Source organism: Drosophila rhopaloa, unplaced genomic scaffold (genome assembly GCF_018152115.1).
Source record: "Drosophila rhopaloa isolate 14029-0021.01 unplaced genomic scaffold, ASM1815211v1 contig_178, whole genome shotgun sequence".
Taxonomy (NCBI): domain Eukaryota; kingdom Metazoa; phylum Arthropoda; class Insecta; order Diptera; family Drosophilidae; genus Drosophila; species Drosophila rhopaloa.
In genome coordinates, this window is record NW_025335059.1 from 8450001 (window position 1) to 8725637 (window position 275637).

Genomic DNA, 275637 nt, shown 5'->3' on the forward strand with positions numbered 1-275637 from the left:
CAACCCAAAAAAAAACTAAAATATAAAAAAAAGGGAATCCCCAAACAAGCATGACAAACACCAGTGAAATTGATGGAAAACAAGGAAATGAAACATATTAGTAATTAATCTTAGTTTAGGCAAAATATCGAAGGAAGAAATCTTTAAACTTTATGAGTGTGTTATTATATAACTAACGATGGGGTCGACAAAGATTTAACAGAATATAAAGAATATGTCATTTTTTGAGCATATTATGAATTTAATCCTGCCGAATTGGTCTTATATATGTATTTACTACATAAATATGTTTGTATATGTATGATATATGTGTAAATGAAATTAATTTCGAGAACAAAACTAAACTAAACCACCAAACCAAATGTTTGATTCAGGAATGGGATTGGTATACCGACAACAAGAGAAACAGAGCTCTTAACACGATTTACTTTACTATAAATATGCATAACAAATAATAGAATACTATAACATAAATTTACACTTAGCTAACGGATATAAAACCAATTAAATGGGGTACTCGGTTACATTTTATACAAATTTTTCAAATTTTGTTAATTTGCCCGAGCTAAATTTAATATTTCAACAGTTTAAGCATTTTTCTTCACTGTCAATTAAAGCATTAAATACACAACAAACGATAAATTAAATTAATTCAGACTGTGGAAAATTCTATTAAAACTCATTTTCAATTTGCACAAATTTGCATGTGTGGGTTTTAAAATTTGCATCAACTAATTGAATTTACAATTTGTCTCAATAAAGCTGTCTCCTAGCAATATTGGTTTGAAAAGGCAAAAAATAGATACTATATAAACACATGAATAAAATATGCCTGGGTTTTGTGTGCCCAACCAACCACCGATATATAAAAATAGCACTTGACAATTACGATTAATTTTATATTTATACAAGGCCGTGTTGATTATTTAATGTTAACTGCAATTCATAACATGACTCTTCAATTAAATTACGTTTTTATTTAATTACACATGCATGGTCATATTTACAAATAAATGCCCGAGGGTTTGTCTGACTTTTTTTTAACGCCCCACATTTTACATACCCATACTTCATCATCCCCCAAAAAAGGCGGGGTGACTTGATAAATAGACAAAAGTTGTGCAGCGAAATGAAAATGTAACATAATAAAGGAACGAGAACCATTTAACAATACTCATACACAAACATTGAACGCTTAATTGTGCATGGACAAGACAAGACAATCAATGTGGTTTGATATTTCCTATTTCCTCTTTTAGTTGTACACATTGTTCTTCCATTGTTGCTTCAAACAATAACATATTTCTGAAAAAAAGCCCCAAGCGGAGAACATAATTAAAAAGCGCGAATCAGTGGTTTTATGACGCCACGAAAAACCTTTTAATTTTTTAATTTAATTATTCAACCTAGCAGTTGACTTTAAAAAGAGCTAACTATGTATTAGAAAAAAATCTAAATGTTCAATTTTTAAACAGTGAGAACAGTAAGAGGCTTAACAAAGATTGTACCTTAATATAATTTAGGTAAAATCATCAAGCCAACGACTATGTTAAACTATATATTTTGAAGTGTTTGGCACACCTACCAAAATGGCTTCCTTCCACCATGAAATATAAAATGAACATCAGTAAAATAAAATACTCCCATCAAACGGCAAAGCCATTTTATGCGATTCCATCATCAAATAATCTTAGCATTAGTAAATGTGTTGAGCAAGACCATTTTGTTGAAAAAAAATTAATCTTGGCTAAACAAAAACCTATGCGACCTACTCGGTAAACCACCCACAATTTCTAACTTTTAAGAAACGATCTATGCAATATGAACGTACACTGTCCAAAACATAAATGGCAACTAATTGATATTAACCTATCTTTCGAATTGAAGAAAGCTATGTGTCTAACTAGTCAACATAATAAATAATGAAATTGAAACGCTTATACCTAATGTTAAAAGTAAATTAAAAGTAACGAGATTTATTTAACCAACCGAATTGGTAAATAATGTTATAAAATCGGTTTTAGCTGCTAAATGTCCTGGAAGATTATCCACTATGCTATGTCAAAATCAACGTTAATTGTTACTAGCAAGATGGAATGGAAATCGAAATCTAAATCGGTTTCCCATACCAGACCTTAATATGTGTAACTAATGTGTAGTAAATAATTTTTAGCATTATTTTTACAACTACGTTTAATTCGTATTTAGTTGAAACTAAATTTAATCCAAATGTACCTATGGTAAATGTAAATTACGATAATAATTTTTCAGCCTAAGCGATTTGTAAATGAAACACAAGATGTTGAATCCCTAACTACCATTAAACATCCTGTAATCTAAATCTTTTAGTTAACTAATACATGATTTATGCTATCTTTATGAATAATACTGGAACATAAACTTAACAAGAGAAAACGTGGTTAGTGATTTGGATTGTTTATAAGTACATGATAGGAAACCCTCTAAACGTTTGTTGAAATAATACAACTTAAATAACAATACTATCCGACTTGACAAATCCATCTATGTGTAAATTAAATTAATTTAATTGTCTAAAGATCCTGATAATTCCTTTAACAATCATTATTCCAAACAATTAAAAAAGGAGCTATTTGTTGTCCACTTTTTGAATGAAAATAACTGTTTAACTAAGCTAAAACAACAAAAATGAAAAGGAGAAGAGATGTTTAAAACTAAAACCATTTAAATGTACTTTTAGTTAAATATTGTCAGCTTAGGGAATACCTAATGGAAGTTAATTTTAGTAGGTCCTATTAATGCTTATGTTCTTGAATACTCTCATTAAAATTTCGTTGTACTTTAGTTTTTAGAGTAAAAAATAAAACTTTAGTAACCCACAAATATAAAACAGTTCTTATGCCACGTAAAATTAAAAACAATACAAAAAATGAAGAAATCTTAAGTGACACCATCCCCAAAAAAAATGGGTAAAAAGTAAAACAGATAAAACATTTTAATAAAAATAACACTTTAATTATGTACTTCACTCATGCATTTTCATTAGTCGGGATGAACATGTCTTATCCGCAATTTGTAAAACCCAAGCTAATCAATAAAAAATTGAATATATTTATTTTATTGTATGTTTATTTATTTGAAATATCAGTTTGTATGCCGCGGTTTTCTATAATTTATCCCAATTACCCATAATGATTCAGTATTATCTTTACCATGGTGTAGGTATCATGTTGTTAAATACAGATCTTGAGCATCGTTTATATTGCTTAACTTTTTCAATTTCAATTTTAGATGTCTTGCTAAATGTGCAGTTTTTTCAAACAATTATTAGCATTATTCCGTACATTATGAAGATGCTAAGTTGATTGTATTTTTGTTTGGAGAGTAGAATTCTTTATTTATTTTGGTTTTGATTTAAGATGTTTGATGAAGTTTTGTGCTACGTTCAATTCTGCCCAAATATCGAAGTATTTCTTTATTTTTAAGATTTTATTTTTAAAATATTCCAATGTTTTGCTACAAATCGAACAGAAAAACGTGAATTTTATGAGGTTTATATTTTAGCCTAAAACGTTATTCTTTTTATTTGATTTAACTTCTTGAAATTCCGCACGTAACTACTTACTAAGAAAGTTTAAAATAAATAATATAGTTTAATGTGTAAATTTAAATACATTATATTTTAATATTCATTTTTTTTTTTTGTAAATTTAGTATAATTTTGTCCATGGATTGGATTTTGTAGATTTAATTTATTTAAACGCTGTGAAGGGGTACAAAGTGTGACTTTCAGGCTACGCTTAACTAACAACAAAATTCACATATAACAACATTAAAATGAAAAGGTTACAAAAAATATATATCCTTTAATTAGATTATGGTGTATGGTAAAAATACAATGTAAATATAGAGACTTTTCATTCGTGTGTACTTTTCATTTAACATTTTGTGCTGATTTGACCATTTTAGTTATAAATAGTTGACCTAAATTATAAAATATTTCGATGCAGGTAAGTTGGATTCGACAAAATTCGATTCTAGTGTGTGGGATTATACAGGTTATGAATTAACAGCTTGGCCAACACTAAATCAAACCATTTATAAATAAGCTTATCAATATCTTATTTAACCCATGTATGTCTTCATCCATCATTGACAAATTTTCAACCCAATTTTATGTATGGTTATTCTGGGGCACAATAATCCGACACGATAAGGATCAAAAATATCTACATTTTATAACGCCAAAGATGTTTTTTTCAGTGCATTACAAATACCTGACCCACTGCAAGTTTTTCAAATACAGCGGTTATAGTTCCATAAAATATAACACTGGCCAATTTAATGCTTGGCTATAGTATGTGTTAAAAATACAGAATGCTGTTTGTCGACAGAGTGACCATCATTTACGTTTTATTTCTAAACATTTTGTTTTCGCTCCTTGACGGCTTTTGCTCAAATAAATAGACATAAATAAATTAAATTACAATTTTGTAAATACATAAAATATTTGGCATTTAATTTCGCGAGCTCTACGAATTGAATGGTATTCGATTTTAAGCACAACATTTTGCACAAGTTAAAAAATGATTTGAAAATATATTTTGGGCAGGGTCTTTGGATGGCAATGCGATTTTACCAGAACTAAAATCTGTCAATCATTCTCATTCTTGTGGAATGCTGTTATCATATGATTCATACGTATATATGAATTATATATCATTTGGCGTTGTGTTAGCATACGTAAATGGCAGCTGAAAAACCCAATTCGTAATTGATGTGAAAGTCTTATGGGAGAAATAAATTTTAAAAGAATTTTGATTGCTTTTCTTTTTAACATTATTTCATTTGTTTTGGCATTTAACATTATACTTTCGTGCTTATCTTTTGATCTATATATTAAACATATAGTATGTATCTATGAATTCGAAACTTCGCTATGCTAAGTATTATGGAGCTGCTTATGTTAATCGCACATATATATAGAGTTTACTGTCTGTGTTTTTCGTGGTAGAAATATTTTGTTAGAAAAGTGTTGTTTATTTTTGCTCTGCTGGCATATCAAGTTCATATAAAGTCGCTTCCGTAACTCCTGTGGATTGTGCTTTAAAAACTTTACACAAATTCCAAAAAGTAGTCATATCTCAAATACAATTGCTCAGCTTGCTTCCGTTGTTTTTGCTTGTCTTGTTGTTAAAAGTACTACAAAATTGTGTTGTTGCTGTTGTCAGTTGTGTTGTTAAAGTATTGACCAGGGAGTGGACATTATATCGCTAGCCTTCATTGCTAGCTGCCTTTTCCCATTCGCACGTCTTCAGTAATAACGCTCGCTATGCATCCGTTTCGATTTGGTTTGTTAGTACTTCTCATCGTCCGTAATTTCCCTATGGGAGTTCTGTAACTCTCAGGCCTTGTAGTGCTGATTCCTCACCGCACAGCACAGGCTCAGGGCAAAAGTCAGGGACAGCAGCTCCAGCAGAATGACAGCAGCGGTTACGGCGAAAATGGTGACCCAGTTGTTGTAAATGATCTCAATCAATTTGTCCACGCAACCCTGTAAGACACATAGAAACTCATTAAACGGTTTGTATATAAGAATGTTCAGTTTGTTTACAGCGAGAATTCTCTGGATTTATTTCTACAAACAACACATCCAGACAAGCAGACAAAAGTTTGAAATGCGTGTTGAATATCAATATTAATTAAAACATTTTTATCGTCTGGTGCCCTGTCGGGCGAGAATTTTTATTAGCCCAGCCGCTCTTAGCTTGCAGTCCGGACAAAAACAACGGAAGGGTAAAGGATAGTCAATTTTTATGGCCAGACCGATGATAGCGATCAGTAACCAAAGAAATTATGATTTGGACACACCTATCAATTGACTTTTGATCGTTTTTTGGTAATTCATTGAATCGAAAAACGAGCGATGAATAAATGGACAGTCCATGGATTTTAACAAAGAAAGAACCGAAATGAATAACTTTGAATTACCTGTTGATAAATGGCATTGTTCAATGGACCACCAAATTTCAGACGTCGCGACAGCTCACATTCGTTATCCTTTAGATCATCCTTGCAGCAGGACTCGGGTATGTTATAAAACACATTCATGGAAGACACGGCGATATCTACTATATTTGTGCGATCCACATTATTAAAACGACTCGTGGCCCAGTCTCCAGGTCCATCGGCACCGCAGCATTTCAACTGAAGACAATAAAAATGTATATATAATCGGGTTTCTGCAAGTATGGTGATAGTTTAAATATTTACATTCTTTTGCAGTGCATCGAATGTGACGGTGCGTGTACTCATGGTGGACTGGCCGTACTCCTCTTGAACTGAAGACTTGAATGACGCCCGCACAATGTCATCCAGCTTGTCTTTGTTGTGGAAGGCCCAGGCTCCGGCTGCAATTTGTGCCACCATCACGATGAGTATGACACAGAAGAACTGCAAGAGAATTTCAGATTTATGAATGGCGGAGTAAGACAGTTCCGTGGGCGTTGAGTAAATAAACTGCTACAATTTAAGCAAGATATATTCGCAATCGAAAAAAAAACTCTTTAGAACGTATACTGTTTTAGGAATCGGAGAAGTAAATTTTTTATATTAAAACAAGAGAGAACGCTATAGTCGGGTGCCCCGACTATCAGATACCCGTTACTCAGCTAAAGGGAGTGCGAGGGAGATGGAGATAGAAACTTTGATCACGCATAACTTTTTAACGAATGGTCCGATTTGAAAAATTTCTTCTACATTTCGATAGGTATTGATAAACACAATAAAACTGCATTTTTACTTTTCCGAAATATTTAAATTTTTAAAATCGTATATTAGCGATTGTGGGCGTTAAGGGGGCGTGGCACCTTTTGAAACAAACTTGCGCTGCGTAGGAACTTCTAGAATCTGCATGAAAATGCCAATATTCTAGCTTTTATAGTTTCCGAGATCTCAGCGTTCATACGGACGGACAGACAGACGGACAGACAGACGGACAGACGGACATGGCTATATCGACTCGGCTAGTGACCCTGATCAAGAATATATATACTTTATAGGGTCGGAAACGCTTCCTTCTAGCTGTTACATACTTTTGCACGAATACAATATACCCTTTTACTCTACGAGTAACGGGTATAAAAAACTTCAAAAAATATTAAATAATGTAATATTCCAAATGTTTTTTTTTTAATTTTCAAATTCATTTGAGATATTAGTGCCCAAACATCTCTTAAATAAATTTTTAAATATTATGCCAATTTTGTTGAGTGCAGCAGTTTGCAGACTTGCCAAGACAACGTGGGCGAACCTCCGTTGCAATTACATGAGCGGAACAGTGTGGGCCACACATTTGCATCCATTTTAATTGGAATTCCCAGACTCTGCCATTAAAGATAAACTCCACTTTTTACTTACCGAAACCAGCAGACATTGCGACTCTCGACAAACGCCACAACAGCCAAAAAATGCGCCCAATGTGATCAGTAAACCGATAGCCAGGAAAATATAGACGCCTATATAATAATGTTTGTAGGATTGTGTCGTCGACAGCACGAATGTGGGATCTGTTAGCGCCCAAACAGAGGTGATCACTATGGTCAAGCCGATGAGCTGTAAGGAAACAAAAATAAAATAGAGTAGAGTATTTTTTATTTTTAAAAATGTTCTGTGTAATTCTCTAATAGTTGCATTCTACACACTGGGAAACACGCCTCAATGACGCCATCTGGCGAGGCGGCAATTAAAGTAGGGGACTGCCCGGCCATAGTTTCCTTCCCTTAAGCTCTATAGGTTCAAACTTATGATGTCAGCTAAGTGGAAGCGTCAAATTATATTTGTCACTTTCAGTTTGGATTCTTTTAATTAAATTATAGTAAGGTTCGCTGTAGTTAACTGAGGATTAATAAGAAATTAATTTTAGCTTTAACAAATTTGTTCAGATTTTGGATCAAAATAAGAAAAGGTTTTTACTAAAGGTCGCTGTTAAATAAATCAACACTTAAGTAAATAATATAAAACAATTTTAGAGCTTATCGTCAATACCGACTGTATAAATCCATCTGTACAAGGGTACACACATAAAAGACTGCGAGAATATTGTGATGCCAAGCTCTTATTATCGCACTTCTCGGGTAATCAGCAAAAGCAAAGCCAACTTTTTTTTTGAATTTCTTGTAGATTTATTTTGATTAAAGTCTGCTATATTAATGGTTGCCTAGCCAAGCATACATAAAAACAATGTACTTAAATTTCCATTCGTGCGATGAGTGAGAAAATCTAATAAAGAGCTTATGACTTAATAGGCGACGACCACAGGCATAAGTGAATCAATGCAAGTTCATTAATTATTCAGCAAAATTATTCATCGCAGGGAAATTGAGTGTGCGATGAGAACTAATCAAGATATGTAGGCAAGTGCACATATTATATGGAAAACTTTTTAAATTTACAGCCTCTTACAAACGGAAGGCAAACTGAGAAACATTTCAAAATACAAATCTTATCTATTGCTTCTGTTCTGCTCCAAGTCTTTCGTAATTGCCAAGAAAACTAGAGCACTTCGAGCATCTGTGCTTTTTGATAAGATTACGCAGAAGATCACCAAAAAATCTGAGAAATTAAAACATTTATTAAATTTCTCTATTTATGGAAATATAAAACACCAAAAAGTTTAATAATATATTCCGCATTATTAAATGTAACTTTAGATATTTCAGTCAAATATAAAACAAAAATAAAGATACAATTATGTTAAAAGTTATACATATATTTAAAATTTTTGACATTTTTATATACATGTTAAAAGGGTTAATTTGGCCGTTGCCTTATAATTATAGTACAATTTTAGTAGCGCCATTATTTTTGACATACAAGCTCTAAAAACAACTCTCTAGAGAAAGGAAAATCTCTATGGGAATAAGCAAACGCACCAGCAACAAAGTCAAAAATTTCATGAAAATCTAATGAAAAATAAGAGAAGCAAAGACCGGCTTTATGCGGGTGGTCCACGAAAGAGTGAGCTGCTGAAAAGCGAACGAGACAAAAAGTGTGCCACACAAACTGCACTATACTGCCCTAAAAGTTCATGGGTGTGAATGTGTGGAGCTAACGGAAAAACTACTCATGGAAACGTAATACAATGTTGTCGCTATACGAGGGCCGTTTATTGAGTAACATCAAAAGCACGGACGGCATATTTTGTAACCAAAACCGGGTGTTCGCATACCTCTGTCCATTTTTAGAGTTAAAGCAAGAATTTTCTTTAGTAGTAAACCTTTTTAAGAAATTATATAATAGCAGAGAGAATTTTCAGAGCCCTCCGTTTAAAAAACTTCTCTTTACCATAATATCTTTCATTCCTGTATAAAAATTTATACAATGTTATCTAATTATAATATACAAAAATATAACTTTAAGTTTTAAAATATTAGTTGGTTTTATTATTATTCTGTCGAACCAAGACATTTATGTTTAAAATTTAAAGAACAAATGTTGACCCCGATATTTAGTTCTATTTTTCCGAGTTTGAACCGAATACACGCCTTGGGTGTAGCTATGATTGTTGGAATTTTACGATTCCCAGTACGTTTCAACATATGTATGTATATTTGTACATATATGACACTATATCGCATGTCCATGACAAACAAACAGAAAGTCTGCCGAATAGGCCAATAAATGTGTAGAGTCCTTCGTTGACCCACTTTTTAGTGCCGAGGCGTTGAAAGCGGAAAACGAGAGAGGATTTTCCTGCTGCTAAATTGCAAAAAAAACGAGGGGCAATGGTAAAAGAGCAGCTGGGGTTGCCATGCATGTCCAGTCGCAGTTTTGTCCCACAATTAACCGCATCGATGGCAAATTGCAGCCCCATCATGTCAACTCACAAAACTAAAAACTGAAAAATAAAAAATGAATGGAGCGCAACTCATGAATAATTGAGTGAAAAATGCACAGCGAATTATGCATTTAGATTTGACTGACATGTGTGAGCGGATTGGAAATAGATACAGTCAACCGTTAAAGAAAATGTTGTAGGAAAACTACTTCCCTTTTTTTTTAATAAAGTTTTGTTTTTTATTTTTTTAAGTTTATACAAAATATAGAATTATTAAAAAACTGTATTTCCATTTATCAATATATATATAATAAGATATACGAATTTAACGATTTTAAACATCATTTTGTTATTATTATCATCAGGCCAAAGAGTAAATACTAAAAAACTAAGTGCGATAAAAAATAATCTCTTAAGCTCCCTTTAAATACCAATGGTAATAGTAGTTTTACTTGTGGAAGTTGGACTGTAAGAAAATGAATTGCTTTTTGGTGGGTGGACAGGACAGGACGGAACGCAAGCCTTGTCAGATGGCTAACGGAATTTTTTAGATATATTCGAATTTGGCCACTGTCAACTTCAATGACGACAGCGCCGGCCGTTTAGCATTTTTGGCATAGGACTCCCCCGGCATCTTAGATCTGGGATATCGGCCTCATTGGAACGTCAGCTTCCTCAGAGATCGTGGCGTTTGATCACGATGCCCCATGGCGACGATGAAAATGGAAATGTTTGGAAACCAATGCACAGTGGAGACGGATTCGAAGCAATTGTTTCAGTGGTAATCATTTCATGGAAGTGGTAATATTTTTTTTGTGTTGTGGTTAGGATTAACCACAACTATCAACTGCAATTAATTTGTACTAAATTTACTTTGTTTATACATATGTTAATTGATAACTTCCCTCGTGATAAAAATACCCACATAACAAACAAATATTTGACGTACTCTTTATCCATACTTTGCTCTAAAAATAGTTCAAACGATAAGTAAAACAAACTGCATCACAAAAACATCACAATTTCCATCACTTATTATTGCCTCCAAAAACTTAAAACACATACGACTGTGCAAAAAACAACAACAACGACCAATAGTAAAATATCACAGATCAAGGAAAAATACACTAATAAAAAAAGTTATAAGCATTTTGAGAGTAAATTTGTAATTTGGTTTTAAAATTGTTCTTAAAATTTTCGTAGTTACAATATATTTAAAATGGGTTTACGAGATATATTTAAAAACTTGATCAGCAAGAAAATTGATAGTTGGGATCTTAATCATAAAAAATGTTTAGTCTTATTGAAAATTTTATTAAAATTTTTTTTTTACAAAATTTGAAAAATTGGAATCATGTATGAAGGTATTGAATTTTTATAAAATAATGCAATTACGGAAATGGGGAAAATAGCGCAGCATTGTTTCTGTGTACAGCAACGAACGGACGCGTATGTAAGTTTTTGTTGTTTTCTGCCCGTATTCGAAAATAGCTTTTGACTAATAAATACTATAGACAGAAATCGAAAAAAGGCAGCAACAAACAACAAACCAAAAGAAAAAAATTAAAAACAACCCGCATAAGCATCAGAATTTTAAATTTGTTGCCCAAAGAAAAAGCGAAACTGATTTCGCAAGCAACAAGAGACCAGAGGAAAATCCAAGAAATACTGAAGAAAAACAAACACAAACAGTATCAGTGATAATAATTGAATGGAAATAATTGAAACTCAAACGGGGCGATGTAGAAAGTCCAAAATTGCGTAGACAAGTAAATAGTGAGGTAAAAATGTTAACCTTTTAAAGAGTAAATTTTTTTTAACTAATTAATCCTGCCGAAGTTTGTAAAAATATCAAATGCACGTATACGTTATACAAATATTACAACAAAAAAAACAGAAGCAGAAGCAAAACAACTGAACAAGGAAATGAGTGGGAGGGAGTGGAAAATGGTGGAGAAGATGCCTAAATGTTGTGGGTCTGCAAGAGTCTGCATGTGTGTCTCATTCACTCTCTTCCCCCAACGGAACTTCTATTGTTTTTGGGGGGAAATAAGGTGCTGATGCAGGGCTATCAGTGATGTCGCTGCGGCTTGTTACATCTTATCTTAATTTGCGTATTTTAGAAGAACAAAAAAGTATTCTTTGGCAATTCGTGGCATTAGCTTAAACATTTTAATATAATATAAGACAAACTCAATATAATTCAAGTACAGGGCCATTAACTAATAACAATCGGGTTTACTCTGTCGACAATTTTTAGATAAAAGATTTGGAAGTTGTATTCATTTTTTTTAATAGTTTAACAATACCAAATTGTTTAAAGCCTTATTAAACTAAGTAAATTACATTAATAATTACACAAAGCACGTTTCTAGATACCTTTTTTTTTTGAACAAAAACAAACATGAATTTTTGTAATGTTATAAGTTTTTGTAATTTTTTTTAAACTTCCCAATTTTTTATGTTCATTACTTTTGTTTTGAGCACCTCTGAGAAAGGGGAAGAGCGAAAAGAGAGAACGCTGTAGGACTCAAAGAGCGTGCGCACGTCCTCTCCCCCCGCGCCAACACACAGCCAGAGAAATAGGGGCGTAGGGAACACAAAAACACCCACAAACACATACATATGCTAACAAGGAGGTCGTGTGTTCCAGTTGTTGTTGTGATGGGAGAGAATCTGAGATTGTTGTTGCTGGAATCTACATACCCAGAATAAAATGTTTATAAGGACCATCAGATATTTGACGCACGAACAGCAGCCGTTGAGACCCATGGTGGATTAATTTGTTCTATTAAAAAACTCCTTAAAAGTGACTTGGATTTAACTGGTTTGTCAACCACTTGGAGATGCTCTTTTTTAAAGGAAATTGGAACTGCAGCACTCTCGACTGCACTTTTCCGCTTTTCCACACTCTTATAAAACACACGGTTTATGCACTGTATTTTTCGTTTTTTTTCGAATTTCCAGGATTAAGAATCTCCGATTTGCCGTTGCACCCGATTTATTTTAAAATTTTATTTGTACATCGAGGCGTTCGTCCAATGTAAAAATCTTAAAACAATGTGACCGTTAACTTGAAAAATACACCATTCGGGGTATAGAAACGCATTTACTGATAAAATAACAACCTAATTAAGCCACACAAGATTTTGAGTCCAAAGGTATATAACTTTGATCAGGACTAACGATGACTACAACCTACCTGGATTTCCAGCCTATCCTCAAACCTAACATTCCTTATCTATATTTTTTGTTACATTATTACAAGGATTTTGGCATATTTCTTCCTCGATCTCCGAAATGTATGTGTATGTTTTAATATAAATAAATAAAATTAAGATAAAAAACCTTAAAGCCACAAAGATTGCAAATGTTCGAGTATAAGATTTATGGATCAATCCTCCCAAATTGAGATTAGTTTTAGCTTGTAAACAATAATTCAAAAAGAACGAATATGCAATTTAGTTTTTCCCTATTTAAACAACAAAAACAAAGGCAAACATTAAGGGAACCCTTTGGCGAAAAAGCAAAGACAACGTCGAAATGCGACCGTTATTTGCGTGGTATAAGCAAACGTTACTAGCACGGTCACACTGCTCGCGCAGGCGAAAATTGCCTAAAGCGTCGTCGTTCCGTCAAATGTTTAATTCGTTGTTGTTTCTCCTCCTCTTCGCACCGCAATAGTTACTAATAGAAATAAATGAAAAATGGCAGTCTAACGTTAAAGATCAGCGACCGCCGAAGATCGTGGAAATGTGCAAGGAAAGCGGCTCGCAGGGCAAATGAAAAGCGCGTGAAAATGTAGCAGACACTTTTTTATCGCGAATACGAATATCGGTGCAAAGGAAAAAAACAAAAACCAAGGAAAATACAGCCAAACGCGAATGTGAATGTGAAGGCAAAGTAAGCGAAAAGTCCCCCAACTTTTTTGTTACGCAGTGGAGCGAAGTTGGAGTTTTGTGAAATGGAGGTGGAATGGAATGAAGTGGAGTGTAACCAAAGACGAAACGGAAAAAACCTTAAAGCGCAGGCTAAGCTTTACTTGTATAAAAGATTTCTCAGGCGCTGCAATCCAGTCTTTGCCGAAGCCCCTCCCCCTTTTGCATAATAAAAAAATACTGCGCCCAGTTTACGCACTTGTTTTTATGCTTTCCGCATTCAGTGCATTAAAAAGTTTTATTTCTCATTATATTCGTATAGGGATTATATATATAAAAATAATATCTTTTCTAATATAATGTTTTTAATATGAGTAAAGATTAGAATTTAATTTTAGTATTGACATTAAGAGATTACAATTAAAAACATTTGCTGTTTTCTTTGTTTTGTTAAACTCAGAAATAAACATATTTATTTAATAACATCGTGTTCTTATACGTTACACAGTATGAAGTTTTAAAAATATGTAATCGATATTTAAACAAACATTTTCTTTATTGTTTGTTTAATAATATATTAGCTAGTTTTAATTTGAAAAATTGACTCTTCTGTGTATCACCAGTAACCCTTTTGACAAGGCCCCCCCTTTTGGCGCCCCTGTCTCTGTATCTTGGCAAATTTCACTTTCACATTCGTCGTGGGCAGTTACAGCAAAGCCAATTGCTTGGCACTTCTTTTATTTTTATATTTGTTCCCCACTTTGGGGCGTTTCAAATTAGAAAGTGTTTGCCTGTGTGTGTGGATGTTTATGTACATATGTGATGTGAGCGGCGTTTCCTAATGAGTTTGGCTAATTATGATGCTCATGTTCGTTAACCGCTTTAAACTGTGAAAATTCTCCGCAAAATGTGTCAACTTTGGAGAGCGTAACTTTACACCCGACACATAATTTAATTCTAATTAGCGCTCGTTAAATATTTTCGTCCCCCGCAAGGCCCCTTTGGAATTGCAATGTGTGGGAAACTTAAATTGTTGCATCCAGAAAAAAAATTAAAAGGTAGAGAGAGAGACGGGGAAAAAGGGGAACAACAACACTCCAACACAATCGTGGAATGAAAAGTACACATATTTCACTACAGTTGCGGTTAAAATTTTAGAGGCATGTACTAAAAAAAACTAAAAAAAAAGGGATTCAGTAAGACGTAAAAACAAACCTTTGATTATTTAATTTTTAAGCCAATAAACTTTTTTATAAATCACTAATACGTACACTGCCACTATTATGTTACTGCCCGCTGTAAATATTTTTCAATCATTTGCATTCCACACACAAACACCTTCACCAATACATATGCACTTATGTACATTTGCCACCAGTCAACGTAAATTAGTGCGAGCAACGGCACTTGGCAACATGCAACAACAACACTAATACGACAGTGGCCAAGGAAGTTAACAACTGTCTCGCTTAGTCCCACTATTGTCATTAGCAACTATCTCGCTTTGTTATTAGCGAGTTAGCAGAGCGCCGCTCTAATAACAGCGACTTAACATTTCCATTTCCCAAGTGCAACAACCCTGCGTGGGTGTGTGTGTGGTTGTGTGTGTGAAAATACTATAGAATTTGTGGCAATAACAATGGAACTGGCATCATGGAAAACTGGGTAACGCTTTTATAATTTATTCCAATTTTAACTGCTTTTTACGGCCTTCTTCTTGTCGGTTAATTGTTGTTATTGCTACATGTAAGTCCCAAGCGGACAATCTGTTATTTTCTCACACCGGTTGTTGTTATTATATTTACCTACACAGAAAAAAAACCACTTTAAAGAACAAACAACGGTTTAGTTACAAAATCTATTTTGTAGTAATTTTATATTGAATCAAATACATATGGTTTTTTCCCAATACTGAAAATATTTAATTACACAATACAGAAATTTAAAACATTTTATTATTTTTATTATTATTTTGAAACTCGATACAATTGTTTTTCTGTGTTTCTTCACTTAATGCTAGAAAATGAAAGGTGCAATAGTCGTTGTAAATAAGAAATGGGGAAAATAAAATAAAATGTCTATATATAGACGGTCCATATGTTTGTTTATATGATAGGCATGACTGGATGCATTTCCATTGCTACCGCTAATTTTCAAAACGTAAAAGTAAACATGGGAGAATCAGTCCTAGTTTTGTGCTGATACTTTTCCATTTTACAGCTATAGCCTTAGTTTACTATACCAAATTTTAAGTCTAAACAAATACTAAAGTTTCTATTTATTTACTTTTCATATTACCTTGAAATCGGTGGGTCAGTTACATACCTATGAATTATTCATAGATATTGACCAAAAACTAAAAAGGGAAATTACTTATACAGCCTTTCCTTTGTATGTATTTAACGATTTAATAATGAAAAAATGCATAACAACATGGTACTTTATTTACATAAATGCTCCATAAAAAGGTTAGGTTGTAAGTTAAGTTGCACACATTTGTGTAAATACTTACTTTAAATACTAATTTATTTATTACATATATATTTAAAACAAATTTATTTACCTTTCTTGAGAATGAGTAACTTTTGAAAGCAGATATGAACAAATCAAATTCATTCAAAAATGTATTTTTGAGTTGATGTTTATTATAAATATAGTTTTTCATAAATGTCTTAAGCAAAGCGTTATAAATGGCAAGTTTTCTGACGATTCTTTATTTTATATTCCTCTTCATTTTTTTTTGAGTGCCAAGAACGTTTTATTATTTTCGTTGCCTAATTCGTGAGGTGCGTGAAAGTTGACCCCAAGGTTTCCGCGCTCGACTTTAGGCGAAGTCGTGGAAAATAAACCTTGGGGAGTGTGTGCTCCCAAAAACCTAATCGCAGCTGTCCAAATAACCTGAAGAAGACAAACAGATACGGGGGGTTACTAGCGATAAGGTCAGCAAATATAAAACTTATCGCTAAATCAATAAAACAACTCAAATTTCACTTTTCATTTTTGTTTAGATTGAAGCGGTGCAGCGACATAAAAACGCGATAAACCCCAGCGCAGGTCCACTGATAAGCGGAGAAGCCAACTGAACCTGAACGTCGGCGACATATCTTTGAAATAGAAGACACATCCGGAGGATCCGGAGTGAGCATGTCGCATGGTGGAGCCGGTGGCAGTCTGGGAGCACAAACTGTGGGTGCCGGCCAACTTGGAGGCGGTGCAGCGGCAGCGGGCGGTGGAGAATACCGCGAACTCCACTGGACGGTCTCAAGTGTAATGGACTCGTCGCGGGTCTCCACCTGCCTCATATCGATGCTGCTGATCGTCTACGGCAGCTTCCGGTCGCTGAATATCGAACAGGAGGCCCGCGAGCGGGAGCAAAAGAAGCGAAACGAATCTATGACCAATCTCCTGACTGGCGAGCCTGTCGAGAAGGAACCAAGTATGTGTGAAGTTACCTTAAAAGCATAAGGAATATTTTATAAATTTCAGATCTGTATTTCACAGCGGATAAATTCGCCACCTTGGACACGATGCATGCGCTGTGTTTGCCCCTTGGAGCTTCCATCTCACTGCTCATCATGTTCTTCTTTTTCGACTCCATGCAGCTCCTTTTCGCCGTCTGCACAGCGAGTGAGTATCTCTTCAAATATAAATATTTTCATTTTGTCTATATAATGACCATATGACCAAATTATATTCATTTTATATTAGGCTTTTGCTACGTTATTATAAATTTAAGAAATCAAAATTATTAAAATATTTGTATTTTAAAAACTAATTTAATACGTGAGATAGCAGAAAACCTCTGTTGCCGTGTTATTTAAGAAATATTTCCCAAATTAAAGTGATTGTTCTTTATCCACAGTTATTGCCACCGTGGCTTTGGCTTTCCTGCTGCTGCCCATGTGCCAATACATCATTCGGCCGTGCACGGATGGAAAGCGATTCTCATTCGGAATCTGTGGTCGCTTCACGGCAGCGGAGCTCTTTAGCTTTACGCTATCAGTGTCGATTGTGTGCATCTGGGTGCTCACTGGCCACTGGCTGCTGATGGATGGTATGCTAAGATTTGAAATGAAATATTGAATTTATTTAAAGCAAATTCCGTTCTTGTTTAGCAATGGGGATGGGTCTGTGTGTGGCGTTCATTGCGTTTGTGCGTTTGCCCAGTCTGAAGGTGTCCACGCTGCTGTTGACCGGCCTGCTTATCTACGACGTCTTCTGGGTATTCCTCTCCTCGTACATCTTCAGCACCAACGTAATGGTCAAGGTGGCCACGCGACCCGCCGATAATCCAGTTGGCATCGTGGCCCGAAAGTTGCATCTGGGCGGAATTGTACGGGATACACCGAAGCTGAACCTGCCCGGAAAGCTCGTTTTCCCCAGCCTCCACAACACGGGCCACTTCTCCATGTTGGGCTTGGGGGATGTGGTGATGCCAGGACTGTTGCTGTGCTTCGTCCTGCGTTACGATGCGTACAAGAAGGCGCAGGGCGTCACCTCGGATCCCACATTGTCGCCGCCCAGGGGAGTAGGCTCCAGGCTGACATACTTTCATTGTTCCTTACTGGGGTAAGTCGTTGAAAAAAAGGAGGTTGTAATTGAAAGTAGGTTTTTTTTGATTTCTAATGAGTCTCGCACATTTAACTAAGACATAGTCGGATATGTGTCACAAAGCTTGAGGCTTTTTAAATTTGACGCTTACTCAGCAAAAACTTTCCAAAGTGTTATATGCTATGTTAAGCGATATGAAAAATTAGAAATTAGAAAATCTTATTGTTTTCTAAGGCAAAACAGGTTATTATACTGAAAATTGTACAATGATCTCTTCTGTCGTCTAAATAGGAATTATTTTTTAAAATTAAACTCGAAATTGAAGACTTAAGGAATAGATTTTAGTACTAAAGAATGACTTAATGATGTTTTACTTAATATGAATATGATTTAATTTGTAATCCCTCTTTCTTGCAGTTATTTCTTGGGTCTGCTTACGGCGACAGTCAGCTCCGAGGTCTTTAAGGCGGCTCAGCCAGCGCTGCTTTATCTGGTGCCCTTTACGTTATTGCCGCTCTTGCTGATGGCCTATCTGAAGGTGCTGTCAATACCCCAATAATCCCGGATCGATATCTATAATGTTTTATGGTCTTTTCTTGCAGGGCGACCTGCGGCGCATGTGGAGCGAGCCGTTTATCGCGCAACAACCATCAAAACAATTGGAAGTCTGAGAGTACTCTATCTAAAAGCAAAGAAAAACAAAAACAAACAAAGTGAAAAACACACAAGATCTAATACTAACGTTTGTCTCTTAAATAACGTATTGAGTATGTATTTTTTAACTCAACTTAACTAAGTTTCGTTTTAAGTTAGGTGATCCTCGTTTTCTTAGTGAAATAAAAACAAAAACCGAATAACTATAGTTTCTAGCCTAAGCGGAAAGGTTTTATATATTCACATATATATATACGACATACAAGAGTTCATTCAAATCGGCTTTAAAGTCTCCAATCATGCAGATAATTAGCGAGTAGAACAAAGATCAAGCGAAATATTAGTTACAGTTCATAGGCATTACTAATATATCTGTAAGCAAACACGGGAAACGATAGCAAAAAGACTAGAAGACCGTTTGAGATTCGAATTTCAACCACACCGGGCAGTATGTTCTGTAAATACTTAAGTTAACGTATGCATAACTATGGATATGTACGTATGTGTATTGATAACAAACCACCATGCAACAAATAATAGTTAGTAAGCTCGCCTTCATACACATTTATTCGCTATTCGTTTCCGTTTCACACGCCCATTTCCGTCCTTCGATTTCTCTCGTTTTTCCCCAATTTCCCACACTCTCAACTCACAACCATAATGATGTTTTGCCAAAATGCATGTGTTCGTTGCAAACAATAAATAAATGATAGACAACAACTGTTGCACTGCGTGTGTTTCACAAAGAAAATTAAGTTTCAAACATTTGAATTATTTACTATTAATGCGGCTAACAATAAATAATTACTGTATGCATATGGAAACGATAGTTACATAGTAATTTTAAGTAAATGCAATTTCGAAACGTATAGAAACAATAAAAATGTGAGATTTAACCAAAAACCTTGGGAGTTATTAATTAGCACGGATCTTACAAAGTTAAGTTTTAGTTGTTAAGTATCTTGGGAGTAATAACAAAAGTTTTTAAATAATAACAATTTGTTGTCTTTTACGTCAAACTGGTTTTACGTTTTACCGCAATTTAAGTTTGGCGCGTTTATTTTAATTGCTACGACCACACTAAATACAGTTTTAGAGCAATTATAAAGTTGTTAAACTCTCCACTGCGTTTGAGTCAGTGCTAACCATTCAACTCTCGTTATTTGAGTTTCGCACCTTTTGGTTTATTGCGTTTTAAAGAATTTGTTCTGTTCCGCGCTATGGTCACATTAAAGAGAGTAACGAGTAATTGCTATTTTCACGCTCGAGGTTTTTTCGTTTTAAATCGCAAGAAAACACAAACAAATCAGTGATAAATAATATTGCAAGTGGGCGGTAACTCAATTAAAACTTGCGGTCGATGCGTTTGCTTTAAAAATACTCAGTGTATGTGCTATTTTAGTAATTAATATTAAGATTTCCATTTCCTTTTACGCGCAACAACAACAACGCAAAAGAATATTTTGAGCGGATGTGCGTGTGTGTGTGAGCGAGATAACATGCAATTTGTGTAGAAAAATAAAAGTTAAAAAAGATGCCGTGCATTTAGATAATAACTAAACCGCAAAGTGAGTTGTTTTCAAATGTTAAATGGTTACATGAAATACAATATATTTGCAATAATTAATAAGCATTTTCTCGGCGCATATTGCAATGTGACGTAGGCGTGGAAATTCCTGTGGGAAATTTTTCACCACGCGTAGTTGTGTGGGTGTGTGTGTTTGCATTCGGATTTGTGTGTGTGGGCTACGCCGCAAGTTTGTTTTCGTTTGTTTTCAATTGCCGAGAAGAAGGATTAATTGTGGCTCGGAAAATGCGCGTTACTTAATGTAATGTTCAAATATGTACTTGTGTCTGGAAAATGTTCATTATATTGATTAATTGTGTATTTTAAAAGAATTTAAAATGTCTCCTTTGAAAATAGTGACAGCAATTCAATTAAATTTACTTATAATCTTTAATCATTTTGTTGTAAATAAATGTGTGTACTATTAAAGAGATCCAAAAAGTTGTAATTTAAAACTTTTTAAAAAATCAATATAAAAGCTTTGCAATAAAAAATTATTTTTATGTAAAACTTTAAAAGTTCAATCAAAATAATCTTTTAAAATCAATTTCACACCAAATGAAAATAAGTTCTAATAGGATAGCAAATTCAATGGAATTCCAAAATCAAATAAATATATTTATTATGTAGAACAAGAGAGAACGCTATAGTCGGGTGCCCCGACTATCAGATACCCGTTACTCAGGTAAAGGGAGTGCGAGGGAGATGGAGATAGAAACTTTGATCACGCATAACTTTTTAACGAATGGTCCGATTTGAAAAATTTCTTCTACATTTCGATAGGTATTGATAAACACAATAAAACTGCATTTTTACTTTTCCGAAATATTTAAATTTTTAAAATCGTATATAAGCGATTGTGGGCGTTAAAGGGGGCGTGGCACCAGTTTGAAACAAACTTGCGCTGCGTAGGAACTCCTAAAATCTACATGCAAAATGCCAATCTTCTAGCTTTTATAGTTTCCGAGATCTCAGCGTTCATACGGACAGACAGACAGACGGACAGACAGACGGACAGACGGACAGACGGACAGACGGACATGGCTATATCGACTCGGCTAGTGACCCTGATCAAGAATATATATACTTTATAGGGTCGGAAACGCTTCCTTCTAGCTGTTACATACTTTTGCACGAATACAATATACCCTTTTACTCTACGAGTAACGGGTATAAAAATGGCAATAAACGAAAAAAAAAAAACTGAGCTTAACCTGTTTTTCTTCCAAACCAGAAGTTTTAACCAGCAAATTGTTGTGTAGTCAAAGAATTAGTTTAAATCAATGAATCGGTATTATATTTTATTTAATTCTTATCAAGTTTCTTACAGTCGAAATTGCCAAAATTCCCCAAACTCGAAGAAATCTTGTATCCTGTGAGTCAGAGAGTCAAAGTGTTTTTAGCCTGAGTTAATTGGAAACGGAAGTGGAGTAGATAGTGCTTACTTATCACTTGCCAAGAGGCACACATATGTATATATTTATAACTTTGTTAGCAATCTTTTATTTAATAAAACTATCTCAATAGCAGATCCAGTAATGTTTTTTATTCTAAGATATTTATAAGTCCATTAATTGTGTAGTAAATGAAAAATTGTATTGTTGTTGATACTCTTTTTGTACAGACTTTTATGTGGAATATATTACATGCAAATGTTTTTGTTTTAAGAATGCTGTAGGCAGAGTCTGTACTTTTCCCGGAATCCCGAATGACTAAGCCACAACACCATTGTTCTGTCGCCATTTCAGCTCTTTTGAAACGGACTCCAGCTGGGTAACTCGTGCGGCAAACTGAACCCGAACCGGCAGAGGCAACAGGAGGAGCAGCGAAATCGGGATTGGGAACCACCTGGCCAAATGGGTGGCAATAGTACAGGGGCCAATTCGAGCGCCTTTAGCGCAGGCGGATACATTGGTCCCACGTCGGCGAGTAGTCATCACAACCTGGGAACTTCATCCGCAACAGCAGCAGCGATTGCCGGAGGAAGTGACCTCATACCCGGACCAATTGGCACGGGAAGCCCCATGGGAGTCTCCTCCTACGCCTACGGAGGAACCAGTTGGGAGGAGTTCTGCGAACGGCATGCCAGAGTGGCTGCTTCGGATTTCGCCAAGGCCTGCATCACATACATCAATGGGAATCTGCCGCCGGAGGAGGCAAGGAACATCCAGCATCGCAGCTTTTCCCAGAAATTTGTCGAATCCTTTTCGGCACACTATGACACGGAATTTTTCCGGCGGCGAAGTACCCTGAAATCGGGCGTGGGATCGCTGGAGTTCGAGGAGGAGCACGAGGTACCACGCCTGCTTCCAAAGTCTCTCCTAAGGCGACTCTCATTTAAGGGTCTGCGCAAGGGAAAGGTGAGTTTGGGTTAAAACGGATTCACTTTCAAGTTAAGAAGAGTACTCTGGGTTTGTCAAAGGACAAGAAATACTTCGTTCTTGAAACCACCTCAGAGTATTTTGATTTTTGAGAATTTTTTAGTAACACCTGGTATTCATGTCCCTCTAAGCTTAAATGTAGATTTTAATTCCCTGTTCGTATGGCAAAATATCCTGCAATTTTCCTTTAAAGTGCCTGAAGATTATAGTTTTCAACTGAGACATGTTTTGATTTCTGATAAGAACCATTATAGAAACCAACTGTTGAGTGTCGGTGAGATAATTATTACGAAAATAATCACGAATTATGAGTGGGCAGATAAGAACATTCATTCTGGCATTCTTTGCATTCAGTGCAGAATTCCGATTAGTGCTTGCTGACGGGGAATTTGATTAGCTTTTTAATAAATCAAAAATCATTTAATCATCAGAAATTATTGTGGTATTAACTAAGTTTTTTACATGAGTCTAGACAAGTAATCGATATGATTTAAAAGCTTTATCAGAGATTACTTAACTATACATTTTTTTAAAACTTATCATTAACATCTTTTTAATTCTTATAAAAGCAGATACTACAGAAAGTGGTTTAAAAAAGCAATTGAATATACTGAAATAATTTGAGTACCGGGTTGTTTGATAGTCGGAAATTCCGTCTATATAGCTTCCATTTGTTTTAAACGTCCAAGTTCTCATTGCTGCAGGCCTTCTTCCACAAAAACTCGGACGACGTGGACGGCAGCGGTGGAAGTGGTAAGCAGGGCAAGACGAAGCTCGCCAAGATCGTGGTCGAATGCCGCAAGGAGGGCACTGTAAACAACCTGACACCAGAGAGTCTCGACCAGCCAACGGGCTCCCAGAAGTGGGAGAAGTGCCGACTGGTGCTGGTCAAGGCCGTGGGTGGTTACATGCTCGAGTTTTACACACCCCACAAGGCGACTAAGCCGCGTAGTGGCGTCTTCTGCTTCCTCATCTCCGAGGCACGCGAAACCACTGCTTTGGAAATGCCGGACAGGCTGAATACGTTCGTCCTAAAAGCGGACAACAACATGGAGTACGTGATTGAAGCGGAGAGCGCCGAGGAGATGCGCAGCTGGCTGGCCACCATACGCTACTGCATGCGCACGCCGCCCACTCAGCAGCCAATGATCGAATCGGATGGCGTGATGGCGGTCGCAATGCAAACATCGCCCACAAATCCGAGCCCCAATCCCATTGGTGGCATACAGAATCCCCAGTACCACCAGCAGGGCGGATCCAATGGAAATCTGGTCGGCGGAGGAGCACCCCTCTCCTCGTCCTTGTCGGCAGATAGCGCCTTGGGTCAGGGCGGTGCCACTTCCGCCAGCGAATTGAATGTCATCAACGAACTGGGCACCACTCCGCCCTCAGGTCCACCGGATATACCCGTGAGACCGCATCGAGGTGAACAGCGCCTTTCCGCCTCCAGCAACTTCGATGGCATCGAAGGCACGGATAATGATGCGGATGTGGCGGATCTGACGGCCGAGATGAGCGTGTTTCCCTGGTTCCATGGAACACTGACACGATCGGAAGCTGCCCGCATGGTTCTCCACTCGGATGCGGCCGGACATGGATTCTTTTTGGTCCGGCAAAGCGAGACGCGCCGAGGAGAGTTTGTATTGACCTTCAACTACCAGCGTCGAGCCAAGCACTTGCGGCTCACCATCTCGGAAAAGGGACAGTGTAGGGTGCAGCACCTGTGGTTCCCCTCGATCCAGGAGATGCTTGAACATTTCCGCCACAATCCGATACCCCTGGAATCGGGCGGCACTTCGGATGTGACCCTCACCGAATGGGTGCACACACACAGCAGACTGAACGATCCATCGACGACTGCTAATCATGATTCCGGGCAGCTCAACGATCTTTCGGCCAACGGCAATGGAAATGGAAACGGAAATGGCCACGAAAATGGGCAGGGATCATCATCGGCATCGAACGCGGCAGGAGGAGCGGCAATGGGAGCTGCTGGCGGTGGCCATCCGTCGCCGAGACATGTGAGATAGCCAAAATTTTGGAGTCAATTCAGTGTCAGTGATGGTTTTTTATTTTACTTTGATTTCTATTATGTTCTTATCATTTCATTGCAAATGGGATGGGGTTTGAACTGTGAACTGATGAATGTTGTATAGTTTAGTAACTGTCTGGCTGTTCTTAAAAACCTTAAAGTAAAATGATGAGCCAAAAAGTTGTTGCTTCAATCGAAAGAATTTTATTCGAATTTATTTTTGTTGTTTTATTTTGGAAAACAATTTAAAGTTTATTAACAAATTTTTCCGTGACTTTTTAACTTAGGTAAAGACAACAACAAATAAAATTATTTTCTAAAGTTTCTTTTGATAAAAATATAATAAAAGAAATCCAACATATAACATTTTGTACTTCTTCTATAACTAGTATTTTTTTATTATGGCTCAATTTGGTTTCAAAACAATATATTTGTAATTTTTTATAAAGGCTTCCCCTTCAATTAACGACTTAAAAGTTTAATTAGTTAGTTATTCTGTGTTAAGTTTAAATGCTTGATTTGATTGTCGCATGCTTCATGTTTCACCACACACCCCCAGACCGCCTTAAAAAACAAACCGGACTAATTAAACCTATTCCAATCTTCCGAACCAACAGTGCAACGAAGTGATTACCATGAATCTGAGTGTTCGCCTAAAGACAAATGAAATCGAACTGCCACAGGAGCCAACACACGTCTATTTTCCGGAGCAAGTCTATTTCCATTTGGATCCCACAACGCTAACTGTGCACGGATCGCCGCCGTCGGCCCAGAATTTTCTGGACCAGCCGCATCTGCGGGCCTCGAACGCCTCCCTCCAGGCAGCCGCCCATCATCCGGCGGGATCATCCAGCAACCGGCACCACAGCGATGGCAACAGCGGAGGAGCAGGAGATGGATCGGGATCCAGTGGGGGAGCCGAGTGCACCGGACGTGCCGTGGATAATCAGTACAGCTTCACCTAAGTCCGCTTGATCGATACCCGACCGCATTTCGTGGCTTTCCCAGCGGAACTTTACTTTTGTGCCATTTTTATCATTGTCCTAGAGGAGAGAAATATTTATGTTTTTCGCATCAATCAGCTTTCTTTGCTTTCTTGATTTACTTGTTTCTATTTAAGTTTAGTACCTCTTTTGGAAGACATGAAGTAACTGAATATTATTATGTATACATTATATAGCTAAATGTGTGTGTTCATTTTAAGTACATTAATGTTGTATGTATAGAAAAGAAAAACCTAAAAAAACGCAAAAGAAAATTGTACGATTTTTGTGGGCACCAAAGGTGCGACTCATGCGAATCCTAAAACTTCCTGCTTTACAAAACAAAAATACATACATTATACTACTTATAAATATAAATCATATATACATAAATATATATATATTGAAATTGGTAAACTACAATAAATGAAGTTATCGAAAAATAAAAAAATATTTAGTTTGTTTTATTTCAGCACGAAAACCAAATAAACAAAACTTTTTTGAAACGGATATTTCTTGATTTATTTCCTCGCCTTAAATATTTGTTTTTGAAATATTTTATTAAGGTCTCGGAATTTCAATATTTAAAAAATCATTTTCGCATAGTGTTGCATTATGACTTTAATGTCTATTATTTGTTGTATTTGTTTAAGCTTAACGTTTAGCTTAGCTTCATTTTCAATAATAAAGCGTTGCTTTAAGTTCAAGAATGAGAAAGAATTTTTTATAACAGACTTTATTTTACACAATATAGAAATATTTTCCAGCACTGCTTATTAGATCCTTAGATCATGGTTTGTGTCTGCACTAAAATTGATATTTTAACTAAAAATATGGTCACCCCTATTTACTGTAAGGCCAAAATGTACTTCGCTGATATTTCCAAGATTTTTCCGGGAATCTTAATTTAAATGCCTTCCTATCAGGATGTTGCAATTTTAACAATGGTTTTCAACAGCGAAAAATGCTGTAATAAGCCAAAACACGGAATTTTGCGTTGGCGGTCCGATAATGCAGTTTGTGAGGCGTTTCGGTATTAAGGCCAAAAAACGGCGGCCACACTGCCATGCCGGCAGAAAAATTGACAATTAAAAGAAAAGCTTGATATTCCTGAAGGACATGGAGATGGAACTGGACGTGGTGGACTCCCTGCAGGCGTTGGCCTACGAAGGACCCTGTCTGCAGCAGGAGAACCTCAGTCGCGCCCTGGACGCGGGAGTCGGTAGTGCGGAACTGCGGGCTGTGATCCATTGGCTGGCCCACGAATTGCACGTTCTCCGGAAGACCGATGAGCGTGTGAGCTCCGCCGGAAAGGATAACGATGAGTTTGCCTTCGAGTTGTCCTTGCTGCTCACTGAATTGGGCTGCCCATATCGCCAGTTGGTACAAGGAGCCATGGAACAGCGTTTCCAGGACCGGAATTCGTTGGTCCAACTGCTGGAGTACCTCACATCCGAACTTATGACCACCAAGATGGTTCTGAAGTGCCAGCCAGTGGGACCACCATGCAAACGCTCCAAAACGGACTCCAATGTCCAGCAAATTGTGGAAAAACTATGCAAGGATCTTCAACTGGGCGAGCTGCCCAAGAACATCAATTCGAAACTTCTTTTCGAGAAGGTAACACCCCGTTTGGAGCAATCCCTGAAGCAGACCCATCGCCAGGTGGTCAGCGAACCCCTGCTAAAAATGAAGAAGCCCCTGACTGATGGCCAGTGGCGCGTCCTGGAGTCCCTGCATCGCGATCTGGAGACGGAGTACAATCTGCGCCGCCAGATGATGACCACCCGACTGGAAGCCACCGTCCAAAGCTTCCAGTGGTCCGAGTCTATGCGCCAACGCTCCAATGACATAATGGACCGCTTTAATCGCCAGATGAAGGAACTGGAGCAGCTCAAAGTGGGTGGAGAGCAGACAGACATGGTGGCCCTTCTGGCCGCTCGCTCGGATTTGGCTATTATTGAGAAGACCAGCTCGGCGAATGTCAGGAAGAACACGGCCTCGAAGATACAGAAGCATGTGATTGGACGGGTGCCAGATCGTGGTGGAAGGGCCAACGAGCATGCTCCACCGCCTCCGGAGATGCCCTCGTGGCAGCAGCAGAGGGCTGGTGGTCCTCAAGGAGGCGGACGAGGTGGCGGAGGTAATTTCAGGGGCGGAAGAGGAGGAGGAGGTGGAGGAGGAAGAGGAGGTGGAGGAGGAGCGGGAGGCAGCGGAGGAGGCGGCGACGGACGTGGTGGCAACTGGCAGCAGCCTCAACAGCAGCAGTATCAGAACCAGAACCAGAACCAAAACCAACGCGATCGCAGCCGTGAGAGAAATGACCAGCAATGGATCAGCGGAAGTGGACGTGTGCAAGGAACAGGATGGAATCCGCAGGGCGGACGTGGTGGTGGCGGAGGCGGTGGTCGTGGCGGAGGAGGTGGTCGTGGCGGACAACGTGGCGGCTATCGATGATCTCTTTACGATATCTAATTGATTTAAAGACACCACAACGGAGACCTAAAACGACTGATCCTCTTTTAATCCATTAACATTAACTTATCTTAACTGCACGAATAACCCAGTTTTATTTATTGCAAAACCGATTGAATGTGTTTATAATTGCAAATGGACAGCCATTTAAAAAAATAAACTATATATGTCATCTATATGCCAGCAAATCTCGCGTGTCTATTGCGCTTTTGGGAATCTGGGTTAGGTGTTTCACTTTCAATGGACTGGCGGTGGGATAATATATGTTTCTATTATAGTCAAATTAATCCGATAGAAAGATACAATTTATTGGATTCATATATACTCGCTGCCTCCATTCAAATTGATGCTTATGTTGTGATTATATTAAAAAAAATTTTTTTTAGAAAACATTTTGTCAATATATGTTTTATATCTTAAGTTAAATTGGAATTGTGTAATTAAACAACAAAGTTGAGCTAGCAGTCATTATATTGAAATAAATAAAGCCATATCTGTCATCACATTGTTAAACAATACACCGTGTTGATATCAGTAGTTTTGATTTGGTTTACGATTTCACTTTCAATTGACTAATGATAAACTAGTTTACGTTTTTTTTGCGCTTATATTGACCCCAGTGGACTAATTTATTATACTAACTTGTTGTATATATTGATTGGTTAAGAAACATATCAAATGAAGTGATTTTCCAATTTAATTTATTATTGATTTGTCAACTGCTTTTGAACATCTGAATAATACGTTTCATTCAAGAAGCTGGTGATCTTGCCCCCAATCCCCGCAAGAAGTACGCCCATGGGTCAGGTAACCAAGCATCAGACACACGCGACACTTGACTGCCATTAACGTCCAATCTAGTCATCAAATATGCCGGCTATATATCTGTCCATATCGCCACCACTCCGGGCCACAGCGACGGCCACAATTAACGTGGTCAATCAGCGTGAAAACCATGTCGAAGTCATCATGGATGAGCCGTGCTGGGCGCTTGGATCAGTTCAACCGAAGCCCTCTGTCCGACAGGTCGATCATTCTCCGTACTTGAGTAAAATAAAGTAGGCTTAAAATGCTCATTAAGTTACTTCTGGCGTTGGTAATTGGCTATGGTGGCATTTTTGCGCCTGGCAGTGCACAAAATCTGCTGGATCGACTGCGACCGGTGAATATGACTCGCTTCGATGATGGAATCAAAGTGGTTTCCGGCACCAAAGTGAAGCGGTACGAACGCCTAACCGTGCCGCTCGGAGGTCCTGTGGGAATCCCAGGAGCTGCAGGACTTCTGGGACCCCTGCTCCCACCACAACCTTCGTACTTGGGGTATACCTATGTGAGTATTTAACATTTTAATTTTCTCTTTAATTGGCTTTTTACTGTCGCTTTACACACTAATTTTTAAATTACATAGTCATTTAGCCAGCTATACATTATTTCTTTTGTGTGATGGTTTCCCACAATGTCCCAACTGTGGAACTACAATTTTTTCTAATGAAAAGAATTGTATTTCCCCTATTCAAACATTGTATTTAATTATTTAATGATATCAAATTCTAATTGAGAATGATATGATACATTTTTCAAAGATCCATTTAAAGTGTAATCAGTTTGATCTTGAAAACACAATTCATTTCATTTTATTAAAATGATCAGACCCATTCTATTTAAATAGTAATTTGTTATTATATTAGCTGATTTGATAGTATATTTCACTATTATTATGGAGAGGATTTGATGTGGTGGTTGTTAATAATACTTATTACTTAATTGTTATGGAGCGTATTTCAATGAATAATCCATTTTTCCGTAAAATGTTCAAAGAGTAACGGACTTTTGGTTGGTTCAGTTACTAAAATTACTTTGTTTGTGGATAACTTCAAGTCACGTTAGATTGATAAACTATTAGTAAAGCTTTTGTTGAGTGTAGTTCATTAGACATTAACATTTGCATATTTCTTGTTTTCCCACTTATTTTCCTTAACCACTATTTTTGGATTGCTCCTTCTGGTTTTTTTATTAACCCACCCCGATTCTTCCAGCAGTTGGTGCCCCAATGGCAGGCGGGTGCTAAGTTGGTGGGCGATGGAGAAGGAGCGAGCGTGGCCGGCATGATATCCTTTATTCAGCTCCCATACAACTCGGACATCAAGGTGACGATCAATGTGACGGGACTTCCACCTGGTAAACATGCTTTGCACATCCACACCTTCGGCGATCTGAGCGATGTTTGCAAGTCCACCGGTGGGCAGTTTCCCAATAACTTCGTAAGTCCTCTCACTATAAAAAATCTTACATTTGATACATAAATGATTTCTCGATGTCTATAGCTCGGTAATGTGGACACCAAAGATGATGGCAGTATCTCGGCTGTTTTCCAGAGCATTTACCTCCAACTATTTGGCATTAATGGAATCGTTGGACGGTCCATTGTGATTCACAGCAAGGCAATCGATCTGAACACGGCCCTGAATGCGGAGGTGTTTTCGTCCTCCCTCCAAATAATGCCAAATCCCTTGGCATATCAGAACGAGGAAAACTCTGTGGGCCCTGCAATTGCCTGTGGAGTTATTAGTCTTATGAGCACATCAGTCAGTTCGTCAGGTATGACAACTGCAGCATCTGCAGCACCTGCTATGGAGAATGCCGAGATTTGAGATCTATTTTAACATTAATCTTAATAAAAACTCTTTTGTAACTTAGTACGGATTTTGATAATTGACAAGGATCAGTCCCCCAAAAGATTTGTTTCAGTTAAACTGCCTTAGAAATGGGATGATTAACTTGTTGGTACTATGTATTTTTAATATACCTTACCTTATTTCCATGTTTCCATTTATTTTTTAAACAAAAAAGTAACATTATAGATAATTTTTCGGGTTTTAGGGAATTTAAGTTCAGATTTTATGCCACAAATAGTCATAATTATTCTCATTAATGATCAGTGACCTAATTTTAACAGATGTATTTAATCTGAAAATCTAAGCTACATTTAACGGCATATTAGGTACTTTAAATTCCCATTATATTTTAACTACATTTTGATCGCTATCACCGATGGATGTTCCACGTTCCATTCCGTTCCCGGTGTTTCAATAATTTCGAGCTTATCAAATTCAGCTCAGCTTTAATGGCCATTACGTGCGGCGCATGCGCAAAGGTCTGGGTCGCCCAATGGGCCAAAACTTTCTTCGTGGGCTGCCCGCGAATTAAGTGGCCAGTTGCCCGTTGCGGTTCGCGATGTCTAAACGCGAAAGTAAAAGTTTTTCCAGCAAGGTGCTGATAGTGCTTCTGATTGTGGTCCTTGACCAGGTTCATTCAGAGTCCTTAAGCAAGGATTTCCCGCAGGCCAAGTTCGAATGGCCCTCGTTTGGCTGGATGCGCAATAAAACCACCAAGGGTACGCCCTCTTTGGACTTAAAAAATGACTATAGCCATATGGAATTGGCCAACTTCGGGGACTTTGACCGCCATCCCTGCAGAAGGGTTTGCCAGCAGGGGCAGTCGCAGAACTGCTACTACCAACTGGTCGTTCACAATTACCAAAGACTTGGACCGGAATGCCAGAGATGTCAGTTCGATGAGAGAGCCTGCGCCACGGAACACTGCATCTTTGCCGATGGAGTGGCCAATCCAGTGATGGCTGTTAATCGCATGGTTCCAGGACCTCCCATAGAGCTCTGCGAAAACGATACAGTGGTGGTGGACGTCTTGAATTACCTGGGTGAGCCCACAACGATGCACTGGCATGGCATTCACATGCGTCGAACTCCGGAAATGGATGGAGCTCCATTCACCACCCAATATCCATTACAACCTGGTGAAGTGCAGCGCTATGAATTCCAAGTGGATCGAAGTGGTTCGCAGTGGTATCACAGCCATGTGGGTTGGCAGCGAGGATTTGGAATTGCTGGTGCCTTGATAGTTCGCCAAACTCGGCAGGAGAATCAGCACTCTCAGCTCTACGACTACGATCTAGTGGAGCACACCCTAATGATCCAGGATATCTTCTACGAATACAACCTGCAGGACGTGCGCAATATCCTAGTAAATGGAAAGGGTCGCAATCATCTCAGCCAGCTGCCAGACAATGATAACCGACATCGTTATGAAAGGCTTAGGATTACGCCTGGCTATCGCTACAGAATGAGAGTTGTCCTGAATGGTATATCCAACTGTCCCGTGGAGTTCTCCATCGAACAGCACAAGCTATTGATCATCAGCACCGATGGTAATGACATAGAACCCGTTCTGGCCGATGGCTTCTTCCTGACTTCCGCGGAGCGATTTGATTTCGTTTTGGAGGCCAACCAGTACGCCAAGAACTATTGGATCAGGGTTCGGGGCTATGAGCAGTGCGAGGGTCGCAATCTTTACCAAGGAGCAGTACTTAGCTATCGAGGGACAGCTCGCGCTGAACTGCCGCAAGGTAATATCCTGGATAGGCAAAGGAGTAGGTCAGCAAAAGAAGATCTGGTATTGGTCAATGATTTCCGCTATAAGCTTGCGAACTCCTCGGAAGTATCCTCCCTTCGACAGTCGTTGGATAAGGATTACAATGTGGGCACTGTGGCCCTGCGATCGGTGGAAGCAGTGCCCTGGAATCGCTACACCCAATTCCTGACCCATTACTCTAGCTTCGGTTCTCGAACTGCGCAAAACGGAGAGCTGCTTTTCCAGATCGACGATGTTTCATATAATTCCCCGGGAATATCCTTGCTGCAGGGCAGACATCTTTACCAGGACGACGGATATTTCTGCAATAAGAGCTCACTGGCTGCGGCGGGGCGTAATTGTGAAAGGGAGCTTTGTGAGTGTGTCCATGTGATGCGACTTCCAGCCTATCGACCGCTGGAAATGGTTGTGGCCAACTATCTGGACAGCACACATCCCTTCCACATACACGGCTACACATTCCGACTGGTGGGCCAAGGTGTCCTGGGAAATCTCAACGATCTGCGCAATGTGAGTGGCTTAAACTAATTAAAAATTTCGAATGGGTTAAAGCCAAGCCTCTTCATCCAAATTAAAATTTGGTGAAGAAATTATTTTCGTTATGAATTGTAAAAATAATCTTTATTTATATCCTTACAGATCCGGGAACTGGATCGCAGAGGACGTCTGTCTCGTTTATCGGATGACACCTCAGCCGTGGCCAAAGATACTGTACAGATTCCGGGTCTAGGATACATTATCGTCCGCTTCATCTCGAACAATCCTGGATTTTGGCTATATCATTGCCATGTTGAAGCACATGCTGTTCAAGGAATGGTGGCTGTCCTGAAGATCGGCGAAGATCACCAAATGAAAAACATTCCGGCACGTGTGCGGTGTTAAGATTAAAGAATTTCAATTCCGCCGTCGTTTCGCCAATTTGAGTTACAAAATAATTTATAAGAACCTAAAGAAAAATATATTAAGTCCAATTAATAATTATTTATTTAAAATAAAAATTGTATTTATTTTTGTTGACCATATGTAAAATCTCAGTTGATCATATACAAGTGGTTCGCGTGTCAAAAAGCTAATTGGGGTTTCCGAAAAATAGCCCATTGGTTCCAAAAACCAATCGCAATTATCAGAAGCGCTTAACTTATCACCTATTTAAGGCACTTGAACAACAAATTTGATAATCGTAGGAAAAAATTTAACCCATCGACAGCGCTGTTTTAGATTATTAAGCCATTTATAGGTTCAACAAGGGGTAGCAATATATTTTATGCCCTCTTCTTGTACTTGGGAAATTGCTTTTTGATTACAAAAGTCGGCTAAGATCTATGAATGTGATATGCATATAGATGAAGTGAGTGTCCAGTAAAGAACAAATCTGATACACGGTGTTCAGCAATGAAGTGTTACTACTTGTGGATGTCGAAACTGCATCCGTTAATGATAAGATATGGTCTGATTTGTTCGGATTTACTTCATTATAAATTATGATGAGTTAGGAACTACAATTATTAATAAAGTTGGACTCTGTTCTTATCACTTCGTCTCGTACTCGTTCATGATGGCTATGATTGGATCGTTGATGTACTGACGTACTTCCCAATTGTTAGCAAAGTCTCCGTGATCCCACAGTGGATCCTCCATATGGTGCATCACCTTGTTGGACAGAGTTTCCGCTACTCTCAAGACATCCTCCACAGCAGCCATTTCATCGTTATCCGAATACCACAGGTGCATTTCAGTTGTAATCAGCTCAGTTGGATAATCGGGCGGGCTTTCGTTACCATATATCTTTAGATTCTTTTTGGTTCCAAAATCAAACTGCCGGAAATGTGCTGATTGATGCTCTTGCATGTAGTGTAGGATTTGATCCGTGGAGACACCAGCGGGCATCAAGCCACTTAACAGGGCATCTGAGGTCTTTAGGAAACAATTAAATTAGTAATAATACAAAATAAAGGATCTGGTGCTCACAAACCGAATTGGTTCTCCCCTGGTCAACAGTGGTTTCATCACTGGCGCTGCAAAAGCTGGAAACAATCGATCCCGGAAGACAAACACTATACATAAGAGCAAGAACGAAATCGTTGTGTGGCAAAAACTCCTGTGAGCAGAAAAGCGTGGAGTATGCATTGTGGAACCCTAGATAAGGGGACAGTGAATTGACCATGAAGTCATCCATGTGATCCATAAAGGCCACCGGAGCCAGCATATGGGCCGTCTTGATCTTCTTGTTATATTCCGGTCGGGAAGACATCAGGACAAACATAACCGTGGTGCCCTGTGAGTGACCCACATAGTGGATGCCCTCCTGACCCTCTCCATTCTCCGTTGACAAGGTGTAATCGATGGCAGCGGCGATGTCATAGTATCCAATTTCGTGCCAACTGAAGCGCCAGAAGCTCGGATGTTTTGTGGAGAGGGAGGTGTGGTTCCTGGAGTACCTGTTTCCTCGAGCGTTGCCCATCCAAACATCGTATCCAGCATCGGAAAGCAAGAAGGGAAGACCATCATCAGGTCCCAAGACTGGCCAACCATCAGAGCTGCCAAAGAGGCCGTGCTGTATAAAGGCAATGGGTCTCTTTTCCGCCTGGTTCTGCAGGTTATGAGAGTATGGAATGCGGAAGAGGCTGATTATATAGTCGTCTTCAGTCTTAACATAGTGGCGCTCCGCTGGGTAACCATGCTCTTCGATTAAATAAATCTTTAATTGGAATTAATGAAAATTTAATTTGGATGATCAAGAAACTTATATGTTTTCATAACCCTCCTTCCTAAATACGAATTTGTATTTAAGTAGCCAAACTTACGGTGTCAGGGCCATCAGTTAAAGACAAATGTGCATCGGGATTATTAAACAACTGATAAAAGTCGGTGACCTCTGCAGGATCGCTTGAAAAAGGAGCACCTTCAACAATTGTGCCCAGGAAAATGCCCAGCAAGGTAGCACAGACACCGATGTGAAATCTAGACATTTTGCCACTGAACTAATGCGAATTCCGAGAAACAGGCCCTTATAAAGACTGCCACCAGGTACTCGATCACAATGCTCATTCTGATAAGAACCGATCAGCCAACTGAACCAATAAACGGAAATAAACTCAAGAGGTGGGAATATCGCCAAATGTCTTTCACTCAGGCATAATTAGAAGTGTATTACCATAAATATTAGAACAATTACAGAAATTTCGATAAAATATCAAGCTCTTTTACATACAAAATTTTGGCATGCCTTCCTTCTTTTTTCTACACTTAAATATTTTGTATTAATAATGGTATACAAATAAATTAAATAATTTTATTTATTTTCTAAATTAGCTGTAATGATGTTTTCAACGCAACAAAGTATAGGTATACACCATACTTGGTAACAGCAACATGTGTGTCAGTGTATTTAGTTTAAGGCGCAATCAGCCAGCCTTCGACATATAACGAAAATAAAATCATTAATTCTTTGATGGGAAATCCAAAATATCCATGCGGGAATATTTGATTATTTGCTCTAGCTTTGGTAATAATATTCCACGGTGCTTGTATGTGAGGAAGTTTATGACACTCTCACCACTTATCTTTATAGCCTTTTAATTGGCTAATTGGACTGATCGATTCGTATCAAAATTGCTTTTTACTCAAGTGCCCCTCGTTAGTCCTTATAAGCATCTGGATCTCTGAATTTTCGCTTTAGTTCAGTGGTAAAATGTCAAGATTTCACATTGGTGTCGCCGCTACCTTGGTGGGGATTTTCCTGGGTACAATTGCCCAAGGTGCTCCTCTTTCTAATGATCCTTTAGGGGTCACCAACTTCTATAATTTGTTTAACAATCCCGATGCACATCTGTCTTTGGCTAATGCTCCCGACACCGTAAGTAATTACATTTTGAATGAGTCGTTCTTGATTATCAAATCTTATTTTTCATACAATTGTTTGTTTTCAGATTCATTTTATCGAAGATCATGGTTATCCAGCAGAGCGACATTATGTAACGACTGAAGATGACTATATCGTCAGTCTCTTCCGCATTCCATACTCACATAACCTGAAGAACCAGGATGAAAAGAAGCCTATCGTATTCATACAGCATGGTCTCTTTGCCAGCTCCGATTTTTGGCCAGCTTTGGGACCGGATGATGGTCTTCCCTTCCTGCTCTCTGATGCTGGATACGATGTTTGGATGGGCAACGCTCGGGGGAACAGGTACTCCAGGAACCACACTTCCCTCTCCACAAAGCATCCGAGCTTCTGGCGCTTCAGTTGGCACGAGATTGGATACTATGACATCGCCGCTGCCATCGATTACACTTTGTCCACGGAGAATGGAGAGGGTCAGGAGGGCATCCACTATGTGGGTCACTCACAGGGCACCACGGTTATGTTTGTCCTGATGTCTTCTCGACCGGAATATAACAAGAAGATCAAGACGGCCCATATGCTGGCTCCGGTGGCCTTTATGGATCACATGGAGAATGTTCTGGTCAATTCCTTGTCTCCTTATCTAGGCTTCAACAATGCATACTCCACGGTTTTCTGCTCACAGGAGTTTCTGCCCCATAATGATTTCGTCCTTGCACTAATGTATAGTGTTTGTCTTCCGGGATCGATTGTTTCCAGCTTTTGCAGCACCAGTAATGAAACCACTGTTGAACAGGGGCGAACCAATTCGGTTTGTGTAAACCATTTTCTTTAATTTAACATTTTTACTTATTTAATTTTTTCTTGAAGACCGCCAGTTCCTTGACGTCTGGTTCGATGCCCGCTGGTGTCTCCACAGATCAAATTCTACATTATCTGCAAGAACATCAATCTGGACATTTCCGTCTGTTCGACTTTGGAACCAAAAAGAATCTAAAGATGTATGGAACCGAAACCCCGCCCGATTATCCAACTGAGCTGATTACAACTGAAATGCACCTGTGGTATTCGGATAACGATGACATGTCTGCAGTTGAGGATGTTCTAAGGGTGGCGGAAACTTTGCCCAACAAGGTGATGCACCATATGGAGGATCCACTGTGGGATCATATGGACTTTGCCTACAACTGGGAGGTACGACAGTACATCAGTGATCCGATTATAGCCATCCTGAACGATTTCGAGGGGAAGTGATCCGAACAGAGTTCACTCGATTAGAATAGCTTAGAGATAATTCAACGTATTTAGCTCATAATTTTGTTAATCTGAACAAGTCCCAATCATATCTTATCATTAACGGAAGCAAAGGATGCAAAGAGTCACATTCCATAATTGAACAACACTTAACTTCCACCATATGCATATTTAACTCATAAGATCTTTGCCGACTTTTGTTTGCAAAAACTATTTTCCCATATACAAGTAGAGGTCATAAATTATACAACTACCGCTCTTTAAATCTAAAAATGGCTTTATAATCTATAACGGTCGATGGGGGTAAACTTTTTCTTGAGATTAGCTCGACTGTTTTTCAAGTGTCTTTAATAACTGATAAGTTACCCTCATTAAAGTACTGCAAATAACGGTTTTAGTTCGGCTATCGGTTTTTATATAGTAAATTAAACGTGCGTTAAACTGGGGAAAACCATTAAACATGATTAGCTGAGATTTTAAAAGGTAAAGTAGAATTGAATGGGCTACGAAATTTATCAGTCTATTACACTTTTTATAAAATCTGTAGAAATAGTAGTTTTTAGTGATTGAAATTTATAATAAAAACAATTTACCCGTTGTTATTGTTTTAGTCTAAAACGTACTCTTAGCTTTTTCTTAAGACAAAAACGGGTATTAATCTATTAATCCAAATCTTATAACTTCTAAACAGCCACTTTTTATTTATTTTATATATTATCTTGACAGTCTAAATATATATAATCGAACCACCGATAGTAAAAGCTACTTGAAACTAAACCATTCTACCAAAGCCGAAAGTCATGTGTTTGCCAGCAGTCAGTTGGCATCAGACCGTCGGACACTTAAGTACAATGTACCGATTTGCGGGTAGTTTGCTGATCCTGGCTGCTCTGGCCTTAGGAACTTATTCCGCGGCCATAGAAGGATCCATTGATTTCTACAAGCTCTACGATAATCCAGAGGCTCACGTTAGCCTCAAGAATAAAGCAACAACGGTAAGGCTCGAAGTAAAAATTCGTAGGGATACCATTTTTAAAAAAGTTGAAATTTTTAGAAAATGTAAAAAAAAATTAAGGATAAACTTATTTATAGATTTTTCGGTACATATAACTCTGTTTATTATTATTCAAAATTTTAAAAAAGTTTAAGTTATTTTCAAATGACTACAATTAACTTATAAATTAGTTATAGTTAAATGGATTAAAGAGAAAAACAATAATATCTATATTATAAATGAAAATGGTTGTTAATGAATATTATCACAGGCCGATCGTACTGCCTTGCATGGATATCCTTCGGAGCACCACCACATCCTCACCGCAGATGGTTATATCCTGGGAGTATTCCGTATTCCCTACTCCCACAAGTTGCAGAACCAGAATGAAAAACGGCCCATTGTGTTCCTTCAGCATGGCTTGACTAGCTGCTCAGATGCGTGGATTTTGCAGGGTCCTAATGATAGTCTGCCATATTTGCTGGCCGACGCTGGCTACGATGTGTGGATGGGCAATGCCCGAGGTACTTCCTATTCCAGAAACCACACGAAACTCTCTCCAGATCACCCATCCTTCTGGAAATTCAGTTGGCATGAGATTGCTCTTTACGATATTACCGCCATTATTGATTATGCCCTAAATACGGAAAATGGCAGGGGACAGGAGGCCATCCACTATGTGGGTCATTCGCAGGGCACTACTGTCTTCTTTGCACTGATGTCCTGGCTACCGGAATATAATGACAAAATCAAGACCGCTCATTTGTTTGCCCCGGTGGCAATCATGAAGAACTTGTCCAGCCCATTGGTGCGTTACTTGGGTCCCTATTTGGGGCACAAAAACGCGTATTCGACCATTTTTGGATCTCAGGAGTTCTTGCCTCATAATGAGTTCGTTATGGCTTTGTTTTTCAATATCTGTCAGCCCGAGGCTCACGTTAGCCTCAAGAATAAAGCAACAACGGTAAGGCTCGAAGTAAAAATTCGTGTGGATACAATTTTTAAAAAAGTTGAAATTTTTAGAAAATGTAAAAAAAAAATTAAGGATAAACTTTTTTATAGATTTCTCGGTATTTATAACTATGTTTATTATCATTCAAAATTTAAAAAAAAGTTAAAGTTATTTGCAAGATACTCCAATTAACTTATAAATTAGTTGTAGTTAAATGAATTGAAGTGAAAAACAATAAAACAATTGTTAATGAATATTATCACAGGCCGATCGTACTGCCTTGCATGGATATCCTTCGGAGCACCACCACATCCTCACCGCAGATGGTTATATCCTGGGAGTATTCCGTATTCCCTACTCCCACAAGTTGCAGAACCAGAATGAAAAACGGCCCATTGTGTTCCTTCAGCATGGCTTGACTAGCTGCTCAGATGCGTGGATTTTGCAGGGTCCAAATGATAGTCTGCCATATTTGCTGGCCGACGCTGGCTACGATGTGTGGATGGGCAATGCCCGAGGCACTTCCTATTCCAGAAACCACACGAAACTCTCTCCGGATCACCCATCCTTCTGGAAATTCAGTTGGCATGAGATTGCTATTTACGATATTACCGCCATTATTGATTATGCCCTAAATACGGAAAATGGCAGGGGACAGGAGGCCATCCACTATGTGGGTCATTCGCAGGGCACTACGGTCTTCTTTGCACTGATGTCCTGGCTACCGGAATATAATGACAAAATCAAGACCGCTCACTTGTTTGCCCCGGTGGCAATCATGAAGAACTTGTCCAGCCGATTGGTGCGTTACTTGGGTCCCTATTTGGGGCACAAAAACGCGTATTCGACCATTTTTGGATCTCAGGAGTTCTTGCCTCATAATGAGTTCGTTATGGCCCTGTTCTTCAATATCTGTCAGCCCGATGTTGTGCTGCGTCCGGTGTGCGAAAGTGCCATGAAGACACTTTATTCCGGCGGTCGTGTCAACATGGTGGGTTTACTCTTAAAAGATATTTTTAAAAATGTAATATTAATATTATTTTATTTATTAATTAGACCGCTATGCCGGAAGCCATGGCCACCCACCCTGCGGGCTGTTCCACGGATCAAATGCTGCATTACCTGCAGGAGCAGCAATCGGGCTACTTTCGTCAATTTGACCATGGCACCAAGAAGAACCTGGAGGTATACGGATCTGAAGAACCTCCAGAGTATCCTGTGGAGCAAATAAATTCCCTAGTGCACTTGTGGTACGCAGAGAGCGATGACTTGGCCGCTGTGGAGGATGTGGAGGCCCTAGCCAAGCGACTTCCCAATAAGGTGATGCACTTCATGGAGGATCCGGAGTGGAATCATGGGGACTTCGCCCTGAATTGGGAGGTCCGCAAATATGTCAATGAGCCAGTAATTGCCATAATGGAGGAATACGAGTTAAATAACGGATCAACGTGATTAAAAGTTTGTTTCTTATCTTGGAGACATATTATACGTGTGGTAGCTGGACTTATTTTAAGTTAGCCGATTAGCTATTTAAACTTAATCGAACTTATTTACATAGAGAATAAAAACTGAAACTGATTTATATTAAATATTTTGCGAACAAAACAACAGATATAACGAATATAGCAAATACTTATGCTTTGGAAAGACCAATTTCTTACATTTGTTTCGGTATTGAAATGGAATTGAATAGAAATTAACAAATACAGATTTATCTTACTCTGCTTGTACCCAAAACTTTACCCGATAAATATTCTAGACAAAAAAAAATGAACTTGGCTATGTTTAAATATAGATAGGAACAAAGTTTTGAAGATAAGATATTTACTCAAACGCTTAGCGAACTTTTGGTTTGGGATTGGCAACCAATTTTCAATCTTTCTTGCCCCCTTCTCACATTCAGACATGGAAATACATTTGATTTTTCCACTCGAGCAAATTCTGATTGCCAGTTGATGACCGGCCAGTTGAAGGAATAATGCATATTCAAGCTTTTTATTCCCATTTCATGGTTCTTGGCATCATCGCAACTCCCCGAAGGGCCAAGTCGATTTCTGGGCTTGTGTCTGAGCATAAATGCCTCCGGGTGGATATGTAAAAAAGGCAGAGTAAGATATTAGAGAGTCTGTCTTCTGGCTAATGGTCGTTGTATGTTGCCAAGTTCAAGGTCTCTATTATCGTGGGCGTGTGGATACTCCGACGCAATCCGGATTTGATTTAATTGGTCTTAATTTGTGGGCCGCGTAATCAATGGTCCTGAATAGTTCTGCCGGCGAAGAAATACGCCTGAGATTACTTAACTAGATTAATTGAAGTGTACATGGCTGAGCTCTAATTTAGGGATTGTGTTTTCGGTTTTTAGGTAGAAATTAAATCATTCTTCCCCCCAGGCCTCCGGCCAAAAACTTTTCCAGTGCGTTCAACGAGGCGTGGCAAGTAAAAAACACACGGAAGCGTTAAATTGGCTCAAGTGTGCACAACCCAAAACATACACAAAACTATAAAGATATTTGAAGTCGAGTGACGCGACTATGGATACCCACTATATATTAAAATATAAATATTATTTCAAATGTTATCGTATTTGTTAACAAGATATAATCTATTAACGGCGAAGTCAGATTAAATATAATATATATTTTTTATTTTTAAATACTAGTCCGTGTTTTCTGAATTAAGAAAATGTATTAAAGCAAATAATATGGAAACAGTCTTACACAAACACTTTCGTTATAAACTTTATCCTACCGATTTCTCCAATGAGCTTAAAGTTTAATATGCTCTTGTATTTTTGAAATATAAGGTATAAAAAAGGAAAGCACACAGGAATAGCTGAATGGTGCCAAAGTCAAGGCAACTGCACGGCGCTTTGAGCAAATGGAGCTGCAGTTGCAGACGGAAATGGGAAAATTTCAAAACACTAGCTGCACAAACACTTGGCTGGCTTCAAAAGGGATGTTAAAGGTGAGTGGTCGAGGACTTTTCCTAGATTTAAACAGGCTGGTTTGGGCGCCAAGTCATAAGGCCAAAACAGTTGCGGTTCCCAGACAAATTAAGCCCAGCCAAAAGGGTCAAGTGCTGTTGCCGTTGCCGGTCTTGGCCATTATTTTGCATATGCTAAGCTCGGTTTTTCATTTTCTCCTGGTTTTTATTTTGCTCGTCGCATAAAAATAATTAAATTTTGTAGCACTTTGTGGCGTGTGTATTTCTTTTTGTTTTATTTTCCGGCACCATATTTATAGTGCCCTGGTTTTATTTTGCGGTGACTACTGGCCGCTATCTATTAGTTAGTTCAGCTTTTTAATGGCTCGCATAAGTACGGTACACACGCCTATTTAAAAATGATGTTATCTTTAGTTTATGACAATTGTTACATGTTTATCATTTTTGTAGGTGGTGTAATTTTCATTTGCTTACACTGGGATTTCCTCTGGTCTGGGCCGATTGCAACTATTTATTTGATGGCGTAGATTTGGAAGAGCATGTCCCGTTTAAATTTTAAAATTTTCTATAATATTATATTAGAAAGGTGCGTCACACCGTGAAATCTAATTAAATATCATTCCCGTCGGTTTCTTTTGTTTAAAAAGGGATTTCCATTGGTATCTAAAAGCTGATAAAGACTATTTATAAAACAGGGGCGCTTTGGAATGGAAAGTCCCATTTCGGAGTTTAAAAATATATTTTATTCTATTTATTGTATTATATAAAGAGCAAATACAATTTTTACATATATTTAGAAGTGTTGTACAAAAAAGGGTTATTTCCAGAGAATTAGGCAAGTTAATATTTCATTTCAGAAATAAATAAAATATCACTTTAGTATACCTTGGTTTGCGTATCTCAAAACAAAGAGAACAAGACATGTAATAATTATTACAAGGTGATTCAATAAATTGAACCTTACAGAATCTGATACATAAATAAGAAATGCCCAAATAAGAAATGTATGTCTTTATTTGTATCGTGTTTTTTACACACGTTTTCAACTGTCCTTCTTGTACTCATAATAATAAAGTCATTCTCTTCTGCTCCTTTCACTATTTAAAGGCTGTCCTTGCTCACAAGGGATTAGCTAGGTAAAAGATTACCCAAAAGCCGAAGTCACGTGGTGTGTGTTTTGTAGGTTTCCGCAAATTGAATTTACCTCCTCCATTGAAGCCTGCAACAGACGTAAGTAATTGCCGTAATTGATTGTCAAAAATCAATTAGTTGGTGTGCTGGCTATTAATGCTATAAATTTATGCCATCGCAACATGGTTGGGATTATAAAGGAAGTCCCTCTGCAAGTGCTGTTGATTATTTTAAGCTACCTTAATTGAAGAACAATTTAAGAGATGAATTCATTGCCATTGTGAGCCCATTAATGTGCATTTAATCCAATAAAACTGACGGGTTTTTTCTTTTATTAGGCTTTCGATATTTTTGACACTAAGCTTAGCTTTATTGGGTTGAACTTTAATTCGATTGGATGGTCATTCAATTTGTGTCGCATCCGAGGAAAAATGCGAATTGCTGTGAAACGGATGCCCGCCATGACGAAATTCGGCAGAGCAGCGATTAACGCGCTTTAATTATACCCGTTACTCGTAGAGTAAAAGGGTATATTGTATTCGTGCAAAAGTATGTAACAGCTAGAAGGAAGCGTTTCCGACCCTATAAAGTATATATATTCTTGATCAGGGTCACTAGCCGAGTCGATATAGCCATGTCCGTCTGTCCGTCTGTCCGTCTGTCCGTCTGTCCGTCTGTCCGTCTGTCTGTCCGTCTGTCTGTCTGTCTGTCCGTATGAACGCTGAGATCTCGGAAACTATAAAAGCTGAAGATTGGCATTTTGCATGCAGATTCTAGGTGTTCCTACGCAGCGCAAGTTTGTTTCAAAAGGTGCCACGCCCCTTTAACGCCCACAATCGCTTATATACGATTTTAAAAATTTAAATATTTCGGAAAAGTAAAAATGCAGTTTTATTGTGTTTATCAATACCTATCGAAATGTAGAAGAAATTTTTCAAATCGGACCATTCGTTAAAAAGTTATGCGTGATCAAAGTTTCTATCTCCATCTCCCTCGCACTCCCTTTACGTGAGTAACGGGTATCTGATAGTCGGGGCACCCGACTATAGCGTTCTCTCTTGTTTTTAATTATATTCAAGGAAAGCCCATGTACATCACGCATACGACACGTCTTAAACTTGACCGAGAACTTTGGTAAATTGTGTTGACTTACACTTTGTGGAATGGTTACCTTATTATCTGTAAGGTCAGGCTCTCACCACAATTTAATTGTTATTAAAACCAGTAGCAGCTTGTTCGAGTCAGATCTTTGCTATTGTAGTGGAAATTTACCCATTTTTGAAGTTGTAAAAGTTATTTGAAAAAAAATAGAAATATCGCGAGGGCTATGCATTTTTATATATAGCATCCCAGAGGGGCAATAAAGCAGCTGACAAGACACGTCTGCGTACAAAGAAAGTAATTTACTATCTGCTAGATCTGGGGCTAGGTGAAGATACACACAATCACACCCTGAATAAGGGGTGCGGACTTATGATTTTAGATCCGACATGCCCCTGGCAATTTAGGCGATAAAGCTTTACACAAAGCCTCTGCCTACAATCTTACAAGATTTGCGTGAATTACGATCGTCCGCTCTGATGATGCTGATGCTTTGTCGCCGGACTTGGATAAGAGATCTCCGGAGATCTCTAACGCAGCTTGCGGCGGAAAATTAGTTCAGTGCTCGGTGGAGATTTGGATCATACACTTGTGTGAGCTCGCTTCCAAATCAAATTTAATTATCCTGAATCCGAAACTCAAGGTTCTAATAAGCGTGTGTGTCTAAAATCGTTTTAAAATTATACCAATCAAGATCTATTTATTTTCGTTTGCGGTGATTCTAATTTTAAAAATATTTTATTTGTGAAAAAAATTTAAATTTATCGGTACACAAGTTTTAGAGAGCAAAATTTATTCTGTAGCCAAGTTAAATGCACGGTTTTTACTTTTTTGTGTTCTAATTTATATAGCAAAATTTTTAAACCTTATCAATTTATTTTCAAATAATAAAGTGATTAATTTCTGACAAAAATGTATTTTTTAAATTAATTTTTTTCATACCTTAGAATTAACTTTTTAATTTGGTTGATAGCAATGATAAGAAATCAATAATTAATCTATTAAATGAGAAGTTTTTCTTATTTATTAAAAACTAATTCTTTAACGTAAATGTTTTGGTTTATTTAAAAATTATTAAAAATGTATATCGGAAACTTGTGAAATAAGTGTCTATACTGCCTTTTATCAAAAAAATATAAGGACTTTATAGGATTATTCAAGTGATTAGATTTTTTGAGAGAAACCCTTTGAAATCGTTATTGGCCTTTCATTAGGAACTCAGAAAAAATTCTTAATGCAAAATCGAATCCAATTCACAGTGCGTGTGCGGTGTTAAACTAATGCGAAAGTAATCAAAGTCGAATGCATTAAAGCGACGCGGCTGGAAGTCAATAAAAATAAACTACATAAAAGCAACTTGCGGTCCCGGAAATAATGTCAACCACTGCCGATCCCGTGGCTTTGGGGGTAAAGTCCCCCGTGGAGGAGGCCTTGGTGGTCAAAACCACCACAACGGTGGCCAATGCGATTGCCAAGACAGTGGCCGTAATTAGCAGTACGGTCTCTAGTAGCTCCACAACTGGCGCCACCTCCACACCCACACCCACTTTCTCCTCCTCGACCACCTCCACCTCCACGCCCACGCCCACTCCCATCCAATCATCATCCCCCACTTTGGAAAATGCTGGAGAGGAGAAACTCAGCGTGAAGGATTTGAGCCAGGCCCTGCAGCATTTCGGCATTGTTGATTACATGGTCTTCATCGCCATGTTGGCGGTTTGCGCCGTTATCGGCTTCTATTTCGGCTTTATCGAAAAGAAGCAGAAGAAGCAGAAGCTGGCCGACAAGGATGGAGGGGGGCGGCGGGCGTCGAGGAGAGGCGTGGCTCGGAGGCGTTGGACTACCTGGTGGGTGGACGCCAAATGAAAGTGTTTCCGGTCGCGCTGTCACTTGTGGCAAGGTGAGTTACAGTTTCGGCAACGATGCTATGTATATGCAAAATGGTAAATTGGCATCTCGTGTTTTTTGCTGGCCAACAAAATATGCATGGAAAAAAATTGAATAGAACAGAAAAATCCTATAGACAAAAGGAGGTGCAGTTTTCTGTTTCTTTTTATGTTTGCTTTCATATGCTAGAATTTTCAAAAATTCTTTTATTATTTTCTTGCAAATTATTTAGAATCTATAAAGTAAGGGAATAAATGTAATTACATTTATACACTTTTTATTACAATACTTACTCTCTAATTTTATTTTATTATTTTATTATTTTCTAGAAAGTTTATTATTCACAAAGGTTTAGAACAATTTATAAGTTGTCTTAGGGTACTCTCAGATGTTCTCATTATTTTGTTATAGGAATATTGTTATTACTGCTAAAATTGTAAAATGTAACATTTTAAATAAAACCATTTATGATGTTTGGAACTAAAAAATAAAAAAATAATTATTTTTAAAGAACTAAAACATAAAAACGAAGTATTTTTTAGGGACTTTAAAAATTAAACGTTTTTGTATTTTCCATGTTTTCAAATCATTAAGTATTAAAAATATAAAGAAAATTATTGTAAAGATATATACATGCAAATAGCTTTTTGGTGAGGTTGTTTCTCAGTGTAGACTTGCTTAATTACTTTTGACGTGGCCCAAGAGGAGGCGGAGGGCTCTAAATGAAAAAGTGGCAGGCAGGAAATTCGAAAATTTATTGTTGAGCAGCTTTAAGCTGGTATAATCCCAAAAAATTGAATACGATGCATTAATTTGAATGCTGCTAATATTTGCACAAATTATCGTAATGGACTTAACCTCACCCCGGCAAATCAATCCAAATATTTTCTGTCATTTCGCATTATTCTGTGCCATCAGCCAAACGTGCGTATACGTAATCTAAGCAAAAGATAATCTGCCCCTGTCCACCTTTGTCTGGCGAATTGTTTGGCGGGGGCAAACAGTGTAGCATTTTATTTAAAAGTTTCCGACTCAAGAGCGGGGATTGCGTAAACAATATTCATTGTCAGGGTCAAGCTTATTATAGATGGGTGTTTCGGGGCGGGGCTTTTAGATTCTGCTGATATTGAAATGGCTTGCGGAACTTTGCAAGTAAATATATCTTGCGTATAAATACAACTTAACAGCTCACTGTGTCTAAGCCAGATTGAAGTTATTTAAACTTGCGCCTGGCCGCAAACTCAAATAATTTGCCCAAATTACTTTTTCTTTGCCGAGTTCGGCCCAGTGACCTTGGTCCTGCTGAGATACAAGCCTTGTATTTGACACGTTTTGGTCAAGCACCTTTCGAAGGGTGCGGTCCCTTTGTCTTAGCCGTGTTGTCCTCGCATTAATGACCAGGCCGACAGGTCCTGTTCCCCGAAATCCTGGCCGCGGTCTTGGTCATTTGCCTCGCCTGCTGACAATTGTTTCGTGAGCCTTTTATTGTTATGGCATTCTATTTGTTGTCGTTTGCTTTTTGCAACAAATTCAGCCAACGTGCTTTGAATTTCAATTACATGCCATCATTTTTTTCCTACAAAATGTCCTTTGTTCCCTGCAGATTTTTTTCAATTTTTTCGAAACAAATTGTTTGCTGTGTGTGTCTGCGTACTTTAACGCCGCTTGTTATCAACTTTTAATGGCATTTTTCTCACCGCCGTCAAATTTTTGTGTCTGTGATGGCAATTCATTTGTTTCGTGGCCAAAAATTGAAATGATGATTGTTATGGACATTAATCATTTAAATCAGATTACGAAATGCAGGACCCAGGAAAAGTTTGCTTTGCCAAATCTGGCTAGACATTTTTTTATTGGATTTAAATTAAGGTAATGGAAAAACCACTTTAAAGTGTGAACATAAGATTGGCTTTTATTTATTTTTTTTTTTGCATTTTGAAATTATTTAAAATAAAAGTTTCGATATCATAAAATTAGTGTTTAAAAAGTGCTGACTGCCAAGTTAAAATATATATTTAAAGAAAAAATATTTGGGATATTCGTTGAGGTGTAATAATGTCTTAAGTCATCTCCAATCGATTACCATAAATTTATTTCCGAACAGTTTGCCCACCTTCGTAATAACTTTGACCAACAACTTGAGTGGCCTTAACTTAATTCAATTACAAAATTTTCTCCAGGCTAACTTTGTGAGATGCAAAAAAAAACCAAGATGTTGGCGAGGCAAAAATAGATCCTGATCAATCGGTTGGCAATTAGCCCTGTTGAACTTTAAGCTTCAGACGTAATTAGCGAAAATTAATTTCTTGTATTACTTTTAACTTGCAGCTTTGTGTCCGGAATTTCGCTCCTGGGAACTTCGACGGAAATCTATGTGTACGGGACGCAGTACGCCTTTATCCTGGTTACCCTGGCCATCTCGGGAGCCATTTCGTGGTACATTTTCCTGCCGGTGTTCTGCAATCTCCAGCTGACATCCACCTATGAGGTAAGCTGAACGTTGTCCAATCCTAGAGAGTTGTGTTTGTTTTCCTTTTGGACAGCATGTTACGCAATAATTTTATGTTTCTGAGTGTACGAATTTGGATTCTTTTGATATTCGATGGCATGTTAATGTGTAAGTAAAGTTTAAGCCAAACAACGAGCAGGGAGTACATGTTTGTTTTAAAAGCAAGACAAGGGAAAAAACAGGGTGCAATCATCTGTAAGAATTCCTTGAATGCCAGTTTATTTGCATGTCGTAGGTATCCTCTAGGTTTTGGCATACAATGCCGGCTGCAATAAGCTCGAACAATACCAATTGTGCGAGTTGGCATATGGATAGTCGTAGTTTATAAGTGGTTGCTGGCTACATGTCGTATGAGTAATAGTCGATTATGTATGCGTGGCGTTGCCGAACACACACTTACGCAGTCACAGGTTGTGGTCGTGGGTGTGTGGGCAATTCTTATTGTGTGTTAACCGAAAGCCAACAAACCTTTGGAAAAAAAATATTTGCAGTATTTCGAGTTGCGCTTTAACAAATCGGTTCGTCTGCTGGGCTCCGCCTTTTTCACGGTTGCAAATGTAAGTATAATCCAATATTTGGCTTTAAGAAACACAGTTCATTCCTTTAGCTCTTGAAGGAATGACTATTTAGAAACATATATACTTGCTAAAATATTTTGTAATTTCTTTATCTAGCTAATTTGGCTGCCCATTGTCATCTATGTCCCAGCTTTAGCCTTTAATCAAGGTAAGCTCCTACGTTTTATCGAAATAAAATGCTTTAAATGTATAGGCGACTTCAAAATTAAATCAACATTTTATTAACGTTTTGTGAAAAAAAACTAATTGTCAAGAACCCTCGATAATTAAATATATTTATGATAGTGTAATTATTTTAAGCAAATTTTAAGTGTTATAGTGTTTTAATGTTATGCCATTATTTTAAAATTATTATAAAAATGAAACTCGATCAAACAAAAAGACTAAAAACTCATTAACAATTCTCTAAATGTAATATATCAAGAATTTAGAGAATTTGTAAGGAATTTTAAGTCTTTTCGTTTTGCAACCTTTGTATTATTGAGGGATTGACCGTTTGCCTTTCTATTTCATTTTTTATTCCTTTTCGCTGCGTTGACTTTTGTTGCAGTTACTGGCATTAATATACATATCATCACGCCAATCGTTTGCTTGGTCTGCATATTCTACACAACGGCCGGGGGTCTGAAGGCCGTTGTCTGGACAGATGTGATCCAAACCGTCATTATGATAGGCGCGGTGGTCTTTGTCATCATCAAGGGCACCTACGATGTGGGCGGTCTGGGCGTGGTTATTCAGAGGAATTTCGACAGCGGACGAATCGAGTGGCCTGAGTGCGTAAAACTAATTGGAGGGCTAAGCTCTTGACTGTTTATAACATCTGAATGCATTTTCAAAAACAGATTCACGTTCGATCCCAAAGTTCGCATGTCAATGTTGGCCTTGGTTGTGGGCAGTGTTGGCCACAACACTTACCAATTCGGCTGCAATCAGATGATGACCCAACGCTACATGTCTCTTCCTGGTGTTAAACAGATGGCTCATACATCATTTATTTTCGTTTTTGGATTGATCCTTTTATATGGACTATGCATTTATAACGGTCTTCTTCTTTATGCAACTTACTTCGACTGCGATCCATTGACCACAAAGGTTGGAAAACATTATCTGCAAAAAAGGAAGGCAATCAAATTTAAACTCAAAGTAAAAGTTCACCTTCCAAGAATAGCTTTATTATAAATATCCATCATGTTTAAAAAAATATTATGAGCTTTAAAATTTGATTGTTTTCTACTGGTGCAAATTAATGACCTGTGTCTGATTGAGAAATAAATTGCAGTTGGCAGCGGCTAAGGATCAGTTGGTTCCCCTGCTCGTGGTCCAATCCATGACCTCTTTCCCCGGAGTTCCCGGCATGTTTGTTGCCGGAGTGTTTAGTGCCGCCCTCAGTTCCCTGTCTACGGGTATGAATTCACTGGCCGCAGTTTTCCTGGAGGACTACATTAGACCCCTGAGGAAAAAACCCCTCACCGAGCACCAAACCGCTGTCACCATGCGTGTCTGCACTGTGATCATTGGGGTCGTAAGTGTGGCTCTGGTTTTCGTGGTTGAACGGATGGGCTCCCATGTGATGCAGCTGGCCATTACCATTGGTTCAGTGGTCCAGGGTCCGCTTCTGGCACTCTTTTCTATGGGCCTGCTTTGCCCCAGCATCAACTCAAAAGTTAGTGTCCCTTCATACAGAAAAAACATTTTTGGAGAGCTATTCTAAATTGGGTACTCGTAAATTCTCATTGTTAATGACGGCATTGGTAAAATCAATTTATAAAGATTGTATACCCTATCTGTGTATAGAATCACAATGTTTGAATTTGAAATCAAAAGCCTTTTTAGCTTGGCTCTTTCAAAAGTATTTTTGCTGGATGCTTACAAATTCTATGGGAAGAACGGTATGAAAATGATTATTTCGTTTAAGAGCGCCATTGTGGGATCCCTTGTTTCGTTCTTCTTCATGGGCTGGCTAAGTCTTTCGGCTCAAGTTGCCATAAACTCTGGGGAAATTTATTCCGAGACAAAGCCGGTCAGCATCGACGGCTGTGATTATGAGTTCGACCGTTCTCTGGTGACTCCAGCCAATGCCACCTTCCTGAGTGAAGAATCTGCGTAAGTTTTCCTTGACATTCGTAACTGTTTCACCTCCTTTTCATCACAATCCTACAGGAATCTCAGTTTCGCCGAGCAGCTTTACCACATATCCTTCATGTTCTACACGGTTATGGGGGGTACAGTGGGTGTGATAGTCGGACATCTGGCTGGTTTTATCTTTGGCCGCAATGAACGCGGTGACGTGGAAGATGAATTGCTTTCGCCCTGCACGCGCAGATCTAAGTCCATGTATTCCAGCGTAAATCTGAACGAGAACTCGATTAAAAGTCCCAATGAGAAATCATAGAGCATTTTTTAGCTACTTTCGTTCTACTAACATAATTTGTAATATCGTTTTTGATATTGAAAATATTATTACATTTTAAATAATAGATTAATTGGTGTCCTCTAAAATTTTCATTCAATTTAATTCTAAGCTGACTTTTTGGATTTATATGTACTTAACAATAAACATTTTTTGCTTGTTTTTGTTTTTGGTATTAAGTTATTTCTGATTGATTTTATCTCCCTAGTAAAACTTAAAATGTAAAATAATGCAGTATTTATCTCCAGACTTAAATTAATAAGAGTATGTGAAAGGTTGAGGAACCATTTACTTAATTTAAACTTCAATTTTTGCACGGGTTCTTGACAATGAAAATTATACTTTCTTTTTCGAATAGAGAGCTATTGGGTGTTTCTGAAGGCTGAGAAATAATCAAAATTTGTAAGAAAAGAGTTACTTTTCAGGCCCTTTAAATATTAAAGACCGAAACTTAAAGGCCCTTGCCACGTGTTGACTTTTGTGCACTTTTCCAGTTACTGGAATAAATATACATGTCATCACGCCAATTGTGTGCCTCGTCTGCATATTCTACACAACTGCCGGGGGTCTGAAGGCCGTTGTCTGGACAGATGTGATCCAAACCGTCATTATGGTGGGAGGGATTGTCTTCGTCATCATCAAGGGCACCCTCGACTTGGGCGGAGTGGGCGTGGTTATTCAGCGGAATTTCGACAGCGGACGAATGGAGTGGCCTGAGTGGGTGAAAACTGTTTACTTGGGCGAGTACCACACATGGCAGGTAATTCTGCCAGGATGTGCGGTACACGTGTCCTGCCATTTAATAATCTGAGACGTTTTCGAAACAGATTCACGCTTGATCCGACGGTGAGGATGTCCATGCTGGCAATGTTGGTGGGACACGTGGCAAACAGCACCTTCAATCTCGGCTGCAATCAGATGATCACCCAGCGATATCTTTCCCTGCCCGGAATCAAAGAGATGGCCCACTGCTCGTTCCTCTTCATTTTCGGATTGGTTGCCCTGATGTCCCTCTGTCTGTACAATGGACTTCTGCTTTCCGCAACCTACTACGACTGCGATCCCCTGACCACAAAGGTAACCGAATCTAAACTTATGTTTATTTATTTTATTTCTTTGAATTTATTAAAGCTTATTGATTTTATTGTTTGCGAAACCGAAAATGTCGTAAATAAATTTTATATATTTTTTTTCGTTAATTTATTATTATAAATATAAAATGATGTCCTTGTCTTGTTTTAATAATCTAACTGTACTTCAAAATTCAAGTCAATAACTAATACCTTGAAATTGTAGCACAAATTTAATCGTAATGCATCCCATTTATGAAATGTTACAACATTTTAATGACTTAAAAAAAACTTGCAGTTGGCGGTGGCAAAGGATCAGTTGGTTCCCCTTCTCGTGGTGCAATCCATGAGCTCGTTTCCCGGAGTTCCCGGCATGTTTGTTGCCGGAGTGTTTAGTGCCGCGCTCAGTTCCCTGTCTACGGGAATGAATTCTCTGGCCGCAGTTTTCTTGGAGGATTACATTAGGCCCCTGGTGAAAAAACCCCTCACTGAGCACCAAACCGCTGTCACCATGCGTGTCTGCACTGTGATTATTGGGGTCGTAAGTGTGGCTCTGGTCTTAGTTGTGGAGCAAATGGGCTCCCATGTGATGCAGCTTTCCATGACCGTGGGATCGGTGGTCCAGGGTCCTCTTTTGGGTCTCTTTCTGATGGGCCTGCTGTGCCCAAGCATCAACTCAAAAGTAAGTGGTCAAAACGTCCAAGCAACCCCCCTTTCCAAAAGTTCAAAACCTTAGAATTATATTTGGCAAAAGTTCACTTTTTGGAAGTTTTCACATAAAATCGTGATCCTTGTAAGTGTGGGCTTGTGAAAAATATAATTCGGCAAATTAACGTTTTTTATAACATATAACAATTAATATCCTTAAAGAGCGCCTTTGTGGGATCTCTTTGCTCGTTTTTCTTCATGAGCTGGCTGTCCATATCGGCGCAATTGGCCATCAACTCCGGTGAATTGCAGTTCGAGAGCAAGCCAGTAAGCGTAGAAGGTTGTGACTACGAATTCGAGCGTCCCCTGGTGACTCCTGCTAATGCCACCATTTCGATGGCAGAATCTGAGTAAGTTTTTCTGGATTTCATCAAAAACACTTGCCGTACAAGGATGTATTCACAGATCGCTCGGTTTTGCCCAGCAGCTGTACCACGTCTCCTTCATGCTCTATTGCGCCATGGGTGCCATTGTGAGCGTGACCACCGCCCATTTAGCTGGCTTTATTTTCGGCCGAAATAAGGCCGAAGATGTGGATATTGATTTGCTCTCGCCCTGCATTCGCGGTTTCCAGAAAGCAAGCTATTTCAGCGTCAAACTGGACGAGAACACATTGAAAAGATTCAATGAGAAATCGTAGAAAGTAACACCATGCCATGTACTTGTCAATAAAATATATTCTTAAGCAGCACCCTCAAGTTTTTTTCAGTTAAATTAGAATTGCTTGCCTGTAAATATCACATATATATATGTATAAATAGCTTGGAATGAAACCAAATTACGTCTAAGTAAACTTTATAATGAAATATGTAAAATCTAACCAAAATCCTTTAAACCTCTAGTACTTTCAATTGCGCTATGGTGCTGGCATACGCAATTTGGGTTCGGTTCTCTTCATAGTGGGAACGGTGAGTTTGCCAGCCCATTAAATAATTTTAACCCATTAACATTTCTTGCTCAATCCCGCAGATGCTCTGGCTTCCCGTGGCATTGTATGTACCGGCCATCACCTATAATCAGGGTGAGTTAGATTTTGGTTAAAATATAACAAATCCCTTTAACTGCCTGATTAAAAAAACACTGAAAAAAATGTTTCTTATTCTAGACCAAAAAGGGAAACTTCTATTTTACTTTTATATTCTTCCAAGCATTAAATTGGCTAAGCCGCTTACTTGCTTATTATTATATATAATTTTATTATTCGGCATACTTTTTGGCCCAAAATATTGCAGATTAAAATCAACGATTTCATTAGTTTTTCTAGATACTTTTACTTGGATATTGTTTGACACAAATAATTAAAGGGTTTAACTTGCATTTATGGATCTTTTTTTCACCCCTTTTGCTTTCGACATTGAAATGGATAAGGGTGTTACATACATATTCTGAGTTAACGCAAATATTCCTTTTTATTGCTACATTACCGTCTTGCAGTGACTGGTACTGGCATCCATGTAATAACCCCCATTGTCTGCACCATCTGCACTTTCTACACGTGTGTGGTAAGGTTTAATTAAATTTAGCTACCAACTTGTCAACTCGAAGATTTTGTAATTTTAGGGCGGACTGAAGGCCGTCATTTGGACAGATGTCATTCAGAGCTTCGTGATGTTTGGTTCCATTTTGGCGGTCTGCATTAAGGGCACCCTTGATGTGGGCGGACTGGGTGTGGTCCTGGACCGCAACGACAGTGGCGGACGTCTTAATACCCCAGAGTAGGTCTACGTGATGATTAATTTCCCCCGTAATTGTGTGGCTATTCTAAACCGGCAGGTGGACATGGGATCCCACAGTGCGGCTGTCAATGATGTCTGTGATTTTGGGCGGCACTCTGCACAAGATCCAGTCCTCGGATGTCAACCAGGTGTCCATTCAGCGATTCCTCTCCCTGCCAAGTTACGAGCACGCCAAGCGATGCATGCTGATTTTCACACTGCTGTTAATATTCTTACTCAGCTGCTGCAGTTATATGGGTCTGGTGTCCTATGCTGTTTACCACGATTGCGATCCGATTAGTACCAAGGTAAGCTTTGCATTTTCTAGAAATGTAATTCTTAAATAAGGCCTTGATTTGTATATATTAATACAATGCCATAAGCTTTGCAGATATCAACGAATATAGACCTATACAACTTTTCCAAAAATCCTTTCGAATATTATTATCTTTGTGGTTTATTATTTATTTTCAATATTATTATTATTGTTCGTTTAGTGTTATTTCTAATTATTAATTTATTTATTTAAATCCACAGTTAGCTACGGCCGTTGACCAACTGCCTTCCCTGCTAATGATGCGAACTTTGGGTTCTCTGCCTGGTTTACCAGGACTATTTGTGTCTGGGGTTTTTAGTGCTGCTCTGAGCTCCCTATCCACGGGTCTTAACTCCCTGGCCTGTGTGATTACTCAAGACATTGTGAGACCCTTGCTGAAAAAACCGATGACGGAGCGCCAGACGGCTTTTTGGCTGCGGGCAATAGTCGTCGTTTGCGGATTCTCCTGCCTTGGAATGGTCAACATTGTGGAGAAGTTGGGCCAAGTGGTTCCCTTGGCCACCAGCACAGCGGCCGTTTCGATGGGTCCGCTTTTGGGCATTTATTGTATGGGCGTCGGCCTGCCATGGGTTAAGGGGAAGGTGAGTCTTCAAAGTTCTTACGAAAATTGGTATTCAAAATAATCACAGCTTACATTTTTTATGAGCACATGTTACATCAATCATTTTTCAATTTATTTCAGAGTGTTTTGGTTGGCAGTTTGGTCTCTTTTCTGGTTCTAACCTGGATATGTGTCAAGGCGCAGTTGGGTCAAATGAATGGAGAAATTCGCTATTCCAAACTACCCGTTTCAGTTGATGGTTGTGACTATGCATATGATAATCACACAGTATATGATACCATCCACGGGTACAGGTAAGTATGGGAATCTATTGCTTGGCGTATTAAAAAAAACTTACTTTTTAGGCCATCCGAGCAAAATCTTTACCATTTGTCCTTCCTTTGGTATACGGCTTTGGGCGGAGTTATTTGTATTGTGATTTCGGTATTAGCTGGTTTGATTTTTGGCTGGGAGGATCTTGATAAAATGGATCCGGCCTTAATCACGCCCTGCATGCGACGCTTTTTACCAAACAAAAATTACGAGGCTGTTAACATGCAGGATCTTTTTAAGCGGAAGGTCGAAATTGAGTCAGAAAGTTCTCCTTAAACTTTGCCAATAAAACATGTACTTTCTGTTCTACATTAATGCTTTTTATTTAATTGTGTGTGCCATTATATCCTAGCATGTTGTATATATATCCAATTCATCCTGTAAATAACCATGCATCCTATAAAATCTTTGTTTTTGTTTCTGTTTGATTTCGTTTATCGTAGTATTTCGAAAGACGTTTTGATCGACGAGTTCGCATCTTTGGATCCTGCCTCTTTGTGGTGATGAATGTGAGTTGAATATCGAACGTATAATAACAAATTATGTAATAAAGCATTTTCTATAGATATTGTGGCAGCCCATCTGCATTTATGTTCCTGCCTTAACGCTAAACCAAGGTAATTTAATTTAATAGGTGAATTCTTAATTTCATTTTAATTTTTCGTATTTTTTAGTTTCTGGAATAAGTGTCAACAAGATTGTACCTTTTACAAGTTTTGTTTGTATTTTGTACACCAGTGTGGTGAGTATTAAGACCGGTATTTCATAATTATATAAATTGACTTATTTATATAATTCTAGGGTGGTATTAAAGGCGTTGTTTGGACCGATGTTATTCAGGGCATCGTAATGGTAGGTTCTATGGCCATTGTTATTGTTAAAGGAACTATGGATCTGGGGGGCTTAAGCGTTGTTTTGGACCACAATCGTCAGTACGATCGCTTAGTGGGCCCAGAGTAAGTGTATATATTTCGGAATATCAAGTGCTTTTAATTCAAAAAATTAATTAATTTCAGCATGACCTTTGATCCGACTGCGAGAATGGGTGTTTTCGCCTTGTTTGTCGGTGGCGCCTTGTTTAAGCTACAGGCAAATGGAATTAATCAGGCCATTGTCCAGCGTTATCTCACCTTGCCCAATAATCGGGACGTGAAGAAGGCTTTGGTTCTATCGCTAATTGGCTTCATGATGGTCATGCTGATGTGCGTTTACATTGGAATGCTGGCATTTGCTGAGTTTTATCATTGCGATCCCATCACAACGGGGGTAAGTTCTGCAAAACATTTGAAAAAAATAGAAAGAAACAGAGGTCTTTAATATTATCAAAAAAATGTACCGTCCTAAAAGCACTAGGTACAAATTTGTAACTAAGGTCTTTAAATGTACAAAATAATTTTATGTATGTGTCGACTATGTCTAATCTCTATTGCAGCTAGCTCGGGCTAAGGATCAAGTCATACCCCTTTATGTAATGAAAAACGTTGGCCATATTCCCGGCCTGGTTGGCCTGTTCGTAGCTGGGGTTTTCAGTGCCGCCCTGAGTTCCCTTTCGACGGCTCTAAATGCGCTTTCCGGTGTGATTCTCAAGGACTTTGTGGAACCCTACCGGAAGAAGCCGCTGACGGAGCGACAAACCGCCTATTTGTTGAGGGGAGTGGTCATCTCATTTGGACTTATCTCGATGGCCAGTGTACCAATTGTCCAGAGACTCGGCCTGGTCATGCAGCTATCCTCTACAGTAGCGGCTATAACTTGTGGTCCACTTCTTGGAGCCTTTAGTGTGGGCATGCTGCTGCCTTTTGTTAAGACTGAGGTTTGATGGCCTGTGGTTAAAAAATCAACAAAAGTTCTTTAAATGATTTATCTATATTTTTTTAGAGTCTGCTCACAGGCATCTCGTGCGCCTCAAGTTTCACAGCCTATATTGTGGTTAAGGCACAAATCGCAATTTTCAGGGGAGTGCTGACTTTCCCAGCGAAACCCGTTTCTGTGGAGGACTGTGACTATACCTTTGATCTCCCTGACAATTGGAACGCCACCACCACGGCGTATGTAATTGTTCCAAGCGATGAAACTGTTTTGAAAAATATCTTAATTGAATTACATATTTTTTTATAGAACACCAACTGAATCCAGTAGTCATGGGATTCATGAGATCTCATTTTTGTGGTACACTGCAGTGGGCTCTGTGGGTACCGTACTTGGATCTCTGCTGGCCACTCTTTACTTTGGCCGACAGGATCCCCGAGTGGTCGATAAGGAACTTATTAGCCCGGTTCTGCGGAAATTCTGGTATGGAAAATACGACAGCGTGGCCACTGAGGAAAAAACTGAGTTTTCCCTCCACGAATCGGAAACGCAGCCAAAATTGGAAAAGGAGGAAAAATCCGTGGGATAATCAATATCTTTTATCCTTAATTCCTTAAATATATTTATCTTGTATGCAAAACCAAAAGCCCTGTAGTTTTCCTTAGTTATATAAATTGTTTTGTACCCTTACATAACTAAACGCTTGGCTTAATTGCCTTTTTTAGCTAACTTTTATTATGAGCCTGCAAATGGGTCTGTCCTATGATCAACAATCTTTGGCAAATCGTTACTTATACACACTCACTCTTTCAGTATTTTGAGAGACGTTTTAGCCGGCGAATGCGTTTGTTTGGAGCTAGCTTATTTGTTCTGAAGGCGGTAAGTTCATGTTTTTTGGCTTAGAAAATCTTTACTAATTTATTTATTCATCCTTTCAGATTATATGGCTTCCCATTGCTGTCTATGTCCCAGCTTTAACCTTCAATCAAGTGTCTGGAATTGGTATCCACACCATCACACCCATAGTGGTCATCATTTGCACCTTCTACACCTGCGTGGGCGGAATAAAGGGCGTGGTCTACACGGATGTTGTTCAGAGCGTTATTATGTATGGATCCCTGATTGTGATTATGATCAAGGGCACCTTGGATTTGGGTGGCGTTGGTGCTGTGTTGCAGATTAATCAAGAGGGTGGACGGCTTAATGCCCCCGAGTAAGTGGCAGTTTCAGGTAAACTTGTTCATATATTCTAAAGTGTATTCGTACTACACAGATGGACTATGGATCCCACAGTTCGACTGAGTGTGTTTTCTGTATTCGTGGGTGGAACCTTCTTCAAGCTGCAGAGCACCTCGATCAACCAGGCCACGGTTCAGCGATTTATGTCACTGCCCTCGTTGAAGGCCATCAAACAGACCCTAATTACATTCTCCATTGGATTGACACTGCTCTATATGGGATGCGTTTATGTGGGATTAGTGTGCTATGCCACCTATTACGACTGCGATCCGATGTCTACTGGAGTAAGTATTAGAAGTTCCCTGAAAGGTATATGCGATAAGCCCACGAAAAGAGTATGCATTAATAGGATTTCAAAGCTACTTTTTGTAACATTTAAAAATCCGATAAAACTTTTGTATTCCAAATTACGTAGGTCAAAAATATTTTCCACAGTTTATTATTAGATTATTACCATATTCTTTAAATTTGGCCATGTACATTTACCAAATCAAAAGCAGACTTCCATTCCTTGTTAATTTACCACCTTTATTTTCTTAAGCTTGCTGGACGTCGGGATCAGTTGGTCCCTTTGCTGGTGATGCGCGTCCTGGGAGTTGTTCCTGGTCTGCCAGGACTCTTTGTATCGGCTGTGTTTAGTGCTGCCCTGAGCTCTTTATCCACGCTCCTCAACTCTTTGGCCGCCGTAATCCTGGAGGACTTTGTGCGTCCTCGCATGGGAAAAGCGATGAAGGAGAGCCACGTGGCTCTGACCATGCGCGTTGTGGTGGTAATCTTCGGCATCAGTTCGATTTTCATGGTCTATGTGGTGGAGAAGCTGGGCATGGTGCTGCAGCTGTCGGCAACTCTTCAGTCGAGTTTATATGGACCAATGTTGGGCATATTTGCGGTGGGAATGCTTATGCCCTGGGTGGGCGAAAAGGTGAGTTCAAAAAAATCCCCTTAAAAAGTGATTTAGCTTATAGAAATAAAATTATATTGCAGTGCATTTTTGTGGGCAGCATTGCTTCCTTTTTAACCATGGCCTGGATAGCGGTGAATGCTCAAATAGCCAACATTACCGGTTCATTTCGGCATACCAAACTGCCCGTTTCCGTGGAAAATTGTGACTATGACTTCGACAAGAGTCGCTACCTAAACTCCACTTCGGAATAGTGAGTTCGTCTAGTCTACAAATAAATTTCTTTTGACTTAATAACATTTTATTCTTTAGCGAGCCGCATAGTGGATCATCTGTGTACCACATGTCATTTCTATTATACGCCATGATGGGAGCTCTTCTTACCATTATTATTTCAAACTTGGCTACGTTTGTTTTTGGTCGACAGGATATCAAGGATGTGGATGAAAATTTACTGTCTCCAATTCTTCAGCGCTATTTACGAAAGAAGAATTACTACGAAACCGTAGAGCTGAAGAAAGCTAATGATTTGAAGGTCAACGAAAGTTCCGATTAGGGAACTCATAACGATAAGGTCAGCCTGTGTCTATGGTTATATTGGTTATTTTATACCAAACCTTGTTCTAATTGATCTGTATGAATTAATTCTTTCACCTTTTAAATATGTTACCGGTATACATGTTCGGTTTTTAATGTTCCTTTTAGTTAATATAAATTAAAGAGGCTTGTGTATTTGTTTTTGAAGCTAATTATAAATAAATCATAACATTGCATGCAATTTTAATATTTTTTATTGTAATTGGTAAAATGGGGTAAAACTTGAGCACACTTTTTAAGATTATTTTCATAATTTCGACTGTCTGTTGAAACCGCCAGTTGCAAAACATGAAAAGGATTCCAAGTGTACAGGATGCCTTAGCCATGCAGTGCAACTGGCTGACAAATCAGATTTTGTACACAAAATGTAAATAAAAGACTATTCCTATTTGCCATCCACATGATTTGCTCCATATTTTAAACGGCGGACTAACCTCCGCCGGGGCACTGGACAATTGCGGACGTAGGGCGGATAGGTCATGGCTGGAAGGCAGACAATCTGTTCTGGTTGGTTTTTGCTTAAGGAGCGGCATAAGCAGCTCTTGGAAGTCCTTGAAGAAGGCTGAGGCTGAGAGAACCGCCCAGAAATAGACGAAGTGCGACCGGAGAGATCCGGCATGCTGTAAGAAGTGGATCGCCCTCGCAGAACAGGGGTGTTTGTATGTTTCGATGAGGACCTGGAAACTCTTTTGCCTCTTTCAATTGGTTCCTGATTAGTGCAGGACCTGCACATTTGATAAACCAGAGGCGCTTGCTGCTCAGACAATTGATGCTGTGGCGCTTTCGACATTAATTCCCTTGCATCGCCACCTGTGTGTCTCTTCGATAGATCTACGCTGGAACTCCTGCACCGTTGAACCCGTTCATTCTGCACCTCCTTACAGGCGCACTTTCGCTTCCGTTCCCACTCCTGTTTCCGGTCCTTCTCCAAATCCCGTTCCTCCTTGCGTCGTTGTCTGTTCACCTTCACCTGATTGAGAGCTCTGTAGTGCACGGTTTGGTTATCGATGAGCATTTGGGTTACGAACTTGAATTGATTCAAGTTCGTTTCACTCTGAGCACTAATTTCTAAGGGTAAAGGTAAAGCACTTAAGAACAAAACTGTTTTAAACCCATTAAGGTATATTCGAAATTACACAATAAAGGAAGCGAGCTTCGGCAAGTCGAAGTTTTTATACCCTTGCAGATCTTAAAACAAGAAAGCTATGTCGATTTAAATTTAAAAATTCAAAATTGTTAGAAAGTACAATATCTCGGAGTATATGGGTATATGTTATGTCACAAAGTTATAATTTTATTTCGCTTTAATTACGATTGTTTCTATTTATATAAAACAGAAAGAAGACTTTATAGAAAATCATCTAAAGTTTTTAAAAATAATTTGAGAAATTATTTTTTTGACAATATAAATAAACTGACTTATACGGCTTAATAATTGATTTTCTAAAAGATTTAAAGAATAAATTACTCTTTCTTATAAAACCCAGAACTTACTGTTCGTGACATCGCGATGGATTTTGTTGAGCAGCGTTGCCTGCTGCTCCAGCTCCTTGGACAGTCGGTCCATCTTAGTCAAGGACTCCTCGAAGCACTTGGACACCATTCGCTGCACGGCCTCCTGCACCGACTCCAGGACATTGTCGTGAATAATGCTGAAGAAGTCGGCGAAGGATTCCTGCAGTTCGCGATTGGGGTCGTTGTTGGGACTAGATGGCATTTTATCCTTCTGACAATCGTCGCCGGCTGTTTCTCGGCTATTCTTTTTACTCGAACAAACAACGGGGGTCAGCTGGAATCCCACACTTCTGGGGGACGGAGCCTTAGCCCGTGAGGAACTGGATTTGGAAATATTCCTCTGGTGTTTGGGACGTTTGGGAGCGGCGGAGTAGCGGACTTCCGACCGATTGCGGTTCCTTTCGCCGGTTGCTGACGTCACTAAGCGGGCGGAATGGCGATTGTCCTCAGCGGTATAGCCTTTCTTTATAACATCGTAGCCCGACTGTCTAACCGATTTCGTGAAGCAGAAATTTGGAAACATGTCTTTTTTGACGAATTTATGAACTGTAGATTGATTTAAAACTGGCGGTTGATATTCTTTAAATCAAATCTTCGGCTTAGCATTGATGAGAGCTTTTGTTTACGTGGAGTAGTAACTTATTGTCAATTTTCATTTGTTTTGCAATTTTGAGATATTTTTTTAGTTATTAATTTTGAAAGATAAAGCCAATATGCGATGCCAACAAAAATATGTTATTCCCCAATGTGGATAATTAAAATTAAGATAATAGATATTACTGTGCAAAATAAAAACATGTTTTCTATTTGAATACCATTTTATTAGCTATTGCAACAAAATTCATTTATAAAGGCCAATGCAAACAATAAACCAATCAAATCATTAGAAATATTCCTAAGTAAATAATTTGTACTGCGCCATTGTTTACTAATTTGCTAATAGCATTTCAATTAAAAGTTGACAAATAAATTGAAAAATCATAATTGCAAAAATTTTGCATTTGTCCGCTGTATAAAGTAAGCTCCTTAATGGATTTTTCTCCCTCCCTCGAGCACAATGAACCGAATGGGCTTCAGTGAAAAGTATTTCTGCAACAGGACCTGAAATAAATTTATTTGCCGACTGTCCCATCAAGTTTCTATAGTTTCCATCTGCCCACCCAAGCGATTTAATATCAGGAAATGTAGAACGCAAATTCGCAAGGGGTGAAGCCATTCATGAATTTATTCAGCCACAAGACAAACATAAACAGATTCACTGGAAGTTGGCATGGTAAATTTGCCATTTGCAGACAATATAAGTAAATGATATAACCGTTGGGTGTTTGCAGAGCCCACAGAAACCAATATGTTTTTATTGTCTGCCCGGTTTGTCGCTCAATTTATCTGTCATGTTGACTTTCCACAAGTGACGTCAGTAGGGGCCACAGACAATACCACATCATCACAACAATTATATTTGGAGTTAGGGCAAAAGTCGTCCTTATGTCCTTTGTTGAGTGGGGCGAACTAAAAAGGGAAATTTCCAGCGCTTGCCAAGAAAATGAAGGAAAATGCGGGACACTCAAGTCTCTGCCTTTATTTTGCCTTTACACATAATTATGAAATAAATATTATCTTAAACCAAATTGACTACAACGTTATGCTCTATTAACTCTTATGATATACTTATGCTTAATGGGTTTTGGTTTAAGATGCTTGGGCATGTTTATACACCATTAGGAGTGGCTATATATATTTGGATAAGTTGGAATTTAAATGGGCTTAACAGCTAGTTAGGTCTGCAAAGAAATGCATTTTAAATTTCTGGTAAATGTCCGTGAGTCACACATAAATAAAATCAGTCTGTTAAATAGAATAAAACTAAAAGAGCGTCTAAAGTAAGCTTATAAATGGACTGAAACCTAGTCTCTCAGGGGTCTCGCAAAAATGTTTATAATATTAAGATCGATTGCCTTGAAAGTCGCTCCCAGTTTTAATACGTGTCACAGAAAATCGTATAATGGACAATACCAGAGTACCTTTAATAATTTAAAACTTATATAATTAGCTAATAAATGTTTGAATTACGAAAAGCATTTGTTGAAATAATAAATATGCAAAACAATACAAAAGCAACATTTCTGTGACATCTATACGAGGAATTCGTAAATAATTATTACTACTTTTGTAGATTCTTACTATATAATTAGTATTCATAAAAAGTCATACAAATGCCACTCTAGATCATGCATTACTTGAACTATAGGTTTGAAATTCGTACCGTAGACTTGCCATACTTACGACTTAGGACTTACATTTGGCTTTCTCTATGCATGCTACAACTATCGAACTTATTGTCTAAGCCTCTGGTGCATTCACAGGATGGACCCGTTCTCCATTTAAAGGAACTCTGCGTCGCTGAAGGATGTGGGTCCGTGGATCGCGAAAGCGGATCTCTTGCGGGTTGTGTGGGCCAGCTATCATACCTCCGACATGGCCGGCACGGTAACCACCTTGGTGGGTCTTTCGCAGATGACCACTCGGGCATTGGTCTTGTTGGTGGACCTCCGGGAAACGGTTAGCGAGGTGGTCAGCGTCCTCATCGAATCGCAACTGTTGTGCAATCGGCGACCCACTGTGTGGCAGCGGTTCTGCTGCGAGTTGTTGCGGTACGACTTGCAGCAGCAGGTTAACCACTTGAAGGGCGGAAAGCGACTGGCAGATACAAATACAAATAAAATTTAAAAAAAAAGATTTCATGAATACATAAAAAAACGTTTACAATACATCGTTTAAAAATTTTTAAAATTTTTATTTTTTTAGAAACAATCCGTGTGTTAAAATTATGGGTGCTATCAATACTATATTCAAATGAAACTACGGTCCACCCTTCCATATATCGAAGCAACCAAAGTTTGAGTTAAAGAGACTTAAAATTGATGTTAAACTCTCTTAAACGAATGAAACTAGTTCGACTCATAAAGAAATTGAAATTATGGAAACCCTATTGCACATAAAATACTTAACTTACCTCAGAGTGCGAAAGACCTGCGAGGAAAAGAGGCAGTAAATCAGCGGATTGGCTGCCGAATTTAATGGTGCCATGCTCTGGACAAAGGAGGCGATGGCGATAGTGTTTTGCGAGTACGGAATCTGTCCGTAGACTTGGAGCAGATCGAAGACGATGAAGGGCGACCAGCAGATGATGAACATAAACACGATGGTCAGAGTCATCTTGACCGTTTTGACCTTGGCCCGAGGAATGATGCCCCTTGAACTAGCCCGTCTTGCTGGTGCCGCCCCAAATCCAGCACGCTCTGAAAATTATTAAAATTAGGAAAAAAAATAGTAAGCTTTAGAATTCAGTATTATGAAGTTTTTAATATAGGTATAATTTTTCTTGACATAAATTTATGAGTTACATATTATAATAGGGGCATTTTAATGAATGTATCCTACCTGTGGGAACGAATATGGATCCCTTGGCCCAAATCGTCTTCACGATGATTGCATAACAGGCGGAGATGATCAAAGCGGGGACCACAAATAGAGCGGTGGAAACCATACTCATGTACACTTGCCAGGCTAGTGGGGTGCCCAGTTCAATCCAGCACTGCTTCCGTCCCTGGATGAGCCTCTCCTCGTACAACACCAGGATGGGCATCGAAAATAATGCAGAGAGGATCCACGAACCGGCTACCATATGTCGCGCCCTTTTCCCTACAAACAAAAAAGTTATTGTTCATTTTATATTTACAACACCTTAATGTTTTTCTTACTTAAATATGTAACACAAAATTATTTTCAATATTAAAAGAATTATGTAGTTTTTTGATAAGAGTTAAAAAAATAAAGTTGTAATGCGGTAAAGGCATGCAAAATATATATAGCTATAAACAAACCAAAATAAAATGAATTTTCCTAGTATGCTTTTCACTTCTTTACAAAACTAATTTAAACTAATTTTTAATGATTATAAAATCATTGTCACTTTCCCAAATTAAAAAAATCCTCCAGTTAATAGCTTGAAAATCTTATTTTAAAACATTGTTAAACTAAATTTATAAAAATTGCAGAAAGTCTTCAACTAAAGAAACCACAAACAGCGCTTTGGCTAACAACATTTGGCAATTAGAAAACTTTTCCCTCGACGACTTAACTTACACGACGTTGAGAAGTTCATCGGGTGTGTGATGGCGTCGTATCTGTCGATGCTCATGGCCACCAGCACGTAGGTGGATGAGTATGTGACCCACACCTGCGAGAAGCGGATGACCTTGCAGGCCACGTTGCCCGCCCGCCACTCAATTGTGGTGCGCCATATAATGTCCGTTAGCACGTTGAGCAATCCCACGCTCAGATCTGAAAATAATAGACTGGGTATTAGAAATCAGGGAAGAGGAAAAGCCAATCCCCAAACTCACCTGCCCAGGCCAGCTGCTTGATAAAGTAGTTCATCCGCGATTTCCGATTCTTGTTGATGAACATCACAAAAAGTACCGCCGAGTTTCCCACGACGATTGTGGTGAACAGGATCCAGAGAAGTGCAAATTGTGCGGTCTGAAAAAGGAACAGAGTTTGGTCACATTTCATTAAACGCCTATCAAATTCATTGTCAACAAAGTGTTAAGGACGGAAATCTCGCATAAAACTCAATTTAATTCTCCCCAAGCACACACACTCACACTCACGTTGTTTATGGCTCTTTAAATAGCCATAAAAATGATAGAGCTATGAATTCATGGTGGCAGGAGCATTGGGCAGGATGTGCCGGCGGAAGTTTGCTTCTTCCAGTTCAGTACTAACAAGACTAGGACAACACGGCATTCTACACACACAAACACCCGTGGACTCTCACCCACACACTGACATGATGAAAGCCAGACATCCAACGTTATTTCAGCAGGAAATTGCTGCCAAGATGGAGGACTTGCACTTTGAAAAATATTTTTCTTGGTTTTCTTAAAAACAGATAAAAAATGGAAATAAGTTCAGGGGTATTAAAACATTGAAAAATACGAAATTGTAAATAAAACTTTTCCTTTAGTACGCAAACTAGTCGAGTAGCGGCTGATATATAAGCTCTAATTTATAGAATCATGGATTTGTATGCAATAACTAAAATATTTTTGTAAAGTAAATATTCAATACTTCTGTTGTTTTGCATCGAATAATATTGACTGTGCTTTGCTTGTGCAGGAATATTTGTTCTAAAGTATTTTAAAGTGTAATAATAGCAATAAATAGTTAAAGCTGTATTTTCCTGAAGAAAGTGTAATATTACTCAGATTTTTTAATATGACTAATGAACTGCATACCGCATCTTCAATTTTTTCAGCAAATTAAATTTGCTCCTAACGCTTCTCCCAAGACTCACATCCATTGAAGGTAAGTTTGAATTATGGCCTCGGGGTCTTGCAGTCTGACGCCAACACCGATGTTGACGTGGACTTGCCTTAAGGGCAAGCTGAGTAAACTTGTCCCGAAAAAAGTTGAAATCTTGACAGTCTTCGTCCTTGAGGCTGCGCTCAGACCGAAGACGCCCCTCCTTATGCTACAACTTTTTGCCGCCCATACTTGCAGTATTCACTTTTTGGGTTTTTTTTTCGGCCTAAGTGCGAGCTGAATATATATACAAATATTTATATATAGAAATATAAGAAGAGGCGATTCTTTGGCGCCGGGAGCCTTAGACCATTTTGCTGTCTGCCAGTCCATCATGTTGTGCAAATTGGCGCATAAATCAACAAATGAGCAAACGGCTACTTTTACTCATTTTTTACACATCCTGTCTGCCTCGTTTTTCATTATTCACCGGTGTCGCGTTTATTATTAAATGTGGCTGCCTTCATTTGTAAGTAGTAAACATTTTCGTATATTTTCTACCGACTTTGATTTTGATGTTTTACCAGAAAGTGACTTGGCGAGTTTCCTTAAAGCCTTTATCGGCTTGGTGTCCTGAAGTGTTTGCGTTCGGCAGCTCAAGTGCAATTTTCTAGCATGACTTTTGGGAAAGTATATTCGCGCTTGAAGCAAAGTTAAGGCAGTCGGAACTTTTCACGCGTTACAAAACTTTTTCGCATTTGATGTTGGCTCAGCTCCTATTTTTATTAGACACCATTTCTGGGAATACATTTTTCTCACGTTTTGGGACTTTAATTTGTAAAAAGAGATGGCAGATATTTGATTTAACCGATTCAAATATTTTTTGTCTAAAGAAAGAAAAATCGTTAAAATTTTCTATTTAGTTGCCTAGGCTAGGGTTTTGAGGATTCAAAATTTACTCTAACATACGAATAAAATTATTAGAATAATTTATATTTAAAATATTCCCGAAATTCTCTTTAAACGAATGTGGTTACCCCATAATGGTCAATAAAATCGATTTGTGTATAACATTGTTCATGTATTGAAAAAAGATTTTGGGCAGAAAAACTGACAAAAAATGTATAAAATATTTTCTATAGCATATTGACGGGTAGATAATATAATAAGAGTAATAAAAGCCGGCATTCGTTTTACACAACATAACTTTTGTCAGATTTCTTTTAGTCAGATTTATATTTTTATTATGTCCCATGCTGCGGGCGCTATAAAAATGTAATAAATGGCACATTGTAAGCCTTTTTTAATGATCGACCATTTCTGGTTGCCCCTTTTTGCTTACTTTTCTCCCATTTATACGTGTGTGTCTGTGTTGCTTGCCCTTTTTTGGCAAGTCATTATGCCTTTTTCAATTTGGCTTTGCACCTCGAGGAAATTGCTTTTTTGCTGCGAGAACATTAAAAGTGCGAAATTTAATTTCAACCAAAGGAAAAAGAGTTCAGCGCATAAGCCAAAGGCACACGGTAAAGGATAAGACCGCAAAAAGGATAAGAAAGAAGATTTCGACCCGCCACAACAACCGTAAATCCTCATTAAAAGGCAATCCTTGCAGAGCACCTGTTGCATTGGAGCAACTTCATCTGCCGCAAACTATTATGTCTGATTATTAAGTGGGACAGCCATAACAATAGCAGCCACTTGGCAGTCGAGAGCCACGCGCTGCGAAACGGTGGTATCCGTTTTCCTTAACCCTTAATGTTCCATCCGTTAACCCCCATTTCTAAGCGACTTTAAGTGCACTTTGTGCGGCTTTGGGACTCGTGGCTTTAATCCCACTAAATCGCCCGTGCTGACAAATTCCAACCACTGCCCGCGGATCGTAAAATGCAGCAACAAAGACAAATGGGTGGCCACAAACAAAGGCAATGGGAAATTAATTTCATTTCACAAGAAAAGGACTTCTCCCGCCCTTCCTTATTGTTGCAGTTGTAGCAGCTGCGGTTATAAATCAGTCCTTGTAGCTATGTTCGCGGCAGGCCCTCCCAGAAAACTATAGTGTGTTCTGTGAACTCAGTTGGACTTAGAGAAGGTCGCTAAAATATACGCTGTACTGATTTAAATGTTATTCTATTAAACACCATTATGTGCATAAAAATAAAAAACTGTTAGTCTACAACTATAAATATATAATTTTTCATTGAAATGTAGTTTTATTCTGAATTATTAAAAATTGCTTTTAAATTATTTGCATAAAGCAGATTTAGAGGAATTAAAAATAAAATAACTAACAAAAAGAAAATAAATAATTTATTAATAATATACAAATACATTAATTAAGAAATATATTAGTTTGGCTGATTACTTAAATCCATTTAATATCGAATAAGGCTACAACGATAGCTAGTCTTTTTTTATAGGATATCAACTTTTATTTTCGTTGCTCATATTTGAAAAGCATCCGAGCTAAGGACGCGAAGCATATGGCTTTCGGTCACATTGTGGACTTGTTGTTTCTTTGTTGGCTTAAGTTTTTACGTATGTAGTTCCATCTGTGTTTTTGAGTGTGTGTTTGTGTGGCTATGTGTTTGCCTGTGTGGAAATGTATTTTGTTTGGCTGCTTGTTTGTTTTCGTTTCTTTCGCACTTTTCAGGGCATTCATTAATAGCGATTACATTGTGCTTGAGTGCTCTGGCTCCGAAGAAGTTGCATAAAGTAAAAGTTAAATTCCATATTACGTATACGCAGCGTGCTGAGCCGGCAAATGGTCAGATAAAAAGCATTAGCAGAAACTTTTGCAGCAAGGTCAACGAACTCTGCCAAGCCGAAGCAGATTGTCCAGTTGGCCTGACACACGGACACTCGCTTAGCTATAAAAATTCATATATACATATATATACTTGAGCTGGTAGGATATGAGAGCGTATTATTTTGGCATAAAAACATGCATTTGGGTCAAGCCGAGCACATCAATCATGGTTTTTATAGTGGTTCGTGTGGCTTTTCAGCCACAATGGTTAGTCGCTGCCGTTTTATGAACCGTCCAATAACCAAAGCCGGCCAAAGTCACAGGGAGGACCCCGAAAGACTGCGCTTTAATTCTCCTAATGGCCAAACATTTTGTCATCAACGGCCTAAATCATCCCCTCTTGGCGTGCATATTTAGCGTTGATGTTGACACAAATTGAAATTAATAAAAGCCCGGCACTACGGCCAAAACGAGCTGTGTGTAAAACGCTGTTGACAAACTGTTGAGTGGGAATTCGGGTGCGTGGGAGTGGAAATATGAAAAATGACCAAAGATTTGCCAACATAATTGTGGTCAGTTATGAACGCGTAGAGCGGAGAGCTAATAAAGACCAACTGGCCGATATAATGGATGTTAAACTGCTTTCAGGACTTATCCTCAACTATCTGATTGTCAACTCGACTTAAGCGAAATATATTTCTCCAGGGCAAATGACAGATTAGTAGAATGAGTTTCAGCAATCTTCTTTCCCCCACTGACAACTGACCTACTAAGCGAGTCGATATATTTTGGCCAAAAAAAAATATAAAGATCCTAAGGCCAAGCCTCAAATTGTTTCGCTAGTGACTCGTAAATTTTGGGTTCAACAAAATCCATTAATCAAATGAGTCGAACATAAATTAAGCTAGTTGGTCCGAAGATGGCCATAAAAGAAACGTATAGATAGGCCAGTGGACTGTTGTTGCAATGCAAATGTCTCCAGTTTATAAATAAATTAAAAGACCAAACATAAATATGAGTTGAAATGGACTGATGTTTAGATAACCTCAGCAAAGGCCGAATTAAGTGTAGGCCAAAAAACAGCCATAGCAGGAAAAGTCAGTCCTGATGACCAGGCAGAAAGAAAACAAAGGCAAGGTTGTATTACACTGAGATAAACTTTTAGATGGAAATGGATTGAACGAAAAAAATTAATTTAATTTTTTTTTTAAGTCAAATTAAGATGGGATGGAAATTATTTCAATTGAAAATATTTTTGTTGTATATTTTTTGGAGACCCAGAATTGTTGCTTAAATATTCCAAAACTTTTTAAGCTATACAAATTTCACTGGTGGTTTTCCAAATACATTTTCTTGTGTGCAAAATTGTTAACAAGAGGCAAACAGACAAACAATAAATACAAGCACGCGCCTAGAACTATGCAAAACAAATTACACCCTGCCCCCGGGCGAGAAATAGGATGTGGAGAATCTGCTGCGGTTGGCGGAAGTTATGGCCAAAATGCCTGTGTGTGTATATATATTTTGTATGTGAATGCCGGTCAATTTGCATAAACAACATAGGCATTTGTGATACGTACCAAAAGTCAAGTCAAGCATAAATTTGAATATTTTTCCCAGCCATTTACCGCTTGAGCTGGGTTCCCTTGGGCCCGGCGATAATTAACACATAAGCATCAGACACATGTCCTGCCGCTCCCCACTATACGTATCCTTTTCTGGTTATCGCCATCGTCTGGCAAATGAGCTGGGGGACAGGGCATTAAGTAGCCATGCCAAATCGTTTTATTTGTGTGGTCAGCAGATAAGTTGACAGGCAACTGGGCGTCGAAAGTGAAGCCAGATTTTAACTAGACACTGCCTGTCAGTCACTAAGTAAGCGCTTTGATATGCGCTCGCCGACAACTTGATTTGGGTATTGTCATAGATTGGTCTTTGTCTGACGGACTCACGGTGAATTATTGTTATTTCAGATTTGTTTATACATTTAAGGCACTCTTCACAATAGTTGATTATGTTGCAATTCTAAACGATACGATTTCTTTGGCTTTAATACGAGATTGGCTTATACTTTAATACCATTCATTTTCATTATTTATTTTGTAAAAATCATATTTCGAAAGAACATAGATTTTTCATGAATATTTTCGCAAAATGTATTATCCATTAGGCGTTCTCAGTCAATTAAAAAAGAAGTAGAAATTATGCAAGACTACACTTTTAAATAGGTAAAAACTTGTTCACTGCTAAAAACTTTTTAGCCAAAAGCACAACTCACCTAATGCCCATAGACATCATTAGAAGACTGTTGTCTAACTTTGAGTGAACTTTCCCTGCGCAATAGAAACCCAAAAAGACTAAGCAAAATACAAACTTTCAACTACAAAGTTCGAACCAACATTTGCTTAAAGCTAGTCGAAAAGTGAAGAGGCAGAAGACAAACTAAAATGTAAGTGTGTACTGTTGATGTATCGGCTTTAACTCAAAATACCATTTGCCCCCTTCCGCCGCAGGAATGCGACGAATTTAATTAACTTTCATTTACCCAACGACAGCTGCACCTAGCGATTAACGAAAAGACAAGCTTCGAGGGCCGACAAAGTCCAGCAAGACCTATCGAGCGCTAAGTAAACTTTTTCTTAATTTAAAATTCCACAACTGGCACTTGTCAAAGGAGCGACGTGAGGAGCAGGATGCCGGAAATGCAGCAGCTCCATGAGGAAGCAGATCGGACAAGTTGGCAAAGTCGGTCGACTGTCTGACGTGGAAGGCTACTGCCTGGCAGGCAGTCAAGAGCTCCGGAGTCCAGAGTCCGCCGTCCGGAGGACATTCGACCAACAACTAGTCGCCAGAGTTGTTATTTCTGATTTTGTTGCTTCTGCAGTTTACAGATTTGTTCCTTTTTGTTATTTTTCCGCTTTTTTCACACCGTTCGGAGTGTGTATATACTACACATTCTATATGCTCAAGCAGCACTTGGCGGCTGGCTTTAATTTCATTTAAAGTAAGACCTGATTTTCCTGCGTTTTTCTCGTTGTCGGAGGTGCCAAGTCAAAGTAATTTTACGTGTAAATGAAAAGTGTTGGCATGTTCGGTCATGCAAATTGCTGTGGTTGTTGTCGTTGAGGGACTAGCAAATAAAGTTAGAGAGCAATGGTAGTGAGAAGATGTTGGTGCAGACTTTATTACCAGCTTGTGTAACATATTCGTCGGGTAAACCACATACAATTTGTGTTATTTGTAAAGTAATTAAACATAATTTATGAATACAATTTGAAAAATAATGCAATTGAAATTTCATACAAATCATTTGATTGTTTATATATTGTTTATCAGCTTGTATGGGTCTTTGTTAAAAACTATACATGCTTTTATAAATCTTTTGGCTATAAAATGACTTAACAATAAACAAATTTTGATAAGAGCAATATGGAAAATGTTCGCAAAAATATATTGAGTTTATATTAACTGTTCCATTAATTCTTACTTACTTACTGCAGGTCCAAGACAAGTTATTCACAAAAAAAATTAATTATGGTATTCATCATAATATGAAAATATAATCTAAACTGGGTATTAGAGCATGTTTATAGCTTCGCTATAAAAAGTGAAATGCGAGTCAAATGCAACAGTAAATGACTAACTATATATGTGTGTGTGAACCGGCATTATAAAGTGCTTTGTGTCAAAGGCAAAAATGCATGGCGTATACGTGATGTGCAAGCAAATGCAAGCACGCACTTAATCATTTATTCACACATACTCACACACACACACTGGAACACACACATTATCGGATAATGTCTCTGTATTTGTGTGTGTTACATTTGACATTGCTCACGTAGAAAACGAAAGCAGGACGAGACTTTTACACGCCTTGGTGGATTCCTGCTTTTAAGTTTACTCGATCTGCTTTAGTGGAAACTGCAAATACTATAAAAGCGAATTATGTGTCGAGTAAGGAAAGAAAGTATCCCATAAAATTGTTTTTATGTATGGTTTTTAACGAAAATGAAACAAATAGATTATACCTATTGAATACTTAAGTGTTAAACAAACTTCAAATTTCGTTTACTGTGTTTGTTATTATTTATTACATACATGTTAATAATGAAATAAAAAACTTTGTTATTGCTATCCTTTTTTTCAATTTCAATAAGTTCCAAAATGACAAAGACTATTTAAATTTAATAAATTATAAATGTTAATGCAAATTATTCAATAGTTTTAACAAATTCATGATTTGATATAGCTTAAGCAAGAATTTCCAGAGAATTACGTGAGTTGTAAATAAAGCTGCTAATCAATTTTGTATAGGGGTTTCGCCCGATAAATCAAAAGGAATATTACAAGATGTAAACACACGGAAGCTGTTTGCCATCTCTCGACATCGCCGTCGTTCAACCTGCGAATGACAGAGCCAATTGGAAAGTGTCGGGTGAGAAGGAGGATGTTTGTGCCAATTTCATCGAAATTGCGTAAATGACGTGGCCCATCGACTGCAACGCCACAATCTTCGCCACCCCCCCTATGGACACCTCCCAAAAAACATCGTGTCTTGCCACTTTGATGCTTTTTTGGCGTACAATTTCCCGTCCTTTGATGTGGCATTTTTGGTCTCCCTCGCGATGGCGTAAGAAATTGTGTTCTTTTATAGGTGTGTCTGCCCGCCGTCAGACATATGCAACCCCTCGCTTAAGTATATTTTAAGCAAAAACCCAAAGAAATTCTTGGAATTTCGTAAGTGAATTTCAATTGAAACCTAATTTTACGGGAGGGAACGTTTTCGTGTTTTGTTTAGATCTGGTAAATTTAGTGCGCCCTAAATAATGCAATGAAGGTCAATTCTTAAAGGTCTTCCCTTACTTTGTGTTTGGAACAATAAAGATGTCTACATTTCGAGCTTCTGTATGTGGCATTCACTTAATTAACACAAAAATGCCTTGGTTTACCAGCACAACAAAAAACAAAACTTGAACATTTTGTTTTAAGTTCAAATGTTTTTTTTTTTTTTTTTAAACTCAAAAACTTTAATAGCTTTTGAAATATGAATGAAATAAATATTTTTCTCTGTTTATAAACATCCTTCAAAGTCATTTAATTTAATTTAATTTAAGGCCCCACACAATGAATTGCATACTTTGGTGCGTTGTGAGATGTTGACCTAGTTGTACTTCCCAGGCTATGTAAATAGCTCATTCTCAGCCGGGGGATATACCCATCTCTCTTTCTTCATTCCACTTTTACTTTCTACTTTCTATTTCTCTCACTCTCTCTTCCTGCTGACACTTTTTGTGACGCTGACGCACTTTAAGTATTTACTGAGCATAATTTCGCTGCTGGTTTGTCGCCTTTTGCATTCTCTCATTAAGCGCATTTCGCGCACTTCCACAAAACCAGCTGGCGATGGAGCTGAAGATGAATGTTCTCCGCTCCGGGGACTTCCCCTTTGCATGCAGCTTAGTGTCGTAAAACTCCAAACATTCTACTGCAATTATCTGGCCTGGGGGTCATCGGGTCCCTTAGGCGCGGATTTCAGCGCTTTTACGATTTGCATAATTTACACAATCGTCTTTTTTTGGCTGCTCTAATTTTTTTTACAGTTTTTTAAGTGCCACCCCATCATCCTTTTTGTAATTTTTTGTAGTCGTAGCCCGAATGCACTCGTGTGTTTCGTATTACTTCCCCAGCTTATTTGGGTTACCGCCTTGCATTGCTCATACGCAGTGTGGCCACCAAGCAGCAGGAGCGGTGGCAGTAAAGCTGTAATTGACTTGGGCTATGTAAAATTTATTGTGTGCACCAGCTCTGGCTGCTTATGCATGCAAATTGTAATGATGCGAAAATGTAGTTGCGGGTTTTCCCTATGAGGAAAACCCCCACGCTTTTCCATTCGCACTTTGAGATAGATGCTGGATGTCGACAGTTTTTGTATTGCGGGCTGTCAACTGAAGTGAGTGGCATTTTGCTGCTTATGAAAATGAAATTAAATTTTTTTGTGGAGTGGCACAGTGATACGCGCAGCAGACAGTCACGCCCCATTGTTCTGGCTCTTATCGCCGCAGCTTATTGTTGCACAAAATGTCTCTTGATGTCAGTCATTAGGTCCACTTCCGGAGTATGATTATAATGCTTGGTGGGAAAATGGGAAATAAGGCACAAGGATATGTGTGCACTTATCTGTTATGATGAATGCGGGTCTGCTTTTGCGACCTCCGTCTGTCCGTTTCTTTTGTGATATTGTTTTGGGTATACTATTGTTTTTCTAAGAATACAATTCCCATCGCAAAAAACAAATACAGTTGAGATTCCATAACTTAAGATTTTATGAGACAATTTGGGTGGTCAGAAGGTGACCAGGTGTCAGAAAGTGACAAAGGTGGTCATTATTTTCCTTATAATGTGTAAAGTTTTTGTTATAATTGCTTAAGCTTCTTTCTAATTTGTGGTAGTCTTAAATAACTCAAACGCAATTCTTGGAAACTTTTAAGAATTACTTCATATTTGGAAGGCAGTTTAAAGTCAGTCCTGAAGTGATATTTTAGCCACAGCCAATTATAAAATTTAAAATGTACAATAATTATTTAATAATTATTCAATATTAAAATTTTGTACAGTTTTTAACGATGCCTTTACTTAAGAAGGTCTTTTAAAATGATATGCTTAATTTTGGAGTGGCGTTTTGGAAGTTGTACTGTACTAAAAACAAAACACACATTTGTCAGCATTTGGCAATCTGGAGCAGGAATGGCCCTGGGCTTTTGTTTGCGACTCGCTGATTGCAGAAATGCTTGCGACTGGGAGTCATGGAAAACAAACAGCAGCTTGAAATCGATGCCGGCGGGTGGGTGAATCAGTGAATCAGATGAAGCTCCCAAAAACCGCCTTAGCACAGCAGGGAAAACAAATCAATTAGACGTTAAAAAGGAAGCACAAATAGCAGCAAGCACCTAAGCAAAACCCATATGTGGATTGGATTGGTTTCCCCACTGTTGTTTACTTCGATTTCAGTGATGGCGATCTCCCACGACGACGCCCACTTAATGGTTATCAGTTGGTTGGAACGCTATTAACGCCATGTTGATTTATTGCAATTTAATTTGGTTTCAATTTGGGGTTTTCGCCTCGGCAGCAAGTATTTTATTTCACAAATTATGTGCAGACACGACCGGGGCGTAGCTTTGGATTTGCCAGACTTGGGCGTTTTAGTCCTGTGGTTATTTATAGCAGTTAACTCACCCAGGAGGACAGCCTCAAAGATTGATTAAGGACAGTAAAAAAGTTTTCCAGGCTCTAAGACATTACATTTTTACATTTTTATTTGATTTTTACGGTTCATGAAGAGCATGAAGAATTCTTTGTAATAAAAACTTCGTAACAGTTTTGAGTGCTTTCCCCAAAACTGAAGCCTTTTGGCTTTTCTATTATTTCCAGCTCTTTGCTTCCTCTTTGGCGTATTTCCCTGAAAATATACATAGCTCATATGTAGATGCGTTTTACTCTTTTATAACAAATCGTTAAAGGCAAGCCTCGGCCAGAATTTATCGATTCGCTGTTTAATATTTGGCTATAAATGTCAACCCTTGTTGGGGGAGCTGGGTGGAAAAACTTTTCGGAGCAGGCTCCCCTTTTAATTGTTGCGCCGAGTTCAAAGTTCGAGCGTGACAAATAAACCAACAATTAACTTGAAGACTCATTAAGTCAACTCCTTATCCTTCCATCCTTCCACCCTCGTTGTGTTCTGGAAAATATTTGTGAAATTAACACTTTCATTGTTTCGCATAAGTTTATAGCCAATGACGAGCTGGCTCAAATTCTCGGAGACTTTGGAGCCGTGCGGGCAAATTAAAACAATTAGTTGGCTGAAGATGCTTATTGATTTTGCTGGTCAAGTGACACTTTGGGGAATTTGAACAGTCTTTTAGAAAATTTCACCATTAAAAGTGGGTCCAATGAACCTAATATTGAGTCTGAGATCTGAACTATTTGCTGACAGAGAAATTCGGTGTGGGCGAACGCTCGATGAGCTGCCAGAAATCAGCGAAGCTGAAATGTCAACAAACCAGTCCTGCGGCCTCATTACGGTTAGATTAAAGTGGCGGAAGTGCATTGACTTTCAATGCCAAATGAAATAAAATTCTCATATTTTATCAAAAAGAAAAGGAGGACGGGAAAAACTCACTGAGAGAAGAGTAAAGAAACTTCATTCGGTGCACGGTCAATAATATTTAAACATAAATTTAATTTTTATTTATTCCTTTACTTGCTTTTATTATTAAAATATTAATTTATTAATATTAATTTTATTCAAATATCATAGGGTATTAAACGAATATATGAGTACTACAAATTTTTAGTCACAGTGTACTATGTTTATTTGAGATTAAGCTATGTTAATGTTTGCGATAAAATTATGTACAAGCTCTTGAGCGCACAAAATATAATGCTTTTGTATTTATGCGACTCGAGTTAACAAATACGTTGAGCAATTTTGCCTTCTACATTCAATTTGTATACTTCTTTTCTCATTTCTTTGGTTTTCTCTCACTGCATCTGCCACTGGTTATTCTCGGTGGCAACAAATCCTTATAAATCGCTATGACACATCCAACTAACAGGAGACGTGCCAGATAAAACTCTTGTCAAAACTTGTTTTATGGGCTGGGCCCAAGGATTCGAAGAGGACGCAGAGCAAACGGCAGAAGTCATCAAGGACCTGCGGCCATCCTGGCAGCCTTAATAAAATTGATGTTGGAACGGCCACAGTGGTCAGTAGCGCTGGCCAATGGGCAAATAATGTTGTTAACTCATTTTTAGCCAAGTAAGCGCCGTCCGGTCCCCATGGTCACATTTGAGGCCAGCTCGTTGGCCACTCAAGCACTTGATGGCCTTGTGGGCATTTTGTTTTGTCAACAGAGTGTAATTAAGCCCAGCCACGCGTGTCAGCCGCCTGAAATTATGCTTTAATTTGCGTTAAAGCTCGGCAAGTGTAATTACACCTCAAATTCGAGCCAAAAAGCAGTTCGCACATATGTTTACATACTGGCTCGAGGGCTGGGCAAATACTCGATGCTGGGTACCATAAACAAGCAGCTCAGCTGAGCTCCAGTCCTTGGGTAAATTTATTCTCGCAAGCCGCTTAGTGTTGTAATTTTGCAAAACTGCCCAAAGCACTCGACAAAGGCAAATTAAATTGCTAAAAAGCGGGAAAATGGTAAAAGTGGGTGGTGGAAAAAAAAGGGGGAAATCACACTTGCAGCTCAGTCAGTCAGTTAATGATGCCGTTTTGTGGCCACTAAGTGTTTAACCTTCCAGATTCTGAAACAGGTTCTGAACCCAGACGCAGACAAGGACATGTGTCCCATATTTTACATGCGTCAAGTCTCGCCTTTCCGCTCCCTGCACATGCTTAATTTTCCTTGGCAAATAAGCTTAAGACACATTTTTACGCCAGATTAATGAGTTCATGGAATCGACGCGCTTTCGCAGAATAATATTTGGCAAAGCTAAGAAAATTGCGGTGTGTGCGAAAATTTCCCTTGCAGGCAATCCTTTTAAAAGATTACATTTTTAGTGCTTTAATGTGTAAAAAAATCGGATTTTAAGGATACTCTTAGAATTCATTTTAATTAAGTCTAATGATAAGATTGGATATAAATGGGAAAACATTTTAAATATGCTTAAACAAAGTTGAAGTCGATCTAGGTGGTCGCTCGAAAAATGTAGTCACTCATTACTAGTTTAAATATTGTCCACCACTCTATTTTTACCCACCCACTTTTCCTTTGAAGGCCATTATAGCCAATATTATTATATTGACAGCTGTTTGACTTTTATCAGCATGTAAACAGGCAGTGTTTTTCTTTTTTCAAATATTTGCTCTGTCACCCTAGAAAATGCCAATTAATTTTGGCCTTTGATGGTCAATTTAGCCAGTACACCAGGGTCACCATTGTTGTAGCTAAATTGTGTAATATTAATATATGCGTTATACCCAGCGACCACATGAGGTCCGGGCTAAAATTAGATTTAGTGCCACTAGGAAAATCTGAAACGTGGGTGCCTTGAAGTAGCGAAAGTCTCATTAGAGCATATGTAATTATGGAGTAATAAGCTGAGACGCGATGTGTGAAGGATAAACCAAGGACTATTCGCAGCTGTAATATTTACCTCCCACGCGTACGAGTCTCCCTCAATGGCCAAACAAAATGTGCGGCTGCATAATATGCTATCGTTTCCTCCGGCTAACAAACATACATAAAATCGCACAATGTTGTCGATTCTTTCAGGAAAAGTCGCTTTCAGTCGGAAAATTCGTTCGATTCCGTTTATTTGCGTCGTCTAATGCCCCCAGATCCGTTTCTCGCTTATTGGACAGCAGTGCGCAGTTGGTCATGGTCAACGTCACAGCAGTGTGACATTGGGTCAACCTCCCAGTTCCCAGCCCTCAATACAGTAGTAATTGGCATATCTGTGCCAAGCGGTCTTAATGTCCGTCCGGCCCTTCATCTTTAAGGTGAGACATCAACAAGGATGCCGAATTCAGTTAGCAACTTAAACATGATTTAATAGTGATAACAGGGGATTTCGCAAGTTTTTTGGAATAGAAAAAGCAATCACAAGAGTGCCACGGATGACCGCCGGTCAGGCCAAATCCTCAACTAAGCCATTTGAATTGCAAATCATATGAGACCCCTTTATGCCTGGGGTCCAGCATCCACACACACATTCGGGACTCTCACGGCATTAAGGAAAATATTGCCAGTTCAGCGACCTTTTTGTGCCAACATTTTGTTATCGCTTTTATCTCTTTTTTCTGACGCCTTCTGTGTGACAGATTACCAAAAGCAACTTTCGTTTTGAAGTCTATCAAACCAATGTAAAATAAATATATTTTTTTTCATATACTGCTGTTGGTGACGGCTTGTTAAAAGGGGTGTTAAAAATAAATCCGAAAATAAATATTTTTGCTTTAAAATAAGGCTTGGGTCTTTCTGTTTAGGTAGATTTTAAAAAGGATTTATTTAATTATGTGTTTTCATTTAAAATTCGCTTATAAATGATAATATCATTTTGATATATTCAATTTATATAATCATTTTTACAATATCTATTTAAGGTTTTAAAATAAATATTATTTTAAAAGTTTCAAGTGGCCTCCTATAGATTTAGATGCTTAAAGCCGATTTTTTACTGATAGCAGGGGATATTCACATATTTTAATAAATGTAATTATTAATTATAAATAGAGGAAATGTCATATATTATTTTTTTATAATTTATTACTGTGTTGTTTGAAAACTCTATATATATTCAAATGTATTTTTCATAGCTAGAAAACATGAATATAATATTTGCTATTTCCAGACCCAACCACGAAAACATCAAATCAATAAGACTTCGCCACCATGAGATTATTGTAACATTGGTTTCGCAGGCAAGGATACAAAACCCTTGACATCGCTCTTTGTCAAACGAAACGCCATATGGTGTGGCGGCATCCGAAGCCCAGCCTGCGTTCTTGTCTCCGCTTTTCCGTGGTCCTGGAAAGGACTCATTTAAATAAGCCCGAATTTATGGTGCTTATATAGGCACGCACACTCTTTGAGTGATTGGAGCGTTTAAACTTGGCTGTTGGGTGCCTGGAAATTGGCTCGGTCGAGGGCTACTTCCGTTCCAACAATGGTGTGATTTATACGATGGGGCGTATGGAAATTTCATTACATTCATGGCGTGCATTTTATGGCAGCCGAAAGAGAAACGAACGGAAGTTTAGTTTAATCGAAGTTGTTGTCACGATCTGCTGGGCCCTCTGATTGATTGCCCCTCATTGATAAAGAATGTTCTTTCGCATCCCTTGCAAATATGCAAATCATTTTCTCCAGGCAAAAAAACTTTGCCTGTTCGTAAATTTTTCTTAATTTCCAGTTGGCAAATGACATTTGGCGTTTTATTGTTTGTCGTTGTTGGTTTGCTGGATTGTCAGCTTGAAATGAAGTTTGCTCAGTTAGCTGCTTTTTCATTGCGAAAAAGGAAAACTGTAGCAAATTGAAAAAATTCTACCATCAAGCAACAAGCGTCGACAGCTGTGACTTTGTGACCCTTTCTTCTCAGTTATCTTTTGTTTGATTTCGACAAGGAGCTACAAAAAATCCTGGAGCTTTGGTCCAAAAAGGTAGTTTTTTACTGGAAGAGAAATGCACTGAGGGAAGTGGTTTCTATAATCAAGTGAATTTTTCTAAACTTGTTTAATATTAAAACAGAAAACAATAATTTGTACTGTGTAGAAATTTATTCAGTACGTTTCTTTAATAATTAAGATAAATAAACAAAATACAAAATGTTCGTCAATAATTCTGTTGATTTTTTTTTGCAGTGAGTCGATTAAATTGGAAATCATAGCATACAGCTGCTTCTTTCAAACAGAATAAAAAAAATGGATAAGTGGCCAGTATTCTTCCTGTTTTTTCGCACCCACCTCATAAAAGTAAATCGAATTGAAATTGTTTATTGTTGATTTCATTGGAAGTAAACTTGCTCATGGTGTGAAAATATATATTTCTTAAAAATAAGGAAACATTTATTGGTCCATTTCTTCAAAAAATTTTGTATTTCATTTAAAATACAGTCGAACTGCCCTAACTAGTCAGTAGAATGTAGAAGTTGTAGGTTAAATCAAATCATTCTTATAACATCTTCTTCTGATGATGAAATTCTGCATCGGTAAAACCAATACAAAAATTATTTTTATTAAAAAAGAAAACAAAATATTTTTTTACATATTCAGCTACCTACGACATCATTCTACTGAATAAATTATTTTAATTCGAATTTAAAAGCGTAACCGACGAATGAAATCTCTCCCCACAAACGTGGGATGAATTTAGATACTTGAATATTCAGTTCGGCATAAAAATTGTATTATAAATTGCCACTTATTGTGGCACTGTTCAAATGCCAAATTCAAAATCGCAACGTGCAGCTGAGTCTTATAAATAAATTAGTTTGTTTGCGAATATTCTCGCTGTTTTTCAGCACCCACCTCAAAAAAGAAGAACGAATTTAATTTATCAACTTCGCTGGTCGTGGAGTTGCCCAATCCTTCCTCTAGCGTCAGGTTCATTGTGTCCGATGCTGTCGTTGTTTGCGCCAGCATCACGTGTGATAGCGCAGGTGAGAAATATGTCAGATTAACTGCCGCCATGTCGGTGGGTGCCAAGGACGCACCGTCTACGTCCTCCTCGCTGGCATTGAACGACCTTTCCGCGGAGGTGGCAACTGCCATCTCCGAGGATTCCGGATCGGAGGCCAGCGTGTCGTAGAGCGAGCTATCGAATAGCCTTAAGTGTAGCATGATTGCGCCTCAGTCTGGCATTGTCTGAAATAAGGGAAAATTAACAGCGAAAATTAAAAGAGTGCTTAAAAGTATATATCTTAAAATATATGACCTGAGCCCAAGGGCTCTGTGCAAATGCTTAAAAACTCATAAATCCCAAACGAAAAGCTGCGTAATAAATGCTTTAAGTACTTTGCCAGCAAAATGCAGAAATATTTGCTTCAGTTAACATGGCTTTTGTGTGTAAATTTCGGTACCCAGCAGGTGCTGGATTGTTGGCCTGTTATTAATATCGCGCATACGCCGGGGGTGACTTTGAGATGGGGTTTTGCTTAATGGCAAGCAACTTGATTCCTTCCAAATTAGTTATGGCTTGTAAGATAACACCAATGAAATGATACTGTTAGAAATTATCTTAACGTTTATTGCTGCTTCCCGGATGTGGAATTACTTTTAAGCACTCCATTAATAATACTGCCTTTGTAGGTTGCAGAAATCCTCCGAATATGTACATAATCTCTCAAGATTATGTTTAAAAGGTCTCTATTGTATTTTTTTAATGTAATTATTTAAAATGCGTATTTTTTCAAAATACTAGGGTTTTATTTGTGTTGCTTGATAAAGTTATAAGTTTTCATATCTTTAATTATCCCCAATTATTAATTTTTAATTTTATTCCATCTGTTTTGGTGTTTGGATAACAATCTTTATTGAAAGACACAAATATAGTTATTAAAAAGTATTGATTTAAAAAAAAACTAGACAATGCTTGAGAGCTGTATTTTTCAGGATCAAATTTAATAAATGCCGGTTACAATCTGTAATTTTCCTTAATTACAATAAAATACTCTCTCTGGACTCAGTGATTTGGAATAATTTATGACACCAAGGCCGTGTCAAGTGATGCCACGAACGTGTCCCTAATTGAATGGAAGAACGAAGCACATGACTTGACCCTTTGGACAGGAACTCGAACAATTAGCAGCCAACAATAGACATTTAAGCCCCAAATGGCAGTGTCACGTTGCCGGTGGCAGACAAAGGAGCTGCTGAACTTTGATGTGGCCTCTCGGAAATTTATGCATTCATATGTGCCTGCGTCTGGGATCCATCTGTCCATGTTCGTTGCTCCTTGGTTGCAAGTTTAAATTGATTAGCCGCAACTTTGCGGGCGGCCCTCGAATGACGTGCCCGAAATTCGCAAATAAATTCTCCTTTAAAATGCGAAAAACTTTTGTTCGCCGCAGCCAGGTATTTGGCCCACTAATGCGAACACGCAACTATTTGGCCAATGATTTATATTAAAAACACCCGTCTGGGTCGTCTGTTTTCTCATCTGACACATTCAATTTGGTCGAGCGCAGCTGCTCAGCGGGATAGTTGCCATTTTCCAGGGGCTCTAGAGGGGAAGGAAGATGAGCGGCACCACATGTCGCCGTTTTGGCATTTTGCTAACTTATCTTTAGGCAGTGAGGAGGGTGTTGTAATATTTCAACAAATTTCATTTGAAGCGGTTTAATACTTTGAGGTGAAATCGCTTGTTAATTGAGAACGAAAGTAATTTTTACATCTTTTACAACTTCAACCAATACCTACAAACGGTTGAAATAGTTATAACAATTTAAGTACGCGGATAATTAGTAGCATGGTAATAAACATGTAAAGAACTTGGTTATATTGGCATTTTACATAAAGAATTAAATTTTTTTTAAATTTGTTTAGAAGTTAGTTTAATAAGACTTAAATATATAAACACTATTTTTAAAGTTTTTATTTTTCTAATCTTATTTATGAAATGTGTCAATAATTAAATAACAAAAAAATCTGGCTTAGTTTTTCCAAAAATGTTTACAAATGTTTAAAGCTTACTTTTTATATAACGTTTAATCCCCTAAAATTTTTTCACAAAACTTGTCTTAATCTGTAACTAATGAAACTTACGCAAGTTTCTTCCACGATTACAAAAATGCAATCTCAATTTAAACTCGTTGATGGCCAGTGAAAAAGCCCCTTAAGCTAAGTCTTTTATGTTTAATATTTATATATGTAAATAGCTCAAGGAGCTTTGAAGTATTTTGACTGGCGAATCAACCCATTTGAACCTTGCATAAGTTCGCCTTAGAATTAAAGTTCTTGGCTGCTGTTAATGCGCATTGAATTTGCATGCAAAATAGCCAGAAAAGTGTCTAGTCTGTAGGACACCTCACTCTAGTCTTAAATCTGAGGTCTTGGCATTATATTTGCCTTTGCGTTGGCGGAGAAAAGGATAGCGAAAGCTGAATTTGATTGACATATTTTGAGTAAGCTGTCTGTTGAGCCAACACTTTTCTTGGCGCCCGAATTGACTTAAGATACTGCCATTGGCATCTTTTGTCGGAATTGGCGCTAAAGCCGTCGAGCTGCATTGAATTTGATTGTGAAAATCAGAGAAGCGTTCAAGAGGATTGCGAAATAACGACAGCGAGTTGATCAACAATGAAGCCGATTAAGGTCTACTGTGAAAAGAGAGCAGTTTAAAAGACACATTCGTGAAGGTGATATTCTGATTATCTTCAGTACAATTTTTGTTACGAAAAAAATACAATTGTGCTTAAGGTGGAAATGTAATCAACACTATGTTCATATACAAATTTAAAAACAAATTTATTAGCGGTGCTACATTTTTTGAAATATATTAATAAATATATATATATATCACTCTTCGAAAGAATGTTCATACAAACATGAGAGAAAATTCCGCTGCAGGCAGCAATGTTGGAAGTAGAAACTTTAAATAGTTGGCAACTTTGTTCTGTTTAAAGCAAATAGGTTCTCCTAGAAATGGTATAAATATTTATACTTACAAGGGTCACACCAGGAGAATGACTGGCATCGTTTGTCAAAAGTCAAAAGCTGGTGTCTCAACTCTAGTCCCTTTAAATTACTGGATAGTAAGCATGAGTCAATCGCCTCGCAAAGGGCCATTTTTTACCCTAACCTTGCGGACTCCCAAATTCCGACCTAAAGTCCCGGAACCAAAATCATCTCCGGACTACGTGGTGAGCTCCAAGATCGAGGCAACGCGTGGAAAACTGCTTCGTCTGCTGGGACGCTTGGAGAAAGTGGACTCTATCATCGAGGAGTCCAGCCAGAGGCGTAATCCCTTCCAGCCTGTGGCACCGATGGCGGTGGCTTATGAGGATATCGAGAGCCAGATGAAGGACGGCATCCAGGGATGGTCCGACTATGACTACGACAAGAGTGATGACCTTCCCAACCTGGAGGAAGCTCAAAAGGATCTGAAGGACCTGAACATGGGCGAACTGGAACCGGAACAGGAATAGAAACCCAAAGCTTATTATTTTCTAATCAATTTTACCAGAAAACAATTGTTTCAACCTTTAAATGAATTAATATTAAACGCGAACTTATATTTGAGCAAGAAAATTATATTGTTAAGCAATAATACCAGCTTGAATGTAATTGTAATTCAAAAATATTTAAATTTTTATTTCAGATGTTTAAAAGGGGAAACAGAAGAAGATATTCTAAAAACTGTATACTAAAATAAATATTTTGTTTTTGTTGCCTTTAGAAAAATTTTACAAGTTTTAGTTCCAAGCTAAATGCACTTATCTTAAAATGACGGCGTATTTCATTAATGGATTACAGGATTCAATGTTAAACCTTTAGAGTCGCAAAATTGAGTTACGAACTCAGATTGGTATCTTTCAGTTAAATGCTATCTGTGTCTAGCAAATCCCAGTTGCCAACTTGGCAAAGGGCTTTCTTTTGTTTGCTGCACTTTGTTTAGGCGAACTCTGTGCATCGTTGCGTATGAGTCATAAAAGTCGAAAGCATCTGGCTTTTGTTCTTTCCGAGCCACTTGCAGCAAATTTATGTTATGTTGTTGCTCTGTTTTGGACGGCATTATATAAACCATTACACTGTCTGCTCCGGAGTCACTTTCGCTGTTCTCTTTGACAATTGGCCAGCATTTATAGTCCTGGGAATAGGAAAATGGCGTCGTCATGCTGCCTCAAAATGAAAAATTGATTTCACAGCGAAAAATATGGCAGCGACAAAGCGTAAGCGGCACAAACTTTATTATGTCAGTTCGTCCCGGCTAGTGAAACAAGGTCCACCCCAAGATTCCATCTTGGCCATTTTTTCCATTTTTCCGCCTTATGTTTATGGCTTGGACGATGCACGCGGTGCCATTCCGCGTATGCACTGGCAGTTCATGGCAATCAGCGTCATAACGACCAAAGTTTAGTATTTCATTTCAATTTTATGGAGCGTGACGCGTGCACAATGGATAATTGCCAGCGCGATTGAGTTGAGAGAAATGGAGGAGAGGATTATGTTCATTATTCCTGCGAGTTTTTCACATTCGATACTTTGATTGCTCCAACAGCAGACTAATTGACAATTCGACAAAATCGATGCCGAAAAGCACCGTTCCGTTCAGACGGTGAAAATCCACTTAAGACGCCCCAGTCTTTTAAGTAGCCACTAAATTTAAATCTAAATGACAGACATAGTCGCACGTCGTGCTGGAAAACAGACCCCGAAACACACGCAAATTCGAATTGGTAGCCGAAACTGGATATTAAGGCTCGTTTGTTTGTCTCAAAATATTTTCCACCCGTGTTTCGTTTTGTTTTCCCCAAATTGTAAATAGTCGGGGCGAACAAATTGAAAAGTTGCAGCCAGCAAGAAAGTGGGAAACGGTGAGTGTGTGTCTACAACTTGGAATGGTCCCCGTTGGCCAAAATGCCGACTCGTCTTTTCAACGTGGCTGCCAAGATACTGTGGCCTGTTACATAAATTCGGGTCTAAAATTAAATAAAGTGCTTAAAGGGTTTCCATTTGCTAACAAACTTTGCTCTAACGAAATAGTCTAGACCAAGTTGACATTTTTTTTTCATTAATTTTTGAACCTATTGAAATATTAATGTTAAAGATTCAATAATAAATAAAGTAAAGTTAGCCTATTATACATACCATTTTTTATTCACAGACATTTCGTAAAATTAAATTTGGTTTTATAAACTCCTAATTTATATGTTGATTTCAAATAAATTTTGTTTTTAAAATTCTTAAGTATTAGTAGGTATTAGTAAAGGTAGCTTTCCACTTTAAACGATACATTCCTTGATATAGAATAAATAATTGACGTTCCAATTTGACTTTATTAAATAATTATCAACAATCACGTAGCTTCTACATAAAAATTTAATTTTGTTTTGCCCTTAAAGATTCACCACAGTGCCACACAGCGGCGCTGTGCCATTGAATGGCATTTTATTTTATTATTTCACACAGCATGCTCGCTGGCTGCTTGTGTATTTATATTCAAATTTGTAGCACCTGTAAAACAGTTTGCAAAACAATGAAGACGCCGCCAGACGAAAGTGAGGGAATGTCAGCTGGTGCCCCATCAACCTTTTCCATTTCCACTTGGCCATTTGGCCAAAAGTTAGACAAATGTATGTAAATGGAAAATGTGTTGGGCGAAATTGCGTCAAAACATTTGCCACACGAGATTAAGATGCCCTGTTTCATGATATGTTTAAAGTTTTAAGTTTGACTTTCTTATCGGCCAACCAGCGCCCAGACATTATGAATGAAATCGGGGTGCAGAACTTGACGGGCGCGTGCTGAGCTAAAGTCTAAAGCCATAGACATGAGTTTGCTCTTGCCTGGCAATCAGACGAAATAAAAGCTAAAAAATACGTATACGACGCGTTGCCTTGACACCTGACGTGGGCAGCTGAGCTTCATTTTGCTGCCATCTATATTTAAGCAGGGACCCGAGAGACAAAACAATACCCATTTATTATGAGCTTGTACAATAATTTATAAATACTTTTAACCCCGTCTATCTGTCTGTCTGTCAAGTTTCCCGAATGTGCAAACACACTTAGGTGTTTGATTGATATTTGGCAAGAAAAGTGTGAAAACCGATATCTACATTATCTGTTGGCTTGTCTGCCAAAGGAGTTTCCCCTTTCTTTACCTTTGTGTCCAGCAAGGGGTGTGAGTAAAAACACGGTCATAAATCGGCAAAATAATTAATTTGAATGAAGTAAATACCGAGTGCCGTGTGACGAGGGATGGTTAAGTCTATTAAGTCAATTATAAATAAATTATGCTGCCTTCAGCTCCTGCTGGTCCAGAGAAACCCGCTGATACCTGCGCAAAAGTAATCGCCAAAGTGGCTGGAGGGTGTTAATTAGCCGTGAGGGGAGAAATGGGGAAGAAACTCCGGAGCTCTGTTGGGAAATTATTATTATTTATGCGTATTCCGGGTATGCACTGCAAGTAATTGTTTCACCTTGTGAATGAGTTGTGTGGGTGTAATAATAAATATCCATTTCGCACGGCCACCAAGCCATTCCAAAGGACTAACCTCAACGCATTCGGAATTCGCAAATATTCAACAGTTAAATCACTTAGCTGATGGCTTCCACTAGTTAGCTAATGAAAACCAAAATCCACGAACGCTTAACCACAGCCCTCCAGAGGCTGTCTCTTTTACTCACTCTCTATACTCTTCTCTCATCAGTCATCAGGCGTATATATAGTATAGAACATGAAGAGTGAGCTATATGCGCTATGGGTATAAATTATGCAGGGCACATACATCGCTAACTGTTGTGAGAGCAACGCGTTCTGTGTTAAGTAGAATTTTGAACTTGACTTAATTAGACGCAAATGCAGAAATAGAAAACGCCACAACCGCAACCCCCATGCGAATTCGAAAACGAAGGCAGTGTTGCCAAGTCTGGGTTGGCAACCAGCTAAAAGGGCTTTTAATAAATAACATATTTATATTGAGGTTTTTAGGTATTTTTTGATTGGTTTTCAGTTTATTGCGGAATTTATCAAGGTACACCCAATTTTTATATCAAAGGCTTCGTGCATGTTTTTTCATATTTACGATTTTTAAATTGAGTTTTAAGTCACTGACAATAAAGCATCAACATTTTTAAACTTGTTTATTCATTTTTACCTAGAACTCTTTATAGTAATTTTTATTCAATTTAAGTACATTTTTACTTTATAGTAATTTTCTTTTTTTTATATGTATTGTCTAGGTTCAATGGTTACTTTTGCGTCACAGTGCCAGAAGGCATAATAAAGTTCGAATTGAGTTTCTATGGCCATGGTAAGCCTATTTGTGAGATTATCTATAAGTAAGAAAACCAATTTCAAAGTGGGAAAAATAAATTTCAAATTCCAAAACTCGGGTTTTATGACCGCAGTAAGCTTATTTTGAAGATTATCTACAAGGATAAAAATACAAATTTCAAAACCGCCCTCCGCAAATATACACTTTTTGAATTGGAGCCTGCCTCTAATATTCGTATACCAAATTCGGTGGCAGGAAAAAATGCAAATTCAAGTTTATAGTTTCCCCACAAAGTATCAGGACCAATCTAGGGGCTCACAAAAAAGGACTTTGCTTCTAGGGAGTCCCTGGAAAAGAGCCAAGTAAGCAGCTCCACTCGACAGTGAGTCCTTCGTTTGCGGCTTGACTGTGAATGCTGAGAGGAAAGCGCGTGTCATGGTGTCCTGAGCTGGATGCTTCGATGCCTATTGCCCCTAAAGGCCGTCGCTCGTTAATTAATCAAAATACTGTAGCTGCTGTCAGCGGGATTGCCTCGCCCTCTTTTTGGCCTGGTCAACGAACCTGCCGTTGGAAATCTGTCGCTTCGTGCGTATTTGCAAGCAATTAAATTCTCTCGCGAATATTTAATTAAAAGCTGAATAATGCAGCAAGTGTTGCGGCCAGGAAGTGTCCAAAAGTCATAGAGCAGCGGCTATGAAAACCAATTACGAGTAAATAAAACTTGCAGACAAACGTATCCAACAGAAATGGAAAATTTGTGCAAGGGGAAATCAAAGTGGGCACGAGGCCAGATGAGCAAATAAGTCAGCGGCAGACAAGTCAACGGGCGGGCCAAAGTCTCAATTTTTGTTGGCCAAAGCAGAAAGATTGACACCTACAACACCGATTTCAATCAGCTGCCACACGTGGGCCACCGGGCTGCCCCCAGTAATTATTGGAGCGCCGCGAGGGGTGCGGCCCCAAATACAGAACGACTGAACTTGCAAATCAGAAAGCGCCAAAACTTAAAGACAACTCATCGCGTCATTTTTTTTTTTGGCTACACGGCAAGAAACCAAGAGCTTGTGCTTTATTGCTGAGTACGGTCTTACACAATTTAATTGGTTGGAAAAGTTGAATAGTCCTTGTTGTATTCGTAGGAATGTGCTTGATGAAAGTCATCATTCAAATTTTCACTCCACAAAATTTCATGAATACAATATTTTATTGCTTTGTTTTAGGTCATTAGTTTCATTGTCTTTGAATGCTATGTAATTTCTGTAATTGTGTAAACATTAAAGAGTATGACTACAAATTTTGTCTGAGTTCTTGTACGAGGTATACAAGCATTTTTGCCTCTTTTGATTCCACATTATTAGTTTTTTGTATTTTGTACTAAATTTTTAAATATTAAGTGGTAATGTTAACTGTTTCCATTAGAAATTTGATTCCTAAATGAAGCTGCAATTTTTTTTTCAGTGTATGTTTTGTTTTCGTTGGGGATTTCTGGAAATGCTGTCAATCACGGGCGGTTAATGGTAGGCGGCCAGGTCGCAGACATATCACAAATCGCTCGAGTGTAAAATAATTTGTCTCGATTCCCTTCTGCCTGAATAAAATCAATAAACGCCGCCCCGCAGACCGCCGCCAATCACCGTTCGGCAAGATGCTGCAAATGCCATTTTCGGCAATCACCGAATAGAAGTCCTGGGCTCTCTCATTAGAGCAAGCACCTGGCAATGTCAGGTGAGTGGAGCGCCTCAACATCTCAGCACTTTTGGCACCTTAGCCCCCAAATGCCGCATAATTGCGAAGACTTCTAGGTCTCGAAAATCTAGAGAATGGCACTTCTAATGCCTGGCACGTACGCGCCGAAGACTGCAAAAGCTGCTTACTCCTTTCATCCGTTTGTCCTGCCCTCCTGCCCTCCTCACCTGCGATTTTGCATTGGAAGCCAGGTGTCTCACCTTTGATTGCAGCACTTTGTCCGCACACACAATCAACCAGATGTAAATACAATTGTGCGATAAACGTGCATGTCTTTTGCAATGTTGGTTTTAAGTACCTCTTGAAAATTTTAACTTTAGACCTCAAAATGTTGATACTTTCCTCTATTTTTAATCAAGTGGTTGCACAACATTTTAGAAATTCAAAAATAAAATTGAAAGTTCAACAAATGCGAAATCCAACCCATTAAAAAGCACTTTAAAAAAGCATTACTTAAATGGAAAACATTTGGTACTATAAAAGCTATATTAAATTGGTTTATTTTTTTTATATCATATAAAAATTTCTAAAAATATTATTTTTATTAGATACATTTTCTTATTCTTATCTTCTATTTTCAATTTTCTTTTATTTGTCTATATTAGGCGTTCCAATATAAATCGATTTTCCATTTTCCCGTTTCTGGCAAACTAATAAACCCATCAAAGTCCATCTGTCATGTGCACATAAACATAAAGTGTGATTCGCATTTGACTCAGAAATCGTCACTAAAATGAATCACGTAATACGTGATATTTATAGACTATTCTCGGTTCAATATTTGGATTACATACAGAGACAATAAAGTGAATAATAAAAACCATCAAACAAAATCACCCATGCAGGCGTGGAAATTGCGTTTCCGGATTCGAAATACCTTACAGCTGTGGATTATTAAGAAAAGTTTGGTTTTTTACGGAGATTCTGTTAAAGTATAAGAAGTTGAAGGAACTTCGAGTGATGTTTCAATCTCACTTCCTGCTCCTGAAATCCTTTCACTAGCACTCTTATTCACTCATAATTCATAAGTCACTCCCTTGTCAATCTTTCCTATCGATTAGCGTCAGAGATTGAAGCTTATGCATTCAGTCAGCTGCACAAACTCTTGAAGGGCACTCACCCCCAGCAGAACATCACTTTCTCCCCCATTTTACAAGTCGGGAAAAGTTTTTGCATTTAAATAAGTTACAGAAAAGTTTTCTTGTGTGCTCGATTTCTGATATTCTGTGTCAGAAATTGAAACACTGTGTGCGTGTGTGAATAACACCATAAATTATATGGGTGTCCAAGTGCCGATGTTCAGCTAAAGTTTCAATCAAAAATGCAAACAAATTCGTTTTGCAGAGTTGCCGGGAACTATCTATGAATGACATTCTATCTGCAAATTAATTTTTGTCAAAATTACGACGAAAACACGATGCTCTGGGCGCTTTATCTATTGTTTGCTATTTTTGGCACGTTGCGTGGGGTGGATTTCAATTTTGGTTAGGACACCCACGCTCCGAAAAACAGAAAACAAAGTGCTGGTAACATCATTTTTATGACCAGCTGTTGGTATTGTTCTGTTTTGGTTCCATTCCTATTGTTGTCAAAGTCCCGGGAACCTACTGCCAGATGTTCAACCTGTTTACATGTGTCTGCCTTATCGCTTATCACCCCCTTTTTTGGCCTGTCCGAGTAAAAGCCTAATTAGACAGCTGGTCGCACCGATAAGAGAACATCGATAAATTTGGCCTTGGCCTATCTGAGATTTATGTGACATTTTAGCGTGGATTTGTGGTTAAAGTTTCTGCGGGCTGGTAAGAAAATATAAGCCTGAAAAATTTGTCTCGATTAAGATAATGAGGTATGAAAGTCCTTAGCTAATTCTATCTTAGTCTGGTTATCTTTTGTTTTACTACTTAAATGCGTATTTAAATAATTATTAATATGTCTGGTTATTTTCCATATAATGATCAGTTAGTACGGAATTGAATAAGAGCCGTTTAATATAACCTACACGCATAATTCGAAAAAATGCAAAGTGTCGTTTCACATTCGCCTGTAGATTACTCTTAATAAATGTTATCTAATTACAATGAGTAGTGGAAATGATAGCACCAATTGGTTTTGTATTTAATTTCTGGATAATGCTTCGTCGACTCTGACTTTTAAACCAAAGTTAAAATTAAGTACTACTTATGAACAAAGTTTTTTATCGAATGTATATAAATTTATCAAAGCACTTCAAAAAACATAATATGATAACTACTTGTTATACTACTTATTGTATATATTTAACCACTTAAATTTATTTTTCCACAGGGCTTTTCATTCTGGCAAAAATTTAAAATATATGTATGTGTTTTAAGTATACTGAAACATAATCAGATTGTACTGCTGCTTTAAGAGTCGTCGAGATTATAAATGGCGAAGCAATAACAGTTAAAAATTATTGAAGTGTCAGGCGCAGCGATTTATGCATAATTGCATGGCCAATAAAACGAATGAAATCCCCGTTAAAATGTCAGCAACGATTATTGGCCTCCAGTCCCTTGGATAATTAAGCAGATTGAGTGCTTGAATTAAAAGAAAATTGTTATGTTAAAGCCTTTGGCTGACGTTAAAAGGCGGAGCCGACACATCATTAAAAATGTGGGTAACCGTGCACGTAAAAACAGGGAGTACGAGAAGGACCGACAGCTCAGACAATCGTCCCAACTGGAATATGGACAGACTGGCTGTCAGCACATTAAAGGTAATCACAATATTTATGTGCGTTTAACGAGACACTCCGTAGGCGAAATTGTTGAAACAAATCATTGACAGCTGGCACAGCAGCCACACATTTGCGGTGGTCTTCTATGTATTTTTGGAACTTTTTTGCCGCCATGTTTTAAGACATTTGCTTTCTTGTTTTTTCCTTTTATTGCTGAGGACTTTACCACAATAAATCAGATCTTTTTTCTGCTTAAATTCAATCTCCCTAGAGTCAAAACGTAGGCACATTAAGTTGACAAATAATGGCAGCCATAACAAATTGGATGTGAATTGTGCAAATTATTTCTTGGAATTTTTTATTAAATTCGGATTGGCGCTTAAATATGTTTAAATATTTTCATGATTTTACATGGCAGCTATTTTATAACAAGCAAAAATGTTGTCCTAATCTGGTACATTTTTTTTATGGGGCAATTTGTATTTAAATGCTGGCTATTGTTGCAAAGCAATTAGCAATTAACAGACACATGCTTTTTGTTTTGGATCTTGCTGATAAATGTTCATGAAAATTGCCATTTTGTGCGGTTTGGTGTGAGTTTGCAGTTTCAAATAAAGTGGGCACGAAAATTTCCTGCAAAAAAGGTCCGATTGTGATATATTTAAAATAATGTAAATCATTCCTTCTAACGAACTTTGAGTCTTAGCATTGTGACCCAATTTCTCAAACGATTTAACTTGAATAAATAAATTAGCTACATTTATTTGCATTCGGGTGAGCAGAACAACGAAAAATAATGTACAAGATTCAATTAGGCATATTGGAGTGGCAACAAATCAGTGGCACATTCAGCTGGAGATGATAAACTTTGGGCGGAAGTTTCCGGCACCAGTGCAGCATACGAAAATAAATTCGTGGGTGAAATGGAAAAATCGAGGAGAAGTGATAGACAGTCTATCTGCGTATCTTTATTGCAATCATCTATGTGTGTTTTGCTAAGAAACGTGGGCGTATAATAGACAACTTCCTGTTATTGCCAGCCCATCCCATGTCAGCCTCTCCCTATTTTCCGAGCCATCGGCATGTAAAATTTGTGGAGTGTAAAGTAACCCCGAAAGTCGACAAATCAATGGTGAAGTTTCCAATTTTATGGGGTCCTCTTTTATGTCTGTGATACACGTAAAGTTGCGATTAGCCTGGAGTTCACTGGTGAATGGATACAAATAAATTGAAGGCTTTTTTTTTGCTTGATAAGGACGTGACGAATGGGAAGTATTTGGCCCTTTTCAAATTTGAATCTTGATGATTTCTTTTCAAGTAAGTAGTGTCTGTCTTTAATACAAATTTAATTTTACTTCAAGTAAAAAATTAAGAAAAATAAGTATACTAATACATTTATGCTTAAAAAAGTTAATATTAATGATTTTAAAAACTAAAAAGTATATATTAAAAAGTGTTATACAATTTTATTAATTCTTAACTTTTAAAAAATTTCTACGAAAATATTAAAAGAGTTATTCTATAAAACTTTGATACCTTCCCCAAAAAGGAAAATCCAAAAAAATTCTCTTTGTTTCTACGTGTTGATGTATGAAGTATGCATAAGCAGCTGCTAAAGTACAAATATAAAACCGAGAATATCATAATCAATGCATCAAAAATGTCAGTCGCTGGGAATTGAAACAAACCAAAGCTACAAATGCGATTTGCAATTTTACACGCACGTATCTCTCTGCAAATATGTATCTTGGGGATGGGATGGCGTTGGATGGGACTGGGCAAATAGCGCTCATACGTGATATGGCTGGCACTTCCATTGCATACATCTGGGCTAGCTGTCTTGAGTCGGATCGCCCCAGCTCCTCCTTTGCCTAATGTTTTTGACGTAAATGGGTTGGGTTGCAAGTGAATATGGTCGTTTGGGATCTGAAGGGGATTTCTAGTTCAGTTCACACCACAGCTTACAAGGAGTTCCTAAAGTCGAGAAAGCTTCAAACTTTAACTGTCACATTCGCACACGAAAAATAATAACGGAAATATATAAAAACAAATTGGTATTTTTTTTGTTAGTAATACCTCTAAAATTTTTGAATAAAAAACAAGAGAGAACGCTATAGTCGGGTCCCCGACTATCAGATACCCGTTACTCAGGTAAAGGGAGTGCGAGGGAGATGGAGATAGAAACTTTGATCACGCATAACTTTTTAACGAATGGTCCGATTTCCAAACTTTCTTCTACATTTCGATAGGTATTGATAAACACAATAAAACTGCATTTTTACTTTTCCGAAATATTTAAATTTTTAAAATCGTATCTAAGCGATTGTGGGCGTTAAAGGGGGCGTGGCACCGTTTTGAAACAAACTTGCGCTGCGTAGGAACTCCTAGAATCTGCATGCAAAATGCCAATCTTCTAGCTTTTATAGTTTCCGAGATCTCAGCGTTCATACGGACGGAGCGGACAGACGGACATGGCTATATCGACTCGGCTAGTGACCCTGATCAAGAATATATATACTTTATAGGGTCGGAAACGCTTCCTTCTAGCTGTTACATACTTTTGCACGAATACAATATACCCTTTTACTCTACGAGTAACGGGTATAAAGATACTTTATTTAAAATGAATGCTAATAATATTTTGTATATATGCAAAAGTTATTGGGGGATAAAAAGTTTGGGGAATATACGAAGAAATAAAAAGCCAATATGGAATCAATTTTTCTGTGTGCAGTGTTATATATGCGCATTTTCCGGGCCTATTAATGCCACACAAGGACATGATTAGCCGAGGTCCAAACTTATAAGCTCGTAAAGTGTGTAAAAGGAGAGCCCGCATATGTTGGACGGATTGCATGTCAACGCTTGGCCACGGCCAAGTCAACAACTTCATAAATATGTCGAGCATGTGTAGCTCGGATGACTGCCCCCAACTTTCGGAAACTTCTCCTCCTCGGATGGAAGAACCCTCTGGCAGAGATTTGTGCCACATCATCGCTCCTAGCTGACCATTTTTACGCTTCCGTCTAACAACAAAATGGCATTAAACGCAGATCAATCACAATCAACACCGCTGACCCATATATCCACAGAAAGATACATGACTTGTGGTTGTGAGCGGGGAAGGTGATTGATTTAAGTCGGGGATAGAGTTGTCCTTATGTATACATGAGTGTTGACTGCTACATAAGTTAACTGAATTTCCACTGATGGTTTCCCTCCTTTTTTTTTGGTTTGCAAGGTTTCCTATTTACTCGTCCTTTTGTATTCTTTGTGCCTCGCTATTTTGGCAACTTCCGCACTTGGTAGCACAACAAATGAAACTTAAGTTTTTCTTCGCCAACAAGAGCACTTGTTCAACTTTATCTTGCCTCAATTTCGCTATTAATTGGCAAACACCATTGAAGCCGCGTTTCTGCAAAAGACCATCGTGGTTTTTGTGGGTTTCCCCAGAAGAATTCTTTAGTGGTAGTGCAACCGCCACTTTGAAACAAATTGTCAACTATAAATTCCGAACTTAATTTAATTTTATGCCAAAGTTACTGGACTTATTCATCCAAATCGGTCTGGCTTACACTTGAAAGCTCACAACTGAAGTTGAGGTCTATTCAGGTTGAGGTACATTTATTTGAACAGCTTGCCGACATTTTCGGTAATTTAAATGGGTCAAAACGAAGCCGACAAAATTATTTTTCTATTTATACTTATTATTATTTTCCTCAAAAGAACTTTTGTGAAATTAATGGAGTGTTTTATCTTGCCACACCTTACTCTACAATTCAAGTTCCCCTCTTTTGTCATTTGTCAAATAATTAAATCTATGTAAGCTTGGCTTTTACTGAATTAGTTGCTTGACCTTTTCTGTATTTAATTAATGTGAACTGGCATTTGCAAAAACCTAATAATATTAGGTATAAATTAAATTAAAAGTTTCAAAAAAATGTCTCATAATATAATTTTATTTAATTATATTTAATAAATTTTCTTTCGTAAAAACATGATAAGCCATGTTTTTGTTTATTACTAAATAATAAAGTCAATTTCTAGTACTAAAATTCACCTGACAAATTTCTTCATTTAATTAAATATCTGTTTGAAATTGTAATTAAATTTAATAACCCTGTCAAATTATAAATATTTAATTAACTACAAACAAGTCTAATTAAGTGTTACAACTATATGAAATGTTCATGACAGCATTGCTATTAATTCCTAATGAAATTCCTACCACTCTTTCAATCAATTAGCTAGTACTAAAATAAAATGTACAATTTTGTGAAATCGAGTTGCAATCCTGGTGTAACATGCATAATTGAGTCGGAGTCGCAGAATGGATTTTCATTTCCAGGCGAGCAAAATAATTGCTGAGCTTAGCATGATTTCGCATTCAAATGTTAAGATTAATCACTGTCAACTAAATGCGAACGAATATATAAATTGAATAGATACTTAAGCGCTAAGAGGGAGACATGTTGTCCAAGGCATGGCGCTTAGTAATTGCGCAATCGCAGCGATACTCACCCAAACTACTTGCCGTGGCATGAATTGCAATTGCAATTCCAATTGAATATTGTGCACTCGAAATGGAAATCGAAATTACACTTCGAATTCAAATTGGAATTGAGTTCGGTGTTAAAAAAGTGTTAAACAAGCGGCACTGCCAATTGACCAGCAATTTCACTGGAGGCGATTGACTTCGATGAGTTTCGTTTAGTCAGGTTATCTTGTCTTACAAGTGTCTTGAAAATGCACGCACAACGTCTGGATTTATATGCCAAATTAATTGTTAGCCTTTTTTCTTATGCACCTTTTTATTTATTTTTTTTTTGTGGTAAATAATGTTTTATTGTTTTTTTTTTATCGGGCACTCAACTCTTTTAGTTGACCATTTTTACGAACTTCCCTACGGAATTTGTATTTTTGGCCACACAGCGTTAAGAAATTTCGCGTCTGGTTCAAACAAAATTTCGCATTGAACTGAATTTCTGTGTGTGGCATCGTCGTGCGGATTTTCCTGTTTGGGCTGCTGCTGCTGCTGCTTCTGATGTTGCTGCCGTTGCTGGCTGTTGCTGCTGGCGATGGTGTTGCTGGTGTGCCGACACAACGGCAACACGAAGGCACACGACAACTAACCTGCCGCCTGCTGCCTGATTTCACCCCACATTTAAGTCAGCCGGCTAAAGAAGCCGACAACTGAACAACCAAACAGCTGTTCTTTGTTTATGTTGCCGAACTCGTTTTTGGTCGGAAAGGCTGTCAACATGCTGCAGATATTATTGACCATGTTGCTGCTGCACTTGACCATTCCATGCGGATGTGCACCCAAAGTGTTTCGAGTGTTCAGTTAATATTTATAGCCAATTAATTATTGCTGGCTAGCCAGCTTCAAGGGGGTAAAATAGTATGTGCACCAGCAACATGTTGCTGTCGGCTAACAAGAGCTTATTATTGCACAACATTAAGTGAGCCAAGAGCTTTCTTATCGAGCTGTGATTATTTTATTTTGTTTAACTAATAGGACTTTTTGTTATGAGAAAAACTGAGCATCACAAATTTAATTAGTGCTTTAATTTCATCAACCAATTTTTTTGCTGTTCCAGGAAATACAAAAAATTAAGATGACATTCAACCACAACATTTAATTTACCTGGAAAACAAGTTCCTTCCACGTCGAAAATATTAAATATATATTAAAGGTAAAAAGAAATACCAAACTTACAAACAATTTATGTAAATTCTTTCAAGCTGCAAAATCATATTCCTATATTTATGTATGTACAAAACCTACCTCATAAAAGTATTCGGACATTGCCTTGTAAATTGCACCGCCATGTTTATGACTTTAATTGATCCAACTGAAGTGAGGCAAAAAATTCTGTTGACCCAAATACCAAGAAATTGTATTTTCAATTCATTCAGATTTCTGTGTTGAGCCAAAACAAAAGTAGGAACACGTACCCTACTGATCTTCTGTGCGTTTAAAAAATGAGCAACATAAAGAAATGCTCCGTTCAGAATTCGTGACAAAAAGCCATCAAAATTCAGAAAACAATCATCAACAATCAAAGTCGAGTCAGAGCAATTTTTTATTAAAAAGCCGAAACAAAACAAAGCGACAGCAGCTGCATTTATGAGAACGCAAGTGAGAGACCCGATTCGAATCGCGAAATTTGTTGGAAACTTTGGCAGCATCGCATAAATAAGCAAATTTATTTGTATGATATCTGTAGCGGCAATTTATATCGTTGTAGCATTTATTTATTATGAACATTTTGTCATAAAGCACACGGCTCAGTAAGAGTGAGAACGGGAGGAAATTCTCGCTCGTCATGTTCATCTGTCAGCGGGAGTGCTTTAAAATAAATAAACAACAATAAATAGCTCTTAAATTATGCAAATAAATAGGCGTAAAAATATTCACTCGCCGGCCTTATTAATATATGTATTATATGTATTTTTCATTATTAATATACAGATCCATAAACAAGAACAACGAAGAATCAGGATAATAGCGATTATAGGATGCTCTTCATGGGAGCTACATAAAGAAATTAAACTTTTTTTGTATAATTAATTTATTTTATAGGGATTATTCTTTTGACATGTCCAGATAAACACAAACTTTATACAGTTTGGTTTGACTCAAAATTATTCACCAAGGAAACTGCTTAGTTCAAAAGAAAAACAAGAAAGGAAAGCTAACTTCGGGCGGAGCCGAAGTTGATATACCCTTGCAGAATATTCTGTAAATTATATTCTCCAAAACCGGATCGGTTATTCATATGATGCATTCATAATACTCATAAAAAATCCCAACTTCCTAACTTTAAAAACACCAAAGTTATGTCATTTCCAATCGTTCAGTTATATGGCAGCTATAGGATATAGTCGGCCGATCCTTATGAAATTTGGCAGGTCGGATTGATTGGCCAAAAATAAAACCCATAGATAATCCCAACTTCCTAACTTTGCAAACACCAACGTTATGGCATTTCCGATCAATCAGTTATATGGCGGCTAAAGGATATAGTCAGCCGATCCGTATGAAATTTGGTAGGTCAGACTGATCGGAGAAAAATAAAACCCATAGAAAATCCCAACTTCCTAACTTTAAAAATATCAAAGTTATGGCATTTCCGATCGTTCAGTTATATGGCAGCTATATGATATAGTGGCCCGATCCGGCTCGTTTCGACTTATATACTACCTGCAATAGAAAGACAACTTTTGGGAAAGTTTCAAGCAGATAGCTTTAAAACTGAGGGACTAGTTTGCGTAGAAACGGACGGACGGACAGACGGACATGGCTAGATCGACTCTCCTGGTGATGCTGATCAAGAATATATATACTTTATAGGGTCGGAAATGTCTCCTTCACTGCGTTGCAAACTTTTGACTGAAATTATAATACCCTCTGCAAGGGTATAAAAAATGAAATTCCTCACCCATCTACCAAAAATAGAAATCTAAAATCGTGCAAGTGACGTATTTTGGGTGGGAGGTCGCAAAGTCTCCGAAAAGTCTTGAAGACCTAGCTGACAGCCGACAAATTTATGCCTCTGTCAAATGTTGCAATGCTTACTTGCCTTTTAATTGGCCCGGCCTGCAATTAAAAATTAAAAAATTTCTTATATCAAGTGGCTTATGAACGCTTAACAATCTGCTGCTGAACGACTTGTGGTCGAAATTCGGATGATTTATTTGCGCCGCGGGCCAAACTTTTTTGGGTGATAAATTTCTTGGAAAAGTCTCTGTCTTAAGCTGGTCTAATGCCGTGGTCCATCAAAATTTATCGTTCCGCATAATGCTAATGACTAATATTCACTTCGAATTGCTCACGTTTTGTTTGCCTATGATGCTCATATAATTTAGTTGACATTTTGCAGCTAATCTGCCAAAAAACACTCCATAGAACAACAACAAAACCAGAGAGTTTCAGTGGAACAACTTATAATGGTGATTCTGTATTTCCATTAACCATGGCAACGTCAACGCAATTCAGATCCGACTCAAAGGCTTAGTGGCAGCTTTTCTGCGAATTTTCAACAAATAATGCCTGTTTGACCTCTCTTGTTTCCTCCAATGTTGCAATATTTATGTGCTGCATATGAAGGGAAATGAAATTCAAGGCTTCAAATGCAGGCTAGGATCTTAAATTATAGTCGGCTGTCGTCGGCCTTTCATGGTTCATTTATATTTATGACTAGAATACACACAAAACGAATTAAATGAGATGTTCTTGAGGTTGTTTAGGGAAAATGAAAATTATACCAGCAGATATCATCTCGTTCCTAATAACATTCACATGCAACAGATTGTCAACAAAATGATTTGCTGGCAGAAAGGGTAGAAGGCCTCCTGCAGTGGCCCGCAGCACACGCGTCGTATGCGCAATTTGCATAATGAGGACATGAGGAAAGGACTTGGTCTGGGTATCTTGGGTTTTCCGTTTCGAGGGCACAGTCCCCACGGATAGATGACCCAATTTTCAAGGGTCCTTCAGCACTTTATTGAGCCTGTTTCCCTTGCCTATCCATTTCGCTTTACATTCCCTTTATGTCTTAAGTGTCTGTAACCTGAGGCTAAGCTGTCTATTTTCAGCAGTCCAGACATGGCCTTAAAGCTAGTTGGATGCTTAAGGATTCAGCATGCGTGGCACGGCTGCCGAATCATTCGCCTTAGATACACTCGCCCACAGTCGCCCCAAAGCAGTTCAAAGGTAAATAATCGAATAAATATTTGTAATAATTTTTTGAACGATGAACCACTTCGAAGCGAGTAGCAAGTGGCATCCACAATCAGATGCAGCTCATTAGCATTTGATTAGGCGTCGAAGCAAGCAAATATTTCCGGCAAAGCGGACAAACATTGAACCTTTGGTCTGTGTCATTGCCATTTGCGGTTAGTTGAGCGGCAAAAGGTAAACAAATTTACGGGAAAACTCTCTCACCACCTGCGGCTTGAATAATGAAGTGAGTTGTGTTCGAGGTGTGAAAATATATTGGGTGGCAAGTCAAGCGTTGGAGTGAGTAATCAATATAAATGCGATTTTCGTTCAGAAATCTATCATTCTCAGGTTAATATACGGAACCCCCACTTTTTGAATAAGGAAGTAAATCAAATGTGTTGCTCCCAAAAATACTTATAATTTAGAGCATTCCGGTTATTTTGACAAATAAGGAAAATGGCAAAACTTTGTCAAGAACAAAACAAATATTTGTGTTTATACGTACAATATTTGCAAAAATCATGCAAAAGGCAAAATAAATGGTTAAAAACATATTTTTATACATACGATTTTAGCACTAAAACCAAAGAGCCAATGTCTCTATTGACTTTGGAATATTTTATATGAATTTAATGTTGGATCTGAAACTCCCGTTATCATTAAATTAAGATACAAAATAAACCAAAAAAATTCAACAAAAATAGCTGTTTATATAGGTTATGTTGTATTTATTGATAGACTATTGAATTATTGCTTTTTCTTTTAGAAATCTAATTACCCAGTAGGCCTCTACAATATCTTCCAACATGTTTGTATACTTTTCATTCATTTAAGCTAAGTCACCCGAAGAACATATATAAATGTAACATATTTAAAATACAGTTTATAATTTATTGTGCATTTGCGTTTATTGGTAGAACACGAGGCCAACGAAAGAAAAGAAGGATAAATTTAAAACAAATATTGTGTTTAGTGGAGAAATTGACTGCCCTTCGATGAGAATGGTGCGCCCAAGTCGTCGCAAGGGGATCGAGGAGGTGTACGGATCGAAGATGGATGCTTTGCATCCGGTGAAGTCGGTGGCGATATCGCATGCAGGTATGACCAAAACAACCACCATGCGATCTGAGAGATCGGGCCCAGGTGGTGCAGCTGGCGGAGGAGGAACCATTAGTTCCCGTCAAGCCGATGCTCGTACTCAACGCAGTTTTGTCACCGAAAACGATTACTATATTACCACCAATTTGCCACTGACGGCGGCCAATTTGCGGAATGCCTCCAACTCGATGGCGCATACATCGCCATCACTGATGATTCCCGGTCACGCCCAGCCGTCGCCCTACAACGCCATCTCCTCGAGGCGCAACAACATGGCCAACAAGGCCAGTGCTCGTCAGCCCCAGATCAACAAGATTACGCATTTTAACCTGGCCGAGGGCAAGATGAACAATAGTGTCTACAGCATGGCTAAGCCCAAAGAGGCACATCGAATGCAGCACCATGTTAAGGGCAACACCCAGAGGAGCAACTATCCCATGGATGACAATGCCGAGTTCTCCGAAAAGGAGCTTATGGTGCCCCAGCAGCAGGGAAATCAGGGAAATATGCGCCGGCACAACCAGCACTCTCATGTCCATCAGATGCAAATGCAGTTGCAAACCGGAGTGATGCAGCACCCGCCGCAGCATCAGCTCCACCAGCAGCAGATGTCCAACCACAGTCACATTAAGCAGCAACAGCAACAGCACCACCAGCAACAGCAATCCCGCCACCAACATCCGCAACCACATCCACATCCGCATCCCCATCAGAAGCACTCGCGTGGGCGGCAGCCGATTCCGACGAGCAAGGTGCACGTGAGTACCGCCGATGACGATGAAGAGAAGGACGACGATCCCGAGGAGTTCTTCGAGCTGATACGCCAGACCGTCCAGACGGCCGTAGGAGTGAGTCCTTAACATACACTTAGAGTTTATCAAAATGAAAGGCCCATATTTGATTTTAACTCCAATAGCTTTGGTTCTTGTTAGCTAGAAGTAGGTTTTAAGCAAGTCTATTCTCAGTTACAATCTTCTTTAATTAATATATAACATCTAAATTAATACTATTACTTATGTTATGATAAACGAACCAAAATTTTTAAATATTAAATTCGTAATTTTTGTTGTAAAAAGAAATAGTGAAATATTAAGAACAAGAATGACTAAAGAGCTTTCCTTTCTCCCCTTAGAACACCATATCGGATGGTCTGGTAAAAAACTTTCGGGATCTGAGCCACAAGATCGAAAGGTTTTCGAGCGAGCTGAAGAAGACGAACGAAAACCTGGACAAGCTGCAGGAACAGGTCACCAGTAGTAGGTAATTTCCTACCATTTTCTATAATTACTGAATGTCCTTAAACCCCTTCAGAGGTAATTTACTACGGCGAGGAGAACTCGCGGCACTTCCGCTACTTGTGCATGAAGTCCGAGTACGATAAAATGTTCTATCAGCACCAATCGATGATGGGTGGTAAGCCTACTCCGGAAATGATGAGTCTCTCTAAGGCTAATTTGGCAGCAGCAGCTTCAGTGAGCAAGAATCTAGGCTATAAGCCATCCCAGGGCTTTAAGCGCCCCGGTGGAAAAGGGATCAAGAATCACGGAAAAGTGCCCAGTATCACCAAGAAGGATCTCAATGAGACCCTGAAGACCACCGGGGCTTATCACAGTACCTCCAAGGCTCAGCAACAGCAGCCCAGCAATGAGCTCCGCAAATCGTCTTCGGATCACAGTTTGATGGCCAAGTCCTCGGAACAGAACATGCGCGAAGTCCTGGGCCACATACAGCGCTTCTGCACCCAGATGCAACAGAGCGAAATGGGCGGCCAGATGTCCAACGATCAGCTGCACAATCTCGAGGACATTTTGATTCCCAAGAAAATGTCCAATGGTGGACTGTGCGATACGGGAGTAAAGAATCCACGCAACATTGCGGGCTGTCAGGGTGATAAAAAGCATGATGACACGGAGGTGGAAACTCCCATAGACAGCATGGACGAGACATACACTGGTGTGGACGACTTTCAATTCTCATCGGAAATCTCGTCCTGCAGCGACGACGACGACTGTGGGCTCAAATATCCAAGTGGACCTGCCACGGCTCGTGGACCACCCAAGTCAAATCGAAGGGCGGCCAACAAGGGCGCCGGAGATGGTCAATAATGCAGAAAAACATTTTGCTAAATATTTCTTACCAGACCAGAAACATCGAACCTTTCCTCTGTAATCATCTTAATACTTGTTCAAATTCTTCTTTTGGAACACCCTAAATTTTTTCCCGATCATGTAACCCATAAAAAAATTAGCATTTAGGTTTGGACCATAAATTTAAAAAAAAAGCAAGAACGCAGTATTGCTCGTATTGTGTGTACACGTATTTATGAAATTCGTCTTGGGGATCTCCATTAAACTATGTTCTAAACTGCATCAAAGCTGTGTGTTTTTTGATTGAATATTTTTAAAAATTCTCTATTAATCGTCAAAAATACGACACAAATATGCTATTCTTGGAGTTATATCATCACTTATTGATAATTGTTATTTTCTAATTGCATTACAATTTTTATTTGTATTTTTCTTCCCTTTTTTCGAGCTCTGGTAAAACTGTTACAACTGGCAAACTAAATCGAACAGCAATAAAGAGAAATCTGACCTATTTGGCCCTTGGGAATCCCAATCCCGGCTAAGTAATGCCCATTGGTGTCACTAATAACTGCATATTATATTGACTGCAATGCAAGAACCACATGAGCTGGACAAAACAAGGCATCACCCCCGAGCAGGTGAAAATGAGTCGAGTGGAAAATAAGGCCTAAGACCACCCCCAATAACCCTAACCTGCAGCTGCATTTTTATGGGCTTACGACTGCCGCGGTTCTGCCAGTTCTTCCGCTAGTTCAGTTGGCCAAAACCGTTTAAACGTGAACGTGGTCCGTCGACGACATATTGGCGTGTATGCCGAAATAAAACTTAAATTTAAATAAATTACCATAAAACTGAAATAAGGTCAGCGAGTCAAGCTTTAAATAGTTTTCGGGGCAGAAAAAGTTCAAGCTCGTAGATTAAAAGTGTAGAAATGAAACTTACGCAATGTGGCCAAATGCAATTTGCAGTTTTTCGACTACTGTTGCCTTTGACATTAATTAATAGTGTTATGCAAAACCCCAAAACCCGGAAAGCGCCCTGTGAATGTCAAACCCCAAGGCCCGAGTGTGTTTTTTTTTTTCAAGGATATTCCTCACAACATTTTACTGGGAAACAGTTTAGATTGGATAACCGCAGAATGAAACGAAGCATTTTGATAAACCAAATGGATAACAAATATTGTGCAAGCTGTCAAGAGCTCAACCTAAGAGTGGCCAAAATTGCAATTACTGATCGGCACCTTTGACAGCCAACCCTGTTTCCCACCCTGTAACCCGAAACTTTTACCAGCGAGTCGGCTAATTGCAATGACCAATATTTGAACTGGCTTCTCGGGGTACATATTTATTTGTATAATTATGGGAAAATGTACACACGAAGCGGAAAGCACTCAATTTCGAGTGACAGTTTGAGCCAATAACCATAGCAACCAACGAGTGCCGGGCCTAAGCCAAGTTAGTCAAAACAAAACAGTCAAAACAGGTGCAAAACATTGCCACATCAGTGTTCCGCGTTAGCTTCTTAGGGGGTGGGTTCGAACGAAAATAAAATAAAATAAAACATACGAAAAAATCGAATAGAACATAATTGCATTGTTCGGGGGCACTGCAATACTGCACCCGTTAACACAGCGGCTTACAAATCAAATCGGTCGTCCATGGATAAACAAAATATATGGTTTGAGTGCTGCGTACATCACTGGGCAAATATAAAACGAGAATCGTTTAATTGACCCTAAAATCACTGAGGCGTTCAATTTATTTTTTGCCATTGCCCAGCCATGGCTGAAACCAAAACTATTGTGGCTCGTACTGTCAGAGGGCTCAGTGCGTAAATCTGTGTATTAAGTGCGGTGCAATAAATTCCAAGATTCGCCGCAAAAAAATATCTATTGATTTTCCCGAAGTGAGAGAATATGCGAAACAGAAATATTTTCCACCTCATTACTTTGTACTGATAGTGGGCAAAATCACGAAGAAACGGACATGGAAAAGTGGAAACTGTGCCAAGCCAAACACTGTGTTGGCGTGACATTTTTTAATGCGATTAAAGTGCATCACTCTCCACGCAGTCGGCAAATGGTTGAAGTGGTCGGAAAAATGGCAAAAGCTAAAATTAAAATTGTTCAGAAGTTCGCATAACGATTCAACTGCTCGGTTCAAAGTTGTCGCCTTTAATTGTTAATATCCCACTTACAATTTCTTTCTGTGTTCTAGAGTGCTCTTAAAATGCTACCAACTATCCGTACATGTTGAAGAAAAGACTGGAAAAATCCTTTTCATTGTTACGGACACTTTTTTGTTTAATTAAAAACCATTAAACTTTAAAAAATAAAGTCATGAGTTCGTGGCAGTCTGGCCGGAGGAAGCCATTACCGTTGGGTAAGTGCTCAGTAAATGTTGAAGGGCAGAAGAGAAATGCAATGGAATAAATGACATCTTAAGGGGATTTATTACATTTATTCTGAGAATATTTCAAGTGCTTAATCTGAAGTGGCAATTGACAATGACATTTTGAGCTTTGTTGATTTCTACTGAGCCAAGGTATTAGTCAATCGATGGCTTAACAAGACATTTTTCAAGTACTTATTTATTAATCTTAAAGAGGACCTGCCAAGGTGACATCAGCTTGCAAATCATTCTGATGTATCAAGCTTATCTTAGTTGATTTTCCTTAAGTTTTCACTTATATTTTACAATTTAAATAATTATTATTAATTTTTAATTATTAATCTTTTAATAATTGATAATATCATTTTGTTGAGTAAAATTTTTTGCTTGTCCCCAAAATAAGAAATACTTTTTATTATTTACACAAATTTATTGCATCTCAGTTTAAATATATTTAAAAACATAAAATTAAACTGATTGGATGAATATTTTTTAAAACTAAGACTGTTTTTTTTGGAACTTTAAGTGTATGGGAGCGTTAAATGAAATAGTTACAAGTATATTTCCGATAACGCGTCAGGAAAAAAAGAATGGTTTTTGAAATTAATTAAATTGTGACCTAAATTTCCAGCTCTGGTATGCATCCTATTCACACTGCTCTGCATCTTGGTCTGCAATGGGGTGGAGGTGACATCACCCACTAAGAAGTCCGCTCCCCTTCGAATTACCAAACCGCAGCCCACAAGTCAACAGGCCAAGCCCATCAGTATTACCACAAAGGCCCCAACAACGGTGGCTGAAACCACCGACGATGGCGTCTCCAGCTCCGTCGATGGCCAACTGGCTCCACTCATCTCATCCACAACCGAAGGGAGCAGCAGTGGAACCACGGCCAACTTAGTGCCGGAAATATGTCACAAAGGTCTGCAGTTGACCGTCAACAGTGCGGATGAGGGAACAGTGATACGAAACCAGGAGGAGTTTGTCCAGATACTCGAGGGCTATGTGATGCTCAGTGTTCTGACCAAGGATCCTGACTCGGCGTTGTTCGTTATCAATCGAGTGAACCAGGCGAATATCATAATGGCAGACTTTGAAATTGGTTGGTATAAGACGAAATATTTAAAACCCCGGTTACTAAAATAGGAATGTTGCCTACATGGTAACTACAAACATTATTTGTAGTTAAAAGCAATTTTATTATTCAACAAATTATTTTCAACAAATTATTTTCAACAAAGTATTTCCAACAAAGTATTTCCAACAAAGTATTTTCAACAAAGTAGCATAACAAAACCAAATATTAAATTATAGGAATTCGCGCCATCAACATCGACAACGACAGTTTGGCGGAGAATTTGCTCCTGCAGGAGGTTCAATTTCTGCAGCAATGCACTCCTCACTCCATGGGCATTTTCCTTGACTGGGAACTGTACAAACAACTGGAGTCGACTATAAAGGACCTTGAGTACAATATCTGGCCAATACCAGGAACACGCGCCCAGCTTTTCCCCAAAGTGGCACATTTGTTGCACCAAATGCCTTGGGGCGAGAAAATCGCATCCGTGGAAATTGCTGCCGAAACTCTGGAGATGTACAACGAGTTCATGGAGGCTGCCCGCCAGGAGCACATGTGCTTGATGCACTTCAAAAGTGACGAGAATGTGTACATAATGTTTGGCAATAAGCTGGCCAGCAACTTCAAAGAAAATGGAACTCTGTTTTCCGTTCCCACCGATCGAACAGACGATGAATTTATTGCAGGTAAGCAATAAAGTTTTGAAAATAAAATAAAAGTTACCTCAAGAAAATAATGAAAATGTATTTAAGAAAAGACCGAACATATTCCAGTATTTCCACTTTTTGTATTTACTAGGATTGTTGTCTACGTTGGTTTTATTATTTTCGAAACATTTTTGGGAACTAAATAAATGTGAAGCGTTTTTTTTTATTATTTCAGAATAATTATTAAAACTAGGCAGAATTTCACTCTTATTGTCTTAAGAAACCAAACTATTAAAAACCAATTAAAAAAGGTAAAAATACTTGTGATCAATATATTACAGATCTACCAAACCGAGCCTTTATCTTGATGGAGAAAGAAATCGACTTAAGTACAACCACCGAGCTAGACTCCACGCACTCCACTCTCGACGAGATCCTGATCGGGAAGAGCGTGCTGCCGTCGCGAGTCCTGAGCTTCGCGGGCACCATAATCGACCTGATGAACTGGCTGCGTGGATCCCTGTCCAAGCACTGTAAACGGGATGAGGAAAGTGACTTTTATGAGGTGGAGACCTGCTTCAACTTCCTAAACTTCATCGAGGACTGGAGGACATCGGAGTATCGTCAAGCCCATGATACAGCTGAGATCCTGTCGCGACTGCTGATGCGGAAAATGGGCACCTCCATGAATTTCCAAATGTATCAGAAGAAAGTCCAAACGCTAGACAAGATCACGGGGGAATCCCGCACCGAATTGCGTGAGATTGCCACGCAGAACTTTGTGAGCAATGTGACCACCTACTACCACTACAATCGGGATAATCACACAAGTCTCGAGCTAAAGACCAAGTTTGGACAGGTGTTCAACTGCCAGTACAGTGCGGGTGATAATAGGAGATATCCCTTCCTGTTCGATGGCGAATCGGTGATGTTCTGGCGCATCAAGATGGACACGTGGGTGGCAACTGGGCTGACTGCCGCTATTCTCGGCCTGATTGCCACGCTGGCCATCCTGGTGTTCATTGTGGTGCGCATTTCGCTGGGCGATGTCTTCGAGGGCAATCCTTCCACCTCAATCCTGCTCCTTCTGTCCCTCATCCTGGTCTTCTGCTCCTTTGTCCCCTTTTCGATTGAGTATGTGGGCGAGCAGCGCAACTCGCATGTGACCTTCGAGGATGCCCAAACTCTGAATACCCTGTGTGCGGTGAGGGTTTTCATTATGACTCTGGTCTACTGTTTTGTCTTTTCCCTCCTCCTCTGCCGAGCCGTGATGCTGGCTTCGATTGGTTCGGAGGGTGGCTTCCTGTCCCACGTGAATGGCTATATCCAGGCGGTGATTTGCGCCTTCAGTATCGTCGCCCAAGTGGGCATGTCCGTGCAGCTTCTAGTGGTGATGCACGTCGCCTCGGAAACCATATCCTGCGAGAATATATACTACGGCCGATGGCTATGGGGTCTTTTGGCCTACGACTTCGTACTGCTTTGCTGTGTGGGCGCTTTGATACCCTCTATATACCGATCGCAACGCAACTATCGCGAAGGAGTCCTCATCGTGATCGGTGCGGTGCTCATTATGGTGATTTGGGTCGCCTGGATAGCATTATCCCTGTTTGGGGATGAGTGGCGCGATGCGGCCATTCCGCTGGGACTACAGGCCTCTGGTTGGGCGGTACTGGTGGGCATCCTGATACCTCGCACCTTCCTCATTGTGAGGGGTATTGAGCGGTCGGATATTGCCCAGGCCCTGCCCTCGCTAACATCGCTGGCGTTTGCCCAGAACAATCAGTACTCCTCGGATCAGGTACGTTGCTATTAAGTGGATATTATAATAGAAACATTATGTTAAAACTTTAATCTTATAGAGTGTCTATGAGTGCGTGAATCCAGCCATGCGGCACTGTTCACAGGAGGAGATGAACCACCAGTCGCCCAGTGAGATTCCAACGTTACCCTTGCGAGGAGGAGGCCCACGTCGCCAGCAGTTCTTCGCCAATCTCCGCCAGGCCAATGCGAACATCAATCCACAACGTCCTCCTCCGCGACCCCAGCAAAGTCCTTCCCGCTCCTCGGTTTCTTCGCTGCCCCCCTCGCCCGATCACAACAAGATCACGAGATTCTAAGCCACTCCGTGTGTCATCAGGCACTTCTAGTCAAAGGTCCCAGTACGTGAATTCACCTAAAAACTGTTCAACATTTTGAATCACTGACGAACCAAGATCTTAAGGAAGTTGAAATAATAAATCAATAAAAATACCCATTATCACTATGTAAAATTAAAGAATGTCTTGTTTTTATAATTTATTTAATTTAATATTTATTTTTCAGTGATGAAACAGAAATTCTTCTTTAGCATGTTCAAAGAAGTCTGTATACCCTTGCAGAGGGTACTATAATTTCCGTCAAAAGTGTGCAACGCAGTGAAGGAGACATTTCCGACTCTATAATATATATAAATTCATCACCAGAAGAATCGATCTACCCATGTTTTGAGTTTAGTTTATTTCTGGATAATAATTTTACGGTTATTGAGAAAGGACATATCAGAAGTCTTACTAAAATTTTGTGGTCTTTTCGTTTCAGCACGAGCAATACTTGTTTACCAATTTTGACATTTATTTTAATTTATATATCCAGCTTGAAAATGTTTATCACTAATATAAAAGTAAATGAAATAATTTAATGGGATTATTTTGCCTACTGCAATTACTCAAACACATTGGGCCCCTGTTTAGATAAAACCGCTCCTTTAACTTTCCGCCCCAATAAATATTTATATCTGAAATGGTTTGTGCCCCCGCTGCACAAAAGCTCCCAAAGCTCGCAGACTTTCTCCGCCTTTCTCTCTTTTTATCGGACCATAACTCTAATTGGCTGGGCAAACACGTGACAGAGCAAACAACGAAAGCTAGAAAAAATCATCTAAGGCAGAACGGCGACGACGACAATCACAGGACTCGATATCCTTGTGCGTCACGCGACATTGGACGACAGTTTGTTTGGCCTTGGCGAGGGGCGCAGGAGAAAAGGGGGGTCGCAGGAGGACGCTGACGTCAGGGTGACACTGGCCGGGGGCCGAACATTGACCGTGGTACATGGACAAATGCGCAACAAGATATGCTATCAAGCCGCCACAAAGGCCGGCAAAAAGCGAGGTTACCACAAACTACCGACTACACGCGACCATTTCAACTGGCGCCGATTGTGCTGACAATGCCACGCGCCAGGCATTAGAGGGTTAAGAATGGAGGAGTGGAGGGTGGGAGGTAGGAGGTAGGAGCCAGGCCAACCTCAATAAAGTTATGCTTTGCCATGTAATCTGGCCCTAAATCCCCCTAAAATCCTCACTCAGTTGTGTGTATGGCATACTTTTCGGGGCAACGTGGAAAGCGCTTTGTTTTCCGCGCTTTTCCCTGCACTGGCCGTTGGCATAATTTGCACTTCATTTGCCGACACACACAAAAAGGAAATGTCTTAGCCTGCCAAGGACAAGGATAAGGATTCGTTCGTGGGCGGTTGCTCTGATTGCCGGGCGGCGATAGCACTGCGAAATGAGTTTTTCCTCTCGCCATTTTCCTGTTTATTTTTGTATGGCCGCCGCGTTCTGTCCTTGCGTATGTTTTGGCATAATTTCCAGCACAGTTTTTGTAATTAAATTTGCGCCAGATAAGAAAAGATGCAAATAGGGCGAATGGGCCGGGTAGATCCGCAGTTCCGTGCAACTGCCCTCATAATTGGCCATGTTGAGCATCACCTAATCTTGGATTCCGGCTGGAGTGTGTGTGACACTTGACTGTCAAAAGCTGTGCTACGTGACATTATTAGCAATGCAGTCCTGCCGCAATATCGCCCATCCGTGCGCTCGTCCTTGGCTCCTTGGCGTGCTGCCGGCTACACAGCGTTCCACGGGGCGTATGATTTATGACTATGACAGAACTAATGATGCCACATTCGTTAGATGCCAGGCGTGCGCCCAAGGCGAGAACACATCCAATGGCACAGGGTAATCTATTTATTTATATATATATATATGCTATATATTTATATATAATGTCTCCCAACCAAAATTCAAATCTAATTTCGAGGCATCGCAGGCTATGACGTATTCGGCCCACGCTAAAGATAGCCCAACATTCGGCGAACAAAATCATAAAAGTCGCTTCCACTTGAAAACTTCTACTTTTAGTTCAATCTGGCATAAGAAAAGTTTTTCCTTTGTCAAAACATGCCGTAAAACACCCACTCCATTCACTGACTCGTGAATGATTCAATAGCGTATCCACCGGTTCTGTGACGACATCAAACTCATCTACCGGTAAAAATCAGACATTACCAGTTTGAGGCTAGCACTGAGAGAAAAATTAATTTTTAAGTTTTTGCTGAGAGATTTTAGTAAAACTCTTCTGATCTACGAATAAAAATCTTTAGTTTTTTAAAATTTAAATAGATCAATATTAATTATAAATTGTCACTTCAATATCAAATCTGAAAAAATGTGTCCTCATCAACAAAATATCATTAAAAGTTTAAATATTTCAAAAAAAATTAAATGAAAATCTTAGAACGCTGGATATCCAATCGAAATTCTTACCTTCTTTTTTTTAAGTTAGGTAAATTAAGTTAAGTTCTCATAGATTCCATAGAAAAAATGAAAATATATCTAAAAAATTTCTTTAAGTCTAGAAACATTTTGTTTAAGAATGCGTATCTGCGCTGGCATGTCGCCAAATGTGCGCCACATCCTGCGACGCGCTTTCCATTTGCCTATATTAGTCATGCGGCCCAAAAAAGACATGTGACGCTCGGGATGCCACCCACTCCAAGGAAACAAGGAAGTCAAGCTTTTACTATGCGGAGACGTCAGGGGATGGCGCTACTTTACAACTACACCGACTTCGAGGGGAGTTTTCCCATCGGTACTCGCACTTTTCCACGCGGTTCGCAGATAGCGGCAAAGCCAAAACAAAAAGCTTTTCATTCATCAAATGTAATCGGGCGATGGGCCAAGTGACGCGTGCAAGTGGAATGGATATATGGCGGGAAAGGGACGCACTCTGGGTAGAGTTTGCGCCATTTGGCAGCTCGTGGAGCTATTTTTCGCCTATTTTGTGGCTGGCTCTTTGCTATTTTCGACACATCTCGCTGGCCAACTCGACGAAGCTTCTATTTCTGTGCACTGACTTTTCATGTGAGGTTGTTGCTTTTTCCCTTTTTTCACTTTTTGACTTCTTCAATTGCGCTTTGGCGTTCATTCATGAAATTTGACAAGCCGACTCGAGTTAACCAAACAAAGACGAATTTACAGCTTTCTTTCTTTTGTCACTTTAATTGCCTTGGGTCGGCTATTTTTAAAGTCTAATTGAGCTCTCGGTGGGAGTTTGGAACAATACAATTTATGTTATATGGCTTTGAATATTTAAAGGTTTCTTAAATCACTAAGACTCGCTTCAGGCTCATTTAAGGCTGAATCTTTAAAGCACTATTACAATTTATGTTATATGCCTTTGAATATTTAAAGGATTCTTAAATCACTAAGACTTGCTTCAGGTTCATTTAATGCTGAATCTTTAAAGCACTATAATATTACTTGTACTATTTAAAGTCAATTTAAATCATGTTTGAATTATTTTTTAATATAATGCAATGATCTTAAATATCATTAAAATTTTATGTCCTTTTTAATGAAATTTTTTATTTCCCGAAGTATTTCAAATCGGGCAACAATATTCTTCTCATAAAAAATATATAAATATTCGTTCTCAAAATTTATTTAGACACTTAAAAATATAATTCAGAATAGTAAATATGACACATATAGCCCTAATCAAGTTTAATCTTTGTTTCTGATAAATAAAAATTATTTTATGGTGAAATTCTTTTTAAAATAAATCAACCATAACTCAAACTCTGACGAATTCTCCCGCTCCAATTCCCCGCATCACTTTCCCTCTCTGCGAACAGCTGTGAGCTGGTGGCCCCCGCTCCTGAAAGCTTTCGTCAAGTTGACGAAGCTTTCCCAATGCGATCCACAGCAGCAGGAGCAACATCCTTGAACAAACGCATTGGAGTCCAAGGGGCTTTTCGCGTTAGTACGCGACGTTGACTCCGAGAGAACAGACACGGGGCTGAAAAACGGCTTCAGCAACGGGAAATTCGCTGAAACAGGACTTCTCACACACGCGCACTTACACACACACAACCGCACTCGGCTCTATATACATATATAAGTGAAGCGCCAAGTGCTAGTGTCCTAGAAATTAAGCACAATACGAGAATAAACCAAATCGAAGGCGATAATGGAAAATTAATTAGGAAGGCCTTTGGCCAAAGGGAAAGTGCAAGTGAAAAGTGCCTGGAAGAAGCAGAAAATCACACACTCACTAACCAGCACACACACGCACACAAAGGAAACGTCATATGCCAGAGGCATTGACAGGAGCTCCCGTGGAAAAGCATTTTGTGTATCCTATTTTGTGTGGCAGCGCCAGGAGAGCGTGTCCTTAGCCATAGTGGCCAACAAAAACAAAAACCAAGCACATCAATTACACCGTGTAGTTGCCATAATGATAGATTTCAAATATAAATTGAGCAAATTATCGTACAGAACGTGCCCCGCTTCGAAAGTCTAAAAATAATCGCGCGTCGCCAACTTGTCGAGGGCCCGAGGTTCCCCATCATCAGCCAAACAGCCAACTTGATGTCGAAGGGTCTAAGGCACCGCAACTGACTTTAAATTATGCATGCACATTGATTTTCCAACCACGGCCCAGTTGTTGTTGGCTGTCGTTATATCCCCATCATCTATATATCACCAGCCCATCGGCTTTGTTGTCGCATGTTATCAGCGGAACTGGCGTCGTCGACGGCTTTGTTGAATGCGAGTTATCAGCGCAGCAGCAACGGCCCCACAAAAGGTAAGCAACCGCCTGGACCACGCGGCGTATGGGTAATGGGAAAACACTTTATTGATCAGGATACACAGGCCAAACGATGTTAATGAGAGCTCATCATTCTTAGCCAGTCCTAAGAATGAAAAGGCAGCTATCGGAGATAAGCAGGATAAACAGGAATAAGAAGAAAATCTTTTAAATAGGTGTGGTTGACCTAAGATAGCTATAGAAAAAGCTAAAGGGTGCTCTTTAGCAATTCAGTGACCTGAAAATAAAGTTTTCTTGCGGAAGCGAAATTTCCCCAGCTAAGTGTAAATTTGAATCACTGCAATCATTGCCCAATATTAAAAAAGAAACGAGAACTAACACGATACTGTGGCTTAAAATCTTCTTTCTGAAAGCTATAATATTAACCTCATAAGATTTATGATGCTCATTCTTAATTTGAGCACATGTATATATTTCCCATACTTCGCTCTCTATATATGTAGCCTCTTTCTTAGCTCTGTCGTTCTCCTTCCCTTTCCTTAATTTCAATCAAAATGTCATAAAATACATTTATAACTCATTTACAGTGCTTATTAACACATACACAAAATGTGCGCCAACTCATTAACGCCCCCAGGACATGAGCTATGCGAGGTCTCTAGTCGTACCCCCCATTCTACGCCCCCATCCTCATTCTGAATGCTGCGTCATTGTTGGCACTACAACTGCTTTTAATCAGATTTCAATTATAATTCCATTTTACTGCACTAATGTCGTTTGGCTCCCACTGCCGGCTGCTGTGGCTCTCTGGAAATAGCCTCAAGCCACCCACATCCATCTGCCTTCGCCCAACGCCCACCGCCCACCGCCCACCTGAATCCACCCACGGGGTAATTTCCATTTGTGCAACAGCATTTTAATGCAATTTATTGGCGCTGACAATGGCCAGTTCACTGCGCCCAAGGCGTTAAAATTTCCATTCAAAAGTGCCACCGGAAGTACGGTTATAAAATGTCAGCAACAATGGCAACCCAAAACAGTGGCCCACATCCGGTATGCAACTCGCACGTGTCTTTGTGTGCGTTTTGCTGACGTTTTTCTAACGATTTTACGACTTGATGTCATGCACTGTAGTCCTTCTCCGTTTTTCCTAAAATTTCTAACGACATGCAACAAGGAGTCGGGCTGAAATTGACTTTATGGTCCGCATTCAACCAGACAATTGGCTTAATTATACAAATTGCTTGGCGGATTATAAATTACACTCCAGTTTGCATAACGAAGGTATTAAGAGGTGCATTTCGCAGAACTCTCTTCAATACTCCAGAAATTGCTTTTCGTGGAACACTTAAACGTGAAGTCCTTAAGAACCTTACTTTGAGCAATCCAGCTATATGATTAATTAATTAATAAATTAATTATATTTTTGTAATTCACACAGTATTTTATACTATATTTGTAATCTATTAATAATTACAAAAAATAGCTTATATCTATATGCTTAAATTATTTTTTTAACGTTGCTAAAACGTTGTACATTTAATCATTATTTTAAATAGATATTATCCCCAGTTTTTCCATGGGTACGTGATACCATTCCATTGGCCTCTTGGTTTTACAGTAGTGATAACTAGAAAAGCCAAAATTATCAAGTTCATGATTATGCGAGGAGGTGCTGGATTTATGAACCTGTTTTCAACAAATGATGCTTATATACTGAGCCTAATTAAATGGAACTAATGTCAGCTATACCATTGAAAATCGCTTTTAATAAATGTCGATCTGTGTGCATATCCAAAAGCTTTGTCTAAGATTTCATGGGTGTATATTTTAAAAAACATATTTTCGTGATAAAATAGTCCATTTTTGGGCTCAAAAATTTTTAATAAAATAATTTTTTTGTATTACTTTATACTTTCTTTATTGATTAAGTTCTCTTCCCAGAAATTGCTTTAACAGGTTTCAGTATAGATATACCCTAAGCCAGCTAAAAGATTTGACAGTACCTTTTTTGGATGGAACTATTATGTGTCATGTTTATGACACGAGTGAAATCCAGTTTCTGACTCCCTTCTTCTATTTTTATATTTTTCGCAGATGAAGTGTGCCCCTCGACAACAAGTGACAAGTGCTACACAACGACAGGAGCAACATCAGGAGCAGCGGCAACAATTGCAACGACAGCAGCCACAATGACCAAGCAATTGACAACGGCAACTGCAACGAGTGCGGCATCGGGAATAGGACAGGCGGGTGATTTGGCGCCCACAGTTATATCCCCAACCGCAGCCACGACTCTTGAGACAGGATCAAGTGGAGGAGCAGGTGGAACCACATCACCTGTCAGTGAGACTACAAAGACTTTGCCACAATCCGCAAAACCAGTGGCGGAGGAGAAGCCCTCGAGTAGCGATGCCAGTGGCAGATCGGCGGCTCTGGAACGTGCCTATGTGCACGATGTCTATGAGCACTGCGAGGAGCCAACGGGTCCGGTTCGTCCGCGGATGGCCCACTTCCTCAGCGGCCTCGATCCCGGATCCGTGGTCTGTGACGTGGGCTGCGGTAGTGGGAGGTATCTCACCCAATGCAATCCGGCGATCTGCACCATCGGCGTGGAGCGCTGCTATCGCCTAAGCAAAGTGGCCCACGAAAAGGGCGGCGAGGTATGTCCTAACTCCTTTAGTTAAATATCACTCCTTCGCATATACTAAACCTATAACAGAAGGTCTGCTTCCATTTGGAAAACCGCAGGGTGCCAATAAAAATGTATGGTAACGTTAGGATACCTTGTTTCCTTACAAATTTTGAGTGCCCTTTTGTTAAATGATAGTATAACTTTACAATTTATTGGTAATAAATTGTATAAAGCTTGGCTTTATTTTCAGAAACACTAAAAATAAATGTTTATAAGGCCATATAATCGAAAAAAAATGTTTGGAGTAGGCACTTGCAACACCTTATAATATCTATGAACAACCGGATGAAATTCAAGGCTATTTTATGATTTAAATAAATTTTTGAAGAAAAAAAGATTGTTCTTTTGGTTTTTTGAACTTATAAAAACAATCGATGAGTAAAAAAAAACAAGAACAATGCCTGATTTCGGCGAACCGAAATTGTATACCATTGTACTTATGTATAACTACACATTTAGCAAATATACCTGTTTGGTGTATTATTGAGTCTGCCGATGTCGATCAAATCAAAAGGAGCCAACATTTTTGGATGGTTTATTATTTTTATAGTTATTCAGACAAAGCGTTTTACACTCTCATTTGTTGCCATTCAATTTTATTAACTATTATTATTGACTATTATTTTTTACTCCATGTGCCAATTGGGCCCCATGGATACCTGATGATTCGGGCATCTGTCCCCACAAGGCCCACAAGTAGGAAGATCGCAATTCCCATATAGATCTTCATAATAAAGCTAGGTGGTGGTGCTGGTTCCGTTCCCGTTATGGAGTTGCTAAGTAAATGGAACTAATGTCAATTACACATAAGCAAATTGATTTTATTAAAAGTTATATTGCTTTTAATACCCATGACTAACTAACTATGAAAAGACATATGAGAACATGCCATAGCAAACTAGAACAGAATATAAGTCCTGTAAGTAGCGATTTTTCAAGTTTTATTTTTGTTTTCCTATGTAAATCTAATTTTTTCTATTCATTAAGTATTTTAATGAATCTTTTGTCATGAATTTATTCTGCTAAGTAAAACTTATGAAAATCACAGGAATAACTTTCTAATTTTTTATGGACTTTTCTTGGAAGTATACCTTTTTTGATTAGTTACACAGTTTCAAGAATCATGTCCTTTTTTAAAGTGCCCACGTGTGTTCTTGATTAGCGAAAATTGCGCAATGAGCTTCGCATGAACTCATCAAGTTTGTGTGAAATCTAATTGCAGCCTGCTAATTGCATGTGTTTGGTGCGGTCGTGTTCCTTGGAGTTCTCTTTGCCATGCAATTGGCCCATTTTCTATTTTCCATTTTCCTCTAACAAGCCGCACAGGGAGCAGCAGATTGAATCGGGGAAAGTGAGAGGGCCGTTAAACATTTGCTAGATTCAAATGCTGGTTGCTCCACTTAAGTTGGCCATTAGCAGCACGCATAAATTATGCTTATCATTGGGAATTATTTGCACATGTTCCGCCCGCCTTTTGCATTTGGGAGTTTTTAATGCCTTATAATTGCAATGGTCCACAACGGTGTCGTAAAACGAGTCATTTGGAGAGCCAGCCAACGAGCCAGATCCCATAAACTGCAGATGACTGGCAGCCAAAAAGGATGCATAATCGCCAATTGCATTTAATGCAGTTCGAGTTGCAGCAGCTTTCGCTAACAGTTTCAGAATCCTCCACGTTGTAAGCTGCAATAAAATATGCCAGTCAAAACCGATAAATTGAAATGTTAATCGAGTATAAACACTTTAACTAAAAGTAAATTGCATGACTGGTAGGAAAAATTAAAACAAATCTAGTCGATTTTTGTTTTTTAACTTATCATTGAAAGATTGCCTTTACTTATAATGTAAAATCTAAAATAATGCATACCCTAGACACTTTTTATTGTGAGCTAAAATCTCTGCCAATTGTATTTTACAATGTAAAATTATTTTCGTACTCTTCAGAAAAATTGTGTTCATAATGTAGTTAAAAAATTCTACAGTTTATAGGGTGAAAGTGCACGCCTCGAACTGCTGGCACAATTAAGTGATACGCTCGACAATGTCATAATGAACATGAAGAACAGCGCACTTAGTTCTCCCCTCGAACAGTATTCCCTCAACTACGACCCAACTCTGCTGCATAGTTTTTCCATTTTCTTTTGTCCCGCTGCTGCTGCTGGCAACCCCCGACATTTCCTTTTTACAAGGAACAACAATAAATTGCGATCCCCCGACCGACTATACTATATAAAAACCGTTATTCAGCGGCATGACTGCCTGAGGTATGCAATGCTTTTTCCCATAATCTATTACTAACGCTCCGCGCTTATTTATGGTGCCATTTCCAGGCGGTAGTGTACCATTTCTCAAGAAGTGGATAATGCCCTTCTCGGACTTTTTACTTTCCACGCCGCCGTAATAATCGACAACACGTATTCTTCGCATTTAAATTGCTTTTGCGTGGAATTGACAGCAAGGTTGCAGCAGCAGCTGCTGCATTTCGCCCACCTATTATCGTAAGAGGCTTTATTTATTTAAAAACATGCCATATTACCGTGACCGGACAGAAGCTTATTGCCTCCAATTATTTGTCGACGAGTCCTTGACATTTGGCTTGTCACTGATTGTCCGCATGTGTTTCTAATCACTTTGCCCTGATAATTTGCATAGCAAAGCGGTTTCAATCGGTATTTATTTCTATTTACCTAATGTGTTTAAAATAAACCCGACAGCGAATGCACAAAATGCGCACGTGACATGCAAGCGAATGGAAGTTTTGCTGCGGGATGGCAAAGTTTATGCAAAACCAATTTAACTTGGCCCGGACACAAAGTTGCAACTTTGATTTCTGCAGCTCGTGCATGGCCTGATTTTCAATAATTTTGTGAAGCAATAAAACCGGCAAGTGGAGCAGCCAAACACGAGCACCAAAAAATCACACTACCAGCGAGACATCCTCGTAAATCTTAACCCGCCCCAAAAATGGCGCATAAAAATGGCCAACAGGACCGCAGAAACATAAAAAGTGAAACTCAATAATGGCAGGTGCAGAGAGCTGCTTTCTGGGCCAGCTGAAACCTGCAATTTTCTGAGTTTTTTAGATGGCCTGAGCCTCCGTTCCTTACCAAAGCGCCATTTAAATAAGCCGCAAAGAGACTGCATAAAGTATGTGCGTATATATTTCCCTTTGCCTTCAGTTCAGTGCTTTGGCCTTATTTGCGAGCAACGCGGCGTATGCGTAATGAGTTTTATTTTCAGTTGGCAATTTTATAATATATTATGCTTACATTTGTATTTTCTTTACTTTGCATATACCTTTTTGCTGTGTTCTAATAATAAATAAATAAACTATATATGTTCTATTTAGTTTCCCATGTTTTAAGATTACTTTTCAATTTGGTTTTTGCTTCCCACAAGGTCGACAAGCTGATAATAGTTAAACCTTTAGCTTGTTTTTTAGGAGGATCGCTTCTATAACAAGTGTAGTTTTTAGCCTGTTGTTTTCGATAAAATCAAACAGCTATTGGGCGACATTTTTATTATTTTTATTATTATTTAATGTGTTTTCCACGTGCTTATTGGGCCCCATGGAACCCTGATGATTTGGGCTTCGGTCCCCACAAGGGCCACAAGTAAAAAGCTCACAATTCCCATGTATATCTTCATGATAAAGCGATGAGGTGCTGATTCCGTTTATTTTATATAGATTCTTATTAAATGGAACTAATGTCAATTACACCAAATCAAATTGCTTTTATTAAACGTCTAATTGATATTCATATTTTACCCAAAGAGTAAAAAAAGGGAAATAAAATGACGAAGTTTGCTTCCTTTCTCACTATTTTTGTAGTTATGCGGCTCATTACAATTTATTTATTAACGCGTATATTCGTAAAGTAAACGGGTATAATATATAAAATATATATATAGATATTATATACATATATATTGTATATATATTATATATAAATATATTATATAAATGCACTTTTTAAAATGTTCTCCTTCTTTTCCCTTCGACAAAGAACTGAAGCTTTGGTCTAAACTGACATTTTTTTTTCAGCGTGACCAATAAAAAAAATTTAAAAATTTGTTTTTGCTTACTTAAAGGCTTAATAATTTTTCGTCACAGAATTTAATACCAGAAATTGTGTATGTTGAAAGTGCGATCGTTACGCCATTTTTACGTCGTTAAGAGGATGTTTTGTTTGATACATAATAGAATCTTTTTCACTGCGTTGCAAGTTTTTCACTAACACTTTTTTTAGTAGGTTAAAAACATTTGATATATGCTGACAACATTTTATTATTAAAAAATACAAAGGTATATGTCATTTATCTATAAGTCTGTTTTGGGTTTTTGCCTAGCACTTTGACACGTGCAACGTGTCGAATGCGTAACGATTTTTATTACCAGAAAACCATTGCAATATAACAATTTTCTTACTATTTACTATATTTATAATAACATAAAAAGAAAATTCCATGCTAACAATATAGTAGTAGGAAACTACTAGAGTTTGTGCCGCCTGACTTTTCGCCCTTTCTAAGGCGCTGCGCTTTGGCCTCATTAGCGTGCAACGTGGCGTATGTGTAACGTGTTTCACTTTCACCTGACACTTTCCGCCTAGAAACCCTGCCAACATAAATTTCAAAGGCGTCATGTGCCCGACCCGCGTGACACTACACACATCGCACACCCACAAAAGCCCCTCATGTGAAAAATGGCATCTGCTATAAATACGATTTGTAAAGCGCACTAGGAAAAACAAGGCAAATAAAGGAAAACTGTCAGCGAGCGCATTCATCGCTTCGTGGACATCGAAAGGAGTAACTGCAGAGGATAAAGTGTAGGTGTGGGTACCAGATGAATGGGTCTGCATTGCCGTGCATTAAGAGTCATGCCCATAAGTAGAAACAAAAGCTTGCTATCCTAAAATGCATGAGATTCTGTTTGTTTGCTTGGGACCATTCACGACGAGAAAACAATGATGCATTTGCTTTCTTTGTCTATGGAATTCCATCCAATCTCTCTTAAAATAGTTTCAAAAACGAATAAGTGAACTATTATTACTTAAATCGTTTACAATCATTAAAATACATATAAATCTGAAAATTTAAAAATTGTAAAACTGTTTCCTTCTTTTATATAAATGTCTTATGTTAATAATCAAGGATATTTATTTTTATAATTTTAAAATCATTGTTATATATATGTCCATCGCAACAAAAAGGATTATACAACATCCAACTTTTAATTATTAAATAATAAATCGTTTTCTGCACTCTGAATGAAATTTAAATCTACCAAGACCAGAATTTCTATGCTCTCGTTCAATGCCCATCGAATGCTCAGAGGCCGAAAAACACTTATGTTAATTGATATTTGCTAGGGACTTCGAGCTTGTAATGGTGAGGTCTAAATTTCTCTCAGGTGGGCAGCACCTGAAGCGGAAAACTCTGGGCAAAATGAAAGGCTTGGTGGGTCAAGGATTTTTATTTCTGCAGACAAACACACCCACAAATTGGGAGAGCGCAAATACACAGATATTATAAGAGAGGGAAGCGGAAAAACAAGATTGCAGCAAATAAATTGTCATTTTATCAGAGAGATGTAACATATAATACATAGTCGTTTCCAATATAAAACTTAGCTTTTGTACGGCCCATGTAAATTTGATTCAGCAAACGACAATTGAGCACTATTTCCAGGGAAATTCTGAATTGGAAATGCATATCCGTTATCAGCTTGAATCGATATTTAATTTATCCACTGACGAGCTCTGCCATTTGTCATCTATATATTGGACGAATAGAATGCACCTTTGTTTGGTTAACTCCCTTTATTCCAGACATGGTAATCAACACCACCAGTTCTGGCCATGACACGAAAATGAATATAAATGAGTTGAATACAAAGACTGTAGTTTTGGCCACATTGTGATAGGTCAGTTGTGGCCAAGCACACAACTTTCGAACATGAATTTTTCCCCAGTGTACATTTGAATGACAAATAGTCAAAGCCAACTTTCATTCAACCAACCGAACCGATAACTTTGTTTTTTTCCAGCACGGAAAAGTTACTAATTGCAAAATGATGTAGCCAACCGAAAGGTAAAACGGATTATTCAATCAAGCTGCATTGCTTTGATATGGAAATTCGTTTTGTGTAATCCATCCTGAAAGTTGAACATTTCTTGAAGGCGATTGATGGTTCTGTCCAGGGCTTGAAATTGCAACCGCTCTTCTCAGTTGCTACAGCTTCCGCTATTTCAATTGCATACTTTTGCGGGCAGGACCCGAGGGAGATTTCTGGCAAAGACTCGATGTCAGCGACAGAGCATTCATGACCCCACAAAGAGACTCCTGCGAGGACTTATCTTTGACACAACTTAATTGGCTTGGCTTCCCCGGGGATCGCTGGTTAGCTGGGATTGCAGGAGGTTGGGCTTCCACCTTGGGAAATTATTAACACAGTAAATCAATCAAAATATTTAATAAGAGAAATAACGTTTTTAAAAGCATAATTAAAGGAAATTAAAGGAAAGGAATTACCATTTCACACTCAAATCTTACTTATTAATCGCACTTTATTATACAAAATACACCCACTTAAGTCCATAAAATATTGTAAATCATTGTCTCTTTTTTCAGGTGGCCCTGTGTGACAATCTGGAGCTGCCTTTCCGGGATGACAGCTTCGATGCGGTGTTGTCGCTGGCGGTGGTGCACCACTTCGCCACCACAGAGCGACGTGTTCAGGCGCTCAGAGAGTTGGCCAGGATCCTTAGGATCGGCGGTCGGGTGGTGATTACCGTATGGGCGCTGGAGCAGCGACATCGACGCTTTGAGTCACAGGATGTGCTGATACCCTGGCAACCGCCCAAGAATCGAAACTATTCTTACTCGGATGAGGAGGATGACGACAACTTTCAGCCGCCCTACCACGCCTACACCGAGGACTCGACGAACTCCAGCCGATCGGCTGGGGATGGGGATAGCTCCAGTCTGAGTTCGTCCTCGCCGGGAGAGTCCTGCTACAGTTTCGTTCGCCGGGCCATTCAGGTATTACAGACTTGAGTTCATTTATTTAAATACATAACTTAAAAATTACTTTCTTAGAAACTGGCCCGTGGACGTCGACATGCGTGGTTTATGGACTCGTGGTCCTCGAAGGACACCAAGAACGACAGCAGTTTGGACTTCGAGGACGCCAAGGACCTTCCCATCGAGCTGCGTCGCCTAGAAGACTTTGAGGACTTTCCCGATCCACCATTATCGGCTGGACTCAAATCCCGCAGCTTGGGCAGTATTCTACAGCCCCCACCCCGCCAGATTGTTCGCTCGCGCTCTAGTGTTCCCAGTCTGGGAGGTCCTTTGATACCCGGCGAATCGAAGGCCAGTGCGGCGGCTCTATTACTCAATGCCCCGGAGGATCAGCAACTTCAGTTGCAACTCCAGCTGAATGGAAGGCATTCACCCACCACCACGGCAAGTGCTGGGAATACCTTAAGCCGAAGGCCCAAGCTCATCAAGCAGAAGCAGTCCTTGTGCGAAGATGACGCCGCCACGCCTCCAGCCCCCGAATCCTTTCAGATGGTGAGTACATTAAATGGATCCAATGGCGGAGTGAGCAGTAGCTTGTACACGAGGAGTGGCTGCTATGCTGGGAATTTCCATCAGCATGCCTCGTCGACGGCCACGCCACCTTCAGGTGATTTTGTCGGGGGAGGAACATCGGGAGGAGGATCTGGTGCACCCACCTTTCTGCGCAAACAGAGCTCTCTCAACGAGGATCTGATGGCCTGCAATCGCTTAAGGGAAAAGGAGAGGGTGCGCAAGCGCATCCAGAAACAAACCTCCCTGAATGAAGCCTTCCTGTGTAGATCGGCCTTGTTCTCCAAACGGCTTCAAGTAATCCGCGAGGGCTTCACAACAAAGATCAAAAGCTCCACGGGCAGCCTGGAAAGGGTAACCAAAACGAGCATAAACAAACTGATCCAAAACATAAAGAGTGGACCGCAGGTGCAGCCTAATCCTGCCCAGAATTCCCCTCAAGCGGACAAGAACGCCACGCTGAATAACAACAATAAGCAGGGAGCGTCGGCGTTGGCTCATCAGCACCACCATCATCACCACCACCACCCGGTTCATCATCTGCCCCATTTGATACTGCCCCCATCCACGGCCTCGGGACCCGTGACGTACTGCAGCAGTGTGGAGTGCACCATGGGCAATCTGTGCCACTGCAGCCAGTATCAGCAGGAGTGTCCCGCCTGTGCGGATGGCGCTCAGGGCGACAAGGCCCGGCGGCATTCCCGCGAATCCGGTTCGGACTCCTCCAAGGACAGCAGCCTGCAATCGGACACTAGCATTGAATCCGAGGACAGCTTCGCCTCGGTCATTTTCATACCCAAGCCGGAGCAGCATCAGCAGCAGTTGAACTACCAGCAGCAGCACCAGAATTCAAACTCCAGTTCGAGCAATTCGTCTTCGAGCAATGGGCAAAGGGCTCAGGGAGCCGCTGTTCGGGATCAGGGTGTGAATACCGGCTCTCGACTGCCGCCCACCCACTCAGTGCCAACGTCGCCGCTAATCATGCCCTGCCCTCCCACTCCAGCCCATTCTCCGGCTGCCATTCAGGGCACGGTGACCTCTCCGCCGCAATCCACGTCGGCTGTTTCCGCTGCCATGGCCATCCTGACTCCACCTTCGAAGCCAGCTAGGTTTAGCTTTGATGAGGCCCACATTAAGCAGCAAAAAGAGCAGCAAATAGAGCCAGTCAAGGAAAAAAGAGAGCCGCTAAAGGAGTTACCAAAAGATCCGCTCAAGGAGTCGCCACCTGTACGCAGGATCACCCGCCAAGCCATCAGAGATCTGCCACCCATTCCCAAATTCCGGAAACAGCAATCCCTGCAGCTGCAACGCCAGAGTTTCCCCATCGTAAGGAGAGCATCTGGTTCGGGGGTATCGACGTCGGCATCCTCCTCCTCACTGGCCAGTAAGCTACTCTCCTTGGAGCTTTTCAATCCGGCCACCGATGATTTAGACAGCGATTCCAGTGAACCCTCCTCGCCAGATTCCATAGACAGTGTGATTAGTGCTCCAAGGTTAGCCAAGGGGCCCTCGGGAAGTGACGAAGGAGGAGCGGCCTCCGCTAACTCGAATTCCGCCTCCCAGGACGAAGGAGAGCCCAGCTTGGCGCAGCTAATCAGCCTGCAGCAGGAGCAGTACCACAAGGGAGAGCTGCAGATCAATAGCTCTCGATCCCAGGCCGAAGATGATATTATACTGAATGCGGATAGTGCTCCACTCTTGCCCGAAAAGAGAGAGGCTACTCAGAAGCAGGATTGTGCGGAATTCGCGGAGCAGCTGACGGCCCAACTGCAGCGGGAACTGGAGGACAAAAGCAATCGCACCGAATGCCGATATCTGGATGGGATCGGAATGGGAGATCTATCCGAGTTCTTGGGCGGTAGCAAGAAGCGCTCCAATGGCGACCTGAGTGCTTTTCGTGATGAGCTCAGGGAACGTCGTCTGATGCTGGCGAATCTGTCCACGCAACCGAGTCTCCAGCAATCGCCCGTGAGCTCATCCACCTCATCACTTTCCTCACAAACCCGTAGCTTCACCATCCAGGAGGAGGATGGTGAGGAAGAGGAGGAGGAGGAGAACGAGTCCAGCTACTCCCTGGGCGTTTACGAGCACTGCAAGATCTCCAAGTTTAACTACAAACGGAATCGTCACTACCAACTCAATCCGGAGACAGCCTATCTCCTTCAGGACGATGGCGATAGTGATGTGAGGGAGGACGAGGACGACATCATACCCGAGGAGGAGGAGCTAGAGGAACAGGACGAGGATGCGGAGGCGGAGGCCCTGGAAGCCCGAGGCGGTGATCAGCTGGGTGAGGGAATGGCGGATTACGGCCAACGCAGGCGCAACTTGGCGGCCCTAAAGGTTCAACCACCAGCAACGCAGCAAATGCAACCTAAACAGGAGCCAAACCACCCGGCGAACCTCAAACAGAGACCCTCCAATGAATCTTTGGAGCACTCGAACAGTTCCACCAACTCTCTGGACAGCCCCTCGCAGGGAGGAGCCAGTACCCACCACCGCTACTACCATGTGTTCCGCGAGGGCGAGCTGGACGCACTAATCAACCATCATGTGGCCAGTCTGCACATCGTGAGCTCCTACTACGAGCGGGCCAGCTGGTGTGTGGTGGCCGAAAAGGTCCAGGTGTGGACCATCTAAGCACGGTTCTCTTAAAAAGGGGATTCAAAACAAACAAAATATTTCCGTTGCTTGAACCGAAACATGAATACCAAAAGCATGTGTAGTTAGCTAAAACTAGGGTTCTTATTATTTGCTTATATAAAAGACAAAATTCAAATTTGTATTAAATCTTTTTTTTATTTTTATCGACCTAACTTTAAACAAGGTCACACTCCATACATTTTATTAAACAAGTGAAACCAACTAAAAAAACTATTTACAAGCCGCTTAAAAAATATTTTTGAATTCTTTAATATTTGAAATTAGAACTGCATTTCTATTCAGTTAAATGATGGACCCATTGACTCGATTCAGTTTGAATCCCTGCTCCAAAATAAAAGACCATTCCTAGTTGTAGTCTCTAATCTGATGCCCCCAAAGGAATTGTTAAATTTAGTCTATTACTCTAGTCGGCTGGTGATTCGAAGGACGGGAAGCCCGTCCTCCGATCTAGCACTAATTTATTGTTAGCAGGCCTGCTCAAGGACGCGAACGCAGGATTACACTGCATTGAAATCCAATTTCAAGAGAAAACATAGTTATAAGACCGAAACTAAGCGAATCGAATGCTAGAACGATAACAAAACAACGCAAGCTTAATACAAATCTTACTAGTTATACGAGCATATTCTATATACAACGAGCATAAGTTTGTATCTTGCGCTATCTTTAAACTAAGTTTCAAGCACCTTAAGCTATTATTTCGAATCGAATAATCATCAAACGTCCATTTAAACAGAAAAGTTACGCCACTTATACACGAGAAAAGATTAAATACGAGATATACCGCTTAAAAAGTAGTAAAAAACTTCATAAATACAGTAACAAACGCAGCAAAACTCAAATAACCCTCTAACTAACCAATATCAAAAACTGCATTTAATTTTACGAGAAAACGGTTCATATATCAAAAATACAACAATACAGTAATTTAATAAGCAAGCTTACAAACGATTGTCCAAATATATTTTTCACCTGCTGATTGCACCATTTAATTTCTCTTTGATTATTCGAAGTATCCAACTCACTTCCCAAAAATGGCCAATAAACACAATTGTAATATAAGCCTATGCCTAAACTTAAATTTTTTGTCATCTTAAGAACGGTTATTTAAAAAATAACGCAAATATTTTCAAAAAAACAAAACATATTATACCTATATGCGACTGTACATGTGTTTTTTAGCTAGCTAAACTAACTTTATACCGTAAAATAATAGAACAATTAAATAAATATTAACTAAAGTTGGAGGCAACACTAAATCACTACAGATAGTTTGAACGATTTGAACCTACTACTGCTCGAAATGCTGAAACATTATAAATATTAGGTAATCCTGGAAAATGTATGTATAATTCGCACACAATCCACCAAGCACACACATCCAAAAGAGACACAAGATCCCCGGCTAAGACAGCGGAAAACCATCTGAATTATTCAATATTAATAATTTGTAATGAATTACGAACAACATTAAATAAACTAATATTAATTACCAATCTGTTTTTTAATATTAATAAACTGGTTGAGCTACTTTCTTATTGGCTATTTCCAAGTTTTTTGAGAATTTGTAGTGAGGTACCCAAAAATGAACTTCTATAGCCTATAACATTTAATTAATAATAATAATGATCGCATTAGAATAAATATATCTAACATTGATCAATTAGTTGACCCATTTAAAAGTTTGCTATTTCTCGGTGTGTTGACACAAAACTGCACTTCCGGAGTCACAATATTATCAAACCAGAATTTTTTCTTATGTTTTAACTCTTAAAGAAACTGTCCGGGTGGAAACGCATAAGGTTTTTCCGAAACACCCCGGATAAGTCTTTAAACTTTGAAGAACCAATTATGGCTTGTCAGCCCAATGGAGTTCAAAAAACAATCGGATATTTGCCTTTTGCCGATGGTTACATGGTCACCCTAGGCAAACATCGCACGCAGAGTGGTTGGCCAAAGGCCATCTCTAACTAGCGATTGCCCATCTCTACTTAGTTCGTGAATGGACGGGAAAAATAATATAACTTATAAAAGAGTAAAAAATTGGTAATAATAAATGCTGGAAGTGTCCGCCTGAGGAATACAAAAAAAGGACCGGAGACTACCAACAAATATGGCATCGAACGCTTTGCCTCTTCTCCAGGCCACCGAAAGAATGGCTTATCTTTTGCTCTCCAAAATCCAGTAAAAAGTCAACAAATATTTCTGAAAACAGCAAAAAATGGCCACACAAAAGCCAGGCGAGTGGGCGAGTGCCCTTTTGGCCCGTTTCGAGGATCAGGCAAGTGTTTTCAACGGTTTTTTCGCAGCTGCCTTTTTCCCAAACGAAAAAATGTACCTGCTGTTCTGCTTCTTGCTTTCCCACACATGCTCATTCTGTCTGCTAGTGTGCGTGTCTCACGCACTCTATGTGTGTGTGCTCTCAATCAAATGCGTGGTAGAGCGAGACAGCAACAATAACAAAAATACTGAATAGAACTTATGAATGAAATGAAAATAATCAATCAATTTGAATCCCATTAATTCCTGCAGTTGCCAAATAGGATCGGAGCATACGGCACGCAGGCCAGGATGAGCCAGGACCAACTGGTGGCCTGTCTAATCCACATATCGCGATACCGCTTCTCCTTGGTTATTTCCGGACTTACAAAGATGCTCCAAAGGGTCAATGAGGCGGTGAGTGCTCCAAGAAAACAACATCATTACCTAAAAATATAAACCTATCCTATTGCAGGCTCTTCAAAATCGCCATGAGCCGGAGCGCTGCTACTTCGAGTCGCTGGTCATCATACTGACCACCCTGGAGCGCTGCTTGACTAACCAGACCAAGGACACAGCTCGTTTTGAGGAGGCCATGAATGTAAAGCTCCTGCTACGCGAAATCTCCCAGTTTGTGGACGTTCAGAGCGACAATAATCCCAATGCTGCCCAGCTCAAGGCCCTGGCATCGAAGGTGCTTTTTGCCTTATCGCAAAATCACTTTTCGGCAGTGTTCAATCGCATCTCGGCAAGGATTCAGGAGCTGACATCCTGCTCTGAGGAGAACCCGGACTACAACGACATCGAATTGATTCAACATATTGATATGGACATGATTAAGCTTACCAAGCTGCTGCAGGGTGGGTGCACTTACCCATCCTTTGACGGAAGTTTATTAAAATGCTTTTGTTTTTTAGAAACCATCACAAAGTTTCGGTCGAAGCGTGCTCCTCCATTGATCTTGCTTTACTCACTAGAGAAGGCTATTTGGAACTGGATTGAGTACCATCCACAGGAGTTCCAGGACTTGCAACGAGGCACCAATAGAGATATATCCACGTAGGACTTGCATCAAAAGTATTAAAAGCAAAATACTAATCATTTGTATCCATTAGCTGCTGGGAACCCCTTATGGACTTTGTGGAGTACTTCAAAACCGAGAACAAGAAGAGCAAGACCCTTGTGTGGCCACTGCAAATGCTCCTGCTCATATTAAATCCCTCCTGTCTCGAAGCCGTAGTCAACGAACTGCAGCAGTCGGAGAAGGAAAAAGAAAAGGATAAGGAAAAGGTTGCTTCTAAGTCGGCTCAATCCACATCCCGGGACAAAGACTTTTCGGCCAAGCAGTTCATCGAAAGCATCAAACGGGGACTGGGCCAGCACTCGCCCTCTAAACAAGTCACCGAATCCTCGGCCATCGCCTGTGTAAAGCTCTGCAAGGCATCTACTTACATAAACAACACCGACTCCAACAATGTGGTCTTTAAACTAGTGCAGTTCTTTATTAACGATCTCAAGGCACTTCTCTTTAATCCGGCCAAGCCCTTCTCCCGCGGCCAGGGCTATAACTTCGCGGATATTGAGCTCATGATTGACTGCTGGGTTTCCTGTTTCCGGATAAATCCCCACAACATCGAGGCACTAAAAGTTTGTCTAAATTTATCGTCGCCGCAGGCTTATCACTTTGTCATTGTTTGCTCCCTGCTAAGGTAAATATTTCGAGTAATCAAATGACTATATCTCATATAACTTAACAAATATTTTTCAGATTGGCACATATATATGTGGACTTTCGCCTGCAGAACAAAAATCCTTTTCGGATTGTGAACCAACCGAGATTATCCTGGTGGCCACAAACGGATGTCGTTCATTACCGCTCCGCCGAGTTAAGAGCTCTTTTTACGGATACTCTTAACAAAGCCACCCAAGGTTACATAGCACATACCCCACTGCGCTATATAACCTCACTGACGCTGAAGTCAAAGGACACCCAAAAGGGTTTAACTCGGGCTGAAGAGGGTCCTGCACACAAAATGCTACTGCTGCTGCTAGTGCGACTGATCCATGCAGATCCCACGCTTTTGTTGAATGTGAGTTCTTCGATAACTTTATCCCTTAAAATGTTAAAATATATATTATATCGCAGACTCAAGGAAAAGTGGCCCACGAAGTGCAGAGCTCCACGTTGGAGCTGATCAACGGTCTGGTAAGTTTGGTGCATCAAACTACTATGCCAGATGTCGCGCAGGAGGCTATGGAGGCGCTGCTCGCTCTGCACGCCCCAGAAAAGATTGAGGTTTGGAATCCAGAGGCTCCTATCAACACATTTTGGGACGTCAGTTCTCAGGTGTTGTTTTCCATCTCGCAAAAGCTCATTCAGCACCAAATAGCGAACTACACGGATGTGTTGAAGTGGCTGCGCGAGATTCTAATCTGCCGGAATACGTTCCTTCAGAGACACAAGGATTACGCCCACGTGGGCAGTCAGATTGCCATTTGCAAACAAGCTCACATCAAGATGGAGGTGGTTTTCTTCATGTATCTGTGGAGCGTCGATTTGGATGCGGTGCTTACTTCGCTGTCTTGTTTCGGATTGCTGTGCGAGGAGGCAGAGATCTGTTGCAGTTCCGATGAGCTGACAGTCGGCTTCATTATGCCGAATTATCACATTTACCAAGAGTTAGCCCAGCTGTCCACATGTTAGTTTTTTAATTAAACATCTTTTGTTTCTATTCAAGAGTAATATTTTTATTTTAGCTGCAACGGACTCCCGCATTTGTTTCTTCGACAACACCCATGGCAATGTACTGAGTCGACTTACGCTTCAAAAGCGCATCATGACCCTATTGCGGAAGATTGAGCACTGTGTCCATGGTGTACAACCCGCTTGGGAAGAGACATTTCGGAACTGGGAAGTGTCTAGCAAGGTTTTGCAAACCTACCCCAAATGCAAGGGTGAAGATGGCCAGGCAGAAGTCTTCCATCGTGGCATGGGAAAGCGACGAGCTAGTCACCAGAGCTCAGAGCACGATTTGGAGGAGCAGATCAACGAATGGGCCAATATGACCTGGTTTCTTTTGGCTCTGGGCGGCGTCTGTCTTCACAAACGCAGCAGTAGCCGTCAAATGCTGCTACAGCAATCGCAGAACAATGCCTCGTTGGGATCTCTAGCTCAAAACTCTCTTTACTCCAGTTCCACGAGTTCTGGACATGGTTCGCTGCATCCTAGTACGGTTTCGCTATCCACGCTTCCACCTGCACCTCCACAAGATGTCAGCTATTGCCCAGTAACACAGTAAGACCAACCTTTCAGTTTTATTAAACACTTTATTGAGATATACTTGTTCAACACAGATTTGTTGGCCAACTTCTGCGTCTACTAGTCTGCAGCAACGAAAAAATCGGCCTCAATATCCAGAAGAACGTAAAGGAATTGGTAGGCGAGGAGATGTCGACCCAACTGTATCCTATACTCTTCGACCAGGTTAGGGCCATCGTGGAGAAGTTCTTTGACCAGCAGGGACAGGTGAACGTTAATGTAACGGACATCAACACACAGTTTATCGAACACACCATATACATAATGAAATCAATCCTGGATCCAAAGGCAAGTAAAGATCCCAACAACGAGCAGCCTTCGCCGTCGGAACATTTGGGAGTTACAAGCATCGAAGGAATGATGCTTGGGATCGTAAGATATGTTCGACACCTGGACATGACTGTCTATGCCATCCGAATCAAAACAAAACTGTGCCAGCTTGTAGAGGTGATGATGAAGCGCCGTGATGATCTCGCCTTTCGTCAGGAAATGAAGTTCCGTAACAAGTTGGTGGAGTATTTGACCGACTGGGTGATGGGTACCTCTCATCAGATTGCGCCGCCCAGTTCGGCTGATGCCGCTATACTCACAAACACTTCCCTCATCTTTCGAGATTTGGATCAAGCCTGCATGGAGGCAGTGGCGGCCCTGCTTCGCGGACTTCCTCTCCAGCCAGAGGAGTCGGATCGAGGCGACTTAATGGACGCAAAGAGTGCGCTTTTCTTAAAGTATTTTACCCTCTTTATGAATCTGCTAAACGACTGCATCGACAGCTCTGAGGCGGAAAAGGAGATGAATAATACTCCTTTGTTGCCTCCACGGCCTCGAATGGCAGCTGGAAAGCTTACTGCTTTAAGGAATGCCACAATCCTTGCCATGTCCAATTTGCTAGGTGCAAACATAGACTCGGGTTTGATGCACTCGATCGATTTGGGCTATAACCCCGATTTGCAAACTCGAGCCGCTTTCATGGAGGTGCTCACACAAATCCTGCAGCAAGGTACCGAATTCGATACCCTTGCTGAAACAGTGCTAGCCGATCGCTTTGAGCAACTGGTCCAATTGGTCACAATGATCAGCGACAAGGGTGAACTGCCCATTGCCATGGCGTTGGCAAATGTGGTAACTACTTCCCAGATGGACGAACTGGCCAGGGTCCTGGTCACTCTGTTCGACGCCAAGCACCTGCTATCCCCCCTTCTATGGAACATGTTCTATCGCGAGGTGGAGGTCTCCGATTGCATGCAAACGCTTTTCCGTGGAAATTCCTTGGGCAGCAAGATCATGGCCTTCTGCTTCAAGATATATGGAGCTAGTTATCTGCAAATGCTTCTGGAGCCGCTGATTCGACCGCTACTCGATGAGGAAGAGGAGACCTGCTTTGAGGTTGATCCAGCTCGTCTTGATCCCACCGAGGACATCGAGCAGCACAGGAACAATTTAATTGCCCTAACCCAGAAGGTGTTTGATGCCATTATTAACTCGTCCGATCGTTTTCCCCCGCAGCTGCGCTCCATGTGCCATTGCCTGTACCAAGTGTTAAGCAAACGCTTTCCGAATTTGCTGCAGAACAACATTGGTGCAGTGGGCACGGTCATTTTCTTGCGCTTCATAAATCCAGCCATAGGTAAGATTTAAAATAAATTCTTCAATGATAACTCGTATTAATCTCCTATTTTTTCAGTTTCCCCGCAAGAATTAGGAATCGTTGACAAACAGGTTCACAGCTCAGCTAAACGGGGCTTAATGCTAATGTCAAAGATCCTGCAAAATATTGCCAACCACGTTGAGTTCTCCAAGGAGCAGCATATGCTGTGTTTTAACGATTTCCTGCGCGACCACTTCGAAGCCGGTCGACGGTTCTTTATCCAGATTGCCTCAGATTGCGAGACCGTGGATCAAACATCGCACAGCATGAGCTTTATTTCGGATGCGAACGTTCTGGCCCTGCATCGCTTGCTGTGGACCCACCAGGAGAAGATCGGCGACTATCTTTCAAGCAGTCGAGATCACAAGGCGGTGGGAAGGCGGCCCTTCGACAAGATGGCTACTTTACTAGCCTACTTGGGTCCGCCGGAGCACAAGCCTGTGGACTCGCACATGATGTTCAGCTCTTATGCACGCTGGAGCTCCATTGACATGTCATCGACCAACTTCGAGGAGATTATGGTCAAGCACCAGATGCACGAAAAGGAGGAATTCAAGACCCTTAAGTCAATGAACATATTTTACCAGGCGGGAACCAGCAAATCAGGATATCCTGTATTTTACTACATAGCAAGAAGATACAAGTAAGTGACCAAAAATAGAATTAATTGAAATCATGCATGTTTTTATCCACATTTTGACTTTCTTTCTCTCAAGGATTGGGGAAACAAACGGGGATCTGTTGATCTACCATGTCATTCTTACATTGAAACCCTTCTGCCACTCGCCCTTCGAGGTGGTCATCGATTTTACGCACACCTGCTCGGACAATCGGTTCCGCACCGAGTTCCTGCAAAAGTGGTTCTATGTCCTCCCCACGGTAGCTTACGAAAATGTCCATGCGGTGTATATTTACAACTGCAATTCATGGGTGCGGGAATACACCAAATTTCACGATCGCATCCTGGCACCATTGAAGGGAAACCGCAAGCTTCTGTTCTTGGAATCGCCAAACAAACTCACCGATTTCATCGACGCCGAGCAGCAGAAGTTGCCGGGCGCCACACTTTCGTTAGACGAGGATCTCAAGGTGTTTAGCAATGCGCTGAAACTTAGCCACAAGGACACCAAGGTGGCCATCAAAGTAGGACCCACGGCATTACAGATTACGTCGGCTGAAAAGACAAAGGTTCTGGCCCATTCGGTACTCTTAAACGATGTCTACTACGCCTCTGAGATTGAGGAAGTGTGCCTGGTGGACGACAACCAGTTCACCCTGTCCATAACCAACGAAAGTGGTCAATTGAGCTTTATTCACAACGATTGCGATAATATTGTCCAAGCCATTATCCACATCCGAAATCGTTGGGAGCTTAGTCAACCGGATTCGGTGACAGTGCACCAAAAAATACGACCAAAGGATGTGCCGGGAACACTGCTTAACATGGCACTGCTTAATCTGGGTTCATGTGATCCAAATTTAAGGACTGCTGCCTACAATTTGCTATGTGCTTTGACCGCGACTTTTGACCTAAAGATTGAGGGACAGCTCCTCGAAACCCAAGGTCTCTGTATACCCTCCAACAATACCATATTTATCAAGTCTGTGAGCGAGAAGTTGGCCACCAACGAACCTCACTTGACTCTGGAGTTCCTTGAGGAGTCCATTCAAGGCTTCCAGCGCAGCACCATCGAGCTGAAGCATTTGTGCTTGGAGTATATGACGCCATGGTTAAAGAACCTTGTCAAGTTTTGCAAGTCCAACGATGATTCCAAGAAGCTAAAGGTCTCTCAAATTCTGGACAAACTTATCAACTTGACCATTGACCAAAAGGAAATGTATCCCTCAGTGCAGGCTAAGATCTGGGGATCTATTGGACAAATTCCCGAACTCATCGACATGGTTTTGGATAATTTCTTGCATAAATCGATTACATATGGCTTGGGTTCACCACAGGTAGAGATAATGGCGGACACTGCAGTGGCTCTTGCTTCAGCCAACGTCCAATTGGTGTCCAAGAAGGTCATAACACGGATGTGCCGGGTCATGGACAAATCGTGCACGAATCCTACTCAGTACCTGGAGCAGCACATGATGTGGGATGACATTGCCATCCTTGGAAGATATCTGCTCATGCTGTCCTTTAACAACTGCTTGGATGTGGCCACGTCGGTACCCTACTTATTCCACACCATCACGTTTTTGGTCTGCTCGGGATCGCTGTCGATGCGAGCCTCAACCCACGGCCTGGTGATCAACATTATTCACTCGCTGTGCACCTGCACGAATCCCTCCTTCTCGGAGGAGGCGCAGCGTGTACTCCGACTGTCCCTGGACGAGTTCTCGCTGCCCAAGTTCTATCTGCTCTTTGGCATCAGCAAGGTCAAGTCGGCAGCAGTGACTGCATTCCGGTCCAGCTGCCGACATCCCACAGATAAGTGGCTGGGAAATGAGAGAGTTACTCAACCGTTGCCCGCGGATCGGGAGCGTTTGTCGCTACCATCACTGGAGGTCATCACGGATGCCCTACTCGAAATAATGGAGGCTTGCATGCGCGATGTTCCTGATTGCGATTGGCTCAACACTTGGACTTCCTTGGCCCGCAGTTTTGCCTTTTGCTACAATCCAGCATTGCAGCCGAGAGCTCTTATAGTTTACGGATGCATCAGCAAAAGTGTTACAGACCACGAAGTAAAGCAGTTGCTGCGCATCCTGGTCAAGGCCTTGGAATCCTTTAACGATCTCATTCTGATCGAGGCACTGGTCATGTGTTTGACTCGAATTCAGCCGTTGCTGCGCCCGGAGTCGCCGATTCATCGGGCTCTCTTCTGGGTCGCCATTTCTGTGCTGCAGCTGGACGAGATTACCCTGTACGGTGCCGGTTTGGCACTCCTCGAGCAAAACCTGCACACGCTCAAGTCACAGGGCTGCTTCGACAAGAAGGAGACCATAGCTGAGGTAATGATGAAGACAAGGGAAAAGCTGGAGTGGCATTTTAAGCAACTGGATCACGCCGTGGGCCTTTCGTTCCGCAGCAATTTTCACTTTGCCCTGGTAGGGCATTTAATCAAGGTAAGTTCTGAGTAAATATACCGAATTATTATTTATAACTTGTATTATTATAGGGCTTCCGCCATCCTACACCCACAACTGTTTCCCGCACCTCTCGAGTGCTAACCATGCTGCTAGGCATTATTGCTAAGCCGCTTCATCGTGACAAGTTTGAAGTAACCCCCGAAAGTGTGGCCTATTTAACCGCTCTGGTGGCTGTTTCCGAAGAAGTCCGTTCCCGGTGTCATGTGAAGCACGCCCTGCCACGCTGGCCTGCTGATCTCAGTGGCAGTGTGGAAAATGGGGAAGCATCCAGTGGAGTGCAAGCCGTAAGTTTAAAAAAATGGAATTCAAATTATTTAAAATTGATCTGTCAAATATCCCCTCAGATTGGGTTGCCTCTTTCGCGTCGGCAAAAGAGTTGGGATATCCTAGATCAGTCCGCTCTGCAGTTCGCTCGCCAACACAAAGTTCCCACACTTCAGGTGAGCTCTTAAGATCGATTACACCGAGTTGTGTTCCCCACTCGTTCGAAATTCGCTGTGCAAAAGTTGTTATAACCATCTGCTATAGTAACTTTTGGCTATCTATTTGAGTTTATATATTCAAACCTATATAACCTATATATCCCACCTACTGTGTAATATCAACTATCTATCGAGATCAGCCGTTGCATAACTAATAATCGTTCAATGTTTTTTTTCTTTTCTCTTTTTATGTTTGATTTAAATATAAAATAAAAACGTTACATAAAAATCACAATGTATACTCGTTTATACCGTGTTTATGCCATAATCTGCCTGCCGAATCCTACATCTAATTGCTGCTTGTAACTCTCATAAATATCAATATTACTTATGAACTATAAACTGTAACTGCCACTTCTACTACTACTACGCATGAACATTGTTATTTAATTTACGTATGATTTTGTTATCGAAACCGGCTAAAACTGCAACTTCAACATCAACACTGTGACAAAACACATCAACCACCAACATTAAATTAAACTTCCGTAGAACGCGCGAGTTTTGTTTAAAACTCAACGCTCATTCTCGGTGCCGACAACCAAAGATCCGAACAATGCAACCGGCATCGAAGAACGTCAGGTATTGCTCAAACAAAGTTATCTCCTAGCTAAACTAACTCTACTACCCCACTAAATCCTAGTTATCTAAGCTCGTTACTAAATTCCACTAAAAAAATACCATTGATGTTTCGCTGTAATGTCATTTAGTTTGTTTACTCTGCATGGCACTGAATGAAGGTAGCCAAAAAGGCATCCTGTTCACCCCAAGGCCCACATGCACATTTTTTCGTAGATCTTCCATATTCACTAGTTTCTTTTAAACCATATCTGTGTGTATTTGGATGGCCCATTTTAATGTGAATGTGAATTAACACCTGTAAAATTAATTTAAACAGGAACGCGGGTCGCGTTCGTCAGTGTCCAACGAGTCGAATGTCCTACTAGATCCGGAGGTCTTGCCTGATTTGTCCATACAAGCCCTGGTGTTGACTGTTTTGGCCACTTTGGTGAAGTATTCGTCGGATGAGGGCGAAACGCGCGTTTTGTATCAGTATTTGGCTGAAGGATCTGTGGTATTTCCCAAAGTGTTTCCAGTTATGTAAGTATAAAATGTATAACGTATTTCAAAAAAGTTTAACAAGTAGTTTTTTTCAGCCATTCGCTGCTGGATCAGAAGATTAACAATATTTTGTCAGTGTCCCACGATCAAGTGGTGCTCAACTCTGTGCAGAACATTATACAAAACATGCTGGCCAGCGAAGATCCCTCCCAGCAGCAGCTTCACTTCCTTCAAAGCTGTGGTTTTGGCGGGCTTTGGCGATTTGCTGGACCCTTCACCAAAGTGGGTCCATAAATACATGCTAAACCATATATAGTTATAAAATGAAATGTATTTGCAGTATAATATGATGGGTGAATCCTCGGAGCTGTTTGTCAACTGTTTGGAAGCCATGGTTGAGACCTGTTTGCCAGGAGATGAATCCGCCCCGGTGCCACCCTCACCACGTCCCTATAACCTAAGCTCCAGCCTGAGTAGCCTGACTCTAGGCTCCCCCACGGACAAAGGTTAGTATTCAGTAGATTTCCGTAAGCTTTTGCTCAAACCACAAATGACTTAATGCATTGCTTTAATCTAGAGCGCTTACTTTTCAATAGCAGTCCCCATTAAACTAACACATAGTTGTACAAACAGTATTTACCTAAACTTAACCTTTTCTTTATATCACACCAATTGCGATATATAGCATTCTCATCGGAATCATTAGATTTTTATGACAATTGCCCAGGCAGCGTCAGCAGTCTGCGACGCGCCTCACACAGCAAATCACGCGCCAAACATCGAATTAACGACAGTCCATCACATTGAACGTTCCACAAGTAAAATAAAAAACTATTAAAACATTAACTAAAGGCAAATTAAAAATAGCCACAGAATAACACCATGATTGGAAACAAATATGTATTTCGTAGTTAACTAAGCTATGTCAAATAGAACTATTGTCCAAACACCTACAACGATTTGTCATTTGTGTAATTACGTATAATATGCAAAATGTCAAACACAAAACTAAAGCCTAACGAAAACCCAGAAAATAATGCACCTAATCGTTTACACATTAGCAAATTGATGTTCGAGATTTGATAATTATATTGATGATATATCGGTACCTTAAAGCATTTACAAAATATTTTCGAAATCATGTGGGTAAATTAAATGCACCTTTGGTAGCGTAGTGTTGTATTGCCAAACATATTTATTGTTCAAAATTTAAAAGAAATGAGAAATATAATTCTTTATTGTTACAGAGAACCAATATATTTCTATAAATGCATGCCAATAACATTTCAACATATTCCAATTTTAAAATTATAAAACTGTACACGATTCAGTTTCCATTAGCTCCTAACTTTGCTAAGATCAAAAAAACAAAGAAAATACATCCAGATTTTATATATTTTCATTAATAGCTACATTTTATACAAGCAAAAAGATAATAGAAGTATAATTCAAGAAAAATTATTTAGCTTCAACGCTTTGTTGCCCAAATTTTCCTTTCACCCCAAATACTCCTTCCCTCAATATGTTTATGCAACTTTTGTCTTACTTTCAGCTGCATGAATAACAACTACAAACCCGCGCACTAGACGTACCACACTAATCTCAAAAGTAATGCGTTTCCTAAATCTGTTTAAAAAGTGCTTTTAGAGAACGTGAAAACCCCCACAGAATGTCGTACAAAATCATAGAATATTTATATATTGGTATATGTATGTATAGATTGTCCAAATGGGATGTCTACAAAATGCGAAAAAAGGAAATGAACGCGTGAATCGATATATGTAAAAATGAATGTATATAAGTGTATGTGTAGAAAGGAGTGGATAAGGGATATGGTAACTATAGAAGAAGATATCGAACGAAAATATTTTTAAACGATAAACGATTGTACATTTTAATGTTTGCAATCCGCAACTGCAACTAAACACACCAAGTCCACCAGTTCCTGAGAAGATAACCACGACCAGGCGAAAGAGTTAACCACGAAAGCGAGTAAAGGCAAAATCAAACGAAACGAATACAAGAATAACTCAAAGCTTTAAGAAAGCGGCATGTTTCACGTGTCGTCAACATTATTTTGTATTATTAAAGAATCTCCCGAAGCAAATGTATCAGATGGCATTTATTTTGTTTATTCTTATTAATTTTATTTTTTTAACCAAGTTCATCTCTCATTAGTCCTTACTAATTTATTTCATCACAATATACTTCAAAAAAATTCTAAAACACCAAAAACTAAACGATGATAAGCTTAAAACGACCCAGTCCGCTTTAAATATAATTTAGTTTTAAGCACAAACCAAGATTTTAATCGAAATAGAGTTTATAAGGAAACAGAATCGAACCAAAATAAAACCTTACGAACGTTACACATTTGTACCTCTTATTAAACAATAAACGCAACAAATTAGTCCGCTACACTACTTTCCAGCACATGGATTTTAAACTGTATTTGGCGTTATCCGTATTAAACAATATTTTTTTTTAGCTAGATGAGCGAAAATGGAACAGGATTCTAAGCATTATTATTAATATAAATGTATATGTGTGTGTTGCTATATGTGTATTAAATATGTATCTTTGTATATTACAGCCTCTTGAAGATATTTATGAAATGTTAATGTCCCAAATTTATCAGTGTACAAGAATATTGAACAAATTAAAATACTTTCAATTAAAACGTTTAATGAAAATATGCACTTTTGTTTTACTGGGATCCGCATCTAGCGGAATGTTCAAAAACTCTTGGGGGAAAACGTTTCTAATTTGCATTGCCATTTTTAAATAAATAGAATTACTATCTTCTATCTAGTTACGGCAATCAACTTGGTTTAACTGTTATACTGGCTACTCCGATCCTTTCTTAGTCGCAAAAAAGGAAATCCTTGCTTTTAGGCTTCTTGATTGTGCAAAAACATATTATAATGTATTGTAAGATCTCTGATTACTATTAATTTAAACATATTTCAACTGCCAGCAGATTCAAGAATTTCAAAACCCCAACAAACTTAATAGGATGATTCATCATTGTCAGTTTATCCCTCTTTTTAAATCTTCCATCCACGCAAATTGGCGCAATTTGAAATCTTTGTTTTTGCATATGGCTGTCTTTCTTCAGTCATCCCAAAACCCATATCAAAACATGGCTACGCTGATGATCTCAGAAACCTCCCCCACGAAGAAAAACGCAAATGAAATGTACGAAATCAGTGCCATCAGATGTCAACGATGTCGCTGGTGCCGTTTTCTGTTTGTTAACTTCTCGATTTCATGGCTGCGATTCCAGCGACCCCTGGTCTTGAACTGGAACTCACCCTCGGGCAGGTGGATTTCGTCAATGGCCCAATCCCAAAACCCAATCTCGCCGAAATGCGCCAAACAAGTGTCACAGCTGACCGAGGCCGAGAAGCCGAGAGCAGGAGTGCGGCACAATCCCAATACTTGTGGGAATGCCTCCAGCAAACTTTCTCACGATGCACATGCACCGGCTGCTTGCCTGGGTGGTGCTATTCCGATTGCCGATCCAGTGGTGGTGGTTGCTGCGGTGGTTGCCCGTAAGTGTAACGCAATGTCGCGCCAAAGAGGAAATGAGGTCTGTGTGACTGTGCGCCAAAAGGGAAGACCCACACTGAAAGAAAATTCTATACTTTCAACAGCAGCAAAAATGAAGACAAGTCAGGCTTCGATTTCTTAACCCAATCTTAGGAAGTCTTTGACCATTAATATTTATTTGGTTTAATTCATTACTTTTATTGCATTAAAAATCAAAACTTCTAAATTATATAAAAAAAGGTTTTTTTTAATATAATTTTTATTACTTTCAAAGCAAATATAAGTCTGAACTAAAAAATATTATTGAAACTAGAAAAAAATCAGAATCAAGAGAGCCTTTAAGTCTAACTTGTTTTTTTTGGCAATACAAAGTTAAAATACAGGTATAATCAATTTTAAAACTAGAGTTCTCCTCAACTTTGAGATAACCTTTCGGTTTATTTCTCTGCAATAATTAAAAATTTAAACTGTTCCCAAATTTGAGTCGAAGACAATATAGATCTCAAAAATGAAGTTGGGCTTTGTAGTCCCCCAGTCACTTTTCGCTCAGTGTCTCTGTACGCACACAAGCTGAAGCCCACACCCATGTGCAACAATGCCTTCGAATCGACGAGATTGGCTCTTTGGCTTAAGTGAGGACGGCACGCATGGGGCACGGCTCTCTTTTCTCGAGGGGAATGGGAAACTGGGAGCGGGAAGAGTGGCACGGATGGCTGGCAGGCAGGTCGAGGTCATGTCGATGTCGGGTGTGCGTTTGGTGCGCTGCTGGTGGTAGTGGCTGATTGCTCTGGCTCTCGTCTTTCCTCGGCTCTTCAGCGTGCTCCTCATCCCCGACCCTTCTTCTGACTGCTGCGCCGGCGCACGGCAACAGCACGCGGAAGAGAGACGCCCAAAGAGAGAGGCGCCCAAAGAACGTGTTATTCGGCCCTAGTCAATACACTTAAAATAACTAGAAGATGGTCTACTAATACTTTTTAGGTTTTTTACAACGCTGAAAAAGTTTAGTACTTAAAAATCATTGCATACTTACTTCGTCTGAATAAATAATACACAAATATGGGTGATATTTGATAATTAAAAACCATAGTTTTTGTCTTCAGGTCAAAAACATTTATTTATTTTTACAATATCTATTTATTTTATTTATTTTGATTATTTTATTTTAATTTGGAAGTTATATAATTTATTAAAATGTTTAAGAGATAAGAATATAAATTAAATTAATTATAGGATTCTTTCAATTAATTTCTAGGAAATCAATAATTATTTAAGAAAAATTTGTTTGGGCATTTTATAAAGTATCAATCCTTAATTTTTGTCACAAAATGAAATAATTATTTCCTGTGCAATAAGAGAGAGCCACATCGGCTTCCGCCCGATCGAAATTTTTGATATTGCACACGTGCAGCGCCGAGGGAATCTTGCCACAAGCAGAGAGTGACCCGATTGATGCTTCGTGGTGATCGTCGGCGTGGACGAGCGCTGTGATCGCAGTGCGTGGTGGCAGTTAGGGGAGGATTTCGATTTCGCAAGTGTACGGCACCGGCAGCTACGACGCTGTGTGGCAGCTACAAAAAGGATCAGCTTACCTTGCGGCAAGATCATTTCTCAAGTGACTACCGTGCAGTGCGGAGCAGCAGCAGCAGCAACATCGCAACTTTATTTACAAACAATTCTTCCACCAAAATACCATAATTATACACAATGGCCGTGCAGGGTCAGAGATTTATGACCAAGACTCAGCATTACCGCAAAGTGACCAAACCCCTCCTGGAGCGGAAGAGACGCGCCCGAATGAATCTCTATCTGGACGAGCTTAAGGACCTCATCGTGGACACAATGGATGCGCAGGGCGAGCAGGTCAGCAAGCTGGAAAAGGCGGACATCCTGGAGCTCACCGTCAACTATTTAAAGGCGCAGCAGCAGCAGAGGGTGGCCAATCCGCAATCCCCGCCAGCCAACCAGGTTAATTTGGATAAATTCCGCGCCGGATACACCCAGGCTGCCTACGAGGTCTCACACATATTCTCTACTGTACCCGGCTTGGATCTTAAGTTCGGCACCCACCTCATGAAGCAGTTGGGTCACCAGCTCAAGGACATGGAGCAGGAAGAAGATTGCACCGAAATGGTGGAGGAAGAACCAGTTAATCTATCAGATCAAAAACGCTCCAAGTCCCCCAAAGAAGAGGACATGCCTAATGGCGAAGATGTCTGGCGTCCCTGGTGAAGAGCATCCTAAAAATATGCAACCAATTAAAATTGATAGCTTTACTACTCTGTGTCATTGCGAAACGATCCAAGTTTTCCAAGGTCTAGTGTAAACATTTGCCTCAGAATCGTATTTAGTTGGTAGTTCAATTGATATGATGTGATGTTCCTGTGATAGTTTTTAAGTTCGTATTTTGTATTTGATCTCCCATAGGCCTAATGATTCATGTATTTAATTGATTATAATTTATTTTATCAACTTATCAAAGAGCTTCCCTACTTATCTTCCACTTAGTTTTATAAGGAAATATAATTTTATATGCTGTAAATTCGCATTTTTGCTTTACAACCGTTAGTCTAAGCCATGAAAGCATAACCAATAAAAATAATATAAACTGAAGTTTAAATAGTACAATATTTCTTGGTATGTTAATAGCGACGTGGGCTCTAAAATAGGGAACCCTCCACAAATGCATTCGGTCTGGTTTTCCAATTTGAAATAGTCGTATTGTCAAATGTTTTTTATTGCAGGTAATCGTTTCTTACAGGATTAAAGACACCATTTTAAATATAAATTCGTTTACATATTAATGTGCTAATATAAACACGATACTAATATATATTATATGGAATGAGAAATGATTTAAAGCTCGTTATTTAGGATAGAGATATAAAACTTAATAATTTAAATTTCATTTAACCCAATAAGCGAATAGATTTGCACATATGTATTTCTTTATCTTTGATGTTATTTATTAGAATAAATTTTTTTAAAAAAGTTTTTCTCATTTTACGAGCTGTAAGGAGTGACAATATTGTAACTTAGCCTTATAAAATTATAAATACATTCATCAACGGCAAATAATAACTAACTTATTAAAAATATAAATGATCTTTTTAAAGAACTTATTCCATATACACTTTACAAAGGTAAATAGGTTTTCCCAATTTAATAAAATTTATATATCACACCAAATCATACCATAGTTGTTCTTAATAAATCAAAATAAAAATTTAAAAGAAAAAAGTTCTCCCATTCGACAAAAGTTAGCAAAAGCAGAAACTCTAAAAAAAATAATTATTTTATGACTTTACTAAATAAATATCTGCTAAAACTTACACAACTTTCCTAAATTTAACCCCTGGAGTAGCTCTGATTGATGTCACTCTAGTTGAGACCCCACTCGTGTTACAACTCCTTGCCAAGCACCACCAACCATTGATTACAAATGTCCTGGAACGCGAGCAACTTACAGCCGAAAGTGTGTACACCGCGAGCCACACGCGAGCAGCGCTCCAGGATCAGCATCGCTGGCCTTTACACCGGAGATCGGAGGGAGGCGAAGAGGTCCTGCCGGGTCAGGAGGAACGGGGAAGTCGAACACACATTAAGCACACTCAGCGCACACGAGCAATGTTCCCACAGGATCATAACAGCCGACCAACAAGTGCAGGATGCCTCAGTCGCTGCCCCTTTCCCTTCCTCTGCTCCTCGCACTCGCACTCGAACTAGAACCCGATCCAATTTGGAATGCCAACGGTAAACAGGAAGTCGTCGGGGAATCGCAACGCCTTGTCCTTATCCCTATCCCCATCCCCCGGCGGAGGTCCTCGCTATCGTGGGAACCCCAGAGGACCCCGATGAGATGGCAGTTCATTATCCTTATTCCTTATTCCCCTCACCCCGCCCTGCCATAGTCAAATCATAACACACAAATCTAGAAACGGCAGCTGTTCGCTCTGCAAATTCCCATGCCCATAGCCATGCTCGGCTGCTTTTTGCGGGCAGGTGAGCGAGTCGATGTGAGAAACCGAGCAGGAAAGTGTTTCCCACGATCCTGCCAGCGATCCTGCTCCCTGGCTCCGTTGATAAGGGTGCCGGGGCAACAATAAGAAATCGCCCGAACAATAAGGAGCGGTCTCAAGAAGCGGAAGGGTCTGCATCGAGCAACCCTCATGCCAGCACACGAAGCGTGTCGCCGTCCCTTTTGCTCCTCGAATGCCAGCACACACGACGATCCAATCCCTTTGGCCCATTTTGGGGGTTGTTTCTGGCCGGCTATATAAGGCCGGGCCTCGAAGGTCTGACAACACACAACGTCTTCGACCGTCAGAGCAGCCACAGCTCAAAGAATTTACTCAAAAAATTCTAAAAAAAAAACACATACCTACAAAATGTCGTCGCTACAAATTTCGGAGATGTCCAAGACCTATCAGTACCGCAAGGTGATGAAGCCCATGCTGGAGAGGAAGCGTCGTGCCAGGATCAACAAGTGCCTCGACGAGCTCAAGGATCTGATGGTGGCCACACTAGAGTCCGAGGGCGAGCATGTCACCCGGCTGGAAAAGGCCGACATCCTGGAGCTGACAGTCACCCACTTGCAAAAGATGAAGCAGCAGCGTCAGCACAAGAGAGCTTCAGGCGATGAGAGCTTGACGCCGGCGGAGGGATTCCGTTCCGGCTACATCCATGCCGTGAACGAGGTCTCCCGCTCCCTGTCCCAACTGCCCGGCATGAATGTCAGCCTGGGCACTCAACTGATGACCCACCTGGGACAGCGCCTCAACCAGATCCAGCCAGCCGAAAAGGAACCCCTGCCCGTGACCGCTCCACTCTCCGTGCAGATTGCCACCCGGGATGCCTACTCCGTGCCCATCTCTCCAGTCTCCAGCTTCGCCAGCAGTCCCAACTCCACTGCCAGCTCGGCCAGCCATTCCCTGCTGACCACCATCGATGTGACCAAAATGGAGGACGACAGCGAGGACGAGGAGAACGTCTGGCGTCCCTGGTAGAAGGGGTTCACATCTTCCCGAAAAAAGAAAGAAAGATAGCGAAGGAGAGATCATAGAAAGTAAAAGTCTTCCGAGTCAATGGAATTCCACCATTCCGACTCCCCACCTAGTTTTAAGTAAATACCGTACACACACAAAGCTTTAGATGAGGACGCGCAGTTCATGTGATAACTAAACAAATAATAAATTATATATCTAAAATGAAATGATCACGACTTTTTTTGCCACTACTCGGTGACTCAGTTGCAAGCGAACATGCAAATTGCTGAGACACTCCCATATCTAAACAGTTCCCAATAAATTGCGGTCTAGAACGGAAATGCTAGCACCTATGTTTGTCCACTAAAACTATTCGATCGCCCCACGGATGCACACAATCGGCAGACAAAAGAAAGCGAAAACAATGCCAAGGCCGAAACAAGAAAAATTAAGCAGAAGAAGGAGAAAGAAACAGTCCAAAGTCGGGGCTACCGATGGGCAATGGGCTATATGGTCTTGGGTCTTGAACACGTGTGCGGACAATAAGCGAAGGCAACACAAAAAATTAGAGTCTTATCTCAGCGTGTCTAATCGAGTTACGACAATGTCGCTCAGACTTAGAAGAAAATAAATGGGAATAATGCTGGGGTGGGACCCGAAAAGGGATCGAGTCATCATTCATCCCGCATCCATCCTGATTTCGCTTTGTTCTCCTCTTTTTTTTTACCGTGATTCTCCTTGGCCACTCGGCTAGAAAATCGTGTGCACAATGGTCAAGGTAAGCTATGGGCACATAATTGCTTCGGATCAGGTAAATGAGTGCCTTGCCCTAGGGCAACTTTGAGATGGAGCCCCATCCCGGGACAGGATATCGTTTTTTGTTTCTTTTTTATGGGTTCTGCTTTGGGCCTTTTCGGTTTTTTTTTTGGTTTCTTTTTTTCTTGATTTGGCTGACCCAGCATCATTTGGTTATCTGTGTGCCAAGACCAGTAGCCGATCCCCAGACGCCTCTGTCTTTAAAATCGATGCGAGGGCTCAACGAGGGAATAGTCAACGAGATCGCTATCAGGATTGCCTTGGGACTAGGGATGGTACAGTGTAATAAATTCAAAGGAACTAAATTTATAGAGATTTTTCAGCTGATTAACAATCTGTTAACTTGTTAAAGCCGAATGTAGATTATCTTTAAAAGATCTCATCCAGAACAGCCCCTCTTAAGTGTTTATACTTAATTTAACATTTCCGTCCTTTAATGTTTTTTTGTTTCAGCAATTATTTATGGAAATGATTTGAAAATTGGGTTCTGGGTTAAAATACAATAATGGGAACTTCATACTTAAAAGAGTCAACTGGAATCCTTAATATTTATGAATCAATGCTGTCAATGAAATAAATACATTTATTAAAAAAGAGTTATTACATTTGAGGTCCTTTCACATATTGCGTAATCATAGAGCGGGGAGGGTGTCAGCCATATAATTACTTTTATGTACTATATTGATTTTTCGGATGACAAATCGAATACTTAGGTGTAAGGATGTTAAGAAACCATTAGTATTTCCAGAATTCGTGACTAAATTGGGTGCGTTGCTCATTTATTTATTTGTAGAAAACAGTAAGCTGAGTATTTTATTTTTATATTCTTAGAAAATACAACAAAGCAACCGTAAAATGTATGCACCAATTTAATTTTAAAAGTGACTAATTTGAGCGGATTCGAATAATTAACGACTCATTACCGACTATTCACTGACAATATCTCCAAGGTCATCTTACAGAAAGTTTCAATGTCACTTCCACCCTAAGACAACTTTTTACCCTTGTAGTAAAGGACACTTCCTAAGAGTCATGCAAAATCAGAGCTCACTTTCAAGGCTTACCCATCCCTAGATGATCCGATCAGGCGACATAACTGTCGAGCTGACAATAAGAGGACCAACACCAACCCGATCGGACCCAGTTACAATGGACAATAAGAAAAATATGGCCACAGGGATATGCAGAGGAATCGCACCCAAAACGGCAAAAGGAAATGCTGGCACAAAAGATACTTAATCTTATAGGTAAACCCGATGAATGATGAACGAATGGCGGCGACGTAACCGAACCCCCGATACAGCAATCCGGCGATCGAGCTCGAACGCAAGCCCAAGTCATTAAAAACTACAATACACAAACTGCATACGAATCACTCGAAGACCGAGGCCCAAAGAAAGGGTCTTTTTTTTTTGGGTAGGGGAAGGGACTGAAGACCGAAGACCGGGGACCGTGGCCAGAAAAAAAAGAAATATCAGAAGCGAAGATCGTGAGAAAATGGTTTGGAACGTGGTTCTCACACGATCGACACACCTGCCCTTTTTATGTATGTGTGTGTGTGTGTGTCTGGCTGTAGTGCCAGTGTGTGTGTATTTTTACGAATTCAAGATACAAGACCACTTACGGGCAAGATCACGACCGACTCGAGCTGTGGCTATATGGCTATAGATCGACATGAAAGAGAAAAGCAGCGTGCGGTAAGTGTGTCTCAGTCGAAGGCTCAGCCTCTGCCTCAGCGCTCAGCTTCGACTTTTGTGCATTGGCCAACATTGTAATGACTGTGGACACACGATCGTTAAGAGCGCGCCGTGTGATCTGGTCGAGAAAGGGGTCTGAGGTTTCGAGGGGGTACGACTATGGGTTCGGGCTCGGCGCATGCGTCGCTGTTTTGTTGAACGAACTCAATTTAGTTGGTTTATGACCAAAAAGCGAGAGAGCGAGCGGGATGGCAGAGGAGATCGGTTATGGAGATCGGAGTGGGAGATGGTCGTTGGGTCGTTTGGGGAGTTGGAGTTGGAGTTGGAGATGGAGAGATGTAGAGATGGAGCGATGGACCGCTGGAGAGGCACCCAACCACACTTATATGGTGTGCTATTGACTCTGTAATATCTTTAATATGGGATGTTGTTACACTACATTGGCACACGCTCTTGCTGCCACTGGACAAGCTGCCCACAGCTTGTGTCTGTATGTGAATGGGGATGGGAATGGGCATGGATGAGGTGGCTGCTGGCGGGACTGGAGATCGAGGCACGAGCTCCATTCCAACCCAATCCCATCCTCCATCCATGGTCGGGCCGGTTTTCCGCCGCCTCTCCTTTATTAAGTGGTGGTCTTGCGCTTACTTTAATATGGCTGCATTAAACTTTAGCGGCATGCGGAGTATTATGACTGAAGTAGGTGGCCGGACCCGCAGTGCTTTCGATGGGGGCCCACCGACTCACAGAGGTCACGTGATGGATGACGTGTGGGCTCTACTGTACCTCCTGTCACAGACCTCAGAATGGGTTGGGTAAGGTCCGAAATGCGAAAAGAGGTCTTTAAACATATTTAATGAAATTAATATTTAAAGAAAACTTATTAATTTTAATATACTATATAATCAAGCTAGTTTTGCATCAGGGTAAAACGTTTAATAATGTGTAATTAAAAAGTCTTTATAATTAGTGGAATTTTCTTGTCCCATCGCTGTACTCGTAATAAAATTCCCAAAAGAAGGCCATTCAAACGTGATAATGTTTAGTTTTGTACATTTTTCCAATAATGTATAAAAATTTTAAAAGATCACAAATTGTGTGAAAGTTTCTGCTTATCGAAGTCAGCATGAAAGTTTATGGGAAAAAGTGCTTAGCTCGTTAATTTATTAAATCAGAACACCAATTGGTTGTGGGCTTAATTATACCTTTATATTTTAATAAAATATTGTTTTTTTCTTTACATCATGGCAATCAATGAAATGTAAATATGACAAATTCGAAAATAATCTTCTAACGTGTTGATCATCAATGATTATATTAAGCTCTCTGTAATGACGCACTTTTCGACACGAAACGAAATCCAAAATGGACAGGTTTAATGGGAACCCCTTTATATCTGTCTGACGAACTAAGTTATCCAATTAGCCACCGGCTATGGCCTAGACTTCCCCGCTCTATCACTCTTAAAGTTAAGTGATCGCTTTTCAACTGGTCCATCGCAAAATAGATCACCCAGTTCAACAGACTACCGTTGAGCCCTATAAATAGCCGTTTTGTACCCCAAAAAAATAACACACACAGAGGGAAGCGCTAAAAAACCCGTCTCTATGCCAAAGTTACGTGACTAATCACATTTTCTGAAGATTAACAGCAATCAGCGACGGCTTGAACGGTCCCAGACTCAAGACGACCCGGTAAGTAGTCATCATCATAGTTGTCCACCAGACAAAGGCGCTGAATCCGAGGTTCCGTAATCGAACCGCACTCCGAAACCCATACAGAGTTGGAAATTTAAACTTTAAGTGCCGAGACGGTCGCGGTCGCGGGCTTAATTTGCAATGTCTGACCGGCGGTCCGCGCATGTGCCAAGCGGTCAAGCGCAGTTAAAGCTGTCAAAGCCTGGAAAAAAAAACTGAACACAGAAAACAGAATAAAACAAAACACAATGACCACAATGCTGAGCCATTGACAGCGGAGCCGCGGTTCTCACACTCGGCGGGCCTCATAATAAATGACGTTTCCTAGAACTGACTTTTTGCTTTATTTTATTATTTAATTGCGACAGCGCCGGCGCAAAACTTCCCGCAGATATATGTGTACCATACCCCTTTCAAGACCCCGCATACCCATACCCATTCGGAATTCTCGGGGCATAATGAGGCCAAGCCGGAGAGCCCAGACGATAGTACGAGTGTGGGAAAATATTCACCGACTTCCGGCTGTGGGCTCTGTGATTCGGTTCGCCATGGAGTTTATCTCAAATTCGTTTCTTGTTTTAAGGGGTTTTTATTTTGCGGTTGAACGCCTACTAAGAGTTGTTTAGTATGAGTAATCAGAGGAAGCCCTAGTTCTATGAGAAATAAGTAAACGAAGAGGTTCTTAAGTTGGAATGTCATTTATTTTGATTTCAGTTTCAGTTGTAGTAGATGATTTCTTTACATTTCTTCGAGAAACCTCCGCACTCTATAGCCGGAATTTAAGGCTCTGCTAGAGATTGGGACTTCTGCTGGGCTGCCGGAAAAGCAAATCCTGGTCAGCAGCTGCTGGGCTCCAAAGAAGATGGTGCGGTTTCGATTCCAGCACCTTTTGGAGCGACGATTTGTAGAAGCCTTCCGCTTGAAGGCGATCCAGATAAAGATCAGCTGGAGTCCAGTGATCACCAGGGCCGCCACATAGGCCCGGAGGTGGAACTGGCCTCACTGGGCGCCGGGCTGCAGGCACCGCTCTCCAAACTGCCGCATTCCGAGGGTGGTGGCGTGACCATAGCCTGATCCTCTACTGGCGCCTGGAGTGGCATTCCAATGGGCAGCGAGGGCACCACCACTTGCAAGTAGTTGAGGCGATGGCCCAGGTGACTCATAAGCTGGGTTCCGAGATCCACACTCACTCCGGGAACGGCAGCCAAAGTTTTGGAGACCTCATTGGCGGCATGGACATAACCCGCACGGAAACTCTCGGCAATGCTGAGCTTGGGATCTTGGGCACTCGAAGATCCACTGGAGACACTGGAGAGACGCAGTTGCTTCTGGGCCCGCAGCTTCTTCATGTGCTCCACGGTGAGTTCCAGGATGTCGGCCTTCTCCAGCCGGGTAATGTGTTCGCCCTCCTGCGTGAGGCACTCCACCATGATGTCCTTCAGTTCGTCCAGGCACTTGTTGATCCTGGCACGACGCTTCCTCTCCAGCATGGGCTTCATCACCTTGCGGTACTGATACGTCTTGGACATCTCCATCTCCAGAACCATTTTTGGTATTAGTTTTTGTTTGGGGGTACTCAAAGTGTATATGTAGGTAGTTAACTCGCGTAATCCACAGTCGTAATGTTCCACTAGATCTCGAGGCAGAGACTCTGTGTGCACGCAACGAAGTCGGAGCTTTGAATGAGTCGGCTGGCTGTGGGATCGGCTTTATATAGCCTCTGCCGCCCGGCCATCTGAACAGTGAGTGCGAGCGGGACGCTCATTTTGCCTCGTGCGCGGCCTGCTGCTGTTGCCAGCGGTGGTTTCTGGTGGTTCAGTGGTGCTGGTAGTGGTGGTGGTGGTGGTGGCTTCTGTTTTTTTGTATACTTTTCGCTCGGCCTGTATATGTGAGGGCAATAAAATGACTTGAGCTGCGCCTTCCTTCTCTCTCTCCCCCTCCCCCCCCCTCCTTATGTATGTGTTGTGATTGTTATACCGTGGGAAACTGTTTCGCAGCCGATTTCCACGACGACGATGACGACGGCTGGCCTGACTTCTTCTGATTGTGCATGCTTGGGGTCTTGTACGATCCCTCGTCCGTCTGTTCGTCTTTGCGTCTTCGAAAGACTCGGACAGACGGACCGCCTTTAAGAGGTCTGTGCGACTCGGGATCCCAGATACGATGCGAGGCGAGCACATGCCTTCCATCCATAACAAGATGTTTGCATTTCAATTCATTTGTATGGTCGGCTCGGGGTCCGGTCTTTTGGGTTTCAATTCGGTGCGGTTCGGTTGGGTATGGGGTATGGGGTATGAGGTCTGAGGTCTCAAGTCTCAAGTCTTGCCATGTGCCTTCACCCTTTTGCAGTAGCTTATGGCACGCTGATAATTGTGGAATCGTCATCGGGCCAGCGTTTCTTGCTTTTTTGTTAGCGCTTTATGGATCATTGATTGGATCGTGGTAGTCGTGGGTTTCGTGGGACGAGCATTACGCTTTTCGTTTACATGATTATTCTTGATTGTCGGTTGGGGGTTTTGGGTTTGGGTTCGGATTTGGGAGCTGGGAGCTGGTAAGCTCGGTGATCTCGGGGATCTGGGGATTTGGGGATCGGGGATCTTGGGTCGTCGCTCGCTTCTATTTGTAGACAATTACCATCTAGACAGCGACTGCTGGGAACCGATCGAAATCGGCGTGTGCGCGAAAGTCGGTTACAATCGTTATGGTTGTTGCCAGCACACGCTATAAATGTTATGGCTCGTGGGGTATACACGATATATATTTAGCACATTTGGCATTTATTTTTAGCGCTATAGCGTCGTCGTGATTCATCAACATGAGATGCTAGAGTCTCATACGCCGGCAACTGACACATCTTGGAGCCAAAGCTCAGATTTCACAATACTATATTTAATTAGAAGTGCCGGCGACGATGACGCTCGTTCGTCCATTGAAAATGACACGAGCCCGGCTCATTGGCACACAAATAACAAAAGGCCAGAGACGGCAGCAGCCACAGTGAATAAAAGCAAGCTCAAATAAGACAAATTAAGATTGCCCCTCGACGCATTCGAAATGAGCTACAGTTAGCCGAAACAAAACATCAACGGCGATAAACGGGGCAACACTCAATCAGTTAACAACTTATCTAACCGAAACGTTTTGTCCGCTGGACCGGGACAGTTAAACTGTCGATGTCAAAAAGCTGACTGCTCCGGAAATGGCTAATTGGATTTTATGGGTCGGGAGGATTGCAAAGAATCGAGGGGAGGCAAGAATGCAGTTGAATAGGGTGGATTTTCGGTCAAATTTGCAATATCCAGTAATAGTATATTATGATTAATTCCTATTGGATTATAAGAATCATGTTGGTGTAAAAATCTGCTATTAATATACTTGAAATTATTCATTTCTCTCCAAAAATAAAGTAAGACAGCTCGACAGTTATTCTTTTATTAAACTTTGATTGATAAAAAGTACAAAAGTTAAATATAATATGAAATTAGTTAATGAACTTACTTGGAAACAATATGTTAATTCAAAATTAAAAGGGGTATTACAAGAGTTAATTAGATAATTTAAAATTATGCAATTATTATGCAATCGAGAAATGCAATGGAAACTGAACAGAAGAGAATTAAACAGAACGATTATTTTTAAACGTTGATCCAGATTAATCACTTTCCAGATTGATCACTTCGTTGTTATTAAAACCTTTGTCTATTTTGTAAGAACTTTGAAATGGAATATTTTTTAAATAATACACTCAGTTCAATAAAATACATAGGTTATTGCATACATAATTTAATTAAATGGAAGCTCATTTTTTTGTAACTACCAATTTTGGAAGTTCTAATTTCCGTGTGACCACTACAATAAATGTTCCTATGTTAACAACTACTGAATCACTGCACTAATTTGTATCATTAATACCAATTGCAGCAATTAAGTACGAGCACGTGCCCTTAATATAGTAAATCAAGTGTGTCGAAATAATTTCAAACAAAGAAACACAATCTACTGGTTCAAAAAACAAGAATTCTCTAAGTATTAAGTTGAATAAAAAGGAAGTGACTCCAGCCATGAATCATAATTGAAATTTCATCAGATTCTGCAATGCTCGATGGGGTGTAGCGCACATTCCCAAGTCGCTTAAGACCAACTGGTCTTTATACACCCAATCATCCGAAGATATAAACACACACACACACATATATAAATGTTCGAAGACCTCATTTCTCTCGCTTTATTATTTCTCTTGGTTGCTTTTTTTGCAAACAATTTTATTTTTTTATCGATGGCATACGCACGCGCGAATTTCAGTGCCCCCGCGGAGTCGAGCGATCGCCAAAGGGGCGGAGCGGTACGGGGCGGGGCACGAGAGCGTGCAAAACTCGGAGACGGAGACCCAGAGCAACAACACCAGTGTGTATGGCCATAGCGTGTTGTTGAATTAATTTATATCCAACAGTGCGCTTTCAACTTTATTGCGCCGCGAAAAGCAGCCAGCCAAGTCAGCAGTCGTCGGTGGGTCCCCTCCTCCCCTGGAAGCCCCTCCAAAACCCCCATAAAACCCCCCTCGAATCCCCCTAAAACCCCCTTTGAAAACCCCCGCTAACCCACAGATACACCAGCTCACAGATACAACGCACACCAAGGCAACGCCAGACCGTGGGAAACAAACTCGTGCCAGTCGTTTCATTGCTGTCAAATAATATCTTGATGGGGATCAACTTGAAAAGATTGGTTGGGGCTTGGGCCCGAGCTCGGTCCGCTCCGGGTCTCCGTCTCTTTTGCCCTCCTCTGTTGGTTGCCGCTGTTTAGGATGCGGTCGACGCTTTTGTTTTTTTTTATTCAGCTTTTCTCATTTTTTTCGTATTTTTTAGATCTCTTTTTTAATGCTTTACACATTTGTTCGTCATAGCCGAGCGTTGAGTATGTGTGCCTATGTGTGCACTCAAAAAAAAGGGTTATAAATCTAGCGGGCTGGAGGTCATGGGTTTCTATACCCCAGATTATAACTTGAGTGTCTATTTTGAATATCAATTACTAATTGTCCTCCGTAAAAATTTATTCGCGTTAAATACATTTGCAATTGAAAACAATATTACTTCAAAAAGACAAAGATTAAAATTTCTTAATTTGTAAGCTTAATTTAATGAAATATTTTGCGAAGTAAAAGATTGACATTTTAAAATTCCATTACAAATTAAATGTAGGCTGGGGCTTTATTCTTAAAGAGAAAAGACTTGGTTTTCCTATTTGTAATCCCTATTTGCTGTAATTGCATTGATACCTAATTAAAATGTATTATATTTTAGTTCACTAGTTCACTAGTTTAGAATTTAATATTCTGACAAGTGTATTCATACTGCCATTGGTGGTGTATGTAAAGATCCAAAAAGCCAGAAACCAGTTTGCCATCCGCCAAAGCCAGTGGACTCTGCTCTGTGGCTGCTGGGATGCCGACACATACTCCACTCGGAGGAGATCACATAAAAGACCCGGCACACCTCCTACTGGAGCCCCAGCTCCCCCGGGTCCCCCCCATTAACCACCAGCTTGTGAATGGCTCCTCCGCCTGCTTTTATGCACTGTTTGTTGTGTATACACGGTCGGGCACTTGGCACGTTGCCCATTATCTCTTGGCAACTCAAACTGGAACTGATGCTGAGGCTGTGGCTCTGGCTTTGACTGTGGCTGGGGACTTTATTTTTTGTGAAGATTTCGAGTGCATATATCATATTACCACCACCAGCAGGCAAAGATGCATATGCATCATCATTCCCGGCCTCTGCCAAGTGTAAACTGTCAATGGCCTCTTGACAGGAGGCCCCCAACTAGAGGGAGCCCCCCAAAAGACTCCCACTTTGGATCTGGGATCCCGGCTTGCCACCAAATACTGTCAGCTAGTCTTGGCAGGGGGTGCAATCTGTACGATCCATTAGTGGCACTGATAAAAAAAGAACCATTAAACAGGATCCCCTGGCCAACGACAAGTCATTAAAACGTATCTTCAAGTACGCGTTCGTATCTCGCTTCGCACACACTTTCTCCCTGCGCCTCTTATCGGGCGATCCCTACCCCTCAAGAAAAAGAAACCCTCCCTAACGCTCCACACTTTCAGCACACTTGGGCCGCATGAAAGGGAATTAATTAAAATATCTATAAGATTTCTAGCTCACCCCAGGGGAGTGTTTCCAAATTGAAGACAAGTGGAAAGTCCGTATTTTATTGGTGGTGGTTTCGGTGGCGGTGGTGGTAAATGGATGCATCGAGCTCTGTGGGAAAGTTGGAAATCAAAACACCATAACAAGTGATTCGAGATGCCTATACAAATAGAAGATCCAACCCCAAGTTCCCTTTTTCCTTTTATATTCGAAACCAGAGCCAGGACGAATAAATGTGTGGGAATGCGTGGGAATGCTCCTGGGGTCCCGAAACCATGAAACGGTCCCGTACCCTGCCTTTATGTTGATTGCCCATTAGGAATACAATTTGCAACTCCTTTTCCATGATGTGATCCCCTTGTTGATCCTGGGCTTCCTTCGGTGTCGTGAGAAATTTTACCAAGGAACACCTGCCCCTTGTCGGTGTGTCCTGGATTGCCAGTGTGTTGGTGATTTTTTCATGCTCCTCTCGGGATTTCTCGGGGCACTTGAATACGTTTCCGAAAATTTTAAGGCCAACGAAAAATTGTTTCCCACACTCGTCGGACAGTTGCAGTTTTTGTAGGGGTTTGTTTCCTTCGCCGATGCACTCTTCTCGTCTCGTCCCGTCCCGTCTCTACCTGCTCCTGAAACTTCCCCAGCTCCTGGTGAGCGTCGTATTTCAGGTTCTCCGCCCCGATTATCTCGGTCTCGTCTCGGTCTTTGAGGGCTAGGGTCTCCGCTCTTGTCTCTGTTTGTATTCCCCTCCCTGTCTGCGGTGCGTGTCGTTGGCAGGGGTCCGTTCTCGCCCTCTCTGTCGCTCGAGCGCACAGGAAATGCATTTTGTGCCGGGACGGCTATAAAAGCCGGCCGTTTGCCGGTTTGGAAATCATTCTGACATCGTCAGCCTTTCAAGCAACACGCACTCAAACAAACTATATATTTCAAACCACCAAAAATGTGCCAACAAGTCGTTGTCGTCGCCACCACCAACAAGATGAAGACCAGCTACAGCATCAAGCAGGTCCTGAAGACTCTCTTCAAGAAGCAACAGAAGCAGCAGCAGAAGCCTCAGGGCTCTCTGGAATCCCTAGAATCCGTCGACAATCTGCGCAATGCCCAGGTTGAGGAGGCTTACTATGCCGAGATCGATGAGAATGCCGCCAACGAGAAATTGGCCCAACTGGCCAACTCCCAGGAGTTCGAGATTGCTGAGGAGCAGGAGGATGACGAGGAGGACGTCTATGTCCCAGTTCGCTTCGCTCGCACCACCGCCGGCACCTTCTTCTGGACCACCAACCTTCAGCCAGTTGCCAGCGTCGAGCCCGCCATGTGCTACTCCATGCAGTTCCAGGATCGTTGGGCCCAGGCTTAAACACTTCGCCTCACCCTTCAATCTTCAAGCTTTAAGAACACTACAAACATTGTGATAGCACCAGCGGCTTTAACTCACCAACAATCTCGGCGATCCAGCGCTTCCATTAGTAATTAAGATATTGTGATAGAAAAAGAAAGCTTTAAAACAAACGTACAAAATACAAAACAAGAAATATCAAAATCAAATTCACACTTCTTATAATTGGGTTCTGGGTTTTGGGTTCCAGCATAACAAATGTATCTTCTTCCAGAGTGTTTTGATTCGTTGGCATTCCACATGAATGAATCGCTTGTTGTCCTACACTAAATATTGTTCTCGAAGTCGACGTTCCACGATAAGAACAACTGCTTGCACAGATATTTTGGGTTATTTTCAGAGTATGATAAAAGAAGGGAAAACACTTGATTTACTTCCCATCATATTGATTCTGGAAAGTTTATTGAGTAATAGTTCAATGTAAATAGGGTAATGGTAAATGAAATGTAATATTTAAATTCTGTTTAAAAGGTCAACGTTTATTATTTCACTTGTGAACACTCTGATTTGTTTAGAATAATGGATGAAATAATAAGCAATTCTTAAAATATCGGACACATTGTAGTCATAATTTGTCAACAAAGTAGGATGATGTGTATTAGAAAAATATAAAAACGAATAAGGGAACAAATGATATGTTTTTTAGCATGACTTATGATTATGATTTATTTAAAATGCGTTTAGCCCTATTGCTATTATTAGAGAATATGTAATTTAACGACACTGAGTAGTCATATACGACGTTTCTTTTTCTATGTATCAAATCTATTTGTCCAAACTGGTTCGCCCGAAATCCAAAAACCATTTTATAATTGAGTTAAGTACAATTAAAACAAGAGAGAACGCTATAGTCGGGTGCCCCGACTATCAGATACCCGTTACTCAGGTAAAGGGAGTGCGAGGGAGATGGAGATAGAAACTTTGATCACGCATAACTTTTTAACGAATGGTCCGATTTGAAAAATTTCTTCTACATTTCGATAGGTATTGATAAACACAATAAAACTGCATTTTTACTTTTCCGAAATATTTAAATTTTTAAAATCGTATATAAGCGATTGTGGGCGTTAAAGGGGGCGTGGCACCTTTTTGAAACAAACTTGCGCTGCGTAGGAACTCCTAGAATCTGCATGCAAAATGCCAATCTTCTAGCTTTTATAGTTTCCGAGATCTCAGCGTTCATACGGACAGACAGACAGACAGACGGACAGACGGACAGACGGACATGGCTATATCGACTCGGCTAGTGACCCTGATCAAGAATATATATACTTTATAGGGTCGGAAACGCTTCCTTCTAGCTGTTACATACTTTTGCACGAATACAATATACCCTTTTACTCTACGAGTAACGGGTATAATAACCCCTAACTGGGTCAGTAAAGATTGGCGCAACTGCACCACATCCTGCAATAGAGAAGCCTACACTTAGCAAGAAAGTCCATTCCTCGGATAGTTCTGTCCCAAAATGGACAACCTTGTGGCCAGCCTTGTCCTGTGGCTATTGTGGCCAGAAGGTGTGATGTGCTCGCACTCTGGAGAGATGGCCGAGAGCCAATTTGGCCCAGAGCCAAGTGTTATGGCTATCACCTTGGCTAAGGCCACCATCGCCACCTGTGTGCGACCAAACATGGATGTCGTGCGCATAACTTCACGGCAACTCCTGGCAAACGGGCTGGTTGTCGCTTGTCGTACAACTTATTTATGAGCCGGCGAGGGAGTGGAGAAAGGCCAAAAGGCGGGGGGAAAACCCGAAGAACCCGGTGAGATCCAAGATCCCAGAACCCAGAACCGAAGACCAAAAACCACAATTAAAATGCAACATGTAGACGTCAACACCTCGAGACATCGAATCACATGCCAAGGCGTCTCGAGGCGGACGTTGAAATTGGGCATAAAAACAGTTGCCGCAAAAGATAATCGCCTTGGCTAAGGAATCTCAATCCGACGAAGGTCCCTCACACAATTCCCACTCTGTCTGTCCCATTCTATCAATCTCAAACGCATTTCTCCTACACTAAAAATGCAAATTGATGTCGACAGCAGGGAAGGAGCAGGCAAAGAAGTTTGGAAAATGAAAATAAAATAACAACATGAATAACCAGAAAGATGGGGAACGATTCAAAAACAACCTAGACTCAAATACTCTTTCTTTTTTCTTCAAGTTCCTTAAAATATAAATCTTGTTAACATGCATTGCCTTTCTTGGCTACTATATAACTCACAAGCTTGCAATGAATTTCATAACTAAATAGTTTACTAACTATTGGTTTCTGTAAAAATATTAAAACTAATCATGTAAATATTTATACATTTCAAACTAAAAAAACATATATTCAACAAATTAAACGAACTAAAATTGAGGTGGAGAACCTAGTAACAATTTCAATAAATCCATTTTGTTCCGTGGTCGAAGAATTAGTTTTTGCAATGCCAAGTCACTTGCTAGTTTTTAAATACCCCTTGAGAGTGAATGCAAAAGTTCTGGTAGCGCCGTGACGTAAATTAAGTAGCAATATAAGTTTCTGTTAAATTGCCTTTGACAGCACATAATTAATTTCGTATGCAAAGCGACGCTTGTCTGCACGAAAGAATTGAAAATTGGAAGAAAGAACCGACCGTGGAATGCTGTTGATAATGCTGATGACACTGTTCAAGTCGATGGGCGATGATAGCGTAGAGTCCGGGGGACATAGCCTGATGGCTATCTAGATGGGCCGTGCCTCATTTGCAGTGAGACAACCTGATCCTGCGTTGTTTTTATGTTTGGTTTTGGGTCTGGGATTGGGATTGGGATCGGGCTGTGGTCTTTCGTAGTCTTCAGCGGTGGGTTTAATGTACGCGTGTGTACCCAATTCTCGATGACCAGCGGAGCGGCCTTCGCGTGCGTGACGAGCATTCACTTAGCGGTCATTGATTGGCCGGGCCTGTTGATTTTGGCCAGGTCTATTCCATGGAGGGCGCCGTCAGCAACAAGTGTGTGAACACCATTAAACGGTGATTAGGCCCGGCCACCACGCTCCACGATCCCTTGGCCACCACCGGGGATTCCCCACCTCCTCTTCCACGGCATCACTTGTGTGAGGCAAATCGAGAGGCCTCAATTACCATTATCCCCCATGGAGATCGGCAGTTGCGATGAACTGAGCCACAATGTGGGCGGCCAGAATGTTGTAACCGAATTAGATTGAATGTGTGGATCATTTGTCATAACGGCTGAGGGATGGGAATGTGTGTGATTATTGTTTTTTTTGGAAATTTCGTTTGTTAAAAATTGTATAGGGCTAATCGGAATGAATTGTACAATTTAAGAACAACTGATTCCTTTTGAGTATGAAAACATCCGTTAATTTATTAGCACCGCAAGTGCGTCTTTAAAAATATTTCACGTAGTTCCAGAAAAGCATAAGTCATATCCCAAAAAAAAAGTTACCTCAACTAAGAATTCGGTAAACAATGTTATCACAAGCACAGCCAAAACAGCATCATAGAAAATATTATCAATATTTTTAGAGAGAACCTTTGTTATACATATGCGACAAGAAAGATAGTAGACATGAAAAATTGGTGATGCTGTTTTGGAAACGAAATCAAAAAAAAAATTGGTACACCTCGACACACCAAAGTTGTAACACCCTTACAGTTATAGGATACAATCCCATGTTTAACAAAAATCCAAATGTTCATAGCAAAATGTGTAATATAAATTAGTAGTATATATAGGCTTGCTGTTTAATAACCCCCATTCTAGTTTACGAATAACTTGCTTTTATAATGAAAATTTATTTTGCGTATATATATATTGGATTATAAGAAAATATAAAGTGATATGGATATAACTGAAAGCGGAATGGTCATCGAATCGGGTCAATATTGGTAATCTGTATTAGTCGACTTTTCGGTTGCGGTTTGTCAATGGCGGCAGTGTTTCGATGGTTTTATCATGGGTGATGGTAACCTCCACAGTTTTCATGTTGCTCGTGAGGAATTGATTTAGGCTGGTGACATTCCAGGGGGGCAGGCGATCAAAGGGATAGCCCATGGACCTGCGATCCGGATAGAGGCGATCGCGAAGTCCACAGTAAGAAGCTGATTTGCTGCAGCCTTCCACACCTGGCTGAATAACCTTGAGGATAAAAGTCAGCAGTGTAAAAGTTGGGAGAAGTCCGAAGTACATTATAGAAACACTTACCCTTTCGTTTTCATAGTTGGAAACCATGAGGAACAGATCAAAGGTCATTCCCTCAACCTTACCCCTGGGCACCAGCATATGGTCGGGCCAGCCGCAGCCGCAGAAGAATTCCTCCTGCTCCGCCGCAGTATTCTTTCCTGGACGGTTACTATCCTGATCACGGAAAGTGCGTTCAAACGGAATGGTAACACTTGAATTGATGGATTTCTGCGTAAAGGTACTTTCTCCGGGCGGCATGCGAATCAAAAACTTGTCCAACTCGATCATCATTAGGCGCTGGTCAGCCAAGACCATAGTGCTATTATTATCATCTAACCTGGGCGCCATGAAGATGCGCGCATAGCCGAGTAGTGGGGCGCCACTGGAGTTATTCACATCGAATGTGTATTCGAATGGGTGGTGCTGCAGATGGGTGAACCGAGTGAAGACACTGCCGCGCGGCTGAAAGTCCATGCCGCGGGACAAATCCACATCGGACTCCTTGAAAAATGTGGTCAGTCTGTTCAACTGACCTCTGCTCTTCACGTTGATGTTCAAAACATCTATGCCCGGAAAGCTCAGGTCTTCCGCCTTGTAGGCGGGCAGTGTTTTCTTGTGCGCCTGGAACAAATCGTCGATGTACGCGTGCCACTTGTAGAATATGGGGTCCCGCATGGCAGTGGATGAATCCCCCATCACGCCCGGGAACTCCAGATGCTTGTGGGTCGGATCGTGGGCGTACGCGATCAGCATATGTCCCATGTTATGTAGGTCACCGTACTGGAAGTTTAGAAAATTGCAACATAATAAAGATCAATTTCAAAGTAAAATTAAATATTGTTTCAAATTTGGCACATTTAAATTTCGTATTGTTGTGTCCTGCGACATGGTTTTAGCCCTTTTTTAACATATTCACAATAAAAACTATCAAAAGTTTTTGGGGCTCAAACATTTTAAAAAGCAAAACTTTACTTATTCTTATCAAAAGTCTTATTAAAATGGTTATGCCCCTTAAAATGTATAGCTTTAGAGCTCGGCATTGTCTCTTACCAGCATAGAATTGGGCGATAGAACAGAGGACTCAATAATGTTTCCCAGGATGTCGATGCCCTTTACTTCATCTAAGCGAACGCTTTCATTGTCATCCTAAAAATAGCAATAAGATTTAAATACTCTCCATATTGAGTGGGACGAACGGAGGACTTACGTTTATAATAAATCCATGATGGATGGCCTCATAGATGCTTCTGCTCCAGTTATTCATGTCATTAATTCCCACTTTCAACTGGTCGACCTTTCGGTGAAGATCGGTCAGTTTTACGTTATCAAAGCGCGGAGGAAAGGCGCGACTGGCCACCTGGGAGTCCATCTTGGGGAAGTAGCCCTCTGCAATGGGCTCAGTAAGATTGTTAAACGGCTTCACCAGCCCCATGTTGTTACTCAATCGCTCCGCATTGTAACGGGCAATAACCTGCTGGTGCATATAGTAGAAGAGCTCGCCACGGCGATCCTTTTTTACGATATTGTGGTGGGCGCCGGGGGTTATCTCGATGGGATAGATCAGATGCCAGTGCCAGTGGTGTAGGTTGATGCCCAAGTCCTCCCGGAAGTACCAAAGGTTGTGCTCCGGCTCCAGATCGGAGGCGGTGTACTTGATGGGGATGACGATGGGCCTGCGATCTTCTGTACGCTGCATCACAAACGATTCCTCCCGAATCATTTGCAACACCGTCGAGTCCATGAAGCGATCGGGAAAATACTGCCAGAAGGAGCGCAAATTCAAGTCCTTGGTGTCCGGACGGTGAAGCAGAGCCACCGCAAAGGCGTAATGGAAGAGCACCGGATGCATGCGATCCCTGGCGTACACGGCCACGCTTTTTAGGTGTTCCACGGAATCCAATCTTAAAAAGATGTCGATCAGATAGCCAGCCTTTTGGCGATGCGATTGTATGAACAGCGAAAACGATTCATTCCGTTTCAGGGACTCGGGGAAACTAAGATCAGGAATGCTGATCTCCGAAACAAAGACTTTAGGCCTATCATCCCCGAGCCGCATCTTGACTATCTGGCACTCTTCTAAGTTGTACTTTTCGGTCAAGTATGACTTGGGCACTTCGAACATGGTTCCATTGCCGCCCTTGTCCATGAACACCGGCTCCGTGGGGTGGTCGAACAGCAGGAGGAGGTCCTTCTTGTTTGGCATTTTCTTAAGGAAATAAGCTCTTTCAGGTCCTTGAGGTAAGCTCACTGATTGAATGTCACTGGAAGCTTTGGCACTTCACAACTGTGACAATCCATTGGATTGACCTCCTTTTTATACAAAATTTGGGAAGTAAGAAGCTAGCATTATCAGCGAAAATTCGTTCGCGAATTCGGGGACCGGAAAACCGCAGAGAAAGTATTCAAAAATAAATAAATAAATGGGGTTTTATTAGGGAATGCATCAGATAAAGTGCACAAAAAACTGTAAGCTTAAAGTTATACGATTTATATAAGCTTGATAATGGCTTAACTTCATGAATCTTTTATGTTCTGTATATTTTACAATTCTAAGCTTAGAGTTATATTAAATGTTATTAACAATATTATTCTATGATATTGTTCTATGAGATGTTACCAGTTATAAAAAAGGGAATTTCGCTCGTGAAATTACAAAAAATCATAACTAAATAATACTCTCCAAAATTACAAAAAATCATTACTAGATAATACTCTCGAAATTACAAAAAAAGCATTACTAAATAATACAATGACTGCTTAAATATTTAAGAACAGCAATATAAAGCCAATTGGGACAGATTATTTGAACGGGTGGTCCAATCTTTCTTTTAAAAGTTTATAAATGCCATGGAAAGTATTCTTTTGTTTTAAAACTAGAAAATATGTCTACTTAACTGCGTGGCCAAAATTCTGATCAAAATTATAAAACTCTCTGCAAGAGTATAAGCAATTAGTCACGCAAACAGTGCTGGCACCTTTTAGAACTTTGTAGGCCACATAGACGAGTTTCTGTTTGGCCCGCTGATAAGAAGTCCGGCGTTATCAACGCGCTACAACTGATAAAGTATCTACTAGTAGCTCTAGAGAGTCATAAAAATATATAAAAATCAATGAAACTTCAGACAGGCACGGCAATTCAAATCAATAACTACTCCAGAGAGAACGCATTCGTCGGTAAAAACCCAATAACGTAAATAGAACAACCTCAAAATGATGAGCCAAACTTTGACACTTTGCTGCCTGGTTTTGGTGGCAGCCGTATCGGGAAATACAGTATCCACTAACGATACTGCCTGCCCAGCATTTTGTGCCAGCATATACAAGCCAGTGTGCGCAACTGATGGCCAGAACTTCAAGGAGTTTGCCAGTGACTGCAACCTTTTGTCCCACAATTGTCGCCGCGAAAGAAACAGCATGCAGGGTAAGAAAAATGAAATCGAAATTAACTTTGACCTTGATCTTTAAAATTGTTGTTTTTTATAGCCTATGCTGCCACCGATGCCGCCTGGTGCAGCTCCGAGTTCGTCGAGAATCTGCGCGAAAAGTTGGGCAACTTCAAGCTGGAGGTCCAGGAGTGCTTCAAGCCCTGCTCGATGATCTACCAGCCGGTGTGCATTACCAATGGCAAGTATCGTGCCGAGTTGGCCAACTCCTGTCTGCTGGAGACCTTCAACTGCGCCCTGCAGTTCTCTGGCGCCCAACCCGCTGAGCTCTTCCGCCTTTTGCGCGAGGAGAAATGCTAGACGGGATCGGTCGTTAAATCGAAACAATGCACAGGCCCATCTTTTGTTCGAAATAGTCATCCTTTTGTTTTGAACAAAAATATAATCCTACGAATTTATGAGACATGAGTAAACGAGTTGTTAATTAGGGTGTTCACAGTGGGAGGGAGGCGAAAGTGAAATGCAATTTAGGGCACGAGCAGTTGGTGCGATTCGGCATGGTCAGCATTGTAAATGTTTTATTAAGGAGACATCGTTTGAAAAATGTTTAAATTTGTTAAAGATGTTTCTATATATGCACCTCCAGAGTTGTTACATACATATATTTTAAAACTTGAAGAAAATATATGGCTCCAAAAGATTGGCTTTTAGTACAAAGATGTCAAGAATTTATTCACTTTTTATACCCGTTACTCGTAGAGTAAAAGGGTATATTGTATTCGTGCAAAAGTATGTAACAGCTAGAAGGAAGCGTTTCCGACCCTATAAAGTATATATATTCTTGATCAGGGTCACTAGCCGAGTCGATATAGCCATGTCCGTCTGTCCGTCTGTCCGTCCGTATATACGCTGAGATCTCGGAAACTATAAAAGCTAGAGGATTGGCATTTTTCATGCAGATTCTAGGAGTTCCTACGCAGCGCAAGTTTGTTTCAAAAAGGTGCCACGCCCCCTTTAACGCCCACAATCGCTTATATACGATTTTAAAAATTTAAATATTTCTGAAAAGTAAAAATGCAGTTTTATTGTGTTTATCAATACCTATCGAAATGTAGAAGAAATTTTTCAAATCGGACCATTCGTTAAAAAGTTATGCGTGATCAAAGTTTCTATCTCCATTTCCCTCGCACTCCCTTTACCTGAGTAACGGGTATCTGATAGTCGGGGCACCCGACTATAGCGTTCTCTCTTGTTAATACTGACATATATCTAATAAAATTAATATTTAAAACGGTTTTTTATCTTTAGTTGTTATCAGTTTCGCAGCTTTCCTGTTATTTTCATTCCTTGTTAAACCACGTTTATCGGTCTTATAACCACAAATGTTGCTAAATTTTTATCTGCGGTTTTCCGGCCCCAAAAGTTTGCCATTTGCTCTTGATAGGTTTTTTTTGATAGTGGTTAATGCAGGAAGTACTCCTGCATTGTTTATCGTAGATAGTCATAAGTGTAAGTTCCCATTGTGCGGTCCCCAATAAAGTATACTCCATAATAAATAATATACTGTTCAAACATTATTACTACACTAAAGCAATGGTAGTATAGAATGAATAGGAAAGAGTTCATTAACACAGGATATAAGAGGTCAGGTTAACCCTTGCAGTTTTTTGTATAGTCTGGGAGCATCGATGTGACATTCACTGCAAGATGATACCAGTTATGCCCAGCTCCCTCCTCTTTCAGCTTCTTTTGATCAGTTTCTCAACCCGTCTTGGCAGACCGTTCATCTGTCAGGCCTCATTAGGTTCCACTCATAACATTGCTTCCGTTATCCTTTGCTCTGATGTTCGTTCTTCCGTTACGAAAGTTCTTCAGGAGATCGGGTTCTGCTCTCAGATCCCTAGAGGTGATAATATAAAATAAGTGTCTTTTTCAATTTTGTTTGTGTGCCGCAATGTCCGACGAAGATAAATGATGAAAATTATTGGTTCTTTTTACTTATTCCGAAATGACCTTTGAACTAAATGAATATGTTGTGTCTCATCTGACTATCTTTTTTTTCTAACTCCTTACAACAATTAAAATTTTGTCCATCACTTCATAAAGTTTAATTGCCAAAAAAAGCGTTAGACTTTAAACATGTAAACAAAAAAAAGTAAAATCTCTAGACTCTTATCAGGTTCTTGTCCCACACCCCTATCAATAATATAACATTTCCTTTTCTTGTTCTTTCCATTTGTATGGTATAAAATGAGTGTTTATATTTTATTTTACATGCAAATTAGTATCACATTAACAACGTAAATATTGCGCAGGGAAATAAATAAATGAAATTACAATAATTAGGGGTATAACCCCCATGAACTTGAGATCTGTTTAGTAATGGGTTGAGGTTTTGTGGGTGGAGTAAAACTAACATAGCGTTCCAGGCAGCTGACTGAAGCTCTGGCAGAGCAGGGCATGCAGAAGATCATCATCCACTCGCTCCTGGGTGTTGGCCCAAAAGAAGGTGCCATTATCGGTGCTGATGTACTGGAGGGGCAACTGCAGATCCCAGAGGTTACTGGGCAACTGTGTTGCACTTTGTGAGCTACTACTGTTGATGTTGCTGCTGTTCATGTTGCTGCTGTCCAAGTTGCTGTTTAAGTTGCTGCTATGATGTCTGTGCTGGCAGTTGCGTCCATGCTGGCAGGCCCTGCAGCTCTGGGCGCTGACCTTGTCCACGTAAACACTGCTAATTAGGGTGGGCGTGTTGGGCGGTTGCATAAGCGACACCTCATCCTCCTCGGGCAATTGTCGCAGCTCCAATCCATATTTGTGGGTAGACTCTTCGGTCGTTGACTTGGTCTCCTCCTCAAGGAGCAGCTCTAGTTGCTGCTGCTGTTGCTGTGTGTTGTTGAGATCCACATTGTTGGGATGGGCCAAGGTCACCTGGGTGGTACGAACCTTGCCACCCACTTTCAGCAGGCGACGGAGCGGCTGCCAAACTTTGTGCATACGCCGTGGTGACTTTGAGTTCGTGGGTAATGCTGCTGCTGCTGTCATCACTGAAGTGTTGCTGTTTGCATTGGTTGTCATGTTTTTCGTATCCAGATACATGTTGCTGCGGTGTTTCGTTGAGCTTTTTCTTGGCTATCTTTTATATGGTTTATGGACAGCGAGCGTTGCGTGTGCGCACCTCGCGAGAGCTGGTCGTTTACTGATGCTGCTGCGCCGGCGTCGCTCATATTTATATATGAGGCGAAGTTGCTGCGCTGCCGATGGCCAGTCAAGAGTGAAATCGTACGCCGGCTGATCTCACGAGCAGTCTATAGCCCAAGCACCGTACGAAATTTGAGTGCACTCTCACACACAGAAGACATACACACACACACGTATAGAAAACGCAGGGTGAGAGGTGAAACCATTGGAGGAGGGGTTCCAGCCAAGTAAAGGCCTTTTTATGTGCGCGTATTTCCCAAATAAATTCCAACAGGAATCCACAAGCTCCAGTCTTCTGTGTGTGTACTTTTCCCATGCACGTACAATCGACAAGGGCCGCTTGATGAGTTTGCAGGTAGATGAAGACGACCCTGTTGCACAGTGGGTTCGGACCAATTGGTAATTTTTGTGCATATCACATTTTCCTAGAAAGGTTCAGATAATTAAATTTAAATTGTACGTTCCTTGTCAAATAAATCAACATGTTTGCATTACAATATTTTTAAAATGTTTTAATTGAATGTTAATTTAACTGTATGTTATCCTGTTTATAAAATTTGAATATCACCAGATATTAATGATTACTTATGCAATTAAAGCTAGTTTCCTAAATAATTTTGTTCTGAAAATAATTAATTTTTATAAATGGGTAATCAAAAATAATCTTTCAAAAAAAATATAACTTGGAAAAATATAAATTATAATTGTAGGTCTGCTCGATAAAAATCCACAGCAGTTTTTTTTTATATATATTTACCCACATAATAATTCTTTCCTTAAAACATATTTTTCAGCCAGATACAAAAATTACCAGTAGTTTCTAACCACAGTGCGCATCGCCTGTTCGTCATTTATGCACGACTGACTTTGTTTTCACATTCACACGGTACCCAGGGCCCGGAGCCCAGTAGTACATGGGTTGTTGTCCGGTCCGTTCTCCAGGGTTCGGGATTTCGGGGGACATGGTAGGGGTGGGGGGTATATCTTACCACAGGGCCGTAGTCGAAGGGGCCCTAATAGCACCTGTTCCCTTCTGCGAGCGTGGGACTAAGACGCTGGGCATTTCCGTCCTGGGGAACTGGCAATGGCAAAGGCAAAAGGCGCAGGCGTCGCCGTTGTTCGATGTCGATGTCTTCGAGTGTGGGAAAGGGCTTATAAGAATTTCACTTGGGTTTTCGGCTTTTTCGGGGCACTATTATTGTTGTTGTTGCTGCTGCTGACGCTGTTATTTCTGTTTCCTTTCGATGTGATTTTTGTTTCAGGCTGAGCAGCTGTTATTGCTACTTGTTGGCCTGTTTGTTGTCATTTATAATCAAGGCTCGCAGAGCCCGGCGCTGATAAGTTCATTTTAAAAGGGACTAGTCGCAACGAGGGGATTATGACATGTTGTGGTTCACACGCTCCGAACTGGGAACGGAAAACGGGATGGGTATAAGTATGGGTATGGCTATGGGCATAGTAATGGTATATGGGGATGGGGATCTAATGAGGCCGTGACCTCATTCAGGCAGCAAGTCCTTGCCGGATCGCAGGTTCCCACACAGCACAACAATCGGTGTTAGCTGCCATAACTAGTTAGGCCAGCTCAGGCTACGAATCGGGTTTTTATTTTTGTTTTTTCCTGTGGCCGAAACTCGTGCCAATCGCGTGTGCACCGCACGCTTGCGCACCAGAGATCTCTCGACGCGACTTGACTCTCTTGCCTTTGGCCGCTATTAATCTTGGCTGAAACACCACCACCTCCCCCGCCGACCCGCGCACTTTTGCCCCCAATCAGCGTCTAGGCTTTGAACTGCACGTTTGCCAAATTGAAAGCGACTGACTTGGCAACACGGACACCGGCTGAAACTCCAACTTGGAGCCGACTTCCAAGCCAACTCCGACTGCGATTGCGATTGCAGCTCCAACAGAGGCCAGCTTGTGCCTGGGCTTGCGCCTTTCGGAGGCAGACTTTGGAAGTCGTTAGGCAGTTTATACTCTTTCTTATAAGGGGGTTACGGGATATACCTCAAAGCAAAGGCATCCAAAAATATTAGATATTTATAATTTTTAAAAGTCATACCAAAAATTGAATTAGGAATTTCGCTTTAGGAAATTAAGTTTTCGGTAACATTATAATAATTACTTCTATTGAATTTTATAATTTTAATAAATGTAAATCAAGCTATAATTTAAATAAAAATATACAGTTACAAATGTTAATATATTTTTCTCGTTGCATTTGTCATTTAAAATGTACAATTTTCTTTTAAAGATTTGATTACCGTCATATCCTACGAATTTTAATAGAAAATGAATTATTGTTTAATTCACTGCTATTTTTATTTGGATAATAGACATTTTACTAAAAAGCTAAATAAACGTATAAAATAAATATATAAATATAAAATATGTTTTAACTCTCAATCTTAAGAATTTTCTTCTTCAAGAGTATCGGAAATTCGCTGCTCGATGACCCCTCAACACTGTCTTTACCCATCAGCAACTATTTGGCTTTTAAGCTTTTGGTTCACACGACCGGCGATGGCAACAAGTTTTGTGCAAAACTATATACACATCGACCGACACACGGACGGGCATATATGACAAGCAATTAGTGTGCATTGAGGTTAGTCGAAAATGGTTTTGCGGTCTCTCTGTCCATCGAAGTGTGTGTGAGTGATTATTTTGCATATTCGCATTACTCATACGCCACGTGTGCCGGCCAAGTTGAAAGTTGAGGCATCTTGAAAGGCGAACCATCGAAATGCCTTGAGAGGCTTAATTGTTATGGCTCCAGTCAGCAGAAAGCCAAGCGAAGCCAAGTCAAGCCAAACGGCTAACGGAAGTCATGGCCAGAAGACAAACAAACAGAGCGATTCTGCAGCATCATGGGAAATGCTTAGCCAGGCAAAAAGCACGGCCACAAAAAATAACTCCGAGGCGTCCAACCACAAGTGTCATATTGCCTCGGTGGTGATAAAGCCAGCCCAACACCAGCTGCGAATAAAGGGGCATAAAAAAGAGGCAACATTTTATACACTCTGTGCTGACCAGTAGCCCTGAGATCAGCGAATTAAAAAATATATTTATGGAGGACGGGCGAAAAAAGAATCTTAGAACGACAACCGGATGTTAAAGTTTATGAAAGTCGACGAAAGTCGTCAAATACCGAAGGGTTGGTAATCGGACTATGCAAAAACAGTTTTTCGGAACCCCCAATGCGCCGAGATAGCGAAACTGTTACACTTAATCGATACGCTTCAACGAAATATCAACCCAAAGCCATCATAGTGGTTGTACACTGACAGAAATGCTTAATAATATCAGTTAGATTCATTATTTGTAATGTCAATTTAAATTATTGTATACCGTCAATACTAAATACAATTTTATCTACACGCACTATTTTATACAATAAGTTTAGGAGGAGATTACATAAGTCGATAAAAGATTTAGATTGTTATCCAAGTTAATTATGTAACTATCCCAAAAAAGGTTATGCTATAATAAATTATATCTAAATGGAAATTAGTTAATTTGTGATTTGAAATGTTTAATGCTTTAACAAGTCCAAATACAATCAGAATTTAACTCTAACAACCCTCCAATTACCTTCCAAAAAAGGGTTTTCTTAAAAAAAATCAGCTTTATAAGCTTTTGTTGCTATATATATCCCAAGCATATTTTTAAATGCTTCAAATGTCGATAGTAAAGTCCTCAAATTGTACTCCACTTTTTCCCCCGTGCAGTTGTCGCAGTCATCATCATCAGCCAAGCATGCGACATAATTGCGCGAGTTAAGGCAGCCCCTCCCCGTCGATCCCCTTGCCAGTTCGCCCACTGCCCCCCATCGGCGGCTGACAGTCAACCCGCTTGAAATCAACCAGCAGCAACAGCAACAACATTTCAGCAATCCATCGGATCGCATCACAATCCAGCCATCCGTCCAACGTGTGGGAAACACACGACAAATCTGTTTCCCACGGTCTCGTAAAGTAGGCACTCACATCCACATCCACATCTACACACAGCCATGGGACCCACAGTCACATTCACACAGGCAGTAGTCGTAGGCTCCCTCGTGTCTCATTGTTGGTGTGAGCGGTACGGAGCAGCGGACTTCGACAGCGAATGGGAGCCGAGCACTGTCATCATTGACAATAAGTATGATATGGGGGGTGAATGGAAGGTGGGGAGGGGGGCGGAGCGGTCTGAGAGACACGCGCAGTCGCTGAGAATGAGATCCAATCCGAAAGCCGACTGCCGACTGCCGACTGCTCAGTTTCCCTCTGGCCATGCAATCAATTGAAGACGACGCGCGCCAGAGCACCAAAGCACAGATACAGATACATTTGTATCTGCGGTGAGGCACGCTCTCACTCGCTCCCACTGCAGGTACCGTGGTTCGAAATTATTGGATTTTAATTAATAATAATATATATAAATAGTAATATTGTCTTTTGTCCAATCATCAGGATTCTGAAATCCTATTAGTTTTTTCAAATAGGAGTTATTTTTTAGCTTTAAGGATCAATAATATTTGTTTATAATATTTCGGTCCACCGTCTACATTTAATGGGTCTTTAACAAACAAGTTCCAGTAGCGAAAACCTACTAAGATTCTGATTTATTTTTCAAAACATTTAATATTATAATTATAAACATACTCATATAGCCTTGACCTTTTTTATAGCATACTTTCTGGAGGTATCTTAAAATTACCAATGAAATATACAAATATATAAATATATATATTTCAATGCACTTATGGATTTTTTATTAAAACTATAGTTGAGCAAATTTAGCAATATATTTTAAAAAATATATATATTTATAATATTCAAGAAATTACATTTTGTTTAACATATATTCCTTAAATTAAATGGCAAACAATAAGTTACGTTTAATATGTTATCCTTACGAACAATTCGTTTTCAAATCAAATTAAAAAGGTGATAATTAAGAGTGCTTCATATATTTTAAAATTTTTGGTGTTGTTGCAAATACCATTTATTTTCACTTTGGTCACGATCAACAGGTGTTAAGTTCAACATCATCCCAAGGATTTTATATTAAAGTGTTGGCTTCGAATTTAAAATTGATATTATTTAAATAACATTTTACAATTTTAAAAACCACTTTTTTTGGATCATTTTTTTTAATCCTCCCAATTTGTGCACAATCCTGGGCCCACGGTTCCTCTGCAGACGGTCCAACCCCCATCGAGGGCCCACAATAGCCTCTCTTTGTGCCGCTGCCGAGCGAGGCTACCGATCCGCGACCGAAAAGAGCCGAAGTGGAACTCGATCTTGGGCCCGAGTGCCTGGGAGCGTGTGTGCGAGCGATCATGCGGGAGCTTTGTGGCTGCGAGAGTGAGATCCCCGGTCCGGGAGAGTCTGGCTGTCATATAAAAGTAGGGCTGGGAACTAGTTTGCCACTCATTTCTCAAAAGTGCCGCCAGTCGAACGCACCGCAACCGGTGGAACGCGCAACGCACGCGCAACAAATTCGTAAAAAAATAAAATCCCATATATGAAACCAACCCAAATCAGAAGTGATAATGTGCAGTTAAGAGACTAAAAGAGAGCAATCCTTGAAAAACCTTTAAGACAAACAATCGATCATGGTCATGGAGATGTCCAAGACGTATCAGTACCGCAAGGTGATGAAGCCGCTGCTGGAGCGCAAGCGGCGGGCCAGGATCAACAAGTGTTTGGACGACCTCAAGGATTTGATGGTCGAGTGCCTGCAGCAGGAGGGCGAGCATGTCACGCGGTTGGAGAAGGCGGATATTCTGGAGCTGACCGTGGATCATATGAGGAAACTCAAGCAGAGGGGTGGTCTCTCCCTGCAGGGAGTGGTTTCGGGTGGTGGTAACAGTCCGCCCACCTCGACGAGTACCGCCCACGTGGAGTCCTTTCGCTCGGGATATGTGCACGCCGCCGATCAGATTACGCAGGTCCTGCTGCAGACCCAGCAAACCGATGAGATTGGCCGCAAGATAATGAAATTCCTATCGACGCGACTAATTGAGCTGCAGACGCAGTTGCTCCAGCAACAACAACAACAGCAGCAGCAGCAACAACCGCAATCTTCGGGTCGCCTGGTATTCCCGCTCCTGGGAGGATATGGACAGGCGGCCGCCGCTGCCGCCATTAGTTACAGCTCCTTCCTGACCAGCAAGGACGAACTGATCGATGTGACATCCGTCGATGGCAACGCATTATCCGAAACGGCGTCGGTCAGCTCGCAGGAGTCCGGCGCCTCGGAGCCCGTCTGGAGGCCCTGGTAATTGGGCCTGACTTTCGATCTTATCCTTAACATTATAATCACAACCCAAAAAATGGCTATTGACCGTTCTGCAACAAGATCCGTTGTCTTCCAAAGTAATTCATAAACGTACCAAGTTAATTGAGGTCGATTCGCTTATCGATTTTGAGATTGGTTTTAAAATACTTTTAGGCTAAGTCCCCACTATGGTAATTTGTAAATTGATTGTTTAATTTCAACTGTGATATAACTAAAGTACGATGATCAATCAATATCAGTGAATATATTTGAGTGCGCTATTATCCTACTCCAAACGATTCCTAAGTTCATTAGTTCGTTGCGCTCTCTTCATTGTTTAGCCTATATTAAGCTTTAAATAATTTATAAATGTTAATTTATGGTTAGTTGAGAACGAGAAATCAAAAATAGACTACATAAATAAAATAAATCAATAAAATTGCAAAAGTAAACACTTGTATTGTTAATTGGTTGGGGATGGGGTTTTTTTTTTCAAATTTCAGAGATCAAAAAGTATGTGTATTCCGTACAGAAAGTTTAAAATAAATCTATAAAATTGTAAAAGCAAACACTTACTATTTTTTATTGGTTGGGGATTTTATTTGTATTTCAGAGTTTCCTAAGGATGTGTTATTTTCATTATTTTTTCGACAAAACGGCACATACAAAATTGTATCTTAACTTTTCAAAATGTGTTATTTCTTTTAATATAAATTTTCAAAATGTTATTAGGTTTTTTTGAAAACAGATACATGATGAAAATAAACCTATCTTATTACGTAATAATCAAATGAAACGGTTTCCCATTGACCCAAGCAATCCATTTTGTTTGCTGCTCCAATAAATTACCCTTTAATTGGCGTGATGATGCTTCAGCCTTGATGTATGCAATACATTGCCGACTTGGCTCTGATTCATTCACATAAGCAGTTCTTCTAATTGGATCCCGTTTTTCACCCGATCTGATCGGCAATCATCAGATCCTCTCTACCTGCCCGAAACTGGTTGGAATTGCAGCCAAAATCAACAGGCCAAACAACCCCCGACGATCTTCACTACCTGCTGGCAGGTAAATTGATCAACAATAAGACCAAAAAAGGTTCAGGATCGAATCGGATTAGGGTCCGATCGTTTTTCAAATGAGTCATGCCAATTAACAAAGGATTTCGCTCCCTATTTATTTTCTGTGTTGATTTGTAAACGGAAAATTGTTGGAACAAAGGAGTTCAACATTTTTTGTTGTACAAAATGTAACACAATTTGTTGTGTGATTTTAATTTTGTTGTTCTGAAAAATATGGTAGTAAAAATGGGAATAAAAACAAAGGTAGTTTCTTTTAAATTGTATATATATTTTGATTTTTTGTAAATGTTAAGTAAATGTATCACAATTTTTGTAAAGCTCTTCAGTTGAGTTGATCGGCTTGCATGTTCATTTTTGTGGAATGGTGTCAAAAATTAACGGAAGACGTTGATTAAAGCTGGAGATTCCATGGAAGACATAGTTGCTGGATGATGGATGCTGGAAGCTGATTAGGCCTGAACCCAACGATCCTGGGGGATGGCGATCTCGTTGGAGGTGCTGCAGTAGAGGGGCTCGATGAGGTCGTTATCGGCTGGCAGATCGGAGACGGCGGTCCAGAAGAAGGTGCCATGGGCGGTGCGGACGAAGTGAACTGGGACGGTGGGCAGTTGCTCGAACTCGTAGTCCTCAATCTCGCAGGAGTGGGAGAGACGCTCGTTGGCCTCGTTTTCGCAGGACTCCAGAGAGGCGCAAATGGAGGCGGACTCGAGATCGGCATTGCGGCTGTTCTCAATGGATTCCAGAGACTCCAAGGAGTTGGCCTTCAGTGTGTTCTTAAGGTTTTGCTCCTCCTCGACGCGCTGCTGCTGCTTGAAGATCTTCTGCAGCAGTTTCTTGACGCTGTAGGACAGCTTCTTGTTCGACTTGATGGTCATGGTGTTGGTGTTGCTCTTGTTCTGGCACATGATGATGTGTTTTGAAAAATTTCGTTTGCTGATGTGTAGCTGAGATGTGTACTGTACGAAGCGTTGAGCTCGAATGATGTCTGATCCTCTGGCAGAGCGTCCTTTTATACCCGCCAGGACGTGGAGAAACCCAAAGCCGAGCAGGTCACAAAACACCGAGTGTGGGAAACTACAAGGATACGTGTCCCGAAAAATCCTATACAGTGTGCGGATACCCGGCGAGGCAACAACAAAAACGGCAGGTGTGTTTTTCGAAAAGGGACTGCATCGGCATTAACCTGCGTGCGTCGGAGTGTGACGGCATGTTGTGCCGTACTCCTCGCACCTGTTGGAGGTGCGGGCAATTTTATCCTGCTGCAGGATCGTGAGAAACGAGACTTTCTACCAGTTCCCACAGTCTCGCTTCGAAAGGATCCTTTTTGAAAAGGAGATTCGTTTTTTTCCCTTTTTCTGCCGATCACTTTTGGTTTTTATGTGCACTTATCTTATTAAGTAGGCAGTGCGAGCGGGATGGGTATATGATGGAGCCGAGGGGCGGGGGAAATCCCTTTTCCATTTTTCGAACACGTGTGCAGCTCGAGAACGTGGGAGAATATTTTCAATTTTCAACGCTCGAACGGAGGCAAACAATTAATGCCCAAAAACCAGAAGATCGTATAGTTCAATAGGCAAACAATCCGGAGTATTCGGAGGGGTAGGGGGTACCCAGATGAGGGACCGAGGATCCTGAACTGTAGGCATTTAATGCGCTGTAATTTGAAATTTATCAAATTGTATGTGGAGGCGAGGCGTTGCCCAAAAAAAGAGAGATGGAGACGGAGGACAAGGATCGTCGACGAAGGAGTTGCTTTTAATTTCTGTTGCTGATGGCACACAATTAGCAGGGGACCGATTCTTATTATGATGTGTAAAAAAAAATGTAAGAGAAGGAGGAGCAGGATCACGAGGACATCGTTGGAGGAGCACACGCACAGCGAGCGCCTGTCCTTTTTTTGTGCGGTTCCTTGTGTTTTTTGTGGATCGTTGATGGCGCGTGAGGCGCTGAAGCCAAGGTTTCCCAGGATTTCTTTCTGTTTTATGTTTTTGAGCTCCCTTTGGGTATCTCTGGCGTACTTAATGGATTGTCCCTTGACTTAACCATAAATATTTGGAACCCGGTGTGAGTTGGGACAAATTAACCAGGAATCTTCGGTGAGAAGTTGTAGGCTGGCGTTAACAGTTCGTCCTGGATCTCAGATCTATTGAACTGCTGTAGAGGTGATGATTATATGGTTGGCTTTGTTGGCTAGGTGGGTGTGGTTACAAATCGATGAGTCCATTTCAAAGGTTGGGGTCATTGGTAAAGGTATCCTATGGATTGATTTTTGGGTACGCTTTTTAATCGAAGAAATTAGAGTCCCAATTAACGGTCCCAATTTTATATCAACATATTTTTTTTTAATTTCTTATGTAAAGGGCAAAGATAATTTTCACTGACTTACCACCCCCTTTGTTAGAATGTTATTAGTCCTTATACTGCAAAGTTAAACAAAATGTTTATAATAAATTACATAAAGATACTTTCTCTATATAACACGTTTACTCATTTATAATTTAGCGAATAATAGAGATGCCTGTATCAAAATTATTAAATAAATATTAATAATATAATTTATATTATGGTAAAACCATAACTAATTATCGACTGATAAAAGTTGTCAATTAAATAAGCACTACTTTTATTGTGGAAAATTCAATTATTTTGAATTCGTTGTCCTACTAGTTTCCAACGAGATCCCAAGGTTTATATAATGTTTCCAAAGTCTCGATTAAGTCATTTAAAGAAGACAATAAGGTACCAAAACCAATAGAAAATTGCACCAAATTTCGGATTAAGAGGCAACACCATTTCTATAAAGTCCGACCTCTTATTAGGGTACAAAATATGTTTGATTGAGAGACAGAATATTTCTATAAAATCCCCTGAGTTTTATCTCAACAAAAGCTGCCTTCAATCATTTCAATATCCTTTGCTGGATCAACAGTCCCAAATTATTGAATTACTTCTTGGAAACTGACCTTTATGGCATTGGACGTTCCAACCAGTTCCTAGTATCGCTTTTGGTTGACTCATGCTACCGCATTATTCGGCCTTATTATGCACGGATTGTGTCGATCTAATTGTGTTTTTGGTCCTTTATTTTTTCGGTTGACTCATTGCCCCCAGCTTTCCTTCTGATGGATATTTTTTGTGTTCGTTATTTTTTCTGCATTTTATTGTGTGCCCACGTGCAGGCCCAAAACAAATAAAAATAGTTAACTATTTGGATGGGAAACCAAAGCCCTGCTGGGGGTCTCAAAAAAATTTGGCTGCCCCTGCAGTGGTTTTTTTCGGGGGTTTTTGGTGACTACTGTGGTGCCTTTTTTCCTCTTCACTTTTCTATCTTCCAGGGAAATCTTTGGCCGAACACGTGCACTGATTTCTTATCGCAGGCCGATCATTTAAGGTTCCAAAACTGTAGATTAGCCCAACGCACACAAAGAGGAGAAAGAGGAAAAATAAAAATAAAATCAACCTGACCCTGGCAGTCCATTGTCTCCCAGCCAAATGTTCAAAGGGGGGTGGGAACGATCGTGTTTGTACACGTGACGACCTCGTTTCGCTCGCAGCAGGGTGTTACGGTCGAAACTGCGGCCCCGTCACGTCACGTCCCTCGATCCATACACCTAGCCATCTATCTGAAGACCAACTATTTATCTACCCATAATGCCACAACGTGAGCAACTTGCAAACGTGAAAATTTCACACATGTGCGATCGATTGGCAGCGGGAAAAGCCCACCGATCATTGAGGTCTTCCCTCCCTACGAACTCCGCAGGTCCAGTTACACCGGACAGGACTTGCCACACCCACAGGACCTTCCACACCCTCGCGGACCAGAAGATGTGCTAACTGGCCGAATCTGTTACGGTATTTCCGTTTACATTTTCCGTGGTCAGCAGCGTGAACATCAAACGAGGCGTGCGAAAAATTCCGTTGAACGTAAAACGATCTGCACTTGAGCTACATCGACGGGATGAGATACAAAGATATAGTCCCATGTGTACAACACTTAGCATAACAATAACAAGGAATCTGTAAATATATTCCAAGCCTTCAAACCAACACGAATTTAAGATGACCTTTAAAAAATACAGAGGAAGAAAGATAGGTTTTGAAAAAAAATTTTATCACCATTGACTTAAATTAGTCAACGATTCAGAAACATAAAATGATTTTTTTAAAGTATTTTTTTTTTTTAATTTATTATAAATGTGAAAGAATTTAAAATTCATATTAGTTTTGAACCAATGGAATGATCCAAAGTCTTTAGCAACCATTAGTCACATTCTTTGAATCAATATAGAGGGTATTACCCATACTTATTTACGAATATGATCTGGTGGACCTACGTGGCGGTTTCTTTGGTTTTGTAATGATAAAATAACACAGACTCTAATCAGTGTGGTGATGCACAACACATGTGGGGTCCTTTGTATCATCGAATTACACAGAGACATTGCACTTTGGTTTTATATTTGGTTTTTACTTTTTAGTTTACAAATTAGTATGTGGGATGGTGTGTCGCATATGCGGGAGGCGAGTTCCAGGAATCGGGTGGCCATTGTCATTGTTGGTTTAGGATATCATCGGAGCCACAAGGAATCCTGTTCCTCGGTCCCCTCCCATCACTCAGCACGCACGTGCAGGGCACAAAAGGGGTCGTAATTGACGATTTAACTGAATGGTCCCGGAACCTCCCCTGACCAAAAAAAAAAAAAAACTATAACGATATGTGAGCCCTGTCCAGGGGTTCGAGGGATATGCAGATTCGATAACACCCAGCAACACGTGCAACACCACAGTGTTAAGCTGTTGATCGAGGCGTAGACAGGTCTCGGTTCTTTTCTGTCTCTGCCCCTCGGAGGCGTCACTTGGCCAGGGGTTTGTCTGGGTTTACAACCCGAGGACCTCCTACTTGGACCCGGGGGACTTTAACAATCCGCTAAGGAGGTCCCAGCTGGGGTGTCACGCACAAATCTTGTTTATATCGATCATCAGGTGGGGGAGGGATTGCTTAATGTGTGTCTTTTACATTCAAACTGGAGAATTATTCTAACGAACTGATCTACTAAACGAGGGGGTAAGTGATCTTCAAATTACATACTGGCAAAACAATTGTCCCACCAAATTGTAAGCAATAAAATAGTAACATATCTCTGATATTGTTTTGTATTTTACACTCAAACTAGAAAAATATTCCAATGAAGTTATCTACTAAATGGTCTTCAAATTAAATACAAGTAAAACAATTGCTTTGCTAAAATGTACACTCCAAATTAGTAAATATTGTCAATTATATGCACTCAATATGGTTGAACTTCAATTAACTTTCTTTAATTGTACTTTGAAACTACTCATAATCCATGTCCAAAAATATTTATCATAACAATCTCAATTTCGAAATATGTAAACAACAATGAAATATCAACTTTGTCTAAAATGCAAAGCTAAACCTATTTTTATAAAATTAAATATACTAAAACCTCTTGTTAATAAGTTGTTCATAAAGGCAGATCGTTACTTTTTAATGAAATAATAATGTATTCCTATGGAAATATCCATGGATGGTTGCTATTGTCGTCAACATAATATGGCTTTTAATATTATATTTAAGTGGTGCTACCTACCTACACCCAGTTTTGTGTTGTAGTTTATTATTATTTGTATCTTTCTTATGGGTTAAGCCGCAAAACAAATAAATCAAATAAGCGGTAAGCGAACTTAATTGATAATAATTGAAAAGATATATTTTAAACTGTAGAAAATCCAATCCAACAAAATGTTTCTCTTGTGGTGTTCAACGAAAATGTTTATTTTTAAAGATTTCGTTTAATAATGTGAAAAAATATATTAAGTGGCAAATAAAAAAGTCAGAATATTAGGTTTTATGTTTTTTCTTTTATTACTATTAAAGCTGTTGTTGTTTTCTTTTACAGACTAAATCTTAATAAACTATTAAAGCTTGTGGTGTGCTTATTATCTAGGTAAAGCTGTTATCACAGTGTTAACGATTCAATTGGAAGACATGATTCGTTGTAGCAGGAGTTGCTGATGGAAGACAGGATTCGATGTTGCTGATGATTTTGCAGATGGAAGACAGGATTCGAAGTCGCTGCTGATGATGTTTTATATGACGAATTACCAGGGACGCCACATGGTATCTTGAGCTGGCTTGGGGCTGGCGGCAGATTCAGAATCCTCGGCATCGCTGTGATATCCCGAGGAGGCGGGGCTGAGTGGGCGTTGGGCGGTAATCGGGGTAGTGGGTTGAACCTGATCGGCCTGCAGCATGCGCTGGAACTCCACCCCCAAATGTGTCATCACCGTCTTGCCCACATTAACACTCATGGCCGGAGTGCAGGCCATCACACGGGAGATTTCGCTGACGGCGTTCATGTAGCCATTCTTGAAGCTATCCATCGGGAGTGGGGAAACTGGCGCCTGCTGCTCGACGACCTGTTTGCGCATGAAGACAAGTGCCGCCTCCAACATCTCGGCCTTGTCCATTCGCAGGATGGCATCGTCGCCCTGGAACTCGGCCACCAGTGTCTTCAATGTGTCCAAACACTTGTTCATGCGGGCCCGCCGCTGGCGCTCCAAAAGGGGCTTCTTCACCTTCAAATAGTGCTGGGTCTTCGAGACGAAAGTGGACTGGTTGCTGGTCTGTGGGGCCATTTTGTAGTTTATTTTATGTGAGTTCTGTAGTAGTGAGCTGAGCTGAACTGTACTGTTTGCAGGATGCTGCTCGAATGATGCTGGATTCCTCGACTGCACCGGCTTTTATACCCTCAGCAGCCGCAGCAGTGAAGAGAAGGTCCTTTCTGGAGGACCTGCTACCTGCGTACCCACAGTAGAGATCTGTAAATCTTATTGCTGTGCGTGCGTGGGAAAGGAAACTGAAATCGTTGTGCAAAGAATGAGTTTTCATATTGCTTTTCTTTGGGTTCCTTTTTGCGTTTTATTCCTTTCAATTGTCTAGCCAAGGAGTGTGGGTCCTGGCGACGCTTTGTAACTGCAATTAAACCGTAAAATGCTGGCCAAGACGTGAGAACGTGGTACACGGAATTGGTCCCAATTGTCTGCGACAAACTGATTCGGTTTGGGCCAGCAAATGAAAATCAAACTCGGTAAAATTGTAATTGTCATGTTGTGGCTTACTGATCTTAGGCTTTTTGAGAGGAAAGTGGGAGGATCATTTAGACCCTTTATAGGATCATTGCCAGTAGGCAAGGATCTATGGGTCGTAATGTTTTTTATATTAATCCTTAATTTCTCAAATCACTTATTTTATTACCTTTATTGAACTAAGTAACCCCAAAATAAACATCTAGTTTAATAATACCAATAAATTTAATTATTTTTATCATTTTACTTATAAAAAATGATTATTTTGATCAATTGAAAACAAGCTAGCATGAGTACCACAAATTTGAGAATATACAGTACTTAAATCCTATAATTGCATTGAAGTAATTTTAATATCCAATTTATTACAAACAAGCACTTAAATACATTTTCTAGTCAGGTTTTTTGGGACCCCTAACTAATCACTTGCTTCCCCATAAATCTTGGACCAATGCTAGGTGCCATCAACCCTTAATGCAAACCCCAATCCTTATCCCAGATCCAATTCGAATCCCGAGAAAGTGGCAGTCACCGTTGTTGAGGTCTTGAGGGGTCTTTCGGTTTGTTTTGCTCGATTTTCATATCGTGAGAACCGCTCGAGACGCGTCGTGTGTTTCCCACGCGATGTGCACACCTGCCATTTAAGACGCTTATATGGTTACGATTACAGGCACGGATACACGGAAAGAAACCGAGACACAGATACTCCATACAGACAACCACTTGGCTGTAAATACACAGAAGCAACAAAAACCAGATGAGGGCACACATTTATCTGTCGGCACACATTTATTGCGCCGGCGCGACGCTTATTATCAGCCCAAGTAGCGATCGTCGTGTGACTGACTGCCGACTGCCTGATGGACTGACGGATTGACTAACTGCTCGACTAACTGACGGATTGACTAACTGCCCGACTGACTGACGGACGTTCCGACTGATTACTGCCTGCTTTACTTTAGTTTTTCACTCTTGTCGCCGTCATTGACGATTGTTTAATTTAAATTGCCGGCTACCAGTCGGCGGGCTTAATGATTATAGCCAGGCCGTCAGAGTTTCCAAGTTCCAAGGAACTTGTACGCAATAGTTATTTGTACTTTACGACATGGGCTAATTGAACGAACGCACCCGCAGAAGAAGTTTAACGAGCCGTCTGTCATTGATTGGAGTGGAGTCTCGGAGTCGGGGAATCCGAGGACCCAGCTTGTCAATGGGCAATCAAATCATTAATGTCTCCAAGGTGAGTGAGAATCCCCAGTAGCCAACTGACAGCCACTGGATGGATTTCAATGATCCAATCCTTTGAGGGATTTATGCCCGACCACCAGTTGGTTTGTCAGGTAAATGTCGCTGGCAAATGTTTGCACAGCCATAAATTAGCCAGACGATAAGTGGACAATTGTTGAGAGACATAAGCACTGAGCCCACAATCCGTGGGATGCTTAGAATAACTCAGAGTTAGCTTCGAAAAGAATGGTCACTTCCTGGTGTTAATGCCATTGTTCTGGCCTTAAAATGTACATCCATGGGAAAAATAGCCGAGAAGTTGATGGGAGAGCGAACATCTTTTTTACTTTCGTTTTTTCTCATTTAATTTTTTCTCTTATTTATGAGATTAAATATTTTAAATTAAGGCGGTGTTTATAAGTATTTAGTTTATTTTTCTGATATAAAAACAAAGATAATTTTGTATTGATACACACAACAAATATTTTTAAATTGAACTTATTTTACATTACCATTTTTGTATAAAACTGTATATTAAAAATAATTAAATTGAACAAATTTGCTTGTGTTTAGGCATGATCTTTAAATTCTTATTGTAATTGCCTTATCTTGAGGTAATAAACTGTACATAAGATTTCCAAATATACAGTCTGGAAATATGACACATTTTTGATTTTAATTTTTGTATTTTTTTTTATGTTTAATAATTTTGATTTTAGTGATTTGTGTAAATATACCAAACAATATTTAAAAACGTTATGACTAAAATAATTTTAAAATTATTAGGGAAAATAATAGAAGATGGTTATTTGAAAGTTTTGTGTTAAGTTGTTTGTGGTATTTAATATATGTTGTGGTTTTTATGATTTGGTTGGGTGCCTACCAATTGGACTTGTGGTTATGGGTACCATTTATTTTTCAATTTCCTGTTTTGCTTAAACCCAAGTTTTATTAAAGGTGCCTGTTTGTTGGGCTGGGGTTCCTCAGGGACTGTTGTTCAACCATTTTTGGGTGTGAGAATGGTTGGGTTTTCTGAACCCATATTGGCTTTTTGTGTTTGTGGGTTGGTGGGTGGATTTTCTATGTATTGAAACCCGACTGGGGCATCCCACCATGGTTTGCTGTTTAGGCTTTAATAGAGGACTTTGGATCGTGGGGGTTTTTGGGGCCACTGTGGTTCCCATCGATAAATCATCTTGGTTTGTCCGACCACAAATTTTTAATTGGGGCAATATGCGTGTCGTTTTTTGTGGGTTGGTCCTTGGGTTGGGTTTTAGATCGGCTCAGCCTTTTTTGGTTGTTGTCGGGATTTGATATGTTTCAGGTATTTTTTTGATTTTTAACAGCCGCCTGTATTCCTGTGGGCTTTTTTGTGATGATCGCCGTATGCGCCCGCTTAATTTAGACCTTTGGGGTATAGGGCTGGTGGGTTTAGTACTGGGATTTGTGGAAGTAATTTGGTGGCCTTGACCCTTTGTGTTTGGTGGTTATGGGCCTGAACCAGTTTGGGTGCTTATTAAGTTTTACTATGGTTTGCTCAACTGTTTTATTACTGGTTTTTTTTGGCCTATATTTTAAAATTATTTTTAGTTAGTTTGAAATTATTGTTTGGTTTTTTGATATTGATCGCTAAATTAACTTAAAAAAAATCTGTTTTTTATCACCACTTATCTCTCCATATCATTTCAATCCACTCAATCAGCTGAACCATTTAACATTCAAACATAATTGACTCCTCGTAAGCAATCAACATCAAACCCACTTTGTTCGCAGCTCGTGCAAAGGAACAACCCTCATGCGAAACCCACCTCCCAATTCCCGGCCCACAGACAACAAACACTCGAAATTATAAACCCATATAAGTTGAATTAAAAATCTATCTAGACGCCACCGCAAGTGAAAGCACCTTGCTCTGACGAGGATTAAAATATCGGCGGTGTTCCAAACACGTGACTGACCCGCGTCCCAATCAGAGGAGCAGCACTTGTCCTCCGCCACGCGCTTGGCCAACCGCTGAGCTTTCCAGGCCCAAAAGCAAACATCAATCAGGTGGAAAGCGATTGGGAAACAAACGCGTGACCCAACGGCGGGCGAAGCAATTAACCAAAGTTGAACCAACTCGTCGGCAGCAGCAACAACATCAGCAGCAAGTGCAATATGTGTCAAAAGGGGCAACATCATGAGCAACAACAGCAACAGCAACATCAACGGCAACAAGGAACAACCACCACCAAGGCAACGAAATGAGCGGGGCTGTGGCCTAAATTGCAAACAGCTGCCACTCGAACCGTGGGATACTTTTTCCCCTAGCCTCAAAAACATCGAGATATACGCTAAGGATAGGGGAAGGAAGGCCCTTGTGCTGTCGAACCTTATCCATGGGAACCACAACTGCTCAACGCTCTCAATATTTATTCTGTATTGAAACAGAAAAAATGAGGATGGTTGAAAAAAAACAGGGACGACAGGAGTGGGGGAAAAAACGAGATTATCCTGCACGTGTTGAGCTTGCTGCGGTGTTCCTTGCGCTAAAAGCGTGGCAGGCGAACGTTGGGTTGATATTTCAGATGATGATGCTGCTGCTCCTGCGCGGAGTTTGCACATGTGGCGTGCACATGTGGCACTTGTTGTTTTGGGTGGTTGGACTTTTGGGTGGTGGTTGTCTGCCTGGGTTGTCCTATAAAAGCGCGACACTTGCCATCAGCCCACAACAGTTGCAATTTGAAAGCCAACGCGTAAAGAACTCAATTTTAAAAAGTGAATTATACACACCCACCTCAAAACCATGTCGAAAGTTAAGAACTTATTAGCCAAAATGCTGCAGCGTTTTGCCAAAAACAGCTCACATAACGATAGCCAACGGTACGATAGTCTGGAGGAGATTGCCCAGAATCAGGCCAACGAGAGGATGTTGATGGAAACTCAGACGGGAATGGAGGAGCACCTGGTCATCTGCTTGGAGACGGCTGCCGGCAGCTTCTATTGGCATTCACAGTAGCAACGGGAGGAGTACCAGCAACATCACCTGTAACTGCAGCAATCTAAAGAGAAACTCTGCTGAGAACCAAAAATATCAGCTTTAGTAATGGCCGCCATGTCAACAACAGCAATTATAGTAAAGAAAGAAGCAACAACAGTAGTCAATTTATTTGCAACAAGAAAAGCGACAGCAGCAACTCCTCAAAAGATTCAGTAGCAGCAAAACAAACTGCAATTATTATTGCAATGTCAACAGGAGCATCCAGCAACTTAGCCTGCAGCAACACCTCCAAAAGCGATAAGCACAAGAGCAACATTAACAACAATAGCGAACACTAAACTAACCGCAGAAGCAACTTGGCCAATAAAATCTACAATAACTTGTCAAAAAATGAGAATACCAGCCACAAAAACAGTAGCAGTCACATAAACTATAACAATCCATAGCATCTTAAGAAATCAAAGCATCGATGACAACAAAAGGCAGCCACCACAACAATCTTAGGAGAACAGCAGCAACATCAGCCAAAGCAACAACAACATGGGCCAAAAACCGGTAGTTAGATGTGACCAAAACGACTGAATGGATGAATGAATAATACAAAACATATCATTCGGTGAATGAATGGAGCTGCCGAGCGATCGTGCGAATTCAGTTGCGTGCCAGCAACAAGTATCCATATCCAACTAGTCTTAAGGATGCAACTCAGACATCCACTCCAGTTGGAGACCCTCGATACGTGTTAATGATAAAAATAAAATACATTTGTGATATGAACTCAAGCTAGTTAGGTTAGAATAAATGTTATTAGCTTATAATAAATAAAAACATAATGAGAAAATCAATTAAAATTATATCTCTACTATTTGGGTAACTTGATTATTTGTGTTCATAGGAAAAAAAGGCCAATTGGATTCTGATTAATGGGAAAATCACATAGTTGTTGTACACAACCAATCTTTTAGGCCGATTATTAAAAATCACTTACAAATGTCTTGGACAACCTTTAATGATATCTATTGTTAGCTTTATAAAATCACATAAGAAAATTAACTGATTGGTGATTGTCATTGGTAAAAAAAACTCTTTGTTGCGGAAAGTTTTTCAAATTTGGTAAAACCAAACCTAACCGATACCTTGCCTACTTAATCAAACCAACTAATTGGCAAAAAAACTACATTTGTTAGTTTTCTAATAACAATCAAATTTTTCAGATCTTTTCATAATCGTAATACCTGTAAACAATGGTTATCTAATTTGTTTTTGGTATTTCAAAGATCAATGTTTATTAACCAAATTATCAATTATTAAATCCAAAATTATAACACATTTTTAAATTTGACTTTTTACAAAAAAAGGTCACTAAACAAAGTTAATTATTTTTTTCTGCACCTATTTAAAATCTTACGAAACCAAATGCAAATCAAAGCTAAACCTTCTTATGCTGACAATATCCCCGCATATCCGGGCATCAACGCTAATCGCAGCAAATGATAATCGCCGCCCTGTCATTCCGCACAAAATGGTAATTTCCTGTCGCCGATTCTCAAGCTTCGGGCTTTAAAAAATTTAACTCTTTTTTTTTGCATTTCATTCGATTTTATTGCGCATGCGTGGCGCGCAGCAAGCTTCTGTTGGGGCCCTTTAGCTTTTGTTTTTTCTTTGCTGCTGCTCGCGTCTGTCGCGCGTTTGGCGTGCCAAGCATGCGCACACATATTCAATTACACGGCAGCAACATCGCCAACCCAGCAGCAACATCAACAGCACAGCAGCAGCAGCAGCGATTATAGCGATGCATTGACAATAAGCCAACCCCGTTGCGTGCCCAAATGGTTGCCCCTATTTAATAAAAAAGAAAAAACAACAGAGAGCTGGCCATGTGCAGCTCGAAAAATTTTCTCACAGTCGCCAGAAAATTGTAACGGCTTGTTGTTCAGCACACTCTCAGCACGCAGCGTACACACACTTCCTGCCAGACCAACAACAACAGCAGCGCTGCTGTTCTTCAAACCGGCCACGTATATTGTTTATATAGTTAACGAATGCGATACATTTAATCTTTAGTGTGTGTCAATTTGCCGTACAGTCATTTAGTTTGCATGTCCCTCGTCGATCCATCGAACCATCCCTTTTCTGGGTCCCACGATGATGATGTCCCGACGTGAGCAGGAATACCATACGCGTATATGTATGCCACTTAGCGCAGTACGAACCGATCCGATCCCCGGGCCCAAGTGTTCAACAGAAGCTACAATTCAGCATTCATAATTGACAACAGCAGGAGAGAGGGAGAGGGCAGCTATAGGGCCCACGATGGACAAGAAAAAATTAAATAAAATAAAGGGCAGGTGGTAGTTTTTTCAGTCCTACCCGTGACTCGCACAAGCATCTCGGTCAGATTTACAGTGGTTCAAATAGAGTTCAAAATCGGCATAAAATTGCTAAGGGGTGACAAATTTTTTTTTTTTTTAATTTTAACGAAATTGTATTTCCATTAATTTTCCATTTCTCAGTTTTGTGGAAATTCTTAAATACCAAAATGTTTCTCATCGCTTCACACATCAATGTACAGAAAACCCCTCAGATTATACTGCATTAGCATTCACGAACCGTATATTTTTCCAAGATTCAGGTTCCCACACACCGTCACAGCAGCCGAAAATTATCCGTAGCAAGTACAAAACTGGACACGGAAATCCGTAAAATTCAAAGTACCAAACCTACATGGAACACCTTCCGCAAAAAGTCCCTACGAATTTACAACAGCCCATAAATTCAGATTCCCACGCATCGAAAAATACTAGCAAGTAGAAGGCAGGCATCGAAAAATCCGTAAATTCGGAACCTGCAAATATACCTTTTACAAAGGTCCTAAAATTGCACACAACTCGGAAAACCCCTAGAACTGCATACCGAAAATTCTTATTCCCACGATCTCCAAGACAGTTTCTGAAATTAACCGTAGCAAGTAGTGAACAGGCCTCGAAAAATCCGTAAGTTAAAGATTCAAGACCTGCAAGAAATCCCTAAGAGAAGAGCCCTAAAACTGCACACATCCCTGATTTGGAAAATCCCATTTTCAACATACCAAAACTAACATTCCCACGATCGTTAAAAGCAAAATATACCCAGCAAGTAGATAACAGGATGCGTAAAATCCATAGTCCTTAATTTTCACGTAGGTGGAAAATCCTTGAAAACTTTATTCAACCAAGGCACCCACAAAAATTCCCGCATGTGTTTCATCGGTTTGGCCCACTGTGCCATGTGCATAAGGGCTCGAAACTCGGAGCTCGAGCTCGGGACTCGGGACTCGCACTACCTCCGATTATAACTTATAACACCAACGAGCGAGAAAAATCTTGTGGGAAACTTGAGGGCAAAGTGTTTCCCACGATTCGAATGTCAGTGGAAAGGAAAACAGAGAAGCAGCATGTGCAACCACCGTCGCACCACCACCACTGCACCATCGCATCTTCATCCCCTGCCAAGACTGACTTACAGCAAACACAGCTGTAGACGTTATAATAGGATTGAAAATGCGTTTTATTGCCCTTAGCAAAATATTTTAACTTTTAATTAAAAATTTTAAAATTAATACAGAGTAATCTCTTTTATGGTAAAGATATTTATGAAAAGGTTAAAAATAACTAACCTTAAACACACATTTTTTTAAACAGAATTTATCTTGTAAATTCTACATTACAAAATAAAATATATGTATTGTGCATGAAAAAGAATGTGTACATTATGAAATTATGACCCAAATATGTTAAGGAAATAAACTCAATTAAAATTCAATTTTTGAAATTTCACTTTTGGCTCAATTTCTTTGAAAAGATTTTAAAACTGAAGACATGAAGCCTGTTTACAAATATTTTAAAAAGTTTTATTACAAGAATCATATTTTTCTGAACCTAGCTGTGGTCCAAACTTGTTTGTGGAGAAAAACCCACCACCGAAAATGCAGGCGAGAGGATCGTGTCCCAATGACTGAGTGAGAGTAGTTTGCTCGGCAGGTGGTGGTTCTGGTTCTCCGGAGGCATTGCTACTCTCTTTTCTCTCTTTCTCCAAGCAGCGTGCGCTGAGCACGAGACGCTCTCGCGGCGGCACGTGCAGCTATAAAAGCAGCGGTAACCGGAGACGAGGGCAACATTTCCAACGCAATCGTTGTGCAGTCAACATCTCAGGATACACTCCTCCGAAAGGTCGAAGAAGTTCTTCAACAAGTCATTCTACAAGTTACCAAAACTCACAAACAAAAAACAATGGCCACCAAATACGAAATGTCCAAGACCTATCAGTACCGCAAGGTGATGAAGCCTTTGCTGGAGCGGAAGCGTCGTGCCAGGATCAACAAGTGCCTGGATGAACTCAAAGATCTGATGGCCGAGTGTGTTTCCCAGACGGGCGATTCCAAGTTCGAGAAGGCCGACATTCTGGAGGTCACCGTACAGCATCTCCGCAAGTTGAAGGAGTCGAAGAAGCAGGTTCCCGCTAATCCCGAGCAAAGTTTCCGTGCTGGCTATATCCGGGCAGCCAATGAAGTGTCCCGTGCTCTGGCCTCTCTTCCCCGAGTGGATGTGGCCTTTGGAACCACCCTGATGACCCATCTGGGCATGCGTCTCAACCAATTGGAGCAGCCGATGGAACAATCGCAGGCCGTCAACACGCCTCTTAGCATCATCTGCGGATCCAGCTCCACTTCCAGTTCCTGCTCCAGTGCCAGCTCCTGCTCCTCCATCAGTCCCGTCTCCAGTGGCTATGCCAGCGACAACGAATCCCTGCTCCAGATCAGCAGCCCCGGTCAGGTGTGGCGCCCCTGGTAGAGAGCAGATCTAAATAATCCCAGGACTGAATCCCCCGACGGGCAATCGAGCAATTGGAACCGCAGCTTTAGAAAATGCTTTAAAATGATCCTCATTTATTTGTTATGTTACCAAGTTTTAGGTTTCTAAGTTAAGTCTGTGATAGGGACGCTTTATTAACTTTTGTCTTAACTCAATCGAGCAGAAGTCTGTTTTTTACTCTACATATATACAAATGTTTACCAGCTAAGAGATCTCAAGTATACATCAAGAAAAACTACAAAATGAAAAGAAATACAAAACAAAATATGAAACGAAATTTAACAATTGTCTTAATACTTGGGGAAATCTTATTTTACAGCTCTCTCCAATAAGATACATTGGAAATTAATATTTCAAGAATATTTTCAATTGGAAAACAAAAGTACATCCTGCCAAATGGCTGATCGAAAATATTTCCCATATTTATTTATGTTAAAACAAGATGTTATTTCAATAAATCATATATGCTAAAGTCAAACAAACCAAATATTTAATACATACACGTTTTCATCCAATAAAACATAATTGTAGGGCGCACTTACTTATTTAATACATGTTTAAATAAATGGACTTTTTATAAATTATGTTCATTATCTTAAAACCCATCATTATTTTTAACGAGCAAAAATAATAACAAGTTCCAATTACAAGTTCAATGTAATAATAAAAACATGATGCCCTGATAAGCACTGAGTTATACAATTTTACAATTTTTTAATTTAGGTTTTGGATTAATTTCTGCAAGCCAAAGTAATCATTTAATACTCTTAATAGCTATTTTAAAACCTACTAATTTATTTTAAATATCTGTGGTAGAACACTTTATGAAACACTCTGTAATCCGTTGCTTATGTATCTAACCTTTTCATATCTATAAACATACTGTTGGAAAAATACATCATTGAACAATGACTATTCCAGGATGTTTCAGCAGATTGCAAGCCAATAAGATATTCTGTAGAAAGTCATTCCAACCTATAACATCTTAAATTGAAAGTGTTTGCACCCCTTATCAGTATATAATTAATAAAATATTCAAGAGACCGATAAAGGTAATACAGGTATGCTATTCCAAATTGCAGTTCGGAACACATCTAAGGTACTTATCCAGTAATACATCCCTCCCAGTATTTCCTTTGGAATTAATCAATCAAATATTACTATTGGCGGTTGCAAGAAAGGTCCAAGCATTTATGTCTTGTTAACCGCTAATTCTCAAAATACGGTATGAAGTGTAAACATGCCTCCCTTCACAATAATCAATGAAATGTTACATATTAATGGGCGTCTGAAGGTATCTCAAGATTTTTGCCCATCCCTTATTCATTTGAATTAGTCAAATCTTAGGGGGTTGCAAGGGAGGGATATAAATCCTATATGTATGCATTGTATTTCGTTAAGTTAAGTTAATGTCCTATTTAACATCTTGTTAACCTTTGACTTTCAAGTACTTTAAGAAGTGTGCATGTCGTGTGTCCTTTATAATTAATGAAATATTGGTTGATCGCTTTTTTAATGATTTAGATATATCAGGTAAGCACCCAGGTTCCTATCCTATTTTACATACTTTATACTATAGTAATATTAGATTACAAAGCACTTTAGATATTTCAAGATGTATATACCACTGACCGCTTGAATAAATAAGTCAATTAAAGCCACCTATTTCATCGCATTAATGAATTTTACATAGAGGTAATCTCAATACAACCATTAATTAACAGTCAATTAGCAATCTAATAATGGTTTAAGACAGTTTTGGTTTTTCAAGACTCTTATGTAACTATTATATTTAAATAATTAATTAAATATTAACACATACTTGGGTTGTTTCTGAAAGGTAAGTTTACCCTTCTACTTTAAATGTTTTTTATATTTAACTCCCTAAGATACTTATGAAGTGTGAACATCACCTAATCAACGAAACATTGCTTTCCACCTATTAAATGCCAATTAGGGGGTAGCAGGGAGTCAACGACATCCCAAAGGTAGGCATTCCGGCACATGGCTCACCCTGGGCAATAAGTACTCAACCTCAGCCACGAGTCAAGCACGCGGGGCACACTTTCTGCGCCCGTTTGACCCACGTCCCCCTGCCAACCAACCACCCATCGAAAACCGAACAACGATCGAGGAACAACCAAGGCGACCCGGCACGAAGCCAATATGCCACATCCACTAATTGTGTCCAATAAACACTCGTCGACGGGGCAGTGTGGGAACGGAAAGAGGAGATCTCGAGGTCGGAGATCGGGGCAGGAGTAGGTGCATTATGCCATCATCGTCTGCAGGCATTGATGAAACAATAAGCGAGTAGATGGCACGGCAGGATAACAATGGCAGGGCAGCCCACGCACAACCAGATCCCCACCTCCTCCTCTTCCCGATCCCATGTACCCATATATGAAGCAACTACCCATTCCAAGCGACAGGATGAGGCAGTGAAGTATGCATTAAGGATAATAACACCGGCCCAGAAAGCAATGCGAACAGCCAAAAACAGCGACAGCTGCAAAAATGTGCCCTGATCCTTAAACTCGAAAAAAAAAATGAGAAGCGGAGCGGAGCGAAGCATGTGGCCAAAAGGGAAAACAAACGAGAAAAAATTGTGTGAGAAACTTACTTTCAGCTCGGTTCCCACGCCACGAGCCACAAGTATTGTCCTCCGTCCTCCGAAATTGCAGCTGTTCCTTGCAAAAGAGACGGCATGAGCGGGCTTCAGCCCTGAGAGCAAAAGAGAGGGCAGCAAAGGTGCGTACCAGAGGGTGGATTTCAGGGCCCAGGGAGCGGTATAAAAGGGCAGGGCTCGTCTGAGCAGAATATCACTCACTATTCCGCCATCGAGCAGGCAACAACCAGCCAAAAGAGAAAATATTTAAACAATTTTTTAAAAATTCTTAAAAACTACGTAACGTACACAACCAATTCAAAAATGGAATACACCAGCAAGACCCAGATCTACCAGAAAGTGAAGAAGCCCCTTTTGGAGCGTCAGCGACGTGCCCGCATGAACAAGTGCCTGGACAACCTGAAAACACTTGTCGCCGAGCTCCGAGGCGATGATGGCATCCTGCGGATGGACAAGGCCGAGATGCTCGAGTCGGCGGTGATCTTCATGCGCCAGCAAAAGACCCAAAAGAAGGTGGTCCAGGAAGAGAAGTCCCTTCCCCTGGACAGCTTCAAGAATGGCTACATGAATGCCGTCAACGAGGTGTCACGTGTCATGGCCTCCACACCTGGCATGAGCGTCGACCTGGGCAAATCGGTGATGACTCACCTGGGCCGCATCTACAAGAACCTGCAGCAATTCCATGAGGCACAGAGCAGCCAGGAATCCCTCCAGATCTCCATGGACTGCTCTTCGTTGGACAAGGCGCCCCTCAGCCCCGCCTCCTCTGGATATCACAGCGACTGCGATAGCCCCGCCCCCTCACCACAGCCCATGGAACAGCAGCCCCTGTGGCGCCCTTGGTAAAAGGGATTAAGTGGCAGGAGGTGGAGTGGCAGGACCAACCAACAACGCATCTGTGATAGCCCAACTGTGATGGCAACAAAATAGCAAAATGAAAAACAATTAGCAAAACAAATATAAACCAATTTTAAACGAAAATCAAAACAGCTTATTTATTTGGGTTTTTTGGGAGGGGAAACAATTACCTTTCAGTCTTTATTTCAGCACTCCAGTTGGCAATTGGAATCCATTTTAGTACTTCCGAATAGAAAATATGAATTTACCGCACAATTTGAAAATGGGAAAAGGTAAACAAAATAGACCTTTTGTTTAAGCGGTTGAAAAATATTAGGTTCAAACTAAATTTAAATCAATTGATTAATACCGGATACTAAAAATTAAGTAAGGTAAAATCAAATTAGAATAAATAAACAGAATTGATTACAAGTTATTTTTATTTTTATCATTTAGCTACTCAAATTTATTTCAATTTAAAAACAATGAAATTATTTGGCACATGATTCATTTTAAATAAATAACGCCTTTAAAGGGTACTGATATTCTAAATCCTTAAAACGTAAATAGCGAAGAGAAAAATTAATTTTTAATATTATCATATGATGGGGCAAATCAGGATTCAAAATCCTTAAACCAGATAAGAGCCAGCCAACTCGCACCGAATACACTTAAAAATATGTATTTTTTTCTAAAATAACATATTTTTATTCTTCACCAAAAACAATTATGCATTTTAATATTTTATTTAGTGTCTTAATTCATATTCCCAATTTTGATTAATTGAACCTTTAAAGTCACTGGCGCGCCAGTTTTTGTCGGACCTTAATCCCAGGTAAAGAACAAACCATTAAAGCATTATTAAAGTATGTCTTTATTCGTATGAATCCAAAAATCTGTTTACTACCCTTATCTACTACCCAAACAGTTTATAACGGAATTGTAAAACAAAATGTTAATATATTAATTTCGGTCAGTGTAACTAGTTCGATTACACGTGCTATGCGGATCTTTTGCAACACTGGTACACGCAGCCCTGCGCCGCCGAAACGAGTGGGCCGCGATAACAGCCCCCGAACATATCGATAGGCGATAGCTTAAATTGCATACCTGAGACCGACGCGGTCTGTGTGTCGCGGATAGGAAAATAGGAAATTATAAATAGAAACGGGCAGTGCCGATGCCCCAAAAGCCCCTAATTGCCAACAGCCCCAAACGGCGACGATATCGAGTGCTACCGAGGTGAAAATCGGCGTGAAAAAAATTGTTGCAAAAATATATTGAGGCGAGAACGCCATTTACAAGCCGCGTTTGTACAGCGAGTGCGCGTGTAGTAGAGCCGGAGAGATAGAGAGAGCGTGAGTGTGTGTGTGTTTATGAGAGCGAGAGAGCGCCGCCGCCAAAGCTGCCCAACACATACACGAATGTCAGACACTTCGCGGTCGGTCGGCAGAAACGGCAATAATTTTATACGGGCGAAAAGTTACAAAAAATAATTTAACCACTTTTCCGTGTCAAAATCCCGATTAACTTCTAAAAACACAACAGTGCTGGCCGAGAGAAAGAGCAATTGCGGGCGATAAAACGTGCTAATCCGGGGGCATAAAACTGGTACTGCCATTATCTCGCTTTTTTTAATTGCTTTTGTTTATTTTTTGTATGGGACACAGTATAATTTTTCTTTTGCGATGCGCGTGTGTGTGTGTGATTTAGCCACTCGCTGGATTCTATGTATGTGCCCGTATCTAACGAGCAGAGTTGCCGCCTGTCGCCCAGAGCACGCAAATCACACTGCTTATATATTTTAATAAATTCAAAAAGGGTTAAATCAGTGCCAGCTAATTAAATAAACCTATAAGTAGGCAACCATGCTTTTAAATAAAAGTTCGGAAAAGTTTAAAAACTGCTGGGTGTATTTCAGCCAGCATGGCAACCCTGTTTAATTGCAGTCTGTCTGTATATGTTCGCATGTTGTTTGTGCGGAGTGTGCTGTTTTTACGAAAGAAAAGTGTAATATTTTTCCTGGATAAATCCCCTCCATTTCAACTGAACAATCGGAATTGTGCCCACGGAGGCTCCCGAAAGAACAGTGATTTTGCGTAACAATTTCTGGGCCACATGCAACTGTGCGCTTGATTTTTCGGCGGTAAACACTCACACTCGTACCCTCGCTCCCGTTTCCTGCGCTAGTATGTGTGTGTCTCGCTGGCTCCGCGTGCCTGTGTGTGTGTATGTACGTGCGTGCAAACGTATCGAAAAAAATGGTGCAAAAATATGAAAAAGCATAACTAAGCAAATATGTTGTAAAATTCCATTCGCAGGATATGCAAAATGCGAAGTAGCCCAAGAATGGATTGCCACTAAGTGCCGGTTCCGCCTGCGGAAAAAATAATATTAAAGTGAAACTGCCATCGAAAATATAAGTAAGGAAGGAAAAAAAAAAAACAAGAGCCATAAAACTCTGGCAAAAAGAAAATACATATAGCCATCGTTTGAGAGGAGTTATCAAGTGGAGTGGAGTGTTCAAGGATAACCGGAGAGAAGGGGAGCAGCAGGACTTCCGCTCCGGGAAATCGGTGTCCACCTCGGAACTATCGCTATTGTTCTAGCCGGCAACATACCAGCCTAACAACAACATGTATCCCTCACCGGTGCGCCACCCCGCCGCCGGGGTAAGTTCTCCCGATCAATGGGTCCAATTTCTGGCCCCCAGATCCGTGCTAATTGTGTCTCTGTCTCTCTCTCCTCCGCCACCGCGCCATGTTTCCGCCCACCCTTTTGACCACGCACCAATCCCCATCCTGGCAGGGACCACCTCCTCAGGGTCCAATCAAGTTCACCATCGCCGACACACTGGAACGGATCAAGGAGGAGTTTAACTTCCTGCAGGGGCAGTACCACAGGCAAGTATCAGAACAAGCACAAAGTGTGATTTAAAAAAAAAAGATATTTTTACTCAAGAAGTAAACATGTTTTGAAAACTTTTGAACAGGCTAAGTTAAAAAAGTATACAAATGATACAAAAAAAAATTAAAGTAAATTTACATGTGCATGCTATTCTCATAAATTGAATATCTCAGAGATATAAAAGTACAATTTTTAATCTCTTCGTCTATTTTTCAAGATTAGTATTAAATGCATACAATTACCACAATAAATTAATTAATGTCAAAAACAACACCTGCATAGGGCTTATAAAGTAATGAAAGTTCATGAAAAAGATAAAGTTTTTGTTTCAACAAAATAACATTTTAACAGAAACCTAAATTATATTTTCGATTAAAGATTAAAAATATATTTTTCTGCCGAACACGTTATCACTTAATCTGTCTGTAATCCACGAAATTTGTTAAAAACTAAGGCAGATAAATGATAGAAATGTTCAGTGGCAAGTATATTTTCTGTCATCGTTTTCTCGAAACCATTAAAATGACATTAGAGTTATTACTGCCCAGAACGTAAGGCCTAATCAGGTTGAGGTTAAAAGAAACCTATTAGAACCTTCTACAATAACATGCCCAAAAGAAATCACATTTTAAAGCCTTCGCTGTACCGCCTTCGTATGGAATTGTGCATGTGTGAGTGTGGATGCTGCGTCTGCGTTTTGCGAAAAGTAAAACAAAAAGCTGAGCAAACCGGTTTGGCGCGCCATATGCGCCGCTGTCATAGGATTAACCTGCGCCGTCTCTGCCGCAACTCCACGCTCCACAAACGCCGCTTCCTTGCGTTCAGTTCGCTTCCGTCGCCCAACTAATTTGCCCGTTGATCGCTTTTCCTGTGAATTCCAGCATTAAATTGGAGTGCGAGAAGCTGTCGAACGAGAAGACGGAGATGCAGCGCCATTATGTTATGGTAAGTCAGCATCATCCGTAAATTAACGAAGTCCCTTTAGCTAATGCTTTGCTTTGCTTTCTGCAGTACTACGAGATGTCCTATGGCCTTAACGTGGAGATGCACAAACAAACTGAGATCGCCAAGCGGCTGAACACACTGATTAACCAGCTACTTCCATTCCTTCAGGCCGACCACCAGCAGCAAGTGCTGCAGGCGGTGGAGCGGGCGAAGCAGGTTACCATGCAGGAGCTCAACCTGATCATTGGGGTAAGTGCATCGAGATCAGACGATGGATCCCGCGGCAACAGCAGCAGCAACACGGGCATTGCCGGTTAAACCATTCTTAGCTAGAGTCGAAAAGAGCAGGGCGGACTGGGAACTCGGTTGCCACTTGGAGAAGTTCAAAACAGAAATTCAATGTTTTTCAATTATTGTGTCAATGAGTAAAAATAACTAAACAAAGTATATTTAAAAAGACATCTAAAACATATATTTTGTAAATGGGAGATATAAAAACCTTACTTATTTAATTTATTTGCAATCTTTTTTATCCAGACTAACCACTTTTCTAAACCTCTAAAAATCTCTAGATTTGTTAACGAATTTATGTAAAAATCGTTTCCTACAAGGGGCAAGCGTTCATGGGGTGTATACTTTTAGTTTAGTTTCCTCCTTGGGCTACATTTGATTTGAGTTTGTTTTTCTACTTCCTAATTTGTTATGATTTCGCATTCGACCAATTCAAACCAAACAACGTTGTGCAGCATCAGCAGCAACATGGAATACAGCAACTTTTAGTAAGTTTCTTTCGTTGCAAGTTAATTTTCTTATTGTTTGTTTACTGTTGCCGTCTGCCGCTGCATCCGCCGAATGTGCCACCGCCACAACTACAACTACAGCTAAAGTTGCCTCACTCCCTCTTGTTCCTTCTCTGATTGTCCATATTTATATTGTTTCAATAACTCTTTAAACGCCGCCAAATTGTTGTTGCTGTTCTTATTAACCCTATATGGTCTTTGGTTGTGATTTGAAGACAAAATTGTGGATGAACCATTAGGGCTTAAAAATATTTAAAATTTATAAAGAAGGTCTGGAGAAACTTTAAATTATAATAATTGATGTGATTTTTTATTGAATATAATCAAGATTGATAAAATCCAAAATATTGTATAATTAAATAGATTCTAAAGGCAAGATATCGAACGATTTTAATGGAAGTGGTCACTATTTAAAAGCAAAATAATAATATTTCATTGTGGCAAAGACCATTTAGTGTTAGTGTTGTTGTTGTGTTCACACACATACACATATTTCAATGCTTTCATTTTCTCAATAAGCACGATGTTCATTTTGAAAGCCACCATCGCCCACGCCCGATTTCATGCGATTTTATGGTTCCATTGCAGCAACAGATCCACGCCCAGCAGGTGCCGGGCGGACCTCCACAGCCAATGGGTGCACTGAATCCATTTGGCGCCCTGGGCGCCACCATGGGCCTGCCACACGGACCGCAGGGTCTGCTTAACAAACCGCCCGAACACCACAGGCCGGACATCAAGCCTACGGGCTTGGAGGGGCCAGCAGCCGCCGAGGAGCGACTGGTAAGTACCCCCAGATCATAATTCTGCATAATTGGAGCTCATTTTAATGCTGATGTTGCAGCGCAATTCGGTTTCGCCTGCCGATCGTGAGAAGTATCGCACACGCTCGCCGCTGGACATCGAGAACGACTCGAAGCGTCGAAAAGATGAGAAACTGCAAGTGAGTATCCAGCTTATTTCGGTGTTAGCATTATACACTGGTAGTATTATCCATCATCGCGTTGACATAACCGATAACTGTCATCTCATCTGAGCTGTTGCTGTCTCTCAACTCACCAAAAAAAAACCCGTAGTCTATCCATTGTTGTTGTCTAATTCTGCTAACACTCTCCCGAATCATGCTAAACAAAACCTATATTGCTAATTTATAAGAGACAGGACAGACATTACCTTAAACAAAACATCACGATTTAGGGGTGCCTGTTCCGGTTTTCACTTTCTTGTAATTAGTTTGATAAGGCTTCAAGTGTTTCTGAAAATATAACAAATAAAGTTTTAATTTGCTAAAATGGTTTGTATAACCTTGAAATTGCTTCCATACTAGTGAATTAATGTAATGTATAACATTTGAAGTTACTTATAAAAAAATATTAAATTTTGTATCATTCAAATGATCAAGTTTTTATAAATTTATTTATAACTTTCTTTAAAAGTGTCAATTAAATTAACTTAGGAATTTATAAATGTTGGTTTATATATTAACTCCTCATAAAAAACGTAGAAGGTACCTCCATATCGATTAGCAAAGCGGCTGAAATTCAATTTAACTTACAAAAACTAATTAAATTATTTAATTTAGATTAATTAGCTTATCAGAGCAACTTATATGCAAAAGTTCGTTTACATTTTCTTTTTATAACAAACAAAACAAGTGAGAACCAGAACCGGCTAAACACTTAGCTACTAACTATTGCTATTATGGTTGTTGTTATTGCTGTTGTTCCTTGTGGGTTTTTGTATGAATTTTGATTTATATTGTTTTTGTATTTTTTTCAAAATTATTTCCAGGAGGATGAAGGCGAGAAAAGCGATCAAGATTTAGTCGTAGATGTTGCAAATGAAATGGTGAGTTGAGTGTCGGCCCAGATTCAATGCAACCATTCCCAAATTACCCCGAAAAAAAAATTAAAACCAAAACCACACCTTTGCTATTCTGTTTACCCTCTTTGAAATTAATTCTTAATCCATGCGTGTGCCTTGCAGGAATCCCACTCACCGCGCCCCAACGGCGAGCACGTGTCTATGGAGGTCCGAGATCGGGAAAGTTTGAATGGTGAACGCCTGGAGAAGCCCAGCAGTAGTGGCATTAAGCAGGAACGTCCGCCCTCTCGCTCCGGCTCCAGTTCTTCACGTTCCACACCCAGCCTCAAGACAAAAGATGTACGAATTATCTAAAACTACTCGATAGCGCATTGGTATTAATCAAGATTCAACCGTTTAGATGGAAAAGCCGGGCACACCGGGGGCAAAGGCACGCACACCGACACCGAACGCCGCTGCTCCGGCGCCAGGCGTTAATCCTAAACAAATGATGCCGCAGGGACCACCGCCAGCCGGATATCCGGGGGCACCGTATCAGCGGCCGGCCGATCCCTACCAGCGTCCACCGTCGGATCCAGCCTATGGACGACCACCACCAATGCCGTACGATCCGCACGCGCATGTGCGAACCAATGGCATTCCACATCCCTCGGCCCTGACGGGTGGAAAGCCGTAAGTTCTTTTGTTTACTCTGAAAATTGTTGATTTTCAAACCATAGACAATATTAAGGAATTTTAAATTCAGCTAGTCACATGTAAAAACAAGGGTTTTCAGTTTATTTGTCAAGTTTTTTAATTAAGCCGTATATAAAGTTGTTGAAGGATGAGTCAAAAAACATCTGAAATTTGGATTAGCTGAGCTTTGAATTCGAATTCCCAACCCGAGATTTATTAAATTTAATAAGTAAGATTAGCATTTCTGGAAATCGCAATAAAGATTAGCCCAGCCGAGTGCCTATCATTCCAGTCTAAAACTGCTAATGGGTCAGTTGCTCTCGATTGCTCTTCGTAAATACGTGGTCTCGAATAAAAGTGGTATGGACCAATGTGTTCCATTTTTGTCTAAAATTTCTAACCCATTTTTTTTTTTTTGATTCAATTAATTCCAACTTAAAGAAATTACATAAACGAGAAACGTATCTTCCATAAAAATAATTTAAGTTATCTAACATTAAGTTAAGGTTGTTAGACATGATACCGGATTTAAAAGATAACTAATTAATACTTTATATATCTGACAGTGCGTACTCTTTCCATATGAACGGAGAGGGTAGCCTACAGCCGGTGCCGTTCCCGCCGGATGCGCTGGTGGGCGTTGGGATTCCCCGGCACGCCCGTCAGATCAACACGCTGTCGCACGGAGAGGTCGTCTGCGCGGTAACCATCTCCAATCCCACAAAGTACGTGTACACGGGCGGCAAGGGCTGCGTCAAGGTGTGGGACATCTCGCAGCCGGGAAACAAGAATCCCGTCAGCCAGCTGGATTGCCTGCAGCGCGACAACTACATCCGCTCGGTGAAGCTGCTGCCCGACGGCCGTACGCTGATCGTGGGTGGCGAGGCGTCCAACCTGTCCATCTGGGACCTGGCCAGCCCGACGCCCCGCATTAAGGCCGAACTGACCTCGGCGGCGCCCGCGTGCTACGCCCTGGCCATCAGCCCTGACTCGAAGGTGTGCTTCTCGTGCTGCAGCGACGGCAACATTGCCGTGTGGGACCTGCACAACGAGATCTTGGTGCGCCAGTTCCAGGGCCACACCGACGGCGCCTCGTGCATCGACATAAGTCCCGACGGCTCAAGGCTGTGGACGGGCGGCCTGGACAACACGGTTCGCTCCTGGGATCTGCGCGAGGGTCGCCAGCTCCAACAGCACGACTTCAGCTCTCAAATATTCTCGCTCGGCTACTGTCCCACAGGTACGGAAAATCATTTAGTAATTGGTTTTTGTCTTTTTAAACAAACCATATTCAGAATGACCAGCAGTCGTAAATTAAAAAAAAAAAGAAACAAAATTTGATTTTATGATTAATTTAATATGGGCAGACCTAATTGAGTACTAGCAAATCATACATGTTTGCTTAAATACCATTAACACTTTTTTATCCTTCAGGCGACTGGCTGGCTGTGGGAATGGAGAACTCGCATGTAGAGGTGCTACACGCATCGAAACCGGACAAGTATCAACTGCATCTGCACGAGAGCTGCGTTCTGTCGCTGCGCTTTGCCGCCTGCGGCAAATGGTTCGTTTCCACCGGCAAAGACAACCTCCTAAACGCATGGCGAACACCATACGGTGCCAGCATATTCCAGGTAAGCTTATTAACTCATTTCAAAATAAACCAAAATTATAATACCTGATCTATTTCAGTCGAAGGAAACATCATCCGTACTTAGCTGCGACATATCAACTGACGACAAATACATTGTGACGGGTTCGGGCGATAAGAAGGCTACTGTCTACGAAGTTATTTATTAAATCCACAAAACCAAGCAGTTTTTTCATTTTGTAATAAGCTCGTATAGTTTTTATTACAACAAAAACAATTAACTACAACAAACAAAATGTTCGAAATCATGCAAGTAACAACAGAAAAACACCAGGCAGCATCGGCAGTAAAAACAACAAGAAAGGCATCAGTAGCAACGCATCAAAAAGCGAAGCAAAAATGAAAATTCTATAATATATATACAAAAAGGAAAAAACTAAAATTTTAAGCGTACTTGTAGCTACTAAGCCTAAGCTAAGTCCAATAAATAAAAACAAACCAACAAGTTGAACACACAAATTGCAAGTAAAAAAAAAAACCAAGTTGAAACAGAACCAGAGCGAAATAAAATGATAATGCATGCGAGCAACAGAAACGATTATGTTGTTAAATTAACAAATGAAACCAGAAACAGAAAACAGTCGGCGATACCTACCTACGTTCATCTTAACATAAAAACAAATAGAAGGATAAGTGGAATAGTCATTGCAATTGCAGGAGCGTTGAGATTATGATTACCAGCTGAGCAAATGAGTAAAATACGATGCGAGTGCTTTTAGTTTGTTTTATGTGAACGGTTTTTGTAATTTAGCTGACGAGTCAGGCAGCGAATGCAACAACAAATATTATATTTAAGTTGTCAGTTTCCTTACCCCAACTCCCCCGCACACACACAAAATACACAAAACATATTTGCATAAAAGAAGGTATATATATATAAATATAAATGAATATACTTAGTAAGCATTTTAGTTTAGAGTTTTACATTAATTAAACACGGAAACAACTTTTGAAACACTCGCATTGGGGGTCAGATAGTGCTCAGAGCAGTCGGCTTTTGCTTGTATGTAATTTGAAAATATTTAATGAGGAAAATGTGGAATTACTTGTGTGAATCAAACTCTTCAGAACCAACTGTAAAATCCTATATTTTGAGCAGCTAAACCCAACAAAAGCCGCATCAACAACCGAAACCGAAAAGTAGAACACAGCTAAATTGTTTAGTGTTTAGAGTATATATGAAAACGAATCGATTTATATATATTTACAATTATATATATAATGCGAACGGCGAAATTGTAATAAGCAAGAGATAGAGTGCAGCACACGCTTCGATTTTTAATTTTACAAATATTATTATTATTGTGGTTATATATGTATATAATTATATTATAAATAATTGAAGCAAAACGAAAAAATAAAAAATTATATGTAATCGAAAGTAAATCTCCAGGATATAGCTATTAAAATACATCTGTGGTGTAGACGCTTCGCTGGCGCGGCACAGGAGCACCTTGCTTGCGAGACATTTTCGTGTGCAATTCACGTAATCCTTCGCATTGGCGACCAGAAATCTGACGGAACTTTTCAATGGCAATGGGCAGCAGGTTGTCCACCAAAAAGATCTTGTTCTTCATAACAAAGTTGGGCTGTAAATATAAACGTTTTAAAAGTTATATGTTTAAGTTTTTATGAAACTTACATCCACAGCCATGTCGCTGGGTGGTTTTAACGAATGCTGGGCAACAAACAGTTCCTTTAGCAGGAGTTCCAGACTCTGCAGCAGGGTTTCGCACTTGGCCAGGCAACCACAGTGCTCGGTGAGCTGCAGAAAATGCCGGATAAAGACCACCGTCGACTGGGTAAGGTTCATCCAAGTGTCGCCCGTAGCCTGGGTTCGCACATCGATACCCAAGACATCCAGCTCCAAGAGTAGTCGCTTCAGATTCGACTTAGTCTGCAGGTTGTATGGTTGCCAACTCTCCTCAGTGCGTCCCACAGAATCCAGTAATCTCTCCTTGGACTCCTCGATCAGCGACTCAAGAGTGGTGCGCAGCAATCCCTCCAAGTGGTAGCTAATGTCTAGACCAATCTCCGTGAGCTTCGTCGAGGGCTTGCGGACTCGCTCAACGCACTTGGCCACCGTCTCCAGAGAGGTGCCTTTTGTCAGATAGTGTTTAATCAGCTGGCTGGCGAAATATTGCAGTTCGGCATTGCACCACACCACAAGAGCTGGAAGATTTGGTTAGTAGCAACAACATAAAATCAAAATGAAAATCAAAATGTGCTTTTATTTATTAAGAACATTTGTTGAATCAAGACTAAAATGGTTAACGGTTTCTAAGTTTCTAAATTTGAAAAGGCGCGGCTTTAAAGTTTAAAATTAACTTTAACTAAGATAATTGAAAGCTATTGCAGTCCTAAATTACGCTTTTGAAAGAAAGCTCAACGAAAACAAACGCCTAATGTTGTAAGTCATAATTAATTAGTCAGTTTAAATTCTTATCTTTGAAAAATTAAGGGAATAATCTGGTAAGTGATTTGGTCTTGAATCTGAAAAGGAATATGGGCGTGTCTTACCACTAACGCACGCCGGTTGCTGTTCAAAGGCTGTGAGGAAATCGCAGGCCACCTGCGTTAGATCACAGAAGAACAGCTCCGATATATCAGCATTATTTCGGCGTGCTTCCCGTTGTGCCACTCGCAAACTAACGGCGCAAACCTTTAGCAGATTGGCACTTGCCTGTCGGTAGCGCCCCATCTCGACGAGGATCTTCAACGGTCGCTTTGCAGCCCTCAGGGCAATTTGCAGATTGCGGTTGTGACTGTTCGACAACTCTTTCAGCAGGACATTGATCAACTTCAGTTCCTGCTGCTTAACCTTGCTCTCGATAGCGTCCGCTTGTGGGATCTTCTTTCTGTTCTCGTTGCGCATAAAGTCCTGGGTGCGCTTGATCAGCTCCTGGGCATCCTCAAAGTGCCGTTGCGCCACCAATGTTTGGATCTCCTCGCTGGCCGTGCTTAGCCACTCGGGCGTCTCATCCTCTAGAGACTTAGGCTCTCCGGGACTCAGAGGAGTGGTTTCCTTTTCCGGTGTAGATGTTTTAGACTGCTGCTTGACCCTGGTTGGAGGCTGTGGGGCCTGTCCTTTCTTAGGCTTCTTTTGCTGGTCAAAGCGAAAGGCCTCTTCGAGTTTTTCAATCCACTCAGTTTTCCCAGCAGCCGTGATGCTTTGGTAAATCTTGGATCCATCCGGGGTGATAATATTAATGGCATTTTTGACGCCATCCAAGTCTTTGATGTTGATGACGGCTATTTTCTTGGGATCATACTCGGTGAGGAAGTCCAAGCGCCTGTCAGACATAAACATACTATTACTTTTTGGAGTACATCAAGTAAATGTAACCCTACTTATCATGCTTCACTTTGCACACAATCAGCACATCATTAAATAGGAAAAAGAAAACACGCTGAATGGGCCGGTAGTCATTGGTATCCAATTCGATTAGGGCTCCCTCGTTGAGAAAGGTCTTGCCCTCGAGATTGCCATTGAATCCCTGCACCATTTCCTTGACAGCTCTTGTGGCATGGCTATTTTCCACATCCTCCGCCGCCGTCGAGCTCTCCACCTCCAAACTTTCCTGCTTTAGACGAGATGACGTCTTTCCATCCGTCATGGTGGCCAAGATGTTACGCTGTTCGATCAAGATGTGCGACAATTGGTACATTTCCGACTCGAGATCTGTGGTTGACATGGGATAATAATATTATTAGGAAATATTTACATACATATACACAATTAAGGGGCGTAACCTACGCGATATCTCCTTCGCCGTCTGAATAAACTCCATATAGTTTTTTTTGCATGTTTGCTTGAGAGTTGCGGCCGTAGTTTCGTTGTAAGCCTCGATTTCCTTTTTTCGCTGCTGCAAATCGGTGCCGCCCACGCATTCTCGCGTCAGGTCTTTGGTATCTAAAGAAAATATAATAATTGAGGTCAAATTAAAAAGAAAAATCCTATAAAAACTAACATTTCTCAACGCTAAACTTAGGATTGTCGAACTCCTTCATGATTGAAATGTAAACTAAAGCTGAAACCATTCACAACGAAATGCGCAATCAGCTGGAATCAAAAGTAAGGCGGACAAGACACACTTAAATGTTATGTTCTCACTAGAATTTACTTAAAAGAAACATTTATTTTCCTATTTCTACGAAACAATTTAAGCTTTCGACAACATTAGTTTCTACAATTCAAGAACTTGAAAATCTTTAAGAAAAAAAAAAAATTAAAAGTTAAGGTAGAAGTTAAGTTCACGCCAATTTATTAGGAAAGTAAAGTAGGTAAACATCAAAGAGACATATGGCTAATTAGTTTTTCCTTTTCCTTAAATTTTAATTAAAATTATTTTTTCTAATTTGGATTGTCAATGCATTGTCAACCTGTTGCTCCTGAGAATTCAGTTGAGAGAGAACGTCTTCAAAATAAGTGCACCGGTTCAGCTTCTTCCTTTTCGTCCATTACCATGTAAGCGTGAACACGCCTTGGCCACCTTAAAATCACACACCCTGTGCTTATTGTTTTGGTTGATGAGTAATCTTTGAGAAACTCCGTCATTCCTTCGTAATAAGATCTTGTAGTGCAAGAAATCCTTAAAAATGGACTGGCTATTCGGCAAGAAGATCAGCCCCGATGAAATGCTGCGCAAGAATCAGCGGGCGCTGAACAAAGCAATGCGAGATTTGGACCGCGAGCGGATGAAAATGGAGCAGCAGGAGAAGAAGATCATTGCGGACATCAAAAAGATGGCCAAGGAGGGTCAAATGGATGCCGTAAAGATCATGGCCAAGGATCTGGTCCGCACACGACGCTATGCGAAGAAATTCATGCTGATGAAGGCTAATATCCAGGCGGTATCCCTTAAAATCCAGACGCTCAAGTCGCAGAACACAATGGCACAGGCTATGAAGGGTAAATACATAGATGCGACTGATTCATTTGCTTATCATTTTGTAAAACCTTTTTCCCAGGTGTTACCAAGGCCATGCAAAACATGAACCGTCAGCTGAATCTCCCGCAAATCCAGAAGATCCTTCAGGACTTCGAGAAGCAATCGGAAATGATGGACATGAAGGAGGAGATGATCAACGATGCGATCGATGATGCGATGGAGGATGAAGGCGATGAGGAGGAGACGGATGCTGTGGTGTCCCAAGTGTTGGATGAACTGGGACTGCAATTGGGTGAACAACTGGGAGATCTTCCTTCTGCCTCAGGATCATTGTCCATTGCTGGAGGAGCTGGCGCCCAGAAAGCCCAGGCTGTGGCCGCCGGAGGAGTAGGAGGCGGTGGAGCAGCTGGCGGAGGAGGAGGCGCAGGAGGTGGTGGGGCAGGAGGCTCTGGAGCTTCCGGCGGCAGTGGCGCCTCATCGCCCATGTCTGATGCCGATGCGGATCTTCAGGCGCGCCTGGACAAGCTTCGCAAGGATTAAGATACTTCTAAGAACCACTGCCTGCCCATTTTATATAAGAGCCACTTCCCGTTTGTATCTCCCGAAAGCGAATGTTATATTAAAGAAGAATGCTTGTGTTTTCCGTTTCCTGCGTGTTTGAAAAATCGATGAGTAATTACCATTTACGAGCTATAATGGGAAGTACTAGTTGAAATATATTCGCAATACTTTATAGCTACATATCTACAAATTCGGTATTGTAAATGATTTTTTAGATTTCATTCCTGTCTGCAATAAAATTAAGCAAGAGAAATTTCAAAAATTATTTGATTGCAAAGCTAGAAATATAGAAAACTTCAAATTACAGATTTGTTTATCCGTTTTTTATTTTTGTTATTTTCTAGTTGAACTTATCTAGACATCCATGCACGAAAGAATTAATTTAATGCATTTATTTCTGTAAATGTGCAACTTTAACCAGGCGTTTAAAATCCTTATTTATCATTCCTTATCTCAACAATGAATAAGTAAGTACCTTTCCCATTTCTATTAAACAAACAAAAAGTAAAAATAACACTTAAACACACAACAGAGGCAAATATGTAAACAGGTTTTAAAAATTTTGTTACAATTGACTGTTTATTGCTTTAAACACTAATTTTCTCATTTTCTACAAAATAAAATAGTTCTCCTAAATAGAATACAGAAAATTCCAGCATCAAATACTTTTTCCTCAGTACTTTTTTAATTTACTAGATACAGAAAATGTGGTATACCTCTTTCCTTAATAATGTATTTCTTTTGCATGTATCTTGTACCTTATCTGGGTGAAAAAAAGTACCTTTTACATTACGAGTAACAAGCGTATATATTTGCAGGGTACAAATGAAGAGTAAAGATAGCATTACACACAGATCCGGAAAATAAGTAAGAAATTTAGAAACCGCTGGTTAGGAAGATCCGCTCAACCTCGCCAAACACCTGATCAGCCTCCGGACTGGCATCGATCCTCTTGACTTGCCCGGCGCTCTCGAAGAACTTGATGATGGGGAGCGAGTCGTTGTTGTACGTCTGAATACGCTTCTTTAGGCTCTCCATGTTGTCGTCCGTCCGGCCGGAACCGCTCTGACCACGACCCAAACACCGCTGAACGCATACATCCTCGCCGCAGTCGAAGAACAGGACAAACTGCATGTCCACCTTCTCGGACATCTGGCGATTCCAGCCGTCCAGATTATCCTGATTCCGAGGGAAGCCATCGATGAGGAATCGAGAATTTCCTGTAGCCTTCATGGCGTTCTCCAGCAGCGAACACGTGACCTCCACGGGTACAATTTTGCCATTTCGGATGTAATCCTCGATGAGGTTTCCGAATTCAGAGCCCTCCCGCGAACGTTCCTCTCGGAGGAGGTCTCCTGCTGACAGATGGGAAAACTGAAATCGGTCCACTATTTTGGAGCACTGGGTGCCTTTTCCGGCTCCTGGTCCGCCCAAAACGAATACAACCTTTGGCTTCTCCACGCTCATGATTCCGATTTTGTGAGGTGGTTGACTGGGGGTGGTGGTTATGGTCTGTTTGCTGGCCTTCGAATGTCGCAATAGCTGCTGCGTCAGCGTTATAGGTGCGAATCCGACTCCTGTTGACCTGCAATCGATGGCTACTGCTCTCAATGCCGTTTGCGCTAAAGCCCGCCACATTGACGACTGAACTCTGGCTAATTGAGTGCGGTGTTTGTGTGTAAAGAGCGCCGCATTGAGTACACCTCACCACTATTTTCCACTGGAAAAGTGAGACTATGTGACGTCACGCACAAGCGCAGCTGTTCGCAGAGCGTACATTTACTAACACTGACGGCGGTTTTAGCGGGAACGCACTTATTTGAATGGCAAGGAAGATCATTTTGGTACCGGGTTATTTCAAAGATTAGAATTACAGCGCACTAATTAATAATACAACTTGCTGTTTTCTTTTACAGCAAAATATGTCTAAGAATATATACATATACATTTTTATAACCAAGTTAAACGCACGAATCGATAGATTTTCCTCAGATAGCACAAAATAATTCAAACATTTTAGTAGACACAGCTTTGGTTTTTCATAATTTCCTTTAATTATAATGTAGATTACCCGTTAATGAAGCCTGCTAAATTAGCTGCGCCTGATTATTTTGTATCAAGTCAGCTACTAGTTGGTAAGGAATAATGTGCTGGGAGCCGGCTGTCATGTCAACCTCCTCATCATCGACGCCCACGATCACAGCGGGCACTGAAATGGTAAAAGACTTAAGATATATGTATATTATAGTGATATAATTTGTTACCTGCGACGTTCGCTTTAAGGAAGACATGGCTCATCAGGTTGGGAGTTACTATCCTCTGTTCGGCTTCTCCTCGCTGCTGATTGGGCATGTACTGGGTGGCAACCTTATGGAAGTACTCGTCCACATTACTGGCAAACTCCTGGGCGAACTTGGTCTCCTCCGGAGACAGGCGTTTGTCCTCCGGTTCACGACTCTCCTCCTGATTCAGAATGTGCTGCGTGAAGGTCTCGATTTTCTGGAGGCGACACCGCAGATAGCTGGCCATTATATATCGCACCCTCTCTAGTTCCATTGCGTGCACCACGGCCCGAAAATCATTCTTGTCCAGGTCGCGCATCTGCTCCTCCATGTGGGCCACTTGGGAGACCATCAGCTCCAGCATGTCCGTTTGACTGGGCAGGATCTCCGGGGCGCACATCTCGTTGATCCATGCTGTCTCCAGGATCTCCAGCACCTTAGAGTAATTGTGAAGTGTCTAGTTTGTACGGTCTTGATGGGATCTCTGAGCTGTATCTTACCTTTTGAGCTGTTATCTGTTCCATATCATCGTCATCCTCTTCCTCCAATCCTGCGCCGCCGCTTTCATCGTTTTCCATCTGTGTTTCGGGTACATCTTCAACATCCGACATGCTTTTAAGAAATATTGTTTATTTTGGTGTAGTTTTTGGCCCAATGGGTGCAAATGTTTGCGTCCCCTGGGAATGCCAAACAGTGTCACTTTCGGCGACTTAAGACACTGTTTCGAGTATTTAATAAAAATGGATTTCCATATGATTGAACTTAAAAAACGATAGTAATTTAACATATTTTTGATATATTAAATTAAAGATTCTCAGCTTTTTCATATTTACTTACCCCACATTTTAGTTACTCTCTGAGAATGACGAAAGGTGACACTTTCTGTGTTTTTCAACACTAGAACAGCACATGCGATGGCAGCCGCACAACAAACTGATTTCCAAAAGAATTTTCGCCTGATTGTGGAGAAGATCTTCAACCACTGGCAGGATCTGCGGCTGGCTGTGGAGCATGGAATGGGCGGGCGCAATGGCCAGCAGGTGGGTTTGATTCCACCCCCAAAACAGCATATATTCTAACCTAATCTCAATGCTCTGCCAGGTGGCCATAGAAATCATGGACTACACCTATCAGTACTGCGTGTCCAATGAGAATATCACCCAAGGCGAGCTGCAGGAGGTCGTGGAGGAGCTAATGGACCAGGAATTTAATACCCTGTGCGACGATGACTCTATCCCAGAGATTTGCCGTAATCTGCTGCGTTACAAGCTGTTAGCCCAGCAGAATCAGTATCCCCAAATCGAGGCGGAGCTGAGTAAACTTCCTGCGGGCAAGGAGTGGCTGCGTCCAGACGTGAAGATCACCTACACACCCGTTGAAGGAGACTCCTCCTCCGATGAGGACATGGACGAGGATGACGATGAGGATGATGAAATGGGACAGGAGGACGAAGAGGATGTTCCCAGCAGCAGTGGTAGAATGACCCGCTCACAGACACGCAAGCAGCAAGCCCAGGAATTCGTGGAACCCGAAGATGGCTGGACCACCGTGCGAAGAAAGTGATTTTCTTAGGGATTATTAAAAGCTTTTTAGTTTTTTAGTTGTAATACGCTGTATTTACTTCCTGGAGGTCAAGAAAACGTAGGGGTGCGATAGGAGCACGTGTCACAGGTTGGTGGAATGTCCTGCAAAGGTTGCAGCTCACTGGAGAAATCTTCTTCGATTGGGCTTCCTGGCATTCTCTGCCCTTTTGCAATTGCGACCAGGAGGTAAACTCAACTCCTTTGGGCAAAGCCAACTTGGGATCCACCACGGAGGCTATATCGTCTACATCCACTGTCATCGATAGATTGATGGCTGGATAGATGAGAAAGGCAAAGAACCAGGCGAAGACCAGCACCAGAAATGGCACAAACACAGCAAAATATTTGTCCGGCAGATACGAATGCAGGCCATATTCGACTGGCAGCAGGGCCCAAGCCACGTATATGAAAAACAGGACCGTAAACAGCATATAGAAGGCGAATCCGTAGACCGCCCTATGTGGAGTCGGAGCCGGACTGTGTTCCGGCATTATCCTCGCTCTCAGTAATTACTTTGTCTTCTTTGGAGTCTCCGAACTGCTTAATGGTGTCCTGGCAGAGAAGCAGGCACTCAAAGAAGGAGGTGATGGCCGTGCGCAAGCTTTTTACTTGGTCGGCTTGGAAATTAACCACCAGGACATCGCCATCCAAGCTCAAAGTTTTCTGCACGAAATTTCGGCGAGGTTCTTGGTCGACACTAAGCACTCTGTAGGCGATCTCAGCCAGCCGTGGCGTTTCAAACGGCACTCTTATTGTGCTGTTCGGAAAAATGTATTTAAATCAAGTTATTTAATTTGTTTGATAAGAAAACTTACGACTCATTTGGTTTATTTGCAATTTGTGGCATCGTTGACTTTTTAACCAATCTGCAGTGGCTCACATGTCTGGGAATACGGTGAATGGCAAAAGTGAAGAAGAAGCATATAACTCTTGTTTATGCTTCCCATAATCAGCTGTTTACAATAACAAATAAAGTTTCGGTTGAAACGGATTTTTGCAAAATTTAAATTAAATTGAAATGTGTATAACATATGTAATATAAGTCTCACTTTAAAGTGATTGATCTCCACATTTATTTACTAAGTTAACTTGTTAAAAACGATTTTGCAGGGACTATAGATTCAAATATTTATACACCTGTCTAGGAAAGATATCAGGATTCTTGTGGAGGCTTACGCTCCAAGAAAATGTTTTAATTAAAACTTGATTAAAACTTCTCCAGTTTGTAGTTTCTTTATTACAAAAAGCTGTCCAATATCAGAACTTCAAACGAATCCTTCGGGATGGTGGGTCAGGTTGTAGGTTTACTTCTTGGACTTGATAGCTCCCTTGGGGGCGGGCTTCTTGCCGGCGACCTTGGCTCCCGGCTTTCCGGCGGTTTTTCCCGCCGTTTTCTTGGCCACAGCCTTAACCGTCTTCTTCTCCACCACCTTCTTGACGGGCTTCACCAAAGCTTCCCGCTGGCTCTTCAGCGCCTTGACGATCTTCTGCTCCTCAATGAGGAAAGCACGTACGATCCTTTCGCGCAGGCAGGCGTGGCACAGGACTCCTCCGTAAGTCCTGGAAACGGTCTTCAAACGCTTGGACATCCTGGGACGCTCGCTGGGCCTGGAGGGCGTAATTCCGTGGAGCTTCTCCTTGCATTGACCACAACGCGGAACAGTGGGGTTCTTCTTCACGTACTGGTACACCAAACGGCCTCCGGGAGTACGAACACTGTAAACAAATGGGGAATACCTTAGTAATCTGGAAGATTTATAATAATAAATCTTACTCACATGCGCCTCTTGTTGGAGCGGGTGTTGTACGACAGACGTCGCCTCAAAGTCAAGCGCTGCACCATTTTGGGGCTGCTAATTCATCGCCCGGCAAAAATCAGAATTCCAAAACAATTTTATGGAAAAGATAAAGAAAACATTGGCGTAGTCGCGTTAGTAGATTGTAAAAACATAGTTGGCATATTTCTGCCGCATTATTCACGCTAGCTAAACGCTTTGCAGGGTTCGCTGGCAAGATGTACGCGGATTAAAGATATTAAAAATTTAAGTTTACGTACTTCTAGTAAAAAAACCAAAAGAGGGAAAAAGAAGAAGAGGCATGTAGGGATGGCAGTATCGTATCAACATTTTGCCGAACAATATGTTTACCCAGTTCACACTGGGCCACATTTTACCAATGCTAAAAATGGTCAAACGATAATGTAAAGCACTACAAAATAACGAACAACCATAAATTTATTATTTGTCATAACATTTTCGAACAAATATTATTTTTCATTTATATATCAAAGACCAGCTAAGTTTTTGACAATACAAGAATTAATTTGGCACTATTCTTTTTTAAATTTGAATTCAGTAAAGTGTGAATGTATTGCAGTACCATAAATAAATTGTACAACACTGTCCTTATAGAATATATCGATAGCCTGTTGATTATACCAATCTTCCATTCCTTAAACACGCGCTTATTTTGTAAATAAACGTAGGTTTCTTTGGTTTTTAACTAAAATCATGAGTTTTCTGAAACCCAAGACCCATATAGAAAAGGGCGATGTAGTGATATTGTATTTGAGCGTTAGTTCAATGCATGCCATCGAAGCGGTGCCGGAGATAGTAAACAAAAAGGGCGAAACTATTCCCCATATTTTTCAGACCAATTATGGTTCCCTGAAAGTGGAAAGTGAGTAGATGTTCTTGGGTTGTTGTCATTTTCTGATCGAATTCCTCATTCCAGATATTATAGGCGTGGAGTACGGAAGTCGTGTGGAACTATCCAAGGGTTGGGCAAATGTCCTTCAGCCTACTCCGGAGTTGTGGACCCAAACGCTGCCACATCGCACGCAGATTATTTATACCCCCGATATTAGCATGATTATCCATCAATTGGAGGTGCGACCAGGTGCGGTGGTCATTGAATCGGGCACAGGATCAGGATCTCTATCGCACTACTTTCTTAGAGCACTGAAACCCACGGGACACCTGCACACCTTCGATTTTCACGAAGCTCGAGCGGATCAGGCACGCGACGAATTCCGGCGTCATGGAATCGCCGATTTCGTCACCGTCTATCACCGGGATGTGTGCAATCTGGGATTCAGCGGGGAACTGGATGGAAAGGCCGATGCGGTCTTCTTGGATCTGCCCTCACCCGATCTCGCAGTGCCGCACGCCTTTAAGGCGTTGAAGCTGTCCGGTGAGTGGCCAACATCGCGTTGACAACTAGTTGTCAGCGCCCCTTTGCGGGCAATCCGGCAATCAGGCGGATATGTTGGGTTAGCAGTGATGCTAAGGGTACATTTATAAATAGCAAGGCTTGAGTACGAATTGCGGGCCGACCAGAATTTATAGGTTAAGGGTAAAGTTACTAAGAAAAAAGGACTCAGAATCTAAATTGTTAAAATTTTGCATATTATAATAATTTTATATATCTTTAGTGATAATAAGCCGTTAAGATAAGATGAGTTGAATGATTCTCCAAAATCTGATTATTCTTCATTAGATCAATAGAGGACATTTAAATACTGTGTTTAACCCTTTTTTAGATTGCAGTAAAAGTTACGGGCAAAATCGTTTAATTTAATAAATAGGGAAAAAAGGCGAATTATCAAAATGTATAACAGACAAATTATAAACACACAAATTTATTAAAGGTGTTTTAAATGTACTTAGTTAGGACAGCAGGTACAAAAACTACCTATGTAGTACCCATGTACCTATATCTCAGCACTGTCGGTCAGTCAGTCAGTTATCCATCCGGTGAGCCAAAGGTCCAGTCAGCTAGTCAGTCGGGCTGCCATTTCACCCTGTTTGACATTGAATGAGCCCGCTTTTGACACTTGATGTGGCCAAGGCAGGCTGACCGGGCGAGTTTGTCATTAATGGTAACTTCAATTGATGGTAACTTCAATTGTTCAGCAGGTTTGCACCGGACCTAGGTAACTACTGTATTGGAATTTTAAATAAAAAACGCTTGCAAATCAAGTATCAAAAAAGTATGAGAAAGCTGAGTAGAGAGATCCATATTTGTAAAATGTACTTTTCGGAACGATATCATTCTTCAATCCATAAAAAAAATCAGTTTATAAATGATGTTACTTTGCTAAAAAATAAGAAGATTATAGAATTTATACTCTCGATGCGTAAAAATAAATGAGAATGAGTTAATAACTCTGATTTTATTAAATCGTTTAGAATATTTTAAGAAATCAATCCAAAAATCTTGTGTAAACCGGATTTTCCCTTCTCTTTTTCCCCAGGTGGTCGTTTTTGTTCATTCTCGCCCTGCATTGAGCAGTCGCAACGCTGCATCCAGGAGCTGACCAAACTGGGCTTTAACGAGATTGTATCCTTGGAGGTGCTGCAGCAAGAGAACGTGGTCAAGACCCGAACGTTGCCCGTCATCGATCTGGAGTTCCTTAAATTACCCAAAACAGAAGAGACGGCGGCGGCAGCCGAAGAAACCAAAACGTCTAAGGAGGTGAAGAAGTACCTGACCTCAAGTAATCCCCAAACGCTGCCCGGTCACACGGGCTTCCTCACCTTCGCCACTTTGCCACCGAATATACCAAAGGCATGATGAATAAACTTGAATTTCTTTTTATTTGACCCACGATCCACGAGCTTCATCATTCGTCGTAGGAGTAAGAGTATGAAAACTCCTCAAAGAACTTGCGTTCGGTGGTCTTAACGAATCCGCAGTGGTAGCACCGCTGTTGCTTAACTTGCTCCTGGGTCTTGCGGTTCCAGGACTTCCTCTCCGGCGCCCAAGGAGTGCGCTGCTCAGGAATGGCCACCTCAGTACGCTCCGGGTTGCCGCTGCAAGTGGGACACCGACCCACGACAGTCGGTTTGGGCAGCATGCCGTAGATGACCGGTCCCGGTGGTTGTTTTCCGTAAATGGTCACGATTTCCGGGAGGCTTGAGTACGGACGGGTGGGAAAGAGTTTCTCGCGATTTAGAAAACTGAAATGATGAGGATGGAAATAAGTTGAAAAGATGAATAATTAAAAGCTAAATTTTGGTAAGCTTGCCATATTCTGAATATGAATAATTTAAATAGACTATAGATATGCTTGAAACAGTACTAAGGATTAAAAGTGATTCTAAAACCAAGTTTCCAACTTTGTAGGGATTCAGCAGAATACTTATAATAAGGACAATAAAAGAAGGTTGATTTGTGTTAGAATTGGAAATAAGTTGCTAAGGTAAAAAAAACGTGCGAAATAGAAAAGGTATTGGTTTTGTTCGATGTTATATTTGAATGTGAATTTACTGATCGTTAATTCTTAGTTATATACAAATAATTGCCAAAGTTTTTTAAAAGACAGCACAAAAAATATTTAAAACTATTGCTGGTTTTGAAACCAATTAAACTTGAACGGATTCGCTTAGATGGTAGTATATGTACGTTACTCACTTTGGCCGTGGCTCCAGCCAGAGGTTGTTGATGCGCTTGGTGCGCATGATGTCGCCCAGTTTCTGGAGGAGTCTTAGGTTCTCCCGCTCGATTTGCTGCTGCCGCTCCCGCTCGACCTGCTGTTTTTTCCACTTGCGCTGCACATGCTGGTGGGAGCGCGGCGAGTGGGTGTCGATGGCCGGGCGGGCGGACATGACCTTCTCGCGGTGCTGGGCGTATCTCAGCTGCTCCCATGGCTGCTGCAGCAATTTGTCGCGACGTGAGATCATCTTCGGTGGTTCGGTGGAGGACAAGTGATGATAGCCTAGCGGTTCCCTGTTTTGCTCAATCCACCACCTCAAATCACCTATGTTTGCCACAACAAACAAACAAGCGGGGTGTGTGTGTGCGTCCATAACAACCTTGCCAGGACAACGGACACTCGGCGAATGTTGCACCATCATGCTGGGATTAAGTTCAACAACCAAACAACCGAACAACCAAGAAGTCCAGGCGGCGGCCGCTTTGCTCAGCTGTCCGCCGAGTTGTCCATCCGCGCAGAGTGACATCTCCAGTGACTCTTGACTTGCAAATTTGCAGGCCACTGCCAGTGCGGTTGTTACATAATTCTGGGCCGCTTCTGCTGCTGCTGCTTGTTAGGTCCACCGGGATTTCTGTGTAGTAGCCGCTCTCTTCGAGAAACACCGGACTTTGGTGTGGCGGCAAAAGTTCCTTTCTTCTTTTTCAGCCGCTGTCGCTGCTGCAACTTATGTTGCTGCTGCTTATATGTCAACCGGCAACAACATGCAACCGGCAACAACTGGTTGCCGCCGTTCTAAATACTCCTCGTTTAGTGTTTTGATGGATGTTAAGTGCCAGCCTCATATTGAATTCAATCATTTTGCATCGATGGAAATGGGTTCTCGGTAGTCGTTCAGCTTTTCCTATTCTCCCTTCCAAGTACTTGTGGCTCGCTTTGATCCAGATATCCACCGTTGTTTTCCCTCCTCTTTGATTAGCTTAAAATATTAATGTTAATAATTAAGTTGTATAAAATCTTACGTATCGATTTGTTTTACTATTTTGGCCAGTCTTAATAAGTACAATTTTTGTAATTAATATTAATAATAATCAAGTGCTTAAAATACTTGCACTATTAATATATAAATATTAATTAGTTTTATTATTATTTGGACTTATGGCCCCTTTGCTATTTATTTGCACTTTTTCAAATGGAATTACCATTTTTGAGGTAAATTTAGATTAAGCCAATCCGTTCTGACATGCAATTTAGACTGGATTTGATAAGGGGTTCAACTGAATTTAATTTATGGTTCAATTGAATGAATTATTTGACATACAAAAATAAAACCGAGAATTGGCTTTGAACAGTCTTTCAATCTTTTTTTTTGTAGCTAGTTGCTTTTAAAAGAAAATAATTTTAGCATTTTTTCTTACTTTATATTGACTTTTAAGTTTTGATAAAATAATGAGAAATATCATGCATTTTTATAGACTTTGGACATCGCTGAAATAATTTGTTCGTTTCGTTATGGCTATTTACCTCTTTTATCTAGCCCCAATCGAATCTGAATTTTCCGCGATAATATCAGGTAACCAATGAAAACACTGTTGGTATTTATACAAACCCAACATTGGATTCAATCATTTTGCATCGTTTGAGGTGGGTTTCCAGTTGTTTTTCTTATGATTGCCCCCTGCAAACAAACCAACCACTTGCAATTCCCATCGATCCTGTCATAAACCCAGCTCGGCGCAATTGTTCTCGTTTGAAGTTGATTAGCCCCCCGTTGTTGCTTACAAAATGTGTCTATTGTGCCGGCCTGCATCGTATAACAGCAATGGTCCAGTGGATGGTGCGTGAGTTGGCAGTATTGGGGAAATTAAAAGGTCCAAGCCGCATTATTGACCAGTTAATTGGAAGATCGGTAATTCGATATCGACAGTGTTGCTTATCACAGCTCGCCTCGTTATGTTGGCCCATCCGGATTATCTTGTTTGATGAATCGACAACTGTAACGAATTTTCACTATTCAACTCCGGAGGGAGTCCATTGGGTCGGCGCTTTTCACCTTTGGCCGAAATCGCTGAACCGGCCGTTTGACTCGTCACTAAACACCTGCTTAGTTGTGCATAAATTTCATTTGGATATGATTATTTTTATTGAAAGTTTTTTTGCAAAATGGCATATAATTGTGCCGGCCTGGCTCTGTGGTCCCCACAAAACGGCTGTGTGTGTGTGAGTTAGCAGGGTGCAGCCTTACACCCGCCAGCAATATGGCCAGTTTCTCACCTTTAGAAGCCGGCCCCAAAGTCTCCGATAGCGAGGGACGAGCGCAAAATTGATGGCAGCCAGTGCCGCAATGTGGGCTGCAACGTGGTGATAATGTGGATACCCTTTACAGGTATATAATTTAATGAAAAGTTAGACTAACGAGGCACTTATTGCTAAATAATATATTTAGCTGTACCGTACAAAGTTGTCCTTTTTAAAAAAGAATAAAGGTTACTTGTCATTATCATTATTTGTTGCAAATATAAAATATTAATTATTTTTGTATCAGCTAACTAAAAATTTTATGTATTTGGAGTATATAAACGATACAATTTATGGATTCCTTTTTTTAGACTTTTAAATAAGAAGTGTATACAATTTATAAAATTAAAAAATGGTTAAGATTTGTTTGGCATGTGTACACATTTAAAAATAAGATTAGCATGTGAGAACATCATTTGTAAAATAAACTTAATTAGAAATTCATTACTGCGCTTTAGGAGCTATTATAAACTCTGTCTATAAATTTATTGATGTGAGCCCATTTACCCAATTTCGCAATTGACCCGATAAACCTGGCTTTATGTAGCGAACCCTATTGTTTTGGTTAGCACTCGCATTTCATACAAAGTGTATACAGAGAGTACTGGACCTTGGGTCCTGTCCATTTATTACAACATGAGCCGGCAACAGTCGAAAACTGCGATTTGCTGTCAGCTAATAATAATAATTTCGATATTGAAAATACGTTTTCTTAGTTAGGTACGACACTAAACGATTTCGCCCAGTCGTCGGCGGTGCAGCAGTGCTAAAAGTCAGGCAGGCCACAATGCCGGCACCACCGACAGCACCGCCAAATGCACCACCAACCTGAAGTTGACCGTTGGTGGGGGCGTGCTATTTGCTGCCGCTGCTTCTTCCACTCCGTCTACCCTTTTTTTGCGGACAGGTGGTGTGTGGTGTCGATGTTTTGGCCGGATCGTCGACTTTTGGCTCAGACTGTGTGTTGCCCATTGCCCGTTGGTGTTCAATATGAGCCACAATTGAGGCATTTAATCGAGCATCTCTTAACACGCCTTGGAATGTTGACTTATTATTGGCCCAGCCAGCCATTCGTACTCCCCCTCCGCAACCGTATCTGTATCTTTTGGTGTTGCCTGCAAAAGTATCTGTGGGTCCGCAAGTCTGCAGAGTCTGCAGTTGGCCATCCGTAGAGTCTTGCGTCGGTGTCAGGAGTCTGTAGTTACCTCACAGTAAAAGCGTTTATCATCATTAGACTCAATCTAAAGACGTTTTCGGCCAGGGTTATCATGTTGATTATGTTGTGTGAAAACAAATTACATTTCTTCCTGCCCTCTTGAGTTTTAGCACCACTTGCTGTGGTGGTTCTTTTTCCGCTGCTGGCTAATTACGTAGATGATCGCTGATTTCAATTGTGCTTATTGACAAACCAATTGGCCAAAGATGATTCTTTTTTTTGGTGAAAGGAAAGGCTTTTTCTCGTGCCGTGAGAAAAAACCGTGAAATCGAACAACAACAGAAAATATTTCCAATTTGCTAATGGCAATAATTGTTTCTACATTTTTTTCTTCAAGTACCAATACTTGGCTATAATTTTTTCTTTTATTTTTTTTATTTAGCTTTGCACAGCTGTGTTCTATATAGTTGCTGTTGTTGCAAGTGGCATTGCCTGCAGCTGCAACAACAACAGCAACATTGGCGGCACTAGCAACATACAACAGCAAGAATAACTGCTTTAGCAAGGTTAAGTTTGGCCCTGACTGCCTGTTTAATATTGGCCAACAAAAAGAGTTTTGCTTCAAAGTTATATTTAAATTTATAAAATTTAAGTTTATTACGCCATTTAAATAGAAAACAATCTTATAACATTATAACAAAAAACTAGTTACGGTCTTAAACAACTTAATTAAAATAAAACAACTTTACCAATCTTTATTTTATTTCCTCCATGGAAACAAAAATGTCCAATGCTCCTTTTCATTTTTGTTGCCCAGTGTAGTTCATTTGTCGTGGCGTGGAAACCGAAAACTGCAACTCCAATAAACATTTTATGCACTTTTAAATGCAATGCATTATTGTAGTTGCACCGATAACGTTATAATTTTTTTCAGCCGTGTTGTTTTAGATTTGTGCCACACACAGACAGCCAAGAAACACAAAAGCAAATACAGAGCCACCAGGGTCAATGTCGCACCTTGACGCCACTGCCGATATATAGATTTTGAAGCCGACTTTTTTTGTCACAATTTATTGCATTCGGGTTAGAGTCGAGTGCTTGCCATTTTTATTTTTTGTATTTTGCCTGAATCTGTGTGGCTTGGCCATTTTATCTTGTCAACGCAATCGCCTATGAGTGTTTCTTTTTAATTAATTAACAACAATCGCATGGTGTCAATGGCATGCCTTTATGTGGCATACTTAGCTCCCATGAAATCGGATTCTAATGTCCACCGAATGCTGAAAGTGAGTGGAGGAAAATGCCCATTTTGTGTTCAACCCAAAAAAAAATTGCATGAAAAGTTTCTCCGGCGCAAAACAACTTAGAGTTATGCAGGAACTACAACTCAACAGGTATGCAATGCCAATCAATAAACTTTCGCAGAGAGAAGCCGCGGGGAGTTCAATTCCCGGGGCCTCCATGAGAACTAATTGAGCCATTTCGAGGTCTATGATAATCGTTTGTGATGCAGCAGCCAGCAGAAACCAACTAGCATCCAACTAAGCCAACGCCTTCACATTATCCAATAGTCAGACTATGTCAATTCCAAGAAACACAGAAGGAAAAGAAGGTTGAATGTTGATTTAACGTTAATTTCAAATATTCATTTTAATCTTTTCTACGGATAAATAATGAGATTTTTAGTGTTGAAAATCATAAAGGTTGTTCATTTATATAAATATATAATATTTTTATATTTTAAAATTTATTGAACTATTTTAATTAAATCTACATACATAAGTTTATTTATAACATCGGAAGTTTAGCTTTATTTTTTTTAAATGCTAACAACAACCGCGTAGGTACTGTAACAGTTTTCTTTTAAATGTTTAAACTATTACCAGTAACAAAAAGTAATGAAAATTGGTTGGATGTTGAAGCCATAAAAAAAGGTATTTAATGAATGTTACGATTGGCTATTATTGGTCTCACTTTTTTTGCGGTGTACAATAAAATTAAAGTTTTGTTTATGAATGGAATTACACGACGACATTTAGATGGCCAAAAGAGCAGCCCGGCCGGGCCAACGCAGCTGGAAATCGAGAGGCCGCCGACTCGGCTCAGATTCACAGACACTTCATCTAAATGTCAGGCCATATCTAGCGACACTCGCAACACTCGGATTCGCACTAGCTGGGGATTGTGGATTGGGGATCGCGGATCGCGGATCGGCTTGGTCTTTGGGACATGGTCTTGGACATCTCCTGGTCTCCGGTCTCCGGTTGTCGGCTCTCTTTGGCGGCTGCTTTGGCCAAATCAATTGAGCCGCCTTCCCCCATAAACGAGCCAAAACAAATGACTCCGACTGCCTCGAGAGGCTGCGAGTGCTCTGCTCTGGGACCCGGGGCAGCTCAAGATCATTAGTATAATTTAAGTAAATTAAACGCAGCGATTAGGTTCGGGATACAGCGGTCTGGTCTGGGTGAAATAAAACCAGGCAGACAGTCAGCAGGCGCAACAAACGGCACCAAGTATTCCCCAATCGCCGTTGTCGGCAAAATGCTTGTGTTTATTTAAATTTATTGTAACATTTTCGTTGGCGATTTCAATTTGTAAAACAAGCGAGCAAACAAGCTGTTAAAATATAATGATTGGCACCAATGGTGCCCAAGGAGTTTTGGGGGAAATCGGACTCCAGATGTGGGTTAAACTGGCCGCATATGCTTATCCGATTCCCGGGAGATGCTTTAAGCGAATTTATGCGGCGTTTAAGCATTGTCCGGCCAAAGTATTTTCGCTTTATGATTGCCATGAGCAGTCGAATGCATAAACCATTTGGCATTGAAAACTATCGGTTAGCATACATTGTGTTTTTGGTTTTCCTCTTTTTCTCTTTTTTTTTTGGCGAGCCAGTAGAGTCGCTGGCTTTTTCCCACACAGACAATGGGCCAAAACGGCGACAACTGAGTCTGGTTCGGTTGGTCTGGTCTCGAGTCTTGTGTCTCGGATCTCTCCGCATCGTGTGCAATATGAGGAGCGTTGCAGCTCCGACTCCGAGTGCAACTGCAACTGCAGCAGCGATCACAAAAGCTCGCAAGGAGCCAGACAGAATTACAAGAGCAGGGCTGTGGAACAATGCCCAATGCAGGCAGTTCAATTGAAAACAGTGGGTCACAAATTCTGTTTTTTTTATCCCTTTTGGGAATTACAGCTTTCATTTTTTGTAATAGCAGATTCAATTTTCACTGGGTTCAAAAAATTACACAGTTTTGATTTTAGAATTTTAAAAAATGAGTAATACATTAAAATTAACGTTGAACATTTTTTTACTTTTATATCTATGGCGTTGCTCTCCATGAGAAGTCCTACGGCGAATTGGCTAAGAAAGAAAGATCTTTTGATTAACATCACATATAAAAATAAGCATTTTTTCCAAACTTCTATGAAAGGGAATCCAACGTTTATTCTTACTACCTCTATAGTTTTAAGAATTAAACTTTCACATTTTTCCTATTTTTAAACCACTGTGCCATAGCAATTGACAAAAGCCCGAGTACTCAGGCACCAACCGAAAACAACAACCACTGCAGTGAAAAGAACAAAAAGCGAGTAACAAACAAATAAACAGTCAGTAGAGTCAGACACAAACAGCAATTCATATTTGCTCTGATTTATATGGCGTCTAGAAGTTTTCCATTTTTATTATGTATCATTATTATTATGATTTTTTCCCAGGCAAAAAGGCTGTGGCGCAGACTGGGTTTTTGTGTGCCCTGCTGGCCGGTGTAATCAATCAGCAGGAGGAGCTACGAAATGGTAGTACTCCCGGTCTGGTTTTCGGCTTTTGGCTCAGGATCTCGCTCTGTGCGAGTTGGGCGAAAATTAATGTTCTTTAATTTGCAAGTTTGTGTCCTAAGTCTTTCGTTTCGGCCTGCCACACACAGGCTAAATTGGAGTCGAAAGGGGGCGGGGAGGGGCGGGACGTGGAGCAATGTTGTTGCTGTTGTTCCCCAGAAATGTCATTAAAGCGCCACACAGATCTTCTGGGTGTGCAAGCGCTTTTTGATCTCCGCTGAGCCAATGTCAATTGCTGGCATCGCCCGCGGATCGCTGAGACAACAGAGAAAGATCTGCATAGCTTGATATTCTAATTGCTGAAATTGTTTGCCACAGACAAGTGTGCTTGTGTGCGGGCTTGTGGCTGCCATGCCCAATGAATAATCATCGAAATCCGTTCGTTGACAAAACCAAACAACAGCCGAAGTACACTGAGGGAAAATATTTCTTGGAATTTTATTACAAATTAATTCGAGTCTTGAGTTTTTCAGATTTCTAGTATACTCACTACCAGTATTTGAGTTGAATATTATTGTGTTTTCTGTTTATTTTTATCGTAATTTATAATTTTGTTTTTTTTTTTAATTTTTTAAATATAGGCTTTTTTATTTTAATGTTTGGATAATCGATAGAAATAATTGTTTTACTGTTAAACATTTACTTCAAATACCAAAACCAAGGCTTCGAAGCACATATAATTAACATAAAATGATTAACATAAATGATTTAACTCCCTATATTAAATTCTAGTTATATTAAATCAAAGTTTACTAAAATTATTTGTTGTTGCTTAAATATCTTTCACATCAATATTCTATAAAACAAATTTGACAAGTGGAAAATGATCTTATTTTTTTTCTGCGTGGAACAAAAAATGGGATGCCCGCGCAACATGGCCCTGTGTCTCCTGCCTCTTTTGGTGGTCCCTGCCTCATTGGCCTCCTCATTGTGTCGCACTGATCCAAATCGCATCAAATTTTTCGCTGCACTCGTTTTCAGCTCAGTTTTCTTGTTCCCCTCGATTTTTTTTTGGCTGGCTGGCTGTGTCTGCGGGATTCTCCTCCTTGCTCTTTGGGCTTTTCAATCAGATATGAAAGCTGGAGCGCGTCTTCGCGGTTGTTGTCGCAACGCAGTTTTATTTTTTTTTTGGGCCTTTGACTTGATTTTCTTAATTAAATTTTTTGCTACGCCGCTGCCAAGGCTATTCCCGATCCTTCGGCTCCTGCCGATGATGATAATGGGGGTGGGGATGGGGATGATGTGTGTGTTTTATAAGTCGAATGTTGTTGGCTCAGTCGCTGATTTGAGGCCCTTGATTAGGCATCGCTCGTTGTTGCCGCAGTTAACACACTCCCACAAGCATTCCCTGAACGAAAAGTGCATTCACAAATTTGGCTAAAAAATAAGAAACAAAAACGGCCACCAAAATCAGCTTCTTCTGCGGCAAAATCTTAGGAGCCATTACGTGCACTTGGCCGCTCAACAAGAACTTGAACCTCATTAACCCATCAGCCCCCCGAAAACAATTTGACCCCGGCTCAACTCCAACGTAATGCCAACCAAGCATCCACTTGGTCCGAAGCCAACATCATTTACATCATCATTCACAATAAAATAAAAGTGCACACGCCCACTTAAAAGGGCCCCATAAATTGTATGGAATAATCAGTTTCAACATAATTTATTGTAATTTACGAGTGTCGGCCAAAGCGGGCCACAAGTATATATATATTTTTATGTGCACACCGTATAGCACTGACATTGCCAGAAGAGGAGTCGCCTGGGCCTTTTTTATAGAGCAGCTAAATGCTACAAATGAAAATCCTAAACGAAACATTGAAAGCATCTTGATAAGAAGTCGAGAAACGGCAGGCGAGCATTTTTTTTAGCTGAAGGAGAGACCAAAAGTTGAACTCCAGCTAAAGTTGAAGTCGGAGTCGATTTGAAGCTGAGCGTGCAAACACCTTGGAAACTCCATATTTCATTGCCTAATAATATTTTTACCTCATCTAGATGGTGCTTTAGACTTCTCTGGTTTACATATCCAGCTCCTACAGTTGGGCCTTTTGTAATTGAAACTATTGTTTTGGCTTGGCTCACTTATATTCCCCTTTTGTATCAATCACTCAATAAAAATTCAACGATCAATCAATTTCAGCCATCAGGGGAAGCAGATTCCCATCGAAACTTGGGCTTTTGTTTTCGAACCATCCGCATACTCGTTCGAATACCATTTTCAATCAGAATTGAAATGTCAGAGGATAATAAACTTCAAGTGTCAATGCAATCGCAGATTGACAAACTGACAGTCCGAATATCCTTTTCCTTTTACTCCTATTATCGCCGTTTCGCAATCATTCAAAGTTTCATCGTAGCTTCGTCAATTGTCCTCGTATCTGTATCTCTATTTTTACTTTCCCGATTTCATTTTCAGATATCATCGGTTTGTTTTGAATGCGATTGTGAAGCTCATTATAGAGTGGGTATTTATAAGGCGGCACAATTCAAAAAGCCTTGCCTCCGTTCAAATAAATTGGAAAATTTCACTTTGTAGGTAAGGGTAAACAACCTTGAGTTGCGGTTGGGTTTTATGCAGGGTTGGAAGGGAAATTGTTATTGTCATTTCCAATTAAAATACGTGTACAGCCACTAGATAAAGGTCAAAGGTATTATTTGTGTTACTATTTTTCTATGGTAAATATTTGTACAAGTAAATTAGAATAATCCCCTTTCCAAACGCCAGTCCAATTAAATTTGAACTCTTTCAAACTCGACGCAAACTTCATTTAAACATCACGCAAATAATTTGTCTAGGCGGCCAAAAAGGAACTTACCAAGTTGAAAAAACAAAACTTTCTTTCCCCTATCTTAGCTGATAGATCACTTCGGTTGAAGAATTGGCAAATATTTGTTTGTTTACTTTGATTAAATTTCGCCGTCGAAAGCGCTTTCATTCTGCAATTACTCAACGGCCGTAATATGTCGAAAGACCCTTCCATATTGGTTGTAATTTCTGCGAGTTCAAAGTGCTTAGTAGGCTCTAAAAAGAGTTTGAGCTAGAGCCCCACAGAAAGAAAATATAACTATTTTTAGTTATAGTTTTTTAATTGGCTAATATTAGGCAACAAATAATTATACCTTTTTATTATTAGAGTAATATTTTAAATTTTATTAGTTTGCGGTATTCCAATTTATACTATTCTTATGCCTATGTAAATTATACAAATTTATAAAATAACAACTGTTGTCATTGTTTTTCAATATATTTGATAATTTCTACAAATTAAAATTTTCTTACGTTATATACAAACCAAAAAGTTAATGCAATTATTTTTTAAAGTGATATTTTAGTACCTTAAGAAAGGTACGAGTCTTTCCTACAAAAATGTAAAACTGAATAGTTAAGGTAAAGCAAGAGCTATATTTAATTGACCTTCAACCTTTTTTTGCTGTGCAAAGCCAGGAATTTTAGCCTTCCCTGGGTTCGCTAATTTGCCATTGAGTGGAGGTCTTGACTGGGGAGTTACCTTTTCGTTGACCAGGTCGCCGCTCATCTTCCCAGCGTAATTTAAACTAAATCGGTTCGCTGGCCGAGCTGCGTAGAGCACCGAAAGATCCCCAGTTGAGGCCTGGCCCAGTGTAATGGCTAACACGGACACGGAGCCACGCACACACACACACACACACATGCGAATAGAGAGGCTGCGGTGGGAGCAAAATGCATGTGCAAAAGTTGGCCCCGTCCTTCGGCTCCGTCTTCTCGTAATAATCAATTATTTCTGTGTAATTTATGGTAATGTTCAGTCATGATGGATTGACTGCTCTAATGTCGCTCTAAATCTTTGTAGCTCGCTTGCCGGAGTACGCTCGCCTGCGATCCTCCATAGCGATCCTACTGGATCGGGCCCAAAACCCAGACGAAACCAAAACTAAAACCAAACCAGAGCAGAGTGGTTTGGTTCGGAGGAGATCTGGCCAAGGCAGGTGCAATTGCTCAGCGTGGAGAGATGTTTCTGCGGCGCACGGGTCTCCCACTAAAGGCTGGCCCGACTGTCTGCCAAACAGCCGAACTGCAACCAGCCTGGCAGGTCGTTGAACAATGGGTCATATCCCTAAATATTTTGTGGGCTTTTGATTGCTTGAATTAATTCCGGGAAAGTTTTGAAATCAACAGAAATAAATGAAATTTAAGCCAATTTTAATTAAAAAATTCGGTAATGACAAATTTTTTAACTATATTAATTGTTTTATTTTTAGTTATTTTCTTATTTTTATTTTTTTTTGCCGAAGATAGCTTTTGAATCGCTAGCAAATAACTTATAGGATGTTATTAAATTATATTGATTAGTGTAGACTCAAATATATATATTATATATTTCTTAACGAATTTCTTTTAAACAATTTTTAACAATTTATTCAATTCATTCAATTTGAATATATCTTTGTATTTCTATTCCAATATTCTCCTTATTTGTGGTCCTGTAAAAGTGATTCTAACCCATAGTGCAGCTCACTTCTTTACTTCCGTCACCTCGCCCCATCCCCGAGCACCTCACCATCCCGCAGAGGTAATATGTAGCATATGTTTTCGTAAGTTTTTTCTTGTATTTTGTTTAATGGCAGCTTAGATTACACGGGACTTCGATGGTCAGGTGTGCGGGGGAGGGAGAAGCCTGGATCTTCGCATGTTGGCTGCTGCTTCCAACGGATCGTTGAATCCCCCCGGGAAAACCAAAATCCCCCGAACTCCCAACATACCCATGTAACTGATGTTTAAAATTGCTCTGTGATTTTCGTGGCGAAATTAATGTTAAATAAGCTTTTAGTTTATGTCCCGCCACAACGTTGATCAATTTCTCAGTCACCTGGTCTTCTTCTTTTCCAGCTGGTTTTCCCGCTGCTGCTTCTTCTTTTTCCCCTTCTAAGCCTTGTTAAAATGCATTTATATATGTGTGTGTGTGTTAGCCGTTGTTTCCTGGATTTCTGCCTTGTTTATGTGTAAATTATGCTTGTACACATTTTACCCACAATTGTGTATAAATTATAGACGAATTATTATGTTTGCTGTTCGGCTCTGGTGCGGCTTACATATTAATATAGCACCAAAAGCCGCCTCTTAACATTTTAAATTCAAACTATGGAAGATGTGTGTGTGTTGGAGGCTTAAGTCCCAATTGGATTGTAACATCATTAGAAAACAAAGGTGCGGTTACATTCTTCAAAGAAAAAATAGTTTTGTTGAGATGGAAAATTTTATGTTTGGTTTTTAGTCGTTGCGAATTAAATATAACAATTAAAAGAAATTATATTTATTTATTTTAACATAGCTTTATTTATTTAGTTGGGAATTCATTTATTATGCCCACTTTTTTAGAAACCTGTTTTTGTTGAAATCGTATTATCACTTTTATTTAGTTAAATAATCTAAGTTATAGAGTTAATGAACCTTAACGAGGTGGACCTCAAATTCATTTATATATAAGATTTTCTAAAAATATTCAAATAAAAAAATACAAAAAAAATTTTAGGGGAAAAACAATTTAAAAAGTTTGTCTGTGAATTCATTTGGCATTTATTATGTTGTGTACACCCATATGGCCAGTCACTTCTCTTGTAGGACATCCTAATGGTTAACTCTCTTCGTTTGCTGTTGGTTTTCTTTTGTTACGATACTCAACCATCTACTCAGCTCTTGGTGAGGGCGGAGCGGAATATATTTGGCTTTTAAGAGCTGGGGCATTAGTTCCGATGGCAATTGCTGTGAACTGCATAAAAATGATTTGGCATGCAGTGGCAGAGCGAAAGCCCCTGCTTAGTAGGTGGTTGCGAGTTGCAGGAAGTAAATGGTTAGGGCCTGGGAAAGACCCATAGAAAAGGGGCCTCGGGTATCCTTTGGCTTGGCGTGGTGTTATGCAAATGCCTGGGGCAACATCATCGCCACCAGAATCAGCAGCGAGCAGCGAGCAGCAAGCAGCAAGCCGCACCACCGCAAAAAGCACCACTCTGTGGGCACCACCCTGTGTGCAGCACAATGGCTACCGTGCGCGTGCAACAGAACACGTACAAAACAGCAGCTGTTTAACATTTATTTGCCTATTTATTAATTTCATGTAACATTTTTTTCCTAGGAAAAGTTCCACAATGCGAAATCAAAGCCAAAAGGCAACAAGCTCGACGCATTCTCTTGACGCCAGGCAGTCGCCTCGGGTTTTCGGTTTGGGTTTGGGTTCGGGTTCGGGTTCAGTTTTAGGTCTGCGAAATGTCCAAGCTATCCAGCCGGGCCAACTGTTTTGGCCAAGACAATAAGCCGAAAGCCTGGGGCCTTCGGGAGGGACTTTTTGCCATACTTCTCCCACTATTTGACTCGGTCTGTCCGCTCCTGCGACTGTTTATGTTGCTGCTGCGACTGCTGCTGCTGCTGCCACAAAAAGTGTCGTGACCCCGGCCAAGGCATTGCATATGGCCAGGATTGTGGGAGGATTTGGGGGCAGGAGGAGGTCGGACGGTACAAAAATTACATGTTGTTCCTGTTGAAATGTTTGGTTTTGTGTGCCCAGCATTCCCATTGTCGTCGACGTTTATTTATAAATTTCTTTGCGTTGTTTACCTTTTTAAATACACTTTCTATTTGAGTCTGTTCGTTATTCAAAGAAAAGTCGAATCATTTAAAAAATATTTATAAATATATTTTAAATTTTATGTGAGAAGAACGATCTTTAAATACAAAATTTGTAATTATCTTATGGGTTACAACACTATTTATTTTGTAGTATTTGTTGTCTCCCCTTTTTAAGTTCAAAAAGTTTTTAATATTTATTTAAACATTCAAAAAAAATTGTTCTCCAATTTTAAAAGGAAACATATGAACATACATAGTTCAAAGAACTGGGCCAATTACTTTGATTTTTTTATCATTTAATCTTATAAAATGTTAAGCTTCTAAAATTTAAGTTTACCTTCCAGAACTCGAAAAACTAAAATATGTGTGTACATTTTTTTTAAGTTTTGCTTTTAATTTAAAATATTTCTAGCTCTCTTTTATTAAAACAAATCATTGCGTGAATATTCCTTTTTAAATCATCAAAGAAACAAACAATATACTGGCCATAATGAGTGTTATGTGTTTAGCGCTCACTTAAACATGTTTTAAAAATATTTTGAATTATGAAAGGTTTTTGAAAGAGTATACCGCATTTGCTGGATTTAATGCCATCAGCACTCTGATTTTATGTGATTTGGCTAATATTAAAGGCTAAGGGGAAATATGTAACAATCCTCGTGCTGCTCCTGCAGCTTCAGCCAGGAGTCGTCGTCTCGGCCGTTGTCGCTTACATAAGCATCTCTGGCTAGGACAAAGGAAATGCAAAAATGCCAAAAATCGCACAACTCAAAAAAATCGTAAAAAAAAACAGGCTAAACAGAAATACAGAAAACGCGAATTCGAGTAACTTGCACACAAAACGATTCTGGCACCCATGAAGAGCAGTAGTGGCCGATGGATTTGGGGAGAATCGGACGGGAGGCTCATCGAATCGGCCTGGGCGGGTGGTGATCGTGGCACATTTGCATACAATGAGGCCAGGACTGCGGCACACACAGCCCCCGCCCAGTCCCTCCTCCCGCCCAGTACTATATGTTATCTGCGACTGTGACCTACACCAATATTTCTGAGAATGCTGCTGTTGGCCGACGTCGTCGCCTGTAAGTGTGTCGTCCTCGTCCAGTCCCAGGTCTCCATCTGCAGCTTCAGACCCACACGAAAAAAAAAGTGTTTTATTATTAGTTTTTTCAATGCATTTTTATTTTATGAGAAAGTTTAAACGTTAGATATATTACTAAATAGAATACAGTTCATTTTTGTTTGCTTTATAAAATGCAAAAAAAAAACATAGAAATACTAAATAGTTTGAATACGACAGAGGATATTTTAATTATTATTATAAAAAATTGTTATATTTTTAAATTATTTTGTATTTAAAGATTACGTCGAATTCCATTACTCCATTAGTCTCGAAGTTAGTATAAATTGAACTAATTTTGATGGGTAACATAAAAAGTCTATTTAAAAACTTTAAAGTTGATTATTAATAAAAAAATCCCTTGTAAAAGTACGATTTGGGTGCCTATTTTTGCGAGTGCCTTTTTCCAGATCCAGCTCGCCAGTCACATAGCCAGTCAGTATCTCAGACAACCGACAACGGACGACGACGAGGAGTCATTCAATCGCGCCAGCTGCGGCGTCTACATCGTCAGCGTTCCGTTTAGTTTTTTCTCTCCTCTCTCGCCTTTTTGTTTGCGTTGCTTTTTTTTTTGGTTATTTTGTTGGCCATTCTACTTACAATATTTGTTGGATATCACCAAAAGATCTCGGCAACAGCAGCAGCAGCCGAAAAAAGGAGCCAGCCTCCTCATCGACCAACTCTCGAGTGGGCCTGTGTGTGAAATCCAACTGTCTGGCGTCTGTTCTGCGTCGTCGCCGAGGTTCCATCGAGGTTTCATCGGGGTTTCATCGGTTTCATCGGCGGTTCGTCGTCACCATGAAGTGGTGCCCCCAGTACGAGTACTTTGAAATTGAAAATGTCTATGAATGCTACCCAAACTTGGGGCATTGGTGTGGGGAGTGGCTATCGGGCTTGAATTTGGTGTGTGTTTTTCTTTTCTTTTTTTTTTTTGTCGGTTTTTGGTTGGTTAGTTTCTGGGCGAAAGCGAATGATTCGAATTCGGCCGGTGGTTCAGAGTGCAAGGCATTAATGGAAAACCCAGGAAAATCATGACATTTTCCCATCGCGTTTTTCCCCATTATGGTAATCGTCTTATAATCAGTGATCAAAAGCAACATTTCAGAGATTTTTGCTTTGTTTGCGACATGTGTTGGAAATTAGGTCATTAAAAGCTTAATGGGTTCATATTGGCACCCTAACGAATTTAGCATTTTCGTAAAAAAAAATAGTTAAGCCACTCATATTGACAAGAATTGCATTTTTTTTTAAATTTAAAATTACCTTTTAGTATTTTTAGTGCAGGACATAAAAATAAGTGATTGTGTTGGATTTTAAACTAAACAATAATTAATTTACAGATTGTTAAATTGCTCACTTAAATAAAACGCAGACTTTCTAAACATTTACGGCTTAATCGGAATTATTATAGACTTTGAGACTTAATTGCCAATAACATTTATATAATTGCCCATTAAACCTAAAAGAATGCTGTGGAAGCTTGCAGTCCCCTTCAAAACATCATAATATATTCAATAATATTCTACAATCCATTCTCATCCCACTCAAAGAAACAACTTCTGAAATTTCCATCAAACGAAAATACTTTACAAGTTTGTTTATTCAATAAGCAAAATACGAAAGCATAGTAATAAATATGTGTATAAATAAACGTTTAATAAATAAAATAAAATAATTAGCCTAAATACTCTATGTAGATGCATATATATAATTGCGGAGATACGCATGTAAGATACAGAAATACGAATAATCGTAAAAACTTTAAGCGCGCGCCATAAAAATGTCGCTAATAAAAACGATACAACTAATAGAGCTCTCTTGGCTTGGCTTGGATATTTTTGCTTCTGTTCAATATATTTTTTCGCACCAATCGCAAAACTAATTTCCAAGCGCTATTTTCATGCATAGTCTCATACTTATTTTTAAGTGTTTTTTTCAAGATTGCACATACAAAATGGGAAAATTGGAAAACAAAAGGGCTTTATGGAAATCACTTAAATTAGCTGTTATAGCGTTTTACGTTTTTGTTTTCTTTGTAAGATAAAAATAATTTAAACGCTAAGATGACAAGTGGCAATTAATTTAAGTGTGATTATCACCTGGCCGCCATGGCAGATTTCCCATCTCCGATCCCCGATCGCCGATCTCAGATGTCTGGGGTAGTTCCAAGCTTTGCTGGTCACTAGTTTTTGGGATCTGAAATATATATGATAGGAAGGGCGGAGAGGGGCATTAGCATAAGCGTGGCATGTGCCTGGCGGAAGCCTATAGCTTATCAATAATTAAGATGGTTTTTACTAGTTTTCGGCTTTGTTTTGGCGGCCTTAATTACTTAGCGACCGAGTGCCAATTGGCCGCAGCTTTCTGGAAATCGTGCCAATCTTCAATAAAAACTGAGTAAATACTAACCTCTATCCTCAACCGGTTCGCCGGCATCCCCATGGCCCGTGACCGCTGGTATCGGTATCGAAATGGGTATCGGTGGCACCACCACCAGCGTTTCCTGCTCCGTTCTCCCATGATGAAGTGCTAAGTGCTGGTGCTGCTGGTGGAGATGTGCCTGTTGGCCAAGTTGGAGATGCTGCTGCTGCTGGAGAGGATTTTGGTGGCTCTGACTCTGGCTCAAGTGCTGTGAAAGATGCTGATGATGGTCACCGGATGGTGGCCACTGTTGATAGGTTACCGGCACCAGAGGATCCGACATCCATTCAAAACTGAAAGCAGGTCCTATTGTCTGGGTGGTACCCAAACCACTTTGATGCGGCGTGGCACTTGTGGGCGTGGGGGGCGTGGTCGTGATGCAAGGACTCAGCTCATGAGAGGATCCAAAACTATCCAGCGAAGCCTTTTGCGCTGATTCCGACCAAGGTGGACTGGGATTCCATTGCTCGATGAAGTCCGCGGGATCCGGAGGCAATGTTTTATTGGGTAACCTGGGTCTCGTCGGCACTATGGTGGCATATATGACCGAGGCATCGCTACTTACCACCGATGAGGTGGCATAAGCAGCCGCTGGATGGGTGTGGATGGTATAGCAATCCGGTTCCGGAGTTATCGCCGCCGCCGGAGAACGTTCGGCGTGCAAATAGAGTGGTTCCAGTTTGCGAGCCCGCTTCTTGGGTGGCGGGGGCGTGGCCGATTTGGAGGCGGGCGGATTTGGGGTACTCGCTTGATTCGCTGGATTCACCTGGCTATTGACCTGGCTGTAATCCACGGGCTCCTGAAAACTGAACAGCGGCTGATCGTCCTTGAGTTCGATGGCTGCCTCAGCGTGATAGACGCCACCATAAGTTCCCATATGCGGATGATGATGGTAGGCAGTCGCCGGATGGTGATGATGGTGGTGGTGGTGCGGGTGGTGCGAGTGGTGCGGATGGTGGTGACTCCCGAAATTACTGGCTATGCCCAAGCTGGGCGTGGCGCCACCTGGAGTGGCCGGTGGATGAGACGCATGGGGGCTATAATAGCCACTGGAAGGGGTTCCTGGGGCCACACGGATCCCACTCTCCAGGGGCATTCCAAACTGGATCTTCGACTGGACGGTATAGTAGTGATACAGCCAGGAGTTGGCCAGCATTATCGAGGCCTCGCGGTCACTGAAAAAAACATCAATGATCGTGTTATAGCTTATGTATTATTGAAAAACACTTTACTCATCTACATAACATTTTATAATCAATAATTTAAAACTATACTTTAAAACAGTATAAATTCCAGGAATATTATGATCTTGTATAACTTATTGTAAGGCAGGCATAATTTATTTAGGTTATAAAAATAATTAATTACCAATAAATATAATTATATGGCTTGTCATTTTGATAAACTTACTTGAGTACTTGGTTAGTGCACACAATAACAGGTTGTTGAGTGGAATCGGGACTATCTCGCACCTGTAGAACCACGTGAACCCACGTGTATTCTCCACTAGATCTCTGCATTCGCACTAGCAGGATACAACTTCGATCCTGTTCCGACTGCGTAACTGTGAATGTTACAGGAAATATTACTTTAACGAAAATATATGACTTGTTGAAAATCAGCAATCTGATTTAAATGGTATCTTTCTAACTAACGAGCTTTTTGTCTTAACAGGTTTTAGGTTCGATTAATTTAAATATAGTGTTTTTTGACTGTCATTGGAAAAAACCATCCAATACAAAGGTTTAAACCCAGTCGATGTGCTTCGAATTGCTTTGAATAACTTAAGCTTTATTATAGGCAAATTAAATATGTTTTTGATTTTGGCAGTAGTCATATTTCTTTTAAAAGCTTTTACAATTTGTGGAGAGACAGATTCATAATAAAATGTTGTTAAATGCTTAGAATCGTCTACTTTACATATTGAATTAAACACTTACTTAGTCTGTGCTTATTTTGCGCCTCCCTTAGATTCTCGCTGTGGATTAGATTGTACCAGGATGTGCCCTGCAGCGTGGTCTTATCATAGCCCAAGTGGAACTCGCCACTGAAAGCAATGAAATAACCATGAACATCATTTATCCTTAAGCTTAACTATCAATTTCCATTTATCGCCGCTACTCACTTCTTGTCGATGTGGGCTATTTTCATGTCCATCGAGTGGATGGTGGTGAAGACGTTGGTGGCACCTTGAACAACACACTCCCTGGTTTCGGGCATGGCGATCGGAGTGCAGGTGGCCAAAAAGACGGGCTCGTTGCGACTGCAGAGCGGCAGGAATGACAAATAGTGACCCTGGACCAGGACAACCTGCAAAGACAGAGGGAGGTAACGCATTTAGCTTTGTTCTGAGATTGTCCCTTGTTTCTTCGACATCGGCTCCCACGAAAATTGGCGCCCAACGTGGGGCAACTAGGGAGTACTATGGCCATTTTTGGACCGGCATGCCGGCGCACTCTCTCATAGACATTTTACTCTGATTCCATAATTTAAAAAAGGCAATCACAGAAATGTTTGTATGCCAACTCCTCCACAAAGAAACCCACCAGGCAGTCTCAGGCTCGTCGACTCGGAGCCATTGTCTCCCAATTAAAACGTGCCTGCATTTATTTCGTCCCAAACTGCAATTGCATTTTCGAGGCTTATGGGCTGCCGCCGCCGCAGCTTCTTCTGCTTAAATGCAAATGCAGCCAGTCCGACGATCCTGATACCAAAACCGCCCGATCCCCCAAAACCCGCCGGATGACGCAGACAGTCGTTTGTGGGGTTTGTTTTTTCTTTTTTTTTCTCGTTTTTTGGTAAATGAGACGACCTTAGACTGGGGACCAGGCGCCACTGCCGGCGCTGTCGACGTCTCTTCTCTTTTTCCCTGGCTTTTATTTTTTATTTTTTGGATTTTTTTGGGCTCTTTTGTCTATGGGGTATGGCCGTCTGGCACACTGGTTACTAGCTCTGAACTATGCCTGACCTCATTCATAATTATTTATTGGTCCATTTTTATTGCATATTAACGAGTGCCAGCCTGGGAGTGAATGTGCTTGCATTTTGCCCAGTTTGAGTCTTGACTTTGGGGTTATCGCCGGTTCAGTTCAAGTGGGTCTAAAGCGTCGAGTGTGCTTCGGATTAGATTAGGTACTTAAGTTCCTAAGCAAGGCTGGGAACGGTTTAGATTGTCTGTTTCTCTACATATTCTGTTATTTCATATTATGCATTTTTTAATTGTTTTTTAAAATGTTTGTTGCTTGGTAACTTTATTTTTATTTTTAAACGAATTCTTTAAATCTTTCTTATTGAGACAAATAAAACATAACTTTTAACAGCTATTGGTGCCATATTATTTCTTAAATCATATTCTCTTTAAAATTTATGTGCTTCAAGCTTTGGCTATTTTTTACGTTTTTAGGCTACCATTTAAATTTATTTTTACTTCCTTATTTTAGATTACTTTTCCCAAGCCAACATTTTACACCATTATCCATAAAGTACTCTGAAAAATCTCGCAACCAGCACTTCCTGCACCTCATTAAACTGCCAACACTCAACTTAATTAAAAACGTTTTCAGCCAACTGTCAACGCCCGGTCTTATCTCCATAATTTTGCTCACTGCACATCTGCGAAAAACGAGGCAAAAAAAAAAAATGGACGCGGCTTGGATCGGAGGAGATATGAATAAAAGTGAAGCGACCGCCCACCACATCTTGTTGCACAGTAGCAGATCCAACGGATCCCAACATCCATGACCAAAACGGGTAAGAGTTGCTGCCACAGCCAACGCGTCGCTCAACACGTTGACAGATTTGGTCTTGTCTTGTTCAACCTGCGGCTGAGATGGCTGGGAAGACAACTTCATATGGTTGCCTCGTTTTATTCACATCATCATCGCCGCAGAGAGGCGGCCAATCAGAGCAGGTAAAAACCAGGTGGGATGGGGGCTCTGCAGCACCCACCCGTTTCCCATCAACTGTCATCGTTTGTCAGCTTATAGAAACCCGGCTCGTTGGCAAGATGTATGACCAGTTGGCCGCCGGCTCAAACGCATGGTACTCCAAACTCGCAACTCCATCTCCATCTCCATTTCTTTGCCCTCATGCATAATTCATGCCCGAGCAAGATGTCGATGTTGAGCGGTGGAGCGGAGGAGCCTGCAGTGTGGTAAAGTGTTACACGCAACACGCTTCCCAGGTGATTCATTCATCAATTTCTGTCAGAGACTTACACGCGCTTACTCATCCACGCAATCATGCACGAAGAAAAAATCCGGGATCTTAAGATTTTATTTTAAAATATTATTCAGGAATGGGACTGCTCCTAAATCCCTTTAAAATTTATTGGGGAAAATATAACTTTGTAGACGTTGAAAGCAGTTTTAAGCAGAAATAAAACCAAATAGATAATTAGTAAGTGGAAGAGGTTTTTAAAAAAAAGTTGCGGCTAAGTCTTGTAAAGAAATATACAAAAATTAATATTGTACATATAATCAGAATACGCCATTTCTTTAACTGCATTTAGCAGTTAATACGATATATAGTTTTGCTTCGAAAAATAATAGAAAATGCTACTCCACCATAAAAAAATATATTTCAAAAAATGTAAATTACAAGACAAATACTTTCAAACATATTTTTCTTTCCAGTGTATTGACACTCACCTTTTGATCGCCGAAACGCATTTGCCGTCGCGCATTGCGGCTAACATTCATGCGACAGAGGAACATGCGATGCTCGCCCTCGAGACTGGAGGCGCCACCGGCACCACCAGCACCACCGGCACCACTTCCATTGCTGGACGTTGAGTCGCCGCCACCAGCGGCACCACCACTGTTCGCCTGACTCGAGCCACCCGGCTGCGGTGGCACGTTCCTATTCAGCTCGGCCTGGATGGTTGCGTGATCCTGTTTGTCAATGATATCGTAAACGGAGTCACCGTGTATCAGCAGATCCTCCTGTAACGAGAACGACAGAGGGGACATGGTTAACATCGGTTTACACTGGTCAGCAAATAGTTGGGCGTTGCATTATAACTGCCATCGGAATTTGTCCATGACTCAAGAAATTAGAATTGTTGAGTAACTCAATAGGAACTATACAACAAAAAATGGTTATTGTTCCTATGCTAATTTTTGTATAAAAAAACCTTTAAATAACCCAATTGTGTGACTAACGTAATTTTCTGAAATCGAATAGATTTATTTACTTTAAAAATAATGTCGCCTTGAATATTTTTAATGTCTTTTTAAACATCTTTTTATAAATGGAAAAAACGTCCTAAAATTAAAATCGTACTCTAAAAAATTCCAAATATGCATCTACTAAATAAAATTGCTTAGATTTTAAAATAAAATTAGAAGTCAATGTTTTAATAAACAATATTTTTTAATGATTTTTTTAAATTAAAATAAGCTAAAGTTTTTGAAATCACTATGATCCTGTGAGTATACACATGCGTCTCTATTCCGCTCAAATTTTATTTCAATTAGTCAGACTATTGTTGCAATTTGTTAATGATGTGTCAGACGGCTCTCGCATGCTCATCTGCGTTTTGTGGGGCCTCGATGTTTGTGGCCAATTGCCTGCTGGCCGTTTATGTCATGAGCTTTTATTATTGTTGACAATTATGGCCACAGACGAGCGAAGGAGAGAGCGATCGAAGTTAAACCGAACTAGCCGAACGATCGGCCAATTTATAATGGCAAGCCGATGTGGTTGTAATTTATTTATGGCCACTGTCGCTACATGACACATGACAATGGCAACTTGTTATGGGAATATGCAAAAATCGAATTCGAATTATGATGCCCAACAACAGCAGCAACATCGGCAATGGTAAAAGCAACCGCAGCAGCAGCAACCTTATAGTTGCCAAGATCTATTGACATTTTTGGCAGTTTGTTAATTAACTTGGCTTGTAGTTGTTGCTGCTGCCGTTTTTCAGTTTTTACCGCCGCTAACTAACTCCGAGCCTTGCCACAAATTAAAAGGTTGGGCGAGCCACTTTTGGGCCTGTCCATGTGCACACCAATTCGGTTTTTATTGTGCCCGTAATTATGCCAACACATGGCATACGAGTGAATTTATGAACTTCACTGACCATTTAGTTGCTGCCGGTGGGTGTCTCCCAACTCTCCACTCCCTCAACTCCTCGGAACTCCTCCGAACTCCTGATAAGGCTCGGCACAAAGGCCAAAAGGCTGTCAAATGTCATGGTTGCCAATTGGCTTACTAGGTTTTTTTTGGTTTCAACTTTTCTTAACTTTTTTGGTTCTCCTGTCTTGCCGTTGGCTTGTTCTTGTCTAGCTTTTTGACTTATTGCGGGGGGAAGTGCAACATTTAGTTGATATGAAAGGTTGTCTGGCCAAGAAAAACAAGTGGAGCGTTTCCTTTTGATATGAAGCTGATCAAGTTTTTCGGCCACGAACATATCCCATTCTTAGCCGTTCTTGGGATCACAGGCCAGGCTCTGATTTATGGCATAATTTTCGTGGTGCCCAGACATTACACATACGCCCCGTTGAACATTCGAAGACTTCGAAGAGCCGACAATCACCTGGCCACCTATCTCGGTTACCTTTGTCAATGTCGGTTCTGTTATATGTGGAACGGAGATATGTCACATGTGCTTGGGTCGGCTAGATTTATTTAAACCGTCGGTTCAAATGCAAAGTGAAAGGCCAAGTACATTTGCAGCTAAAATATATATACATACATATATATTTTTCTACATGTATAACCTTGCTATTTAAGCGGCATAAACGTGCAATAAACAAAGCTTGAAACACGGGGCAACAGCAAACATCGAGTTGCGGTTTTTAAGGAACCAACGGACTTATATAAGCTCAATGAATCGGGTCTCTTTAGGTCTTTAGACAGTTGCTAACTTGTCAACGGGAGCAGCAACAACATCAGCAACTAGTACAGCACAAAAACTGCAACAAATATGTTGCTGTTGCTGTTGCTGTTGCGCCGCGGATGTTGCTGCTGTGCTTATGTTGCTGCTGCTGTTAGGAGACTATGACATGCTCTGACGACGACAGGCATCGTCGTTTGCCTGTTGTCGCTTGTCAGAGATTTGTATCAACGGTTGTAACAATTTCGGCCCCCAAAACACAAAACCAGCCCAAACAATCCGCAACTTTCGCAAAGTCTGCGAAAATATCTTACCATGGAATGGCCCAAGTACTCGGCCGCATTATCCGATATATAGAGCAATTTGCCATTTTGTGTGAGCATCATCAAAAAGCCGGAGAGTGCCTGTAAGACAAATACGTGTGTTAATACAGGGTGATTGTTTATACAATATTGGTAATAAAATAGATGCTTAAGGCTTAAAGATATGAATATACTTTTAATCTTTAAATTAAAATTAAAAAATCTGTCCTTTTAATTTATATATAAACAAATAAATGAGATCTTAAAGACATTTTCTTAAAAGGAAGCGAAAAGTTGTTTTTGATGATAAAGTTAATACATATGGGTTGTTTTTATAAATGTTTCTTAATGTTTCTTATTTTGAAAAGTTATGCTATTGAATTATATATATATTTTACACTTTCGATTTGTGAATGTATTACTAATAATTTACTTTATGTTTATTAACGTTTTATAAATGGTTTTATATGATTCCAAGAGGCTAATTACTTAAACGCCTTATCATGCCTTCAGGCTACTTCTTTTTTAACACCCTCTATTTGAAAAAGCATAAATTGAATCTTGTGTTGGAAATGCAAATTCATTTTCGCGTCTGAGCACTAATAAATTGTTAGCCCAAAAGCCTGGCTAAAACCCACGTTGACAACTCGCAAAAAAGCTACCGAGGAGGGAATCAAAAAGGGGGGAGTATGAGTAGTACTGTGGTTATAGTATTTAATTCAGTCACGAGTGTGCACAGGTATGTAGATCAATCTCGCCCGACTGGAGCAGTCAGTGCCAGGCAGCTTGACTGACTACTGTCTTCTGCCTTCTTTGTTTTTGTTTTTTTTCTGGTGGCTGCTCCTGTAAATCTGTGGTTTTTCCCGGGCATTTATTGTTTGGCCCGCTGGCTTTTGGCCGATTTCCTCTTCTCGCTTTTGGCGCAGCAAGTGGCGGCGAGCAAAACGATTTCTGACTTATGATATGGCCAGCTTTTGTGCCATTAATAGAGTTGTTTTCCCGGGAACTTTTGGTTGAGTTGTCACCGCGATGGCTTAAATTGAGTTGTTTCTCTCGGTTCCCTGGGAGCCTAATCGAAATGTCATCGGGACGGAAAATTGCCGAGGTTATATGGTAAATGAGCGCAGATCCGGCAATCGGATTCCTAATTATGCTCTGATTGAATATGAATTGTGGCGAATATTTCCAGGGAAATTTATCCCTGCACATAAAGAAAATAATCATAGCTTCCTTTTAAATATTTAGCTCTTGAAATTTAACAAATACGTGTTGTAATACATTTTTAAATAATATACAAAATTTCTTTTTTTTTAATTGATAATAACATAATATATATTTCTTACCTTTGAGAAGCCTATATTTGGTGTTGCTGTCTGATGATGAAGATGATGCATCGCATTGTGACGTTTGAAAACTGCAATGAGGAAAATACAGAAAACGGATTCTTGAAAATGGTGGTAATTAAGTTAATTGACCTTTTGTGTCTTGCGCAGGCGCGCCCTGCCGATCAAGACATCCGTATTAAGTACGGGGGGAAATATCCAATAAGTGGATATGAGTATTTTCCCATGGCGGTAATTTGTATGCAAAAGCCTGGCTAATTAAAAAACTATCTGTTAATAATAGACTCGGTTCCTCTCTCACTTTGTGACGGCGATTGTTAGATGCATTTGATTGTTAATTCATTGATTATATTCTACATACAATGAGCAAACATCGTTGCCGCCTAGCAAAAACAAGTGAATCACAAAAAGAAAATGTGTCATTGTCACTGAGAGCCAACAGCAACAACAGCGGCAGCAGCAGCAACATCAACGATAGTGGCAACAGCAACATCAGGCAGCGATCGCTGAGTGCAATTGCTGTTTTGCAGCTGCATTGCAGGCAGCATCAAGATCAATTATTTTTAAAACACTACGAGATACTCCCGCACCTGGCAAACAAAACAAAAAACCGAAGAGAAACAGCCACAAAATCAGCATCAGGCCACAATCACCACGGCAGCAGCATCAACTGCAGCAGCAACTGCAACAGCAACTGCAACAGCAGCAACCGCAACTGGTAATTTCATTGAACTTGAACGGAAAGGCCATGAATGCAGTCAGATTTTCGCTGGGCCTTAATATTATCCACTATCCGGGCAAAATACTCAGAAATCCGTTTTGCCAAGAAGTCTGTCGTCAGCGTACCTGATTCAGCCAAAATAAAAATAAAAGGGGAGTGTCAGCCAGCTCAATGCTTTTCCACTTGGCTACAATGTACAAGGGCAAGGGAATGTTGCTGATTTTATTATTGCGCTTGCTGACCATATATCTCTATAAATGTGGTTTTTTAGAAAAAATAAATAAATATTTTAAGAATTTTTGATTAATGGCTTTTTAAGGAAATGTTAATTTAAAAAACTTTGCACGAAAACTAACATTGAATTTCATGATTAAAAAATTAAAGCATAACATAAATAAGATAGATAATAAGCAAAATAAATACTTTTCATTATTTTTATTACTGCAAGTTTATAAATCCTTTTAAACATTAATTCGGTAGGCCATAATAAGCATGTATTAAATATTGATTGTGTTATATTGATTAGATTTAATAGCTAGTTTATATTAGTTAAAATTTGCATGTATTATTATTTTACAAAATTTACAGTTTGTCCTTAATCCGAATATTTTATGGTATTATTTTATCAATGATCAATAATATGGAAAAATCAACCTGCATGAATTAAACACCTTGAACTACAATCAAAACTATTTTTAATCTGTGACCACTTCACAGCTTTTTGCCTTTTTTGTGAGATTCGCTAGCAAACACGACAATACTAAATGCTAGCCAATTATACGCTCTTCGATCTGATCCAAGCCGCCGGCTAAAGATCTTGCATACAAACTAAAAACGGAAAGAATCTCATTGTATTGAAAACTCAATTTCGTTTTATAAATATGTATTTCATTAATCGCGACTATCTCGGCAGCCACACCCACCCACATATCTACAAGCTCAGACGGGGAGCAAACGAATCCATTGAACTTGGAGATACAAAGATACAAAGCGATTTCGATGGCGTGCCAATATTAACACAATTTGTGATTATAAATGCTTTTAAACGGTGCAATGACAATGAGCAACAACAACGAAAGCACACCCAAATAACCGAAAGATACGGGGCCCACAAAACGCCGACTATTTCTCACACTTATGGGAATGGGAATGCGGAGGAGAGAGATGGATGGAGAAAAGAGCAGTACTTAAGTTTAATTTTTTGCAATTTGTAGAACACATAAATCGCACATTTTGATTTATCGCAATATTTATAGCATTGCCAGGCAGACGCTCGTTGTTACCATTGCAATTGTGAAATTGCCTCGCAAGAGACTTGCAGTTTTCAGTTTGCAGTTGGAGGAGTTGGTGGCTTGAGATAGTATACTGTGGATGCTGGTATGGTATGCCACGGATCTGCAACAGTTTCACATGGGTTTCCTCCAGTTTTCGTTTCGTTTCTGTCTGCGCACTGAGATGCGAGCCGAGAGTTAAGAGTTCCCGAGTCTGGTGTGTTATCTATGCCTATGTACCGCACAACGCTAATTTGAAAAACAATTTTCGTAATTATCCACAAAAAAAAGGAAAAAAAACCAAAACGAAAAATAGCAGCGCAAATAGGTAAGTAAAGAGCGAACGATCTTGTTCGGTTGCGCGTTGACCTGCGCGCATGCGCATAAAAGGAGGATGGGACCTCTGGGGACCGATCCGATGGATCTGAGGATGCGAGGGGCCCCCAGCAATTTTGGCCCGCCTGGGTGCGTGCCTAGACGCTGCGGCAATTACTTGGCCAAAAACAATTTCAGCTGGGCTTTTGGGGGCATGATAGAGGGACACTCGACATATGAATGATGTTGGTTTAAACCGAAGCGAAGCCATGCGCCTAGCGGTTTTTCATTCCGGCTTAAACGAAAGTACGCGGTGCACACAACGAAAAAAAGTTTTAAAAGCAATAGATTAAAGTTATATTATATTAAGGAATAGAAAAAAAGTGCCTTTATTTTTTACAATTTGAAAATAACGCAATATCTATTCTTTTTATATTTAATACACGGATGTCAAATTCTCAAGGAAGTTCTGTGGAACATTTTAAATTTGCCTATGCTTAAAATTCTCAAACTGTGATTCTAAAGAACAGATTAAAAGTCTTAATTGTTTGTTAACTCTCTTTACTCTTCTCTTTTCATTTCCTATATTAGATAATTAAATTATTTTCCTAGTGTTGATTAAATTTATCTTTATTTATCTGGTTGGAAAGTTTTTAGTTCAGACTTTAATTTAATAAACAGAATTTTTGTTCGAAGATTTACATTTATTTATTTTGACATGGCATTAAAGTACTAATTCTTACACAGTTAAGCCCTATAAAAAACTGACATTGTGTTTTTAGTGCTTCTAATACATTTGCAAATTTAAATCATATAAAAATGTGTTTATGTGCTAACCAATTTGTTACTCGATTATGAATTTAAAGATATCTAAGGATTGTTTTAAATATATTTTGAGGTATCTTAAGGAATATTTAAAAAACATTTTGAGGGGTTGGACAAAATTATTTTCAGTTTCTGCACTTTTTGGCAATAACATTTTTGAAGTGGAACGGCGGTGGGTCCTGCACTCGGCGGTCTCAATCTTCTCGGCTGCGCAGAGTCACAATCACAGCCGCAATCTCCATCTGCTCATGACTCATGCATATTCAATCAGCGTGCAGCCAATTATCAGCATGCATATATGCATTGGGATTGGGGTTTGGGTTTTTGGACCCGGGGAGACTTACCTTGCTGGAAGTAGTTGGCTTTCCGCACATAGACGCAGACCAGGGCCATCAGCTGCAGTTGTGAGAGGCGCTGCCTCGTCGATTGGGGCAGTGGTAAAAGATCCCTCAGATTGGCTATCTCCGCATTTATGAGATCGCGTCGCATCTTCGAGGCGCCCTTCGTCGATTTGTTGGCATCGAATCTGCAATGGAAAGTGGATATGGTTAAACAATTAGAATATATGGGCTCGTTCACAGCTACGGCTTAATAATGGCAGAGTGGACAGACCGAATGTAACACAACTAGCCGCCAGGCCAGGCATGTGTTTTCACAGCCAAACACTCGAGTATGTTTCTTTTCTGAGTGTGTCTCCGTTTTGCTCTTGGGCTTATTAACCCATTACGAAATGGGTTGTGGCGTTTGGGAATTGGCTGAGGTATTCCATTTACTGCTCGATCAACTTTATTCGCTTTTTATAGTTGAGTATTGCTCTAGCAACTTTATTCGCTTTTTATAGTTCAGTACACAGTTGCAATCAAGTTGTATTGACACCCACATTAAGCAAATCCACATTTAAGTTGTGCTTTAACCACAAGACATTAAATTGCCCAAGAATGCTTAAAAAGTGGTTTATTGCACACGTTATATTAATATGTGTTTTCGATATTTGATCTCTATTAAAGATACAGTTCACTCTTCAAATTCACATGCAATTAAATGTTATAATCCTTTTCGATAAATCCAAGCTAATTGAAATTGAACAAAAGTATTGAATTTCAGTATAATGTATATCTTTTTATAAATAGTTTTTAACTTTGGCAATTAAAATTAATATAAACTTAAGTTAAACTTAAATAATGTTATGCCATTTAATAGTAATTTCGGTTATTTTAAAGCTCTTAGTTCATGGTTTTACCATAATATTTTTTGTTTGCCAGATTATTCTTGTGAACTTACTAGATGTCAATCTTTGATTGGACACTACTTTTTGTTTTCATGAAATCATAATTATATTTAAACTTAAACACACCTATTTATTACCAACCAAAGTAGTATTTATTCAGCTAATAGCACAATATTTCTTTTTATTGGCCTTTCGATCCGCTGACCACAATGGGTTAAGGATGGCTCGCACATACCGCGGCGCAATGCCCGGTGCATAAATAACTCATCGCGCATTTAAAAATCATACGACCAGCGGTATGTGGCTGTGGTTCGGCGGTGGTGGTGCAGTGGTTGCTCGGCGGTTTGCGGTGGTTGATGTGGGGCACACTTGCCACATGCCTTGTGCGGAAAAATTGTGCAAGTAGGTTGGTCAGCGCTCCACAGCGATTGTTGTTGTTGTTGCTGGTTTTGGGCAAGCGGCACAAGCGTTTAGCAAAAACTGTCCGTGTGTACTTTTGTGAGCATATTATTTACAAGGTTGAAATCATAAATCATAAATTTGTCTTTTTATGCAGTCGACGTCGGCGGCGCATGCGGCGTATGAGTACTTTTTTTTATTTATGCTGACGTTTTGGCCGGCCATTGTTGTTGTTGGCGATTATTTTGCAAGCCTTTTTTATGATAAATATTGGTAATATTGTTGTAATAACAGCAAGTGCCCGCGCCTTTTTGGCTTTCCTCGCTCGACTGTCTGCCATTTTGCCGCTGTTATTGCCTCTAAATGGCCATGTTAACATTTAAAACAATCTCACTGCGTCCGTGTGACTGTGAGTTGCATGCAACCGCTTCGGAGGCATGCAATAAAAAATACAAAAAAATAGAGAAAAAGAAACCGAATCTGAAGCCAAATCGAACGCTTCGTTCGCCTTCTGGCTTTGAAATATATTCATGCATAAGGCCTATTCACTCTTGACCACTTGGCCGTAATAGAACAGATTCTTAGCCCGGTCCCCAGAATCGAAATTGAGTGGTCGAGTGGCTCACACTCACTCACTCGCCAACTGGCGCATTTAAGTCAAGGTGATTTGTACAATTAAAATGAATATTGATTTAAATGCTGCGATTGCGAGGCGCTCACTTGTGGTCAGGTCGACATATTTGTTTGGTTGTCAGCAGGGCGGTTGTGTGGGCTGCGGTGAAGGGTCTTCTAGAGATCAAACTATCTAAAAACTCTAAGAATTGCCAAAAAAAAACATTTTTCAGTTGCTCCATTAGCATTTCGATTTATTACTTTTTCGTCACTCAATTATATAAAAATGTCACAGTATTGTAATACAAACTGAAATCAAGTATCAAATAAAATTTGATTTATAACAAACCATATTTAGACTAGAACTAGAAAAAAGGAATGATTTATACTCTATTTTATATATTTTAAAAATAAAAGCCCAAAAAGTTAAGTTATGTTTTAAGTACTCTCAATTTACTTATGCTTTGATTAAATATGTTCGACAGCAGCCTTAAATTGGACATACAACTTGTAGAAAGTCTCTCACCAAGCTGTTGCGAATCCCACTTGATTAGTATCTCATGAGGTCCAACTTTGGTCATTCCACCCCAGCTAATCCATTCCGATCCTCCCACACATTCAGCTGGGAACGTTCCTCTCCCAATTAGCTACTTAAAAATGTGAAAGGCTTTTGCGATCTGCAATCTGGCTGGCTATTTGTGGCATAATTAATAAGTTTCTCAAATATTTATCATAAACAAGATGCCAGTGGCGCAGGCGATAATATGATAATGCCATCAGCCTTTCGTAATGCATACCCAAAGAAAAAAAAGGAAGGAAAATAAAAATCCAAAAAACGTGTTAATGGCTAGGGAGAGATATATCAGATATATATAAAGCTGTAGCGGGTGGACGATGGACCGCAAACGGCCGCTGTAATCTACATCAAAATTTATCTGAGTGAGCGAGACATGTCAACATTTCTTAATATATCTATCGCTACCTTGAAATCTGCACTAAGTAGCACCAACTTGTTGGCCGTTCGCCGTTGTGGCAACTACTGTACAAGTTGTTGTTGCTAATTAAAAGCATAAACACGATTCTTAGCGAGGCGTTGTGGGATCATCCAGCCAGTGGCCACTGTGTTGGTGGCTTAGTGGCTCTCGGTGGCTGAAACCTGGAGCCACATGTTTAATCTGCGGCTGGGGATCCTCTGGCGCAGTGGAAAAGATCTTAATCAAGCCCAAGTCCAGTCTTCTGGTCCTTGGTCCTCAACCCTCGACCCTCCACTAGATAAAAAAAACTGGACTTGCGATGGAAACTTAACGTGCTCCACAGAAATTAGGCACAAATCTTGTTGGCTCAGATTCTTCCGATTCCGATTCCAAGTGATCTCAATGCCAATCGCCATCCCTCACTAATTAGCACATAAACCGCCCGGGTAACGTAATGCCAAACTATTAACTTAAATGGATTTTAAATGCGCAATGCGCATCTATGGGGCAGGCTCAAATCCTTCGTTTTCCGACTGATTTTTATGGAGGCCCTCTGAGGGCCTCAGAGCGCCATCGTAAAAATGTGGGCAGCGAATAAATCACAAGACCACTGAACTCCTCAACCCACCCCAAGCTGAACTCCACCCGCTAGGGCTACACGGAAAAAATGAAGTCAATACTTTTTTCATATTTTTAAAATTTAAATCTAGGCAGATTTATTCGTAGAAAATATAATTACAACTTTAAATGGAGTGAGCCGCAGACATTTTGAAAGATTTCCAAGTGAAAGTTAATATATTTAGTTCGTGTTATGAATATTATCTTTGAGTATAACTTTATAGTTATCATAATAGTATGATAATATAAAACATAAGTAACTCTTATAAGACAGTTACCATTTTTTTAATAATAGCGAACATTTTTTAATGATAACAGATAGTTAAACTGATACAAAATATTAAAATTGATATTATGCTTAAATATTTGTATAAGTAACCTTTTGGTTAAAGCCAAGTATAAATCATATCAAGATAAATGCGACCTGCCCAATAAACAGTGATATTAAATTTCATTTTAAGAAATAAGAAAAAATTCGGAAAACATTTTAATACATCATATAAATTTGTTAAGTTTTATTTAATTTTTTTTTCTCTGTGCACGTATCAATCCAAAGCCGAGTTTTAATATGCATCAGGGCGTCAGTCGGGTTGGAGGATCCCGGCACAGTCCACTCGCAGGCCAGCGAATCCCAGAGCCAGTCAGTCAATACCAATTGCAGGCCAAGAGAAACACGAAATTTGCGCAAATTTTTATTGCACTTTTTCCTGGAGCGTCTTGTCTTCTCTTCTCCTGAGCTGACTTGTGCGAATTGTCTGGTCACAGACTAGATAACTCCCCTCTGGATCCCCAAACACCCGAATTCCCCTTTCTCCTTTTCTAGCGCTTTGTGTATGTGTGCAATTTGGGCAAGTTTATTTGCCATATTCCCACGATATAGTTCGGCCAGGCTATTGAGCTCGCGGGCAGCTCTAATGATTTCTGGCCACTCCGCTCCGCCCCGCCCTTTCGACTTTTCTGCATCTTGGGCTGCAGAAAAAATAGTGCAAAACGGCGTATAATGAATGCCAGACCTCTCAAACTGATTGAAAGTTCTTCGGGGCAAGGAGTCGTCGGCGATTCGGGGTAACCCTAAACCCGGCCTGAACCCACACCGTGTTTTTGGATCCCAGTTCCAGGCAAATTAATTGCCCAGGCGCCGCACAATGCTTTCCATTTTTCGGTTTCGAGGATTTCTTGGAATTTTTTTTATCCGCAAACACTTGTTTTGTCTGGCGGACTTCGCGGGTGCCTCATTGTGTTCTGCGTAAGTCGGTGGCAGTAATCGATACCTTTTGCCAAACGCACACCTACAGATTAGCATCGGGGCGACGTTTAGCACAGAAAAAAAGAGCTGGATACAAAAAAGCCACAGAATGTTGGCCATCTAATAACCATGGGGAGCTCAGTGGCCTTTAGCCAAATTATATATGGCAGGCCATAGGTAAGTCTTGCCCCAGGTAAGCGTTGAATTTTATGCAGTCTGCAGACAGTTGCTATGCTTAAAATATGGCTGAAAGACTACGAACTAAAAGATAAAACTCTTTAAAAGCTAATATACATTTTATAGTCTAGTTTTGGTGTTTCCTTCATAACTTTAACTTTAATTTCTGAACCAGTAACTTAAATATACAGAATTATTAAGCACTCAATAATTTTAATCTTAAAAACTGTAATAATAAAGAAACTCAAAGCTTTGCTTAGTTAAACTAGCCATAAAATGGATTTGTTTTTTTTTATATTTTTTTTTTGTTTAGAGTGACTTTTTATTTACTAAGTGTGTAATCTTTTAAAACTTTTAATTAACGTTAACTTTAATTAGCTCAAGTATCTAAAGCCAAAACTTGTTTAATCAGAAATGTCTTCACTTTTCTTTCCATTAATCTTTTTCGGCCTCAAGCGAAACATCGAAATCTATATCCTTAACCCATCCTTCAATTATCTCAATCAATTAGCTAACTTACGAGTTTGTGTGTCCGTAAATCGCAGCCATATAATTTACTGCTCTCAAAAGCTCATAAAGAAGTCTGGCGGGCAGCTACTGTGTTTATTTTGACGCATATATTTCAAAAATGCGAGCCACACCACCAGACCATGCCACACCACTCTGCACCACTCTGCACCACTGGGTTGCCTCAGATGAACCACACCGAAAATAAACCACAGACCGCAGCTGAGATTTCATTGCCTCAGAAGAAATGAAATCAAGCTGCTACCGTCTGCCGTTCGATGCTCTTGTATGTTTGATTGGAATCTTAGCCACAATTTAATGATGGACTGCCAAAAGCACACTTCGATGATTGGCTCTTGGACATCGTCATTTGCGGGAGCTGCAAGTTGCGAGTATCCTCCGACGCCGCCGCATAATTTTTCATATTTTTATGATTTGTTGCTACCGGGTACTAAACCCGTTTCTTTCTGCTGATTTTCTTCTTGTTTTTTTTTTTTTTTTTTTTTTTGAGCCTAACCATGGAGAGCGGCTACCGTTGCTGCATTTGCTTTCGATTATCTTAATTTGCGTGCGAAACTGAGTTTTTTCTTCCTCCGCCCGTAAGCCAAGCCCCAAATTGTGTGTGTACGGAAATTTTCCCATGACTTGGTTCTTGGTCTCTGGATCTGTATACTTTTGTGCCCGGCGGTGGCTTGGCCAGAAATTACCCCAACTATGGACGGTATGGTATGGTATGGTGTGGTACGGCATGGTACGGTATAGTATGGCTCATCGGCTTGGGACTCTCGGGATTGATGGTTTGCTGCCGTTGCACTTTACTGTCAGGCAATTAGCACAGGGATGCCGCAACTAAATAATTTGTTAAGCCCCAGGGCAGCTCCATCGATCTCGAAATTAACCGGCGGCGAAGGTGGCGCACTTATTTGCTCAGCATTTCGAAGTCTAACGGTTTCGAATTCGGCGGATAATGTCTGGTCATCTAGGGGAGCATTCCGAAATCGATTTCGACGCGCGTCACCAAATATTGATCTAAAAAATTAGATAGAAGCGGAAGTCTGCCACTGCGAGAAAACCAATTCCGGGAAAATCACCCAAAGTTTGGAAAATGTAAAATGGAAATTTTCCGAATAATTTATGTGGCTGTGCCTAAAAATCTATAATAATTATGTTCACTTACAAATTGTTTCCCCACTTAAAAAGACTATTAGTTGTGAAAATCTTTTTAAGATAATAATTCTATCTTAAAATCTTTTTATAAAATTACTGCAGACTTTCATTTTGGTAATTTTTTTTAAATATAGAATGTGTAGTTTATACAAATACCCCATCCACTTTATTTCAATTTCGTCAAATCTTTTGCAGTGCATTGTGCTTGCTGAGATCTAGTGCAGCATTTACTGCACCGATAGCCGAGTTGGGTAAATAGCTTCGTTCGCTCGGCTGATCGCTTTTCTCGTGAGATGTGTTAATGAAATTAGCAGCATAAAATTGCTGCCAAAGCTGGAGCCCCGTGCAGTGTTACAGATACCCGAACGAAATTGTATCTTAGCCGAGTGTCCGCGGCATGCTAATTACCAAAATTAACACCAACGGCGCAGGCCCGAAAGCAAATAAAAACTCAAACTCAAACAGAATCCGTACGCAACGGTTTCGGTTAGTTTCACTCAGGAAGCATCCGACAAATGCACTTCGCCGGCTTTAAAATGTATCTTTTGGCTTTGACTCCGAACATGTATCTGACTTTTCCTCGGCTTCCTTTACCTTTTCTTCGATTTTTTTGTGGTAGCTCGAGTGGTGCCAGGTTTGTTGACTCTACGGGCTGGATGTGTTAAAAACAACAAACGCCAGGTTTTCTTCAGTTTAATTAGTGTCATTTATTATTTAGAGCATATTGATATAGTTTTCGTTGTTTAACGGTTGTTTGTTTCAGTGCGAGGCGTGTTGTTAGCATTTCTCGTTCGAGCATGGAAAATATTTATAGAAATCCGTCCGATTTTACTATACCACAAGTATTACAATCTGTATTGGTGAGTGTGCATAAGCGCGTGCTTTGGCGCGCGAACAATGAACTTTTTTTGGAGTGGAGAAAAAAGTTTGAAGCTTACTTTTCGATAGTTCGATGTCTGGGAATTCCAGCAATTCCACGTGTTAATTGATAGTTTCATGGGCCACGTAAAATTCAGATGAATGAACTGAACTAAGCTAGTAATGAAGATAATGAAGATTGCATTTATAGAAAAATGTTTCTTTTTAGAAAAAGAGCTCATAAGAATAAGTATAAAATAAATAAAAAATGTTTCCTCTTTTAAGTATATATATTTTCTTTCCAGTTAAACTCATATATTTTATGCTTCGGTGTTAAATAATTAAAAAAACGTGGCTACATATAAGTAAATTATATTTGTAGTTTTCCATTTGATTTGCCAATTAATAATCTATTCTTAATAAATTTAACTTATCCTGCTAAAAATCTTGAATATAATTATGTTAATTGTCACCGTCTAAAGTTTTCCACCGTTTAATGGTCTATTCGGATTGCTACTACAAAATGCTCTAATTTCAAAAAGGATACCGCATCCAGCAGATACTAGAAAATGACACCCACCGAAAAAATAAAATAAAAAGGCGCAAGATCAGGGCAACACCTACTGAAGTATCTCCCACACAAAGACGGGATATTTCCCCAGCAAAAACTAAGAAAAAAAAAACAGGAAAAATCTCAACAGACAAAGAACGAGCCATCAACAACATCACACGTGAGTTTTACACATTTCAGAAGCAACGGCAGCCAGGAGATGTGGCTAACTTAACTGGCATCTCCTCGACTTTGTCGTCGATGTGCCGAGGTTCCCGTGGTTTTTCTGGTCTGGAGACGCCTTTTTTGGGGCCCCATCGTCGTCGTCTTCGTGGACGTCCGATTGCCAACGTGGTAATGTCAATCGCACTGTGCGGGTTTAACTTATGGCAAAACATTTGAAGCACTAATTAATTGGAGCTAAATAAAATGGCACAGCATCTCCGCTGCGGTTCAGCTGGGAGTGAATTTTGCGCGTTTTTCAGCTCTGCGCGAATTGGCGCTGGGGGTACGCAGACCGACCGGAGAGATTACGAGGGCCAGATAACTGCGAACTACAAGTTGCCAATACAAGAGGCCATTAAAACCGGCAGCAGGAGCAGCACCATCAGTACACGGAGAACAAAACTCTTAACAAACTCATTTTGTATAAAAATTTAACGACTTTCTACTGTTGTATTTTTTATAATTAAGTCTCATCCTCGTATCAGTTATTGGCTACTTTATTAAAATATTTAATATCTTTCTTTCATTTGTTAAACTGAAATTAGATTGAATTCTCATCATCTGAACTTTAAACAATAAAGGGGTTATTAAAAATGTACAGAAATCTTATGGTAAACCTTGGTCTGTTTTTCTATAAAGTAAAAAGAAAACGTAATAAATGTAACACACATTTTTTGTATGGATAAGTGATTAAATCGCCTTAAAAAACATTTGTTCTCTGTGTATCAATCGAAGAAGACTCCTTCGAAAAACAAAAGCAGTGAAAATTCAAGAGGAACTAAAGGAAAACGACTACGAAGAAATGGAAAGGAGTTTGTATTTTCTACCGAGGAGCGAATGGGCTGAAAGGAGTTTCGTTGTCGCCAAATGCGAACTTGGCCTCGTATTTCAAATTCGAATTGACAAATATCGAAGCGTGCGAAACAAATTGAAATTAAAAGTTTGCATGTTTGTTCGGTTTGTGATGCGTGGCTTGTGTGAAAATGGAGATAAGGTAGAATGTTGGCGCTAAGAACTTACCTTGTAAACATGCCGGCTGTCTGTTGCTGTTGTTGCTGCTGTGTTGTATGTTGCTGCTGTTGCTGTTGCTGCTGTGTCGTCTGTTGCTGCTGTTGCATGTGTTGCTGTTGCGAAAGTGTTGCAGGCGTTTCATGTTGCTGGAAGTTATGATGCGTATGCATCTGTTGCTGCAAGTGGTGTTGCTGCTGTAGGTGTTGCTGCTGCTGCTGCTGTTGCTGTTGCAGTTGCAGGACATGTTGCAGATGTTGCTGCTGCTGCTGCTGGTGGGGATGTTGCTGCTGCTGAAGGGCGTGGGTGGGCGGGGTCGCTGCCGTCACCTTGTCTAGGCCACGTTTATTATCCGCATACATTTCGCCGTTAGCACGTTCGCAAATATTTAATCCCAATTCTAAATTCAAGGAATGACAATGAGGTTTTTTGTATCTGAGTTTCGGATTGTCACGGTTATTTGGCCAATAGCTTTGGCCAATCACAATGGGGAATAATGATAATATCAATCAATATGTAGATCTTAATGAAAGTCTGCAGACTCTACCTTTTCGATTTGCTAATGAAATGAAACAACAATTGTTGATTAGGTTTGTTTTTTTCATACGCTAGAAATAGTTCATGATATTGTTTGAATTGTCTGCGGCACAAAAAGCCATATTTTGGAGGAACTGATTTGTATTGTTATTGCCTATTTGAACAATTGCTACGCTCTGTTCAGAGTATCCCCAATGCCCTCCGATGAGTTGGCGCTTTTGATGTATTTTTTATTTGGGCACTTCGATTGCATAAGGAGTTGAAAATGATTTATAGCATTTGCTTGGCTTTTCGGTCTCTGATGGTGGGTAAGTAACTAGGGGTTAATGAAATGTCTTACAACACAAATACTAAACACTCGTTGGGTTAAGATCTGTGTTGATCATATTTGAAACTCGTTAAGTCTTAAATAATGATCAATCAATTTACGATTTCGCTTTCCGAGAAGTTTATGAATCTTATAAATGTCTTTCATGAAAAGGGAAATTTGGGTAAACAAATTTGTGTCAATCTACATCAAATGCATTCAATAAAATTACGGATTTGATTACTCATTATAATGGTATATTTTAATTAAAAAATTGTTCAACAAACTAAAATTAAATTATTGTTATGTTATTCAAAGTAATAATGTTAAATTCATGTAACGTTAAATAATATATGTTACATTCAAGATAAAATTTGACTTTGTTTAAATAAATTTTCAAAACTACATTTTAAAATAACTTGTGAAAACTTTAAACCTTACTCACAAATCTTTACTACAAGTTCTTCTTATTAAGCTTTATTGAAATGATTTACTTTAAGTCTAACTAAGATTTTCAAATGTATTAGCTACATTAATTAAATTGCAAATTAATTTTTAAATAATATTTAAATTTAAGGAAATAGCTCATGATGCGAATTATATTTCAACGACACCATCATTTTAATTACCTTTAGTGTTTCAAAGTTTCATTTTGTACAGTCATAAAAATTAACAAGAAAGGAAAGCTAACTTCGGGCGGAGCCGAAGTTGAAATACCCTTGCAGAATATTCTGCAAATTATATTCTCCAAAATTATTCATATGATGCATTTTTAATACTCATAAAAAATCCCACCTTCCTAACTTTAAAAACACCAAAGTTATTTCATTTCCGATCAATCAGTTATATGGCAGCTATAGGATATAGTCGGCCGATCCTTATGAAATTTAATATGTCGAATTGATTGGGCAAAAATAAAACCCATAGAAAATCCCAACTTCCTAACTTTACAAACACCAAAGTTATGGCATTTCGATCAATCAGTTATATGGCAGCTATAAGATATAGTCGGCCGATCCTTATGAAATTTGGTAGGTCGGATTGATTGGCCAAATATAAAACCCATAGAAAATCCAAACTTCCTAACTTTACAAACACCAAAGTTATTGCATTTCCGATCAATCAGTTATATGGCAGCTATAGGATATAGTCGGCCGATCCTTATGAAATTTGGTAGGTCGGATTGATTAGCCAAATATAAAACACATAGAAAATCCCAGCTTCCTAACTTTACAAACAGCAGAGTTATGGCATTTCCGATCGTTCAGTTATATGGCAGCTATAGGATATAGTCGGCCGATCCCGGCCGTTCCGACTTATATACTGCGTGCAAAGGAAAGAAGGGTGTGTGCAAAGTTTCAACTCGATAGCTTTAAAACTGAGAGACTAGTTTGCGTAGAAACAGACAGACGGACAGACGGACAGACGGACAGACGGACAGACGGACAGACGGACAGACGGACAGACGGACATGGCTATATCAACTCAGGAGGTGATCCTGATCAAGAATATATATACTTTATAGGGTCGGAGATGCCTCCTTCACTGCGTTGCACACTTTTGACCAAAATTATAATACCCTCTGCAAGGGTATAAAAAGCAAGCGCCATGCTTATTTCCAATTTAGGTGGTATAAATTCTTGTCATATTTTAATCAACCATGTCATATTTAAAAATGTTCAAGTCAATCTGATATTTTAACAATTATTAAATTGTCAATTAAATCAATGGCCACTTCGTTGGGACGTCGTAACTGAAAATTATTTAAAATGTTTTGGATCTTAAAGTTTGACGTTGATAAGTTTTATTTAAAAAGTTGTTAATTCGATATAGCTCGAGAATTAAGCTGACTGTTTTTAATAAGGAATGAATACTTAAATCTCTTTAAAATACATTTTCAAAAAATATTTTCAAACATATTTTTGTTTTTAATTTGTTATACAGTGACCTATATATTAGGCCAAACTCGCCTATATTTTTTCAAGTTTTCCGGCCAACTCTGCTCTCTTTGAAAGCCAAACTATCCCACTATCACTTTCCTTAAACCTCAAGACAAATACGGCACATTTCCAGGGCACTTGGGATGGCGCCAAGAAAAATCTCAAAAAATCTCTTCTGGGTTCTACTTTTCCCCCGGCCGAAAAGTGCAACAATTGAAATTAGTTTTGTTAAGTGAATTTCAAATTTCCATCTCGAGTACTCACTACCGTCTGCGGGGCTGGCGACTTGGGCCGACTTTTTGGGTCTTTGCTGCAACTCATTGTCAAGTGAACTTATCACCGAGGAGGGAAACAAGCAAAGACGACGGAGATAAAAAATTTGTTCGAGTTGACGTTTGGAGTGTCATCGAGTCGATGCTTGAATTTGTTTGGAGTTGTTTGAATAGGGACCACCAAAAGTCATTGAATGAAATGAAGAACTCCACAGATATATCTCTTTGTGCGCGACTTTGCTTGTGTATTTTGATTTGGGGTTACGGCTTTGCTTTTGCTCGCTTTTAAAGTATTTTGTTGTTTGATTTCTATCAAAGTTAATAATGAAATTGGTAAATTATGATTTGGGTGCGGGTGGGGGATTGTGGACCTTGATCTCAACTTACCTCTCTGCTCGAAAGATTTAATTTGCGATATCCATTTGGTTATAGAGCTTGCTCCAATAGCTTTTGGCATAAATGATTATTTCATAATTTACTACGATCAGCCACAATGTTTGACACTTGATCAATAACTTTTATTAACTTTATTTATTTAGGTATGTATAAGAACTATTTACTTATATTATTAGATCCAATGCGGGGTTTCTATTGCACACTATTTGCTTTGATTATTACGTATTCTTTGCATTGGCCTTTACATAGGTATAGGTATTCATAGAATCATTGCATATTCAGCACTTTGATTAAATCAAGATTTATGGGGTTTCTTTTCGAGAAAAACTCAGTTTGAATTTGCAAATCAAATGGGCCAAATGACGCACAACATATCGCGTTAAATAATAACTAAAGACCGGACGAAAGCGAAGCCGAGATGCGATCACAATTTAATAAAATACCGACGGCTTTGGGGCCCAGCACCTGGGCTCTGGGGCTCGAGAAAATCCGTTCCGTTTCCGATCGTATAAATCCACAAATCACACAAGAACCTCGGATCGGGGGCCACACAACCGTGTTGAATGCGCGCGTGCACCTTTCTGTGCGGATCACCGGAGCGACACAGAAGCGGCAAACTTGATTTCGAAACAGGTAAGGTGGCTTTCGTTCAGTTTCAGTCTGCCTGCCGATCTGGCCAACATCCAAAGCCGGGCTCTGCATGTCCCTGTTTCTAGCTGTTCGTGTATTGGTGCTGAGCGGTGTGCTCACCCAATGAGGTTGGTGATCACACACTGGCAGAAAAATTAGGCGGATAAGTACGAATTTTTGGAGCTTATTCAGAATTTATTATGGAATATATATTCTTTGTGCTGAATAAAAAAAATAGGTGCAATGTACATTTTAGTAAAAACTTGAATTTGACATTGTGGTTACAAAATAAAATTTTTGAAAATAGATTTCGTAGTTGTCGTGATCGCGAAAATTAGGAATTTAAATTAATATATTTTAGTTTACCGTATCATATAAACTAAAACTGGTGTAAAAACAAATTTTAGTTTCAGTCCGAGATATATGTAAACAGTTTAAATAGGTAAAACCTAAACCTTTCTGTCATATTAAATGTAAACGCATGAAATGGCAAGGCAATAAAGCATATAATATGATATAAAGTCTTTTTATTTATAAACAAATTAAGCAAGTTTGTATAATATTTTTGAGCTACATCATTAAGGTTTTAATTATTTATATGTTTAGGAACAAGGCAATATTTTCGCTAAGTGTACCTAGTTCGATCATGCTCCGCTACCCACAAACAAGTCAACACACACTCTCACCGATTTTGGCCAACTGACCAATACAAGCAGCGAAGCGATCATTTTGTTGACGCCTTCTTGCACACCAACAACGGCTAAACGCTCACACACATTTGCGCTGTCTTGCCGGTTTTGGTTGCCCACTCAGCTGTAAATCTATTCAAATTAGCCATAAATCAATTAAGGCCGATAAATACTATAATAAAACAATCCAAACTTGACTTGCATGGGGGAAATACAGATATAATCTGTGAATATTTTACATTATTTCTAGTTAAGTTGGAGCTTAGTCAGCTTGGGCAATACTTTGACCACCTTTAAGATATGCTGGCAACTCTGCTCATTTATTTGGCTAACACATACTTGGCTTTATGAGTGTGTGTGCATGCTGAGCTGGTCGTTGATTGGTTGCCTTTGGCAATGCTTGTTTAAAAACTATTTACAATTTTTTTTCCCTCTTTCGCTTTGCTTTGTTTTGGCTTTCGTAGTTTGTGGTCAATACAAAAGGCGGCCTAAACTGTGCGAGCCAATCGCAATCTGATTTTGTCCGATTTTTCTTTATTTCTTAATTGTCGTGTGCGTGTGTTAGAGAGTATCGGTGGAACTTAGTCGTAGACTTTTCCAGCTTTAATTGCATTCGATTAGCTAAATGACTTTAGGCCGGGGCTTGAATGTGGGAAAAGAGATTGATTATAATTGTGGAAAATGTGGAACATTTTAAACACGATTATAGAAAGGCATATTAAAGGCTTGTTTGATAAAAGGGTAGTTTCTTACTTGTTTTCACTAATCATTCAAACTATCTTAAAAATTTTGTTCTTTCACAACTAATTCTTAAAGAAATCAAATTTTTTTGTCATAGCGGTGCAAGTCTTTAATTTATATATGTATAGTTTATATAGTAATATTTGAAACAAATCGATGTTTGATAACAAATTAAAATGAGTAAAAGGTTTTAAGTAATTATTAATTAATTAATTATAAAAGAAAACTTTATGCGCCCTTTAGTAAATCAAGATATGAAATTTGTGTTTTGTTTACTTTCATTCTAGAAAACAGAAAAGAAAACTTTATGCGCCCTTTAAGTAAATCAAGATAAGAAATTTGTGTTTTATTTACTTTCAATCTACTGAATTATTTAAATACAAATGATTTTGAAGCTATTTCATTTCTTAATTTATGTTTTATTTTATTAAAACGTTTTGGTGTGGCCTAAATAGTCGTACAAATCACGACTTTCGCAGTCAGTTGGAGACATACTGAACATCAAATTGCTGTCAATGACTTGAGGACAGGACTCGTGTCTTTCTTTTTTGCTTTTCTTACTTGGTGGCTTAGAATTTCAGCTATGGAACATGGAGGGAAATTACCATTTAACGAACCAAAGTAAAGTAAACAAGTCGTGCGTTATATGCAATGAATATTCGATTAGCCAAAAAGTTTCAGTCCAATCAATTTGAAGAGGTGTAGGACAGCAACAGGCAAACAATTGAATACAAATTAATATATTAATTGCCAACGCTGTCGAATTGGGAACATTATATTGGCATTTTTGTATATTTTATTGATTAACTTTGTTCATTACTTTTAATGGAAATTATTTTTCTGTGGGAAAATCATATAAACAACACACTTTATTAAAACGAAAAAATAAACTTATTTATCAATTCTGGAATTACATAAATTTAATAAGCACAATTAGTTTCTATGATAAAACACATTGCCATAAAATCTTAAAATATGTTAATTAAAAAATTTTGGTAATATTTAATTGCATTGTTATTTTAAATGTAAAAGTGAATCAAACGTCGTGATTTTAGAAGCTTGAAGTAAATACAACAATATAACGTGGTATTTAAAAAAACAAATAAATTAATATTTTAAATATTTTTGAATGTTGACAAAGTAAATTATTTGGTATATATATCTTATATACCAAATGTGTTATTAAACCAAAATATATAACTAAATATATAATAACAATAAAGTTCATCATAGCTTTAATTGGGAAATAGTTTCAATTATTCTGTAAAATGGTTATGGAAATCTAATGGAGGGAAAAAAGCATATCCCTATAAAAAAGAAAAGATTTATTAAGAGCCCTAATAACAAGCAGTCATGACTCATTGGACCATTGGTTTAAGCATATATCAACTCATAGTTAAAAACATCGGTTTGCTCTTTGAACTTTCAACGGTCGCGTGGCTCAGGAACGAGTCATTCAGTTGCACTTTCGGGTGACTCAAACACGTCGGGACTATCGGAAGACGGCTTGAATATTAACTAGGGAAAAAGGGAACAGAATGTTCTATCCCGCATGGAAATGTTTTGGGTCAGACACTCGTCTTGGCGGAAGTCATGCAGTCAGTCAGTCAGGCACGCGCTGAACTAAAGGTCTTTGATTAAACCGATCAGCACTAGATCTGAACATATAATTGCTGGACATGGCGGAAGTAAATCAAAATAAACCCTTTTTTGGAACACTCCTGAAAAATTAAATCAGCTTTGATTTTATTTAAGTTATATAAAAGGCAATGTTTGTATTTGCGCAAACATGCTGATAATCGTTTTTGTATCGTTTTGTTTAACTCCAAGTTTTTAAAAATAACGTATTCACATAAACAGATTATTACTTTTTTTATTTGGGGCTTAAAAATGATATCCTTTGGCTTAGAGGAAGCTATTAATGAAATACAACATTTCTTGTATTTACGCACGATTCTGAATTGTTTTAAAAAAATAAATATGTTTATATGGCCTGCATTTGAATAAGTTAAAAACACACTTAAGACTGAAAAATGCATGAGACATTTTATAAAATAATTTCTCATTGTGTACGACGGTTGCTCCACTTTGCTTGAATTCCATTATAGCCTTCCCTTGTTTTTCCTTATTATTTTGGCCCAGAGCAATCCCACGCCTATAAAACGTAAGCGAGACTCCAGCACGAGTCAAATGTCGTATTTCATTAGGCTCAACTCATGTTAACGCAGCGGTGTCTTGGGTCCTCGATATCCCCCACAGCCGATTTGAAACCAATATCCCAGCCCAGCGCCAATAGAATTGTAAACACATCGGACCAATGCGCCCACAAGAAAATAAAAAGGAGCGCGAAGCGGGAAAAATCCAGAATTGAATTACATGAAAATGCTCGATGCGTTTGCGGAAAGGAAATCGTACAAACTGGTCATGAAAAATGCATCACTTGACCGGCCGCAGACCATAAAACGTTTTCAGCCAGACGACGGCGACGACAACTTGGCCAGAACTTGGTTATAACTTGGCTTATGAACTGCGGCTCCGACTGCCTTTTTGTGGCTTTGCCTAGGAGACTGATCCTGTTCCCGGCCGGGTGATGAAAATGTACGACTTTCGCTCGAGGCGCTAAGTGAGCTTACAGAAAATATTTCACTTTTTATGGCAATGCGGATAGGTTAGGGTATGTTTTAGCTTTCTGGGGGTGATTATAGGCTTCTTGAAACAAAGTTGGTTTACATTTAAAGGTATTTTTAAATAAATATCTTGTTTATTTTGCATATTTATATTTCGAACATAAAGATTAATAAAATATTTTAAAAATTTAAAGCCCAAAAAGCTTTTAAGTTTTTGTTAATTTTTAGTTTTTTATTCTACGGCTATAGCTTGTCTTATTTTTATATTTAATTTGTTTTTGATTATTTATCATATTCTTTTTACAGGGCTCCTTTTTTACAATTATTAAATATCAATAGGTAAGCACATAAAAATGTAGTTCCTTTAAAAGTTTGTTGTAAGTTATTTCTGTGAGTTAAAATAATAAATTTATTATTCATTTATTTATTTCTAATAAAAATATTTAACCAAATCAATAAATCGAAATTACAGGGTATGGATAACTCTATTCGACCTTCTGCCATCTCATTCCTTTTATTTAGTTACAGTTCCACACACACCCAAAGAGAGCGAAAAGAGATACCCGAGCAGACGCCCCGGGGTCGCCTGGATCTTGGGACTTGGCCAAGACAATCCTCAAATCCTCAGTCCTCAAATCCTCAGTCCTCAGTCCTCAATCCTCAGTCCTCAAAGCCCGACCAACGATGACGACGACGATGGTGGTGACGACGACCAGCCGTCTAGGTGGTGCTAGCCTCTTGCCCTGGTTGGTGGTTCTGGTGGTGCCGGCCACGGCCCACTCTGAAATCAATCGATTCGACATTATTATTAATTTTTCATAACTTCTGCGGCGGCCAGCGCCTGGCGGCCCTCTGTGTGCATTATGGCGCCCTGAAACCCCAGCTCCACGGCCATGTGAAACTAATCTATTTGTGCGGCAAAAAGGGCCGCCTGCCTAGTCGGACTCCGATCGCGGGGCTCATCTGCATCCTCGAGCAGTGGCTGGTGCACTCAGAAAATTGACCCTATCTTAAGGAAAATCAAAATTAAAAAACAAGAATTACTTCTTTTTTAAACCAGAATTTCTTCTTTTTTAAACCCTTAAAATTCAAAGGAGATTTATAATACAATTAGGGATCTTCAATTTATATATCATTGCTTTTTTATTTTATTTATTTATTTATATATTTAATATAGAAGATAGTAAAGTTTATAAAACTAAACTAGTGCTAGCGTTTTTTTAATGCTTTTTTATATTTTAAAGAGATTGATTTTTTTAATATAAATATAATATATGCGAGAAACTATTTTTTCATAACAAAATGTGCAATTCACCATTTCTCGGCATTCTATATAATAATGTTTATTTTAAATTTCGTGCGACGTAAAAATAATCATTTTTAAATTACATGGCTTGACTTTTTTAAGCACAAGGGTCTTTAATTTTTTTAAGTGTACTGAAAGGCTGGCGAGCGGCCTGCAAAGCGTGTTATCTGCTATCGCTGCGCTTTGATCTTTCACCGCTTCTGCTTTGCATAATAAATTCGCTATCGATGAAAACTAACTTGCAACCCGATGCGCAGGGCCGGGATTTCCCGGCAATTTGTTTGCCTTTTGGCCATCGGCCGTTTAATTCGATTGCCAGCGCGATTTGGGCTTCGCCTTAACCATTTTATTACAATAGCATAATTTTTTACTATGCTTAATGAGTTCTGCTTTGATTAGTTTTTCACATTGTTGTTGTCTGGGATCTCCTTCGTTGAGATCCCCTTCCATTTCAGATCCCGCCCTCCTTCGATCTTCGCTGGCGGCAAAATTGATGTTTGTTGGGTGTTCAGCCGCGGTTGGATACTCGCTTTTTTCCAAGGCGAAGAGGCAGTTTAATGACTTCGGCTGGTCTCAGATTTCATGTTGTTAGCATTACTTATTGAAACGTTTTAATTTAGCAATTGACTTTTATACGGGCCGGCGGCAAACGGCAATCATGTGGTTATATTGATCTGATAATTAGAATTTAACAAGGTGACAGAAATAACACAAATTATATTCCCTATGCACCTTAGTCGTGTAATTTTGCGACCTAACATTAAACAACAATTAACCTTCCTTTTGTTTATAATGTATTTTTATTGCAGCAACCTGATTGCTAGCTTACAATTTAATAACACAAGATTAAGTTATAGAAGCACAATATTTAATGAAGAAGAAGAAAAACTACTATAAAGTAAAACAAACTCAAAAATGCATTTTTTTGTTATAAAATTGTGTATTTTAAGAATCTATACATTTTGATAAAATTTGAAACTTCCCGCCTGCAACTGCTTTCAATTCAGAAAAGCAGTGTTCATTTTCTAGAGCTTTTCGACCAAAAGCTCTTGACGGAAATATGAGTACTAACATTGTACATTAAAAAGGTGAATAAACTAAACTGCTTGGACACTGCTTGAGCCCGCGTGTTTTAAAAACAACCATCAGTGGTGAAATTTGATTTTAAGCTTAATCGACAATATTCTGTTTGTTACTAATATATTTTATTGAGTACTAATCATTTATAAATAATTTTAGCCGATTAGTATATCATAATAATATAAAAGATGTTTAGCCAAAAAAAATCCGTTCCTTTAATTTAAAGGCTTCCGGCTAAACATAGCATTTTAATTGTATATATTAATGGGTTATAATTAGCCAGTCTTCCAGTTGTACTTACCTAAAATATGAATGAAAATATTAAAAAAAACCTATTTTGATGCCAGGTGTTTTGGAGCAGGTGCATACTTTGTTTTACTCTGGCAAAACGCTATCAAATTTTTGGTATCAGCTAGTATTATATATATGTAGATCCGCTGGGGGCCATCGACTTAGCCCACACGCATTGTGTTTATCAGCATTTTGCTCCCTTCAACGCGGCGCGTGGCTGGCTTTTATTTCCTCCCGTTTCCCACCCTGCATTTAGAGCAATGCCTATATATAAGCTAAATATTTATATGTAAATAAACTCACCGCCTTATTTTTGGCAAGTTTCGCGGTTATATCGAAGAGGCCTTGACATTGGACGTGTGTGGTGAAACAACAATAGTCAACTACGGAGTAGAAAGAATAATTATAAAAGTCACAAAAGAGGGAAACAACTTAAAGGCAAGATAGCTTCGGAAAACTATTTTTTGTATACCCTAAATGTTAAAATAGGTGGTAAAAAATATAATTTTTTTGCTTGTTAACTATTAAATGCAGTAATTTTTTGTTTGTATAAAGCTTGTTTACTATTTTCAATATGTTATATTATAAAACTGTTCTTTCTTTTTCCAAATATAAACGTAATTAATATAGTACGATGATTTCATGGATACCAATACTTTTTAATTATAAATATCTATTTAATTGCATTTGTTTAATAATTCTAATCTATCAACAAATAAGTTAATGTAATATTTATCTTCACTTAAATTAATATAAATAGTTAAATAATTATAATAAACCGA

At 40.0% G+C, this 275637-nt stretch overlaps 46 protein-coding genes across 72 annotated transcripts in view; 28 read left to right on the forward strand and 18 right to left on the reverse strand.

Moving 5' to 3' along the window:
• Positions 1-1413, forward strand: part of LOC108050999 (Kv channel-interacting protein 1) — an 18609-nt gene extending 17196 nt beyond the window's left edge. For all 4 annotated transcript variants that reach the window (XM_044459137.1, XM_044459138.1, XM_044459139.1 and 1 more), the window contains one exon: positions 1-1413. This exon is cut by the window's left edge and continues 225 nt beyond it. The gene's annotated coding sequence lies outside the window, so the exon portion shown is untranslated.
• Positions 1414-3090: 1677 nt separating this feature from the next.
• LOC108050997 (CD81 antigen) lies at positions 3091-12878 on the reverse strand. Its single transcript, XM_017132939.2, has 5 exons — positions 12524-12878; positions 7399-7593; positions 6253-6432; positions 5971-6186; positions 3091-5533 (listed from the first exon to the last, which is right to left on the reverse strand). Exons 1-5 carry the CDS (start codon positions 12587-12589, stop codon positions 5384-5386), a joined length of 807 nt encoding a protein of 268 aa, XP_016988428.1. The 5' UTR covers positions 12590-12878; the 3' UTR covers positions 3091-5383.
• Positions 12879-13417: 539 nt separating this feature from the next.
• LOC108050996 (signal peptide peptidase-like 3) lies at positions 13418-19803 on the forward strand. Of its 3 annotated transcripts, XM_017132936.2 has the most exons (8): positions 13418-13720; positions 16441-16634; positions 16704-17131; positions 17182-17322; positions 17558-17749; positions 17811-18264; positions 18664-18784; positions 18849-19803. In XM_017132936.2, the coding sequence occupies exons 3-8, from the start codon at positions 16840-16842 to the stop codon at positions 18915-18917; spliced, it is 1269 nt and encodes a 422-aa protein (XP_016988425.1). In that variant the 5' UTR covers positions 13418-13720; positions 16441-16634; positions 16704-16839; the 3' UTR covers positions 18918-19803. The 3 variants fall into 3 exon arrangements, with proteins under 3 accessions (XP_016988425.1, XP_016988424.1, XP_016988426.1); XM_017132935.2 differs by lacking the exon at positions 16441-16634; XM_017132937.2 differs by lacking the exon at positions 16441-16634 and having other exon boundaries at positions 13419-13720; positions 17197-17322.
• Positions 19804-20126: 323 nt separating this feature from the next.
• On the forward strand, positions 20127-26254 carry LOC108050995 (SH2B adapter protein 1). Of its 5 annotated transcripts, none has more exons than XM_017132930.2 (4): positions 20127-20286; positions 22216-22827; positions 23538-24869; positions 25498-26254. In XM_017132930.2, the coding sequence occupies exons 2-4, from the start codon at positions 22324-22326 to the stop codon at positions 25843-25845; spliced, it is 2184 nt and encodes a 727-aa protein (XP_016988419.1). In that variant the 5' UTR covers positions 20127-20286; positions 22216-22323; the 3' UTR covers positions 25846-26254. The 5 variants fall into 5 exon arrangements, with proteins under 5 accessions (XP_016988419.1, XP_016988418.1, XP_016988420.1 ...); XM_017132929.2 differs by having other exon boundaries at positions 20127-20468; positions 25498-26253; XM_017132931.2 differs by having other exon boundaries at positions 20127-20468; positions 23553-24869; positions 25498-26250.
• A 659-nt stretch (positions 26255-26913) lies between these two features.
• Positions 26914-28526, forward strand: LOC108051002 (protein FAM98B). The gene has a single exon (XM_017132943.2). The coding sequence runs from the start codon at positions 26983-26985 to the stop codon at positions 28318-28320; it is 1338 nt and encodes a 445-aa protein (XP_016988432.1). The 5' UTR covers positions 26914-26982; the 3' UTR covers positions 28321-28526.
• An 837-nt stretch (positions 28527-29363) lies between these two features.
• Positions 29364-31001, forward strand: LOC108050978 (superoxide dismutase [Cu-Zn], chloroplastic). Of its 2 annotated transcripts, none has more exons than XM_044459098.1 (3): positions 29364-29668; positions 30375-30599; positions 30663-31001. In XM_044459098.1, the coding sequence occupies exons 1-3, from the start codon at positions 29408-29410 to the stop codon at positions 30987-30989; spliced, it is 813 nt and encodes a 270-aa protein (XP_044315033.1). In that variant the 5' UTR covers positions 29364-29407; the 3' UTR covers positions 30990-31001. The 2 variants fall into 2 exon arrangements, with proteins under 2 accessions (XP_044315033.1, XP_016988385.1); XM_017132896.1 differs by having other exon boundaries at positions 30378-30599.
• Positions 31002-31506: 505 nt separating this feature from the next.
• Positions 31507-33737, forward strand: LOC108050970 (laccase-13). Its single transcript, XM_017132888.2, is given in 2 exon segments — positions 31507-33297; positions 33427-33737. Coding segments are annotated over 2 exon segments (2034 nt in total). The 3' UTR covers positions 33670-33737.
• A 292-nt stretch (positions 33738-34029) lies between these two features.
• On the reverse strand, positions 34030-35756 carry LOC108050954 (lipase 3-like). Its single transcript, XM_017132871.1, has 3 exons — positions 35592-35756; positions 34760-35485; positions 34030-34701 (listed from the first exon to the last, which is right to left on the reverse strand). The coding sequence occupies exons 1-3, from the start codon at positions 35754-35756 to the stop codon at positions 34318-34320; spliced, it is 1275 nt and encodes a 424-aa protein (XP_016988360.1). The 3' UTR covers positions 34030-34317.
• Positions 35757-36478: 722 nt separating this feature from the next.
• LOC108050955 (lipase 3) lies at positions 36479-37885 on the forward strand. Its single transcript, XM_017132872.1, has 3 exons — positions 36479-36643; positions 36717-37442; positions 37502-37885. The coding sequence occupies exons 1-3, from the start codon at positions 36479-36481 to the stop codon at positions 37883-37885; spliced, it is 1275 nt and encodes a 424-aa protein (XP_016988361.1).
• An 839-nt stretch (positions 37886-38724) lies between these two features.
• On the forward strand, positions 38725-41415 carry LOC108050956 (lipase 3). The gene is made up of 4 exons (XM_044458997.1): positions 38725-38880; positions 39151-39843; positions 40097-40822; positions 40888-41415. Exons 1-4 carry the CDS (start codon positions 38737-38739, stop codon positions 41281-41283), a joined length of 1959 nt encoding a protein of 652 aa, XP_044314932.1. The 5' UTR covers positions 38725-38736; the 3' UTR covers positions 41284-41415.
• A 4172-nt stretch (positions 41416-45587) lies between these two features.
• On the forward strand, positions 45588-52552 carry LOC108050983 (sodium-coupled monocarboxylate transporter 1). Its single transcript, XM_044458871.1, is given in 11 exon segments — positions 45588-45663; positions 46266-46804; positions 46807-46906; positions 49222-49381; positions 49894-49959; positions 50077-50128; positions 50531-50753; positions 50823-51072; positions 51260-51643; positions 51896-52083; positions 52141-52552. Coding segments are annotated over 10 exon segments (2079 nt in total). The 5' UTR covers positions 45588-45663; positions 46266-46380; the 3' UTR covers positions 52373-52552.
• A 448-nt stretch (positions 52553-53000) lies between these two features.
• On the forward strand, positions 53001-54196 carry LOC123037580 (sodium-coupled monocarboxylate transporter 1-like). Its single transcript, XM_044458998.1, has 3 exons — positions 53001-53107; positions 53218-53467; positions 53759-54196. The coding sequence occupies exons 1-3, from the start codon at positions 53001-53003 to the stop codon at positions 54194-54196; spliced, it is 795 nt and encodes a 264-aa protein (XP_044314933.1).
• Positions 54197-54244: 48 nt separating this feature from the next.
• LOC108050986 lies at positions 54245-54859 on the forward strand. Its single transcript, XM_017132917.1, has 2 exons — positions 54245-54518; positions 54574-54859. The coding sequence occupies exons 1-2, from the start codon at positions 54367-54369 to the stop codon at positions 54806-54808; spliced, it is 387 nt and encodes a 128-aa protein (XP_016988406.1). The 5' UTR covers positions 54245-54366; the 3' UTR covers positions 54809-54859.
• A 6957-nt stretch (positions 54860-61816) lies between these two features.
• On the reverse strand, positions 61817-63817 carry LOC108050957. 3 transcript variants are annotated; one of them, XM_017132875.2, is made up of 2 exons: positions 63135-63815; positions 61817-62708 (listed from the first exon to the last, which is right to left on the reverse strand). In XM_017132875.2, exons 1-2 carry the CDS (start codon positions 63676-63678, stop codon positions 62026-62028), a joined length of 1227 nt encoding a protein of 408 aa, XP_016988364.2. In that variant the 5' UTR covers positions 63679-63815; the 3' UTR covers positions 61817-62025. The 3 variants fall into 3 exon arrangements, with proteins under 3 accessions (XP_016988364.2, XP_044314807.1, XP_044314808.1); XM_044458872.1 differs by having other exon boundaries at positions 62408-62610; positions 63135-63817; XM_044458873.1 differs by having other exon boundaries at positions 62497-62623; positions 63135-63817.
• Positions 63818-64754: 937 nt separating this feature from the next.
• LOC108050961 (cardioacceleratory peptide receptor) lies at positions 64755-101114 on the reverse strand. Its single transcript, XM_017132879.2, has 7 exons — positions 100627-101114; positions 84251-84586; positions 67562-67697; positions 67302-67499; positions 66597-66857; positions 66169-66454; positions 64755-65852 (listed from the first exon to the last, which is right to left on the reverse strand). Exons 2-7 carry the CDS (start codon positions 84560-84562, stop codon positions 65618-65620), a joined length of 1428 nt encoding a protein of 475 aa, XP_016988368.1. The 5' UTR covers positions 84563-84586; positions 100627-101114; the 3' UTR covers positions 64755-65617.
• On the forward strand, positions 87437-87867 carry LOC108050958. The gene has a single exon (XM_017132876.2). The coding sequence runs from the start codon at positions 87481-87483 to the stop codon at positions 87865-87867; it is 387 nt and encodes a 128-aa protein (XP_016988365.2). The 5' UTR covers positions 87437-87480.
• Positions 101115-105672: 4558 nt separating the features above from the next.
• On the forward strand, positions 105673-108300 carry LOC108050966 (GATA zinc finger domain-containing protein 10). Its single transcript, XM_017132884.1, has 3 exons — positions 105673-106779; positions 107064-107187; positions 107243-108300. Exons 1-3 carry the CDS (start codon positions 105829-105831, stop codon positions 108034-108036), a joined length of 1869 nt encoding a protein of 622 aa, XP_016988373.1. The 5' UTR covers positions 105673-105828; the 3' UTR covers positions 108037-108300.
• A 486-nt stretch (positions 108301-108786) lies between these two features.
• LOC108051001 (protein bride of sevenless) lies at positions 108787-114400 on the forward strand. Its single transcript, XM_017132942.2, has 6 exons — positions 108787-108879; positions 110235-110399; positions 111040-111510; positions 111723-112172; positions 112475-113934; positions 113996-114400. Exons 2-6 carry the CDS (start codon positions 110357-110359, stop codon positions 114251-114253), a joined length of 2682 nt encoding a protein of 893 aa, XP_016988431.1. The 5' UTR covers positions 108787-108879; positions 110235-110356; the 3' UTR covers positions 114254-114400.
• A 3839-nt stretch (positions 114401-118239) lies between these two features.
• Positions 118240-133418, forward strand: LOC108050998. Its single transcript, XM_017132940.2, has 4 exons — positions 118240-119044; positions 121106-121671; positions 128340-128750; positions 128808-133418. The coding sequence occupies exons 1-4, from the start codon at positions 118966-118968 to the stop codon at positions 131940-131942; spliced, it is 4191 nt and encodes a 1396-aa protein (XP_016988429.2). The 5' UTR covers positions 118240-118965; the 3' UTR covers positions 131943-133418.
• Positions 133419-133951: 533 nt separating this feature from the next.
• On the forward strand, positions 133952-146527 carry LOC108050979 (neurofibromin). 5 transcript variants are annotated; one of them, XM_017132897.2, is made up of 18 exons: positions 133952-134247; positions 134499-134642; positions 134701-135085; positions 135143-135284; positions 135341-135934; positions 135994-136315; positions 136372-136924; positions 136983-137520; positions 137580-139171; positions 139229-139835; positions 139909-142264; positions 142318-142572; positions 142633-142728; positions 143263-143352; positions 143669-143871; positions 143928-144114; positions 144173-144338; positions 144518-146527. In XM_017132897.2, the coding sequence occupies exons 1-18, from the start codon at positions 134188-134190 to the stop codon at positions 144637-144639; spliced, it is 8412 nt and encodes a 2803-aa protein (XP_016988386.1). In that variant the 5' UTR covers positions 133952-134187; the 3' UTR covers positions 144640-146527. The 5 variants fall into 5 exon arrangements, with proteins under 5 accessions (XP_016988386.1, XP_016988389.1, XP_016988387.1 ...); XM_017132900.2 differs by having other exon boundaries at positions 145385-146527; XM_017132898.2 differs by having other exon boundaries at positions 145552-146527.
• A 690-nt stretch (positions 146528-147217) lies between these two features.
• On the reverse strand, positions 147218-148344 carry LOC108050959. The gene is made up of 2 exons (XM_017132877.1): positions 147968-148344; positions 147218-147473 (listed from the first exon to the last, which is right to left on the reverse strand). The coding sequence occupies exons 1-2, from the start codon at positions 148210-148212 to the stop codon at positions 147218-147220; spliced, it is 501 nt and encodes a 166-aa protein (XP_016988366.1). The 5' UTR covers positions 148213-148344.
• Positions 148345-148948: 604 nt separating this feature from the next.
• Positions 148949-149994, forward strand: LOC108050973 (enhancer of split mdelta protein). Its single transcript, XM_017132891.2, has one exon. The coding sequence runs from the start codon at positions 149089-149091 to the stop codon at positions 149611-149613; it is 525 nt and encodes a 174-aa protein (XP_016988380.1). The 5' UTR covers positions 148949-149088; the 3' UTR covers positions 149614-149994.
• A 1707-nt stretch (positions 149995-151701) lies between these two features.
• Positions 151702-152593, forward strand: LOC108050967 (enhancer of split mgamma protein). Its single transcript, XM_017132885.2, has one exon. The coding sequence runs from the start codon at positions 151770-151772 to the stop codon at positions 152385-152387; it is 618 nt and encodes a 205-aa protein (XP_016988374.1). The 5' UTR covers positions 151702-151769; the 3' UTR covers positions 152388-152593.
• Positions 152594-157258: 4665 nt separating this feature from the next.
• On the reverse strand, positions 157259-158270 carry LOC108051003 (enhancer of split mbeta protein). Its single transcript, XM_017132944.2, has one exon. It carries the CDS (start codon positions 158121-158123, stop codon positions 157536-157538), a length of 588 nt encoding a protein of 195 aa, XP_016988433.1. The 5' UTR covers positions 158124-158270; the 3' UTR covers positions 157259-157535.
• Positions 158271-163608: 5338 nt separating this feature from the next.
• Positions 163609-164267, forward strand: LOC108050975 (enhancer of split malpha protein). The gene has a single exon (XM_017132893.1). The coding sequence runs from the start codon at positions 163663-163665 to the stop codon at positions 164077-164079; it is 417 nt and encodes a 138-aa protein (XP_016988382.1). The 5' UTR covers positions 163609-163662; the 3' UTR covers positions 164080-164267.
• Positions 164268-168004: 3737 nt separating this feature from the next.
• Positions 168005-170494, reverse strand: LOC108050960 (phenoloxidase 3-like). Its single transcript, XM_017132878.1, has 4 exons — positions 169497-170494; positions 169340-169435; positions 168311-169069; positions 168005-168244 (listed from the first exon to the last, which is right to left on the reverse strand). Exons 1-4 carry the CDS (start codon positions 170490-170492, stop codon positions 168005-168007), a joined length of 2091 nt encoding a protein of 696 aa, XP_016988367.1. The 5' UTR covers positions 170493-170494.
• A 909-nt stretch (positions 170495-171403) lies between these two features.
• LOC108050971 (enhancer of split M1 protein) lies at positions 171404-172140 on the forward strand. Its single transcript, XM_017132889.1, has 2 exons — positions 171404-171710; positions 171773-172140. Exons 1-2 carry the CDS (start codon positions 171500-171502, stop codon positions 172030-172032), a joined length of 471 nt encoding a protein of 156 aa, XP_016988378.1. The 5' UTR covers positions 171404-171499; the 3' UTR covers positions 172033-172140.
• Positions 172141-173880: 1740 nt separating this feature from the next.
• LOC108050969 (enhancer of split M2 protein) lies at positions 173881-174887 on the reverse strand. Its single transcript, XM_017132887.2, has one exon. It carries the CDS (start codon positions 174769-174771, stop codon positions 174085-174087), a length of 687 nt encoding a protein of 228 aa, XP_016988376.2. The 5' UTR covers positions 174772-174887; the 3' UTR covers positions 173881-174084.
• A 5396-nt stretch (positions 174888-180283) lies between these two features.
• Positions 180284-181595, forward strand: LOC108050965 (enhancer of split m3 protein). The gene has a single exon (XM_017132883.2). It carries the CDS (start codon positions 180479-180481, stop codon positions 181145-181147), a length of 669 nt encoding a protein of 222 aa, XP_016988372.2. The 5' UTR covers positions 180284-180478; the 3' UTR covers positions 181148-181595.
• An 878-nt stretch (positions 181596-182473) lies between these two features.
• LOC108050976 (enhancer of split m4 protein) lies at positions 182474-183203 on the reverse strand. Its single transcript, XM_017132894.2, has one exon. It carries the CDS (start codon positions 183129-183131, stop codon positions 182676-182678), a length of 456 nt encoding a protein of 151 aa, XP_016988383.1. The 5' UTR covers positions 183132-183203; the 3' UTR covers positions 182474-182675.
• A 4889-nt stretch (positions 183204-188092) lies between these two features.
• On the reverse strand, positions 188093-188979 carry LOC108050972 (enhancer of split m5 protein). The gene has a single exon (XM_017132890.2). It carries the CDS (start codon positions 188887-188889, stop codon positions 188353-188355), a length of 537 nt encoding a protein of 178 aa, XP_016988379.1. The 5' UTR covers positions 188890-188979; the 3' UTR covers positions 188093-188352.
• A 4288-nt stretch (positions 188980-193267) lies between these two features.
• LOC108050977 (enhancer of split m6 protein) lies at positions 193268-194372 on the forward strand. The gene has a single exon (XM_017132895.2). The coding sequence runs from the start codon at positions 193352-193354 to the stop codon at positions 193562-193564; it is 213 nt and encodes a 70-aa protein (XP_016988384.1). The 5' UTR covers positions 193268-193351; the 3' UTR covers positions 193565-194372.
• Positions 194373-197704: 3332 nt separating this feature from the next.
• Positions 197705-198673, forward strand: LOC108050968 (enhancer of split m7 protein). Its single transcript, XM_017132886.1, has one exon. The coding sequence runs from the start codon at positions 197815-197817 to the stop codon at positions 198373-198375; it is 561 nt and encodes a 186-aa protein (XP_016988375.1). The 5' UTR covers positions 197705-197814; the 3' UTR covers positions 198376-198673.
• Positions 198674-201236: 2563 nt separating this feature from the next.
• On the forward strand, positions 201237-202001 carry LOC108050974 (enhancer of split m8 protein). Its single transcript, XM_017132892.2, has one exon. It carries the CDS (start codon positions 201329-201331, stop codon positions 201869-201871), a length of 543 nt encoding a protein of 180 aa, XP_016988381.1. The 5' UTR covers positions 201237-201328; the 3' UTR covers positions 201872-202001.
• A 941-nt stretch (positions 202002-202942) lies between these two features.
• Positions 202943-211199, forward strand: LOC108050981 (protein groucho). Of its 7 annotated transcripts, XM_044458861.1 has the most exons (14): positions 202943-203104; positions 204184-204534; positions 204671-204765; positions 205651-205714; positions 205781-205963; positions 206461-206493; positions 207103-207297; positions 207359-207457; positions 208306-208362; positions 208501-208677; positions 208739-209010; positions 209580-210253; positions 210448-210647; positions 210706-211199. In XM_044458861.1, exons 2-14 carry the CDS (start codon positions 204499-204501, stop codon positions 210811-210813), a joined length of 2193 nt encoding a protein of 730 aa, XP_044314796.1. In that variant the 5' UTR covers positions 202943-203104; positions 204184-204498; the 3' UTR covers positions 210814-211199. The 7 variants fall into 7 exon arrangements, with proteins under 7 accessions (XP_044314796.1, XP_016988391.1, XP_016988394.1 ...); XM_017132902.2 differs by lacking the exon at positions 206461-206493 and having other exon boundaries at positions 207034-207297; XM_017132905.2 differs by lacking the exon at positions 206461-206493 and having other exon boundaries at positions 204686-204765; positions 207034-207297.
• Positions 211200-211320: 121 nt separating this feature from the next.
• Positions 211321-214722, reverse strand: LOC108050982 (exocyst complex component 8). Of its 2 annotated transcripts, none has more exons than XM_017132910.2 (6): positions 214636-214722; positions 214422-214577; positions 214016-214346; positions 213185-213957; positions 212307-212836; positions 211321-212253 (listed from the first exon to the last, which is right to left on the reverse strand). In XM_017132910.2, exons 1-6 carry the CDS (start codon positions 214703-214705, stop codon positions 212068-212070), a joined length of 2046 nt encoding a protein of 681 aa, XP_016988399.1. In that variant the 5' UTR covers positions 214706-214722; the 3' UTR covers positions 211321-212067. The 2 variants fall into 2 exon arrangements, with proteins under 2 accessions (XP_016988399.1, XP_016988398.1); XM_017132909.2 differs by having other exon boundaries at positions 213185-213975.
• Positions 214723-215132: 410 nt separating this feature from the next.
• LOC108050987 (charged multivesicular body protein 2a) lies at positions 215133-216425 on the forward strand. The gene is made up of 2 exons (XM_017132918.2): positions 215133-215576; positions 215636-216425. Exons 1-2 carry the CDS (start codon positions 215264-215266, stop codon positions 216094-216096), a joined length of 774 nt encoding a protein of 257 aa, XP_016988407.2. The 5' UTR covers positions 215133-215263; the 3' UTR covers positions 216097-216425.
• A 252-nt stretch (positions 216426-216677) lies between these two features.
• On the reverse strand, positions 216678-217850 carry LOC108050988 (UMP-CMP kinase). Its single transcript, XM_017132919.2, has one exon. It carries the CDS (start codon positions 217753-217755, stop codon positions 216994-216996), a length of 762 nt encoding a protein of 253 aa, XP_016988408.1. The 5' UTR covers positions 217756-217850; the 3' UTR covers positions 216678-216993.
• Positions 217851-218147: 297 nt separating this feature from the next.
• On the reverse strand, positions 218148-219312 carry LOC108050989 (DNA replication complex GINS protein SLD5). Of its 3 annotated transcripts, none has more exons than XM_017132921.1 (4): positions 219237-219312; positions 218900-219160; positions 218382-218835; positions 218148-218326 (listed from the first exon to the last, which is right to left on the reverse strand). In XM_017132921.1, exons 2-4 carry the CDS (start codon positions 219008-219010, stop codon positions 218205-218207), a joined length of 687 nt encoding a protein of 228 aa, XP_016988410.1. In that variant the 5' UTR covers positions 219011-219160; positions 219237-219312; the 3' UTR covers positions 218148-218204. The 3 variants fall into 3 exon arrangements, with proteins under 3 accessions (XP_016988410.1, XP_016988412.1, XP_016988411.1); XM_017132923.1 differs by having other exon boundaries at positions 218900-219011; positions 219237-219280; XM_017132922.1 differs by having other exon boundaries at positions 218900-219117; positions 219237-219274.
• On the forward strand, positions 219280-220006 carry LOC108050990. The gene is made up of 2 exons (XM_017132924.2): positions 219280-219439; positions 219501-220006. Exons 1-2 carry the CDS (start codon positions 219314-219316, stop codon positions 219960-219962), a joined length of 588 nt encoding a protein of 195 aa, XP_016988413.1. The 5' UTR covers positions 219280-219313; the 3' UTR covers positions 219963-220006.
• On the reverse strand, positions 219994-220473 carry LOC108050992 (phosphatidylinositol N-acetylglucosaminyltransferase subunit P). The gene has a single exon (XM_017132927.2). It carries the CDS (start codon positions 220471-220473, stop codon positions 219997-219999), a length of 477 nt encoding a protein of 158 aa, XP_016988416.1. The 3' UTR covers positions 219994-219996.
• On the reverse strand, positions 220439-220979 carry LOC108050993 (EKC/KEOPS complex subunit PCC1). The gene is made up of 2 exons (XM_017132928.2): positions 220798-220979; positions 220439-220739 (listed from the first exon to the last, which is right to left on the reverse strand). The coding sequence occupies exons 1-2, from the start codon at positions 220827-220829 to the stop codon at positions 220439-220441; spliced, it is 333 nt and encodes a 110-aa protein (XP_016988417.1). The 5' UTR covers positions 220830-220979.
• A 220-nt stretch (positions 220980-221199) lies between these two features.
• Positions 221200-222084, reverse strand: LOC108050991 (60S ribosomal protein L34). Of its 2 annotated transcripts, XM_017132925.2 has the most exons (3): positions 222039-222084; positions 221761-221832; positions 221200-221698 (listed from the first exon to the last, which is right to left on the reverse strand). In XM_017132925.2, the coding sequence occupies exons 2-3, from the start codon at positions 221823-221825 to the stop codon at positions 221287-221289; spliced, it is 477 nt and encodes a 158-aa protein (XP_016988414.1). In that variant the 5' UTR covers positions 221826-221832; positions 222039-222084; the 3' UTR covers positions 221200-221286. The 2 variants fall into 2 exon arrangements, with proteins under 2 accessions (XP_016988414.1, XP_016988415.1); XM_017132926.2 differs by lacking the exon at positions 222039-222084 and having other exon boundaries at positions 221761-221835.
• Positions 222085-222404: 320 nt separating this feature from the next.
• On the forward strand, positions 222405-224593 carry LOC108050963 (tRNA (adenine(58)-N(1))-methyltransferase catalytic subunit TRMT61A). Its single transcript, XM_017132881.2, has 3 exons — positions 222405-222661; positions 222716-223174; positions 224238-224593. The coding sequence occupies exons 1-3, from the start codon at positions 222493-222495 to the stop codon at positions 224555-224557; spliced, it is 948 nt and encodes a 315-aa protein (XP_016988370.2). The 5' UTR covers positions 222405-222492; the 3' UTR covers positions 224558-224593.
• LOC108050964 lies at positions 224514-225707 on the reverse strand. Its single transcript, XM_017132882.2, has 2 exons — positions 225398-225707; positions 224514-224943 (listed from the first exon to the last, which is right to left on the reverse strand). Exons 1-2 carry the CDS (start codon positions 225664-225666, stop codon positions 224607-224609), a joined length of 606 nt encoding a protein of 201 aa, XP_016988371.1. The 5' UTR covers positions 225667-225707; the 3' UTR covers positions 224514-224606.
• A 16369-nt stretch (positions 225708-242076) lies between these two features.
• On the reverse strand, positions 242077-268073 carry LOC108050962. Its single transcript, XM_044458893.1, has 11 exons — positions 267483-268073; positions 264052-264439; positions 254815-254996; positions 251339-251409; positions 250008-250097; positions 247499-247792; positions 244975-245159; positions 244790-244896; positions 244260-244413; positions 242838-244024; positions 242077-242624 (listed from the first exon to the last, which is right to left on the reverse strand). Exons 1-11 carry the CDS (start codon positions 267550-267552, stop codon positions 242611-242613), a joined length of 2742 nt encoding a protein of 913 aa, XP_044314828.1. The 5' UTR covers positions 267553-268073; the 3' UTR covers positions 242077-242610.
• Positions 268074-275637: the final 7564 nt, after the last annotated feature.

What these genes read in the sequence shown, in the direction of transcription:
- LOC108050997 (XM_017132939.2), bottom strand. Translation starts at nt 12,589, where the DNA reads ATGGGTCTCAACGGCTGCTGTTCGTGCGTCAAATATCTGATGGTCCTT. An exon ending in CGCAATGTCTGCTGGTTTCG is followed by an intron (nt 6,433 to 7,398) that starts GTAAGTAAAAAG and finishes ATTCTCTTGCAG; the next exon opens with TTCTTCTGTGTCATACTCAT. An exon ending in TCGATGCACTGCAAAAGAAT is followed by an intron (nt 6,187 to 6,252) that starts GTAAATATTTAA and finishes TATTGTCTTCAG; the next exon opens with TTGAAATGCTGCGGTGCCGA.
- LOC108050996 (XM_017132936.2), top strand. Translation starts at nt 16,840, where the DNA reads ATGTCGCATGGTGGAGCCGGTGGCAGTCTGGGAGCACAAACTGTGGGT. An exon ending in CCACTGGCTGCTGATGGATG is followed by an intron (nt 17,750 to 17,810) that starts GTATGCTAAGAT and finishes GTTCTTGTTTAG; the next exon opens with CAATGGGGATGGGTCTGTGT. An exon ending in TTTCATTGTTCCTTACTGGG is followed by an intron (nt 18,265 to 18,663) that starts GTAAGTCGTTGA and finishes TCTTTCTTGCAG; the next exon opens with TTATTTCTTGGGTCTGCTTA.
- LOC108050995 (XM_017132930.2), top strand. Translation starts at nt 22,324, where the DNA reads ATGGGTGGCAATAGTACAGGGGCCAATTCGAGCGCCTTTAGCGCAGGC. An exon ending in AGGGTCTGCGCAAGGGAAAG is followed by an intron (nt 22,828 to 23,537) that starts GTGAGTTTGGGT and finishes TAAACGTCCAAG; the next exon opens with TTCTCATTGCTGCAGGCCTT. An exon ending in GCCATCCGTCGCCGAGACAT is followed by an intron (nt 24,870 to 25,497) that starts GTGAGATAGCCA and finishes CCGAACCAACAG; the next exon opens with TGCAACGAAGTGATTACCAT.
- LOC108051002 (XM_017132943.2), top strand. Translation starts at nt 26,983, where the DNA reads ATGGAGATGGAACTGGACGTGGTGGACTCCCTGCAGGCGTTGGCCTAC.
- LOC108050978 (XM_044459098.1), top strand. Translation starts at nt 29,408, where the DNA reads ATGCTCATTAAGTTACTTCTGGCGTTGGTAATTGGCTATGGTGGCATT. An exon ending in CGTACTTGGGGTATACCTAT is followed by an intron (nt 29,669 to 30,374) that starts GTGAGTATTTAA and finishes CGATTCTTCCAG; the next exon opens with CAGTTGGTGCCCCAATGGCA. An exon ending in GGCAGTTTCCCAATAACTTC is followed by an intron (nt 30,600 to 30,662) that starts GTAAGTCCTCTC and finishes CGATGTCTATAG; the next exon opens with CTCGGTAATGTGGACACCAA.
- LOC108050954 (XM_017132871.1), bottom strand. Translation starts at nt 35,756, where the DNA reads ATGTCTAGATTTCACATCGGTGTCTGTGCTACCTTGCTGGGCATTTTC. An exon ending in TAACTGATGGCCCTGACACC is followed by an intron (nt 35,486 to 35,591) that starts GTAAGTTTGGCT and finishes TTCCAATTAAAG; the next exon opens with ATTTATTTAATCGAAGAGCA. An exon ending in ACCAGGGGAGAACCAATTCG is followed by an intron (nt 34,702 to 34,759) that starts GTTTGTGAGCAC and finishes TGTTTCCTAAAG; the next exon opens with ACCTCAGATGCCCTGTTAAG.
- LOC108050955 (XM_017132872.1), top strand. Translation starts at nt 36,479, where the DNA reads ATGTCAAGATTTCACATTGGTGTCGCCGCTACCTTGGTGGGGATTTTC. An exon ending in TGGCTAATGCTCCCGACACC is followed by an intron (nt 36,644 to 36,716) that starts GTAAGTAATTAC and finishes GTTTGTTTTCAG; the next exon opens with ATTCATTTTATCGAAGATCA. An exon ending in AACAGGGGCGAACCAATTCG is followed by an intron (nt 37,443 to 37,501) that starts GTTTGTGTAAAC and finishes TTTTTCTTGAAG; the next exon opens with ACCGCCAGTTCCTTGACGTC.
- LOC108050956 (XM_044458997.1), top strand. Translation starts at nt 38,737, where the DNA reads ATGTACCGATTTGCGGGTAGTTTGCTGATCCTGGCTGCTCTGGCCTTA. An exon ending in TCAAGAATAAAGCAACAACG is followed by an intron (nt 38,881 to 39,150) that starts GTAAGGCTCGAA and finishes ATATTATCACAG; the next exon opens with GCCGATCGTACTGCCTTGCA. An exon ending in TCAAGAATAAAGCAACAACG is followed by an intron (nt 39,844 to 40,096) that starts GTAAGGCTCGAA and finishes ATATTATCACAG; the next exon opens with GCCGATCGTACTGCCTTGCA.
- LOC123037580 (XM_044458998.1), top strand. Translation starts at nt 53,001, where the DNA reads ATGGTGGGAGGGATTGTCTTCGTCATCATCAAGGGCACCCTCGACTTG. An exon ending in GGACGAATGGAGTGGCCTGA is followed by an intron (nt 53,108 to 53,217) that starts GTGGGTGAAAAC and finishes TTTTCGAAACAG; the next exon opens with ATTCACGCTTGATCCGACGG. An exon ending in GCGATCCCCTGACCACAAAG is followed by an intron (nt 53,468 to 53,758) that starts GTAACCGAATCT and finishes AAAAACTTGCAG; the next exon opens with TTGGCGGTGGCAAAGGATCA.
- LOC108050986 (XM_017132917.1), top strand. Translation starts at nt 54,367, where the DNA reads ATGAGCTGGCTGTCCATATCGGCGCAATTGGCCATCAACTCCGGTGAA. An exon ending in ATTTCGATGGCAGAATCTGA is followed by an intron (nt 54,519 to 54,573) that starts GTAAGTTTTTCT and finishes ATGTATTCACAG; the next exon opens with ATCGCTCGGTTTTGCCCAGC.
- LOC108050957 (XM_017132875.2), bottom strand. Translation starts at nt 63,678, where the DNA reads ATGTTTCCAAATTTCTGCTTCACGAAATCGGTTAGACAGTCGGGCTAC. An exon ending in CCATCGCGATGTCACGAACA is followed by an intron (nt 62,709 to 63,134) that starts GTAAGTTCTGGG and finishes CTTTACCCTTAG; the next exon opens with AAATTAGTGCTCAGAGTGAA.
- LOC108050961 (XM_017132879.2), bottom strand. Translation starts at nt 84,562, where the DNA reads ATGCTACACTTAAGGCTATTCGATAGCTCGCTCTACGACACGCTGGCC. An exon ending in ATTCGTTCTTCTTTTTTGAG is followed by an intron (nt 67,698 to 84,250) that starts GTGGGTGCTGAA and finishes TTCCTTTTTCAG; the next exon opens with ACCGCACAATTTGCACTTCT. An exon ending in GATGAACTTCTCAACGTCGT is followed by an intron (nt 66,858 to 67,301) that starts GTAAGTTAAGTC and finishes TTTTGTTTGTAG; the next exon opens with GGAAAAGGGCGCGACATATG.
- LOC108050958 (XM_017132876.2), top strand. Translation starts at nt 87,481, where the DNA reads ATGAGTCAATCGCCTCGCAAAGGGCCATTTTTTACCCTAACCTTGCGG.
- LOC108050966 (XM_017132884.1), top strand. Translation starts at nt 105,829, where the DNA reads ATGAGAATGGTGCGCCCAAGTCGTCGCAAGGGGATCGAGGAGGTGTAC. An exon ending in CCGTCCAGACGGCCGTAGGA is followed by an intron (nt 106,780 to 107,063) that starts GTGAGTCCTTAA and finishes TTCTCCCCTTAG; the next exon opens with AACACCATATCGGATGGTCT. An exon ending in GCAGGAACAGGTCACCAGTA is followed by an intron (nt 107,188 to 107,242) that starts GTAGGTAATTTC and finishes AAACCCCTTCAG; the next exon opens with AGGTAATTTACTACGGCGAG.
- LOC108051001 (XM_017132942.2), top strand. Translation starts at nt 110,357, where the DNA reads ATGAGTTCGTGGCAGTCTGGCCGGAGGAAGCCATTACCGTTGG. An exon ending in AATGGCAGACTTTGAAATTG is followed by an intron (nt 111,511 to 111,722) that starts GTTGGTATAAGA and finishes ATTAAATTATAG; the next exon opens with GAATTCGCGCCATCAACATC. An exon ending in ATCAGTACTCCTCGGATCAG is followed by an intron (nt 113,935 to 113,995) that starts GTACGTTGCTAT and finishes TTAATCTTATAG; the next exon opens with AGTGTCTATGAGTGCGTGAA.
- LOC108050998 (XM_017132940.2), top strand. Translation starts at nt 118,966, where the DNA reads ATGTTATCAGCGGAACTGGCGTCGTCGACGGCTTTGTTGAATGCGAGT. An exon ending in CCCACGAAAAGGGCGGCGAG is followed by an intron (nt 121,672 to 128,339) that starts GTATGTCCTAAC and finishes CTCTTTTTTCAG; the next exon opens with GTGGCCCTGTGTGACAATCT. An exon ending in TCGTTCGCCGGGCCATTCAG is followed by an intron (nt 128,751 to 128,807) that starts GTATTACAGACT and finishes TTACTTTCTTAG; the next exon opens with AAACTGGCCCGTGGACGTCG.
- LOC108050979 (XM_017132897.2), top strand. Translation starts at nt 134,188, where the DNA reads ATGGCCACACAAAAGCCAGGCGAGTGGGCGAGTGCCCTTTTGGCCCGT. An exon ending in TGGTAGGGCATTTAATCAAG is followed by an intron (nt 142,265 to 142,317) that starts GTAAGTTCTGAG and finishes GTATTATTATAG; the next exon opens with GGCTTCCGCCATCCTACACC. An exon ending in CATCCAGTGGAGTGCAAGCC is followed by an intron (nt 142,573 to 142,632) that starts GTAAGTTTAAAA and finishes ATATCCCCTCAG; the next exon opens with ATTGGGTTGCCTCTTTCGCG.
- LOC108050959 (XM_017132877.1), bottom strand. Translation starts at nt 148,212, where the DNA reads ATGAGGAGCACGCTGAAGAGCCGAGGAAAGACGAGAGCCAGAGCAATC. An exon ending in GAAGGCATTGTTGCACATGG is followed by an intron (nt 147,474 to 147,967) that starts GTGTGGGCTTCA and finishes TTGAAAGTATAG; the next exon opens with AATTTTCTTTCAGTGTGGGT.
- LOC108050973 (XM_017132891.2), top strand. Translation starts at nt 149,089, where the DNA reads ATGGCCGTGCAGGGTCAGAGATTTATGACCAAGACTCAGCATTACCGC.
- LOC108050967 (XM_017132885.2), top strand. Translation starts at nt 151,770, where the DNA reads ATGTCGTCGCTACAAATTTCGGAGATGTCCAAGACCTATCAGTACCGC.
- LOC108051003 (XM_017132944.2), bottom strand. Translation starts at nt 158,123, where the DNA reads ATGGTTCTGGAGATGGAGATGTCCAAGACGTATCAGTACCGCAAGGTG.
- LOC108050975 (XM_017132893.1), top strand. Translation starts at nt 163,663, where the DNA reads ATGTGCCAACAAGTCGTTGTCGTCGCCACCACCAACAAGATGAAGACC.
- LOC108050960 (XM_017132878.1), bottom strand. Translation starts at nt 170,492, where the DNA reads ATGCCAAACAAGAAGGACCTCCTCCTGCTGTTCGACCACCCCACGGAG. An exon ending in ATCATGGATTTATTATAAAC is followed by an intron (nt 169,436 to 169,496) that starts GTAAGTCCTCCG and finishes TGCTATTTTTAG; the next exon opens with GATGACAATGAAAGCGTTCG. An exon ending in TATCGCCCAATTCTATGCTG is followed by an intron (nt 169,070 to 169,339) that starts GTAAGAGACAAT and finishes CTAAACTTCCAG; the next exon opens with TACGGTGACCTACATAACAT.
- LOC108050971 (XM_017132889.1), top strand. Translation starts at nt 171,500, where the DNA reads ATGATGAGCCAAACTTTGACACTTTGCTGCCTGGTTTTGGTGGCAGCC. An exon ending in CGAAAGAAACAGCATGCAGG is followed by an intron (nt 171,711 to 171,772) that starts GTAAGAAAAATG and finishes TGTTTTTTATAG; the next exon opens with CCTATGCTGCCACCGATGCC.
- LOC108050969 (XM_017132887.2), bottom strand. Translation starts at nt 174,771, where the DNA reads ATGTATCTGGATACGAAAAACATGACAACCAATGCAAACAGCAACACT.
- LOC108050965 (XM_017132883.2), top strand. Translation starts at nt 180,479, where the DNA reads ATGGTCATGGAGATGTCCAAGACGTATCAGTACCGCAAGGTGATGAAG.
- LOC108050976 (XM_017132894.2), bottom strand. Translation starts at nt 183,131, where the DNA reads ATGTGCCAGAACAAGAGCAACACCAACACCATGACCATCAAGTCGAAC.
- LOC108050972 (XM_017132890.2), bottom strand. Translation starts at nt 188,889, where the DNA reads ATGGCCCCACAGACCAGCAACCAGTCCACTTTCGTCTCGAAGACCCAG.
- LOC108050977 (XM_017132895.2), top strand. Translation starts at nt 193,352, where the DNA reads ATGTCGAAAGTTAAGAACTTATTAGCCAAAATGCTGCAGCGTTTTGCC.
- LOC108050968 (XM_017132886.1), top strand. Translation starts at nt 197,815, where the DNA reads ATGGCCACCAAATACGAAATGTCCAAGACCTATCAGTACCGCAAGGTG.
- LOC108050974 (XM_017132892.2), top strand. Translation starts at nt 201,329, where the DNA reads ATGGAATACACCAGCAAGACCCAGATCTACCAGAAAGTGAAGAAGCCC.
- LOC108050981 (XM_017132902.2), top strand. Translation starts at nt 204,499, where the DNA reads ATGTATCCCTCACCGGTGCGCCACCCCGCCGCCGGG. An exon ending in TGCGCCACCCCGCCGCCGGG is followed by an intron (nt 204,535 to 204,670) that starts GTAAGTTCTCCC and finishes CCATCCTGGCAG; the next exon opens with GGACCACCTCCTCAGGGTCC. An exon ending in CTGCAGGGGCAGTACCACAG is followed by an intron (nt 204,766 to 205,650) that starts GCAAGTATCAGA and finishes TGTGAATTCCAG; the next exon opens with CATTAAATTGGAGTGCGAGA.
- LOC108050982 (XM_017132909.2), bottom strand. Translation starts at nt 214,705, where the DNA reads ATGGTTTCAGCTTTAGTTTACATTTCAATCATGAAGGAGTTCGACAAT. An exon ending in TAAGTTTAGCGTTGAGAAAT is followed by an intron (nt 214,578 to 214,635) that starts GTTAGTTTTTAT and finishes TATTTTCTTTAG; the next exon opens with ATACCAAAGACCTGACGCGA. An exon ending in CCAGCGACATGGCTGTGGAT is followed by an intron (nt 212,254 to 212,306) that starts GTAAGTTTCATA and finishes TTATATTTACAG; the next exon opens with CCCAACTTTGTTATGAAGAA.
- LOC108050987 (XM_017132918.2), top strand. Translation starts at nt 215,264, where the DNA reads ATGGACTGGCTATTCGGCAAGAAGATCAGCCCCGATGAAATGCTGCGC. An exon ending in AATGGCACAGGCTATGAAGG is followed by an intron (nt 215,577 to 215,635) that starts GTAAATACATAG and finishes CCTTTTTCCCAG; the next exon opens with GTGTTACCAAGGCCATGCAA.
- LOC108050988 (XM_017132919.2), bottom strand. Translation starts at nt 217,755, where the DNA reads ATGTGGCGGGCTTTAGCGCAAACGGCATTGAGAGCAGTAGCCATCGAT.
- LOC108050989 (XM_017132921.1), bottom strand. Translation starts at nt 219,010, where the DNA reads ATGTCGGATGTTGAAGATGTACCCGAAACACAGATGGAAAACGATGAA. An exon ending in AACAGATAACAGCTCAAAAG is followed by an intron (nt 218,836 to 218,899) that starts GTAAGATACAGC and finishes AATTACTCTAAG; the next exon opens with GTGCTGGAGATCCTGGAGAC. An exon ending in CCTTAAAGCGAACGTCGCAG is followed by an intron (nt 218,327 to 218,381) that starts GTAACAAATTAT and finishes TTACCATTTCAG; the next exon opens with TGCCCGCTGTGATCGTGGGC.
- LOC108050990 (XM_017132924.2), top strand. Translation starts at nt 219,314, where the DNA reads ATGGCAGCCGCACAACAAACTGATTTCCAAAAGAATTTTCGCCTGATT. An exon ending in GCGGGCGCAATGGCCAGCAG is followed by an intron (nt 219,440 to 219,500) that starts GTGGGTTTGATT and finishes ATGCTCTGCCAG; the next exon opens with GTGGCCATAGAAATCATGGA.
- LOC108050992 (XM_017132927.2), bottom strand. Translation starts at nt 220,473, where the DNA reads ATGCCGGAACACAGTCCGGCTCCGACTCCACATAGGGCGGTCTACGGA.
- LOC108050993 (XM_017132928.2), bottom strand. Translation starts at nt 220,829, where the DNA reads ATGCCACAAATTGCAAATAAACCAAATGAGTC. An exon ending in GCAAATAAACCAAATGAGTC is followed by an intron (nt 220,740 to 220,797) that starts GTAAGTTTTCTT and finishes TTTTCCGAACAG; the next exon opens with CACAATAAGAGTGCCGTTTG.
- LOC108050991 (XM_017132925.2), bottom strand. Translation starts at nt 221,825, where the DNA reads ATGGTGCAGCGCTTGACTTTGAGGCGACGTCTGTCGTACAACACCCGC. An exon ending in CGCTCCAACAAGAGGCGCAT is followed by an intron (nt 221,699 to 221,760) that starts GTGAGTAAGATT and finishes ATTTGTTTACAG; the next exon opens with TGTTCGTACTCCCGGAGGCC.
- LOC108050963 (XM_017132881.2), top strand. Translation starts at nt 222,493, where the DNA reads ATGAGTTTTCTGAAACCCAAGACCCATATAGAAAAGGGCGATGTAGTG. An exon ending in TGGTTCCCTGAAAGTGGAAA is followed by an intron (nt 222,662 to 222,715) that starts GTGAGTAGATGT and finishes TCCTCATTCCAG; the next exon opens with ATATTATAGGCGTGGAGTAC. An exon ending in TAAGGCGTTGAAGCTGTCCG is followed by an intron (nt 223,175 to 224,237) that starts GTGAGTGGCCAA and finishes CTTTTTCCCCAG; the next exon opens with GTGGTCGTTTTTGTTCATTC.
- LOC108050964 (XM_017132882.2), bottom strand. Translation starts at nt 225,666, where the DNA reads ATGATCTCACGTCGCGACAAATTGCTGCAGCAGCCATGGGAGCAGCTG. An exon ending in TGGCTGGAGCCACGGCCAAA is followed by an intron (nt 224,944 to 225,397) that starts GTGAGTAACGTA and finishes TCATCATTTCAG; the next exon opens with TTTTCTAAATCGCGAGAAAC.
- LOC108050962 (XM_044458893.1), bottom strand. Translation starts at nt 267,552, where the DNA reads ATGCCAAAAGCTATTGGAGCAAGCTCTATAACCAAATGGATATCGCAA. An exon ending in ACAGCCGGCATGTTTACAAG is followed by an intron (nt 254,997 to 264,051) that starts GTAAGTTCTTAG and finishes TTTCCATTGCAG; the next exon opens with ATTCGATGCCAACAAATCGA. An exon ending in TGCGTTTCGGCGATCAAAAG is followed by an intron (nt 245,160 to 247,498) that starts GTGAGTGTCAAT and finishes CTGTCTTTGCAG; the next exon opens with GTTGTCCTGGTCCAGGGTCA.